General features: G+C 40.6%; 4 protein-coding genes across 12 annotated transcripts; all 4 read right to left on the bottom strand.

Moving 5' to 3' along the window:
- Window positions 1-26,664: 26,664 nt before the first annotated feature.
- On the bottom strand, window positions 26,665-31,011 carry LOC117477792 (doublesex- and mab-3-related transcription factor B1-like). The gene is made up of 3 exons (XM_034124537.1): window positions 30,534-31,011; window positions 27,389-27,624; window positions 26,665-27,300 (listed from the first exon to the last, which is right to left on the bottom strand). Exons 1-3 carry the CDS (start codon window positions 31,009-31,011, stop codon window positions 27,166-27,168), a joined length of 849 nt encoding a protein of 282 aa, XP_033980428.1. The 3' UTR covers window positions 26,665-27,165.
- A 1,453-nt stretch (window positions 31,012-32,464) lies between these two features.
- On the bottom strand, window positions 32,465-148,591 carry pleca (plectin a). 9 transcript variants are annotated; one of them, XM_034124995.1, is made up of 37 exons: window positions 148,417-148,591; window positions 147,726-147,763; window positions 144,388-144,537; window positions 137,068-137,281; window positions 71,904-71,965; window positions 68,447-68,536; window positions 66,075-66,152; window positions 65,839-65,931; window positions 62,124-62,290; window positions 59,800-59,915; window positions 59,552-59,658; window positions 59,019-59,138; window positions 58,819-58,914; window positions 58,128-58,255; window positions 57,440-57,533; window positions 57,187-57,341; window positions 56,165-56,567; window positions 55,610-55,687; window positions 55,276-55,437; window positions 55,083-55,187; window positions 53,881-53,976; window positions 53,564-53,689; window positions 53,229-53,381; window positions 52,419-52,573; window positions 52,199-52,325; window positions 51,148-51,331; window positions 50,950-50,970; window positions 50,153-50,310; window positions 49,468-49,646; window positions 49,242-49,380; window positions 48,803-49,159; window positions 48,330-48,413; window positions 48,146-48,250; window positions 47,875-47,973; window positions 41,028-44,375; window positions 33,484-40,478; window positions 32,465-33,383 (listed from the first exon to the last, which is right to left on the bottom strand). In XM_034124995.1, the coding sequence occupies exons 1-36, from the start codon at window positions 148,574-148,576 to the stop codon at window positions 34,275-34,277; spliced, it is 14,151 nt and encodes a 4,716-aa protein (XP_033980886.1). In that variant the 5' UTR covers window positions 148,577-148,591; the 3' UTR covers window positions 32,465-33,383; window positions 33,484-34,274. The 9 variants fall into 9 exon arrangements, with proteins under 9 accessions (XP_033980886.1, XP_033980887.1, XP_033980888.1 ...); XM_034124996.1 differs by lacking the exon at window positions 50,950-50,970; XM_034124997.1 differs by lacking the exons at window positions 144,388-144,537; window positions 147,726-147,763; window positions 148,417-148,591 and adding an exon at window positions 140,517-140,650.
- A 1,683-nt stretch (window positions 148,592-150,274) lies between these two features.
- On the bottom strand, window positions 150,275-163,274 carry eif3eb (eukaryotic translation initiation factor 3, subunit E, b). The gene is made up of 13 exons (XM_034125454.1): window positions 163,162-163,274; window positions 162,604-162,721; window positions 161,691-161,808; window positions 161,514-161,556; window positions 160,523-160,627; window positions 160,263-160,388; window positions 159,596-159,720; window positions 158,129-158,255; window positions 157,925-158,026; window positions 152,858-152,967; window positions 152,510-152,612; window positions 151,372-151,506; window positions 150,275-150,558 (listed from the first exon to the last, which is right to left on the bottom strand). Exons 1-13 carry the CDS (start codon window positions 163,249-163,251, stop codon window positions 150,520-150,522), a joined length of 1,341 nt encoding a protein of 446 aa, XP_033981345.1. The 5' UTR covers window positions 163,252-163,274; the 3' UTR covers window positions 150,275-150,519.
- A 27,061-nt stretch (window positions 163,275-190,335) lies between these two features.
- Window positions 190,336-191,788, bottom strand: LOC117478325 (transmembrane protein 74). The gene is made up of 2 exons (XM_034125323.1): window positions 191,694-191,788; window positions 190,336-191,334 (listed from the first exon to the last, which is right to left on the bottom strand). Exon 2 carries the CDS (start codon window positions 191,322-191,324, stop codon window positions 190,545-190,547), a length of 780 nt encoding a protein of 259 aa, XP_033981214.1. The 5' UTR covers window positions 191,325-191,334; window positions 191,694-191,788; the 3' UTR covers window positions 190,336-190,544.
- Between the last annotated feature and the right edge of the window lie 12,399 nt (window positions 191,789-204,187).

Raw genomic sequence — 204,187 nt, 5'->3', positions numbered from 1 at the left:
ATGGATTCCATGCGTGGTTAAAAAATACTGCAGCTGGGCGTAGACTACTCGCTCCAGGGCTTTTGATAAAAAAGGTAGCTGGGAGATGGGCCTAAAATTTGCGAGAATGGAAGGGTCGAGATTTTTCTTTTTAAGTAGTGGCTTAACCACGGCATGTTTGAAGGCAGCTGGGACACATCCTGAGCTAAGAGAGGTATTTATAAGTAATAAAATACTTGCTCCAACTGATCCTAAAACATCTCTGAGAAGGCGAAAGGGAATGCTGTCTGAGGTGCAGTTTGTCGGCCGCAGGTGCTTGACCACATCCGAGAGAGAAGAGAGGGATACAGGCTCAAAGTGGTCGAGGACAGCAGGGCACAGAAAAGGAGCAGGATCTGGGGTAGCACTAGTGTGGGCTAGCCTAAGAGCAGATACCTTTTCAATAAAAAATGTAAGAAACTTATCACAGAGAGTAGTCGATGGCACAATTGGAGGAACATCACAGGGATTAATGATCGAGTTGAGGACATTAAAAAGAACTTGAGGTTTATGGCTGTTTTTGGAGATTAGCAGAGAAATGTGCTCTGTTTTGGCTGCTTTGACTGCCGTCTGTTAGTCAGAAAGGCAAGCACGAAGGATTTCTAAGGAGACATGGAGTTTATCCTTTTTCCATTTTCTCTCTGCACGCCTGCAGGTGCTTCTAAGAGCGCGAGTACAGTCATTGAGCCACGGCTCTGAGAGATTTATTCTTCCACACCATATTGGGGACAGGGAGGCTAAATTGCACCTCCTCTGCGTATGCTGGCATGTGGAGTGGTTCAGTCTGTAGGGGATTGGACTTTGGACCAAAGGGTCGCCGGTTCACGTCCCGATCGGACCAAAAAATACAGAGTGCGGACTGGTACTGGAGAGGGGCCAGTTCACCTCCTGGGCCACTGCCAAAGTGCCCTTGAGCAAGGCACCTAACCCCCAACTGCTCACTGGTGCCGGCTAGACTGGCTGCCTCTGCTCTGACCTCTCAACTGCATGTGTGCATAAAACTGTGTGTGTATTTGTATATGTATGTGCATGTTGTAAAAAGTGTGTACTGTATGACCTGTATACAAATGCATGTGTGTGTACAACAGAGTGGAAACTGAATTTCCCCCTCGGGGGATTAATAAAGGTCTATCTTCTTCTTCTACTTATATCTGTACATTTCTTTTCAGTTTGCTTCAAGAAGTGGCTTGAACAGACAGAAATGCAGGCCAGGACGCTACACAACAGGAAACATTATGGACATGAACAAGGGAAAAACATAAAATAATAAAAACCACTTTCTTTGTTGCCTTTTTCTTATCATACATAGTGTTACTGTTTTTGTTACCATTCAAATGTTGAATTCTATTTATTACTTTAATTTGAAATCAAATGCACCTGTTTTAGATAATATATTTATTTTGATGTATAGGCTGATTTGAAGGTTGTTATTTGTTTAATTATTGTATTGTTACTGTGTATTTTATTATATTAACTAGCTATTTATTAAATTAAAATACTGTTATTAACACTATAGAATGTCTTTATTTTTGGTAGATACCAGAATACATGACACAATGAATCTTTGTAATATATTTATGTTCTCTGGTTTAAATAATCATACCAGTATTTAAACAATGTATGCTGGTCACCTGGAATCCTGCTAAGCTTCCAGCATGGTATATTTAATACTATTATTAAACATAAGCTGGTGATAGATGGATGCTGGTGACCAGCCCAGCATACCAGCATACTATGCTGGTATGCTGGTTTTTTTAGGTGGCCAGGATGGCTGGTTTAGCTGGTGGCTGCAGGTTTAGCTGGTGCAAAACCCCTCTAAACCAGCCAACCATTCCAGCCTAATATCTACTGGCTGGTCAGGCTGGTCAATTTAGCTGGTCAGGCTGGTTGACCAGCCTGACCAGCTAAATTGGTCTAAGCTGGTTTTTTCAGCAGGGCTAGCCACCTCCTATGAATGTGGGCTAGTTTATTTACTTTGTTGCATGTGTTTTCTCTTGAGCTTAATCCAATGTTTACTAATTAGATTTACTGTTTCAGTAGCTGTTCTGGTCACTGGTGTTAGTACGAGACTTTTCTTAGACACTTTATTTAATTTATTTAATAATTCAGCCTACTGAATATTTGCTGTTTTGGAGTTGCATGTTTGCCTATTTAGTTAATAGGCTATATTTTGAACTTCCTTTATTAGGCTTTTTCAGTGATTCCTGATCAACATATTGTTTATTGTCAGAGCACAATACTGTCTGAAGTCAACCAAAATATAACCAGTCTGTACATTAATAAAGGCACACTGTTTTTTTTAATGTCTTTATTAAACAATTACCATGCATACAAATACAACAAGAAACCATATAATGCAAACATTTAAAAAACAGCTTCCTATTGTGCAAAATAAAGGAACATTTCCAAAAAGGATGGATGAGTATTTTCAAAGTCCTGTATTTTGTGTGTACTCTACTTAACACTCCTCATATGTCTGTCATTGCCTACTTATAACAGAGTATTTCTTCCTTTAGCTCTCCCATTGTTGGAGCTCCTGCAGGATATTGCTAAGTGTTCTCAGCTTACCTGAAACTAATGTTCCATGGCAGGAATGTCCGTTCTTGCCAGCGCCGCACCCAGCTCACTGCTGAGAGCCCCGACTGCCTCACCTCATTGATCTCTATCCAGCTTTCTTTAGAATCATCACAACGTAAAATGCCAAGATTATGTGCGGAGGTTCAGATTAAAACCATAATGACTCTTTATTGACAACAACATTTCCTTGCCAAGCTCTCCAGTGATTGCATGCAAACTGTCTCTTACCTTATCCATGCCCTAACTGCCACTTTAATTCTAACCACCATCAATAACCTGAAACTAACCCTTGGGCCAGATATGATGGCAAATCATCGTGACTAAACTCAGACTTAATAAAACATTACAAATTCAACCTGATTGTGCTTGTCATTTGAAAAGATTGCTGCTTCTTGTCCATGCAGGAATGTGTTTTATATGTAATGTTATTTATGAGTTTTTCTGTGTTCATGCTCTAAAAGTTTCTGTTGGAGAGGAGTTTGTGTAACTTCTGTCTCTGGCAACAGAAATCCTCTGCTCTGTTGGACCTGCACCCTGGCCTCCTTCCAGGTCTGATAAACCATCAAACAAGCCCCCAGGCAAAGACATAGCCTTTCCTTGTAATATTGGATACCGTTTCCTGTTTCTGGACTGACTTCCTGTTTACCATAGCCCACCTGTTTCTGGCAAGTAAACACTGTGTTTTTCTCTCCCTCCTGTGTCTTTGTGGTGTGTCCTGTTTACTGTCGTTTCAGCTGATTATTACTGATGTTAATCAACGTGAAAAAGAAAAACTTCAAATTGTTGTATATTATATTATAGTATGTTGAAAGAATCATAATATAGCATGATGAAAATATGAAAATATTCAAAGAATGAGGTGTCCAAGTTACAGTAGAAATGTGTAGTATGACAAAAATATAAAAAAGTCACCGAAAGGTATGTTACCATTTTTGAAAGAAAAAGTCAGAAGATAATATGTTGAACAAATAATTAAATAATATTTTCACAACTAATTGTATAGTGTCTTGAAAAGAATCATAGTATAGTATTTTGAAGAATGTGAAAACAGTCATAGTAAGGTATGCTGAAAATAATAAACAATTCAGATTATAGTATGTTGAAAATATGAAAATAAATTCAGAAAGGTGTCATAGTACAGTCTGTCATGAATTTAAATAAAATGTCATGTTATAATATGTTTTAAATGTCAGATAAAATGATGTAGTATAGTATTTCATAAATTAAAAAGAAACATCATAGTAAAGTATTTTGAAAAAAAATTAAAACATCATTGTATAGTTTGTCGAAAATATCCGAAAGAATTGCTTAGTATAGTATGCTGAAAATAAATATAAAAACATCATATTATAGTATGTTGAAAATATCTGTAAAAAGACATAGAATAGTATATGTATAAAATAAAATAAAACGTCATGGTATAGTGTGTATTTAGGCTGGGTGGCGCTGTTCATGTTAGCCCTCATTATAATACACTCTGCTGGCTGGATAATAAAATAAATAAAAACCTCATAGTATAGTATGTCGGAAATATCCAAAGCAAAAAACGTAGTATAGAAATCGTCGAGAAAAAATAAAATGTCATAGTATAGTATGTCATGAATTTAAAAAAATATCATGGTAAAGTATGTCAAAAAAATATCATTCAAATGTCATAGAATGGTAGAACATTTTAATAAAACTTCATAGTATAGTGTGTAGAGAATATCACAAAAACCAACATAGTATAGTGTGTCATGAATTAAAAAATAAGGTCATATTATAGTTTGTTGAGAACATCATAAAAAACGTCATATTATAGTGTGTCATAAAATAAATAAATCATAGTAAAGATTGTCGAAAATATCCGAAAAACATCATGGTATATTCACTGCCTAGGTTTCAACATCGTCCGGTAAGATTTCTCTCATTTGTGTTTGAAGAAGAGAACGAACAGTGAAGAAATGGAAACGATAACATGGAAATAAATGTACCAAAAACAAACAATAGGCTATATCGCTGAGTGATGTGTGAGCGCGTCGGCCAGGCGCTAAACCAAAGAACAGAAAGGAGTTCAAAGAAGTGGGAAAAGATTGCTCTTTTATTCGTACCGTATGTCAATGAAAATATTATAATTGAATAATATTTGTAAAAGTCATAAAAAAGTATGCAATAAAAAAGTGTCATACGTGTCATGATCGTATGATTTTAAAATACTGCTGTAAAAATGCATACAATGCAAAGTATAAACCAAACCAAATGAAACGGCCTAGTCTGGTATAGTAACTCGTAAAAAAGTCATAAAAAAGAGGACCCTATACTAAAATCTGTAAACGCTTATTAGCTGTTGACTATTGAATGACTTTGATTGGGCAACATGTCTTCAAACAAGGGCATGTGCTGCATTCCAGGACCGCACAGGACAGGTTTTATCAGCCGTGTTATCTCCGGCACACCCAGCCTCTCTTTTCTGAGCTGCTTATTGACACGTCAAAGTGCTCTACTGTTGTTTTCTCAACCTTATCTACCCACCCTGATGGTGTTCAGACATAAAGCATGAATGTTGAAGGAATACTTCAACATTCTGGGGATCACGCTTACCCTCCTTTTGCTAATAGTAGAGTTATAGTTAGTTATTGGAAGAATACAAATGCTCATGTATAATATTGGTAATGTATGTACTTCATACATCACACCTGTGCAGTGATGCATGTTTCGCATCAATAAGCGTGCATTTGGATCTTTATTAGATAATCAACTTATGAAATATTCAATCAGCAAAAATAGTCAAAATGACACATTTTTACATGTTTACTATTGTATTGTTCTTCTACAGTTTCTTTTTTTTTACTGCCAATTCAATATTATTTCAGCATGTCTTGAGATTGCTTATTTTTAGGGAGTTTTAAGAGAACTGTAGGTGTTCATCTCTGACACCCTGCAGAAGCTTTCCCTCTCTGGTCAGCATGATGTGAAGTCGAGGCTGAAGCTCTCAGACCAGCAACATTAAAGCGGCCATAGAATTGTGGAATTTGAACCCGAGCATCAGCGGTGAAAATGAAAGCGTTTGCATCTTTTATGCATGGATTGATGTCAAGAAGTGAAATTGGATGTGACATATCAGGTGTGTTCTAAAACAAACACACTAGTGTTCAAAAGAGATTATGCAGATCTTGTCAGGTTCCATGGAAGACGCGACATAGAACCAGCTCATTAACTGGGATAATAATCACTGCCTTTTCCACAACAATGCACCACAATGCTAAACCGCTTGGCACTTAGTCAAATAACCTTTTATGTCGTTAACAATATGTTTAATATATTACATTAAAGGCGACCTATCATGCAAAATGCACTTTTTGATGTCTTTTATACATAAATATGTGTCCCCGGTGTGTCAGGGAACTCACAAAGTGTCAGAAATAATAAAAGGAACTCACCTTGTGGTAAACCTGTGAGAGAAAAAGTATTTGAGCTCCATACTGTTTCAGAAATAATCCTTGATGTGGTTTGGAACATGATATGGCGTTTAATCACGGCAGCATTTAGCTGAGCTTCTCGTAGAATTCTGAGCAGGCATTAGCTCCCCCTCCTCTTTTTTTTTCTCGAGCTAAGGACCCTGAACCTGCAGTTCTCTAACAGGGCTGAAATAGAAGGATATGAGGGATTTCTAAAATGCATGATCTGTTTGGTATTTTGAGCAAAACACATCATAGACATGTTTTTTATTTATTTGTATATATCTGAGACCCTGATATATGCCTTAAAATAACATAATATGAGACCTTTAAGCTGCCTGTGATAGCTCACCTAACCCTCATTGATCATATCGTTAATTATTTGTTATGCAGTAATTCAGACAAAGCCCTGATTCTGTCTGACAGAAGACAAATCTTATCTCTACAGTATAAGGTTTCACACTTGCTTTTTTTTTTAAGAAACATAAGACTGCTGTCACAACTCTGCCTTCATTCATGCCAAAAACCATAGAAACCAACGGTGAAGGTCATAAACTTGCAAAAGAGAGAACAGACTGGCAAACTGTACCGTCTTTGTATCAACAGGAAAATGTTGCATGTTTTTATTATTGTGTAACCCCACAGCGTCCCCACACCAGGTGTTTCTGCTGTCACCAAATAGCAGGGCAAGGCGTAGCAGGGTGGAGATTCTCACGGAAGGCTGATCTTTATCAAATTCATGCACTTTAATTGCGGTACTTCTATTAAGGCGTGTATCTTAAAGGTCATTTTATAATAGTTCCGTTAGACGCCAAGCTTTCATTCGGTAATTAAATACAAGCTGCAAACTGCCAACCTGAGTAAACCTGAGTCCTTTCACAACAGCCCGTCACCTCTGAGAAATGTTCAAGTTTTTCCTACAGGAGGCGGGGGAGCTGATGGGAATAATTAAATATTTTCTTAAATGCTCTACCTAGAAAAAATGTGAGGGACTCACACTTTAGTATATTCTGTTTCTGCAGTCTTATACCTTTAATCCAATACAGTAAAGAAGGAAATGTTTTATTTTTTACAGCCCCACTTTAATTTGACAACATTAATGTGTGCAGTTTGCAGATTGAAGAGGTAATACACTCTAGATCTGTGGTTCCCAATCTTTTTGTCTCATGAGAAACCCCTCACTCATCTGTGATAATTCGCCTACATTTTTTTCTGTGTAAGCGTATTTAACCCAACTGCTCCTTAAATTAAAATCACTTGTATTTCTCACCCTTAATACAAATGCATTTAAAGTCACTAGAGCAGGGGTCACCAACCTTTTTGATAGCTATCTGAAGGATAACGGGGAATATGGAGGGCTGCTTGTTTGATATTAGATTAGATTCAAGATTAGATTCAACTTTATTGTCATTGCACAGAGTACAGGTACTAAGACAAGGAAATGTAGTTAGCATCTAACCATAAGTGCGAGACAGCAGAAAGTGCAGAGTTGTTCAAGTATAATATAAATATATATATATATATATATATATATATAAACACATGTGACGGATATAAATAAACTGAATGTCTTTACAGCATGAACATTATGGGGAGGTATAAACATTATTTAACAGCAGTATAGAAATTGGAAACACTATCAATCAGGTATAAAAATATACAATATAATACAGACACTATCCACAGAACAAATATAAACCGTTATTGAATAAATAACTCATCACTCCTAGTTTGTCTCATCGTTGTTGGAGATAAGGTCGACCACGTTGTGCCATCTGCAAACTTTACGATGGTGTTAGAGCCATGTAAAGGAGTGCAGTCGCGGGTGAAGAGGGAGTTTAGAAGAGGACTCAGCACACAGCCTTGTGGAACACCGGTGTTCAGTATGAGAGGTGAGGTTGTCTAACCTAACATACTGGGGTCTGTTGATTAGGAAGTCCAGCATCCAGTTACAGAGGGGGGGTTGATCATTTTGGAGGGGGATAATGGTGTTAAATGCTGATCTAAAGTCCACAAACAGCATTCTCGCATAGGTGTTGTTATTGTGCACTGGGTGGAGCACTGTGGAGATCCTCTGTGGTCCTGTTCTGGCGGTATGCAAATTGAAATGGGTCCAGTGAGGGTGGTAGGCAGGATTTGAGAGTACCAGTCTCTCAGAACACTTCATTATGATGGGGTTGAGGGCCACAGGTCTGAAGTCCTTTAGGCTCTCTGCAGAGGAGTGTTTTGGCACAATATCATCTTTCTGAAGAATATCTTTGCAGTTTTCCTTTAAATAATTAATATTATGCATTTAATAGGCTACATATAAGAATATTATTATTTACTTATTAGTGTTTCCGCACAATCATTAATAATAATTGTTATATATTATTATAATATATAGCCACCAGAGATGGGGTCGTTACTAAAAAAAAGTAATATATTACATATTACATATTACTTTTAAAAAAAAGTAATATATTACACTACTTCGTTACTCTCTACATAAAGTAACTCGTTACTTTACTCGTTACTTTACTTGTTACTTTACTCGTTACTTTACTCGCAGGGCCGGCCCGCCCCTCCCTACAGGCAGATCATGCAGACTGCTAAAGTTTCTAATGTTCTCTTTAGTTCAGTTTCCATTGTCGCATAAGACTGATCCAGATAGCTCTGACTATGGCTGTCCTCTGTCTCCTGCTATCTGTATTTTGCGCAGTATATCTCTGAACGATGCGATGGTGATTCCACTGTGCAAATGGGCAACATTACCTCTACTATGAAGGATGCTACAAGCCTGTCCATCTCTGCTTTGGTTACCGGTCCTCCAAATTCTAATTTGTGCTGCTTCGGAGTCGGCGGCGGCGCACTCACAACATCCTCACTCTGGGTTCGGGGGTCCTTAGCTATTAGCTTCACCTTAGCATGTGTTCTTTGCAGGTGTTTGTTGAGGTTTGACGTGGTGTTTGCAGCAGTGGATAACAGCTTCTGGCCTGGACACAGTTTGCACCTCACCGTCACATTCCTGTCTATTCTTCGGACGAACTCAAAATAATGGGCATACCTCCACCCCTCGAAAGTTATCGCTGACTCTGCCATGTTCATGCAGCAGTGCACGTGGAGATGTGGACGTGCAAGTCGCGCAGATTACGTACATATAAACCTGCGGCGGAAACCCCTCTTGTCTGTCAGTGTGATTATGACTGATTTTATAAAAGTAACGAAGTAACGCGTGTCGGGGCAATGTTAGTAACTGTAGTGTGATTACTGAATTATAAAAGTAACGCGTTACACTACTCCGTTACCGACAAAAGTAATATTATTACAGTAACGCGTTACTTTGTAACGTTACGTTACACCCAACTCTGATAGCCACAGTCCATGGTCAACACACGGATCAGATGAGAGAGTATTTTCCCGCTGCAGTGACAGCAGAGGACAATAAGACGCTGCTGCTATTAGGCCCCAACAGTTAAATATCAACAGCGGGATTTCAAATGTGAGTGTCTGTGTGTTTGCCTCGTACAGACGTGTTCATGTTGTTCTGACGGCAGAGACGGCTGACACACGGAGACTGAAACGGGGGGTTACGTATTGTAACCCTAGTTATATTAACACAGGCGGAGCCCTCTACTGGACTCTATGGGTACTACCTTATCCTGCGTGCATTCTCCCACTGAGACTTCTATAGACGTAGCCGGCCCAGGGCGGGCCTACCTGAATGCGCGCGCATCACACCGTTTAAAAGGAGGCTCTCTTCAGCGAGCGGAATAGGACAGACAGTGCCCTGAGTAGAGGGCTCCGCCTGTGTTAATATAACTAGGGTTACAATACGTAACCCCCCGTTATATCTCTCACAGGCTCCGCCCTCTACTGGACTCTATGGGTACAGTCGGTGGAGCCCTGATGTATACGCGCACTGTCGTCCAACACCAATCCACCCTACTGCCCCTGACCGGCTTTTCTGGTCAGCAGCTGCTGCCCCACCTTCTCCTTTAACCCGGTTGTGACCGAGGATAAATCTGGGCTGCGGCTGACAGAGCACACGCTGCTGCGCCTACCTCGCAGAAAGTGTGCTCAAAAAACAGTGCCGGGGGACCCCCCCCCCCCGCCCATAGACGGATGGGGAGAGCCCCCTCGGCCCCGTATGGGCTTACTACGCACCTGCCTTCCTGAATCCCTAAGGATAACAGGGAGAGCGCCAGCGCCCATGCCTCACCCTCAAGCACTGACCCCGTGCAGAGTGTGAGAGGACTAAAATGTGGGGGGGCAGCCCCTCCGCCCCGTAACGGGCCAGCGCGCCCCTTGCCTATCCCGGGACCCTCAGAGGGCCCAGGAAAGGCGAAGGCGCATCACGTCCGGGGAAGGGGTCAGATGCCAACTGACCCACAAAAACCCCCTAACTGAATAGCCCTCGACCTGCGCACTCCTTAGGTCTTTAGGCACAAAGGAGGGGTTCGGTCTAAGTGTTGCGCCGCTCTGGTCACCCCGAATTAGTAAACAACTCGGGTGCACCGACAGAGCAGTTAACTCAGACACTCTTTTGGCTGACGTTAAGGCAAGAAGCAAAGCTGTTTTCCACGACAATGCTTTCAGAGAGGAGAGCTCCAGAGGCTCAATGGTCCCGAGGCCAGAGCCTCGAGCACTAGGGGCAGGTCCCACTGCGGGGTGGAGACGTGCACTACTGGGCGCAGTCTCCTAACCCCCTGTAAAAACCGCGACATCAGTGGTTGATTAAAGGCTGACCTGCCACCAAAATCACTCATGACAGGACGAGATGGCTGCTGCATACACCTTCACTGTGGAATGTGCCAGCCCTCTGTCCACCAGTAACTGTAAGAAGGATAAAATAGAGCCCAACTCACAAGATAGGGGCTCTATTCCCCGCTCCTCACACCAATGCTGGAATCTCAGCCACTTTGGCCTGTAACAGGCTGTGATGGATTCTGCTCTAGCTGCCTGGATAGACTGAATAACACTGTCAGACAATCCACCCTGTCTCAGCCTGTCCCTCTCAGGAGCCAAGCCTGAAGAGGATGGCCCAGAGTGGGTAACGCCCCGATTGCACCTGCCCCTTGAGACATCGCCCCCCAGAACTGGGGGATCGCCCAGGGCTGGCCCACCTTCATCTGTGTCATTTCTGAGTACCACGCAGCCCCGACGCGATCCGGTGCCACCAGAATGACTGCCAGACGTTCTCGCCTCACTCTCCCCAGGAGAGGGAGAATGAGACGCAGCGGTGGAAAGGCGTATAGCAGCTTCCTTGGCCATGGCTCGTGTGCAAACGCGTCCACCCCCAAGGGCGGGTCGTCGCTCAGGGCCATGGAGAACCACAGGGCACAGTGGCTGTTGCGCCGGCTAGCGAACAGGTCCACTTCTGCTCTCCCGAACTGGGCCCAGATCTGCTTCACCACCTCCGGGTGAAGCACTCGCCTGGCAGGGGGCCGCCCCTCGACATGAGGTCGGCCCCTCTGTTCTCCAGTCCCGGGACATGGAGGGCTCTCAGAGATAACACCACCTCTGAGGCCCATAACCACAGCTCCTCCGCTGTGGTCAACAAGGAGGCGGAGCGGACTCCGCCCTGCCTGTTGATATAAGCCACTGTGGTACTTTTGTCGCTCCTGACCATTACATGTCTCCCCTGAATTAGGGGCATGAAATGCCGGAGGACTAACACTACTGCCCGTAGCTCTAGGAGGTTGCTGTGTCGAAACTCTGTCAGAGCCCAGCGCCCACCTATAGCTCTCTTCAGACAGGTCCCTCCCCATCCTGTTCCGGACGCGTCCGTGAACACTGTGATGTAGGAGGTCACCCGTCCCAGTGGAGACCCCCTCCGGAGGTGGTCCGGAGACCCCCAAAACCGGAGGTTACCCTCCACTGAGGGGGGGAGGGATGGTCACCAGCCATCGTTTGTGCCTCCAAACGCAGGCTGGAGAACCACCTCTGCAGGTGGCGCACATGTAGTAACCCCAGCGGGACCACCATGTGAGCAGCCGCCATGAGACCCAAAGTCTGCATGACAGTTAAAGCTGTCACTGTTGCCCCCTGTCGCAGCCTGTGCACCGCCCTGAGAAGGGGCGCACGTCTGCTCTCTGACAGGGTGGCACGCAGGGTGGCACGCAGGGTGGCACGCAGGGTGGCACACAGGGTGGCACGCAGGGTGGCACGCAGCGCGTCTGCATCGAGCACCACACCCAAATACAACGCCTGTTGGCGAGGTATGGGGGTGCTCTTTTTCCAATGGATCGCAAAACCTAATTTGGTTAGGTGTGTGATCAACTGTGCTGTGCAAAACATTGCCTGTTCCCGGGACCCAGCCATGACTATGAGAAAACTCTCATGCCGTGTGCGCGCAGCGGTTGAGGCGCTGTGGCCACACATTTGCTGAATGTGCGTGGGGATAGGGAATAACCGAACGGCAGCCTGTTGTATTCGTAGGCTATTCCCTGGAAGGCAAAACGCAGATACTTTCTGTGCTCTGGAACAATTTCCACATGAAAGTACGCATCTTTCAGGTCGATGGTGGTGAACATTTCGGGCAGGTCCTACACTTTACACTCTCTTTCTCAATCGTCTCGAAGCTCGTGGAATCACTTCCGCTTGCTGAAGAGAAAAAGGATGATAGTCAGGAGGCGAGGCCTCCTTTTATACGGTGTGATGCGCGCACATTCAGGTAGGCCCGCCCTGGGCCGGCTACGTCTATAGAAGTCTCAGTGGGAGAATGCACGCAGGATAAGGTAGTACCCATATAGTCCAGTAGAGGGCGGAGCCTGTGAGAGATATAACAGAAGAAACACTTCTGACAAAGTGAAACATTTCTCCCAGCAGAGATCAGAAGTCGAAAATGCACTCTGAAGATTGGATTTAAAGTGGACCTATTATGCTATATTGGAAAAACATATTGTAGGGCTATATCTATACAAAACATGTCTGTGAAGTTTTTTGCTTAAAATACCAAACAGATCACCCATTGTAGCCATGCCTCATACTGCTCAAATGCTTTTTCTCTTGCGGGTTTATCACAAGGTGAGTTCTTTTTTTTATTTCCTGCTTTTTAAACACATGTGCTATCCAGTACAGGTTAGCTCTGAGTGTTAGCAAGGCTTGCTAATGTAAACAAAGACGAGATTACGTCCGATACAGACACAGATACAACAGCGACTGTATTCACCATGACACAGACAGTCTGTGGTTGGTTCATGTTTAACTTTTCTCCCGTTTCTGAAGAGATATGAGGAGCTGTGAGCTCTGTGTGCTAACAGTTAACGGCTGATGTTTTGGTTTTCTGCTTCAACGTCAGTGACGGCAGGCGGAGATCCTCACCGCTGATTGCCTATCGCGAGAACGCATCACGCAAATTTGTCCCGGCCCCCTTCAATCGCCTCAATCGCGCTGCGTCATTCGCATCAACCGCTTCATTTGCGCCGCCGGAGCGAATTCGCGTCTGTCCGCGTCTGTCCGCGTCTGTCCGCGTCTTTGCATTCACTTTAATGTAATTGCGCCCCCCAAAAATCGCATCCCCTCCGGTGTGAAAGCACCATAAGGGGCGGGACATCTCTAAGAGGTTGACCAATCACAACAGAGCCGGGCAGCTAACCAATCAGATCAGACTGGACTCTGGTTTCAGACAGAGGGTGAAAAGAGGTGCTGCAGCACAGGCAGTATGAGAAAAATAAAGAGCTTTTTGAACATTAAAGCATGGAAACATGTCACAGTAGAGGCACAAAGTACTAATATGAAAAATAGGGCCCCTTTAAACAATCCAAGAATATCTCAATGACAGGGCCATTTAGTTGTTTTTACTTTGATACCTTGGTACATTTGTCTGAGCATAGGAAGGTAAAGAATGTCAAAACCATCACTTATTTTTGGCCTGAAAAAACGTTTATGTGTAGCTTTGTGAGGACTGTGGCTGGCTCACTCTTTGTGAGGTAATACCGGAGTGTCAGTTAAATGAAAACAGCCCCTATGCTGCCTTTGTCTAACAGTCCAGGCTTGTAGCTTCTCTTAAGTAATGATTTTCCAGAGAACTGGCACACACCACGCTTGAACCATTATGTATTGTACTCATGTTGGCACGTCATACAGAAACCCACACATACTGACTTTAGTTGGCATGTCTTCATCTGTTAAACTGAAATGTGAAAATATTCTGCGCAATCTAAGAAGCCGATTAAAGCCCTCATCCGACCATGACTGATTTTCAAGATTACAAGATGTTGTACTGCTAGTTAGGAAGCCCCAATAGAAAAATATAAGTTTTATGATTTGAAATATCTCAGCCCCATGGCATCCAACCTGTGTCATACATTATCTGACATATTATATGACAGAACTGCACAAAGCTCTTTATGTTGGAGGTGGGGGAATTGTAAGGCCATGTGTAAAAGCTAGGCATTTGCTGTAGCTTGTTTTGCTTTTTCACTAAGGAGGTAAGAATTTCAAAAGTCAGAATTCATGACCCCTGACATATTTTCACTGCCATTGTATAGCCGTGATGAAAGGTCCTTCTGCAGTATACAGCTGAATGAGGGTGATGATGAATCAGTGTTGGAACTTGTTTTGCTTGTGTACTTTCATACAAACTCCAGTGTTGACTTGCTCTGTGTGTATTTAGTCTGTGATGATTGATATGAGTTCTCATATTTGTCCAGTTTTGCAAACAAATGGTGCAATACTCTAAGTGCAGAAGTATTACAGTAGTCATGCTTCTGTAGAATCACACAAACTGCAGACACACAAATCGAGTGCAGGTGGGTCTGTGATTTGCTTTTAACTTCTACTTGAATCATGCAGATGCCATATTTTCCAGTCAGAATGGCAACATGATTCAAAATATGATGAGTTTGTGGCTGTTACATTTACTAAATTACATGGATTAGATTAAAGTAAAGGTGGCGCACAACAAGTGGCACCATCTGTTTACAATGATTTACACTTCCTGTATCTTAAATGGGTGAAGTTGTATAGTATTACATTTGTTTTTCTTAACATTCAGATATGAACACAGCTAACAAACATGTTTAGCAGCAGGAGAAGTCATTTGATTTTAGCAGAAAATGTTTGACGATGCTGTGTGGCCAGTCCAATTCGTGTTGATATTTTCAACAAAAAGTAAATAACACTACAAGATTTGGCATTGATAAAATAATAAATGGATTATGAAGTCTTTGGCAATGCATCAATAATAGAAAAATAAAGAAATAATAAGTTTAAAACATACTCCATCAGGACTCAAACCTCTCTCCACCTGAACAGCTGCTTCCCCTCCGCTACCGGCCCATCAAAAAGGCCCGGGACCCCCCTGACTGACCCTCAGCCCCTCTATAGACTGTATGCATGACATGAATGCACACAATGTAAACAATAAGATGTTCACCCTAACTCAGTCAGTCCTTCACAACCCTCAGAATTCTGCACATTGTAACTGCACGTTTAGTTTCTATTCTATTATATTTCAACGTTTACAGGTATACCTATGTTCCATCCATATTCAATGTAACTTTTGCTATATTTTAATGTCATTATAGTTTTCTTAAAATACTTTTTTTATCATTGTTTTATTTGTATGTATGTTTATGTATGCAACAAAAACACCAAGACAAGCTCCTCGTATGTGTTAACCTACTTGGCAAAAAACCTGTTTCTGATTCTGATTCTGACAGGGGAAAAACATTTGGTGATAATAATGCTACATTTAATTTAAAAAAGACCAGTTGAAACAGCAGGAGTTGAGCTAGTTCACGTTAGCTTATAGCTGCTAGCTGTTAGCAGTTAGCAGCCAGCTGTCAACATTCCCATTTGGCTAATTACCGGAGCCCAATGACACGAGAGAGGTTACAATAAGTTACATTATAATGCATTCAAGTTGTGTTTAGTAAAACGGTGTATCGGGCAAACAAAAAATGTTTATGTTATCAAGATGTAAGAAATGCAATTTTGTAAAAGGTGGCTTTATAAAAAAATTCATTTAGATGTTTCAAGGCAATATGAAATAGATATTAGAGAGGGAACTGTTTAACTTTCTATAACTACCTTCATGCAGCTTATAATACATATTTAAAACTACTAGTGACAATACTTTTTTTAAATCAAATAATAATACATGTTTTTTCTTCTAATAACTTGAATGGTGTGTTTTTTGTAAAGTAAAGATGACAATAACTACGGCAGAAAGATCGATTATTGACTGTTTACTCAGACTTAGGGAATTTTTGGGTCGGGGGGGGGGGGGGGGGGGGGGGGGGGGGGGGGTGGTGGTGGTCAATGTAATAACGTAACCAGATGAGTGATTACAGCGCCCGGTATCATTTTACACACATTTGTATCAAACAGATGCAGGACTTACACACGCCTGCTTTCTAACCGACAGGTCCGCACACACTCTCCAGCCGAAACTCTAATAAACATTCATTCACAAACTAAATCAGGAGACCTTTAACGTTTTACGTCCGATTCGCTCCTTTTTTCCTCGCTGTACACAGCTCCAGTTTGGGTATCGGCCTGTCATCAGATTACATTTTTAGTTGCTGCTGTAGCGGAAGTTTTTAGTACAATTATTTTTGATTAAATACTCCAAATCTCCACCCTCCATAATTGCACTTGCTTCAGTTGCTTGCTACTTTCTAACGGCGGTGAGAGTGGTGCAGTGAAGCTATCTATCTATCGATTAGATTTATGATTTATTTATATAAAGTAGGGTAGACATGTGGATATTATCCGGCTGAACAAAACGTGCATTTATCTAACAGGTTCGTTTTCCTTATTTCCAGCTATTTTCCAAAATCGTATGGAGAGAAATCCCATTGCTTTTTTGTGGAGGGAAGGGAACCCGAGCGCAGCTTACTTCCGGGTTTTAGGACGCGTCACTGCACCACTAAGTTGATGCGATTTGATTGGATTGTGAGGCAAGGGAAGCCAGCCGCCTCTGGCTTCCCTTGGCATGGCCCTGACCAATCACAGGTTGGCAAGGGCATGACGTGAGCCTCGTCTGATTGGTCAATCCCTCCATTTTTTTTCACCAAGGGAAGCCAATTTCGGCTGGCCTCCTCTCGCAACACTGAGTGCAATCTACTGTTTTACCATTACATCTAGAGGGGCGCTGTTTCACTCTTTGTAAAATACTCAATGAGAATGGGGGAGAGATGGGCCGGCAGCAACACACAGCAAAGAAGAATGAACGAAACTAAACGAAGAGTTTTTATTTATATATTAAAATTATAACTACAATCCAAAAAAACAGGGGAAGCCTGGCTTCCCTTGGCCTCCAGGAGAAAACGCCACTGTTTGGTAGTTTTATCCAGTGGTTGCCAACCTGGGGGTCGGGTCCCCTCCGAAGGGCCACCCAACATCGGAGGGGTTTTATAAACTAATTGGGTAGAGAAGAAGGGAGAAAAGTACTGCTATACATCAGTGTTGAATCTTTTGTGCGTTTGAGGTGTACCCTTTAAATAGACAGTCTATGGGTTTACCTGGCAGAGCCTCAGACATTGAATACAGCACTTGGAGGAGTTTAGTACTGCAAAAAAGATAAGGAAGCTGAACAACAATCTATTGTATCTAAAAGGCTTTTCTCATTTTGTTTATGTCAAATCTTAACCTGCAAACATTCTATTTACTAAAGCTGTTAAATAGATTTGATTGAGAAAAGTATAGGGTAGCATGAATTGAAAAGTACAGCACCAGAACTACAATAAAGTACAGTACTTGAGTAAATGTATGAACTTTTCAGGGCTTTATAACGTTTTACTTACGGCTTTAATAGTGGTGATATGATGCTAGACTCCTCATGTCTAATTGTTATTTTTCTTTTCTTTTGCTGTGCTGTCAGGCAGACTGCATGCCTGGAAAGATCTGGGAGAGGAACTAAAGAGGACTGCCCCCCCCTGGTGGACAATACCACACATTAAAATAAGATACATCCGGATGCTCGAGAACACATCATTATTACGCTTACTCTCTTTCTTGCTAATAGTAGAGTAATAGTTAGTTATTGAAAGTAAAAATAAAGATGCTCATGTATAATATTGGTAATCTATGTACATATGTACACATTATGATACATCACACCTGTGCAGTGATGCGTGTTTCACATCAATAAGCGTGCATTTGGATCTGTATTAGTTAATCAACTTACGAAATGAAAAACATTATTTTTAAATATTTAGATTCGATCTGTGAAAATGAACAAAATGACGCATTTTAATTTTTACAAAACTTGTAAATGTATTCATTATATTTACCAAACTAAGGGAAGGTAGCCTACCAAAGTCAAAGTCAAAGTCAAAGTCAGCTTTATTGTCAATAATTCTACATCCACGTTGTACATCCAGAAATATCGAAATATCGTTTCCCGCAGTCCTACAGTGTGACATATATACATCAAACAAAAAACAAAAAGGGCCTAGATAAACATGGTATACATTAAACAAAACAAAGGGCCTAGATAACCGGGGTATACGGTTTAAAATGTTAATAATATAATTTAAGTGTTCAAAGTACAGTTTCAGTGCAGTAGCAGCCGAGATGGGCAGAAAAGTGAGTTTAGGGGGTTTGAGTCCAGGACCATTGGAGCAGGGGAGAAAGGTCGGAGGCAGGGTGGAGAGTTCAGGGGAGAGATGTCAGAGGGCGGAAGAGATGGAGGGAGGGGAGAGAGTTCAGCAACCTGACCGCCTGGTGGAGGAAGCTGTTGCCCAGCCTGGAGGTGCGCGAGCTGAGGCTGAGGAACCTTCTTCCTGAAGGCAGGAGGCTGAAGAGGCTGTTGGAGGGGTGGGTGGAGTCACCCACAATGCTGAGTGCTTTGCGGGTGAGGCGGGTGTTGTATATGTCCTGTAGTGATGGGAGTGAGGCACAGATGATCCTCTGGGCAGAGTTCACCACGCGCTGCAGGCTCTTGCGGTCGGCGGCGGTGCAGCTTCCGAACCACAGCGTGATACAGCTGCTGAGGATGCTCTCGGTGGCGCCTCGGTAGAAGGACAGCATGATGGGGGGTGATGCTCCGGCTCGCTTGAGCTTCCGGATGAAGTACAGGCGCTGCTGGGCTTTCTTCGCTAGTGCGGTGGTGTTGTTTTTCCAGGTGAGGTCCTCAGTGATGGTCACACCAAGGAATTTGGTGCTGGTCACCTGCGTCACAGCAGCGCCGTTGATGGTCAGGGGGAGTGGGGGTCGACGGTGGGTTCTCCTGAAGTCAACAACTGTCTCCATAGTTTTCTCCAGGTTGAGGAAGAGGTTGTTGTTTTGGCACCACAGGGCCAGCTGGTTCACTTCCTTCCTGTAGTTAGTCTCATCGTTGTTGCTTATGAGACCCACCACAGTAGTGTCGTCTGCAAACTTCACGATGTGGTTGGTGCTGAAGGTGGGTTTGCAGTCGTGGGTCAGCAGAGTGAAGAAAAGAGGGCTGAGCACACATCCTTGGGGGGCCCCCGTGCTCAGTATGAGGGTGTCTGAGGTGTTATTGTTGACCCGTACAGCTTGTGGTCTCTCTGTGAGGAAGTCCAGCAACCAGTTGCAGAGAGAGGGGCTGGGGCCCAGGTCTGTACGTTTTTGTACAAGCTGCTGGGGGATGATGGTGTTGAATGCTGAGCTGAAGTCTATGAATAGCATTCTGACATAAGGGTCCTTAGTCTTAGCCTTAGTGTTAGTGTCCAAGTGTGTGAGGGCTGGGTGGAGAGCGGAGGAGATTGCATCCTCTGTGGACCGTTTAGCTCGATAGGCAAAGTGAAACGGGTCCAGCGATGGGGGGAGGGTGGATTTGATGTGCTTCATGACCAGCCTTTCGAAGCACTTCATGATGGTGGAAGTTAGTACGACGGGGCGGTAGTCGTTGAAGCCGGATGGAGATGACTTCTTTGGCACTGGAATGATGGTGGTTTCCTTGAAGCACGAGGGAACAACAGCCTGGCTCAGGGAGATGTCTGTGAGGACATCTGTGAGCTCTTCCGCGCAGTCCTACAGCACACGACCAGGAATGTTGTCAGGTTCTGCAGCCTTGCGGGGGTTAATCCTCAGCAGTGTGCTCCTCACACTGGCTGGTGAAAGACGCAAAGCCTGGTCGTCGGTGGGGGGGGTTGTTTTCTGCGCAGGTGTGTTGTTCTGTGCTTCAAAACGTACAAAGAAGCCGTTGAGGTTGTTGAGCAGGGAGGTATTACTGTCACAGGTCTGTGGCGGTAGTTTGTAGTCCGTTAGGGTCCTTATGCCCTGCCACAGGCTCCGTGAGTCCCTGCTATCCTTGAAATGTCCTGTAATTTCTCGGGTGTATTCTTGTTTTGCTTTCCTGATGCCACGGGACAGGTCAGCCCTGGCTGCTTTCAGCCCAGCTGGATCTCCAGCTCTGAAGGCGATGTTGCGGGCCTTCAGCAGCGTGTGGACCTCACCTGTCAGCCATGGCTTCTGGTTAGCCCGGATGGTGATGGCTCTGTTTTGTGTCACATCGTCAATGCACTTGGTGATGTAGCCCGTGACTGTCTCTGTGTATTCTTGTATGTCGGTGTGATGGTTGTATGTGGCTGCCTGCTTGAACATGTCCCAGTCTGTAGTGTCAACCATTGATATTGTATTATTTTACTGTACTATATGTCTTGAAATTGCCTATTTTTAGGGAGTTTAAGAGAACTGTAGGTGTTCATCTCTGACACCCTGCAGAAGCTTTCCCTCTCTGGTCAGCATGATGTGAAGTCGAGGCTGAAGCTCTCAGACCAGCAACATTAAAGCGGCCATAGAATTGTGGAATTTGAACCCGAGCATCAGCGGTGAAAATGAAAGCGTTTGCATCTTTTATGCATGGATTGATGTCAAGAAGTGAAATTGGATGTGACATATCAGGTGTGTTCTAAAACAAACACACTAGTGTTCAAAAGAGATTATGCAGATCTTGTCAGGTTCCATGGAAGACGCGACATAGAACCAGCTCATTAACTGGGATAATAATCACTGCCTTTTCCACAACAATGCACCACAATGCTAAACCGCTTGGCACTTAGTGGCTGCCTCAAATAACCTTTTATGTCGTTAACAATATGTTTAATATTTTACATTAAGCTGCCTGTGCTCCTCTTAAACCTCATTGATCCCATCATAGATGACTTGTATGCAGTAATTCAGACAAATCTTATCTCTACAGTATAAGGTTTCACACTTGCTTTTTTTTGAAGAAACATAAGACTGCTGTCACAACTCTGCCTTCATTCATGCCAAAAACCATAGAAACCAACGGTCAAGACGTAGCAGGGTGGAGATTCTCACGGAAGGCTGATCTTTTTCTTACTCATGAACTTTAATTGAGATTTCTCTATTAAGGCGTGTATCTTAAAGGTCATTTTATAATAGTTCCATTAGAAACCGAGCTTTAATGCATTATATGTCATTAAATACAAGCTGCAAACTGCATAACCTGAGCCAACCTCAGTCCTTTCACAACAGCCCGTCACCTCTGAGAAATGTTCACGTTTTTCCCACAGAAGGCGGGGGAGCTGATGGGAATAATTAAATATGTTGTCATATGCTCTACCTAGACAAATGTGAGGGATTCACACTTTAGTATATTCTGTTTCTGCTACCTTGAATGCACTACAGTAAAGAAGGAAATGTTTTATTTTTAACAGCGCCACTTCAATTTGACAACATACATTTGCAGATTAAAGAGGGACTACACTCTATATTATTGTTGTTTTGCTTCTCACATAATTTCTTGACAGCATATTGAATTAATAAAGGAGATTTTTACATGGTGCCTGCATTTTCATTAATTCATGTTAAGGGGCCTTATTGTGCTTGTTGGGCTTCCCTGTAGTGTGTTATAGGTGTTGGTATGACAATGGTCTGCAAATGCTCAAATCCCTGTGTTCCCTCAAGAGGGAGTTTGTTTACTTCCGTAACATAATGACATCACTATGTAACTCCAACGCATCTATTGGCTAGTGCTGCCACACATTGTATGTGAAAGGCTAAGAGGTTGGGTTTACCTGGCAGATCACAACAGAGCCGGCCAGCTAACCAATCAGAGCAGACTGGGCTCTGGTTTCAGACAGAGGGTGAAAAGAGGTGCTGCAGCACAGGCAGTATGAGAAAAATAAAGAGCTTTTTGAACATTAAAGCATGGAAACATGTCACAGTAGAGACACTAAGTACTAATACAAACCAGAAAATAAGCAGTTGTGAAAAATAGGGCCCCTTTAAACAATCCAAGAATATCTCAAAGACAGGGCCATTTTTGTTATTCTACTTTGATACCTTGGTACATTTGTCTGGGCATAGGAAGGTAAGTTGTCTTACAGTTCTCAGGGTTCTTACACCTTTTCCAAAGGCAAGGCAAGGCAAGGCAAGTTTATTTATATAGCACCTTTCAACACAAGGCAATTCAAAGTGCTTTACAAAAATTGAAGACATTAAGAAAATGGCATTTAAAAACAGTCATTAAAAAGAAAAGATAATAAAAAAAAAAAATACATGGATAAAAGTTACAGTGCAGTTTAAGATGTGAATAGTTCAATTAAAAGCAGCGGCAAAAAGAAAAGTCTTCAGCCTGGATTTAAAAGTAGTAAGAGTTGCAGCGGACCTGCAGGTTTCTGGGAGTTTGTTCCAGATATTTGGAGCATAATAACTGAACGCTGCTTCTCCATGTTTAGTTCTGACTCTGGGGACAGAAAGCTGACCAGTCCCTGAAGACCTGAGAGTTCTGGATGGTTCATAATTTAGCAGTAGGTCAGACATGTATTTTGGGTCTAAACCATTCAAAGCTTTATAAACCAGCAACAATATTTTGAAATCTATTCTTTGACACACAGGAAGCCAGTGTAAAGTATTCAGAACAGGAGTGATGTGATCCACTTTCTTAGTGTTAGTGAGGACTCGAGCAGCATCGTTCTGAATCAGCTTTCTAATAGATTTTTTAGTGAGGCCTGTAAAGACACCATTGCAGTAGTCGAGTCTACTGAAGATAAAAGCATGGACAAGTTTTTCCAAATCCTGCTGTGACATTAGTCTTTTAATCCTGGATATATTCTTTAGGTGATAGTAGGCTGATTTAGTAACTGTTTTAATGTGACTGTTGAAACTCAGGTCAGAGTCCATGACTACACCTAGATTTCTGGCTCTATCTGTTGTTTTGAACATTGCAGACTGAAGCTCAGCACTAACTTTTATACGTTCTGCCTTGGCTCCAAAAACCATTACCTCAGTTTTATCTTTGTTTAATTGGAGAAAGTTCTGACACATCCAGTCATTGATTAGTTAAATGCACTTACTGAATTGGAGCATAGTCTCCTGGTGAAATTGTTACGTAAATGTGTGTGTCATCCGCATAGCTATGGTAACTTATTTTGTTGTTTTTCATTATCTGAGCCAGTGGTAGCATGTAGATGTTAAAGAGAAGAGGCCAAGGTCAGATTCAAGCACTTTTCAAGCATTTTCAAGGTGCATTTTCAAGCTTTTCAAGCATTTTACAGCTGTTGTAAATTACATATTTATATACACATACTTATACTCCAATGATTATTTCCCTACCTCACATTAAATCAGATGTTCTTTATGCTATAAACAACCAAGGACTTGGACAACCAAGGACTGTTGACCTCTGGGTGAGTGCTGCTTCCTACCTTCACTGGACTAACAATGGCTAATCCTAAACTGTACTGCTTTTTCCTTGCGTTATTCGCTGCCTCCCTACCCCCTCCTGCGCATAACAAATGCGAACCGCCACTACTATCATGTGTGATTATGAGGTCTCTACACAAGATGATTACGTTACATTCCACTGTTAATGTGCGCACAAAACAAACTAGGCATTGTGACTCACTAGCTCTTGGCCGTGCTCTGATTGTATTACTACTGATGACATCGAGCAATGTGCATGTTCATCCTGGACCTTCTATTGTATGTAGCCCTAGTTCTGACCTGTGCCCTGATGTCAATCTTTGTCACAATGATCTGAGTTTCTCTGACTTCTGCTCTCGTAAAGCTTTAGGTTTTCTACATGTAAATGCTAAGCTTACTGCCAAAAATGGACCAGATAAAAGTACTCGTTCACAGCTCAAATCCGGAGGTACTTGTCATCACTGAGTCTTGGCTGAAGAAGAATAATCCCAGACTCTGACATCGGCATCGCTGGTTATAATGTGTTTAGGCAGGATAGATCATCTAAAGCTGGTGAGTAGTTATATTCACAAAGCAACACCTCCAGTGTTCTATCGCCACTAGTAAATCTGTCCCCAAACCATTTGACCTACTTATTGTAAACATTAAACTGGCAAATAGCTCTACACTGACAGTCGCTGGCTGCTATCACCCACCCTCTGCCCCAGCATGTACCCTACCTGCTCTCAGCACCCTCCTGGCACCCCACACTCATTCTGAGTTTGTGCTACTGGGGGATCTAAACTGGGACATGCTCAACCCTCCTGCGCAGGTCCAAAAACAATGGGACTCTCTTAATCTCTCGCAGATTATCCTCACTCCTACACGGTATGACACCAAAAATCCAGAAAAAGCCACCCTCCTTGATGTCATCCTCACAAATAACCCTGACAGGTACAAAACTGGCGTCTTCTGTAGCGATCTCAGTGACCACTATTTTATTGGCTGCATTCGTAATGGCGGCACAATTAAACAGCCAGTTGTCACTTACACAATGCGGTTTAAACACATTTGGTTTAAAGTGGACCTATCATGCTATATTTAAATGATATATTGTAGGGCCATACCTATATAAGGTATATTTATACGTTTCTGTTTTCAAAATACCAAACAGATCATGCATTTTAGCCATGCCTCATTTTGCTCTATGTGCTGTTTGCTGTCTACGGGTCTGATTCTGCTGACCACGCCCCCCTGCAGGAGAGGGGAGCCGTGCTCTGATCAGCTGCTGGGCTGTCAGAAGAGGGGGAGAAAAAGAGATCTCCGTCCTCCGTGTTTTATTATATAGAGTCGTTATTCATTTGTTTTAAAGCTCAATAAATAACAAAGAAGACCTTTGACCGGCACTTTTCAAATTTTGTCCGGAAGATTTAAACTTTAACGGACATCTTGACCGGCGAAAGAAACTGAAACTGAAACTCTGCCGCACGGTCCCCTCGTTCCTTGGAAGAGGCGGAGAGGTGGGTGTTTGTCATCTGCTGGTGGACTAACCGGAGAGAATTACAGTGCTTGCCTCGACGGGGAGGGATTGCATTGAATTAAAGCAGCAGGAGCAAACGCTTGCCTCGGGGAGGGAGAAAGAAAGCCACAGCGGAGAATAAACAGAAGGGTAACCATGGTAACTATGGGCGGGAAGTCTTCTTCGCTGCTTTTGTGGCAGACTACAGCGCCACTTACAGGCCTGGCATATGTACTACAGCGTCTCCAGCGCTTTCGAGCGGCAATGGCCGGCCGTGGCCCAACCCCACATTCCCCTGATAGGTGGAGAGTTGGCCCAATAGCCGTAGCGCCACCGTCCTGACGTCAGGACAGTGTTCAAATCTGGATCAGTTTTTATCAGATCCGTTGCAGCCCCTTTTTTAGAGATTTGGGTATGGAGGAAAATAGAGAGGGTTGTGTTTTCTGACACTTGGTGAGTTCCCTGGAACACCGGGGACACATATTCATGTATAAAAGACGTACAAAAGTGCATTTTGCATGATAGGTCCTCTTTAAACGGCATAATAATAATGACGACCGTCCGTTCTGTGATTCTCCAGAACACACAGATGGCCAGTCCGTCCCTGTGTAGCATATTATTTTCGATGAGAGATGAGCAGATCGCCACTGGGCTTTCAACTAAAGACACAGCCACGCAAAAACTGCGGCATTATTACTGCTGCAATTTGTGAAGTGCGGGCGCGCTCCGGCAGCACATCACCCCTGATCGTTTCACCACGGAGGAAAGCAGCAGCAAGTCGACTGGAGTTAAAGAGAGCGGGGCTGCGTTGCGTGCATGGCTTCCTTCTGCAGGTAACGGGGAGACGCGCTCTGTCTCGTTCAGGACCCAAAAATACAATTTAAATATTTTGCACTTATTCCACTTATTCCTAGTGTGCCACTGGTTACGGTGCCAGGGGTTGCCGACCCCTGCTCTAAATTATTCAGAGTTACTGACAGCCTGTGGGACACAACAGCAGAGGGTCAGGGAGCTCGAAGAAAATGAAACTCAACTCTAAATGTCTTTTTTTGTTTGAACCCTTTCATTGTTTTAACACACTGTTTTATCTTTTTATTTGCCAAATTTGAATTGCTCAACTGTTTGAGTAGGCGGACAGTCTAACCAGCCTGGTAGCTTCTCTTAAATCATGATTTTCCAGAGAACTGCTGGCACACACCAAGCTTGTACCACAATGTATTGTACTCATGTTGGCACGCCATACAGAAACCCAGGCATACTGACTTTAGTTGGCATGTCTTCATCTGTGAAACTGAAATGTGAAAATATTCTTCACATCCTTCTGCAGTAGTACGGCTGAATGTTACCAGGGGTCATAGGATCATTCAACCTCAGACACCCATATATTAGCATTAGGTTCTTAATAGAGACTATCATGTTATTAGTATGTTACATGTTTTGGTAAAGAAAATATGACACATTAAATGATAGGTCACTGTAAAACCAAATCCCTTAATGTCTTATCTTTTATTTACCTTACATTCCGTACACATTCAAATCTGATGGCAAATGCAATGGATTGTTTTCATGATTAGGGGTCCTAAACTAAAAAGAAAAGAAAAACTACAATATAAATTTAAGGAGAGTCAACTCATATTTCCAGACCTGGACAATAACAGAAAACAGTGTTTATATGACTTTTAAATGTGACTACATTTTAGCTGAGGATAAGTCATTTGTCGCTGGATATGTTGAAGGGGCATGTCAAAATTCGATGCCTTTGTTCCCTCCATTATGGGATTAAATCCTGAACTGCATTAGGATCCAAGTCCTTGCTGTCTTGCATGGAAAAAAGTAGGACAAAATGATGTGAAAAAATGTAACCCAACCAACTTGAAATCCCCTTTACTTTATTATAAAATAAGCAATACAAAATAGGGTGACTTTCATCAGTATTTTTCAACAATGGCACGTTTAAATATGAATATATCACAACCAACAGTGTGCCATTCATGGCAGCAATCTGAACAGGACTGTTGCTAACCAATGAGGAAAATCCTTGATACTTATAAAAAAGTCCACCTTCTATCTCTCTGTGTGTGCTATAGCGTCCTGCTCCGTGTGTTTGGACAGAGGAGGCTGTGGGGGCTGCCTCGACATCAGCCCCTCCTGGAGGGTCTCTGGCAGCGGTTGAAGGGTGAAGAAGACCTGTCTGCAATCCTGACATATTAAACAAGAACATTTATTTTCAGTGCTTTTTAAAAGCAGTTTATTTCACTACAGTATTGGAAGATAAACAGCCACTTACAGCAGCCGGCTCTGCTGGAGGGGGGTAGTGCACAGCGCCCGGAGGGAGGTAGGGGTACATCAGGGGGGGTCCCTGCATGCCATCGTTGTAAAGCCCAGCAGGCATGGGGGGCGGCCAGGGCATGTTGAACAGGAGGTTTGGATATGGAGCATATCTGCCGGGGAAAGGAGCGGACATCCTGAAGGGGAAGTGGCTCATAGGCAGAGTCTGACCAAACTCACCGAAGTAAGGACCATCTGAGAAAAGGTAAGGGTTTATAAGCTTCATTTGGAATATTACATGTTTACTCTAAAGATTCATTTGATTATTTTAGATTGGTGTTTTAGTGTGAGGTAGTTTATACACCATATTATATTTCAGGCATCAATCTATCTAACATGGTAAATCATCATACACAATAACGTAACTAGGGCTGAAACCTGGGATACTGAAACAAATACTGAATTAAATGTTAGAAGTAGACTTTACTTGAGTAAATAGCAATACCAAACTGAAAAAACAATAAGTCAAAGATATGCATTGAAAACCTTGGTTAAACCCATACAGTAGGTTAAATCGTGAGCAAGTATTGTCAGCTAAATAAAAAGTCGAAGTATCAAAAGTAAGCCTATCCATTCCACAACACCGACAAAGACCTGTGAGAGTCTTATCAAAACAGCATCTTTAGTATAGTTGCTGAATTATTATATACATATAATATAATATATACATATATATATATGCTACATGTACGTTTTACTGCTGCATGTGTTTAAGGTTGTGCTCATTTTAAGGTCATATATTGCAGGGTAGTTTAATATACAGGAATGCATGATGCATGTGGTGCCCCTGTGGGATCATCAGTGGAGAGGGTGTGGCTGTGCTGTCTGTGCTGTCTGTGCTGCGTTGGCTGCACTGATTGCAGTGATTCAGGGCACCTGGGTCTGGTGCTCTGCAGCTACTTAAAGCCTCTCTGCTCCTCTCTGTTGGCTCTCTGCTTTCTGATACAGGCACCCGGTTCGGTTGAGTATGTCATTAGTTATTTCAGTTGTTTGACTTTGTGCACCTCAACACCCTCACCCATACATTTTCATGCAATCCTCACCATGCAGTTACATTACTGATACCACTGACGTTCACACCTCATGTTCTTCTTGTGTTACACTTGATTAATTTGGCTAACTTGATTCACTTGCTTTAAATAAACATATTTTGTTAACCGTTGACATGTTGTGTCTCCTCTTTGTTGTGGCCTTTTGAGCCAGGTCATAACACATGACATCATCATTTATAAATGTGTTGCTATAGAGTTAAAGTAAAAGATGTGCCTTCTTAACCCTCGGGTTGTGTTGGAAAGCTGTTACCGTTCATGGTGTTCGCGGGTACATTCTGACCCATGATTTATCTCAGTCCAAAACACTCAAAAAGAATGACTATCATCCAATATTGTTTTATCTACATCATAACTAACTTATTATGCATTCATAACCGTACAATCCTGTAGTCATTTGATTTGATGGCCCCAAAACACATTACATATTTAAGTAACACATTTGATTAAATTCATTCATTATATTCCCTAAAGTGAAGACAGTGGATAATGATGTTATCTGACTATAGACTAATATTAGAATACAATTTTATATTATGAACTATAGTAACTTCTGTGGTGTTACAGGTACAAATGGACCCATATAGATTCATGCTAGAAAAAGGTATAACAAAAATAAGCTTTTGTTGGACAATGTTGTTCATGCCACGCAAGATAAAGTGTGTGTGTGTGCATGTGTGTGTGTGTGTGTGTGCGTGTTTGAGTGCTTATGTGCATGTGTGAGTTCAGGTTCAAGTGTTATAAATGTTATACATTTTTTAACGCTGCTGTGGAGACGGCCCGTTAGTGTACATATTCTTTGAGAAAGGTTGAGTTCCCGTGGGGGGAGGGGGGACAGAGGGGGGACAGACCAGGTGCATGTTGCGAACAAATTATTGTTACAGTGTATGAAGGGGGTGGGGGAGGGGGAGGGGTGTCTAAAGTCAAAGATGGGCCAAATTTGACCCCGAGTCACCCACAACAATGCTGCAAATTATACACCTTTTTTTTTTTAGAGACCTTCAGACTTGGCTAAAATTGTCAAAATCAGTTTTATACTGTTTATATAGCTGTTGAGGATATCATGAAGCCTTGTTCCGATACAAAAAACTAAAGGGTAGTTATTATATATATAATTTTCACTTGGAAAGGGTCACGGGAGACCCGAACACAAATTAAACTATACATTGATGATTGATTGATCTTAGCTGCAGATTCATTTTTGGATTTAATTTATGTTTTTTTAATGTACTATTCTCTTATAACTATTTTGTTTATTAATTATATCAATTTGATGTGTTGTCACTTTACTGTTCTGTGCTATGTTATTCCATTACATTAAATTAGGTTTTAACTTATAGGTTATTAGTGATTTAAAAAAGCAAAAAGAGAGATACTTTTTTCAGCAAACTATCCCTCGTTTTTCGCGCCACTCTCTTGCAACATTTATGTGTGTGCGCGCGCGTGACACTGCAGCTGCATAGCTTGCCCATGAGCTGTCCCACGCAGGAAGCTGCAGGTGTTCCATTCATGGCCGTTAATGCCATCACAAAATTCGAAAGTGTTTTCTCTTACATATCATTTTCAGTAAAACTTGAATAACATTTATCGCGTGTTTAGACAAAACTGTTCCTTTTTTATACAAAATTCTCAAAAATATATTGTTGTACTCGCATAATGCCCATGTAGGCAACATAACTTTTGCTTTAAAGTATGGTCAGCCATTTTATTTATTTTTAAACATTTGTTTTGTTGGTCTAAGAAGTGAAACATTATTCATTGTTTTGTTGTTATTTTAAGAAGTTGGTCTCTTCTGCTGTTCTGTTCAATATTTATCTTACATTGTTTAATTTGTGATTGATGCCGTGTGCTTGAGATAAATGTGGTTTTATTGCTCGATGTTAACTTATCTTTTTTTTTACCTCTGTAAAGCGTCTTTGAGCACATGATAAAGCGCTTGATAAATAAAATGTATTATTTATAATATTATTATTACAGTATCAGCTCAGTGTAGCTAACTTGAAGTTGTTTCAATACACATTTTAAACACAAATCAAGAGATAAAAAAAGACTTACCAAAAGGTGGACATGGTCCTTCTGCACTGGAAGCGAAGGACAGCACCTTCCAGCTGTCCACACCGGACACCTCCTCCCCTCCCGCCGCGGCGGCTCTGCTCCGGGGGTCATGAGGGCTCCAGGCGGTGCTGGCGGCTCGCTCCGGGGCCCCGTCTGACGGAGGACACATTAGTCCGTATGTGCCCGACGGGCGAGCGCCTCCTTCCGGGGCCGAGTTGGTAAAAGTCCCCTCAGCCTGCCGTTTCACCGCACTGGGTGGCTGCTCTTTATTCGGGACTTTCTTCAGATTTCTCTGGACGGCCGTGATCCTGGTCCTCTGTGTGATAAGGTAGCACTTCCAGCACTCACATGTGACGAAAGGACAGGACTTCACATGGCCTTTCTGCGGGACGATGATCCCATGGTGTCGGCACCGGGTGCATTTCGGCTGTCGGCCGGCGGTAGAGGCCACCGGCAGGTGCTCTTTAGATAAGGACATGTTGCCTGTTGTTTGATAACAATAATGCTCTAAATTGCGTCTTAAATTAAATGTTCACCGACTGCGTAGTAAACTGCCTTCTCCAAGTATGAAGGCTGAGGGGGTTCAAATCACGACCCAGTGTGAACTCTGTATAAATGTATCATTTTCATGAGAGACCACTTAAGAGCCTTATTACTATCTATGGCAAGCCGATTTAGCTTATTCATTTCTGGAGGATATAAAAAAATCAATTCTTACTAGTAAGAATGCAAATTCTTGATGTCAAAAATTCAATTCTTACTAGTAATAATGTTTATTTCTGATATCAAAAATGTAATTTTAACTAGTTAGAATGCAAATTCTTGATATCAGAAATTCAATTGTAACTAGTTGTAATGTGTATTTCTGATACCAGAAATGCGATTTTAACTAGTTACAATTACATTTGAACAAGTAAAAATACTAATTTCTAATATCAAGAATTCAATTTCAACTAGTCAAAATGCCAATTGTTGATATCAGAAATTCAATTTCCACAATTCAATTGTAACTATAAATAAAAATTGAATTATAACTAGTAAGAATTACATTTTTGATATAAAAAAATGTGCATTCCATCTAGTTAAAATTCAATTTTTGATATCAGAAATAAACATTATTACTAGTGAGTATTGCATTTTTGATATCAAGAATTTGCATTCTTACTAGTAAGAATAGATTTGTTGATATCCTCCAGAAATGAAGAAAAGCTAAATCGGCTTGCCATAAGCTTGAGCCATTCACAATACAGACCCAGGTCAAACTGCTGTGCTGTTGTTGCCAATTGTAAATCTCCAGGGGGATATGTCGGGACTATTGAAACAGCGATGTCATGGGAGTAGTTTATTTGAGTGTAATGTTTTGCATTTCATGCTAATTCTGCTCCATATTTACGATATTTATTTGAATTTTACATATTGCAGAATTTAAAAAAGCATCATGAGCAGACTGTAAACTATAAATGACCTATTTATATGTATTTAATTCACTTACAGTAAATACATTAAACTTCTGCAAAAGCAATTATTATTATATAGAACATAAACACACTGCCAAGGGATATACCCAATAAGTTCTTTATATACTTTGAGTACATTTGTCTGGTAATACGTCCGTACTTTTACTAATATTACTACTTGTAATGGAGGATTTTTAAGTTTTAATAATTACCTTTACATGAGTAACATACTGTATCTAAATACTTCATTTGTTTACAGATATTCATTGTTTAATTACATTAATTCATTCTCTGATATTCTGCTGCCATATACGGAATGGCAAAATAAGTAGCTTCTTTTTAGACAGTGAAATAATGCAAGGAAACATGGAGCCTCGAGTATAGGTGTTGGTTCTATTCATCTATTATCTGAAATAACCATACTATTACCTATTGTCATCAGATTTAATTGAAAATGAATAAACTTGAGAAACAAACCTTTAATTTCCATCTTTATTTACATAGCGTAAGGTGTTACAATAAAATTCTTTGTCACCATTTTATTATAAATACACCCTTTTCAACAAGGCTTGACAACCGTCATTAAAATACATCCTTCAAACCTTTTGAAACGTAATAATAAAACAAATGCATAAATGGATATAACTATTTTGTTTTTGCACCTTTTTAAATGTTAGTAAAATCATGCAAAGCAGAAATATAGCGTAAGAAAATAAAATGATATAGATCACATGTGTTGCTTTACAAAGGAGATTTAAATCAAAACAAGTATATTGTGTGGAAAATACAAATACTGGGTCTGGTGGCGAAGCTTAAAGATCTTTCTCAAAGAAATGTTTATTCATGGCTTTTAGCAAGTGCACGAGATAATGATCAATGTACAGTACATATTTGACATCGTCTATGTAGGGAAACATTATTCAAATATTCTAAATCTTAGCTATTAAACATTCAAACCATATATTTAAGCCCTGTGTGACGACTATATTTATGACGCTGAAAGGAACTGCAGTGGACTTGATTGTAAAAAGGCTTACCTGATAATACAGTAATCATTCCATTATGGGTAGCATTGCTCTCTCACACATGCATTAGCCAATGTAACCACTGCACCATGTTTACAATACTCCACATCACATTAGAGTGTTTTAGAGTATTTCGCAGGCACTTACAAAGCATGGTTCAAGCCTTTAAATGAGTTTGGATGCAAGTTTCAAAATGGTCAACAGTTAAATGAATCTGATGATCTTCATACAGTATGAGCGAGTGTTTTTCTGTTATGTTGCATACAATCCTTGATGACAGTGCATTTCACAGTCCAAGTGGATGCCACAGGTCTCTGGAAGACATCTGAACAAGGAGCTAGAGACAAACTGAACTGTGAAGACAAAATCTGAAACAGAAAAAAACAAACATTGAACAACAACGTTATGGGCACTAAATATAACATACAAAGAAATCACACTAAAATCAGATATGACAAAGAAACCTACCCTTTTAAAGTGCTCAGAAAGGCAGGGACTTGTTTGTGTTGGTCTTGAGGTTGGATGTGTAACGTCAGGAACTGTCGGATTGTGTTATAATAGGATACATGATTCTTCCATTTATGGTAGATTGCTCTTTGGAGGTTCATTTTGTAAGGTTAGGATGTTGCTGTTACTCCAGGTTATATGACAGACAACTGGGAATGGAGTATATTGGAAGAGTATATGGGGCAGCAGTTTAGTCCAGAAAAAGATCTTGAAGCTTGGCATTCTTAAAGCAGACACTTATAATGTTTTTCATCTTGGGGAGAATCCTTATTCTGCTCTGCAGGGGGTCATTTATCTTTCTTTAACTAACGTTTTTTTTTGCAGAAATATACACATGTACAATATATCTTTTAAAACCCAATTGGTTCTCCTTAACAGTCAGGCTAATGGTAATGAACAGTTTTAGTTATAGTGCACCAAGTACAATATCGTAAATAGAATTTTGTTTGTGGAACAGTAAATGCTTATGGTATTATAAACCAAAAGAATATTATGTGCACTTTTGAAAAAAACAGCTGTTGCATATGCTGCTTACAGTACAGTAATCAGAAAGTCTGAGCATAAACATATGTTAAAGTAAATGAGACAATTACAATAAAGAAATATTTAACTTGTAGAAAATTAAATATTAAAAGTCATGTAACAACCACATGCAGAGCAGAATAATGGTAGTCTTTACTCTACTGAGAAGTATCTGGTGAGCAATGTGGCTTTATAGTGTATCCTTCCCTTGGAAATCATTCCTTTACCCATCAGTATCGGCGGCCATAGCTTGGCGAACTATAGGCAGTGGAAGAGAAAGTCGTTGTTGAACCTGTGGCATCAATGCTGCCTCTCCTGGAGCCTGACCTGGAGCCAGTTCTTGAGCCAGAACGTGACCCAGAGGCGGAGCCTGAGCCGCTGACGCTATAAGGACTGTAAAGGCCTTTGCTGGATTGGGATGAGGCTTCAAGTAATCGCAGGCCTGTCCCTTCCTCTACCATGCTTCTTTCCATAGCATCCTTGTAGGAGATCTTAAGCTTGGTTTTAGGGCATGTAAGGTATTTTGAGTATGCGCTAACATCTCGTAACTTCTGTGCAGTGCGTGCATCTAAGGAGCCTTTCTTCACTGCCTCATCTATGGACACTCTGCTGGTAGCATCTGGTTCAATTAGACCACCAGTGAGATATTGGACCTCAAGGAATCGCTGTCCGGCCTCATAGTACAGCCAGCCTTTCTTTAGAGCTTGGGCTGCTGACATTTTGTCTTTGGTTCTGGGATCCTCAAATCCATTGCACGCCTTCTGGGCTAGACTGATGCGGTCCACCATGACTTTATCCACAAGCCCTTTGTTCATTGCATCTGCAACGGTGAATTTCTCTCCAGTATTTGGGTCGATAATACCTCCTGTGCATGCCTGAGCCTCCAGCAGCCTTTGACCTGTTATATTGTCCACCAGGTTTCTGTGTATGGCCTCTGTGATGGACACCTTCTCCAGGGTTTCTGTGTCTAAGATTCCAGCCACAGGGCCAGTTTCTTCAGTAGGGTCGTTCCATGTGGTTGCTGGGACTTTTATAGAAGGTATTGGGCTCATGGGGTAAGAGGAAGAGGAGCCAAAGGAGGATGTACGTGATCTGCTGCCGCTCGTGTTTCCAGACAGCATGTCTGCAAACTCTGTGATGGACAGCGTTCCTGCACGGTATTGATCCAGAGCTGACTTGTCAATCAGTCCTCTTGAGAGTGCATCATCTATGTCATACTGCCGCCCAGACCTTCTGTCAATGATCATGGATTTCACAACTCCATCAGATGAGGTGATGGTAATTTCCTCCCACTCACACTCCTGCTCTGCGAGCTCCATATAGGTCTGGTGGTCAATGAGCCCTTTCTGGTATGCCTCATACACAGACATCTCTTTGCCCGTCTCTGGATCGACGATGACGACCCTACGCTTGCGGACAGAAGACTTGGATGATGTCTTTCTCTCGCGCTTCTTCTCTTTCAGAAGCAGAAGACTAAGGCCTGTTTCTGGGTCTGTCATACATCTCTCCATCAGCTGCAGGTAGGTGAGATTTTCCTCAGTGTTGGGGTCAAAGAAGCCCTTTGTGTCATCAGAGGGGTCAGTGAGGATTTCATTCATTTCCTCATCAAAGAGGCCACGTTCATATGCTGCTTCAACTGGCAAGCGATGGCTCTCCTGTGGATCAATGATTCCACCCGTAGCAATTTGAGCCTCTAGCAGACGAATGCCATGGTCTTTCAGAATGAGGCCCTTTTTCATGGCCTGGAATAGTGAGATGATCTTGCCAGAATAAGGGTCCTTATAGCCTGTGACTGCTCGTTCAGCTGAGAGGAGCTTATCTTTAAACTCTGGGCCGACAACACTCATCTTAACAGCTTCAATGACATTTAGTTTCAGGTTCTTGATAGGATCAATAACGTATCCTGTGGCGGCTTGAGCCTCAAGGAGCTCAAAGGCAGTCCCTGGTCTGATCATGTTCTTTTTCATTGCCTGGTAGATAGACAGACAGTCTTTGCTAGATTCTACATACACACCAGCAATACAGCTGGTACCCTCCAGGTATTTCTTCACATCTCTGCTGACTTCCTCTACTGAAATAAGACCCTCAGTGAGTTCGTCGTATGTCTTTTGGGTGATTATCTGTGAACGAAGCAGCTGGAGTACAGTGATTTGCTTCCTGAGACCCTTGAAGAGGAGGTTTCTATCTGCCAGTGAAAGCAGTCGCAAATTACTTTCTTTATCAACTCTGCATCTTTTCAGTAGCTGGGCGTAGGACTGTTTTTCATCTGTTGTTGGATCAATGTAACCAAGCACATCTTCAGTAGGTTCAGATATTCTGTCAAGTGTCTCTTTGTTGATGTATCCACGCTGCATGGCAACATCGGTGGGGAGGCGGAAGTAGTATTCAGGATCAATGAATCCACCAGTGGCATTCTGGGCCTCCAAAACCCTCAAGGCATAATCCTCAGGAACAAGGTCTTTTTTCATTGCCTGGAAGAGAGAAATCACTTTCCCGGTGTATGGATCCTTGTAACCTGTAACTGCTCGTTCAGCAGAAAGAAGCTTGTCATGAAGTTCAGGGCCCACAAGCCCCTTGCGTACAGCTTCATCAACTGTAAGGAGTTCATCTTTTACTGGATCAATCATGAATCCTGTTGCTGCTTGTGCCTCGAGGAGATTCAAGGCAACTTCAGGCTTAATCTTTCCATTCTTCATAGCCTGGTAAATGCTGATCTTTGGTGGATTGACTGACAAGATTCCGGCAATACAGCCAGTACCAAAGAGGTATTGTTTGACTGATGGCATTTCCATTACCTCACGAATACTCATCTTTTCTTGTTTTAAGAGATTGTACGTTTGCAAGTCAATAATTCGAGCACTGTATAGCTCCTCAATAGTTATTCTTCTTCTGATGACATCACATGACATGCCCTGCTCTGACTTCAGAGTCTCCCTCTGTTCAACAATTTCAATTATGATGATTAGCATTCTTTCCTTTGTGATTTGCCCAGAGCGATATTGCTCCATGAGGCGCAGTCTCTCTTCTTCTGGAAGCATATTTGAGTTCATTACTTCCCAAATGCTCATGGTCTTTCCTGCAAAACTCTTATGAGGGATCTCAATTTGAGTGTTGGCTAGATCTGTCTGGGCTTGCTCCTCTGTGTACTGATAAGATTTCTCAACAGGAGCAGGAGCTTCAACCTTTGACAGAGGCAGGTAGCACAGACCAGAGGTGGCATCTCTTGCGCATTTCTCAACCAACTGCTTGTAAGTAACACTTTCATTGGTGTTGGGATTAGTGAAGCCTTTAACATCACCTGAGGGTTCATTGAAGGACTTGGACATTTGTTTACTGCAATAGCCACGTTGAATGGCCACATCATTGGGAACACGATGGCTGCTCACTGGATCAATGATACCTCCTGTACTAAACTGAGCCTCCAGGAGAGGAATGGCATGCTCCCTCAGGACAAGCTCTTTCTTCATGGCTTGGAATAGAGAAATCTTACTGCCTGTGTACGGGTCTTTGTATCCAGTCACTGCTTTTTCAGCGGCGAGAAGTTTCTCATGAAGCTCTGGGCCAACAACTCCAACCTTCACAGCATCGTCCACAGAGTATTTTAGATTTTTGACCGGATCAGTTATGAAACCAGTTCCAGCTTGGGCCTCCAGTAGTGCAAGCCCAGTTTCTTGCTGCAAAACCTTCTTCTTCATTGCTTGATATATGCTTAACTTGTCATTTGAATCTTCCATGGTGATACCGTCAACACGGTCTGTGCCCTGCAAGTACTTCCGTACCTTATCAGTTTCACTTATTTCTTTGGGTGTCTTTTTACCCTGTTGGATTTGGTCAAATGTAGCCTTGTCGATGATGTTGGAATCGAGCAAGGAGCTAGCAGTGACTGGTGCTCTCAGGCCTTCAAAACAAGCCTCTTCCTTTGTTTCGTCTCCTTTTTCCTCAACCATTGTTATCACAATCGTTAACAACTTTTCAATTGTAACTTGCCCCGTTCTGTACTGGCGTATCAGCTCTAATCTTTGCACCTCAGTGATGTATTCAGAGTGTATTATCTCCCAAATGGTGACTTTTCTTCCTTTGAAAGGGCCATAGTCCAGTTCCATAGTCGAATGGTTCAAAGCCTCTTTTGTCTTAGCCTCTGCAATCTGTTTTTCTTCTTTTGGCTTAGCAGCTTTCTTTGAAAGATGAAGCAATGGGAGTCCAGTTTCTTTGTCTGTGACACATGTATTCATAAGCTGAGCATAGGTTGAATCCTCTTGCGAGTTAGGATCATAAAACACTTTTGTGTCATCAGTGTTTTTGTTCAATGTCTTACCGATTTCCTCGTCAAAATATCCACGCTTGCAGGCAAGGTCATGAGGGATGCGATAGCTGTTAATAGGGTCAATAATTCCGCCTGTTGACAATTGTGCCTCAAGCAAACGCATGCCATGGTCTTTCTTTATGAGGCCTTTGGTCATGGCTTCAAACAGAGACACCTTCTTTCCTGTATATGGATCTTTGTAGCCACTGACGGCTCTCTCTGCTGACAGAAGACGTTCATGAAGCTCGGGGCCCACAAGACCCGACTTAACAGCTTCATCAACAGTCACCCTCTCATTTTTGACGGGATCAATTACAAAACCAGTCGCTGCTTGGGCTTCAAGAAGGTTCGCCACCGTTTCTGGTGACAGTAATTCTTTCTTCATAGCTTGATAAAACGGCATTTTCTCCTTTGTTGGTTCATTCAAAAGTCCACCAATGCTGGGTGTTCCTTGAAGAGCCTTTTTCACAGGCTCCATCTCAGAGATCTCTTTCACTGTTGTTTTGCCGTTACTCAACTTGTTAAACAAGTCTTTGTTGATAATTTTAGACTCTAACAGCTCACTGGCAGACACTGGCGCCCTCAAACCCATGAACGCATTTTTACTTTCCTTCTCCTTGTCTTCCACAACAGTGATGACAATTTTAAATATTTTCTCTACCGTGATCTTGCCTGTCTTGTACTGGCGAATCAAATCTCTTCTTTGCTCTTCGGTGAAATATTCAGAATTGATGACTTCCCAAATGGTGACAGTTTTGCCTTTGAACCTTCCAAAAGGCACAATGACGTTTGATGTGCTGAACACTTGTTTAGTCTCCAGATCTGTGTATGTTCTCTCACTCTGAGTGGCTTTCTCTGTTACTGGTAATATCAGCAGTCCCGTCTCTGCATCCTTTGTGCATTTCTCAAGCAACTGTTTGTAGGTGAGTGGCTCCTGAGTGCTTGGGTCAATGAATAATTTGCAATCATCACTAGGATCAGTGAGTTTCTTGTTCATGTCTGCATCAAACTGACCCTGCGTGTATGCAGTCTGCAGTTGCACTCTATGGCTATTGATCGGGTCAACGATGCCACCAGTTGCAAGCTGCACATCAAGGAATTTTGTGGCCGGCTCTTTTTCAATAAGGCCCTTCTTCATGGCCTCAAAGAGAGAGATTTTGGCTCCAGTATACGGATCTTTGAAGCCAGTGGCTGCTCGCTCTGCAGAGAGCATCCTGTCATGCAGCTCAGGGCCAATTAACTCGCCTTTAACTGCCTCATCCACAGAGAGAAGTTTATTTTTCACTGGATCTACAATGTACCCGGAAGCAGCTTGAGCTTCCAGAAGCATTGTGGCAGTGTTTGGAGTGATCTTGTTCTCTTTCAAAGCCTGATAGACACTCATTTTCTCTTTGGATGGAGTCAAGATACCTCCCACACAGCTCTGACCCTGAAGGCAAGACTTTACTTTATCGGTCTTTGCGAGGTCTTGCACTGAGACTTTGCCCTTTTTCAATTTGTCCAATTCCTTTTTGGTTAGGACACCAATGTCATGAAGCCTTTCAGCAGGAACCTTCTCTCTTATTCCATCAAACGCAAACGGTGATTCTGCAACTTTCTTCGCTCCGTCCACTTCAACAGAGCCATTGAAGACTGTCTCTGTTGTTCCCACCATGGTCATGGTAACTAACTGCTCTTCAGGGACCACATCAGTCTGCACTTCAATCGTTTTGGAGGCACCCTGTTTGGTTGCACTTTGTTTGGAGGCACCCTCAAGACACTGAAGTTTCTCCCTGAGCTTTTGGTTTTCTGCTCCCAGCTGTTTTTCTTGATCAAGCCTTTTCTTTTCAAGCACTTCCATTTCTGTCTGCTTGTTTTTCATGTCTGCCTCAGCCGCCTTTTGTTTTTTAACCGCCGCATCCATAATGGCCTGTAGTTTCTTTTTCTCCTCTTCCATTAGCTTTCTCTGACGTTCTTGTTCATCTTTGAGAGCTTCGGCCTTCTTCACTTCATCCTCAAACTGTTTCTGGAGTTTCTTTTTCTCATCTTCAACAGCCTTTTCTCTTTTCAACAACAGTTCTCTCTCTGTGATGAAGGACTGCTGTATAATGGCCTTCTGTTGCTCTATTTGTTCTTTTTGGGTGTTCGCCATCTATTTGGAAAGAAGAAGAAACAAATCAGTTACTTGTCAAAGCAAAAAGCACTCAATAATTGCATGTAACAAGCAATATTTAAAGTAATAGTTCAACATTTTTTAAATATGCATTAGATTGAAAGATCCCTTTCGGATGTCTGCATGCTATCTGAAGTAACAGTTAGCGGTTGCTTAGTTTAGCATAGAGGCTGAACATATTCCTAGCCTGGCTCTGTCCAAAGTAAGAAACTGTGATATCAACATCTGATATCTTGCTATCTTTGAACTTGTCAGAGCCAGGATTGTCGTCTCCCCGTTATGCTATATATGAGATATCATGTTTCCATCTAACCCGCTGCAAGTTCAAAAAGTTCTTCAATGTTTTCCCTAGTGACCATTTTAACTCTGTAGTATTGTGTTTTGAATGACATTCATATAAATTGCTGGATGTTAATTTAAGTCTCTGCAATTTACATGAAATGTTACATTTGCTTCCACACATACTGTAGTTAGTGTGTTTGATATGACTGACAGATTGACTATCTGTTTTATTTCATGAAGAAATACCTCGTTAGATCTTTTCTGTAGCTCCTCCGCCTCTTTTTTCAGTTTCTCCCTCTCTTTCTCAAGGTCAGCGATGGCTTCCTTCAAGCCATCAGCCTCTCTGGTGCTCTGCAGCCTCTGTGTCTCCAACTTCTGCACAACTGTTTCTGTGCTTTGTTTTTCCGTGTCTTTAAGGCGGGCTTTTGCTTCATCTGCTTGTTTCTTGAATTTCTTCGCCTCGTTTTCAGCTCTTGACTGAGCGTCACTGAGCTCTTTCACCTTCAATTTCAGTGTCTCTGCCTCAGCTGAAACCTCAAGCTGCCTCTTCCGTTCAGCCTCTAATGATTTTTGGAAGCCCTCTGTCTCCTTATCAAGGCGCTGCTGGATCTGCTGTTTGTCCTCTAATAGTTTCTTAGCCTTTTCCTGTGCCTGATCCTTCTGTTTTTGGAGCTCCTGTGCCTCCGCTTTCAGTTTTGTTGCCTCTTGGATTGCCTGCATTTTCTCCTTAAGCATTTTCTCTGCAAGTGCCCGTTGTTCAGCCAAGTTGGACTCTGCAATCTGTCTCTGTCTGGCTGTTTCCTCAGCTTCCACACTTAGTCTGGCAGCCTCTCCTGCCAGGCTCTTCATCTTCCCTGCTTCCTCCGCAAGTACTTTCTGTGTTTTATCTTTGTCTTTCTTCATGAGGCTTCGATTTTGTTCCTCAATCTTGAGCTTAAGTTTAAGAAGCTCATCCATCTGGATTCTAACTTTGGCCAGTTCATCCTCCACCTGTGCCTTTTGCTTGGCGGCATCATTCACTTCCCCTTTGACTCGCTGAAGCTCCTCATCCAACAGAGCTTTTTGCTTATCAGTCTCATCCAGTCTGAGTTTAACTATTGTTAGTTCCTTCTCAACCTGAGACTTCAGCTTAAGAGCTTGTTCTGCTTCTTTTTTGTGCTTGGCCATTTCTGCATCAGCCTGCTTTTTCTGCTTGAGAGCTTCTGCCTCAGCTGCTGCTCGCTTGGATGCCTCCTCCTCTGCTGCTTTCTTCAGTCTTTCTGCCTCTCTTTGAGCGTTGGCCTGTTTCGCAGCTTCGTCCTCTGCACACTTCTTCTGCTTCTCAGCCTCTGCAGCTTTCTGTCGGAGCAAGGCAGCCTCTTTCTCTGCTTTCTCTTTAGCTTTCTCAGCTGCTTGGGCAAGTTGCTTAGCATTTTCAAACTCCTCTTTCATCTTTTGCTGTGCAAGGCTATCTTCCTTATTCTTGCTGAGAACTTCTTGGGCCTTTCGCTCTGCAGAGCTGCATTTCTGCGCCGCCTCTTTGGCCACAATAACCTGCTTCTCTGCCTCTTTTTCAGCCTTTTCTTTTTGTTTATTTGCTTCATCAGCTTTTTTTTTGAGGCGTGCAACTTCCTCCTGGGCGACTTTGCATTGTCGAGCCGCCTCTTCCTCCGCTGCAGTAATCCTCTTCACCTTCTCCTCAGATTCCTTCCTCTTCTTCTCTTCCTCTGCGGCAAGCTTTTTAAGTTTCTCGGCCTCTGCTTCCGCTTTGAGTTTGCTCTTCTGCGTCTCCTCAGCAATAACCTTCAGCTTCTTTAATTCATTCTCCAAGTCAGACTTTCCTTTGGATGCTTTCTCAAAGTTGATCCTGATGATGTGAATTTCTTCTTCAACAATCTTCTTTTGCCTCAGAGTTTCTTCCACGATAGTTCTCTGCCTCACCAGCTCAGAATCAGAGGAGCTCTTTAGGTGAGTGATTTTCTCTTGTATGTCATGTTTATGCTGAGCGGCTTGATCCTCCAGCAGCTTCCTCTGATAAGCTTCGTCCTCAGCTTTTCTTTTCAGTCGTTCGTTTTCTGCTTCCTTAGCTTTCAGAGCGATCTCCGCCTCAGTCCTCAGGCGAGTTGCCTCGTTAATGGCAGCCAGTTTTTCTTTGAGGATTTTCTCAGCCTCCGCTCTCTGCCGGGCTGCCTCTTCCTCAGCAGTCTGCCTCTGCTTCTTCGCCTCTTCAGCGACTGATCTCAGCCTGGTCGCTTCATCAGCAAGTTGTTTCATTTTCAAAGCTTCAGACTCAAGAAGCTGCTTACTCTTTTCTGTGTTGGACATCGTCTTCTTTTCAGCGTCAGTTTTCATCTTCAGAAGAGAATCCATTTCACTTCTGACTTTAGCCAGCTCTTCTTCCAGTTGTTTTCTCTGCTTTTCGGCGGCACTCACCTCCTTTTTCAGACGCTGGAGCTCATTATCCAACAGACCCCTCTGTTGTTCGGCATGGTCAAAGTCAGCCTTCAGTCGAATGCACTCCTGTTCTGCAGAGAGCTTTTGCTGGGCTACTTGTTCTGCAAATGCCTTTTGTTTCTCCAACTCTTTCTCTGCATTATCCTTCTGTTTCAAAGCAGCATCTTCAGCTTTCGCCCTTTTCTTGGCATCCCGCTCTGCTTCGACTTTCTGCCTCTCTGCCTCCTCTTGAGTCTTGCTCTTCTTTTGGGCTTCCTCTTCAGCCTGCAGCCTCAAGCGGAGAGCCTCATTGGCTTTCTGTCTCCATGTTTCAAGCTCTTTCTCTGCCTGCTCCCTGGCTTTCTTCGCTTCCTCTTGTTGTTTCCTGAGTGTCTCAGCTTCCTCCTGCAGCTGGAGGACAGTGCCTTGCTCTTTCTTTAGGGATTCCTCCAGTTTGGTTGCCTTCTCGTTGAATGACATGGAATGAGTTTGCAGCTGTGTCGCAGCACTCTTTTGTGCCACTTCCTCTACTACCTTGATCTGCCTCAGTTTCTCCTCCTCAGCCTGTTTCATGCGTCTCTCTGCCTCCTCGGCTTGCATTTTGAATTTCTGCAGGTCATCCAACGCCTTCTGCTTCTGCTTGGCGGCCTCTTTTTCTGCCTCAGATTTACGTTTCAGCTCGTCTTCTGCATTTTTCTTTTTCTGAGTTTCTTCGACCACCTGCTTGCGGAGCCTTTCTGCGTCCTCCTGAGCAGCTTTCCTGAGCTTCTCCGCCTCAGCTGCCTTGTCTCTGAGCTGCTGTAGCTCCGACTCAGCAGTTTTCTTCTGTTTTATTGTCATCTCTAGCTGGATGCGAATTATGTGGATCTCCTCCTCGATTTTGGTATGACTGACCAGCGCATGCTCAAGCTGCTGACTCTTGGACTTGATCTCCTGCTCTGACAGACTCTTCAGATGATGCAGCTCGTGCTGTATGTTCTGCTTCTGTTGCTCAGCGTCCACGGCAACATCTTGCCTCTTGCTGGCTTCTTCTTTCATCTTCAACTTCAGCTCCTGGGCTTCTTGTTCTGCTTTAATCACAGACTTAGCTTGAGCTTCAGCTAACTGTTTCTGTTTATCTAACTCGGCTTGTATCTCTGCCATCTTTTTCCTCTCCTCTTCTTTTAGTTTTTCAGAAGCTTTCTGTATTAGTAGAAGCAAAAAGGGAGTAAAGGAAATTGAGAAAATGTTAGGTGTTAGACTTCAAAATGACATTTCTGACATGACATTTCATTTTTAAAACATGTAGGTACATGAATATGTAAATACATGAATATGTTAGTTTTTTTTTAACAATAAATACTGTATTGGGAAATGATTGTCAGGTTATTTTAATGTGTGGCACACAGAACGACACTTGACTTCACAGGACAGCACGATACTTCACTTTGCTTTCATGCAGTTGAGGTATTTCAATTTATTTTTTGTTTAATATAAGCTACAATAAAGCCTGGCAATATTTATATATACAGTGTTGTAAAGACTTTTTTTGAGCAATATATAATTAGGTGAATGTAGTCATAATGATTTCATACTCAGTACAAGTTTTGTTAAAATGTGCGGAATGTGTTGCTGCTATAAAATGTTTAATATTTGGGTTTCTAAAAGAACATTCTTGTATAATTCAGTCACTATTTGATACTTAGGGTTATACATGTAGTTGTCTTTCCTTAATCTTTACATTCTTAAATGAACCAGTTGAGCCCCGAGCCTGTTTTTCAGGCCTCAGGCTCGAAAATGACATTCCCAGAACAATTGACTATATCTTCACTTCTAAAGGGGTTACATTAATAATCTTTTTTCTCAAAGCAATGATAAACCTGTGAGTTGGATATAGAAAAGTCAGAATCAATATAGAATTTTTTTTTTTTTAAAGTGGACCTATTATGCTATATTGGAAACCTATATTGTAGGGCCATACCTATACAAAACATGTCTGTGAAGTTTTTTGCTTAAAATACCAAACAGATCCCCCATTGTAGCCATCCCTCATACTGCTCATACCCCTCTTTTGCAGCCCTGTTAGAGAAACGCGGATTTTGGGTCCTTAGCTTGAAAAAAAAATGAAAAAAGAGGAGGCGGAGCTAATGCCTGAACTTCTTAAATTCTGCTGTGATAAAACGCCATCCTGTTCTAAACCATATCAAGGATTATTTCTGAACAGTATGGAGCTCAAATGCTTTTTCTCTTGCAGGTTTATCACAAGGCGAGTTCCTTTTTTTATTTCCTGCTTTTTAAACACATGTGCTCTCCAGTACAGGTTAGCTCTGAGTGTTAGCGAGGCTTGCTAATGTAAACAAAGACGAGATTACGTCTAAAACACGTCAGGCATTGTTTCTGATAGTAACTTTCTGTGGGTCTGCCGCCGATTTGACGTCATATCGGCAGCAAATGTGTATCCACTCGTTGTACCCCCGTTTTTAAAAGATTTGGGTACGGAGGAAAAGAGAGAGGGTTTTATTTTTTGACGCTGCGTGAGTTTCCTGACACACCGGGGACACATATTTATGTATAAAATACATCAAAAAGTGCATTTTGCATGATAGGTCCCCTTTAAAGTAAATTCAGATTGAACATAGTAAAAGTATGTAAATTATAGTGTCCGTCCCAAAAGAAAAATCATTACTTATAGTGAAAACCACCCTTGAATGATGGGATAGTAGACTAAAAGCTTTAGGAATCCAAACTATAACATATAATAAGTACCCTGTATCAAGGTTGATGCAAAACAAGTGACATTTGACCTTTTTAGAACATTTAGAAAAAAAAACACTTCTTTTTTAGACGTTTTGGCTCCGTAAAGCAAATGTTGTTGTTGTTGTTTGTTGTCGTTTCGCCGCGAGTTCTGATCGCTCAGTGATGATACTGATGATATGTCTGGAATCTGTGGAATATCAGCTTGCTAATCGATATCTTGTTTGTGCAGATCCGATAAGTAATAAGGGTATTTTACCTTGAGTTCTGTGCTAAGTGCGTTAGCATTTTTTCGCTCAGGGCTAATTCAGAGCCTTTGTTATTACCCTTTTGTTTCGTTTAGCTAAAAATGGTTAATATTCTCTGAAAGCTGAGTTTCTTCCCGTTAAGTGGGTATGACACATTCATAGTTTGTTAAATATTAAGAAGCCCTCAGATGCTGTTTCTTGCAAGATGTTGCGTTTTGCCCCAGCCCGCGGGGCCGTGGGGTTTAACTGGTTTAAAGCAGCTGATTGAAAAATCATTAAGGATATAAGCAGGAAATAAGGAAGAATAGCATATAGTGATGCAGCAAACACAGCATGATTTGATGTAACACAAAGAAAGCTTGGATTACAATTAAAGTGACCAGACATTAATCCAAGATTAGAGTACATTTAACTCTGACAACAGATAACATCAAGACATGAGTTCTACTCTTTAGAAGTGGGCATTGCATTGTGTTCAAATCAGAAGGTCCAACACTTTAGAAATCTTTCATAATGATCAATAATTCATCTGGTTTAGGATGGTTATTGCTGGTATATTTGCATCAACATCCTCGATTGGTTTGATTTTTAAATCTGAGGTTGAAGCTAAAACAAGTGGTCATTCAGTCGATAAGAAAAATAGTTGTTACTTAACTCAAATGAATTGTTAGTTATCTTAATATATTTCTTTTAAAAGCAGAATAGTGAAAAACATTATCCAATCGCAATTTCTGAATATAAAACATATTTAAAGATGTAACTGCAAATTGTGTTTTGAATAATTTCATAAGTTTTGATTTAATATACTAAAAGATTAATTTAATAATTGTTTTAATTAATCATGATTTGCAGCCCCTAACAGTAATGATAAAAAATACACGTCCTTAAAGCGTGCCTTTTTGTCAGATAATTAAATGAAGACAAAATAATGACATAAACTGGCTTGCACATTTAGATTAAACGTTGACATCTACACTAGTAAGGCACATCATGCTTACAGGAACCTGATGCCAATTGATCAGAGAAACTTCTTAATGAACAATTATGAAAGGTCTCCTAAATGCCCTGAACCTTCCTTTGACTATACAAAAGAGCCCGATGAAAAGACGGATGACATGAACAGAAAGGGTCTTTTTTTATGTTTTGAAATACCTGGTGCTTTGGGGGTAAATTCATCTCTTAAGCGTGCGATTAATACTCATCATGACAAAGCACTGGCAAGCAGATCAAAGGGATCAAACACAATAGAAAGTTAGAAAATGAAAAAAAGGGGGAACAAAGTAAAAGCTAAGGAAGAAAAAAACATATCTAAGAAGGCAGGTAGCCAAACAGAAATCACAAATGTGTGTGATTTCAAGAGGAAATAAAGAAGCAAAGACTTAATCAAGCAGTGTAAAATGTGACTGATGCAGCATGTGTCGTATGTACAGACTATGTGACATGAATTGACTAAATACACATAGAGGAATGAGCGACATGTACTGTAGGGGGGATGTGATGTGTTGACACCGTTTGCTTCACCACTGAAGGCTGGCACTCTGTAAAGAATCTCTGAGAGCACACATTTTGGTATTATTTAATGACAAATGATTTCCCCATACGTCACTCAGTTAACAGGTAGGAGTTGCATTGTTTGTGTTAGAGAGTTCTTTGACAGGAACCTGATGCTGCATGTCTCCAGGGTTAATGTGTGTGTTTACCTCATCGTCCTCCAGGCGGCGCTGCGTCTCTGTGATGAACTTAATGTACTGACTGGTGAGAGTCATCAGCTCACTGTAGCGGGTTCTCAGAGTTACATACTGGAAAAGATGCAGTGTATTTACTTTACACATGTTATATCAATTTGTCTCACTCTTTATAGTACATTTTGTTCCCAGGATTATGTATATAACATTTAAATACTTTTTGTTATGAACAGACAGTCATACTAAACTGAACTTGAGGTGTTTGCTCTTCTCATGTGTGACGTACCTCCTGGATGATGTTATCAGAAGCACAGTCCATTTTGGGTTTCTTTAAAGGAGATGCCATGGGATCCTGGAGGGCTTTGTAAGTCAAAATCTGGAGCTCATAATCCTAAAAAGAGATGGAAAAGGTTAATTGAACCATAACAAAAACCTTAGTTTGTTGTAAAGCTGGAAATATCAGTACACACCTTGACTGAATCGATGTAAGCCTTTGCATTTTTCTGGCAACTGTCAATCTTGTCCTTGTTTTTCTCAATCTCTTCCAGGAGTTTCTGGAAAAATAAATGAAACCATTATAACCAGACAACACTCAAATATTAAAAACATGTTGTTATTGAAATAACAGCGCATTAAAAAATGTTTATGAAGACAGAAGAAAAACCATAGCTACTACTCTAATCATTATGAGACTTCAGTACTCTATTTTTAGATTCTATATTCTCTTAGTCATATCCACAACCGCTAATTCTCAGACTCCTTTAAAATGCAACATAAAATATAGCTAAGACCTAATAAGAAATATAGAAAAAAAACAGTAAAACAATGAAAATTCAGAGTTTCATAGGAATTCAAGACACGGTTAAATGTGTCCCATGAGTGTGGCCACCAGAGGGCATACTGACTTTGCCTCCCTATCCCACACACATGTTCTCAACAATACCTTCTCCTCTGCCAGCTGCTCCCTGAGGGCCTTGCTGCCTCCGATGGGCACAGCCTGGATCTTTTCCTGCCTGTTTCTGGCCTCTCCCAGCCAGTGGATGAGCCACTCGTAGCTCACGTTGTAGGAGTTCATGTGGCGCCCGAGGAGGTCGAGCTCCCGCTGCCTCATGTCCATCTGAGCGAACACGACCTGCCAGCGCTCCAGCAGGCTGCTGACCAGCTGACGGTAATGCTCCAGCTCGGCGTCGCGCTCGCTGTGGATCCTCGTCATCTTGTCGTTGATGGTCGACGCTTTCCTCAGCTCGTCCTGCAGGCGGTCGAATATAACCTGGTCGGCCTCTACTTCGGCACGCATTGACTGTGACGCAAAAAGAACAAGTTATCATCAAGATTATGCAATTCAATATGTAAAATGACTGTCTTTATCAAAAGAAAAATACCTTCAGCTGACTCCGCTGCTCCTCCACCTCCTTCTCATTCTCTGGAACTTTGTTAACATCAAGCAGACGACTCTCGTAAGTCTTCAGCGCGTCTTCTGCTTCTTTAGTGTTCCTGATCACCACGTCAATGGTCTTCAGCCTGTAATCAAGATGTGTTCACATTAATACAAAGGCACACATCCAGCTGTGAAATAACCAGGATGTGCTAGGAGTCACAAAGCCTCACTTGTCCAGGTAGACGGAGGAGAGGCCGTAGACGTGGTCCATCTTCCTCAGCGTGACGTCCAGCTCGGAGCGCAGCATGGGGGCGGAGCTAGTCTGCTGTGGAGAAGCCAGAACCTCCTCCGTCTTCTCAGAGATGGAGTTCAAGTCTTTCTTTAAGCCCTCCAGCTCGGACTGGACTTTCTGTCATTGAGAAAAAGGCAGATGGTTTAGTGACTAATTATTAAAGCTATTTGTTTGCATGTATTATCATCTTTTTTGGTTTAGTTGGGATGTGTTACGAGATATTACAAGAGTTTTAAACATAGTAACTAAGTAAATGAAGCACTACAATGCTAAAAAAACACCTCCACCCTTCAAAGACTGCAAGCACACATTCATATAAACAAAGATTTCTTGTTTATCTATTTTAACATCTATTTATTAACATATATGTACATTTTGTAGATTTATAAATGTTGTTAATATGTATATTTACAGTTAATTAGATCTAAGTAGGGCCTTCTCTTTGCTGCTACTACTGGTTTGATAACTGCTTTTATTTATTTGTTCACATACTTTCACTGCATTGAGAGAAGGGTTAGGGAATTCCATTGTACCTACAGTAGTGTTATGACAATAAAGATATTCTGATTCTAGTAGGAACACTTTAGGTTATTTAGGTTGTTTATTTAAACTCAGTTTTTTACCATTTGCTCTGCAGTCTTCATGGCGCAGGCTTTCAGAGGCTCCTTGTCCACGGGCTGGCGGAGGCGTGTCACTGTTCTGTTCTCACATCCCTCCAGCCTGAGGCGGAGGTCTTTGATCTGCGTCAGGTAAGTCATGCACACCGACTCATCTTGCTCTCCTGGTTGGATTGAAATAGAATATTCATTATTATTCTGCAGAAAATTCCAACTCTGGATTTATAAACCGGTTGTTGATCAAAATCAGATTTTGCATTGCATGTAAGCTTTAGGTTTTAATAACTAGCAATCTGCATACAACATGCCATATTCCAACAGGTACAGTATTAGTTTTTTTTAACAGGATATTTTAAAGAATCATTTGCATTTTGACTTAAAAAATTCAAAAACGTCTATATAGTACTTCAAACACAATAATATGAATATATAATAAGGACTTTAGTACAATAACATACTTTGATTTTTAAATGGATTTATGTCACACTGTACAAAATAAATGTAATTTGACATGTTTGAATGGTCCCATGATTATTCGTCAGAGTGGTTAATTAATCAGTTATTTGATTGAATCATTCAGTGATAAAGATTGTAGATCAGCTGCAGTGAAACCATGCACACAGAGAGGAAGGCAACGGTGAGTGAAGTTAGGAGGGATACCGGGATCAGTGAGGATGATGAATGATGAAGGTGATTTAAGTTAATAAAAAAAGAAATGACGACACAACAGCGTTCACACACATTCCTGATCAGCCAATCAAAAGTTGCGACTGCACATCTGCTACTGTAACTGTGGACCTTACCTGCTCTGGGGGGCACATAGCCTGCAACGTGAATCCAACAGTCAACTTCCACACAAATGACCATCACAAATGTATGAGAACTTATTCAATGAGAAAATGTAAAAAATTAAATAAATGAATAAAGAATGTGCCTTGTCATCCCTCTCAGACCCATGTTGATCATGTTTGGGGACAGGTTGGAAAGTGAACAGTACACACCTTGTTCTGCAGAGCTGACCATGGTGTTGTAGTGCTGGTTGGCTTTGTTGTAGTTGGACTCCACCTGCATGCGGTCCTCCGCCCCGAACGTCTCCGAGTCCTGGCTGTCTCTCAGGAAGTCCTGGTAGTGCAGCTCCAGGTTCCTCAGGGCCAGACGGTACTCCTCCACCCTCAGGGTCTTAAACTGCAAGGGTGCAAGGAAGATGCATGTTATAAACATTGTGAAAACAAAAAATAAATCACAAAAGTCTGTGCCTTTTTATTTAAATCAATCATTTCCAGTACTTTTAGGAATTCTGTATGTGTAGAGCAAATCCTTTTCTCCTTCTCTAGCAAACAATCAACACAAATATATTGTCAATTTGTCCTTTTTAAAAGTCATTTTTGTCTACTTAGTACTTACCAGCTTTCATACTTATTATGCACAAATGAATCTTATTTAATGTAAAAATCTAGGAGGAACAGTAAAACTAGCCTTCATCTGATCCATTCTGTTGTCACATAATGGTTAAATGCTACACATATTATTATAGGAATTCAAAGGATCAGGTATACTGGTACAAATATTCTTTTGAATTGCAAACAAAATTACAATTCTTTTTGACTTTTTCCAGTTTTACTGAATGTGAATCTAACAGTCCAAAATAGTATTTTTACAAGGAACCACAAGCATTTACTTTGCATGTATGAATCAACATCATCCCAACAAATGATGCTTTTTGCAAATGTATGACTTTATATTATAAGATAATCTTTACCTTTATACTTAGCACTGTGATGTCAGAGAATATCCATTTTTTTCCCGTGTAAATTCATGACTTTAATATTGAAAGTTCTGAGTTTTTTGTGTGAAATATTACCCCATTCCCAGCTCAGTGTTTCGATTGTATTTAAAGTATTAAAGTATTTCCTTAAATGGCCCTAATGCACCATTGTACTTTGGTAGCATTTTACATTGATGTTTAATTGAATCAAGTCGCTGTTCTTCAGCCCAACTGCAGTTCCTTAGCATGTTATTCTTTCTCTCATATAGCGTATCCTGTGTCGTTACCATGGTGACGTTCCAGGTTTTGATGATGTGTATGTCTCTCATCAGGTACTGATAGGACAGCATGCTCTTCATGTCCAGGAACATGTTCTGCCACATGGTGTGCAGCCGCTGCAGGTTTCCATCCAGTCTGAGGAAGGGAAGGTGGAGGTTAGCACTCACTGACAAACTGTGCATGTGAATTTAGATTTTTAGGAATCAATACGGGTGAATCTTAGCTCACCCGGCGACACTGTTCACAGCATCCTTATTGGTGGGAGGAACCAGGAAGCAGATGGAGGGAACAGACGACTCGTTGCCTTTATCATTCAGCACCCTCCACTTGTAAGGCTGCGAGTTGTTCAACAGAGCGCACTCGTCTCCTCTGTGGACGGTGATCTGAGAGAGAAACACACCAGTCTGACTGACTTCATCTGCTACTGATATCCCTGTAATGTACTGCTGTTTACTGACAATATATAGCCTTCATTAAAAGTGAACTCATTTATATTCAATCAGGAATTTGGCAAATAAACTTGATTTAACAATTCTTTTTTGTTTTTAAACGTGTTTTCTTAGATTTTTATGCATGCAGCAATTCTGTGCATGTCCCAAAAGAATTATCGGAAATAAGTGTTTAAGAGTTTGGTAATAATACAATTCAAAGGGTAGATGAGTGGAGGGCATGAGGCTTGTAATTGGTTAGAACTTCTTTGATATGCAGTCGAGAACATTTAACAATTTAATCTGTGTCGTCCTTTTATCTTTAATTTAATTATATTTGAGTTATAGTGTTCTTCCTATGTCTTCTGGCAGAATGTGTGTTTATATGAAAAAGAAGCATGGAAAAAAGTGATGCAGGAATAAGTCCTAAACCCCGGAAATAAGACAGCATTTTAACACTTACACGGGCTCCCTTATCTCAAAGTCCCATGCTTGAAAAATCCCATGCCAACTTCCGGGTTGGCATACACAAAGAAGTCATGACTGATGGTTCACAATAAGAACATGAACTGAGTTTTTTTAATAAATGCAAACACCATTCGATGCCTACCTCCATTTGTTTGAAGTCGCATACAGCCTGGATGGGCTGCTTGCCCTTTATGGCGGTGGCGGGGTTACGTGGTTTCAGCTGGATGATGGTCTTGGCTCTTCGCTTCAGGCCTTCCAGGTGGGTTTGGAACTCAGTCAGTTGTTCTTTGTCATCCTGTGAAGTACACAGAGTACAAGAAAGTGTTGACAGAAGAACAAACAGCTATCTCTACTCCATCAAGGACCCTCTTCACCCTTAGATCAACAGATATTGTATATGTTCCCCAGTTGCACTTTTCCACATTATAATAACAGTGTCTTGATGTGTTTGCCATGTAAACAATATCATGAACCCACAGCGGCGTCCTGCAGGAGATCTTCCAGCCGTGTGACTGTGACGGAGCGGTCGCAGGTGTACTTCCTCTTCATCGTGTCCTGCATCTTTTTGATCTTGTCCTCTGCCTCCTTCACGTCAGAGAAAAACTGGACAAGGAAGAAATTGGAAGAGGTTAAGTTGCAGCATTCAGAACTTGCCCAACAAAAAACAGAAAGGTTTGCAACATAAATACTGATGAACAGGTGAGCTTTGACTCTTAATGGATAACCTGACCTCATGTTTGTGCACAGACAGTTTTTAAATGCTGAAGTCCTGCTGTGTAAGTTAGTAAACATACCTGGTAGTATGCAGTGTTTTCTTTCAGGTGGGTTTCTACACAGCAGCACAGCTGCAGGAGCCAACTCCACTGAGTCTGCAGAGCTCCAGTGAAGGCCTGAGGAGGGGGTGTAGAGAGAAACGTGAGGAGGACAAACAATACCAAATGTCAACATTTCAAAATGTCTACAATTTTAGCAAAAGAACAATTTGCTACCACTGCACCATTTGTAGTGCAAAAAGATAGATTTTGGATCTGTGTTAGCCAAACGACTGATACTCCCTAAATGGAATTAAATAATTTCTTCAAAAGACCTTATACTCATTATATTAAATATATTTTGTTATTCTTTTATTATATTTATACAAGAGGCTGTGCAAATAAATGGTATGCTTATTGAAATAATTTATAAATGATGTCAGGGAATAATTTGCCCTACATGTTTACCTTTTGCCCTCTGACGCAGCTGACCAACCTTGAGCAGCTGTTATCTCCCTTAAGGAGGGGCTGCCCTAGCAAGTTCTTGTTGTTACCAGTTTAGGACCGGGCAACTCTCTGTCAGAGATAGTTATTGTTGTGGGACACCTGGAACACATCCTTCTTGGGGTGTAGATGACCCCGAGCCATAAGCGACAACAAATGTGATTCAGTGTCCTCAGCTGTTTAGTCTATCTATTGAAGAATGTTGATTATTACACTCTGAACTAGTTAAAACCTCGAGCTACAGGAGGGTGCTTCAGAATTAATTGTGGCATCTCAACCGGGTGGTCAACTCGTGGTCCGTGACATGTCGTGTGAATTCTCCGGCCGAAGCTCCAAATAAACCGTCGTGTCTCTCTGAGTCCTGTCTCCTATTGCTTCAGAAGTTTCCCCCACACATGATGTAGAACAATTGACCCATATATTATTACATTTCTTTCTTACCACACATCTGGGATTTAAAACCATTTTTTTTGTAATACTATTTACTAAAAGTCTCACTTCCCTTTATCACATTCACATTCATGTAAGAGTGTATAGAATGGAATGTGTTTATAATGACTAAACTGCATAGTATTACTTAAATGGGGATGGGGCTCTGTTGGATATTGTGTCTATCCCACTCTATCTGGGATTTATTATATTAAATATAACTTTAAAGACCAATAAAACTACAATTGAATATGGTAATTTAGGCTGTAGTAGTCAAGCTATCTAAATCTAAATAAATATAATAATCGTACCTCTACAGTCTTCCTGGCTGGGTGTCCGTCCCTCAGCAGTTTGTCTCCTGTTGCCTGGACGACGTTCACCTTCTTCTCCCTGAGCTCCAAGTCTCTCATTAGACCCTGGAACAAAGAGGGAAGAAAACTCAGAAGGACAGCACTAGAAAGGTCTGTGAGTAAACCTCATTAGAGCATCACGCTGTTCTGTTACCGAGTAGTTGTCTTTCTTGGCCGTCATGTTGGTGTTGCGTTCGCTCCAGTCGTAGTTCACCTCCTCCTCCTCCTTCTCATTCAGCCACATCAGCTCTTTGGTGGCAGCGATGACGAAGGCGTGCAGCTGGTCCAGGGAGTGCAGACGGGCCTTAGACGCGTTCTGCAAGAGAGGACCAAACAATATGAGGCAATATGAGGGACAGAAAGACAGAGGAGACATCATGGCTTTAGGAAAGCTCCATTTCTACTGGCTGCTGAACAACAAATATGAAAGTCTATCCAAGATTTCTGCATCTTTTTGTATGAATTTTATTGCATTTTTTGTTACTTACCAGGAGCTTGCCATACTGCAGCTCCAGTTTTCCCAGATAGTCGCGATAGGCAGCTTTACTGGCAGGTGAGATCTGACTCTGGAACAGGGAGAGGAAATAAGAAATGTTAAAAATAGGTCAGTCAAAGTAGCAATAATTGTATATATATTGTATATATTTCTATTAGGTTGATCTGTTAAAAATGAACTGTGTTTGTAGAGTTCTCTACACAATAGCAGCACAATAACTGTATATTATACAAACCTACAAAGAAACTAAATAAATAAATGGATGATGGTTAAGTAAAAGAAAAACATAAAATAAAATAATAACAATAAATCCTCATATAAAATAAAAGGAAAATACAAATGTAAATGGTTCCACTTGCCAATATGAGTCCAGAAAATCAATGCTACTAGCATGGATGATTGTCAGATTTACTCCTTCATTTATAAAAGTATCTAAGGTTTGAGTAGAGATTCTTTGACATTTCTTGAAGCTTCTTTACCTCCCCAGATAAAATACCTCTCTGCTCTATCTGAAACATCTCCTCATGTTTATGTCAGCAGTCTGTACCTCATCGGCCTTGGCCCTCTGGATCTTGGAGTGGAACTCCTCCACGGACTGGTGCAGGCCGCGGTGGCTGCCCAGCTGGGACTCCACGGTGGGCAGGTCTGAGCCCCACTGCCCGTCATCCACCCGCCGCTGGTTCTCCTCCACCCAGCCCAGAAGATCTTGGATGTAGCGCATGGTGACTTCATCCAGCTCGGGCCTCACCCTCATGGGGGCCTGCTGCAGGGTGGTGACCTGGGCGGTATGGATCTGAGTCATGGGGATCTGGGAGGTGTGGATCTGAGTCATGGGGATCTGGGAGGTGTGGATCTGGGTCATGGGGATCTGGGAGGTGGTGATGCCGGACTTCAGGCGCAGGTTGTACTCGCTGCGGAGGTTCACCAGCCTCTCGTGGAGACGATACACCCTGGAGCCGGGAAAAAATACAGAATGTCAATTTATTCATTAATTAGTCCACAGGAAATACATTTGATGATGAAATAAATGTCTTTACAACAACAACAAAATGTCTCTGTTTTATATAGCATTTATTGTTGGGCTTTAGACTGTTGGTTCTGGACATTTCACCAGTGATATATTATTGATTCAACCATAAGTAATTCATAAAAAACATGTAAATGAGTTGATGAATAGAGTTCTGCAGGAATGAAGTGTTTTTGTAGATCAACACGGATTTGAACAGTTTCCTTGTTCTTGACAAAAAATCCAAAATAACTCTTTTATTTGATCTGGATTATTTAGCAACAAACTCCACCTACAGTATGTCACACGAGTCTAACGTCACCACCGCTAAGCTAAAGGCGGACTGATGTAAGGACGTTTAATGTCCCGAACAAACTCTAAGGTCTCATCAAAACACTTGTAAACAAACAACTTTCTTTTGAGACACGTGAAAACTTTTAGATTTAAAAGAAAGGTATTAATAGAACCCATTACTGAAGCACTATAGTGATAACAACATGATTAATTAGTTGTCCTCATGTCAAAGGTTAATCATTTGCAATGATATAAGCTAAGCTAGTCACCTGCGATACATCTGTTCAGCCTGAAGGTGGCGCCCGTCTTTGAGCAGCTGAACGTCATTGAAGAGGAAGCGGATCATTCCTTCTGCTTTCTCCAGATCTGCCTCCATCTCTGCGGTGTGCTGAGCAGGTTTCCCTGAGTTCATCATCCTCATGTCCTGCAGCACAGACACAGGTTACAGCTCTGCATGTGGTCCAAATCTTTTTTTTTTTTACTCTTATATATTTTGGTCTGTCACAGATGTTTGTGTCTCACCATCTGCAGCAGAGTCTCCACCTGGTTCAGCTGCTCCTCACACACCCCCGACTCCATCTGGACCTTACTGACGACCCTCTGGAGTTGCTCCAGCCTGCAGAGGGAGGGAAGGGAGGACAAAGGTCAAACACATTTTATAAAAGGTAGACTATTTACACATTTCAGCCTAATGTGAAGTGATTTATTACAATACATGGACAAAGTAACAAATAAAGAAATGCACTTACTCTGTCTTTGGGCGCAATATATGCTTTAACGCGTATCCCTGATTCATGAAAGCCATGTTAGAGCTCTGTCTGTCCACTAAAGTAAAGATGAGGTTTTAAAAACTCTCCACAGAACCCAAACAAAAAGCTACGCCCTGGCAATCTTGTGATTAAACAGACAAATGTATTAGTGACTATCAGATGACCATATTATTGCGAGGTTTCCGTGGCGATGAGGCGGTTGTCATGTGTTGGTCCTAATATGATTTTTACTTTCCATCCCACAAACTCAGTTTCATCTCTTCTTTTTCTTTTTTTGCCGAAGTGGACTTTTTCTTAAGGAAATGAGTCATCCTCACACAGTAAGCGGTTGTGTAGTGATTCATTTCTCATCGTTTTTTATATTTCTTGTGGTTTTTAAATGTGAGGTTTTGTTTTGGCAACATAGCATGTGATGAGGTTTGGGCCGTGGTGTTACTCACCTCTCAAATTCTTTCCTGAGGAGACGCTCTCTCTCCAGGATGGCGACGTGCAGACGACCCCATTCCTTCTCCACGTCGAAGGGGTGGTAACTGGGAGGCACTTTGACAAGACCGGCCTGAACTGCACCCTGAAGAGTATGACACAGATTAGCTGAAACTGACTAACTGTTATTTTTAATTATCAATTAATAATTTTATCATATTGTTCACAAAATGTCAGAAAAAAAATCAATATCAATTCTCATATAGTATACTTTTGTGGTGATACATCAACAGAATAACTCTGACGGTCCTTGGAGTACTAATGTAAAAATAAAAAACTAAGCTTCAAAAAGTGGTATCTCATCAAATTAAAATGTCTCTAAAAGTCTCTTTAACATAAAAAAGTCATAGGTACAGTAGAGCATATGGAGCCCACATTTTTTTTATCAGTTATGAGAGTTTTGGGCACTTGGAAAAGGTTGTATAGATAGATTCCATAGCACCCCTTTTTAAAAATAAATAGATAATTATGGCTTTTCCATGTAGGTGCAGGTCTTATTCTGTAAATGGCAGTGAAAAACAAGGCTGCACTATAACACATAGAATAATAATTCACCCTGCACCTGCTTGTCTGAGCATGTTCAGCACATACTGCAAACACGGCTATACTTAAACATGCCTATGTAGTGTAGCTGCTGATGGAACTCACTTCAAAAGATTTGAAGATGTGTTTGGAGCGGTTCTTATCAGACTCTTTCGCAGGAAGCTCTGTTTCCTTAAACTTCAGAAACTGACGCCAAAGAACCTGCAAATAAAAGAGATGAATGAGAACGCTTCATTGGCACTGTCATCGTGTCATTTCGCTGTTCAAAAATGTTTCTTTAGGTCTTAACGCCCAGACCCCCTCACCTCAATCTCCTCGTAGCTGTTGGGGAACTTCCTCTCATCGAACACCATGATGTGATGTCTGATCCACTGCAGCAGCATGGTGACCAGCTCATAATACTCCTGCCAACGCAGCTCCAGCTCCTGCAACACACAGACAATTTACAAATATTTTATTTATTACACAGCATTTCTGAAGCTATTGTTGTTGTGACACATTCTTTCAACACATCTTCTTCGTAAAGGGATTATAAACCTAATACTGTAATGTCTTTATACTGTCATGGCTTAAAGGCTGACTGTACTTACATTTTGTGTTTCATGGTGATGATGCTAATAGATATAAAATAAGGAAATATGGTCATATGTACTTGTTAATCCACATTGCTTTGATACACTTGGACCCTTGATCAATGGCATTTAAGCTATGCTTAAAATATTGATATTACTAAGAATATATCTTTCATAAGTTCATAGTTTCCTTCTCTCTGGTGTGAAATATCTTTGCAGTGATTTAGAGGAAAGAAGAACTGACGATGAGGAAGAGGAGGACTCACGTTGGCTTTGACACCCTCCTGAACGTCTGGTACCCTGGGCATGGCATCGTACAGAGAGGAGACATATGTAATGATGGATTTCTCATCAGGGTGAAGCACATCAACATCTGCAGAGGGAGGGAATAACAATGTTTTTAAAAAAATGGTTACTTATTTTTAACTGGAAGCTGAAAAAGCAATTCACACAGGCTCTAATATTCCCTGAGTAGAGGCTTTCAGGGAGGTATTGAACATGTGACTGCTCTCACCCTCGGGGTCCAGCAGTCTGGTGACGCCTAGGTCTCTCTCGGCCACGCTGAAGGCCTGCTCCAGATTCTCCTGGTTGGACTGCCGGTACACTTTACCCATGTCAATCAGAGTGGGCCTGCGGGCGAAAAACAGCAAAAGAGGGTAAGTGGAGATAGGTTGTTACACAGTTACTGTCAGTCAAGTCTTTTTCTTTGACAGTTGAAAATGTCGGCGAAAGATATACTTAATTACAGTCCGGCATCCTCCCATACCTCTATGTTTTTGCAATTTTTATCTTCTACCCCACAGCAGAAATTCCATTTTGACGGCTGCCAGGTAAAACATAAATTAGATGTGGCTTATTTCATATTTGATGTTGCTTGAGGCCCTTTGGTCATGAGTAGTATGCACCTGATTCCAGAGAGGGCAAGCAAAAACAGGAGTCCTCACTGCCAGAAATCTTAAAATTCCTCCATCTTTTGATACAAAAGGAAACAGACACCTTGCCTTTGAGTGCACTTTGCCACGAAGGTAACTGCTTGATAACATGTAGGCACAGGCTCAGAGGATAAAAATGCATATCATGCCTACAGATAGCAAAGATAACATTCAGGATGTAGAGGAAGTTCTGCACATTTAAGTCTGAGTAACAATGCCAGTAAATATACAACTTTTTTTTTTCTTTCAGTTTATCTACAATCAGTAAACAGTACCAGCTACCTCATCAATGTTATATGATCACTTACAAAATATATACTGCTATTTTTTACCATGGTGTTTTTTTACTTATTGTGTTGTGTACGTCTATTCTCTTTCCTTTATCTGCACTATACCTCTGCTGTTGTAATCATGTACATTTCCCGGTTGCGGGACCAATAAATACATTCTGATTCTGATTAAAAAGCACCAAATGATCCATACACTTGCATAACTCTCTGGATGTAGTATTCTTTGTGTGGCCGGGGGGGTTTCTGCTCCACAAAGCAGGCCTGTCTGTAGGACAGTCTGTCCCTGCTCAGGTGCCCCATGTGAGGCTCTGAGTCATGCTCCTCGCTCTGGGAGCCTCGACTGGAGCGGGTCCCAAGGCCGGCGGAGCCTCTGCCCGAGTCAAAAGAGTTCTCGCTGGGTATGTCTTCGCACAGCATCACCACCCGATCCTCCAGGTCACTGACGGAGCCCGCCGTGCTGCTGGAGGCGCTGTTCAAACGCCTCTTCGATGAAAACCTCCTCTTGAGTTTCAACATTGTAGCAGCGCAAAAGTTTCCTTGCAAATGCAGTTGAAATTGTGAAAAAAAAAGGTTTTCTGAGGAATATCGACTGTATCTTGTGCTGCTTGCTCCTGATTACATCCTGAGGTTCCTCTCTGCAGCTGCTCAGTCTCTGCTCGTCCTGCTCCTCCTCCACCCAGAGACACTCTCAGGCAGAGCAGTGAGCGTACCTGTGTTTTGCTGCAACCTGCCAAGCCTCCAGTGAGCTTACCTCCAGGGCAACCTTTCCTCAAATGAGTGTAATGCAACCACAAATGCCAAAGAACGCTTTCTCTTTTCACACTTAATGATGCCAGCTTAGGCTGTACATGTTTTTTGTGTAGTGTGGTGGAGAGCCATCCTGCAGGGCTTGTCTGTGTTTGCAGGTGCAAAGACTAAGAGTGGCGCTCCTACCAAAATATATGGTTTGAGTGTTAAATCGTGAAATACTGCAGGCTTGGAGGGCGGCTGATTATAGTTTATTTATGTTGGCGGCTAGATTTAATTAAGTTGCAATGGATCTTTAAGAGTAAATTAAACATTTAACAGCCGAAAAAAGCTTTTCGCACCGGAATTGATATGCAATTACAAAAGCAATGAAAGACTGAGCTGTAGAGTTAAGGTCTGAGTTAGCATTTATCTTGATGTTTGATTTACAATAACCAACCAAATTTGTCCTGACAAGTCAGGTGTGCCTCTGTAAAATGAAATACCAACAGCAATCAATAATAAAAGGTACCGCAACATGAATTGCAAGAAAAAGGTCACAGAGAAGACCTTTAAAATGTATGTACATTTCATATCCTACGGTGATAAAGGATTCCAAGCCCAGACAAGCTTCTCCAACCAGAAATCATTTTCCATGGATTGGAATGCAATGAATCTCCATGGCATCCCTTTCTTAGATGACCCTTTTGTGTCACTGTCGTAATACAGGTAGGTGTAATACCATTTTGTAATATATAAAATATTATTGCTGTTTATGCATCAGATCTATATTCAATTCTAAGTATTGCCCCTTAGGGTAATTTTTCTTTCTAAGACATCCAAGTGCATATTTTATCTTAGAGCCACTCTATCCTCCATCAGTGCCTCACCTGTGTTTGTGTATGATGGCGTTGAACAGCTTGCCGTCCCTCCAGCCTGTGGTGAAGTTGTCGCAGCGCAGACCCTGGTATCCCTCCACCATCCTCTGAGACCAGAGCAGCAGCTTCTCTTTGGCCGTCATGTCGTCCGACTGGCCGTTCACCTGGATGTCTGAGATCTGGAGGGGAGAAGTTACAAGAAGTCAGTAGTGATAGTAAACTTCATGTCTTTAAAAAGAAGCTTGCAGTGTAGCTCTTATTAGCTGCCTTTGAGGGAGGACAGCACGACAGGTTGTGTTGACATCTAGCTCTTGATCCTTTTTGAATGATTTTTTCCTTCCTGTGTTTATTGACTTCCGATGGTTTTAAATTGTCATTTATTTTGTTATCAATCACAAAGTTATGTGTGACTTATGTTATTTATGACCTGGAAAGGGGGGGTGTAGTATTGTTTTTATTTTTGTTTTGTTAAGAACGTTATGTTACCTTTTCTGTATAAAAAGTACTATATAAATAATGTTTGATTTAATTTGATGATTTTTTAATTGTAAGGCAAAAATCTTCCAAATGAGTGTAAAGTCATCAGAATCACGAACATGAGTTTTTCTTAACCATCGTGTCAGAATATTTGACTATATTACATATATATCCGCCGTAGGAGATTTTTTGATGGGTCGATCCCTTTGTTTGTTTCCTTTTTAGCACAATAAAGGACTGGCATGATTGTCAGGAAACGAGGTGGAAGGGTGCAGCATTGGGAAGAACTCCATATTTTCATCATCGTTAACATTGCAGGATTAAACAGTGTTGCATTCGTGTGATGTCGGAAATATTGCTGAAAGTAGTTCCACAGTGGGAAAACGCTGGTAAATGCTTCACAATTCGGAACAATAATCGTTGATATATAGATATTGATGTGAACTTTAACGACTCTAACTCCTGTACACCAAAGCTGGAAGAACTACTTTCAGTTAAGAAACAGTTTGCATGGTGAAATGACTTTTCTCTCCCTTGCACATGACTTTCCGTTACTTTGATATTCCTGTATTGAATATGATTGAAGTGTTTGTTGAAGGGCAGGAAAACGTATTTTCCAGTTTGCCCGCTGATTTGTTCCAGATTCGACATGAGTCACATTTCAAACCTCAAATACCAAGCAGCACTTTAACTTGGAGGCCAAAGAAACAAAAAACTCACTGTTTTGGAGAGAAACACAAGTTCTTTTCCAGCAACACGTCAATGAGTCACTGATCATACCGTTATAATGTATACATTTCCAAACAAAAACAACCTCACTAAATAAAAGGCTGCTGAAAATGAATGTTGGACTGTGTAGCAGAACCTCCACAGGCAAATTGCTATTCTTTAGGAGCTGCGAGGCTTGGCTCTGAGTCACAAGAACACACTATGAAAAAAGATCTCCCAACAATATAACTTTTGTTTTAAAGTTATATTGTAGTTTTAAGTGAATAAAAGATGATATAAACATTTTGAATCAACACAGACGGATATTAGCTAATAGCTAAATCTGGAATGAATTATCTCTTCTCTTTTTGAGATACTTTATAACCCCCGTTTAAAAAGACATAATAATACTAATTTAAGGTAAATCCCAGCATTGTGTTGGCACTGAGGGACATCACAAATAATGCAGCTGTTTGACTGGATGTTTTGTATTTTGCATGAATCCATCACCCTGTAGTGGCTGTCTGGCCCATATCTATAATGAGACATGCAAACAGTACTTATGAAAAGGCCTTGGAGTTCCTTCTGTCTGCATGTAGCTCCAGATGGGCGGTGTTCTCTATAAAACTAGGCACATGTCGTAAAAAGTTGCAAGAACAATTCCAGGAAACATTTGAATAGTTATTTGTTGTTTTTTTTACTTTGCAATTTCAATTGTGAGCACAAACCCAGTGACCTGTGTCTCCAATCATTCCAACAGTTTGTCTTTGATGTCTCTTATTTGGGATTTGTATTCACATATAAAGACATGAAATCATACAGAAAGTATAATACAATTGCTGTAAATAAGCTGCATATTATGCATTAAGTGAAGGTTGCATTTAATGTTGTGATAAATGTCAGAGTTTCTTACTTAAGAAGTGTGGTTTTCATTACCATAATATACTATTCTCAGAGTTTTTCGGTGAGTCATAGCAGAACTAAGATTTTTTTTTTGCAGGAAAAGCTGCTGGAGGGAAAAAAGAAGACATCTCTTCCTTCTGCTTTTTTCCTTTCAGAAGGGAAACCCTGGTGCTCAGCGTGGACGTGGGCACCGAGTGACTCAGACTGGAAACAGGACCTCCGCCCTCGCAGATTTTCTAAAAAAAGTGATTAGAGAATCCCAACTCTGTCACGCAGCAGGCCCATTATTTATACTGGTCACCTGTGTGTGAGTAAACTGTTACCTGCACCTGGGGAGCAGAGAGGAAATTCACCATTGTTTGTGAAAGCTAGGATGTTCCAAAACAAAATGGGTATGGGAACGTACAATGAATAGCTGACTGGTGACTCAGTACATTTAAACGGAAATGTTTCTTTTATTGCTTGAATGGGATTTATGTTTAGTTAGATATCGGGGAATAGTTCACTTTTGTAACCATATAAATAGCTGGAAATCTGTTTTTCTCTAAAGCGTTTTGAGTTTTTCCATGTGTCACGCCCACGTCCTCTTCCAGCTTTCTCGTGGGAATGACTGAGTCACACTGGATGGAAAAAATGAATCCCACACCAACATCAAAACCATCATACCGATTATAGCATCAAAGAATCTCCATGCACTCCCACTGTTTTCCCCCTAAATCTTCCAAATACGCCTCTTCAACATGAGGAACACATCTGCTCATTGACAAATGCTTTCCTCAAATGTGCCATAGGTGGTGTTAAGAATTTTAAATTGTTTACATTTGAGATCCGGATAAAAGGAAACCCCTTTATCTAGATTGTAAGACTGTAAGCCGCACAGAACCGAGGAAAGAGTCATACAAGACTTCAAAACTGACTGAGCACAGTTCTTTCAGAATGAATGAATAGCTTTTTTTCAGTGTTTAGTCTTCGTGCTCTCAAGGACAGGGGAAGCGGTGGTATTTGTGTATAAAAGTGCAAAATGCTGCCAAAGGTTCAATAAAGTCCATTTGGAAGTGATTGGCTGTTGGACTCCACTGTGCTCAAACTGCTGTGTCAACATCGGGATGAAGTGGGGCTGATGATTGAAGCTAAAAGAGGGAACGGCACTCAGATTTATTTGACCGTGCTGCGGAAGAACTCTAATTATAATGTAATTAAAGCAAATTGTATGAAACGCATTGTACTCGCACGGTGGAAGGATTTTTCGTATGCAAAAACTGTACAGTTTAAAACATAAACACCAAATGTAGTTTAGGAAATGTGAGTAAGTCCACTTAAATACATGCAGATTGGAGGTTAATGCAATTTATATGATGACAGATTTTTGTGTCCAATATTTGATGAGCTAGTTCCTCCACTGACTTAAAGGGGCAGTGGAGGAAACTTCGGGATGTTTGCCTTTGCAGACCATTTACATGCACAAAAACCTATATAACACACTACAGGGAAGGGAACACCCCAAAAGCATGGCAGGGCCCCTTTAACTGAAGCAATTTATAGCTACATTTGTTACACTCATTTCTGTACTGGCTAATGTGTATTGCCTTAAAAACAGCCATTTATAGCTAAACATGCCTTTAAAAGTGCTAGACATTACCTGGAAGTGAAGGATGATGGTCCATATCAGCCCCAAGGTCAGCTTTGGGTTTCCATCTGCAATGTCATCATTCCTGATGTTGACCAGTTTGACCTGAAAGGACACCAATTCAACCTAATGGTCAGTCTTATGGTTTATTTAAACTGAGAAGAATTAGAAGACATAAGGAAAACAGTCAAATAGAAATGCTCTTTTGATAAAAAAAACTTGTACTGGAAATGTCATTATTTACCGACCTGTCTGTGTTTGAGGAAGTCCAGGGCGATCTGTACATTCTGCAGCTTGTGGAAGCGCATACGACCTTTCTCTCGTGGCTGCAAGAGACGAGAGGACACCAAACATGAGGAGGAGGGAGCACATGACTAAAGATGAATAAACAGCAAGGCCCCATGACTGAAGAACAGGTGTTTCAGTGTCCAGGAACACCTTTTTGTGCTTACAACAATATCTATTCTACTGGAGAACAACAAAAACATTTAACAGTCATGGCCACAACTTCAAAATTCAACTTTAGCAAATTTGAAGTGAGATTCAAATTCGGCGTGATTGTGATCAAAGCGTCTGGTCAGACCAGATCTGACCCTGATGTGCATTCAACAAAGCAGCCAGGATGCCTGCAGGTGAGAGCATGATGATGAATGATACACAATCTCAGTGATTCCCCCGATCATCAGTCACAATCTTCATTTCCTCTGAGGCCTACAATAACACTTTGAAAATAAAAATAGTTGATTCATTACAATAAAAACACCTTTTACACCTTATAGTAGTTAGCATTTTACCACTTCTGTTCCCCTCATCTCGAAGTCAATTATTTAACAGGTTTTTGGTTAAATACCTGAAATAAGGTCTTTGGTTAACAAAAGCTTAACAGATCACTATCTGTTCTGCAACATACAATACATCTGTAGATACCCAACTGGAGAACGTCCAAAGCTTCTATGCATCTTTAGAACGACAGTTGCTAACAAGTGGCTAACTGAGTCAGCGAACATTAGCCGCCTTTAGCTTAGCGGTGGTAACGTGAAATCATGTGAATGTCATGTAGTCCGTCTATAGCCTAACGTTTTACTGGGGATTGCAATTATGTGGAGATAATCCTGCTGAACAAAACGTGTAAGTATCATAAATGTGTGTTTGTCAAAGATCTTATTTTCTGCACTATTCCAAAATGCAATAAAACAATCCGATTGCTTTTTGTTGAGGGAGCCCTTGTAATGATGACCACTTTAACTGGAGCACAATGCATAAAAGCATCTACGGTTTCTAAACCTACCCAGAATGAGACAGTGACCCCAGCATTGATGGCCATGACATGCATTGGTGCTCCACATTTGAAGCTTCAAGTCCATAAGAAGCTTCGCCGCATAACCAGTAACGTATAAGATAAGATAAGATGTACTTTATTGGTCCCAATTTGGGAAATGTTTGCGTATCAGATTAAAGAGAAGACACGTTGGCTTTTAACACAGCAAGGTTACCTTATTGACCATAAAAGTCGTTTTTATGTTCAAGCCCTAAACTTAAACTGGTGTTTACTTTTGAATAATAAAATAACTAAAGACTGATTCTATACTTTTCTATACCCATCAATGTCAACGTGTCAATTCAACAAGGTGTAATCAAATATCTAACTAGCAGAGACAATGAATGTTCTATTTGTAATGCAGAACATTAGTTTATTTGATTATTATCAAAATCATATAATCCTTATATCGTATTCAAGCATACTTCAATGATGAAAAGCCTTGGATTTATGAAAGACAGTTCAATCAAGAAGACGAATCATGAATAGAAGGTTGCGAATATTGTAATTTACTGTATAAAAAATACCTAGATTTATGGCAAGTTCTGAAATGTTGGATATATAGTATGCTCCTATAATAATATTGTTTGTCCTGGTTTCGCTCTTTACTTTACGGTAGAAATGACAAGCTACACTTGCGCCTCTGTTCTCCAGGCTGGACGCCCCGCTGATAAAATGGAAGAGGGCGATGTCGACACACAAAGGAGACGAGGCAGGGAGTGTGACTATCATCATGCACATCCCAGCAGCCACCTGTGGTGGTGACACATGCCGTGCCTGACGCCCACAGTCCAGGCGCCACTCACCAACCGCACGTTCCTCACAACGTCCCGTTCCCTCGGCTACCCCAGCAAGAGCATCGCACAGAGAGGAAGCACAGGGGGAAGAGGTCAGGGCAAAGGTCAGCAGGAGTTAGATCAAAGGAAAAACCAGGGGTCAAACAAGTCAGTGCAGAAAGGTTACAAGATGGAAGCAAAGAATGAAAATTAGTGTTGTAAAGCCACCAGAATGTGTGTTCCACAAAAAAAACAGTGCTTAGGTAAGTAAAGTAAAAAAGAGCATGTTCTGAAATGTCCAACAACCTTGGAAGAATTGAAGTCAACACATGCAAGAGTGGAGACAAGAGACCCAGCAGAGAAATGTTCGACTCAGATAAGCAGTTCATGTTCCACCAAGTGTACTGGACAGTAGAACACACTAAAGTCAGTGGGACAGGGAGCAGGAACAATTAGACGTGTTTGGACAGGACAGAGGGTCACAGCAGAAGCAGATGTCCAAATACTTAAAGGTCAAAGGTCTCACCAGTGTCTCTCCAGAGAGCACCTCCAGCAGGGAGATGAGGTTGTGTCCATCTCTGAGGTCCTCGTACAGGTCCGTGATGTGTCTCTGGGACTGTGGACACAAGAGAGGAAACAAGGCTTACATTTTTTTCAATGATTTACCATTTTTTTAATTCATTGGTTTTCCCAGAGTGTGAGCATCAGCGGTGAACACACACAATACAAACACTGCAAAGCACAGGAACAGGTTACCATCTCAACACTGACATGGATTTCACTCGAGGCACAGACATATTCCACTGAATCCCACTGTGTCACGTCAAAATAATTAAAGCAACTTAAAAAGGGAAGGGCAACACATAATGACAACTACTGTATCTAGATTGTTTTTGTGCGAAATATCGACCGTAGAGATTTCTGCTTTCTATCTAATAAAATAGAACTCAAAGCAACAAGAATTACATTTAGAAAACTCAACAGAAATGTACTTTTCACAAAATCATGACCTAGTTTCTCCAAATATTCTACAGACAGTTTTGAGAGCAGTTTCAAGTAGGAACAGAATTCAATCCACTATCAGTATCATTGCCCAGAAAGAAGCATCATCTACTCATAAGAAGCTTGTGCTTGTATAGTGCTAGCTAAGCTAACGTTACATGTTAGCCAAGTAGGAAAGGATCCCCTGCTGTAAATGGCCTCGCGTCCATGAAAAGATGGGCGCGGTGATGCGGTTAGCGGATGTAGTTTGGAAAACAGAAAATAGTTCTTGAATGAAACTGCTCACAACAAAGTCTGTGGAATTTCTTTAGTAATTGGTCATGATTTCTAGAAATACCGATATTACTGTTGAGTTTTTTTAATGTATTTTCTTGCCGTCTGAGAGCCATCTAGTTCCTTATGTTGGAAAGAAAAAACTACCAAGATTGATTAATTCCACTACTTGTAAGAGGGAGAATATTTGAGATCTTGGGATGAATGGTCTCTTTAGCAATGGAAAGGAACATTACGATCACAGCTCAACCACTAAGCTACTTTCTTAGAGGTCAAAACCAAAGTGAGTACACTCAAATATTTAACCGACACTGCATAGAAAAACTATGCTATTGTTAGTATGAAAGTTAAACATTGAAAAATAGTATTGGTCTGCAAAAACGTATACTTTTTCAATTGTTTTTGGGTCAGAATGTGCTTTACCTTCCTTTTCTCTACCAAACAAGTTAAGTAAATCTCGATGAGAGGGTAAAGTGTTTCCACAGGCATGCAGGCAGAAATGAATGTATATCCACTCAGCACTCGGCTCACTGACAGCACCTACCTCTGCCTTCCAGTGCTGAAGGAAAAGATGAAGTACAGGATGAAGGATGGAAAGAAGAAACAGTTTGATGAGAGAAGATATGAAACAGCTCGGACGAGTGAGGGGGACAAGAGACAAACATGCAGACGCTGGTTGATATCAAAGACAAAGACTGTTGGTCATTTCCTCATTTTAAATCATTTGGTTTGACTGGTACACCAAACAACTATTTATAACTGTTGTCCAGTATTCATTTCCTTTGCTTCTGATCTTGTTTGGATTGCATTGGTATTAATAAAACTTGAATAAACACAGAAGCACATCTGGTTTTCATTCTGCGTAATCTAGAGAGATGTAAACCATGCTACAGTAGATGGCACTTTTGAGACAGCTAAGTATAATAGTGGAGTGTTCCTGGCCCTCAAACATTAATCCCATGATTCTGTTGTGACCACAAGTCCAAAATGCCTCGAGGGCAGCCACATCGAACACCCGCTCAAGTTCTATCAGACCCAAATCTGGGGGATTTCTAGACAAAGAAACAACGAGTGTCCACAAAAGCCAGTGAGCCGTCTCGGGCAGAGGCCGTGTCACACATGGAGGACATTCCTCACAGTTTTACACACTCCGATGCCCCTGTCAAAACAGGGATTCATCAACCTGAGTGTGTCTGTAGAGCAGCGGTCAGAACTGCACACTTCAGGTACAGCTGGTATCTTTACTACAGTATACCCTGGAAACTTTGGCAACAGGAATCAAACAACTGCAATCTTGCTGTTTGTATTCTATGTAATATATATGACTAGTGTCTATAATTGCTTGAAACCTGAGATCCCTTTTATATAAAAGAAAGTGTGTTGGTTCAAAACTGAACATTATTTCCTTCTCGTTCTGCTGTGATAACATAGAATAACAGGAGCTATTTGCAGTGTCCCTTTTAGTCCTCTTGTTAGTGTCAAAATGTTTTCCAAAAACAGAAATGTTTGAGACACTGACATTTTCATTGATACCATATTGTGAGAATGAATCTCTTGTACAGTATACTGTAAACACATCTGTTTGTCAAGGCTTCCAGTCTCAGTTAACTCTCCATGTCTCTGTGACCAGCCTTCGTTTATTTCTGTTCTTTTTTTATCTTCTTATTTGTTTTCCTTTTTGTCCCCCCCATGGCTCCTCGTCCTATTGTAAAGCGTCCTTGGGTTTCTTGAAAGGCGCTATAACAATCCAAGTTATTATTATATTATTATTATTATTATTTAACTCTTCAAAAAACTTGACTAAAAACCAACAGCTGCAACGACAGGTGGATTATTAGATGCCAGATTATTTATCGGCCACTGTTTTTTGTTCAGTATTAAGTAGTCATTGTTCAAGCCAACATTTTTGTTCCTGTTTTTCAACTGTAAGATTGGTCTGTTTTCGTTGTAATAAATAAAAGTGAATATTTATTGGTACAAAAATTATAATTTTTTTATTGGAACTTGAAAATTGTTGAGATTAGTTTTGCTTAACTGCAAAGAAAAAGAAAAACACAAAGATTTACTTTATTTTATCCAATCATCGGCTTGCATACTACAAGTAGGAAGTGCTTCATTTCTAAGGGTCATGGGGCAGAATGCTTTACAGGTGTTTCCTGACAGTATCACATGTTTAGCATTGGCCTGAACTCAGAGCAGTTCAGACGTGGAGCCTCCCGTCCCCCAGCCCTGTGCAGAGAGCCCTGAGGAGCCCTGAGGAGCCCCTGACCGTCTGGAGCCCAGATGTGAAACCTGAGCGAGCCCGGCCCACAATGCCTCTGTTTTTCTAAAGCGAGGCCAGGTGTCCGTGACTCACCCCCTCACAGTTAACACAAATAGCATGTGTGGAGGAGCGGTTTTTTACGATGTTGTTCACCCTTTCAAAAGAGTTTCGCTTTTTGGAATAAAGGCATAGGGAACAGAAATCTAATTTAGCTTTTCGTTCCATCTCCAGTTTATCCGTTGTTGCTTTAAGGTTACTCAGCAATTAGGCATATTGTAACCAGATGGGACATTAAAGTAACCACTGCAGTTTGACTTAAACAAAACAACATTTAGGGTCATTTAAGGACAACCTTTTTTTCTGAGTTCCAAATGAAAGCTACTTTTGTAATCTACATACATTTACAACAAATATAATGCACAAGTATGTATGTAGTGAACCTTACCTTCATCAGGTGCTTGTTGACCCATTTTGTGAAAGTCTTTTTCTGAACTCTGTCCCGTTCATCTGTAGAGATCAAACAGAAACTCAGTTTAATTAAATGTGTCCATGCATTAGTTCTCTTTACACTATTCACGACAAATCATATATACATTACATTCACAGTGATTGTTTTCCAAAACATACCGGTTTATCAATGTCTAAGCTTCCAGCTGGAAGCTGACTCACAACCACTAAGATTTACCAAGTCACCCCCTCAGTGGGGTCAAGAACCATGAGTTAACGACCCCTGCTTTAGACAGCAGTTGGCAGTAAACATTATTAGTACTGTACATCCAAAAACAGTGTTAAAGTTCAACTTCAGTGAAACATCTCTTTGAAAAAAACTTTTATTTCCTTATTTAATCAAAGTTTGAGAAAGTCCTATACTGTAAATGAAAGAAACCAAAACAATGAAGGGAAGCCAACAGAAACTTTAAAAGATGCTTCAGGTGACACAGAAAGGGACTGCACTCCCTCTTGCTTTAAAAACAGTCCATCAAAACCAAGAAAACGTGTCGTAAATGGTCAACAGTTAAACACCTCTACAGAAACATGTTCCACCATGTAACACTGGTTCCGTTTGGGTTTTGTAAATCACAAACATACCAGCAGGTAATGTTTATGTTGTGCAACAGATGCAGTGTTCGGACCAAAAGGGAACAGAGAACCCAAAGAACACCACATCCCATGGTGCCAACGCCCATCAGGGTGGCATTGTGCCCATGACTCACAAACACGCTTGTGACCAGATAGGAGTAAAAACAGAGAAGTGAAATGAACCTCAAAAGCAGAGAAATGATACCGGGTCATTTCCCACTGAATGCATGGCTTTGTATCTACGATGAATCTGCAGAAAAACTCTCTTGTTTCTTCATGCAGTTAAATACAATATAGGAATCAAAGTCAGAGGAAACTAACATACGAGCTAAAAGAAATAGATTGACACAGAAAAGCAAAATTCCCTGATCTCTCTTAAAAAGAATGTGTTTGGTTGACATTTGTAGCCTTGAGCGGCAGACAGAGCTATTGGTGTTTCCTTTCATCCCCTGAAAGAATCTTTTGAGATGAGGTGAGAGATATCCGCTCTCCCCAAAGAACATTATTGTTCGCTCATCTCGTTATGGCTGTGAGATAACTGCAAGTGTCACACTGAAGGAGACAACATGTTTATCTCTTCATCATTGAGTTTTCAAGCCCCTTCTGGTTAACACATCTGACAGCAGCTGAGTTTGATAGGGTGAACAAAAGAAAGATAAAGTTAATACATTTTTCGGTTCATCTGTCAGATGATCGTTGATCTTTCTTCATAAAATGGGTTTGGGTGTCAGCACAGTTGACCAATTAAAAAGAGTAAAAAGCCATGACGCACAAAAGGGGTGTGGCCTGTTTGATAAAAGAGAGCCAGGCGACCACCGCAAACAAAAGTCGATTCTATCATTTAAACATTAAACTATAACATTTCTTTATAATATCTAAAAACGTTCAATTGGTCTTTTTCTATGTTTCGATTTGAAGGGAAATACAGAAGACTTGCATGCCAGTAAAACTCCAACAATGTAAAGATGAAAGACTCTACCTTTCCTGTGATCCATGTTCCTGAGCATCCCCTGGTAGTGGGACTCCTCTATGAACACCCCGTCACTCGCCACACTGTCAGAGGAGTAGTTTTGGAATTTGCGCTCCATCTCTGTGCTGGCCTTATCTCAGTAATCACAAACAAATCAGAAGCCTATGCAGGTTTAGGCGTTGTTGTCTACTTCCACTTCTTCTTATTGCCTGAAACCCTCTCCACAGCCCTGTAGTTAAGTGGGAGTGTTCACTGATTCTGTTCCTGAGTCTTACTCCCTTTTTTCCTCCCTTTGCTTCTCTGACATTCTATGCTCCTATTTCTTTTTTTTCTCCAGCCCTTGCAAAATGCCTGCCTGCGGGCTATGTTGTCAGAAGCTGTCATTTACAGTGATCTGTGGAGAGAGAGGGAAGATTCTCCCCCCAGGCCCAGCCCTGTTATGTACACCCCGACCCCACCCATCAAACCACACCTCATGAAAGACCCTCACTGAGCACCACACCACACCAACACCGATGACATGCTAATGCACAGATATGGAGACCTCAACCACCATATGCCTATCTTTTACAGTTGCATTGATATTTAACTTAGGATATGTTGAGCAACTTAGAGACAGGAGAGGTTTTTTTTGCACGTTGCATATGTCTTGCACAACTGACAAAAATACTCGTTTTTTGTGAGTGTTCCAGATTAGCCTTTATTAGAGGGACAGTTCTGAAAGGGGGAGATAGAGGGGACGGAATGCGTAAAGGGACCGCTAGCCGGATTTGAACCTGGGTCTGCGTACTGAGCCCCAGTACATGGGCCGGCCGCTCTAACCACTGACTAATACAGCAGCCCAAACGTATGTTCTTAAAAGGACTTTATAATATAGGTCTGAATAAGGGGACATCGCCTCTTATAGACCAACGTTTACAGAAAGCTTTTAACCCCAACTGAACTGCACATGGGCAGGCTAGCAGTCACCAGTGTTGTGTCTGAGGCTGAAGGCTGCACCGAACACCACAGATCATCAAAGAGAGTCCTGTTCCTGAACAAAGAGGAGACCAGGCAGTGGAAACAACGTCCGCGGCCATTTCTCGACATGGTACAATCACATGAAACCCTCGAGCATGAGCTCTCTGCCTCCATCAGGACACAATTACAGGAAGAACTGGCATGGAGGATTTGTTTCCGTACATCAGAGAGACAGCCAGGGTTTGTTTTGGAATGGGGGGGTTGTCTATGGCAGAGAATCGAGTGGCAGGAAGAATAGAAGCACTTACAAATCGCTAATGAGAACAACCTGCAATGTTTTACTTGAAGCGTTTGGCTTGGACTTGAATAAAAGCTTCTGTTGAGCTAGTTAGTGAAAAACTTTCAAAAAGAGAAACCACACTGCTGCACAAAATGATCCCAGACACAAAGCAGCGATTGTGGCTCTGGAGTGGACTGGACAGAGTGCTTCAATGTGCATGAGGGGTACAAGAAAAGGAGAATTGTTCTATTTCATGTAAATATAACTTCAGTCCGTCTGTTCAGCTGTACAAATGATGTCCAATGAACACTCCGAACTAGGAATGCACGATATACTGTACACTGTCACGATAACTCACCGCTGATAATGAGAAATGGTATTATCATGTATTATTCCAGAAACTGAATTATAGATCATAAATTATCGGCCGAAAATATGAAGCCCAAACACTTTAATTGACTTAACAGACGAGGCATATAAACACTTCACCGAGTACAGTATGTGGTATGTGGTATTTGCCTTTAAATGTTGTTGCAATCCGCCAATAAACAAAGTGCTGAATTACAAAAACAGAGAACAAGTCGTCTCCAGTGTGGACCTTTGTTTCACAACAACAACAAAAACCTTTTTGGTAATCAGTCTTATAGGATGTTTAAGAACTGGTTGTATTTGTGTTTCCAGTTTTAGAATACAGTATAAATATTTCTCTTCCCTTTTAATTGTTGAATGACATACCCAATATAATAGTCTATCAAATTCTCAGTTTCTGAGCAAGTTTTTTAGGGTACTTTACAATAAATGTAACAATATTGATGTCAGTGAGTTTGGTTTGGCTAGGTCAGAGCTTTGGAATACTTAATCATCCATGTCTGCTCATTACATCTTAGTATTTCTAAAGTTTGGAGTGCAAAAACGACAGAATATGATATTCTTTTCAAAATACAAAATCCTACATTTATTGGTTATCTTAATCTTAGCTTCTTTTGAGCTAGTAACTAAAACATTTTCAAAATGAGTATGTGGCGGCATGTGCCTTTAAATTGGGTTTCCGAACGCCAATAGATACAGAGAAGAAGTAGATAGTGGTTGTCAGAAGTGATTAGACCCCTAAGGTGCGTATAAAGTACAGGTTATTAACTTATTTTAAAAATATAAAAAGGTGAAATGATTGGTTCATCAATTATCGGTATTAGCCATGACAGGTATCTTTATCTGTTATTGAGATCAGCTGTAAATAATCCATATTGTGCATGCATAGTGTGGTTTGCACACAGCACTGCTGTTTTTACAAGTTAAGCATTCCGCTGCTCTCACCTCCACCTTAGCACATACATGTCCCATAAATACCTGTAACACCTTTCACCCTTGGGAGCATCTATCTTCCGTGCAGATACTGACATAAGAGTGTTCAGAGAGGGATTTTTTGAATGCCTACACAGGGAGGTGGCTTGTCGGGGCTTGAGGAGTAGACCTGCATTTGACTCTATCTGGGTATAGGTGCTAAAACATTATATGTAGGATGTAAGGTGTCTATGAAAGCCTGCATTTGTTTACAATACTATTTTCCTTGCATTCCTTGTACAAATCATTGGCTGCCAAATACTAAATTGCGCTGAGGTCAGCTGATTGATGAGTTTTCATTTTTTGACTTGAAACCCAATTTTGTGCAATGTTGAATAAGTATCAAGTGCCTTTAATGTGATGCAGTTAGGTAACTTTCAAATATATTGGTCCTATCAACACAGTGCTTTACCGTGTAGATTGTTTCCCTGTTTCTGATCACATGCAGTGATAAACCGAGCAGTGCGAGCTGATAGGAGTTTTACGATGACAGTTCTGGCGTGAGAAGCACACAGGTCTGTGCATTCCTGAGGGCGCGCCCACCCTCCTCGCAGACAGGGGTAGCCGCCTCTGTGAGATAACACCACCCCAATCAAACAAACCTGCCTGCCTGCTAAACTGTGCAAGTGACAGCATGCGGTGGCAGTCCCAGCGAGGACAGGAATGTTAACTAACAGCGAGGATCATCTGGATAGCAGGTCGTGATGGCGTTATGGTGCAGGGATGATGGTATGAGAGTTGGACAGATCAGGGAAGAACTGTGCCAAGGTGAGGAATGAAAGCCCCGGGGAATTATGGGGCAGATCCAACCTGGCAGTGAAGACGGTATAAAAGCATGTGCTACACAGATGAGACTAAGCCCGGTCTGTTATTGAAATAAACTCAGGTGTTTAAAGGAGAAAAATGTAACTTTTTACAAAATGCAGATGGATAATAAACTCATGAATTCAAAAAGCAACAACACTGAGGCATTTTGCAGTCCTCAATGTTGCCCACATTGTGTGTTCTCTCCATAATTAAAGAGGGCTGATGACTGAAAGTCACTTTTGCAATAGGAGTAACATTTTAAGGCAGTATGCATTCATAAGCACTTGTAATTAGCCACACATGGTGTTTACACTCTTGCGGTTATGAAAATATGAGGACTAGATCATTCCTGGATTTATGATCTTCACATGTGACAATTAAAAAGATGATGAGGTTGTTGCTCAACACAGTTTGTCTCCCTCTTCTGTTGGAAAGGCTGCACTACAAAACATAAGAAAAGTATGAATATATGTAATAATCTTATTATAATATTTTAAAGTGTAACTAGAAGCAGACAGACAGACTAAGAAAGTGCAAGTCCAGTGGAGCCCGGCAGTGTTGACTCATGGACAGTCACTTACACATGTGGGGAGAGTGACTTGTGAGTGAGTGGTTGCCATGACAACACAGCCAAAACACACAGAAGCTGTGAGTTGGTCAGCGTGATGTTTACAGAGGAAAGGTTTTGGCCACAAACCTCCAGAGGGCTCTTGTGTTGCAGTTCTGTGAGAAACCCTTTTTTTCTCCGTCCTAAACTAAAAGACCATGGAAATATAGACATTCATATAATCAGTGGCTGAGTAGAACAAACATGTTGTAATTGCTTCCAGACTGAATGTTTACGCAGTTTTTGTCTGTTAGTGTATTAACATCAGAGCTCATCACATATTTCCTCTAGACTGCACACCTCCGTTTGACTTTGTAATAAAGGGACCATTAAACACCATCAAAATGGTTTGTTAGCCAAAAGCTGCACCTAACAATCTTCTTATCATTTTTTATTAATATGGTAATTATTTCTTGTTAAATCTTATTTCTTGTTTTTTTTAAACATTCCAAGAGCCAAAGCTTACATATGTAAATAACTTGTTTTGTCTAAGAGACCCGAAGCCTAAAGAGGTTCATTTAAGAAGCTTTTCCTGGGGAGCATTTTTGCATGTGGAAATACTTTAACAAATGGAATGATTATGAAATTAGCTGCAGCTTAATTTTCTGTAGTTCAATATTAGTTTCAGCTCTTTATAACAGTACAGTTTACTCTAGGAGAGGAGACGTAAACAAGATGTTGCAATCACTTACATAAACAAAATAATTTTTGTGTCAACTTCCTTCAAAAGTAAAATAAAAGTTACCAATAAATAGAACAACAACAACGTTCCTAGCTTTTTTGACCCTCCGGGCTTTCTGTACAGTGGGCGGAGGCATGTTAATGGTTAACATCATCACTACAGTAACCCAGCAGCCCCTCCCCACCACATCGTCCTCCTTTTACAGGCGCGGAGAGATGGAGACGGCGGCTCGCTCAGACCTACCTGCGCAGCACATCCTGCTGTACAGAAGAGGCCCCACTTCCCCGCAGCTCATCTCGTGGATGTAATTAGTTCGTCGGTATATCATTTCCAGCTCCATGCCTCCGCACCAGGACGGCACCGCAGCGCGCATCGTATCCTCCACTCCCGCCATCCCGGCGTGTGTTTGTGCCGCGCGTAAAGCAACAGCTCAGGACTCTCCAGAAAACGCCCCCTCCTTTGCGTTTTTCTCTTGATCGTTACCAGCCCTCAAAACTTTCCCCTCTCCCCTACCCGAGCCACACGGAGGACACAAACACAGGGTCGTGTCAGATTGCAGATACTTTGTCACAAGCCCGGCCCACTTTTCTTCTGTTTAGTGAGCGGAGTTATGTTCTGCTCCATCCTGCTCGCCTTCATGCGTAAAGAGTGTTATAAAGATGTGTGCCATTGAAACGCGCCTGGGAGGGACTTCCCCGAAATAAACAGAGCGGAGTGCTGTATGTGTGCTGCCGAGGACCACACGATATCCCTATTTTAGCATCTGCGCCTCTTCCCACGTTACATAACCCCTCCAAGTCCCCTCAATGCGAAACAGAATCGAAGATCACTTCTGGGAAGACGCATTTTATTTGATTATTACAAACAGCGAGTGACGCTCCTTTCTATTGTCCCTCTGAGGCTGTCACAGGGCAGAGTGCAGGTTAGCACGGGGTAATAAATTATCACTTTCCCAGCGTGCAGAACAGCTGCAGGGTCATAAATAACTCAACATTGTGTAGGAGTCGTGTTTTCTTGTTTTTTCTCAGCGCAACATTTGGAAATAGTTCACATTGGCCTATTTTCAAGTTAAGGGAGCAACCATCGTGATTGTACTTAACATGACATATTTACTATCAGGCTATCGGAATGTAGTTAATAAAATAACACATCTAGAGCTTTTCAGCAACTAAAGTTCACAGAACTTGTACAAACAGTCGTCTGTAAATGTCCCGTCAGTACCAGAGAAGTTTAAACAATATTGAGAATATGTCAATTGTCTGAACTGTTAGTTACAAACGCACAGAAACTTAGCTCTTTATTAAAAAAAATATGTAATTATTATTTAGTAATTATCTTGGTTGTTACACATAGTGTGCAGCAGGGACGTGCACAGACATTTTGGGGGGCAGGTGCTCAAGTGAGAAAAATCATTTATAAAAAAAAATGTAAAACAAAAAGTTAAATATAGTTGCACATCTCTGACTTACTGACCAATTTATTTATATACCCTCACACTCACGCAATTGTTTAATACTCAACAGAATTCTACAAAGATAATCAGCTAACACAGAGACAATGGTCTTCTTTGGTATTCACTACGCACAAGAGCAGACAACAAACTAGTACAATTAATAGTTATTAAATGAGCAGCCAACAATCAAAATTATGAAGTTACTGTTTAAGGACATTACAGTTTTTTCATGTACTTGTTATTTTGGTCTATTTTGCTTCCATGTTTTCTTTCACTAATGGAAATAAAACTTCCAAGAAACACAAATAAATGGTGTTCGTTTTATACCATGTCTGAATTCATCTATAGATTTAAAGCTAATCTGCATTTAAACATAACATTTCAGGGGAAAATACTGACTTGACGTAAGTAACTATCTGGGGAAGTTGTGAGGTGATGTGTTTTTTTGTTTTATCCTTTTCACCTGCAATGCCTTGGTAACTGCATTGAAATTAGCGCATTTTAATTAGGCCTAGTTAACGCCGAATTTGCATATCAACGTGGCGATTGTGATGACGTTACTAGATACACATTTTACTGTATTCACTTTAAGTGTCTCCCCTTAAGTACAGTACATTAGCCTGTATGCCCATGATAAATTGCCTTAGCTAAACCTTGAGCTAACAGTAACTTATCCATTAGCTAGTAGCCTACCTTAGTTAACTATATTTGTTATTGTCTTTTAGCTGATTAGCTGTAAACTCGAGGCACTGGCAGTTTAGTAATTTGTTCATCACCACTCACCTTCAAAATAAGCCAAGAAAAGCCGGCATAACATGGGACAGTAGAGGGGAGGTGCTGCTACCTGTCTGTCTGAAAGGACTGCCGATGTCCGCACCGCAGGAGACGTGGAGGGAGGGAGGGAGAGCTAAGGAACTTCACAGTCTAATCTCCCGACCTGATATTTTAATTTTGTATTCAATCAATATATTTTTGGAAAGGGAAACTGCGCAAACAGCAGTAGATATTCATTTATAAAAAATGTAAAAAGGGGGAGAAAAGGGCACTTTCTCTGGAGGAAGAAAAAGGGCAGGGGCTCAAGCCCACTTTGATGTGGGTGTGCACGTGCCTGGTGTGCAGTGTGCCTACATGATTTTCTTTAACAGACTTCATTTTTTGCCTTTAAGGGGTCCATTTTATGCTTTTAGTGTCCTCCCTTTCCTGTAGTGTGTTCTACTGGTTTTGTGTGCATGTAAATGGTCTGCAAAGGCTCAAATCTGAAAGGTTCCCTCCAGAGAGATGTAACAATCGGGCTAGGGCTGCTCGATTATGGCAAAAATCATAATCACGATTATTTTGGTCAATATTGATATCACGATTATTAAAAACGATTATTCATTGGCTTTGAAAACATCAATTTATTGCACTTTCAAAAAATTAAAATGTGAACAGTATCTTTTTAACAGTTGATTACCCTGAACTTTAAGTATAATTCAACTGCAAAGTATTCAGCTGAAGCCACATCTTTTTCAACTTCCCCACGGCATTTGTCATATAGGGCAGGCAGTGCAGATCTGATGGCGTCGCGTAACGCTTGTCCATAGTGTTAGCCAGTTGCTTAAAGCCCTGGTTGCTAACCGTGCTAACTGGGCACATGTCTTTAGCTATGTAGAATGTGATGGCATCTGTTATAGCTTTGTGTCTTTGCGAGCTGGTTGAGTAGGCCTATGGGCGTCCTTAATTGATGACTGTGATGTGGTGCATGAAGTCGAGGGGGCACGCTCGTGAACTGTCAACCGGGGGGGGGGGGGGGGCTAACCAATCAGAGCAGTGGGCTCATCACAGATAAAATAAAGTACTTTCTGAACATTAAATCATGTAAACATGTCACAGAAGGCACACAAAATACAAATATGTATAATGTAAATGTCTAAATTCATAATAGGGCCCTTTAACTATATTGGCACAAAACATTTAAAGTTTGGTAGATGGGAATAAACCACATTTATTTCTGTTTTATTAGCTATAGCTATATATGTAGTTTCAAATGTTCATGTGGATGTCAGTTTTATAAAACCGGTTTGTATCTCTCACGATATTCAAAGTAGGAATGATAACTAACATGTCTGCTTGATTCAGGATCACAACACTGCAACAGCATAATGTTGCAGCAAAGCACAGCAGAGACAAAAGTCATATGACTTAAGCATATATTAGAATTCTTTAAAGACACAACAAATGTTCCACAGTTAAGTCTTTAATCTTAAAATAATGAATACTTAAGATTGATGCAGGATGCATTTGCTTGAATGTTTGCAGGAGTTGGTGCCAATTTGACACCGTTACTGGTCCTCCTCCCTTAAACATAAACACAGATCAGAGCCAAGCTCCAGCCTCAGCATGGGCTCACAGAGTACAATGTGACAAGCCTTACTACAAGCTAGGTTTACCATAATGTGTTTTATGTTCTCTATAGTGAAGGGCATGTAGGGACACGGTGGGCGTACTTTCTTTCAACAGCTCAATAACTGCATGTTTTTTTTCAGTTAAAACACAGCAGGCCATCCCCCCTCCTAAAGACTGTCATTAATGCCACAGGGAAAGTAGACAGGGAAGTGAGTCACAGCTGCTAACGGCCAGTCAAGATCTAAACTCAGCCCTACTATATGCAGCATGTGGTTTAGCAGAAACCAACGGCAGTCTGGTGGCTCCTCCATGAACATGGGAGCAGATTTGGGTGTGGCTTCCTCAATGGATTAAACATATTCAATTTTGTGCAGTAAACAGAGCTTTTGGATCTTCAGAAAGCCTCGCAGTAAATCATTAACGGAAATCTCAAGATCGTATAGCGTTGAGGAGGTCAAAATCAAAAGAAGCCTCATGCAGAACTAAGAACAGTTGATTTATAGATAATCACTTAGTGTTAATCACTGTAATTATGATTGTAATTAAGAGAGATCCTAAAGATCAGCGTGAGGCCTCATGAAGGGGAACCTTAGACCTCCTGCAGTTTGTTATGACTGTAACCAGGATACACAGTGCTGCGTCCCCGGTGTCGAGTTTACTACCATTAGCCGGACGCCATGTGTGGCACTGTGTGAGCTTTTTTTAAACCTGGCTTCGGGTTGAAATCCCTTTTACCTACTTTCACTGCGTCAAAGGCACCTTGCCGTGTGGATTATAGCTGTAACTCACACAAGCTGTGTCCTTATATCCAGCACGTGACACTGCAGATGTTTAGAAGTGTGGTCATTGTTTACATTCAGGGTCCAGTACACGCAGAAAGACAACAAATCAATAGCCACACCTCCCTTTTCTGTTGAAAATACATCATGAAAGTTCTGGGAATAGGGAATATGAGCAGTGTGCTCCTATTGTCTGCACTGCGGCAGATACAGCTGAAAGCAGATCTCTTCAAATGTAAATCGGCTGGATATTGACGGAAGGTAGAGATAGTACGCAGCCTAGTTTTGCAATGCAATGTTTGCCCGCAATCTACCAGTCAAACCACTCTTCCAGGCAACGTTTATTTGATCAGTGCTTTGACTTTGCACGGTTTACAAAACATACAGCTCAAAAGACAGAGAGAGGAGAGAAATCTGTTTTAAATGCCTCTTGCTTTTGTTCCATTACTTTTGAAGGCATACGAAGCCTTTTGGGAGAACGTTTGTGGGTCTGTTTTCTCGCTGATGACTTGACACTGCTATAAAAAATGATCATGCTGTCATAATAAACTCAGGCAAGTCAGTGTTGTGAAAACCTCTCTTATCTACTCGAGGTGTGTCCTCCTCGACTTCCTTTGAAAAAGGCTTGTGCAGTTTATTACCAGACCCAGACCACTGGGAGCGATAAGGGAAAAGACAGTGCCTGCCTTCAGTTTAGCAAAACAACCAAAACCCTTTCAGTATGGTGTGACTGATACGACAAACACTTTACAACTGGATTGAAGTGTAAAGCAGGTAGAGGTTTTGTGATGTGACCTGAGGCTACTTTAATGTTTTAAGCTGCCTCATTGTCCTAAGTACATTTAATGAATTGTTTTCAAGTGTCTGTTGGCCAAACTGGTTTTTCACAATGCTTTCAGGAAGGAAAATAAACACTTGCACTTTATCTAGAGCTGCAGACTGAGACATCCTCTAATTTAACTCTGGGTGTGTCACCTGCAGGTGTATTTGACAGCTGCCATTGTGCAAGGCTGTGTCAACAGTAACAACAAAAAAAAGAGGGCCTTTGTGAGGTGTGTCTGGTGACATGTTAGCCACTGGTGCCTGCAGTAACCTTGAGGCTTTTCAGTGGGTCGAACAGAGATTCATTGTTTTTCCATGTCAGCTTTTTTTGGACATGTGAAGAGGATATGCAAATGCTTTAAAACCATTCCAAGAAACCAGTAGAACTGGATTATTGATACATGAATAAACACCAACTAGTTAAGGGCTTAATCTCACATCAAGTCACCTTAAGGGAACCACACAACTGAAGCCGCGTTTCTATTTAGGCAGAACTTGGATGAAGCAATTAAAAACACACTATTCAAGGAAAAACCCCAGCATATAGGAGAAAGTTGATGCTGAGATGTGCACATCAGAGCTCTGACTAAGCCGAAACCCCCGGAATACTCCGACTCTGACGTCATCACATTACAGCCAGCATTTAAAGGGTTAACTGCAACACATCCATACCACAGGAAACCCAGTCCCAGAAAGAGGGGGGTGTGAGGAAGAGAGGAGAAGGAGTGTGCGCCACAAAAACACAGCAGAGAGGAGCAGGGTCGACGGACGACAACAGCCGGCAAGAAGCTATTTGCACAGAAAAAAACCTTTGATCTGCTCTCTAAAAGGCACAGTTGTTTCTCTTAAAGAGAGCCTCGCGGCGATGAGTTTTCTTACCTTGCTTCTTCCGTACTCTCCACTGCCAGGCAAGGATTAAGGTAAAAACATGGCCCACAACCACCAGGGCTGGGAACACGTAAGGGGGGCTTACCGGCATCGGGCCTGGTATAAAGTGGAGAGTTCCAGGCTCTGAAGACAGACGGGAGGGCTGAGGAATGGGAGGGTGCGGGGGGGGGTTGAAAGGTGAGGGAGAGTGGAGGGAGGGGGGTGTGCGGCTAGGGGTGTGATGCCATCCTGGACTTTAAAAGAAGCCGCGCAGCCAAGTTGTCCGCGACTTTTTACAAGAGAGAAGATTGGCAGAGCACCCCTCCCTCTCCTCTCACCGCTGTGACTCAGTCCTCTGGCAGAAGTGGCCGATATTCCTCCCTCCCCCTTTTCCCCCTATAGTTTACTCTAACAATTCCTCTTCTTCTTTTCTACAGACTAGTTATTTCAAAATGTACTTTAATTTCCCCAGCATGAGCCACTTTGCAGCTTTTTAAGGGGTTAAAAGAAGTGTTGTCCTTCTTGACGGCTCAAGTGACTCCGCTGGTTTTGCTAGAGAAACTGGCTCGCTGCTTTCTCCACTCGCTGCACCCTATCTGCAGGAGTTAATAATATATGAGGCTGTTTTGTGTAACACACACACACACGCACAAAACACTCTCTCCAGTCAGTCTTGATAAGGAAAACTTAGTACGAGGGAAGTAGACCTTGAGCCACTGTCAAAGTTTCCAACTCATTCACCCTACCGTATATTATTTTCTTTTACCCACCAAAAGTTATTTTCCACCATGGTTTACGAGTCACAGATCATCCAAGGCCTCCCTCCCTTACAAATGTCTATACTGAAGCCATAGCTCCCCATTTTATTTTTCCACTGCACAGTATACCAAGCCACTATCAATTCATCCTCATTATGCAACTTCTCTATGTTCCCTGATGATAATTGCTTCCTTATGCTTGGACAGCCTGGCTTATAAGCTTCCCAGAGACCTATTTTACTGCATACTGTTTCACCACGAAGCATTTTATATTCTCCCTTAGAATTAACCCTAAAAATCAGAGAGAGCTTTGCATTCTCCCTTTGGGCAAGTTATTAAAACACTGAAAAGTCTTGAAGGAAAACGCAGACACCACTTTTTTATGATTTTGACATTTTCAAACCTGTTATTCATCTATAATTACAAGCTTTGTGTCACTGTGTGATTACCAGTAAATTCCTCTCTAAGCTTTTCACCTGGTTCTCCCAGCAACATGGCTTTTGTGTACAGTGCTATCTCAGTGCATGGAACTATGCAATGACTAGAAGGCCCTTGACACTTGAAGGATTTTTTCTAATAACTGTCACAGCAAAAATAACCCATACAATACCAGTTTACATCACAGTTGAGACATCAAAACCATTTCTTGCTGCGGGCAAAATGGCATCTGCCAGAGTGTCTGTTGTCGGAACATAAGTTGGTGTGCACCTTAGAAACAGTGTCACGCGGAAACCTAACACCAGGACCGGTGACATGATCACACATCGGAGGCAATGCCACACGCCAGCCGTGCCTCGTAAAGCAGGCCAAAATAGATAATAGAAGTTAGACCTCGAGCTGTCTTTTGCATTACCAAAGGGTCCTTGAATGTACGGAGGAGAATTCAGAATAGTCTTCTGATGTACAGGCCTTGACCTAGAAGGAAAACATTATAAAGGGGTCAAAACGCTAGCAAAACTTGTTAAACAACTCTACCAACACTAATGTGTTGCTTGTGCCTTTAATTGGGGATTGTGCTGGCCTTTGATAAACTGTTAAGGCACATTATGACAGAGTAGAGTGACTAAATTGAAAGCTGTCTCAAAAGTATAGCAGTGGGAAACAGAGTCTTAGTTCACTTGCAACAGAACAGAGATTTTGATCTGAAATGTTGGCAGATCACTCTGGGTGAGAGTTTATATGATCCCAGTTATAAAACGCCAACCAAATCCCCAAAGCCTTTGAAACTGGCAGCTCAAATTGGCAATTATGCACCGTGAAGACTGAGAAAAGGGAATAAAACGGAGGGAGAAGTACAGATGTCTGGAATCAATTCTTTCCACCACTCCTTCATGGGAGGAGTCAGCCCCCTCCCACTCACATGGTATGTGTTTGGTCAATGATTCCCATATTGTGATACATACTCTGCATACCCACACGGAGGCAATAAAACTGAACTTCACAGCCAAAAAACAGTCCGTTTGGTACACAAAGCTCAGTATTCAGTAAAATGCCTCTATCACTAATGGCAAAGATTTCCCAAAGGTGACAAGTGGGTAAGTCAAGAGAAGAATGTCAGACAGCTTTTTAATTTGCAATTTACAACAAAAAAGATGCTGATGCTAGGAGTGGCACTGTCCTGATGTAACATGCATGATGAAAGGAATTCAATTCTACTTAATTTATTCCAGTTGTAGCATATTTGAATGCCACAAGAGAAAGTCTAAAATGATAAGTTGCTGTAAAAGGCAAGCCTACCTTTTGGTGGTCCCGGACAGAGACAGCAGCATAAGTCCATCTTTGCTGAGCGAGCGTCTTCGCAACTTTTAGAGAAAAAACTAAACTGCCGGGAAGTCGGATCTGACCTCACGACATTGTGTTCTGATGAAAACCAGGGGGGCGTGCTAAAAAAAGCCCAAAAAAAACAGAAAAGCGGAGGCACGGCTGGGAAGTGAAAACTAGACAGCGCTGCGAGTTTGCCTTAATTTGTGAGGCTTCCTCTGTGGAAACAGCTTCTCATGCGTGGTGGTTTCTGACGAGCGCCACTGGATTGAATCCATGTGCCGGGCTGCAGAAACTCTCTGGGACACATTTTCTAACAGGATTTAAACAAAGAGCGGAAAACAAGATTTATTGCCAGCAAGCTACCATAACAAAGGCTTCTCTGTGGAAGCCATGGAAAAGTTGGACAGTTTAAATATACCCCCCCCATCCACAGGATAAGGATAATAACTACTTAATTGATTTAAAGTTAAACAGTGGGAGCTGGAACATATGATACCAGAAAGAATAAGAAAACAATGATAATGTGTTATCTATACTAAGCACACATCTATACAGAAGCATCTTTGTATACAATTATTGCTTCTGTTTGTCCATCATTCTGATGTAACTGTACTATACCCTCTAGTTGCAGTATCTTTCATGTAACACAACAAATAATCAGTGCTGAAAAAACGGACCTATTTGATTTCTTTTTGTTAAAAAGCCAAACATGTCCTGGTTCCAGTCTCACATATGATAACTTTGTTTATATTATTGCAGGTCAAATATATTCTTATTTTTCTTGGACTGGAAAAAAAGATTCATGGAAAATGATAATCCCCAGAAAGTATAAAGTGTGCTTCTATTGAAGGCAACATGTGTATCCTAAAGGTATGTTATATATGCAGCTGTGCATCACTGAGCCTCACCAGGCCTGGTACTTCACTGCGATGCTTGTATTCACCCATAACACTACTATGCAGTGGAGAAAGACGTGGAGCAGCCTGTCAGGGTCCTCCGGCTGCCCACACCCTCTGCATTTAACACCATGGAACATGATCCCAGACACTGCCAGGCAGTGCGGGTGGTGTGTGGAGCTCAAGGTCTCCTGGGTAAAGTTATAAACTATCATCTGAACTCTTTTTCTCTAAATGAACGCTCGCTGTACACATCTGGGATCATAAATAACCAGACAAAAAGGGTGCAGTTCTGGATTTTAAAAGAAAGAGAAATCTTAGGAATCCTTTAAACAACATGTTGCCTGTTTAGCACAAACACAAAGCCCCTATCCTGGACTGTCCTCGAATACACTGCAATGAGAGCCACACCCAAACCTGCCTCAGGCTCTTTGGTCCAGACTCACACTCACCATAAAGCATTTCTGTGCTGACACCTTTTGGTAAGAAGACAGAACTGTTCAACAATGAAGACTTCCTACCTTGGCCGTGTTGAATCAAAGCCTCCATGGAGTCTCGTTTGCAATTCATTTCCATTGTTTCTCAAGTGGTTTCTATATCCTATACTAAATGCATTACATAGTATTATGACACAGCAGGTTAGTGAATCTGAGTGCTGCTGTAGCTGGTCCTTTCAAGTACAGTATGATCTTTGTAAATGTTGGAGTTTACGTTCATTGCAGGCTGGGCTAAAACACTGAAGGGCAGATGAAAGGTAGCAACTGCCACATGTTCCCATCTGGACTGCTTCGCCCCTTATGCCGAGGCACTGGCAGGAAAAGCTGAGTGTGGTTTAATGGGACTCATATTTCCCCAGTCCCTCTGCTTAGTCATATATCAGCCCTGACAATGGAAAGCTAAGAGGAAGGCTGCATATTAAGGTAAAGCCTGGGCTTTAGAAATATTTAAAACAGAAATTCCTGATGTTCTGAAGAGAAAAAATAAGTGGACGGTCTCTGCACGTTAATAAAGTGCAATACAGTAGCAGGACAGTATTTCAAACAGATCACTTTTTCCCCAGCAGATGGCAGAGTAAAGGCCATACCAACAAAATCTACATGTACATACAGTAAACCTTATGGAAAACTGAATTTCGGTAGGTTTTGAAATAACAGTAAATGTGTAAAAAAAATGTAATTCTGCACAATCCATAAAAAAAAAAAAGAATTCTTGAATACTAGTCCCTAATATCTACAATTTAACAAACTAGTGTTATTCAAATTAATCCCAATTGACTAAGCTAAACTGTATACTATGCATGTGTTTATATCTATTTATAGGCCTTGATGTATGTTCCCCTTGGGGGTGCTGCCACACTGGATGTGTGCTTTCATGTGTCAGTATAAACTATAAATAAACACTCCAGAGTGATTGGTCTGTTCTTGTATGGAACAAGCATGTATCAGCACCACTAGCCTGATGACCTGCAGGCCACACGTACTGCAGGGTTATTTGCATTTAACATAACACTTTGATTAAGTATTTGTTGTGACTGTTATTATAAAGAAAACATTTCAATTTCAGTTACACCAGCCTAAATTAGTTAATCAAATGGACTTGAAGTATGCAAAGGGGTATCTATTTTCTTTTTTATGGACCATTTATTTTTACTTTGTGCAAACATCTCCATAAAATCAAATGGAATTTTTAAGTTACTTGAGATTTAAATGTAGAAATAAGATCTACACTTCATAAGTGGGCACACATCAAGCCACAGGTTGGCACAAACATTTATGCATCCAGTAAAATGATACATCATTGTCAGTCTGGCTGTTATTTAACTGTATGGACAATGACAAGAGCATCAGTTGTATTGTAAGATGATCAAATGATCTCTCTCTTAACCTCCCAGACACAAGCAGTACCCATAGCAACGCCCGGATATCCACTGCAGACAAGATGAAAGAGAAGGAAACAGATAAAGTGGAGAAGTAAGACAAGCTCAAACTCTCCAGGAAGTCAGGCCAGACCCTCTGAACATCCTGCTCCTCCTCAGGGTCCTCTGTGAGGAAGCTCCCAGGATCAAGGTGATATGGGAAACAACTGGAATCTCTGAAGGGACTACAGGGGCACCCTTCCTCAGAGAAGGTCTCTGAAGCTAAATACAACTCAGAGATGGCTGTTATGGTCTTGTCCACAACTTTCTTGGTATCCTCTATATCAGTTAGTGCTGTAATGAAACATTTCTCAATTTAGGATCAATAAAGTGTATGTTTTTTTTTCTTATCTTATAATCAACCACATTTTCTGTGGCTGTTGGTGGGGGTGTTGCTGATGGTTGGGATCAGACTTAAGAAGAAGAACTTGACTTTCAGCTGTTTCATGGTCTCAACGTCACTTTCAAATTACCAAAAGCTTCTTCAGTCAACCCATTAATGTCCTCAAAAACACCTTCATCTTTAGCGACCTTTTTTTTTCTTTTTCGATGGGCTCCGCCAACAAAGATATTGCTTGCCAGTCAACTACTGCATCTTCAACCTCAGGTATTATCTCTCCAGGTGTCTTCAGGGATGGATTTGAGGTTTCTCTTCTCCTCACAACTAAGATCAATTATTCTGCGGCTCCTTAAACGTAGCCTACTGCAACTCCACACAGTCAGACTCTTAAAGAGCAGCAGGTGGGGGAACAACAGCCTTCATATCAAACGTCTGCAGGACTTCCTAGACAGTTGGAGAATACTGGTGCAATAGAAGAAGAAGGGTCTAAAAAAAGGGATGGCTTGGCCTCCTTCAGTGAGTCGGGATTTCTGGTAGCTTTTTCTTTGGTAGGTAGATGGAAGCTCCTAAACTTCTTTTGTCTGAACTTCTTTCACCCAAAGTTCTGCTCCTCTGCTGAAATCCTTGTCTCGTTTAAGAAAGGTCTCATCACCAAGCTGGATTACTGATGCATCCAACTGGTATGAGGCTCTGAAGTTTATTGGAGGCCTTGGGTTGTATAATGTGGGGACTTGTATAAACTGTATGCACATGATCAGAATACACACAGTGACTAACAAGTTGAAGGGGTGAAGGTCTGTTCTCTGGAGGCAGGTCCATGTAATCTTGTAGGTATGCAATCCCTTCGTCTGTAAGATAGTAACAGGCGTGTTTCCAAGCAAAAGTCTCCCGGACACAGCCCTTAGACTTGAGAGAGCCAGTGGCACAGTTCACCTTCAGGTTGGTGACCCCTGTGACTTCAGAGGGCATGGACTGTGGACGCTTGTCCTTCTTGGCCACAAGGACACCATGTTGAAAGAGAATATTGTAGATTGCCCTCAGATCGCATAAGGGCATTAACATACCAGCTTCTGTTTTGAATTTGTCTTTTCTTTTTAACCTCTTGGAGGAATGACGTTTTGAGATATTTCTGCATGCAGTAACATTTCACAAAAACATTTTCTTCTGCGTCAGTTTTTCTCGACACTGACAACAGTTCCATCTACCAAGTTGTCATCATGAGTTGGCATGGAGAAACAGCGAGGCTCACAACCACTCATATCTTCCTGATTCCCCAGTTAAAAGAGAAACTGTGTGGCAATGATGAGAGGGAAGAAAAGAGGAGATTTCAAGTGTGGGGGGGGGTGTTGACAGGATGAAGACAGAAACCAAAGGATGAAAGAGAGCCGGGTAGAGAAGGTATGTGCCCTGCGGGGCTAATGGGCATTACTGCTACAAACCCAGATCCATCTAACATATCTCATTTGTATGACTAATACAAAGCAATCAAACAAAGGAACAAGCTTTAGCCAAGGTTTTCTTAAAAACATGTGCACACTAGCCACTATTATATATTCATACTTCAATATATATTTTCAATATTCATAGTTTACCATTACAAATCAACCATCATAAGAGTGTTTTTTTTTTACCTAAGATTGTTATTAGTGCAGTAATTCATTGTTTTTAGATATTGACACAATATTTAATCTATTTTTCTTTTACAAAATCAGAAGAGGAATGGTAATTTTGTAGGGATGCACAGTTCTGACTTCTTCAATCCCGATACAAATACTAATTCTTTATGGGAAGTAAAGTTAGTAAGAAATATTATTTTTCAATGAACTATGAAATGAAACCACCTTCAAAAAGCACGAGAATGTATATGTAAGGCTTTGCTCTTCTCCTGATTGCTGCTTTTGTATCGAGTCATATTGAAGCATAGTCAGAAACGTCACGTGCTTTGTCTGGTGTAAAGATTCATAACACATCACTTTGAATCGCAGTGCACACTGATAACATAGGAGTACAACTGATGCTCTGTTTGTAAAACCAGGTCAAGTGCAGTGATAAGCAGATAAAGGGAGCAACACATCAAAAGGTTTATCTGATAGAAGCAGAGATGACACACAACCCACTATCAGCAGCGCTGAGGGCAAAACCATCATCCAAAGAAAACACAAGACACGGCTGCAGCAAGTCTACCACTTTTAGAAGCAACGGTTTGGTGGATTTAACTTGTCTACTTGAGCACAAAGATACAAAATATGGCTATGGCAAATCATAGCTTGTGTTAGAGATTTTGTATTTATTTTTGGAAAGACTAAAACTAGTTCCCAGTCACTGAGATATTCAATGATCTTTGGCCTACCCACATTCCCCCAGCAGTCATATCCCACAAGCCCAACCAGCCAATTCTGCAAACTTAAATGGAAAAGCCATCGAGTCATTTCTTTCCTTTAGGAGAAGACAGTTGTGCCTGTGTTTACTTCTCTGTTACTCAACCTCCTTTGGGATGGTCGCCATTGGAAATTGCCACAGGGGCTATAAATACAGAGAAGAGGTTTGGAAAATGTTTGCAGGGGATGCCTTTAAATAAGGTGTTCCCTCCTCTGACAGCTGCTCAAATGTCATTCTGAAGAAAATGTCTGAATAAATAGAATAGAATAGAATGGGAGGGATGAAACCCTCTTCAAGGGTCACACATGCAGAGCACACATGTGTTCTCTGCTTTTAACCCATCCTAGTACCAGGAGTCTAGTACTAGGAGCAGTGGGCAGCTATTGTACAGCGCCCGGGGAGCAATTGGAGTGGGGGGGGATGGGGGTGTCCGGTGCCTTGCTCAAGGGCACCACGGCAGGGCAGGAGGTGAACTGGGACCTCTCCAAGTAGCAGGCCACACTCCATATTTAGGTCTGTTCGGGGACTTGAACCGGCGACCCTACGGCTCACAGTCCAAGCCCCTACTGACTGAGCCACTGCCGGACAGGCTACAGTGCCCTCTGTATTTCACATTAAGAGTCCCAGGCTGTGCATAACGGCTAATACAGGAAGAGTGATGAGGAAAATGAGAACTTCTGCAAATCTGGTAGAACATCTGTTATATGCACTGTAAAGTTCCGAAAGTTTGGAAAGTTTCAAGCCGTTCTAATAATTAGCCCCTTGCACATTTTTTATAATCCTCTTAATGAAAAGCACCTTTGTTTGTCACCCTGTTTGTCAAGGAAAATGAATGCGAAACAGATTCCTTGCTCTCTACTTGAAGCAATATTTCACAACAAGCGCCTGTGAGCAACAGAATGCAGGAGAGGCAATAAGCTGAGCAAGGACAGCAGGTCTGGCTTGAACAGCATTGGTCAATCATTCTTACAGTTGAATAGGGGCTCTGTGTCTACGCCACTTAAAACAATGTACAAATAAGTTTTAAGCACACTGTGAGCTCTGCAGATAGAGATAACCACACCCTTATGGGACATGGCAACGTTACCACGAACACTGCAAATAATCTTTGCTCCAGACGAGGCTCCACGGCAGATCTTACTCGGCAATGATGTGCTGCCAGTTCCATGGTATTTTAATAGCAAGGAATGATAAACTGAAGCAATAAGTGAAGCTATCTGGAAGAAGGAATCACAAATCATAATCATGACTGACTCTGCTGGCATGGTTAAAAGTGTGATAAATGTCAGGGCACATTAGGGGAGAAGAAAACAGATCTCTCACCGTGCAAACTTTTTTTTGTGATACCTTTAAAAATGTGCAGCCTGTATTGTGATGGTTATGAGGCAGAGACTTTATCTCCATGTGCTCTTCATCACCTGTGCTTTGGCTTTAAAACAAACAAAACCACGGCAACAACAGACTTTTGCTTGGTTACACATCTCAGAGAAATGAAACTGTCTGTACCTGCGTCAAACCTCTTACAGCTTCTGCTCTACAATAAAGCCTTTTTTTAAAACACCAAAGACAACAAAGCAAAGGCTATAACACGATAAGAAATGTATATGTTATATATATATATATATATACACGGTTTAAAAATGTTTCAACTAACCAAATGGGAATTAATATGCTGTGTTAGGGATGGGCGACATGACAATGTAATACCTTGCAATAGTATAATTGTGTCCACCGGTAGAGATTTGGCCACACGGTTTTGATGGTGCTAGCCATTCTCGCGTGATCTTAAAATACAGGACAATTATGGCATTGTCATATACCGGGACCAAGCTATAAAACTACATTTACAATAGAGGACTTTTATACATCTTCTATATGCTCTTTCAAAACCTCTATACTTTTTGGAAACTTCCTCAAATTTAGACCGGATGAAAAAAAAACATTCTTGTAATTGTGATCAGCTGCCCCAGGGCCATATGTGCAACCCATGAAGAAACCCAGCATGCATAGTAACCTTTACCGGGATACATATAAAGAAGCTGGTTTATTGTGTCCCTCTTTATGCCACAATTAAAGCTCTTTGCCATGGTGGGAGTGGCAGGCGACAGGAGAATGAAGAAAACTCAAGGTGACAGTGGCTGCTTTCAAAACAAACCAATTCAACTCTTTTGGAAGATGAAATGCTACCTGCATTCCAGTACAGACTTTATAGCGAGTAATTCAAGCTATATGGTTGTCTTCCAAGTCGTTAAACGCAATTCTGCATTTGACATTATGAAATGGAGCAGTGGGAAAAGTGGTGGTAGCAGTATTGCTTAAACAAAGTACAAGCTCATCTGGTTAAACAAACTATTCTGCAACAATCACAATCTAGTATGCATCCAATAAGCTGATCGATCAACTGTCTACAGTGAAACAAAAGCCAATACATCTGTCTCTTATGTTCTCTCTGTTCTGGGGTTGGATCTGACATGTGCCTGCCTCATGTTCGCTGGAAGTAAAACAAAAACGTTATTCTGCCCAGGGCAAACTGATCATCTGCTGATATTCCTTGCAAAACTGTTCCTGGCGTTTAGAGACTCAAAACTATCAGAAACCAGTATTGTAGGCTTATGTTTGCGCGTTTAAGGTCTTGCTCTTTCTACTTATCCTCGCAACACACAAAGAAGCCTTGTTAGACAGAAGCAGTTGTGTCCCTAGAAAACCACAGGACAGCGGTAGGTCCCAGTCAGATGTGCACAGTGACTTTATCCCATCTAGGACAGTCACAAACCAGCCTTGTCTGTAAGGGAGCAAGATACTGAATCTGATTCACCAGCAGCATGCTGTTCTGTTTCTGACAAGTTGCAAAAGGCAAAAGAAGTAGCTGAAAGACTGCAAGATGACAGGTGGTCGTGGTGCAAGGTGTTTGCTATTGGAATTAAAAACATAACTGACTGACAAGTGTGGACATGTTTTCGGTGTTCATTTTAAAAGAAAAGGTGGTTGTTAATTGTTATGGTGACAAGACATGAAAGAGGGGCAGTTAAGAGTGTTACACTCACTAGGATAAGATCTCTGATGAGAAGCTAGTTTGTGAGAGTACTTAATCATGGACTTTTATATGAATTGGTTAAAATGCTTATAAGAAAAACTTTACTTTCGATATGGGTCATTCAAAAAGTAGTGCCATTACGAGACAGTTAGGATGGCAATGATTAGGACTTGATAGCTTATACACTAACAATATGCCTATGGAAATATATATTTAGAAAAGATAGGCTATAACCAGGGGTGCACATAACTGGTACGCAGGTACGCATGGGCGGCAACAATCTGAAATGCGTACCGTCACTTGTGTCACAAAGCGCATTTGTACTTAGATCACCGGACGACAGAGTCGGTCTCCGTGTGCACAGACAGGGCTGCTGTCAACGTCGGTCTGTACAGCAGCCCTGCGCTAAAACAGCTGATCACAACGACCACCCCCCCCCCCCCCCGTTGACATTCGCGAAGCGCTGTACTCCACTGACACCCCCTCCCCGTTGACAATCGTGAAGCGCTGTACTCCACTGACACCCCCTCCCCGTTGACAATCGTGAAGCGCTGTACTCCATCGCCCCCCCCCCCCGTTGACAATCGCCAGAAGTTGGAGTACCAAACATTGACTCCAGGTACTCATCTGAGTACCTCACTGAGAAAGTTGTGTGCACCCCTGGCTATAACTTACATTAGGAGTTAGAGGAAATGTAACATAGTTAGCTAGCTAACAGTTTTAGACAAAAATTAGGCAAAAAAGTAACATACACATTTACTGATTTGTAATGAAAGTACCACTAAGAACAGCAATCCGAAGAAGCTAGCATGCTGCACACACAGAATGGCAACAGTTCCATAAAAATGACCATCCTGATATGTTGATTTTAATGGAAATGTATGTTCTACTCTTAGTCTACCTCTTTGCAATGCTGGTGAAATGATTATTTTGGGGCATTTTATAAAACAAACTCCATACAAAATGAAATCCTCAACAGAATGTTGGAAGGAGCAAAAGGGTTTCAGTTAGTATTGCACAAACCTCTCATGAGGCTATATGTGATTTTCAGTATAAAAGCATTGGAACATGAGCTGTCTACATTGCGATTGAGGTAAAATGGCTGTCAGTGTGAGCAGTTAATGGATGCTCACAGCATCAAAGTGGCTGAACCCCTGAGGCGTCCCAGGGAGGCATGAAGCAGCTGCACTGTGGATAGAGGAAATGCTGCTCGGTGCAAAGGTGACAGGACTCACTTTCTCTAAAAGATCACACAGTTTGATACAGTTTAAGGTCCTACACAGATCACACCTGACCAAAGTTAGACTTAGCAAACTGTTTGACACAAGTGAGATGTGTCTCTCCGGCCAACCACACACACATGTTTTTCTCCTGTCCAAAGCTGGGTTCATTCTGGTCCTCTTTTTATGATACACTCTCGAAGGCCTTCAATAAGCCGGTGGTTCCTAGCCCTTCAATTTCTATTTTTGGTGTCCCTGAGGAGTTCTCTAGTTTCACTAACAAGGAGAACAATGTTATTGCTTTTGCTTCACTTATAGCCCGCAGACGTATTTTACTGCAGTGGAAGGACCAGAAACCTCCATCTTCTCAGTCGTGGTTGAAAGACTTAATGTCTTTCTTATACTTAGAGAAGATTAAGTACAGTATAAGGGGATGCTCTGATAAATTTAGCAAAACCTGGGATCCTATTCTCTCTTTTGTTAATTCTATTCCTTCTTTAGGGGATTAGATAATCCTATTACTCATTAAAGTACGCCGTAGCTACTATTTTGAGACTGGACGGTTAAGTGATTGTCTCCTTTGGCGTGTGAATGGTCATGCAGCCCAATGTGCATTGTGCAACACAGTGTTTCTTTGTATTTCTGTGCTTTTATGATATCCTCTTGTATTTTTTATTTACTTATTCTTGCTCCTCTTTCATATCGTATTGTGACACTTTTCGGTTTTGTTTTGTAGGGGGGTGGGGGGATGGTTACTATGCCATATTTGTTGTAAAAAAATGTAAAATCGGGTGATCTTATGTCAACAGTTTGTATGCTTAAGATTGATGGCCCAATAAAAATACTTGTGAAAAAAAAAGATCACACAGTTAAAAATGACTTAGAAAGCAGCTAATTGAAGGCTGCACTTTGCAAGAGATGCCAGTTTGCCAAATCAAATCATAAGAGAACTGTGTGATTAAGAGGAACCAGGCCATGGCAACAGAAGAGAGGAAATGTGAGAGTTTCCGTGTGTGTGCGTGCGTGCGTGCGTGCGTGCGTGCGTGCGTGCGTGCGTGCGTGCGTGCGTGCGTGCGTGCGTGTGTCAGACTGGCCACTGCAGTGAGTCATCAAAAAACCCATGATAGGGTGTGGTCGGCCAGAAATGCCTGTAACCATGGAAGAATGACACATTACAGAAATATGAGTAAATACACGAGTCCAGAACAGTAGTCAGAGGAGATAGCATCGCTACTGGCAACCCAAAAATAGGCACACTCTTCCTGGAAGTGAAAGCTGTTCAGTGATTCATCACCAGGCAACCATTAGTGACCATCCAAAAGTTGCAGACGATAAAAACATCAAAAGACTGGCAGTGTGGGTGCAGGATGAGGTGAGCGCAGACTGGTTTTGATATTATTTTGAAGAGGACACATATTCCCTTCAAGGTTATGAAATACATATAATCCCAAAATAAAAAAACACAAGGATGAGAAGTTGAATTATTAAAAGGAATACTTATAATTTGAGTATCTACACTATTTTGTATGTCTGAAACTCACAGTTTCTACACTACACAGCTATTTGCACCACTTCTTCAACATTACCCAGAAGCTCTGCTGCAGGCAAGGACTTCTTACAATACATACTGTGCATACCGATCTCAAGAAGAAGTCAATTAGACAGCAGTGTTGTTCACATTTTTTCTATGAACATTTTGACTTTTTGACATTCTCTTGTGGCCCTGGGTCACTGGTGGAATGTATTGAAACTGCTGTGAATCTAAGCAGAGTACTGAGTGTTCTTTTAAGCTCTAGTTGATAGACGAGAGTACTACACCAAACCTTTTGCAGCAATTTAATATTTCTAGCAAGCTGCCAAAGGAGATAAGCTCTAAGCTTCAAAAATAAAGTTTATGTTGGTATGTTCAAGGTTCAAGGTTCTTTATTGTCAATCTGACATAGCTACAGAGTAATTATGTAGTTGAAAATCTTATGTCACAGGCTTCTCCAACAATGCAACATAATAACATGTTCTTGTTGTGGCTGTCATTTAGGGATACTCCTGCAGATGAGGGCTGTTAGAAATGGCACTGTTCCCTAAAAAACAAAAATAATATTTAAGAAATGTTCTCAGTGATGCAGAATGGTACTGAAAGCCTAATTGAAACACAAACCAGGGTGTTGTGGGTGCAGATAAGACAGTCAAACGTTCGTTTTTCTCCATGGAGGCTTGCAGGCCTCAGTCAACAATCTTCACAACTCATTAAATCTCCTTACACTCAGACCTTGAACACTGTCTTAGGCGCTAATAAACTACCAGATGAAGAAGAAACTTTGTGTACAACTGCCGCCATTAAGAGGATACGACTCGAGGGATTTTAGGGTAATGGGTAGTAAATCCACTGTGGGGCAACAGTGGTGTCTCTGCATGCCAGATAGGCAACAACAAAACTTAAAACTTAAAACTTAAAACTTAAAACTTAAAAGGCACTTTGGCAAAGTAACACTCCCGTAGCTAAAATCCTCTTTGTTCAAGCGGGGACTGTGAGGTTACTGTGTCAGCATGATATGTGGGGGGGGGGGACATTAATGGAGTCCTATAAATCCTCATAAACCGTACCCTGACAGTGTGAAAGGGGCTACTTTAGAATAAACCCTTTCACTGCTTCCCCTCCCCTCTTCTGTCCCCTTCTAGATCACTCCCAGATTTTACACCACCATGACAAAAATGCGTGATAGTAGAGTGTCAAAGAAGAGGTATTAGAGAAAAAGCAGCCTTTTTTATATGCAAGGGCACCTTGCTGGCTGTTGTTGGCCGTTGTGCCTGCGGTGAGAGCTGGAAAACAAACTGCCTCTGCAGCTTTTAAAACTTCATCTCATTGCCAGGACAGTTCTGGAAATGGCACAAGGACGACGGCTTTATAACGTACAATTACTGAGAATTTCAGTAGGAGGGGTGTTTGAATATAACTCACTTTGGATTGCAAAAAATAGAATGCATATCGTGGTAGGAAATGTAAGGTACTTCATGCAGGCTTTGCTGCAAAGAAAAAGTGTCTGTGAATCAATAAATCAGTTTATTCAACATTTTTATAAAAACCAACAAGGCGTGGTTCAAAATGTTGTTTCAAAACAAGTCTCTTCTATAAAATCATTTGAAATAAGATGATATTCAGTGATGAGTGTCCAAACAGAGAGAGATTGCAGTGTACTCGACAATAGAAACCTTTAAATAAGTGTCCAGGTCCTAACATCTGTCAGTAAAGCCCGCGTCACACTGTCCCGAAATTGACACCAGATGGACACACGAATATGGAATTGTGAATTTCGCACGAAGATAGCCCCGAACTTGGTCAACGGCCAAACAACAGCAGAAGCAACAGCCGAAGCAAGTACGATGCCTACAGAAGGCCCCACGATGGCGCCCGAACCACACACGAAGGCAACATTTACGTTACATTTAAGACATACAACTGCAACGAAAGTAACAAAAACAATTATGTTAAAGGGGACCTATCATGCAAAATGCACTTTTGTACGTCTTTTATACATGAATATGTGTCCCCGGTGTTCCAGGGAACTCACCAAGTGTCAGAAAACACAACCCTCTCTATTTTCCTCCATACCCAAATCTCTAAAAAAGGGGCTGCAACGGATCTGATAAAAACTGATCCAGATTTGAACACTGTCCTGACGTCAGGACAGTGGCGCTACGGCTATTGGGCCAACTCCACCAATCAGGAGGAGACAGCCACGGCCATTGCCGTTCGAAAGCGCTGGAGACGCTGTAGTACATATGCCAGGCCAGTAGATGGTGCTGTTCTCACTGAATCAGCCCTTGCTAAAACAGATCTAAAAAATGTCAAATTGAGCAAAATGAGGCATGGCTAAAATGCATGATCCGTTTGGTATTTTGAAAAAAAAAAAGTATAAATATGCCTTATATAGGTATGGTCCTACACTATATTATTCAAATATAGCATGATAGGTCCACTTTAAAGTACTATGGGACTTTACATTTTGGAAACTTGAGCTAGTATATAATAAAAATTGTCACTGATATTTTCAGACTTTGTTCTTTACTTTCTCCGTCTTTATATGTAGAAGATATTAAGTTTTCTCAGTCATGTTGTTTCCATAGCAACAACAACTTCCTGTCAACAGCGTAAACTCGCCTTCAAAATAAAAGCATCTAAATAAAACAGAAAGTTAACCTAAATGACATTTAAGACTTGTAATTGTAAAAATAAACTGAGTTTCACAGAACACAAATTGGGTTATTTACATAATATGTTTATGATTTTGTTGTGCAATAAAACAACCAGAGAAGCGATCTGCAAGGAAACATTGCACACCGTGGTCCCATCTCGATGTCATCGTAGTCGTACTATAATACGATGGCTACACGACGGCATTGCTAGGGCTTCACGTAGTCATGTTGCCTTCCTAAGACAATCGGGCAGCTTCTTGTTTCCTTCGTATTGTCTTCGTGAAGCGAAAAATGCCCGATGGCACCGATGATCACACGAAGTAAAGACGAAGATGACACGATTTGACAAGATGCCCTCACGAGTGCCTTACGAAGGGCAAAATGGACACACAAATTCAACACGAAAAACCTTCGCATGGTGTTTCGGCAATTTTTTGGCATGCCAAAGATTTTGCCACCGCTCACGAAGATGCTGCCGGAGCCTGAAAAACTCCACCGGCGGTCATACGATGGCTTAAGATGCCCTCACAAATGACCCGATGTTGTTACGATCAGAGCCGCATTTGAACATTTTCTTTATCGTGTGTACATCTGGTGTCAATTTTGGGACAGTGTGACGCGGGCTTAAAGAAATGTATGCTAATTAAACGTGACTTCTAAATCAATCTAAAATCTGATCAGACTTCGGAGGCACCCAAATCAACCAACAAGTCGATCGTATCGCTGAAACATTTATTAGACTGATTTGTCAAGTGACAACAACAACAAAATCTACTTTTTATTGACTTTAATCGTGAACTAAATAATACTTTTTGGAGTGTTGGTCCGACAATGAAAGTAAGCTGAATAGCTCTGTAAATTGGGATAATCATTTACTAAACAAACGGGGTGAATTAGATGAAATAATAATTAGTTTCCGCCCTTATATCACACAAAAAGCAGACAGTCTGTAAAAACACGTGATTCAATCCTCTCACCAAAGGGCTCAAGATTTCATTTGAGATACAGAAAGAGAGACAGAGACATCGCCTTGATCTGCACATCAGATAGGCTACAGTTGATTCCCTTGGCATCAGAGCAAAGAGCATGTCAGACATAATGACCAACATCCTGCAGCATCTCATGCCACCAACAAACACAGCACAGGCCACCAGTCACTATCATTATTAAGTCAAATGAAAAGCTGCATTCATATCCACATACAAAGCTGGTTACTATTGTAGACATTTGGATAATCGTATTGAGACACTGTTACAGAGAAAGAGATTTGATCAAACTCTCTTCTAAGAGACAACGTTTGCTAAATCTAAAGGCTACAAAAACAGGTAACATTTAAAAATGTTTAGCACATAGAAAGACCTCACCCTTTCTGTGCCACCTGCAGGACCCAATGGCCCCAGGGAGCCACAACTCAAACCCACAAACAGTTTTAAAGGCAGGAACAGCCACTTACCTAGAAGAAAAAACACAAGAGAAAGAGGCAAATTTAGCAAAAATGCAGTTCTCTTAAAGTGAAATAGTTACTGTTCCAAAAATATAACTGCTAGTATAAAAAAAGAAAGCACTTTAAAATGGGAGTGGTGTTGACACAAACACTGTGCGTTACTGTAGTTGTTAATGGATTGAACAGTGCCAACAAAACCTTTTGGAAATGCTTTTAACGGTATAAGATGCAGATTAATGAGAAGACCGCAAAACCCTTCTGGGCAAAATTAAAGAAAGACAAATAAAGCAGATGGAAATGGCTTCTGAAGTAGCATTGATCTTCATAGTACTTAACTCTGTGAATGCAATCTCATTAAGGCTCCCACCAACTCTGCCATCAGCCTGCAGTAGCTTCACTAACAGCGACACCTGCTGGCCCCTGCAGGGACAGCTGCAAGCCCAGAAGCAGCTGTGTTTTAAAGCCTATCTTTCAAGTGGTTTAAGAGTCACCTGGTTTCAATTCCTGAGCCGATTCCCCTTGCCCTAACCAAACAAAGCATGGTGAGTGTAATCATGTCCCACGAGAGGAGGATTAAAGGAGGGAGTGTATGATTAGAGAGGATGTGTCAGTTTACAGAGGCAGTCGCCCTTCTGAATTACAGGAAACCTGGGGTTAATGAGATTATGTAATCACATCAGCTAAATTAGGAGGACGCTCCGCTAAGATTGTGGCCAGATTTTTTAAACCAGCATGACTGACAACTGTAACAGGATTACACTCACTACTATCATTACTATTACTGAGGAATACAGAGCCAACACAGAGCACACAATCAGTTCTTACAGACTGAATTATACACCTACAACAGAATATGACAAACAAAGACTGAGTGCCTAGATGTATATTGGGCTTGTTGTAATCCATGTTTCTGGCACTGGTCACTTTTTTTCCATCTTGTTTATTTCTGAAATAATTTATTTGCTTTTATACAATCGCTGAATAAATCTGAGGTTAGTGGTGAAAAAAAAGGTCCAAAGCAAGCTATCCCAATCCTGCATTGACCCATAATGCACCAACATTCAAGACCTCAGATCAAGTATCAAGGCTCAGGCCCCATTTACGCGGGAACGCAAACGAAACGCAAACGAACCGAATTCGATATCAAAAAAGTCTTCCGTTCACACGGATACGGCTCAATAAACGTGTCCCTTCACACGAGACCGCTCGACCCGCTGGAGACGCTGTATACATATGCCGGGCCTGTAAGTGGCGCTGTACTTCCGCCACAAAATACACCAAAAGCAGCGAAGAAGACCCCCGAGCATGGTTGCCATGGTTGCCTGGTTGCCCTTCTGTTTATTCTCCGCGGTGGATTTAGCAACATGTAGTTAATGTAGTTCTCCATGTCCACTTGTTGCTGATGGTTGTGGTAGAGGAGCTGTAGATTTTGCACTAACATCTGTAGCAGTAGTAGTAGCTACTGACAGTAGCTACTGACCATGCTACAGCAGTGAACGGGAGAGGCGGGGCAATGGCTTCATCGTTATCAGGAAAATGATCGAATAGGACGTACACACGGAGCCGTTTGGCCCCCCAGAGTGTTCCGTCCGCAGATCTATCCACCTTGGGACCCGTTATCGTTTGAGGGGTCCATTGCCGCGGTTCCGTTATGGCCTCGTGTGAACGAACGGGCTATACGAAAGAGAAAAGTAGCGAATACAACCCGTTTCGTTCCCGAGTAAACAGCACCTCAGTGTAGTCACTGTGGTGTTTGTTATTTTAGGGGTTTGTTTACTCAAACTGTTTACTGCATTACCTACATGTCTTTATAGCTCTATCTTATCGATCTTGGTTTGTTAGTTCTACGCTTTTTCTAAAATGTTCATTTATTAAGGGGTGTGTATTAGGAAAGGTTTTCCTACTAAAACCTGTAATACAGGAAAATACACACCCCTTAAGTTAAGAAATGCACATTTTGAGCGCAGAACATGCAACAGCTGACAGCCTGATGCTAAAAAGCCCTGCAGGGGATTCTGGGTCATCAGCTGTTTTTTGGGCCACTTTATGGCAGCAGAAGCAGTAGAGAGTAAATGTACTTAATACCAACATATTACTTGTCTTAAGTTGATAAGACAAACCTGTTAGCAACATGCAACAGATATGTATGTGCCAAAGATACATTTGGATCAAATATCCACTCTCGGTTACTGTAGGTCGTAATCAAAGCAATGTAGCACTTTAGCTGCTAAATGTTAGCGGTAACTTTGTCTGCTGTTTGGTTCCCAGCAGATGGTGTACACTACATTTATCAGAACTCAGTGTTTCCCCTATATACAAATAGTGGCGGCGCAGCGCCGCTGCTGAAATATGCGCGCCGCTGCTAGGGGGCGCCAGCCAGGTACCCAAAAAATATAATATTTTTTTTATTTTTTTTTTTTTTTTTTTTTTTTTATTAAAATAATAATAAGTGGCGACCCTTTTTCATTTTTTGTTGAAAAAATATGTTATGTGGATTTGTAGTATTTGTGTTACTGTATGTTCAATAAAGGTGTATTTTTGCAAAATCTTGAGACATTGCCACTGTATGTACTGGCAGGGCCGATTTTGGAGGAGGAGAGCTCTCCTGTCAGACTGAGAGGCTCAGTGAGGTTAAAGGACTCTCTGAGTGTTTAGATAGTTCACTTTAGTCTAAGTTATCTCAGTGGGTCTCAAACGTTTTGACCACAAACACATATTTCCAAGCCACTCCTTTATAATTATTATGATAAATAAAAACAGGTTTGAAATCATTCCAATGTATACTATAGGACAGTAAACCAAAAATATTGTTTAAAGTTGGAGAGATATAAAAATATGCATGAATAAATAAATGTTAACTGGGTAAAATAAGATATGAATGAACAATACAAAAAAAAAAAGTTACATTTATTTGTTATTGGCTATGGTAGGTTATTGGTTATGTTCACATACTTATTTAATTATTAAAATGTAAACCGATCTTTTTCATATGGGTGTTTTAGAGTTGTACCCCCTAGATCTAGTCTCTAGTAATTGTGTGCTCAAAGTGCACCAGATAGAAGCATTTTACTTTAAAATGTTCAACAAAATCTTCCCGGGGGGGCATACCCCCGGACCCCCCTAGAGGATGTGACGTCCACCCCCCAATTCAAACATGTTCATACAATACTGAATACATTTGAAGCCATGTTGACGTCTATTACCTATGTCAATAAGTTTCTGTTTTTGTAGTGTATTTGTCTTTTGTAGAGATTTTTTATTTATTCTTTATATATAAAATCTTGCCTAGGGCAGCAAATTGTCTAGAACCGGTCCTGGTACTAAGCCTCAAGAGCCTTTCTTGTGCTGGCAGACACATAGAAAAATATTGGCGGGGCGCACTTCGCACGTGCACACACTAAAAGATTCCACGCGCTCCGCGCTCACATTATGCTGAGCCCACGTGCCTTAGCACAGCTGCTATGACTCCATCCTAGGGGAAACACTGGAACTGTTTTGCTGAAAACGACTTCCTGCTTGCACACTTGGCGGAAAAATACAATGTGGAGCTGGTAATCTAAAACTTTCTTGCCCAATGCATATAAGCAGTACAGATTGGGCATTCACAAGAATATGCGAGTAGGTAATGACAAAGTTAATGTGATAAAGTTCAAGCGAGCATTTGTATTACTCTTGAATAAGGAGTTTAATTGGGTGGCGTTAAAGAATGTTGGCACAACTCCAATTATGTAATGTGCAGGTTATCCAAAGTTTAAGAACAGGGAGAGTTGATTTTTGAACACATGACACATCAAGTTCCTGAAAATGGCTCTGGAATGCCATGACAAGCATGATCTGATCTGACTCATCTACATAAACAGAGCATAAGCATGACAAATATTCTTAGTCTTTGTTGTTATTTGATACAGCTAATAAATGTATTTAGGGGCACGGAAAAAATTGAGTCGGCTGGACAGGAAGGTAAAAAAGCATTGACGTTGAGATGTCGTGTCCGAAAATATTGTTGATGGGATTTATAAGACTGAATCATAAGAATAACGTTTCGGCTGTAAAGCCAAAACAAGCAGAAGGACACTAAAACATTCAGTAGACCTGATAAGAACAATGGAAATGTGTTGTAATTATAAACATATTGATTTCAATTGAATTAGGGCGGGGCAAGCTCTTTGGTGTTTCTATGTCTCTGCATGCAGTGTACGTGGTTATAGTTTTCCCATCTGGAGTGACTACTACCCCTGGCTGGACAGAAACAGGTGAGGAATCTGAAACATGGCCATGCACCAATTTCTTCAGCTCAAATAGCAGCTGAAGCATCTGAGAGCAACTTAATACTGCTTCTACAGATACAGGCAGAGTGACATATGATCCCTCCATATCTGAGCATGAAACACAGACAGGATGTATGCATCAGCAACATTCAGCAGACACGCCTAATGAGGCCAGTTCAGGCGTTCAAGAATTACAAATATACAGAAAGATGTCCACTTCACAAGCATATTTAGTCTATTCTATTCAAATCTATTCATGAACTATGAGCCCCACCGCTCAAATACAGCAGCCACTTATTTATCCCCTGCATTGGATCGTTATATGCTGGGATATTCTTGGCGAGCAAAAGTGCAGCAGTAGAGAAGAAAAGAAAATGCTGATGTGATGCTGGACTGTTATCCGCAGATCAAACAGAGCACGACTGCAGATACACATGTACGGGATGTTGAGGGGAAATAAGGAAGCAAATCATAGTGGGATACTTATTCATAACTAAATGGGAGATTACAATCTAAACCATATACTTATAGGTCATGAGGAAACCACATAATAGCCCCAATCATGTTGTTGCTTTTAAGTTGGTTCTGGAAAGCCTACATGTTGTTTATCTGTACAACGGAAAGCTGCAATCAATAGAGTTTCAGTAGAAGGATTTTCACCTCATGATCATTAAAGGGATAGTTCAGATGTTTTGTGACATGGTTAACGTTTACTAGTCCTTTTAAACATCAAAGTCACACAATTATACAAATTAAAATAACCGTTATGCGAGGTAAAAAAGTGTACACTTAAACTGACATTGTTTGTTTTTTAGGTGGGCTTTTCTTTTTATGTTTCTAAATTACATTATGCTGCCACACTCAACACAGCTGTACATGCTAAGCTGTTACTGGTGTCTGATTCTCAAAGCTTACAGGCGATATACTTAAATGGATAGGTAGGCCATATAATCTCCCTTTAAATAAAATCAGGATTAACCCCTTTAGGTGACTGGGTGTTTAGAAAACATTTGCTTAAAGCTATATTCTGTTTTTGGTTCTGAGTTTCCTTATATCTGAATATCTAATAAATTAAACAATATAAAATATCACCAAAACACATGGATTTGTTACAGCTTAGTTATCACCTGTCTAACTGATACTGCAATCACAAGTGATGTCAAAACAATGTCACATGGTATTGCCGACAATAGCAAGCACTTCCTGTCTGTCTCTGTTCATGTTATAGACACAACGGTCTTCCCTCAGGGCTGCAGGTTTGGAAACAACAGCTGATGACCCAGAATCACCTGCAGAGCTTATTAGCAAACAGGTTGTCAGCTGTGGCGTGTTCAGCACTCTGTGTGCACCGTTCATAACTCTCATTCCAGTTCAAACAAAGGCCATCCCTACGTGAGGTTGCATCACCATTATTGTGAAAAAGGGAATCCACTGAATGATTCCAAAAAGGACTAGTGTCATTGTTAGTACCTGAACTTGATAAGCAGAACACAGCTTTATTATTTATATGTGTACTGTATGCTTGTTTCCCCCTGAACATAGTCAATCTGGGTAGAACTCCTGTATTCATGTTTTTGTATATATAATGTAGCCGCTTCTTTTAAGTGTTATTATTAATCAATTACTTTCTGAGTATCTGTGTAAAATATTGAAGTAGCTCTGCAAAACACAACCTGCCACTGTCAGGAAACCACTTTGTCACGTACATCTGAAACACTAAACCGTCAGAGGTCAAGAGCACTGACCCCTGCCCTGACCTTCCTTTATGGCTGGTTTGAACCTGCACTGCTTGAAAGGCCCAACTTCGTGCTCTCACAGGCATATAACATACAGGAAGCATCACTCACAGTAGTGCACTGTTAGTACAAACATGCTGATATGACAGGAACCCTGGAGAAGTGTGTTAAAACACACAGGGCTACAGACATAGCTAATGGTAGCGCTCTACAAAGGTCAAAGGTTAAAAACAGCATGGAAAATCATGTTTTGCGTAGTAATTTCTTTGGTTATTTGATTTAACACAATTAAAAGTTGAAGTTGTAAACCTCCTCAGTAAGGGAGAAAATGCCCAGACAGACCCTTAAGAAGTTGGAGACAAAACAATGCAGAAATCAGGTAAGAAACAGAAGAATGCTAAACAAAAGAAAATACATTTTCAGAGTTAAGTAAGAAAGTAAAGAAGAAAGAAAAGCTGCCATCAGTGGTGAACCATCAGGCCCTCTAGGCCCTCTCTGAGAGCCCAAGATATTCTAAAAAATAATATTTGAAAACATAAAAAGAAAAACATTTTTTTTAAAATATTTCTTTAGTTATATTTTTCATTAGTTTTACCAAAATAACTTGATTTAATTGTATTTAAAATAACATTTCCAAAGAAATAAATCCGTAGAATCTGCCTGTTCAGTTTCTGTTTGAATGTGAAGGGTTAAATGAAAGAAGCTCCTTGAGCCGTCTCTGCGAGTTACTGTGAAGATAGGAGCTGATTGGTGGTCCTGCTATGAATTCACAGAGGGCCTGCTACAGTAACTGAACGACAGAGTAAAGTCAAATGACAGTACAATTGACCAATCATATCTTCCCTCTAAATGGGTGGGCTTTGGGGGGGGACGACGACTTTACTGGCATTGATCCGGACCAGTGACCTTGTATAAAGTTCACAACTGGACCTTTAATAAAAAAGTTTGAGTACCCCTGGCCTATAGGTATAAAAGTCACGGCTCGCCACTGGCTTCCATATCTTCATTTAAGTTGGGTCCTATTCAATCATTAACAAATGAGCTGTAAACCGAAGTCAATAGAAAGGAAACAACCCACCAACTAACGTTTAGTTGTTAAGTAATTTTCTTGCAAAACATGCTGTTGTCAGCCTATAAGAACATTGAGATTTCCTGTATATATCAGCTGTATATCTTATTCAAATAAAATGAATATCTTTGGGTTTTGAACTGACAAAACAACCTTTAAACTAATAATTTAGGAAATGTTTCACTATTAATCGATAAAAAATACTTTATCGGTAACAAAAAGGACTTCATTGTTAGTTCAGCAAATTCAGCTCTTTGGCCCTTTTTCAGAGATCTGCATAAGCCTTAAATGAGCTCAGAAATATCTAGGTCAAGAACCCAAAGCTGTCTGGTAGACCAAGGTTAAAGTGAGAAGAATATCAAGATGTTTTAAAGGGTGAACTCTACTGTCAGGAATGAGTCATCAAAGCCATGTGTCAAAAGTGGCCCCGCTTGTCCCAACACACACAGGAGAGCATCAACAGGCTCTTGTGTCAAAGAGCTGATTCTGTACCAAGTGCCTGGAAATAGCTGACAAGAACGCACAATGGGAGCAATGGTCTTGAGGTGACGACATGCTTACAAATGAAGTGAGCTTCACTAAGTAAGCAGCAGTGTTTAACATATTAAGGAACTCCTTTGGGAGTGCTCAGTGAAGCGAGGGAGCTTTTGTCCCAGGAGCTCTGGGGAAAACATTCTCAGCCTGTCTGAGTGAGGAGGACTTCTTTAGATCCCTCTCCAGGATCATTTAAAGGCCCATGCCATCCTGGAAGCTGGTCCAAAGTCTGACCACATTTCGCCAAAATAATCCAAACAAACCACAAGTCCACACAGAACAGCTTTTTCTTTTTGTACTCCTTTTGGCTGTCACTAGTTGGGGTGGGTTCTGTCGCCTCACATTTGAGGCTTTCTGTCACTATAATTGTCAGTCAGTGTGCTGTGAATCCTTTACTTAGTGAGATATATGCATATACAGTATGCTGAACATTGAGTCACAGGCACACAGTAAATGAAGCACACTTTCAATGGCCTGAACATCTTAATAACTTAGTCTGGAAATACCAACCATGCAGACAGTGGTGCCTGCAGGGCATGACATATAGATGGAATATATTTAAGATGCCTTAGGGACAGAACTTACTCAGAATATCCACACAGTTGGGTGCATGAAAATAATAAGACTATGAGTTTGATTAAAAACAGAATTGGCCTTACTTTGCAAGTTAAGCAACATACCATCCCAAACCCTGGAGAAAAGGGTTGGGTATTATTAGAAAAAGTATGATACCAGAGTTTTAGACAATACTTTCTTAATTTGGACATAATCAATATTCTTATTAAAAAAACAAGCCAAAGGTCTCAAATATTAAGTAACATACAAACAAGAACTTCCCTATAAGTAAATAAAAAGTGTCTGAAATCTGCAACAATGTTATCTAGTAATAGAAAATATAGGTTGAAATGATTAAGGGATCAATGACAAAACTGTTTTGCTGTTTTATATCCAATTAAACTAAATCTTTTTGGTTCTGGACTTGTGGTCAGATAAAACAAGGCACCTGAAGTAACATTGGAGATACAGTAATGAGGATTCTTTCACTTTTTTGACATTTTAGACAATTCATCTAAACAACAATTGCCAAACTAATTTGATAATAAAACTGAGTTGCGGCTCCAATCTCATGAAATACCTGTTAAAAATGCTTGTGAAACTGATCATGCAATGGAAAGTTTCTGACATATTGCGGTCAATAGTATTGAGCTTTAATATCAAGCTTGAATGGAGAACTAGCTGCAAGAAATGAGACTGAAAAGGATTGTATAACTGGATTCTGATACATTTAGGTCGTGGGATACCTATAAGGGAGAGAAGTGGGAGGAGCACACTGCTGATGTAAACACTAGATGTAGGAAACATCTAACCATGCTGCAGCCTGACGAGCAGCAGAACAGATGTAAACATATTTCCTGCAGATGTTGTCCTCTGACCAGACTGAACACTATTATCTCTGACTGAGGGGCAGGGCAAAGCACGGCCGTATCCCTGCTGTTACCGCGGTGATGCAGCAGCAGTCACTCTGCATCTCCCGGCGCAGACGCAATCACTATGCCGCATGCAGCAGCAGTAGCAGCAGCAGCAGCAGCAGCAGCAGCAGCCCCCACAGCTTGTAAACACATCCTCTCTGCACAATCATTGCCCCTGACCCCTGACCCCTGATCCCTCTGCTCACGCCTGGACACAAAGAAGAACAAAAGCTCTTCATCCATAAAGAGCATGTCTGACAACAGAACAGAGGATTATGATACCTCCATTTTACCCGACAGCCCTGAAACCATTAAAAACTGAACTTTTTCCTCAGCCTGCATCAAAACGATGAGGACGTCCTCACCATCGTGGGAAAACAAGGCAGTCCAGAATACGCTAAATATTGAAAAAGGCGTGAGGAGTACCTTTTAGAGAGCTGATCTCATGCTGGATAGATCTTCCAGGGTCCATGCTCACTGTGTCTGCTGCCCGAGGCTGCAAACCGACGAGTCAGCTCTGAAACACCAGGCTTGAGGATGCAAACGTCTCTCCGCTAACTGCAGGCTGTTCCTCCCTCTCTCCGCTCCGCTTCTGCCACAGAAGTTGGCAGCTTAGTGTTTTTGTTCTCCCTCTCTCTCCTGCCGGCTTGCACACAATCGCTGTCAGCAGAGAAATTGTGAAAGGAAGGAGCTCCCTCCTTTCTCTCCCACCTCAGTCTCACCCCTCCCTGATGATGTCCCGTCCCATCCTTGTGGTGCTCAGGGAGGCGCCTTAACCAATAACAGTCAGGTTGCACCATCACATTACAACAGTGTGTACAGCTGAAGGGAAGCAGCCAATGCAGAGTGTGAAATGATGACAGATGTAACTGTAGGAGGTGCTGTATGAGAAGTGTTCATTCCCAGATAAAATATTACTCTATAGGTCTCTAGGAGATACAAATAAACAGTTTACTTTGACACGTGGTGTTATAAAACTAGATATCTGTTCAAATAAAAAGTATAAAATCAGGTTAAGGGACGTTTCCTTCTCCCTCAGGACAATGGCGTCAGTGACTCAGCATTACCTCCCCCTATAAGCCTTTCTATTTGAATGAAAAGCGCTGCAGAGGATACCTCGGATCTCAGGGAGGGGCTCAGATGACACAGCACTTTTTTAGTTAACTAAACTTGGCAATCAGAAGGAAATGAAATGATGGCACTTTGACATAGAGGTAATTACATTCCCATGACAGCTAATGAGAACTTCAAATTACACACATTTTAAATTGAGTGTGTTAAAAAAAAGATATTAAGCAAACGATCCAATCCAGCGGTAAAAATACACAAATAAAGGTTTACATTGTTAGAGCCTCGACAGTGTTATTTTAGAAGATGAAGGTTATGCTGCCTTTGACTCAGCAGTCTCTTCAATCCTCGAAAGACTGGCTGGCACTCTGCTGTGTCGTATCTGAAGTCAGCAATAGTGAAATTGCTATGCTGTCTAAGTATGAATAAATTGACAGCTAAGGCATATGACTCTACATTTAAGACTTTGACCAGAAGTGGAAAACATATAACAATACGTGTGTGCAGTATGTGAAACTCAGAATTCCTAGTTGGCAGTTACACAATTTAACTAAGTATAACACATTGCGATTGTAAATTATTTTTATTAAAAAGGATCAGCATAAAAGTGTCCAATATGATCTGCTAGTGCCTAATATTAAAACGGGCCCTATTATGCTTTGTGTGGTCTTCTCTTATCTGTAGTGTGTTCTATAGATTGTTGTGCACTTAAATGGTCTGTAAAGGCAAAGAAATCCCAAAGTTCCTCCAGAGGGAGTTTCTCTCCCACACACTCCCCCCCCCTGCCTGAAACTCCATTTGACTCCTTTGTTTACTTCCCTAACACGGTGGGTGTTTCTCAATCGCGAGTACGCTTGCTTGGTAGCACATGTCTGCCGAGCATCTTGCTTCAGAAACGAGTCAAGAATACTTCCTGCCATTCGGAAAACAAAGAGTGGAGGCTAGCAAGTGTGCAGGTGTGCGTCATATGAGAGGCCCCGCCTTACATCTTCCGCCACAGATTTGGGGAAATTGGTCCGTGCGCAAAGCATTGTGGGGATTTTAAGACCGCGGAGTCTACTCATGTGCAGCCTCGATATTTCTCCAAACGGAGTACGCCGGGCTCGGTAGATTTCCAAGTATGCTGGAGATTGGAACAGGCCTTTGGCGGCACTCGATGACGTAGTATGCTTGAAATAGTGGCTCTGCAGCAGCTTTACTCGCGATTGAGAAACACCCACAGACCACAGTATGTAACACACGCTTCGATTGGGTAGCACTCCGACACATTGTAAGTGATAGGCTAAGGGGCGGGACATCTCTAAGCAGTCAACCAATCACAACAGAGCCGGCCAGCTAACCAATCAGAGCAGACTGGGCTCTGGTTTCAGACAGAGGGTGAAAAGAGGTGCTGCAGCACAGGCAGTATGAGAAAAATAAAGAGCTTTTTGAACATTAGAGCATGGAGACATGTCCCAGTAGACTGGGATAAAATATGAATATGAAATCTGAAAATGAGCACAAGAGCACCCCTTTAAAGCCATAACAGTTATCTTTGCCGTAGCTAATGTCATAAAGTCAAGCTAGATCGATAAAAATATGATTCTTTTCTACTTTTAGAAACTGATGTGTCAATGCAAGATGACACAGCAGTCTGGAAAAAGATTATGAGGAAAGCCAGCTCAACTACAGGGGAAAATCCATGAGTAACTGAAAACACAATCCACAGAACCTCGTCTAAATCAGCACATTTTGGTAATAGGATTATATTTTGTTATACGGAGAAAGGAGAGGGTGACTCAGCCGTTTTATTCAGGCTGATGAAGCTGAGAATAACTCATGGTGTATTTGTGTCTGTTCAGTGTAGACGTGAGGATCGTGCAGGTGTATGTGAGCTGTTTGGTTTGAATACGACAAACTATTCATGTGTCAGCCTTGAGTCATGAGAAAACATTGGCATCATACGGAATACGTTGAATGTCAAGCACTGGACTTTAACCACTGTTTGATTCCCGTGTGAAACCAAAGTTAAGTTGTTTTTAACGACAATGCTGCAACATGCATAGGAGGTTGTCATGTGACGTTACTGAGTCACTTTTTAAACATTAACCTTAATCTTTTTCGTTAAACTTAACAAAATAGTTTCATGGAGTTCACTGGAACTGGGATGGAGTTTCATCATTTCACGAATTATTGTGCAATTTTGAAAAGCGTGATTTACATTAAATGTATCAGAAGCAGAAAATCTTTCTTTTTTGCGGGGGAAATTTGGTTTTGTGAAAGTTGTTCCACTATAGAAATAAATATAAGTATATATTTTTTTATAAACATAGGAAATAGAAATGTGCGATAAACAGATAAAATATAATATCATAAGATATTAAAATGTAAAGCAAGAAAGGCACAAAAAAAAAGAACATATTTATAAAAATATTATACAAACACAAGGGAGTTAAGTGCAAGCATCTTGACTCAGAGTTTCTGACGCTCTGATGGAGTATCTTTGTTTTTTCTCAGAAGTGTACAATACCAAAAAGAATGTTGGTGACGGGTGTGCACATGTAGGTGAGTGTCCTCTAAACAGGCTTATGTTCTGGAATAAAGAAGAATCCCACAATATCAGCTACAGCTACCTCATGTGATCTGATTCATTCCACACTCCTATAGGACAGATGTTCATGTGGTCCCATGCTTCAGGGCCACAGCTCCACACCGGTTCAAGTTTCAGACTCAATGCCATTTCCTGCTCATGGTTCGTCTTCTTCCTAATTAATCTTTCCGTGGCGAGACATCTTGAGTGCAAAGGTTTTAAAGAGCATCCATTACAATTCAATAAACATTGCTATGTTCTGACCACCTGTCTAAAATGTTCTCCTGATCCAAAGATCATAACTTTGACAGCTGATTTTTATTATAAAAGATAAATAGCTGAAATATTTCACTTGGCCTACATACCCATCACAGACAGTAAATCACAATAACAGCATTTAAATATGTCCTGAAACTAAACCAGGCCTCCTTTGCAAGAAACATAAAACAGGCATTCAACTAAATAATTGGGGGCAAATTATCTATATATAAAAACTTCAGATACAAAAGCAAGTTTTTCCATCGTAGATGTTCAACTTTACGTGATCCTACTGTTTCTTTTTTTCTAACAGCGTGATGCTGAATTCAACAGCCTGCCTCTGTAATTCTTCATCCTGTACTCGTGCCCAATCAGCTGCCAAATAAATACTTCAAGTGTGAGTAAAACCGAAGTATCAATTTAAAACACCTCTATTGCAAATTGCATTACACTACTGATATATTTTCAGCCGTGGGCTCGCAACAGTCTTGTGCTATAGTCGAGAAATTATTATATATGAATGCTTGTCGGCACAGATCCCGTTTCAGGCAGCTACAGAAGCAGCAGGGAGGAGATGAACACTGACTACTGTTTCTGTGGGTGAGGAATGGGGAGAGATTAACTCTTCAAATGACGACAACAGCCCCTCAGATTTCAATATTAAGTTTGGGATTTATTTATTTACTATAAAGAGATCAAAGTGTGACAGTCAAACTTGATTCAATTATCCAAATGTTCCTTTGCGTCTACGTCCTCAAAAAGGACAAGGATAACAATACTGTAAAAGAACAAAACATGCAGTCTTTTCCTATTTATACTGTTTAATCAAATATTTCACTTTGTTGTGACTAACAGAGGTCTGTTATTCCCCAATTTCAGGCTCTCAGACAGACTTCTCTCAAAGCCTTACTCCTGAGAAGGGCAATTCCTAAAACCAATAATGGCCCTTCACATCAGAATCAGCCATGTTGAGCCTTTGTATTACTCTTTCCTGGTAGACCACTTTGCAGGCGGTAAACAACCTGGGAGAAAGCAATGACTGCAAACATGACTCTTTTGACAAATGTACATTCTTTCAGTAAAACTGTGAATTTCAAAAAAATGCTGGGATGATACAACCAACCTTCCTGAGAGCAGACATTTTAGCACAGAGCTGATGGATGTTCTCCATCTAGGTGTGGCTGTCTCCGTGCCAGTGAGCCCTGGAAGGGAACTGGCTGAACGGAATACAGCAACATTCTTTAATGTTATTATTTAAATAACAAGTCAAAGTGTGTGCTGTACCAAGGGGCTATTCTTCTTGGTTTTGTTATACCACTTTGCTGTTCAATACAAACTAGGGCTGTGCAATTAATCGTATTTTAATCGCAATTACGATTTTGGCCTGCCACAATTACGAAAACAACATAATCGAAAAAAACAATTATTTTACTTTGCTAGGTTGTGACAGTGCACTGCAACATATTTGATCTAATTAATTTTGGTCTCATTTATTTGTATTTATCATATTTATATATGTTTAGTAGCTTGGGGAAGTGCGCTCCAAAATATTTGTTGATCTTGTTTATTGGTATTTATTATTTTGATATTATTTATTTAAATGTATCATTTATTTTATTTATTTTTGTATTGGTTTTTCAGTTGAATTATACGTTCAGGGTAATCAACAGTTCAAAAGATACTGTTCAAATTATTATTTGTATTTGTTTTAAAGTTCAATAAATTGATTTTTTCAAAGTCAATGAATAATCGTATTTAATAATCGTGATATCTATTATTGACCCAAATAATCGTGATTATGATTTTTGCCATAATCGCACAGCCCTAATACAAATAGTTGCATTTAATCCCTTTTTTTCCCCAAACTCCACATTTACTCCGAGGTGGTGCACTGTGATTGGATCTAGGTTTGCTCTAAATGGCCCTAGAGCCGCTTTCTGTGATTTCTGACTTTAGGGGCAGCCCTGCTGAGATCAGTGCTGTGTGAAGAGAGGTAAAGAAAATACAGCTGCAGTAAGGAGTAGGGTGAAGGGCTTCACACCAAAGGAAAGAAGCCCCCAGGTGATGACCGATGACGGAAAACATTAGGCAGTAGCTGTCAGGCCACACCTGAAACATCAACTTGTCTCCAAAAACATATTTGTTTAAACATACTATCATTAGTGATAGGAAAAGGAGGTGGACATTTTTTAAATGTATATAAAGTATGAACTGATTCATGTTTACCTTAGTTCATACAACTGTAAAATAAGAAGAGTCTAAGGCATAATATTTATATCTTGGTACGTTCAGAATACAGGCATTGATGCCAACTATCAGAGAGGAAGTGTAAGACATCTGATACATCGGCAAATAAAACCGTTTTATATCTGTCCCATCATTAGACACTGCTCAATTAAGTTTTTGTGCAATTTTTTTTCTAAGAATCAGTTAAAAGGCCATAATGCAATTGTAGAATTTTAAAAGACAGACAAAATTAAGTTTTGTTGCTCAATGTCACCATGTGCCATGGTAGGCCACATGACTCCACACCGGGGTGAGTTTATGTTTCTCTTTTCACGCAGCTGTTCAGTACTACAGTGTTGGAACTCAATCTGAGACACAGTTAAAAGTCTCATTTCTCTTAATCAGAGGTGGAGGACCTGATACACCCCCTGCACCCCTCTCAGGGATGTGCTCCTTCCCACTATTAGAAGTTGGAGTAGTACCAGGACACTCTGTAGTGGGGTGTAAGTGGTGTACCATTCTCAGCCACTATTTGGGGGGAGGAGGTGTTACTGTTGGTGCCATCCAGTGCTGCCTAGATTCATTAAAGCGATATCAAACTCCAAGAACAGTTGGTGCAGCCCATCGACACACACATATATAAACAGACAACAACCTAGTCTACTCAGGGAGTTAACTGCCTGCAGCTAAAAATAACGATTGCCACTCCCTGCTCCTCTCACACATTAAAAAGGGCAAATTCAACAGTTTATAAATGCAAAATTACACAAGAAGAAGTGTTCTTCTGATGGACAAAAATAATAGAACGTTTCTTCATCTTTAGTGTCAGCATGAAATCCCTGTGAGGCCAACTCTAGAGAAGGTAATCACATTAAAGGGGACCTATCATGCAAAATGCACGTTTGTACGTCTTTTATACATGAATATGTGTCCCCGGTGTTCCAGGGAACTCACCAAGTGTCAGAAAACACAACCCTCTCTATTTTCCTCCATACCCAAATCTCTAAAAAAGGGGCTGCAACGGATCTGATAAAAACTGATCCAGATTTGAACACTGTCCTGACGTCAGGACGGTGGCGCTACGGCTATTGGGCCAACTCCACCAATCAGGAGGAGACAGCCACGGCCATTGCCGTTCGAAAGCGCTGGAGACACTGTAGTACATATGCCAGGCCTGTAGATGGTGCTGTTCTCACAGAATCAGCCCTTGCAAAAACAGAGCTAAAAAATGTCAAATTGAGCGAAATGAGGCATGGCTAAAATGCATGATCTGTTTGGTATTTTGAAAAAAAAAAAGTATAAATATGCCTTATATAGGTATGGTCCTACACTATATTATTCAAATATAGCATGATAGGTCCACTTTAAGAGAAGCTACCAGGCTGGTTATAGACGGTCCGCCTGCTCAAACAGTTGAGCAATTCAAATTTGGCAAATAAAAAGATAAAACATGTTAAAAATAGCATAAAACAGTGTGTTAAAACAATGAAAGGGTTCAAACAAAAAAAGACATTTAGAGTTGAGTTTCATTTTCTTCGAGCTCCCTGACCCTCTGCTGTTGTGTCCCACAGGCTGTCAGTAACTCTGAATAATCTAGAGCAGGGGTCGGCAACCCCTGGCACCGTAACCAGTGGCACTCTAGGAATAAGTGGAATAAGTGCAAAATATTTCAATTGTATTTTTGGATCCTGAACGAGACAGAGCGCGTCTCCCCGTTACCTGCAGAAGGAAGCCATGCACGCAACGCAGCCCCGCTCTCTTTAACTCCAGTCGACTTGCTGCTGCTTTCCTCCGTGATGAAACGATCAGGGGTGAAGTGCTGCCGGAGCGCGCCCGCACTTCACAAATTGCAGCAGGCTACCCATAAGGAGCTGTAATAATGCCGCAGTTTTTGCGTGGCTGTGTGTTTAGTTGAAAGCCCAGTGGCGATCTGCTCATCTCTCATCGAAAATAATATGCTACACAGGGACGGACTGGCCATCTGTGTGTTCTGGAGAATCACAGAACGGACGGTCGTCATTTTTTGAAAAAAAAAAAGTATAAATATACCTTATATCGGTATGGTCCTACACTATATTATTCAAATATAGCATGATAGGTCCACTTTAAAGTAGCTACAATCAAGTTGGGTTTCTCTTTTTTTCTGGGTGATGTCTGATGAGGTGTTGAGGTGCGTAAACCACATTCCCCCAATCCTAGTAACTCGCAGAAACCAGAGTCAGTGTTGGAACAGTAGAAAGACTCCAAAAGATGGTTTTGGTGAGTTCCTTTGTTTCAGTTGAGCTTGAATGAAGTGCCTAAAAATTACTTGATTATTGTGGCTTTGAGGAGAGCATATTATTTGTGTATTTTATATGTAAATAAATGATTATAATTGTCCAAATCCCTGTTGATTTTAATTGCTACATACATAACAACGTGCCGGAAAAGGGGCCATACTGTAAGAACCAGTGGCTGACATTCACTATTGCAGAAGGTTTAAGAGAGCAACTAGAGGGTAACGTGTACGTACGTGCGTGCGTGTCTTTCAGACAGAAGAAAGAGAACACTTAACAGTGCCAGTGTGTACACCAACACAGGAGGAATGCACGGACTGTGTCAAGATGAAAAATGTATGGTGAGGCCCACTATCCCTCAGATCTACCACTTCTAAAGACACACATTCAGGCTGCCTCTTTATCCTCTGTGTAGCACTGACAGATATCCACTAGAGGCTGTTCTAGGGTCAGCCAGAGGAACAGTTTATTACCAAAAGGAAACAAACATTCTGTGTGGATAGTTTAACTGTAACCATTGAAAGACGTGAATCCTGAAGAAAAAATATGCACAATACTTAGTACTCTCGCAACATCAAGCACTGGGAGACTCATGTGTGCAGTGTTTTAAACCTTGTTTTACTGTTAACTTGTCAGTCTTGTTTTTACTTTGACCACAACGAACCTTGAACATTTCGACTTAGGAAAAAAAAGATATGCATTGCATCTAAAGTTGAATATTTGAATAGAATCATTAATCCTTTATAAGTCCCACAGCGGAGACATTTTCAAAAGGATTCTGCTTTAAACTCATCCTAGTGTTAGGACTTGTGGGAGGCCATTACATACAGCTCCAAGGGAGCAGTGTGAGGGCCCACTGCCTTACTCACAGGCACTTCAGCATTACTTAACAGCTGGGACTTCAACCAGCAAACTCTGGGTCCCAAACCAAGTTCTACAGACCGAGCTACTGCGACCCTTATAGCCTACAGGAAGAGGCAAGCTCATTCATTCTCAGCCTTTAAGATAAGTTTAACCAGGTGAGACAAAATCCATATAAATGTTGTTATTGTTGAATAACAACTACAGATCCACAGCTCAATAGTTACTGCTATAACGAGAGAGCGTTAAGCAGTAGCTCTGGGCAGGGTTTCTTGGAAAAGACAGGCAGCAGTGCTTCCCAAAACTCAGGCACCCTGCTGAAAATTGGAGTACATGCCAGCTAGCTCACTACTGACATTCCTGGCATTAGTCTGGCTTATTGTAGCATGCCAGAACCAGGGTGTTGGCACCATTGTTCTACCCCCAAAGACCAGCGTGAGGCCAGGGTCTCTGTGTACCCTCATACTACACAGTAATACACAGGCTAGGGTTAAAAGGGGGCACTTGAGTAAATGAATCAATACACACAATCAACACATGTGGGCATAAAGAAGGCTCAGAGTACAATCCCTCAATTTGGTCTATATTTCTAGCTACTCCCAATCTTTTATAGTGTAACCGCACAGAGCACTGTGGCAGGATAAAATGACAGTTTGCATCTGAATGTATCCTGGAAACTGAAATGTCCCAGCAACCAGACAGTATTTCTCTGCCGGTGACATCACCCTCACAGGCAGATTAGAAAGACATCCTTTCATAGTGTCAGTCAATACCACCCCACTACTCCAAACACTGTGGGAAAGTAAACACTGACTTGATACTGTTTAATCACCTGAGGTTAATCGTTAAAAAAACTGTACAACAGACAGCAGGAATAGATGGATGTATTATAATAGGGATTCACCACATGGACTCTTTTTTCAGGCATGAGATACAGTAGTTACCTGTTCTAATTGCCCTTACCAATAAGATAACAGTATTGTTAACACAGTTCTGACTCTAAAACAGTTCACTACATTTTCTAATTGAATATGCTACATCAAAAAAGATACACAACTATAATCGAAAATTAAAAAACAATTAATGACATATATGTCAAATCATAATTAAAAAAAAGGGCTTCTGGAACTTCCAACCACATCTAAACAAAGGTATGAGGAAGACCATGTGATTTGGTTGATCTTTTCTGATAGAGTTTGAGATTAAAATAACTTGTCGTGCATGTTATAGTCTGGTAGCATAATTACTGTCAGCTGTTATTGGCTCCCTGGTTTTGGGAAGACGGTAATCCTCCACTCAAACACAAATCCCATCTCAATTACAGAAGCTCTACTCCGTCCTCTCCAGGCAGAGTTCCCTTGACATGGTTCATGGTTTGGACTTGCACTTCTCTGCAGACTTGAAATTGTTCCAGAGAAAGAACCAGAGACACAGTAAATCAACTAATCCCATCTTGATGTCATTAAGCATCAAAAGGGTTTTTGGCCCAGTGAATGAATGTGAAGAACGCATTAGTGCCAGATGAAATGGCATGGCCAAACTGCTCTTACTGCAGAAACAATATAAAGACTTTCAGCCGGCAGGGTCAATATATCTACCCTGATTGAAAAGCTCCCTACGTTTGGATCCACTACTGACGTTAAGGTGTTGGTGGTGTCAGTATGACGTGTACTATGCCTATTGGATCCCTTACAAATCACAATCAGGTTCTTTACTGTGGCCTTTGTTTCATTTCTGAATATTTCCATGGCTATTAGCGATCATTTCTCAGTGCATACTAGCACGTTATGTATAAAAGGTTTATACTCATGTGAATCAGATCTGAAACAATTATTTGTCCTTTAGACTAATCAGATTACTGTTCCAACATTTCCCCAGAAGGCCCTTTAAGAAGAAAGAAATCATGTGAGAAAACAAGTTATAAAGTTGATTTACAGTTCAAAATGAACAGATGACATTTCACATTGAATTGAAAGTAACAAACATGAAATTATATCAACATGTCTAATTAGAGGATATGCTCTTTTTTCCTGTTATAGTGTTATCGCTCATTGTTTGGGTATTCATTGAGAGGTGCAGGAATGAGTCCTAAACCTCGGAAATGAGTCAGCATTTGACCATTTCTGGTACAGTCGTTGAGAAGTCAATGGATTTGTAACATGCCTGAAATAAGATCTTTGTTTACATAAGCTAAAGAGATGTTTACGCATTGTTCTACGACATAAAGTATGTCAGTTATTACCCCACTGGTGAATGTCTGAAGGTTCTATGTGTCATAAAAATGCCAAAAAGTGACTAAATGAGACTATAAACGTCATCACTCCGAACATTTGCTGTATTTAGCTTAGGGCTACTTGATGTAGTTCATTTATCTGGCGATTACATTTACCTTCCAAAATCACAAAGTGGTGTACATTTGTGGAGATTATCCTGCGGAACAAAACCTGTAAGTATCATAAACGTGTTTTTGCCAAAAGATGTAACAGTTTAATTTCTGTAATATTTCTAAATCCAATGGAAAACTCCTGTCGAGGAAGCTCTTGGGATGATAAAAACGTCCTGGTCGGCTTACAGAGACACGTCATCAATGCACCACTCTATATCAAAAGTTTGAAGAAGTTACCTGTGACAGGTATTTGTAATTAGTCATTCATTTTATAGTACAAAACGATCAATTTTAAAGATGCAATTAATTTGTTAAGTAATAGTCAAAGTAGAAGAAAATATGAAAACAAAGCATTTGTCTTGGTTTAAGAAAAGCTACATTTGTGGAGGTACAATATTTTTAAAACAGTTCAGTCATACAGTCCTGTCCAATCACTCATACACAAGCACACACATCATGTTCTCATCACACAATATGTTTCAGCTGCACATGTGAACAAACAGAGAGCAAACAGGTCATCTTACAAACTCATGTGAAGTAGCAGACAGGTGAGAGCACCCTGCTGCAGCACAGCATCCTGGGTAATCTACAGTACACTCACTGTGGCTGGAGTGTAGGTGTGAACATATGTGGAGATAATATATGAGAATGTCCTCTCTCAACAGGGGTCATCAAACTGAGAGACCATAGAAGGATACACAAGTGGCATACACTGTATTCATCATGTCCAGTGTCTGGCCTCTACACACACAGCCTGCAGGGGCGAGAGAGACCGAAGAATGACGGATGACTGAAAAACTGCTGCTCAAAAATCGCAAGTCCACATTTTCCATTAAAACATGCCAAGCTATCAACAGCTTTAGTCTGATGTATTAGTTTATTGGTTTCCAACTGCTATGAACTTATAATGTGATTAATCTAACATTAAACTGTGTGTTGATACTAATCAGATTATGTCAGCAGATGATTGACAGTTTAGCTAACAGCAGACGTGCAGTAGGAGGCCTTCTAATTTAAATTAGGAGTCATTTCACTGTAAGAGCCTCTCAGCTCTTCAGGGCTTAACACAAACAGTCAATTGAAAGGCTGCTCAAAGTATTGAGGACCCACCCACCCACCCGTTTCTCAAATAACTCTCACTATCAGCAAGGAAGCAAATAAGATTATTCTCCTCAATTTCAAATGAATATCCATTAATGACAATCCTCAGCATTTATAGTCCTTACACAAACCTGAATAAAAGTTGTTCTGGTCTCTTATATTCATATATATATATATATATATATATATATATATATATATATATATATATATATATATATATATGGATTTTATCTCTACAATCTATCTATCTGATAGATGCTCAAATATCTTCTACTTAAAGACATAAAAAAACTGTACTTTATTGCAACCAAATCCCAAAGTCAACCTACTGTAAGTAGTTTGATAATGTATCCATGCATACAAGTGATTTTATATGTGCACAGCATGCGTGCATAACTGGGGGACTATTGCTATTTTGGAATTCCAGATCAAGTTGCATGAAACCGATCGGAGGGAAGTACTGGAAGCAAAGTGTGTGGGGGGGGGGGGGTTCTCTGTAAACTGCGGCAAACTTATCACACACACACACACACACACACACACACACACACACACACACACACACACACACACACACACACACACACACACACACACACACACACACACACACACACACACACACACACACACACACCACACACACACACACACACACACACACACACACACACACACACACACACACACACACACACACACACACACACACACACACACACACACACACACACACACACAGTCTGTTGTAGCTGCAGGTTTCCCAGTGTGTTAACATGACACAGTAGAGGCAAATGATGAGCATAATAATGCACCTTTCAGGTGGCTTCACTATTTGATTTTGTGTGCAATGTCTTCTGCCTTCAATATGTATTTTGTAAGACACAGAGAAAAAGTAAATTACTTTAAATTGGAGTTCTTGGATTTTCGACAGCAAAACCACAGACTAACCAAAAAACACTGCAAACTCCTCTGAGTTTCACTGAGGCAAGGTCACTGTGGTTGCCTAAGCACAGTGGCGGCGTCAGGGTATGGCTGGGGTAGGCTACAGCCATACCAAGGAATGGCTTAGCCCCACCTTAGCCCCACCATGAAAAGTGATGCAAATTCAATTAAATAATAAGCAAAATGCTAAATGTTGAGAACACGGATTGCGAAAATATACGGGTCGTGTCCACAGCACACAAACTGATCCTGCTGTAACAACAAGTGCACGTTACTGATGCAATATGGTTGAGACCATTCGGGCTTATGCTAGAAGAGGGGTGCAAGGAATAGTCTAAGTAGTGGGGGAGTTTTATACACTAAAGGTGTGGAAATTCTCTGGCGTTATAATATCAGCGCGGCCGCGGTCAGATCAAAATGCCTCCGAATGCAATTTGAATAGACCTACAGCCAATCAGAGCAACGCAACGTTGGATCTGCGTCATGCCTTATTGATTGAGATCGATCGAAACCGCCATTCAGTATCCCCAATGGATCTTCAATGTGTACTATCATACGTCCGTTCACAGTGATCCCTTTTTATTTACTATAAGACAAATGTGCCGTTTTATTTCATACAGTTCCATTTTGATTGAGACAGGGAAATAATGTAAACCTCACGCGTGGCGTTTCACTGTCAAGGGGGGCGATATAGCGTGTATGTAATTACATTGCAAATACTGACTTGCGCACCACCACTGTATGGGTTAGCCCTACAATAGATTACCCAACAAAAATGCTCTGGCGCCGCCACTGCCTAAGCAACATCTCATTGAGCTAAATGTCATAAGTCATTTTAGTCCGTCTTTCAACTAGAATAACTTGAAGACTGACAGAGTAAACTCGTGGGATAAATATTTGCGGTAAGTATTTACAGAGCTGCGTGTTTTACACGAATAGATCTGTTCAGTAACTATTATAACACAGCGCTGCACTCAAACTCACTGTATCATTCTCGAGGGAATTCCACCTGTTGCGATAACTTATGCATATGGGCCTCACAAGACTAGACTAACAACCCGTCTAATGGGAGATTAAGCCATTTTGTTTAGAAATAAATATCCAACCCCCCAGTGATTAATACAAGTTGTACAAGAGGTATACTTTGGAAGAATCTGATATCTCTCACCAGTGTTGTGAATTTTGAACCGTCAACACCGGTGTTAAAAACAGAAGAGAATTCATCAATGTCCGCAGAGCACGGTAATAAGAATTTAAATCATGCAGTTATACTAATAATTACACCTGCTTACAATAAATGAGAAATATAAGCTCAGTGTTATTTATGGTTGATTTTTCATTCCTGAATGAAACTACAATTGGAAGTTTAACTTAAAATGAATGAGAAATCTTTCAATGTGTCAGCCTGTTCTTATGACTAGGCCTGTCACGATAATGAATTTAGTTGGACGATAAATGTTCCCGGAAATTATTGCGATAAACGATAATATTGTCGGCACTGTTAGACCATTTTAGACCACTGACATAATGATAATATATAATCATAATTCAAGTACATCCTTTCAAACAGAACTTTTTATTGAACATCCAACATTGCAAATGAAATGTGAAATAATATTCAAATATATAAATTATATATAAAAAATAAACTAATTAATTAAATTATAAAAAATTAATTAAATCACACACAACCAAAACAATAAATTAAATAGACTCAGGCTGGAAAACAGAGCTCTCTCTCTCATACATATATATAAAAAAAAATATATATATATATATATACATATATATATACATATATATACATACATATACATATACATATATACACATATATACATATATATACATACATATATACATATATACACATATATACATATATATATATATATATATATATATATACATATATATACATATATATATACATACATATACATATATACATATATATACATACATATATATACATATATACACATATATACATATATATACATATATACATATACATATATATACATATATATATATACATACATATATATATATATACATACATATATATATATACATATATATATATATACATATATATATATATATACATATATACATATATATATATACATATATATATATATATATATATATACACAGCAAGGAACACCAACATGTTTGCATTGTCGGGCAAATGCATCTTTGATTGCAAACTGTCGGGAAGGTGGGGGCTCTCCATCTCCAGCTGCCGTGTTTGCTACCAGCTGGGAAAACGGAATGGGGTGGTTGTGTTTCAGGTGTAGTTTAAGGTTAGTCGTATTGCTAGCTTTTGTTGCTACCTTTTTTAAACAAATGCACCGCCCGGCTCATTCAAGTCCGTAGGTTCGCCTCGTTGATTTGGCTTAAATCCAAAATATTCCCACACCGGAGATGGAGTTAGGTTTTACAACCAATTCCATTTAACTTCAAATTCCCCTCGAGTAAGTCACACGTTGTCTCCTGCTTGTCTCTATATTATTCATTTGGCTGCTACACTGCTGCACGCGGAGTGTCCTGACCTGGCTGTGTGTGAGCCCCTCCCCTCGCGGCGCGCCTGGCCGGCAGACACAGCGCTCCTGGCTAAAATGCTGGTCACATCTTTATGTAATCAAACACGCATGTAAACGGCAATTTATCGAGCTCAGAAAAGTTATCGAGTTCATTTTTATTTATCGTACGATAAGTCAATTACTTGCTTATCGCGACAGGCCTACTTATGACACATCATGGTTACAGTATTAAGGGGGCCATACTTTCATTTTCCGGTTCACACACACATGCAGACTTATGCAACTGCCCTGGAGAAATGGCTGATATTTAATGACAAATCTCTAAACAATAAATCCACTTTTAGCGCAAAAAGCATTAGCTTCACACCATAAACTGTTGGCTCCCTTTTCATCCTGATGTGTCCAGACTTTACAATCAGTGTGGTTGTACAAGTATCTAAAACAAAAAGCATCAAGTCAAAAACCAACATTAGGAAAGAATTAGAGGAAGCGGGACCCTGGCAGAGGGGCTGGAGGATATGACGGAGGCCTGGAGCAGCAGAGTGCTGCCAGCAGAGCTACACAGCAGGAGCTCTTCCCACAGTGACATGCACAGTGGGCAACCGCATGGGAAGAGAAGGACTAGACGAATGGGAATGGATGGTTACTGCTCCAAACATAGACACAAGACAAGGCCCATTTATCCTTAGGGAGGCTTTTACTTCTAACCTATTTTTAACCAGAGATTTTCTGAACATCCATGCTGCCTCTCAACAACAATGAATAGCTTTGATACACACAGACATACTTAAAGGCATTCAAACTACTTGTGGCTCTAAACAGCTGCTTTCCACTGATGTCCTACTACTGTATATGAATGGCAAGCAGAATAGGAGCGCCCAGCTGTTACTGTCAGCCGGTGTCATAGCCCAAACCCCCTCCAGATGTTGTAGTACACCTGCCTTTACTTGCACTTTGACCCATAAAAGGCAAGAGGCTGCTGGGTCAAACACTCAATATGGTTCTTGCCCGATATTTTGTACCTCCTAATTCACCAATAAAAACAAGTTGGTGCATAAAGCACTATAAAACAATTATGTCTACAAATGCAAATACATTTTATTTAAATTATTAATCAATAATGACACTGACATGAACAAGCATGCATATAGGTCTGCACAATGATTTGCAGAAATGAGTGCAGCCCTAACATATGCAATGATGGTCCACCGCATAGGGCTTTCATTTTGTAGTTCTGTCTTTGAGTGCTATATTCTTTTAGGGGTCAGTGAGATCACGCCTGCAACAGAAGCATTTAAAAACTGTAGAACTTTAAAGGCCTTCTTATGTCAAAAATGTTATGAAACTAACCACAGAGGTCAGGATTCCCTCTCAGGTTTTGCATTGGTTAAATTCAGAATGATGAATCCGGTAAGCAAAAGATCTGCAGGAGCATCTTGAGGTTAATCTGGCTTTTCTGTGTCTGCTTGCTAATATGAACATCACTTTCAAGTCATGGCTTGAAAGTGATAATGTCATGGTTTACCCGGACATTATCAAGCGAATGTCCTTCTGATGTGCCGCCTTGCTGGCTGGTGGTCCTTATCACTGTTGTGCACTGTTGGACCTGTGCCATTCAACCCAGGGCCAGATGTCTCACCTCTCTATGCCCACAATGCCAGTGATTCCCCTGTATGTCAAATAGGCTGACAGCTCAGAGAAGAGGACACAGACGAGGACTCCTTTGTTTATGAATGGCTTGATCTGAAGGCCAAAGCTCATCCACCTGCTCTCAGAGAGAAATCTGTCTTTGAGCTCTTACAGATCACCAAAGAGGAAGCTATGGTTTAAAATGTAACGTGGATGAAGTGACGCTGCTCCAGCGATAATAATAACAAAGATTTGATTCTGAACTTTATGATGGTTCCAGCAGCTCTGTTCAAAGTTGTCAGTAGAGACGGGACGATATTTTAGGATATTTATTATGCGATTTTATCGTGGATCGTTATAAAACACTCACAGTAAGTTGATCGCAATGAATGCTCAAGATTGTACTGAATATCCTGACGTAAAATAATAATAACATATTTGTAAGGTAAAATTATTTAATTTATTTCAGTGCAATCTTTTAGAGTTTGGAGCATATTTCGATGATTGTTGGGATAATATTGTGAATAGCATTTATTTTGCCAGGATAACAGTGACAAGAAATGTTCTCATTGTCCAATGCCTGGGAGTCAGACCACATGTATATGTCATATAGATAATAGAGACATCATACTACAGGACAAGTCACCATGAAACCAATGAAGGCTGGTGAGTAAGACACCATACTAGAGTCACTGGAGCATGCACTAACTCACACCAAACCTCCAATTCTAGCAACATCATAATATGCACAATGAGAGCCACTAAAGAGGAGAAGAGGTGGGTGTTTTTACCTTTATACTTTTCTCTGACGCTCTCAAAGGCTTGCACATAGTCCTGCTCCTCCGCCAGCCTCTGACCCGGGTCAAACATGGGCATGGACATGGCCTGGCTGGTACTCAAGAGTTAGGGCAACTTTCTTTCTCTTTAAACTTTCTTTTAAACTTTCCACTGGCACTCTTTGACTCTGTGTCGCTTCAGTGGGGATAAAAAGCCCTCCTGGCTGTGTGTCCACCTATCTGTCTGTCTGTCCCCACCTTCTTCCTCAGCCACACTCAGTCACAGTGTTCCCTCTAAAGCTGTAGGTTTCATTCCAGACCACCACCACTCTCAGCTTGAGAAATACCCACACACACACACACGGATATCAGACCCTCCTCTTAAAGGCACAGAGGCGAGCACATACGTCAGAGATAGATGCCAGTTGAGGCAGACAGCAGTTCCTAAACACACACACACACCGCAACCCTGACAGAGACACACATGGCTACCTCGATGAAAAAACAAATGACGGAGCTGCTTGGGGTTATTTGAGTTCCAGCTGCTGGAGAAACTGGGGCAAGGCATGCAGAGAGGATCCTGTACGACTCACAGCTTTAAAAATGTAATATTCCCTAAACTGAATGACGGCAGCATTGAAAGTTTAATGCCAGAGAACCACACCTCTTCAGTGCTGCTCTTAACAATGGAGCAGCTTGGAGATAAACAACCCTATGTGAGAAAATACATTCACAGAAAAGAGACTAAAGCTAAAACTTTCTGAACCAACTTCTTATTCTTTCAGAAAAAAAGAGATATGTTGTGAACTCAAATGTCACATGACATAACGATTGCTTAAAAATACTTGCAGCTTATATGCAGCACTGCTTGTATTCAAAAATATAATGAACTTGTTTTATCCTCTGACAAGATCAATCAACTTGTTCTGCCCTGCTCTGGGTTAGCTGTCACAATTCATATTATTCTTATATTGTGCAAGAACCAGAACAAAGTCTGATTCTTCGGCCCTGCTCTTCAATCAGTGTGATGTAAAGTGCCAGGAAAGGAGTAAACACATCTACTGTTACATTCAGAGAGATCACAGAGCCTCTCAGATGAAGCCGTGACAATAGCACATCAGGATGCCAAGAAAAACGGGATACACATTGATGTTACTAAAAGGAAGTGGTGCTTGGAAGAAACACAGAGTACATACTTCTGACAGGAACATTTGAGATTTTCCTGAGAAAATGTACTTTGAATCATTCAAATAGTAAACGGACTGCGTTTATATAGCGCTCTATCCAGTCTTTACGACCCCTCAATGCGCCTTACAGTACATTCTACAAGTCATCATTTACCCATGAACACCCCATTCTTACGGGGCAATGTTTCTTGCTCAAACAAGCTAACATTCACATACCTTTGGCCATGCCATTGGGCGCAACTTGGGCCAAATGTATTTGATTAGCCGCTACAGTCAATGAGAGAGTGATTCTGGACCTGCTATAACAGGGGCAGTGCAGATGGAACAGATAACATTAATGAGCGCTCTGTCCCAGGACCAGACTCTGAAGCAGCTCAACCACCAGGCATCATGTTCCAATGCGTGACCTGAGAAAAGGCTTATTATAGTGCATGAATTCTGTACACAAAATTACTCATGCATTGAAGTAAACGCCATCTGAAAATAGATGGGCTTATTTGCTATTGATAGCAGGGGTGTGTATTGGAAAGCACATGATTTTAGTGATAGAGGTTCAACAATTTAAGTTTTTTCGAAGTATTGCGATTCTGTAAGCAAAGCGATATGTTGTGACTAACTTCTGGGTCGGTCTACAAAAATACGTCAACACTGCAGCACTCTTTGGACAGATTAAGTAAAACTTTTTTTTAACAATTTTAAATCTTTACTTGCTTAACAAATATAATATGAACAATGTTTGACATAATGCACCATTTTAAGTCAGGCCAGTCAGAGTAGTAATGCTGTAAAAAGACACAACATACTGCAGATATCCTCGCAGTCTGAGCACGTGTGTGTGTTATCACTTTCTCATACAGCTGGGAGTTTGTTTTCTCAGCCTTCAGAGGGATTAGGGGTCAAAGAAGAATTTCATGAAACTGCAAATTGCAAAATGTACATTAATAAATCCTTCACGTCAGGAATGTCAAATATTTCAACATCCTCAGTCACCCGAGAAATCATGTAAAGCTACAGTATGCAACTTTGCGGCACCAAACTAATTGCAGTGTTTCTCAACAAGTGAGTTATTAAATGATAAAACCATGAACATATGTATAAATTCAATAATTGTTTAACCCACTGAATATAACAAACACTTACCTAATCCGTTATGTTTTTAGGAGAAATAGGATTTTTCATATAAACAAATCTTTAAGATTTTCACAGATAAAAACTATAATAGCGATATTATAGGGAGAAATCAATGTTATCGATACAATTATGATTATCTTGATTTTGATGCAGAAAAATGCAGAAAAAACGGCAGTGCCTTGTTTGGAGTAAAAGGTGAAACTCTTTGAACCTTAAGTGACAGCCACTACGAACATTTCTGAAAAAAGACAGTCACCTCAGTCAAACTGTAATAACTGAAAAAGTTCAAAACACTCTGCTCCAAAGATATTACAAAGTAAAACACACTAAGCCAATTAAACACTGAGGGCCTAATTATTTATTCTGTGAGTTGTTTTTTGTACAGCATACAGAACATGTTGGCTCTGATATTGTTGTATGAAGTGCAAATGTATGGATCTCTCTCTGCCCCAGTACGGGTGTAAAGTGTCTCTCAGAGAGAAGGTCTCACTTTTGTCTCTCTGTTTGTTCGTCTTACTCTGGCTGCAGTGACTGAGCGCAGGGCCAAGCAGCCGTCCCACACATCACCAAACTGAAGACTCTGCCCCGGCTGTGCCACTCATTTCTGTTCTCTGCTTACGGAAAAGAAAACAACCACACATCTAAGGAAGGATCCGAACGCCCCCTCACTAGTCATCGAATGCTTTTTGTGTATCCTCTGATTTGTGTGATCCTGCCTGGTTACAAGTTGGCAGCCGGAATTCTTATCACATATTGTGATGCAGTCAGTGTTGCTATAATGTGTGTAATATATGACTGTAATCACATTAGCATTATTAATGTTCTAATGCCAGGAATTACTGTTAGAGTCATGTTTAATCTCTTCATAGATCTTATCCATGAGATCATGTATTTTTGCCTATGCACTTTTTTATCTTACATTGAATGCATAAATATCTTTATTTCAAAACATATTTAGTTTTGAGTCATTTAAATATATGTACTGACAAAGTTAGAACAAATAGACGTGCATATACTATTCTGGAGGAAATACAGGTATGCATTGCAATGCTCTGCTCTGCTGCACTTTCTCTGTGTATACTGTCCTCTTGTGTCCAGAATGTATACTGCACAAAGTCCTCTCTCCTTTCCTGGGTCATGAGCCCGAGTTTGATCAGAGTGCACCAAGCATGTTACTGAAGACACTCATTTGAAATGGGTATGCATTAAGTGTAGGAACAAATCTCCTACATATCTTTATTATTTAGAAACTGCTCTGTGGAAGTGACAGGACAAGCCTCTGGAAAGAAACAAGAAACTATTGAATGAAAGACAAAAATTGTCAGTCGCACAATGGTCCCAAAGATATCCTTAGGCCCCAAGTAGTCATGGTGACGACTGTAAAATGGAATCCATAAATCTATGGATCCATAAATCTATTTTCTGACAAAAAGTGCACAAAGCCCCACATTAAAAGCTGTTTTATCAGAATGTGTTGTGAGAAGACCCTACAGAAAGTATGAACTCCAGTTAGTGATCCTTAATAACAGAACAAAGTTAGAAACTACAGCATGACATTAACGGACCGTCTCCACAGCAGCGTTAAAAAAATCTTGGAGGTGGGCGTATCTGAGGCTTGGGGATTTTTTTGCGATCAACCAATCACATGAATCTCCCGCCCGCGACATACGAAGCCAAAAAGCCTGAAGTAAACTGGATATAAACTCCCCAAAACAGGCGAAAACATACTACTGTCTCTGCCACCTCCCTCCATGCCTGGCTCCTCCGGTTTATATCCCGGTAGGTCTGGTCATAAAGCACCGGGTGATTGATTCGCTACCGCTAATTTCTCCTCCATTTTTTGGAATATGAGGAAATGACCTGCGGTATGTCTCTCCCAGCATACACGCCGTTTGATTGGCTAGAGCTTGAACTGCCAGATTTGCGTACACGGGATTTGATTGGCTGCCGCTTCCACCTCAGCTTCAAAAGATTTTTTAACGCTGCTGTGGAGACGGCCCGTAAGACTAGCATGTTTCTCTTAAACGAAGAGTTGAGCATTTTGTCTAACGTTGAGATAAACTTGAATTATGTCAAGAAAAAAAAAGTGTGGGTAAGTTGTGTAGTTCATTTAGCAAGAAGAACCAGATAAGTGTAATAGTTACATCAAAAACAAAAAAGAGTACTAATACAGAAAAACAGAAAAAAGTTTCTGTGCCCTCCTCTTCAGCCTTATCTTGGTCTGTGTTCAGTGAAGTTAAACACCCTTCAGCGATGTTCCTCTATGAAATGTTGAAAGATTCATTGGTACTGCAATAACTCAACACTCCTCTCCCACACTGTGGGGCCTGACACAGCATGAGTCATGGTTTATCTCTCACTAAGAAACTAGATAAGAGTTCCATAAATATACAGACCAAAAACCAGCCTTTTACAACAGTGTGTTCTTAATATCATTGTAAACATGCGTCGCTAAAAACCATCATCTCAATAAGATTGATGTGGACAAAAGAAAACCGCAACAAAACTTGGTTAGGTTTAGGTAACTATAGAACTGGTTAGGTTTAGGTAACTATAGAACTGGTTAGGTTTAGGTAACTATAGAACTGGTTAGGTTTAGGTAACTATAGAACTGGTTAGGTTTAGTAAAACATCATGGTTTGGCTCAAAATAAGCAAGTGTTACCTTTTTAACTTAGTGATGTAAAAAGAAAAAACTGAATGTCGGATTTTGGTTTTAAATGGGACGCAAACAGCAGTATCCTGGTGAGAAACAGCTAGGATAAAGGTCATGCTAAACCAGGATCATTCACCCCCCTCCTCTTTACAATTCTTCTGACCTTGACAGTATCACGGTGTTTCTCTCTAATAAGCATTGTGTGTTGTATTTTTTATCACCATGACTTGTACTCGCGTCAACAGAGCAACTGTGAAGACTCACAGTCATTTGATCAATAAACAAGCACGATAGACCCCTACCTGATATAGCATTACTGACGTCTTATTTAACGTATCAACCAACACGGTCTGCCTATCAAACTGTCTGCAGCTTGATAACAAGTCACCCTGTCTCCATTTGTTGTGAGATAAAGCTACAGCTCCGACCGTGTATACATGTGTCTCACAAGGTTAATCATTCAGACTAGAGCCATTATGGCAGCAATCCAAGGAGACAACATAGTTACAGACGCCTTAATCTGATATATATTTTATCAGACCCCAGCATTGTCATCACGTCTGGGGGCTGTGGCTCGTACAGTAAGTCATGAGAAGGACATTGAAGTGAAAGTCATACAATCCTGCTGGTGCTATTGTGTGTGCAGAGACAATAACACCCTGCCACAGGAGTCAGGACTGTGCTGCAGTACCCCACCCTAGCAGATCAGACTCTACACCCACCACAGGAAGTGCTGAAGCAGCGGGTAACGTCTTCTGAGTGTCTCAGTGTTCAGATAGAGAATAGAGGTGGAGGAGCAGTGGAACGATCAGTGTGAAACCCCCCATGAGGAGTAAATAAGCTTAATGAGATCATGGTAATGAAAAGGTGTTATGCAATATATGTCTCTTAACTGCTTAAAATATTCTTTGAGTTAGTGTAAAGCACAATAGTAGATATTCTCATTACAGGCACTATGTCTTGTGAATTCAGATTGATCATCTTATGAAACATTGTTTTGTTGTTAATAAGTGACAGAAAAATCAACAGTAAATTAGTATACATTTAAGGTTGGCAGTGCAAATGTCAGTAGCATAAAACACAAAACATGAATCGCATGAACCCATTACATTTGAGTAAATATGTCCCTTTTGCCTCGCTGCATAAAAATTGTGCAGAGAATATGTGAATGGATCGGTACCACTTTTGTTTGTGACAAAAGCAATGAAGCCCAGATAAAAGAACAAATAAATATGAATGTGTCATGTTACCATTGCTTAACCACATGAGCCCATCAATGTGGGCAGAAGCACCTAACCACCAAAAGAACCAATTAAACTCAATACACACCAATTAACCTGCCAAAAATAACAAAGGTAAACTCTGGTCTGCCACTATAATTACTAATTTCACAAATGCCAATGCAATTGCTGCCAATAGGTAAATAGATAGCATAAAAGCATAAAAGCAAAACCTTCTGGCAATGCTAACACCAGAATATGACCATCACGCAGGTCTACAGCAGAGTAAACAAAAACACTTGCCTAGAACACAAAAACAAACAGTCAGCATAATATGCAACACATCCTCAGAAGTAAAGCAGTCAGTCAATAGCAGTCAGCATTCACAGAAAAAACAAGGGTCCAACTTAAAGTGCACATTGTAGACAACTGTTGATATGGCGAGTAGATGAAATACAATTAAAACATGCGACCAGCTGCAGTGAGGATCACAGATCAATCACAATTATCAGTATTATAACAAAGCCGCCAAAAAAGGGATGCGATTGACTGTTGAGGAGAGCTTCCTAAGAGAATAGTCCATGAGTAGCAGCATTAACAGTTGGTTATAGCAGCAGTGTTACAGTACATTCTGAGCAGGAATTACTGCACAAACATAAAGATCTCTCCCTAATAGACATTTCTATCTCTTTTTTCCTTCTACGTGAACATCGTACCTGCGATGCGGATGACGGCCCTGTCTGCTGGGTCCAACACATTTTCAGAGGCCGACTTGGAGCGCTTGATGCGATGGTGTTTGGGCAGGTTCCAGGGCAGCGTGTCTCCGGGGGACGGAGTGTAACTTATTGAGCTCACATCACTGGAGCTCTCTTCAGAAGCAGCCCTGACCAGAGGCCTCCTCTTGGGCCTGTCCTTCACCTCCTCCATGGTCTGGATGGACATGGAGAGAAGAAAAGTAGGAACATGGAGTCAGAGAACCTCTCAAAACAGATCAAAAGGAAGGTTCCTGTAAGTTATTGCAACTTAACTACCAAATATTAGACGTAGGTACCAGACCACCGAGGCCAGGTTAAATTGCTAGAAATTACAAAAAGGAGGAACTTTTCCTGTTTAGCACATTTTCAAGCATACAAGAAAGGAAATTGCCTGTTATATGTTTACAGCAATAAAATTGCTTGACTTCATGACACATTCATGAAAGCAAACTTCTAAAAGTTATGATTTTTTTTAATTAACAACTTGGAAAATAAGAAAAAAGTTAATTATTTACTATATTTTAACAACTTAGGCCTACAGTTAAATGTGTTATAAAACAAATATACTGATGCAAATAATTCAATAACAGGAATAAAGAATAACAAAAATATTGTTTACAGACTGCAATTACATGAACTGGTCTTCTGAAAAATATGTTATGTTGTGTGTATGCTTGAACCATCTTACACATAGTCAACATGCTAACGTTCAAACGAAGTGTCTTACCTTTAGTTAAATACGGCTTTAGGGTTTCTAACTTTTAACAGTTATGCTGTTTTTTTGTCATTTTTCTTACACAGAAGGAATACGTTGTTGGACCGCGAATATTTTCTCCTATTGTTATTTAGCTAACTGTACTGCTAACTGTTTTTGGCTTACCGTCCATGACTATCTGTGACATATGTTGTCTTCGCCGCCTGACAGACAGTTCTATATAGTCCATTTTGCGGTTAAAACCTTCGGATTCGGCTCGTTAGAAGTATATTTTTCTTTCTGGCAGCAAAAGTTAGAGTTTTATCATTAAACGGGACGAGCTAGGTTAACCTAGAACGTTTTTGGGGATGGCTAATCATCACTAATTAGAAACACCTGCTGTGAAAAGCTAGCTTAACATCTGACTTAAAACAACACGCGCTATTCTCTTAAAGCAACAGGCACACTAAAGTTTGACCCATGGTAAACAGAAAAAGTAACAGAAAATATCAGCAATGTTATTGTGAATTGTGTTGTAACAAATCTAGTTCTCCGTTATAACCCCCACTATTTTCTTAATAATTTCCAGAATTAAAAAAACATCATATTCACACTGGTATGGCCTATAATATTTGGAATGATTGGAAAATGTTTAATTGTATTAGTGATAATAAAAAACTAGTGTGAGCTGTAAGGGACAATAACCTAATTTACTGAAAAAAATGTCTTATATCATATTAAACTGTATCTTTGTCTTTCGGACTGACAAAACAAGACATTTAAAAACATCACTATGAAGAAAAACTTTTTATCGATGAATACATATCTATAACTAAATATTAAATGGCAGTCGAAATCAATACAATGATATTCATAAAATATTTTTGGGTGTAAGTATATCAAAATGTAGCTAATGCTTGCCAAAATCCACTTAGCCTATAATGTGAATTGATGCTCAAGGCAAGTTAAGATGATCCTCTGTTCCATCTGAGAAACTATTAGAAACTGCACAGTCATACACTCAAAAATATGATTCTAGGGTAAGTTAATAAATGATGAAACTGAAATATTGCCCAGCCCGAAATGTGGAACATCTATATTTAGACCTAATGTGCAGTAACCAGGACAAAAGCTCAAGGTTGCAGCCAAGTGATCAGACAGAGTATTTTTCACCTAAATCCTTGAGACCTGACTCAGTGAGAGAGCTGCTGTGAGAAACGGCAGGTGCTGCGGATGAACTGTACAACGTCACCACGCTTATTTTCAGCTGAGTCACCATCCAGCACTCAGGATGCTCCCCATAGGGGCGCTGGCTGCTCCGCCACAGCCTCTCTGATTGGACAGCAGCACAAAGGACCAAAGTCCGAGGAGTAGTATAAACATGTGCATTAGATACAGTTCACATTTAGGTTAGGATTGAGCTAGTAAATGTAATTCTGGGTAATTGCTTTTAATAGAACTGAATTAGTGCAACACTATTGGTATTTAGGCAAAAGGTTATTTAAGTAATAAAGGAAAGTGACATATGATAACTCAACCTGTGTGGAAGTTTTCTGTTCAGAAAAACTTGACAAAAAAAGTTTTGTCAGTCATTTTATCACGCCGTACCTCAATATGTCACATCATTTTTTTTTTAACAGTGTTAGCCTCTGAAAGTAGGACACATTTCCGTGACAGTGTATTGACTGATCTTAATGGAGACATGGGCATCTAGCCACCATTTGACCTGTCAATACTGCTGTTCAGCTCTGCTCCTATATGATTAAGCATTTTATAAAATGTCACGATATTGCATGAAAACTTCAGGGAAATGCAGCCTGGGTTATACAAGGCTGGAGCTACATACTGTACACTACAAATATCATGTTAAAAATGCACAACTTCTGAAAATAGCTCTTACGCACAGCAGATAGGTTTGCCTTGAGGCGCCGCTGAATGTTATCACAATCAGTTTTGTAGCCTCAATATACAGAATGCTTTAACTCAGTCAAGAAGGGGAAATGTGTGTGTAAATCATGCCTGTACTGCAGAGCTCTATTCAGTTACATTCAATTTAAGCACCCAAATATCTGCTGCTCTGACATTGAAACAACTACATAATAAACATCTCCAATGACAACATTACTTCTGTCCACCCTCCTGTCTAACACATTACTATGGCATTCCTTTCTTGTATGGCCTTCACCCAAGCAAGCAGAAAGCATCAGGCTGATCCGTGTCACCAGGCAACCCTGAGGAGCTCCTGAAACTCTCAGGACTTGGAAATGGAAGAAAGTTCAGTGGTGTGTGGTGTGTGCAGGAATGAAGAGACTCTGACAGTGTCTGAATCATTGACAGCTGACTGAAGCTCCTGTCTTCCACCCTCTTAACTGTGAACAACTGATGGACTTCATTAGGACTGGATCTGTTGATCATCACTTGACAGATTGTCTGGATTCTTCCTTAAAAAACTCAAAATAGCACCGAGTTAGGCTACACTGCAATGCCCCACCGTACATCTTGCTGTTTAGCCGCAGTGATGGAAGACCTGAGGTTCACCTGCTGTTACACAGGTTATAAAGATGCTTTAATTACACCATCGCGTTTTTCATAGTGCCTATAGATCATATTTTTATTAATCTGCAGTGTATTCAATGACACTCAGTCCTGTCAATAGCACGATCGGCGCTGCGGCAAAACATGCATTATGAATCATGTGTATTCCGGGTTTACTCACGTCAAAAATATCCATGATGACTGCAGTTTGAGTCCCTGTGAACACTCGTTAAAAATCAAATTATAGCAGCGGTGCTGTCGGTTGATTTGTCCCGGTTACATTCGTTGAAAGTTAGAGAAGCAGCATCCGGAGCTCAGCGGGGGCGCGCCTGAGTCCTGCAGTGTCCCGGCTGTCAGACCTGCACTGATCCGGGCTGCAGAGCTGCTCCTCCCGCCTGCTTTCCTCCCTGATACTAGTACAACAGCACGGGTGAAGTTGTCGCTAAACAGCAGGCACGCATTAGGAAGAGGATGAGAGGAGAGATCTGATTGCACGCTCGATGCGCAAGGAAACTGAGCTCAGATCAGGCTGACAGCAGAGAGTGGATGCACAGGTTTCTTCACGCATTATACCCAAATAATTGTATGTACATTTTGTGAGAGACATTCTGAACTGTGTTATTACCCTGTTTCGTTTGTGCTCATGTTGGAGCTCATATCGTTAATCCATTATATTTTGACAGGGAAGCCTAATCTGACCTTGAACTTCACACTTCAGGATGCTGCAGCAATGCCAGCACATTACTGCTGAGTTCAGCATCTGTCCTGCATGTGGAAACCATAGACTGTAGGTGGAAACAGATGGCTGCTGTCATAGTAAACATAGCCTACATTTCATATACAATTACATACAGTGTTGGGGAATAATGGACAATATAAAACTATATTTTGCAGTATAGCTTGCTGGTGGCTCAACAACTTCAATATTGGCAGAGTTATTCAAGCAGTATTTAAACACATTTTGGGGAATATTTGTGTAGTTAGCTTTTTAAACATATAACAATATAAAATAAAACATTGTTATTATTATTATCTTGTTTAACTTTTGTTTTGTTTTACCATATACATTTTCTGACACTTTTTTCTTTCAATTTCAATTACATATTTCTTAGCGGGGAATTCTTTTTTTGGTTAATATTTGACACGTGAACAGGTGGGGATTTAAAAAAAAAAAGTTAAATGGAGTGGCTTTTTTTGCTGGCATTTTAAGATTACATCTTTTCCTAATTTTGTCCTAATCATTTATTTCTACAATAAGGTTTGAAATACTGTTTTCTAAGTAGGTAGTAAACAAATCCATAAGCTGTGCTGTAGTTCAACTTGTTCAAGTGTTGAGTCATTGCTAGTTTTCAAAGCTTTCCACTTAACCTTAAAAATCAACAGCATAGTGTTTATCAATTTAAAGTATCTTTTGGGGTTCAATATGACTACATTTTGCCTTTTTGTTTTGGAGCAATGCCTTAAATCCTGACAAAGCGTCTCATTCCAAGTTTGAGTTGATAGTAAGTAGCTAATAATACTGTGTTTATACCTAAAGTAAAGACAAATAAATAATTCTCTAAGTCAACTACATAATTCAAACCACTGAAAATGGCCATTAGATGGTAAAGTTATGGAATAACACTGTCATTGGACCTTATGTTGAGTATTTTTGCAATCAAAATATTCTGTCATCACGATGAATAAAAACAAATAACCAAAACGTTCTCCCAAGTAGACTTGGCTCACCAAAATGTTCAGAACTGACCCCTTGTGTAAATCTGAATATGAGAAATTGCTGTTAGAGTCACGCTAACATTTAGTTCATCACATCTATTGTATAATGCATATGTTTGCTAATGTCTGCCATCGTATGTTTGTCTGCACCTTGTCATAAAAATGAAATAAACAGAACTATCACGTAACTCTCTTTTTGCCTTGCAATTAGTTTATCCTGTCATGTTTTTCAAGTGTTGTCTTTTCTCCAAATGTGGCCTAGTTGTACCAAGTCTAATTAAAAAGTGTCATGCTGAGCTATTACATAATCACAGCACCATGAATGATAGATGGATTGTTTGTGTGTGTGGTCCTACTACATTATTAGTCCCTCTACTTGTTGAATAAACAAATGGGCACACATGAGTTGGGGGATGGGCTCACTCATTCTGAGCCAAAATTATACGTGCCATCATTTCTGAATGCAAGCCTTCATGCCAGCTATGTACCCTTTGGACCAACCTCATCAACCAAGTACTTTATGAAGCCAGAGAACAGTGGAGATCAGAAGAAGGGAAAGGATGCTCCTGGTCAGTTTCGACCTAAAATTCCGATAGTTAAAAAAAATCTGTCAAGAAAAAGCATTGCGATAAAATACTTTTTATCAGAACAACAACATCTACTCCTATATGTGAAGTTTGCTCTTTCAAACACCTGTGGTGTCCCTCAAGGGTCGGTTCTCGGGACCACTCCCTTCACCCTCTACACTCTGCCCCTTGGCCATGTCATCAGCCAGCATGGATTATCATTCCATTGCTACACTAATGGCACTTAGCTATGTAAAAAGCGACCTTATCCCTATCCCACATGCAGCCTCACTTTCGTCAACATCATCATCCTTAAACACCTGCCTTGAGGAGATAAAGGCTTTGATGAAACAAAACTTCCTGCAGCTCAATAGCTCCAAAACAGAGGCTATTTTAGTTGGCACACCAAACCAGGTCCAGTCATCCCCCATAACCCCCATCACATTTTCTGGTCATAACATACCCCTCTCCTCATCGGTTACCAACCCAGGTGTAAGATTTGACCGTCATCTCACCTTTAACAACCATATCAAGCATCTGTGCAAAACCTCCTTCTACCACCTCAGGAACATTGCAAAACTCTGTCCCAAACTCTCCCTGTCAGATGCTAAAAACAGAACCGTGCCGCTAGGATCCTGATGAGGGTGAGAAAACGTAATCACACATTTTCTTCACTTGCTCCACTGGCTTCCTGTCTCATTCAGGATCAAATACAAAATCTCTCTTTTCACCCATCAGTGAATCCACGGAAATGCTCCTTCCCACCTTAAGGATCCACTCTTACCACAAACCTCCACATGCAAGCCCTGTTCCACAAACAAACATTTGCTTCACCCCTCCAGGACCAAGCTCCGCACCATGGGGGATTGGGCTTACCTGTGGAATTCCCTCCCAGACCACATGAAGGCTCCACAGGCCACTGACCATTTTAAGATGGGTCTAAAAACCTTTCTTTTAAAAAAAGCCTATTCTTAAACAAAGTGTTTTTATGTATGTCTTGTATGCCCTACTGTAGCACTCTGGGATTGCTTTTAGCTATAAACGGAGCTTTACAAATGAAAATGTATTATTATTATTATTTTTATTATTAAGAAGTATTTAGTCAGTATCCTAAGTACAACCTAAAATATATTTAAATAAAATGAAAAACATAGTAAGTTTTTGATACAATAAAGAAATCAACGCATTATATTTAAAATAAATGTGCCTTAAATTGAGTTGAAGCATTGCTTAAAATATTTTACATGCTAAAAGTTGTTCCACAGTAATATACGAAACGTACAGTATAATAGTTTCATTTATACAAAATACCAGGTCCATAAAAAAAGAAACACCTTAAAGGGGACGTTTTAGGCTAATAATCTTCATATTTGTATTTATGGTTTTTAAAAGAACAGTTTTACATGCTTAAATGTCATAAAACTCATTTTCTTTCTCATCATTTTGGTTTGAATAGATCTGTATTTGCCATCTGCCTGAAACACTCAGTTGAGCGCCTGTCTCTTTAAGACTTCAGGCACTCAATCATATTATCGCAAGGCAAAGTCCTCCCTAGTAGTGAACTAAAAGTGTTTTAGTTACAAATCAACATGTATTGGTTATATCTGCAATTTTCCTTTAGAACAGCTGACTTAAAGCTATAAGAACAAACAGCTTTAAATCCATAAAACAGTTTTAAAAGGTTCAAAACAGAGTTATTAAAGCAGTGGAGAAAGTGTTCCTGAGATGGAAACGAGGCGTTTGAGGACACAGTGGAGAAACATTGCTCACCTTCTGTGATGTGGCTGCAGTCACAGTTTCCACCGGGGCTTTAAGAGGTCGTTTCTTCCTCTTCCTGATCGAAGGACATGGTGGCTCCTTCACCACAGCTTCCTCTGACTGGACACAAGCAGCAACCTTCTCTTTGGACTTTTTCTTCCTCTGAAATTACAAAATGTTTTCATCAACCTGGAGAGTTGTTCCTACTGTATCATGTTAATCCCTTGTGAAAATAACAACAATTTAATACAGTCTAGGAACAAAACACATTAAATCCCTGTAACATAAAACCACATGGAACCAATTTCTGATTTAATTTCCAAAGCTTATTTTTAATGTTTGCTTCGAGGAAAACCCACTTTCCAATTACAGATCTCACCATTGGAAAATGGCAGCTCCTCAGATCTGGCATGCACTGACCGAGGCAGACAAAAGCCTCCTTCTTCAGAGGCCTTTGATTCTGATTAGAGCTGTCAGGTAAACAAATGGGGTTTTGTTGTTCCTGCTGCTGAAACTCTCTGAAGAGGAATACAACTCCATCCAATGAGTTGTTGGCACCCAAGTGATAAATCGTACTGTAATTGAAGAGAAACTTGGGAACTTTTGATAGTAGCATTTACGGATTGGACTACTTATTTTAAAGATTATAAATCAGAGAGTAGTGTCTGGGTCATATTACAGTTGTATTCTTTTCTATAGCTGTTTTTGTCTTTTTTGCAGCACGCTTTGAGAGTTTTCATTAACTGTGAATAATTTCCTTCTGGATGAATACTAGGAGTGATTGTCCTCTCTATGGTGGCCCTGAAGCTCAATGCAAGGCAACTCATGCAAATAAACCATAAACGGGCAAATAGAGAACATCTTCAAAATGTGTCAGCACGTGAATTAAGAAAAAAAAGCCCCAAAGTGAGGGAATCATACAGAGCCTCCGTACCTTTCTTTCCTGTGAATGAAAGCTGACGGAATATGTAAGTGACATTTCCATTATCGAAAGAATGAACAAGCCCTTTCTTTCATACAGTTTTAGAAAAATCACATGCAATCACAATGAAATCATTCATGTACCGCATAGCGTGATGGATATGCTAGAAATGTGAGGGCACTGAGCTCTGCTGTAACCTCCAAATCCCCCTCCTACAATCTCTTACTGTCTTCTGAATGAATGTATGCAATACGATGACTATGGTTAAATGCTCATACAGTATTGACACAATAAGATCCATGTGTTTCGTACTTTGTTGTCATTGTCTCCTATGTGATCTGATTCAGAACAGACTGACATCTTAATAACTTATGGCTGCTGCTGGTTCCTCAGAAAGAGCACTCACATGTCTCTCTGTCCACACATTGGCTGCTGCAGGAGGGACTGGACGTCTGTGGGTGTGTCGGTGTCAAACAGACAAAGGGCTTCACTCATGGAGGCATTTCAGAGAGTCTCTCAAACTTATCACACACAATGACTGCACAGTGCTTCTCCACTGTGTAACAACACTCATAATGACAGGGCCAAAACACACTGAGGGATGCCACTAGTTACAGATCTCTGTTATGAGCCCACTCACAGCATACTTAGTAATGTTATTGCAGCGTGATAAAGCTGCAGCTGCCAAAAGGTTATATTGTGGTACATAGATTATATAGGAAGGATACACAACAATATGTTACAAGAGGGGGCTAAAGCTAAAGAGTATCTGTTCAATATTACATTCACTTTGTTTGGCTTTTAAAAACGGTAGTAGATGCACTAACTCTTTGCTCTTTAACTGACTGGGTCTTTGTTCCAGAACAATGCACTTCGTTTTGAGCTTCAGCAAATGCCAGTTCCTCCTGCATTTATAATAAAGAAACACTGTTGCTAATGCTGGAAAAATGGAATGCATCACTTCCCCTTATTACTGACACAGAACTTCAAATATAAATACAGGATACACCGCTCAGTGAATCACTCCTGTGCTGTATACATCAGCAACCTCAACGTTCCAAAACGTTAGCCTGCAGCCAGAAAAACTGACAGACATGAAACATTCCCAGATGATGAATCCTCACATCTTCAGTGTTTCACTGAAGTTCCTTTAGCACAACAAGCTTTACATATGTGGTGTTGGGTGAAATGTTTCAAAATGTCTCTATCAGATTGCAATGACCTTTGGTTCCGACATTTGTGTTCACCCCAGTATGAATTGTAATTACTTTGCTTTTGAGTAACATTCTCAGTAAGATGCATCATGAGGTCAAAGTTTTTATTGCACCATATTTTTTACTCTTAAAAACTGAAATTCCTAGCAGCCTTTAATGCTAACTGATGTTAGCATGCTAACATTGAGAGAGATAGTGAATTCCTGAGAACATGTTAGCGTTTAGCTCATAGCACTGAGGTGCCTTTCAATGCTTGACAATGGCAGTGTACCAATGTAAATGTTGCTGACCTGCTTTAGTAACTCATTATAGGATGTGTGGTAAGCATTAAACATTCTAAACTAGCGTTCCTGAGTGCTGCAAGTTTACTCAAAACTGAAGGATGCCTTTGAAGCTGCATTTATTTTGTATTACTAAGTGGTATTCATCAAGGTTGAATCCACCAGTGCTTTGCGGATTTAATCCCAATCTTTAGTTAAAACCTAAAACCTTCTAAAAGCATTGAACATGTGCAAAGTGTTAGAATGTAATGCATGGAACACATATAGGCACTTTGTAGGTTTGTTGCTTGAGCATTTTAAATGAGCACAACCATAAATAAACAGAAATCAAATGCAACATACAAATTAATGGAGCAGTTATATTATTACAGAAGCATCATATATAATAGTAAAACACTGACATGTTTTTTTTTCTACATATTGAATATTTTAATTTGTTATATTCTAAGTACTTTTGGCTGGTTTTCATGCAGCATGGTATTAAAAGTATCAGTACTAAATTATTAGCAATAGTAAAGCATTTGAATACTTCTTCCATCGCTACATTTAGGTTGTGTGACCTAGTGACTGTATGTGCTGAAGAAACCTCCAATAGGATCTTTGAAATTGACACAACACAATGTGGGATTGACATATATGAAAATGTAAAACGTGTGTCGCACAATGGTAGAGCCCTACAATCATGTGATACCACCACAGGTTGATAACACTGAATAGTAAATATTTGACTTGATCAGCCTGGTCTCACGAAACTGAGCGAAGTGTAAGTGAATGAGGACCTCTGCAGTCTGAAAGAGGGATTACAGGCTGACACACTACTGCAATAATAAAAGCAGATTGAACATGGCATGGTGTGTTCACAGTTTTGGAGCAAAACATTACATTCTTTAATAAAATAGACAGAATAAAGTCACACTTAAGACAATTTCTCACCTTAGCCGGAGCCTTAGATTTGGAGCGCTTAACCATCACTGTATAGAGAAAAAAACAACAACACATTTTTAGTATAATATAATATCACAAAAAATAAACAAAGTATTACTAACGTGAAGTGGTGAAAGGGACCCAGACATATCTCAGTGGAGATGAGCCATGGATTACTGCAAAGGTCAGCGTTTCTAGCAGATGCATGCCTCTTATCAGGATTCTGCAAAATCACTGTAACTTGTGGCTTGAGATGTTGACCCATGATGCAACATCAACATATGTTATACTGTATACAACATATCATTAAGCTCACAATCTGGAGTGTGGTACAACATAGTCAAACCGGAAAGTATGCCTGTGATTGGGCTCAGCGGCTTCCTAAAAATAGACATGTTTTTTGTAATAAAGAGCATGAAAGCCCCATTGTATGATCTCACATGGGTAAAGGAACATTTAAAGAGAACTGCTCCAACCACAAAATGCAGGCAGAGCCAACACGAGCTGGCAATTTCTGGAAAGTACTGGAGTCTTGGAAAGGAAACAGTTTACAATTACCGCACTTAAGGGAAAAGAGGCATTTCCACTCAGTGCTCGAGCCTGAATTAAAGTAAAAACTTAAGAGCATGCAGCATCAGTGTGTGCATCAGGCCTCAAACACCCATAAAGGGGGTGTGAGAAGGGTTGAGGGCCCACCTACCTGCCAGGTACCTCTCCAGGGAGGGTGAGGACCTCTGGTTCCAGCTGTAGCAGCAGAAGAAGAAGAGCCACACCAGGAGGGTGGCCAGCACCAGGACCAGGACCCAGAGGAGCCGGGCCACAGCCGGGTTAGTAGCGGCCCAGGCTGTCAGGACGTCCATGCTGAAGGCTGTTCACTGTCTGATCTGCAGAGTGTGTGTGCAGCAGAACTAATGGATGTGTTGCCAGTGTGTGTGTGTGTGTGTGTGTGTGTGTGTGTGTGTGTGTGTCCTCAGTGCAGCCACGGTGCTCCAGCAGCAGCAAGGAGAGCAGATAGAGCTCAGCAGCCACAGATGGATACCAGCTGTTCCACAAGGAGCCCTGCTCAGCCCACGTCAGCTCTCAGAGTGTGTGAGCATGTGTGTGTGTGTGTATGAGCTTGTGTCTGTTGTGTTTACGGAGTCCTGGAAAAGTGAGAGAGTGTGTGTGTGTGTGTGTGTGTGTGTGTGTGTGTGTGTGTGTGTGTGTGTGTTTAAGGGAAACCGTTGGGAGGAGTGGTTAGGAGCTACAGCGGCAGAATAACCGCCAGCCACTCCCCTGCTGAACATCAGAAGTTGTAGTGTAGGAGTTGTAATGCAGAGGGGCATCACAGAAATGCACCTGGGGCCCTTTCCCCTCTCTACCTGAACAGCTGCCAGCAGTATTTTAATAATGACGGATGCATGATTGTGTCTTGACTCATACAGTAGATGCCTTTTAAAAGGGGTTTTCGTGGAGCTTCTGTCCATAAATATGTCAAAAAACTGGACCTACAGGTCAAGATATTCTTAGACAGACTTACAAGGTGTGTACAAGATAACAAAGATATAGTGAACTACTGTATAGTGAAAAAAGTGATACAAAACTATTCACCTAACACGTTTTAAATAACCCCCATTACTCTCTGGAATTTACTAGCACATAAACTCAGGTCTGTGAAAAAAAAAGTTTTCTTTAAAAGAATAAAAACACGTTCACAAGCCTTTTGGGAAGTCTTAAGTGTGTGGTTAGCAAGTCAAACTTTTTTTAAATCAGTATTATTCCTTAATTCCAATTGTATTCTCTCTTTTTCTATTCGTAAAATACCTTCCCATCTTGTCTTTGCTATTTACTTTTTCAAACACATTGAGTCTACACCTGTGTGCTACAGTCACTGTTTGAATATGTACTGAAGACTTGTGGTACAGGACATAACACAGGGCTAATATTTGCTTTACGATATTCCAAAAAGGTGAAGGCTTTGCAGTGTCATTCAACTTCCAGAAACAAGGTGTGGTTAAACATGAAGTGGACGAGCAGAAACAACTTACTGCCATTAACAGAGGAGCCTTGAACATGAAGGGTCCATTCATCCGATTCAGTCTCTCCATACAGAGCACTTTTCTTTTCAATTATCAAATTATTAGCGCCTCCTACGCCAAGGCTTTTTGTAGAAATCTCAGTATCTCTTTTAAAGTGTTCTTTTTATGTCAAAGTTCCTTCTGTCTGTTCTTAAAAGGGCCCCTATTATGTTTTTTGTGTTTGTCCCTTTCCTGTAGTGTGTTCTATAGGTTTGTGTGCATGTAAATGGTCTGCAAAGGATTAAATCCCTGTGTTCCCTCCAGAGGGAGTTTCTCTCCCACACACTCCCCCCCCCCACCCTGCCTGAAACGCCTCCATTGGACTCCTTTGTTTACTTCCCTAACATGTAACACTCGTGCTTCCAACCCTAACCCGTTTAACAATATTATATTCTGGCTCTATGGCAGGAACTTCAGTCTGTAGACTTAGGAAACAAAAATGAACCAAATGCGCCATCTAGTGGTCGAATGAAAAGAAAGAAAGAAGAAACAAATCTCTTCAAAGAGGCACACATGTTTTAATGATAACTTATGACATTTGTTACTTCCAAAGTGTAAATCATTTATCAATGAAACCAGATATCATTTCAAATGAAGAGAACACAATGTTTTTTCTTACGGCAGAGGTTAAGCTGCCAGTTAAATAACGATAAATACTATGCTGATAAATAAATTAATATATTCAATAAAAAGCCTAAATGATATCCCCAAGAGCCATCTGCATCCTCTTGAAGCCGATTTCTGTTTTAATAGAAGCCAGAGTCTTGAGCAGCCCAGTTTGGTGTCTGAGAGAAAGCACAACAACAAATCCAAAACATTAGAAGGAATGCTCAAGATTTTTTTTTTTTAACTCAAAATAAAATACATTAGAAGTTATCTGTGGATGTTTACAATATTGATTCATCAGAGGGCAGTAAGACAGAGGAAAGTGACAGGTGACCATTAGGAACATTGATTGTAAACCGATTGTTAGGGAGGGGTAGTGAAATGACCCAAACCAAACCCTCCCCAGTCAAATCATATCTGCATGTCATCCTTTTTTACAGAGATGTCTTTACAGCCAATCCTGTAAGAGTTATTTCATTAAATGAAGGATGTGATTGGCCGACTAATGCAGCCGCTTCAACCAAACCAGTTTGTAATTAATACTAGCTTGGTTTAACTAAATATTTAATAATAGCATTTTCCTAATGTATTTCTTTGAGTTATTTTAGGCTTGAATGCTTTCATTCTCATGTATTATAGCTATACAAATGTTTCATATTGAGTGCATACACAAATATGTAGTGCACTCACTCTAAATGCCAATTTTTCACAAACAATAAAGAGTGTAATTGAAAGTATGCAAGTTATTTTTTAATATTTTATATATTTATTCTAAAGGATGATTTGTATCTAAAAATATGATTTATATCATGATTTGCAAAACTATAATTTATTGTATATTCAATACCTTCATTTAGCTTGAAAGGAACGATCTATTGTTTCATAACCGAATATTCCGCCAATGCAACTATTGGACTACAAGGCCATGAATATTTGGCGTAACCCACACATTTGAAATCTTTCTTCTTTAAAATGTTTAGTTCTCAGTGTACCTCATTCCTGTTGCTATGGGCGACCTTCTTCTCTATGTTCACGGCCAGCATCTGGCTGCGGAAGGACAGGCTCTTGGTCTTCTCGATCACCTGCTGGTACGGAGACACCGCGTTGTTGCCCATCACCACATGACCCTGGGGAACAAGTTCACAGGTGAATATTCAGAAGAAGTCACTCGATGCTGCCTTCGGTCCTGTAAGAGCAAGTTACATCTATTTTCATAACTGTTTTACATCTCAAGGTGGATAATACAGTGGTGCAGGAATGAGTCCTAAAACCAGGAAATGAGTTAGCATTTTACCACAACCATGTTCCCTCGTCTCAAAGTCAGGAAATAAGTGGCTAAGGGCCTTTGTCGACATATTGAGTGCACGCTTATTTTTTCAGTTGACTCTAATAAGAACATGCCATCACCTCAACAAAGGGCAACACTCTCAGCATCTTTTCCCCAACTGCTCCACCTTTTTTTGTGCAGCCGCTTTGATTTGAAAATATTTCAAATGTCCCAAAAGGCGTCGTTGACGTCACTGTAGTAAATGGTGGAGAAGGTTGATTCACTATCATAGTGAAGACCAAGAAGTTGATTTGTTGGAGCATATCAGCTGGACACTGGATGTTGTAACCGGTGAGCGTTATCCTTTTATCTCCACAGACACACAGAATGCCTCCTCCCTCAACGAGTGTCAGTGATAGTGATAGGAATAGCAGCTGCATATGAAGATGTAGTGGTCATATAAACAATGAAAGAAGCGCTGGGAGGAAACTCTTCAGCTACTTTCTGCCAGAAAAAAGGAGCTTTGCAGAAACAGGGCCTAAATGAGAAGAGTCATCAGGCCGAACATTAGCCGCCTTTAGCTTTGCGGTTGTGAAACAATCAAATACAAGTGGTGTTAATGTGTTGAAAGGGTCCTGCTGAACAACAAGTGTCAGTATCATAAACGTGTGTTCACCAGAGACCGTATTTATTTCAGTCCAAAATCGAATGGGAAAGTCCTAATGTTTTCTGTCGAGGGAGCACTTGCGATGCTAACTGACAAACATAACAACATGCACCATTCTGTACAGGCTTGTGTACGCTATGCTGGGCGAGTTGAAGGAGATCTGACTGGATGTGGATCAGTGAAAGCAGAGCCTCACCAGTTTGGAGTCGATCTTGGCGTCGAGTCTGGCATTACGGATGAGGTTGACGATCCACTTCTCCGCCTCCTCCGGCGTCATGTTGAGCTTGTCTGCCAGCATGCTGAGTGGAGAGAGAAGAGGAGGAGACCTTTCAGTTAAGTAAATATCCATTAAAGTCTTCAAAATTCTCTTTACTGTTGATAACACTTCAAAAGGAACTAGGATGAAAAACAACCACAATTTGGGAGCGCTGCAGAACATCAATCATTTGGGTATACAAGAGTTTCTGTTTCTGGGCTTTGACGAATAAATAAGGCACTGCACACGCCGCTTTTGACAAGTTCAAAGACTACGAAGACGGTGTACCTGATGCTGATGCACTGATGAATCCTACAAAAGGTCTCAAAGATGAAGAGGCGGGCATTCTCTATGAAATCCTCGAGGCAAGCAACCAGGAAGAAGTCATTTACAAGAACCTGAGGGGAAAGAATCCACACTACTGTAAGAAACCATCACTTTAAACACAATACTGAGCATTCACATATAGAAAGTATAGGGAACACATCTGGAAATGTCCTTGAGTTTTTCTGCCAGCACATTTTCCAATGGTTGAATATGATGTGTGTGCAGCTATCATTTTAAACCATATCCATGTTTAACTGGAATGATAAGTATACTATAAGCACATGATAGCACCACACGGTGACCACATATGATTGGCCGGAAAATGTTCCTGTGGTCTGGCAGTTATTTTTATCTACCCATACATTAAAATGTCCTGTTCCAAACTATCAGACCTCACAATGTAGAGCCGTTATAAGACGGTTTTGTATCTGGTTTGGATAATGTAGATCTTTGGTAGAAAGCAGTGTTGATCAAGTTACGGAACCATAACTTAATATGTTTGATAACTTCACAGGGACATTTGTGCTGTTATAATGTTTAACATTTGTGGTTAAAGTCAGGTTTGGGCTTCTTGATTAAAGCATATTTTTTGAATGATTGCACGCCGGCTGGGCATCACTGATGCTCACAGTCAAGAGGACTCTGATCAAAGCTGCATTCCTAATCATTTCAACCGTGTTTTTCATCAGACAATTATGATCAAATCAAATCTTCAAATAACCTTGACTGAAATAACAAAATTAATGTTTGAGCAAGACTAGATTGACACGAATTTTGAAAAATAATCGATATCATTTGATGACCGAAAATGGGAATTTGACACAAAACTGACAAAATTAAGAAAGTTAACCAACATATTATGACTCATCTAAAACTGGATTAATACTATGAAGAGCAAACTCAAGACCCACCTTTTTTAATTTGTTTTAAAATTGTATTGTAAACCTCATCCTCCCCTGCCTCCAACCTCATCATTGATGGCTACTCCATCCCCTTCTCTGGCCAAGTTAAGAGCCTTGGTGTCATCCTGGACAACTCCCTCTCATTTTCACCTCACATAAATCACCCGGACTGCCTTCTTCCACATACGCAACATCTCCAGACTCCGCCCATCCCTTTCTCAATCAAACACTGAAGTCCTGGTCAATGCATTTGTCACGTCCTGCATCGACTACTGTAACGCCATCCTCTCAGGCATACCCACCAAGCTCATCAATAAACTACAAATCATACAGAACTCTGCAGCCCGGATCATCACCGGCACCAAGGCCTCCGAACACATCACCCCCATCCTCATCCAACTCCACTGGCTCCCGGTTCAATCCCGTATCAACTTCAAAAACCTACTGCTCACTTACAAAGCCCTACATAACCTGCCCCCCCCCCCCCCTATCTGGCTGACCTTCTTCAGGAGTACACCCCCTCTCGCTCCCTCCGCTCCTCCTCTGCTGGTCTGCTAACCGTCCCCACCCCACACCTCGTCACCATGGGTGCTCGGGCCTTTAGCTGCACTGCTCCCAGACTCTGGAACTCCCTCCATCTGACAGTCAGACACAATCACCATATTCATATCCCAATTAAAAACCCACCTGTTCAAATCTGCTTACTCACTGTAGTGCTCCCCATTATATGTTTCATTTGTGTCCACTTGATTGTCTCCTCCATGATTTCCTGTTTGTGTTTTTATCATGTTCTGTTGCCTATTAGCGTTTTCTTTTTTAACAAATTGTACGGTGTCCTTGGGTGTCATGAAAGGCGCCTAAAAATGTATTATTATTATTATTCAGTCACAATATTATTGAGTAATGTTGGATTTAAGGTTGTTGGATAATCACAGATAGGTGTTGCTCTGTTTTAGGACTGGGAGGGGGGTTAGCTGTGTTTTGATTGATTCTTTTGGCTTCATGTCTCCGAAGCATTTTGTGTGGACTAAAACCTTCCATTTAAAGACAACATTTTAAATAGCTGCTAAATATAAACCTGATGAAATATCAATTGCCAGAAATGTATTAAATATATATATATAATGTGTGGTTACACAGGCTGTAGGTCACATCATTAAAAGCAAGAAGATCTACTATTCCTCATTAAAAAGAATGCATCACTGTGCTCCCAGGTCTCCTGAGGCTATCTGATCTATAGGAGCTTCCTGTGCTGTGAAGGATAAATCATTCACTAATGTTGAGAACAATGCTAATGCACACAGGTTTATATGTATTGTATAATGCAAGGCATGTTTTATTTAAACAATTATGTTTGGATGTTATACAACAGGATGTCAACATATTACTCAGGGAAGCAGCCACATGAATCATGAAGCGATCACCAGGCCTGAGCTCCACAGAGCGCTCTGTAGGAGATGATGTAGTGACGTCTATCTGTGGTTTAAAGCGATGATCACAGGAACATCAAATAGGATGTTTGGCCACCTCAGATCTCTAGTAAAGCTTTAATCTGTGAATATATTAGTGACTGGGATTTTGAAAGGAGGTGTGGCACCTTCATTTCATGAGGAGTTACTTATTGTGAGACAAATCCAACTATAGAGCCAGGGTCGGCCGTTAATATCCAATTGATTATTTTCTTGTGATGGAAGGTTCTTAGGATACCTTTGTAGAAATACTCTGCTACAAGTAAAATGCCTGCATTCAAAATGTAACTTAAAGGTGGGGTAGGTAATTTTGGAGAAACCAGCTCGAGATCGCTAGAATTTGAAAATACACAGCCGGAGAAAATCTGCCACTTCCTTACAGAGCCCCTCCTCCAACACACACGAACGCGCACATGACCAATGAGGGCCGAGATAAGTTTGTGCACAGATGGAAGGCTGACAGGCAGGTAGGTCATCCAGTTATTTTAGCCGGGCCGGCTAAAATGATTGGTCGTGCTTTTTACAGCACCACGGCTTCCACAGATGAAAAAAATAAAATGTGCAGCTGGTAAAGGTATTGCTAACTTTATCGGCTTTTTATATTTCCAAGTTTCTGATTCCATAATATTTCAACATGATTCTTTAGTTGATTTTGTATTAAATATGACATATTTTGCTCATTTTCAGCTTCATTTGAGTATTTTCTTCCTTTACTGTGACATGTCTCCATGCTTTAATGTTCAAAAAGCTCTTTATTTTTCTCATACTGTCTGTGCTGCAGCACCTCTTTTCACCCTCTGTCTGAAACCAGAGCCCAGTCTGCTCTGATTGGTTAGCTGGCCGGCTCTGTTGTGATTGGTCAACCGCTTAGAGATGTCCCGCCTCTAGCCATGTATAAAATGTTGGACCGCTAGCCAATAGCAGTGTTAGTGTTACGTGTGTGTGGGGGAGAAACTCCGGCTGGAGGGATTTCAGCTTTTGCAGACCATTTACATGCACACAAACCTATATAACCCACTACAGGGAGAGAACACCACAGAAAGCATAATAGAGCCTCTTGAACACTAGAACCGCCAGAGGTCGCTGTATACCTAAAACCGCCAACGGGTCAAATTTACCCACTATTGATTTTCAAGGTACAATGTTCTTTTATTTATCATGCAGAACAGTGAGTTTTGATCGCAGAGGGATGACACTTATACCAATAGGATCTGTGGACTCTCAGCTTTTCATATGATATAGTTTGTGCAGATAGCATGAAGTATAACATATCGCTACCAGTGCTGATTTAAACGCTTGGTGTTAGACTTGTGTTTTGTTTCGGTACAAATCTCTCTATCTCTCTATCTATCTATCTATAACTATCTATCTGTCTATCTCTCTCTCTCTCTCTCTATCTATCTATAACTATCTATCGATCTATCTATAACTATCTATCTGTCTATCTCTCTCTCTCTATCTATCTATCTGTCTATCTCTCTCTATCTCTCTCTCTCTCTCTATCTATCTATAACTATTTATCTATAACTATCTATCGATCTATCTATAACTATCTATCTGTCTATCTCTCTCTCTCTCTCTATCTATCTATAACTATCTATCTATAACTATCTATCGATCTATAACTATCTATCTGTCTATCTCTCTCTCTCTCTCTCTCTCTCTATCTATCTATCTATCTCTCTCTCAATCTATCTCTCTATCTATAAGGAACCGCAGTAGACAAAAGGCATTGCTATAGCAACACGTCATGTTTACGCTGCATTTTCTATGAGGTAAATATTACCCGCTGGCGGATATAGGTATAAATGGCTTTTTTTTGGGTGCTACATAACACACTTTCAGGAAAAGTCAGGGACTGCGAGACTTGAATATTTTATTGAAAAAAAGTTACATACAATCAAAATACAGCTGTGGGTCAAATTGACCCGTTGGCGGTTCTAGTGTTGAGTACAAGTACCTCCCAATTCTACCTAAATAAAGAACTTGAGTAAAAATACGTTCTCCCACTGCACTTTGGACATTAATATTTTGCACCAAAAAGTTATCTCGCCACAACAAAAGACCTTCATGCTAAAAAAAGCCCAGAAAGCAAATCAAAAACATCATGTGATGCTTGTACAGCAATCACAATGTTAATCTCAAGAGCAAAGCAATGAACAAAAACATTGAAATACCCCTGACTATAAAAAGGCATCAGAATCCATGACAACAGACTATCTTAATGAACTGTCTTCTTTCCATCACTGCGCTCACACTCTGTATCTGACAGGAGTGTTGAGGCCTTCACGATCACTGCATCATTTATCAGGAGGGGTTAAAGCCAATTGATGAGAGTGCTGCGAGAATACGCAAAGTGGTCCCCGAGCACAATTTAAAAAACTGCACCGAGGGGTTCCTAAAGGCAACCGAGCCCCAAATCTGACAGCTGTTCCGCTTTGAAAATCAAACTGAATAAAAGCAAGAGCCGGCAAATCAGGCCAGACATGGATTTGCCGAGGCTGAATGGCTGCGGAGTGAAATGCCTGGGACTGAGATGAGAGCACTATAGCTAAGGGAAGCTTCATATGAGCCCTCAGTCCCAGGAGACAGCTCACTTTTATGGCCCATGCACTTTGACAAACACACACTGTCAAACTTTAGAAAGCCATCCTTACCGACTCGCACTCCCTCAGCTTCTTCTGGGCGCTGTCAAAGTCGAAGTTGACGTAGAGACACTCCACAAACTCCGTGATTGGGTCCTTGTATGTGTACGACTCCTGCGAGACGGGGGATAAAAGCACAACTCATTTGAGCCCTGAATCCTTGAGCCATGTGATTTAAAATAAAAAAAATAGTCCGCTGAGAGGTTTTCATCTTACCTGTTGAATGACTTTCACCAAGTCCTTGAGCACTTGTCTGCGCTTCCGCACGTCTTTGTTGGTGATGACGGCCGTCGTAAGGTACCGCAGGATGTGTGGGCACATTGTCTGGATGGCATTCAGATACCTGAAGAACACAAAAGCACACAGTGGCACCACCATTAGCTGCCATCACAATCATTTCACTCCGAAAGAAAACAGCAAGCTGTGCAGAGAAAGCTCTGATTCATGCTGCAAAATACAGGGTAGAACATTTGGCAAAAACCTGAACACTTTAGTAGCAGCAACCTATTATGAATCACATTCTTTTTGACAATACAACAGCAGGGTGGCCTTCAAGCTCAAAAGGACTTTTCAAAACAAGTCATGACATCTGTTCTGGAGCGTGATTTAAGAATAAAGTCTGGATGACAGATCCATCAAACCTGTATTCATACCTTGTGTTGTTTCTAAAAAGGTGAGTAGGACTCGTTATTTACAAAAAAAGCGTTTGAGCTAAATAGATGTTTTTGTAATTGTGTTTGTATAAAGTAAATGATAGTGCTGTCAGATTGCTGCAAGACCGCCCACTTAATACAGGTGGCTTTCTTTGTGAACAGCTTGCAGCAGAGCACAACAGATTCGCTTTTTTGACAGCAAATACATGTTGATTCATTTGTTTTACTTATTACAATTTGTATAATAAATGCATGACACAAGTCTGAAACAATGCTGCAAAGCCACCAGTGGATTATAATTCTTCAAATAAAGGAATAGAAATACAATTTGTGTAGCCTAATCTTTTTCTGCAACTCTGCATAAAGACCCGTTTTGATCAGGATGAATAGACTTGCGAAATAAGAAAAAGATGCACCCATTGTTATGTTGATATAGATTTGTAAATGTAATAGATGAATTGTCAAGCTTTTTTGTTAAACTCTAGAGCAGGGGTGTCCAAACTACGGCCTGCGGACCATTTTGAATCGGCCCTCAGCAAATTCTTAAAAGTATAATGGAGCATGGCCCACAAATGAAACTTGTGCTTGTCTTATATTGTACTTCTTAAATATAAATGTACAAATATATTACACAAATAGTATTCATGTCTTAAGACTACTTTTCAAATAAATTCAGTCAATTAAATTTGGAAAAATCTTAGTTGATAAGCAAAAAGCCCAATGACTTATTTATATACAAGCTTGAAATACACCCTTCCTATTTCTACTTATTACAGTATAATCAATCTGAGGCTTCTGTTTTAAGGCATCATTTACCTACATTTGATTGATTTTGCTAACTTATAACTGAACCTATTAGGCAATATACCTCTAGTGATTGGCCCAGCCCTTTGTATATTTTTCTGTATGTGGCCCTCTGTGAAAAAAGTTTGGACACCCCTGATCTAGAGTCTGGATGACAGCACCATATGCCTTGTATTGTTTGTTAAAGTGGACTGTTCTCTGCTACATTAAGAACCCAGAGACTCACTGAGGCTGGTAGAGGAAGAGCTCGATGATGTTGTCCCTGCCTTTGGGATGGTTGAAGAACACGAAGAGGGACCAGTGGATGAGCCAGGTCCTCTGCTGCAGGGACTGCAGAGGAGAGCTCACCGACTGAGGGGAGAGGGACACAGTATCAGGATGTGTTTGTACAGCAACAACAACCGACCATACAATTCAGACCTTTCAATACAGTTCCTGCCAAATTAAAAAGCCTACGTTGGAGTCAGATAGAAGAAATGTAAAATACAGAATATCTTAAATTCAATTTATTTGCCCTGACATTATAAGCATTTTTATCACAATGCCTAAGTCAAACACAAATACACTTAAAAGGCTGGCTTGTTTTAGAACTATATTTAACCACTCTATTTGATAAGAAACATGTTGCAATATTGTCTTAGCAAAATTAGCAAAATTCATAGCTATTGATAACATTTTGGATACTTAATTTTGTATTTATTCAGCGACACAGTAATAACCTCTGTCATGTCAAAATATAATGAGGCCGTAAAACAAACAAAAAATTCAAATCTTGAAATAAAAAAACTAAAAAGGGGCCCCTATCAATCCCTGTGGCTATGTGCTGCTTGGCCCATGCATGTGTATATTGCTAATGTAATCCATAGGTAGGTTATCTAGGATTATTCCCTCACATTATTATCGATAGTCTCCCTCAGTCGAGTCAGATCCTCCATGGCTGCTTCCCAGTTCTGCATCAGGATCTCAGAGGCCAGCTTCCCCCACAGAGAGCTCAGAGCGTTCCTGTCTGTGGAGGGCACCTGAGCACAGAGGAACACATTCAGAATGTTCAAAACAGACTGAGAAATAATAATAATACAAAATAGATGAAAAACAATTATATCCATCTTGGCTTATAAAAACATGTTTTTTATTTTTGGGTAGTTATTCTTACCAGGACACGGAAGAAGTAGAGGTACTCTGCAGCTCCGGAGTAGTTCCCACACTCGTACTGGAATTTGGCGTACCTGTACAGTGTGTCCAAGTATTCTTGTCGGAACTAAGAGAAGAGAAACAATGGACATTTAACCCACAACTAATTATACGGAGGTAAAGTTTGGATTTGATCAAACGGTTACTACCTGCAATATAGCTTCCAAAGACTCATTATAAGACGTATGGCAAGATATTAAAGCTGAAATGAGTGAACAGTCTTTGGCCTTGGAGTGAAGTCACAGCCAGGTGCTGTCCTTCAAACTGCTAGCTCCTTTTTATTTCCTTCAGAGAAAATAAAAATGAGAGGCTGTAAAGCTGACAGATTGTGGCTGATTGGGGAAAGTGTCTGAATCTTTCATCCTTTTAGCCAAAACAAAGCCTGTTCATTTTCACAAGTCTGATTTTCTGGCAGGGCACATGATGAAGAGCATGATTCAATTACAGAAGAAAATAAAAATGTAATGCAAAAATGTTAGCAGTCTCTTAAATATTGAGATTCCCTGTTATCCTTCATTTTATATCATCACAGAGAATATATGTACATGTATATGTATATGTATTTGACAAAAGAAATACATTTGAGCTTGGAATTGTTCAAAATACAGGGGGACTTTTCCATTATATTTGATGGACCAAATTGATATGAAAATAGTCAATAGTTGCAGACCTAACATTATTGTGTGTGTAGATTATATAACAAAAATATAACATAAACAAAGCCTTGGTAGAAAAGTTGCAAGAAGTGACTCTGATGGTTGAGTTTATAATGAGGACATTGGTGGTGGTGTTGTTTTAAGATTTTGAGACTAGAAAAACAGCCCTGCTGGCTCACGTGGCAGCTGGTTGTTATGGAAACAAAAACACATTGTGCAACCCACCTAAAAATATCTAAATGCAGGGCACCTTTTATCAAACAAAATGAACACAACATTTAACATTTCAGGATTTACGTTGTGTTTCTCTGAAAGATAGTCGAAGAGCATCCTCCCATCTCTGAAGAAGAAAAACACAAATAGATCAATAGTTGTTAGAAGAGCCATTTAAAGTCCACAGACATCCTTTCAGAAGTATTATTATATTGTCGGTACTATAAAATAGATTGAGCTAAGGATTTAAGTTGATCGGACCGCGTGGACTGCATCTGTCGAGTGGTCTCTGGGTCTTCAAACATCTTGACAATGGGCTCCGTCTCTGACTGCAGCTGCTTTAGTTGGACCACCACTGAACTCCTCTTCTCCCTCAGAGCTGAAACACAAATAATTAGCACATTAAGCATCTATCGCCAATCACTTTTTGTTCACATTTGTTCATCTGGTTCGAAGATCTGGAGCAGAAGACATGAAAATATAGGCAAGAACACTTTTGTGTCCAGTAACCAATTACCCTTTAATCCAGATTATGGTAGGATACAACGATACCATACGATAAAACTTTAATGGTCAGATCAAGTCTGAAATTTGACTTGCATCACAGCAGCTCCATGTGTAACATCAACAAATATCAAGACACAATACATGAAAAACAAACAACAAAAATGTAAAATAACAGCACAATCACTGAGAGAAAACATGCTCAAAGAGCCTTTAGCGTGCATTTGATCTGGGATTTAGCTCTGTATTTACTGAGAGGATTGACTGGAGCACAAAGGAGTGCTTCAGTCTGACTTTATTGCATCGCGGGACCCTGTATCTCCGATTAGATGGTAGTAGTTCATATTCACTGTTCAGAACATGGGTTGGTTCCGAGATGATGTTGTTGGTGCTGATATATTCTTATTAATTGGATCGATAAACAGTTATGGTTGCTTGTCAATGTCGGGACATCACAGGCAGTGAGGCTAGTATTTTTCCCTTTAATATGTAACATTTTCATCAGGTTAACTGTACACAATGTATTGAATAAAAAATAAATCGTGATTAAAATCCAATTGCTTTGGTCATTACCCAAGATGCATCTATTTATCAACATTACTGTGTGACTGTATGACATAATGCTAGAGAATCGGAACAAAGTGTTTATTAAGCTGATATTCTCTCTTACAGTGTGGGATTTCCTTGTCGGCGTACAGGTTTTTGTACACATCCATGGCGAAATCCACCATGTTTGTCTCGCTGAGGAGGTCCAGCTTTCCCTGGAGCAGTTCCTTGTCATTGTAGATCTGTTCATATTAACAAAAAAACGATATGAAGTTCCTCTGAGACACGCACTCAAACGAGAAAACAACTGAACAAAACAGAAAAGTGAAACACTGTCAGGGTATCATAATTAATGCTGAAATCAACCTATGGCTAACGCTAATCCGTGGCTAAATTATAGCCTTTCACGCTAGGTATCGGCAATAAGATGCTTGTAAGCCAAAGACTGAGATACAAATAAAATCGGTTTAACAGATTTACAGGAATTGACTGCTACTGTACCAAACAGTACAACAACTGTCCAACTATTAACTTCAATTCGAGTGTAGTTTTGACAGCTAGCCAAACAGCTAGCCATCTTTGGTTGAGTCGGTCCTCAAAAAACCGTGTTTTCAGGTAGAAATACGCGCTATAAAACAGCCACGTTATATTTTACTATCATACGATGTAACAGCTGGTGTACCTCTTTCACTGACAGGAACTCCAGAAGAGGAAAGACCAAATGCCGGTCCAGAAAATGGGCTATCTTGGTTGTCAAATCGTAGTCCGCCATCCTGGATGGCTTCAAATACAACCTTTATTGACAAACCTATCGCAGACGGACCAGGCAACGTTACGTCATCGCAGTTCCCCGGCGTCATGGGCGTCATGCCTCATCCATAACGATGGAGTAGCCTACTACTAGAATTTCCTAGGAAAACTAAGGAATTTGCTATAAATTGTTTGATGCCATTCCAATAAGCACGTTTTTTTATTACTTTTAAATCATCTAGTTATACCAGTGAATGTGCCTGGCTGTCATAACTAACATAATAATTAAAAATATTAAGATAAGATGGATGGATGCCCACACTCACACAATATAATAATATATCAAAACAAATATATATTCAACAATTCTCAGATCTGTCCTGCTTCTGGTGTGCTGAAGCCAGAACTTAAATATGCATATATTCCATAATTTGGTATTTATATAGAAACTTGAATTCAAACCCAACAGATCACACTCTTCACTTAATACCGTTTGCTTGAATGCAAAAAGATGTATACAATCTACAATGTTAAACATGTACCTTTTACCTTGGAGAACTGACATTTACTGCATTGCAAAAAAAACATTTCTTCATAAAGATTAAATTCAAGATTCAAAGGTTTATTGTCATAACATATAGAAAACTGCGGTGTAATTATGTAATGCATGAAACCTCAACAGTGCAATTTACAAGACAGAAGACAACAAATATATATAAAGAACACAAATAAAAATAGTGCAAGCTCAGGTGTTTAATAGTCTCAAGGCCTATGGGATGAAACTGTCTCTGAGTCTGGTAGTTTTTGTCCTGATGCTGCGGTACCGTGCACCTGCCAGACGGCAGCAGACAGAACAGTTTGGTTCACTTTTCTTTTTGCTCTCTCCTTCTCTCCTTTATTTTTAATAGTATTACCATAATTACATGTGACTTGCAAGTTGTTAAAAATAGCATCTCATAAACAGAAATACATCTGAAATTGTCAAAAGAAGGCATTTAATTCTTAATTCTAGGTCAAATATGTCCAGAAGGATACTTTGGACTCTGTGTGACCAACCTAGATGAGACTATATGCTGTTTTATTGACCTCCTTTAGTTGAGAAGAGGGGCCGATCAGACAGGTAGCAGCTGTTAACACAGCATGCAGGGACTGTGATCAGAGATGTAGAACACTCATCAGTCATCAGTCAATGAGGTCCTAAGACTGCAGGGGATGTTACCGGCTTGAAACAGCTCTGTTCACAAAGTCCATGGTCACAGAAAACATCCATTCTGTTTAAAGAGGCAGTCTTGGTATATTTCCCCAGTCTAATTGTTTTTATTAGTGTAAGGAGGGATGATCAAACACTTCGGAAAGCAACCGTGGCAGAAAGCCAAGGAGAAAAACAAAGGGAAGATATCGCTGGCCTACCAGTGTTTCAAAATTAGGTCACCTAAAACGTGTTTGTACAATAATTCAAAAATAACGAAATAATGTATGATGCAAAATAAAGTCAAACAGGCCAACCTAAGCTAACAACCATTCTTACTCACCACCAACTCTCAGATACTCTAGCCTACCGCCAAAAAAAACAAGAGTCAACAGTAGTCCTTTGAGCTAGATGCTAAAGTTAGCATAATAATATGCTCACAGTGACTAACATACCAATGTTAAGCAGATATGATGTTAACCACATTCCTCATTCATGTTTGGTGTGTAAGCATGCTACAGTAACACATGCTAATTAGCACTAAATGCTATGTGTGACTAATGGGAATGATTCATCAAATATTTAGTCATGAATCAATTTTACACATTTATATGTTGACCCTTTTGGTGGTGCAGTGTCATCATAGTGAGATTAATCCTCTGGGGACCAGGAATTTCTGTACAAAACGTTATGACAATCCAAAGGTGTTGACTCAAATGCCCACCACATGGTGGTGCTAGAGAAGTAGGATTCTCAGTCAGTGTTTTATGGAAGTCTTCCCTGCAGCTAATTGAGAAATATTAGTGCAGGACACAGCTAGCATGGCAAAAAAATATCATCAAAATGCATTAAATTCTTGTGTTACCATGGTTGGTTCTTAAGGGAAAAGCCTTAAAATGCCTTCTTCCATTTGCCAAAGGGCAGAGTTTGCAGCAGCATGTATTTCGTGTACCTCAAAGATGTTTCTGAACCTCAGTGTACACCAGAGTGGTAAATCGATAAAGGAAACATTAGGATGAGGCACATCATTTTCTGGCTCTTCTTAGACAACGTTACATTTTTCTCTTATCAACTTAAACTCAGGAATAATAGAGAATAAGTCATGGAGCTCCTTCAAATTACAAGATCCAAGGTCAGCTTTGTTCTCCCATGTGAGAAGCTGATCAGAGACCGAAGCATTTAGGAGTTGAATAGAGACAGGAACTCATAGAAAGACTGAATAGTGCAACTTTAAAAAACTGCTTTCTCCTCACTTTGCACTTTTCTCCATTGTCACAAAGGCAGCAGGTGAGCACAGACATTTCCAAAGCTATGAATTCTCACATGAAATATCTTTCGAAGAGCTCTCTCAAGCCTTACGCTCACACAAAGAAAAACTCAACTAGAGTAAATGTTCTGTCACACAACCCATTCCTCCCTTTTTCCTTCTCTCTCTTTGTCCATCCTCGAGGCCAATAGATATCCTGGACTCAATCTCAGCGGCTGGCTGCCTTCCACTTCCACTTCTTTTATGAGAGCAAGAGCCAGCTGTATGTGAAGTGCTTTAGAGGAGAAGCCAAGGATTTAATAGACATAACACAAGAAAACAAATGAAGTTGATTAATTACAAAGAGTATTGCATTTTATAAAAAGATTCCTGGATGTGATATGCTCCCTTCGATGATAATTCAAATTCAGTGCCTTCTTGTGAGATTGCTTTGCTTTCTACCAGGTGGCAGGTGTTGTCAAAGCGAATGCATTTCCACGCTCTGACAGTAAAACAGCAGGAACAACAGCATGTCCTGGGGACTCCCAGAATGCAACTTTCAACGCAGTTTCCACACAGTTTCCTCATCATCACAGTCTGCTGGGTGATGTTCACTGAGTGCGTTAGTTAGAAAAACAAGAGCAGTGATGTTTGTGGCTTGTTAGGTGTGCTGACAGGACCGCAGTCACCAGGCAACAGTGGTGAGACACTTTCTCACACTGCCAAACCCTATGAATAAAAGTGACAGTAAAGATAATAGGGTGAGTATGCTAGTCCCTCATTTTAAGACATTTCACCAGGACATTAGGTTCAAATATGCTTTTATTGTCCCTACTGTATGCTTTCGTTTGACTTTTAATGAAAGATGAATAGAATAATAAATAGAATACAATCATGTATATAGAGTTTATGTATATACATGTATATATACATACACAGTATATACCCACTCGAATTGTCAACATTTTCCCTAACACTTCTCACCGGGTACATTCCTACTGCCAAAATCATTTATAATATACTTTCATGTTGATTGAGGCAGACAACTGTACAAAAACTCTCCTATCTTGCGCATAAATATCCGTTCTTTATATAAAATGTTTCAGCTTAATATACTTGTTTTAAAGGTCATTAACAACTCTTCAGCAATCAGACTTTTATATTAAGCAATTCTTGCTTGCTTTTTATTTTCGTTTAGCTCTCTGTATATCCTAAAAATGTGTTGACTACTCTGTTCATTCACTAAAGTCATTTGCTATCTAAATTCCTAAAAACTCTGCTTATAAAAATGTTGATTTAGAATCGTCTAATGTGGGGTTATATAGTTTATATGTCAACATTGGCATGTTCCTTTTGCTACAGATGGGACCATCGCTGAGGCAGCTGGTAGCAGCAAAGTGCAAGCATGACATAATGTTAAGATCCATTTCCCATAAACCCTTTTTCCCCGCTCACAAAGGCCTTGCATAGTTGTTCCTGCATGTCAGCCCCCATAAAAAGCTGCTGCTTCAGTGCCGTTTTCTCTTTTTACTGTGGAAGAAAAAAACATGTTGGGAGTGCATCCTCCTCTTAGAACATCATGAACTCTGAAAGCTTTGATTCCATTTGTGTTGGAAGATTTTCTTTTATCTTGCAGATTTCCTATAAAGTCTGATTTAGAAGCAGACCAAGAACACTGCAGTGCAGAGGACATTAAAGGCTGCCAATCTTCTAAATCGCTGTTACACTTACACCAAAATGTAAAATCAATACAGCCATGCTAATGTACTGAATGTGGATATTTACTGGATGTATATATACACATGGATGGGTGATGCACACATCCACAGACACACGTTTATAACAGAAGGGAGACAGAAAAAAGTGAGACAAAGAAGTCTCTTCCTATAAATCTGCCTCACACAGTGTATCACAAGGACATTGAAATGCATTTCCATGTGCAGACAGTTCAACAAAATATGTGTGTTCATTTTCATGTGAGCAGGTTTAGATAATTAAAGCTTCAGGAACAAAAAGCTGCACAAAAACAGTGATCTAACAGTGATTATAACATTTGTGATGGATTCAAAGGAATTGATTAAAAGGACATTTGGATAAGATAAGATATACTTTATTGATCCCAAGTAATACACAGCAGCATGTAAAACATGCAATTCATTGTTACTTTGTAATTCTACTCCACTACAATTTAGAGGTTAACCTGGTATTTTTACTCCACTACATTTATTTTATTTACTTTGCAGATTCTGATTAATGATGTGAAATATAAACAACCCTTAAATCAGACTTTAGTTACACCTGAGTAAAATTCAGGGAAGGTGATTGTCAAGTGCCAACAATCAGGAGAGATATTTAATAGTTGGTGCTTGAGAAGACTAAACATTTATCTGCAGATCTCTATAAAGCATATTCATTACTCGTTGTTCTCTACTAATAGTTAATTAAAGACTGTATATAATGGCTATTTTGTATATCCCTTTCAAGATTTCAAGATTTTCTAAGGTTTATTGACATATCATATACACAATGAATGAATGAATGAAAAACTCGGGTCGCAGGTTCCTCAACAGTGCATTACAAGACATCTATCAATATGTGTGTACCTCCACCATTAAACTGTCATATTCTGCACATTTCTTATACTATCTAAATACATCTTATAAGAGTATAATTAATATGTATAATATCAGTTAAAATAAGTGCTTCAACATAGTTAACATTGCAGGAAAGCAATATATTAGACGTTAAGTACTTTGTCAGGCTTAATATTTATGTGTAGATACCCCCAAAGCTTTTTTCTTATTTAAAAGAAGACCTTAACCTAAAGTATTCTTTAATGTTTAAATAAAGGTTAATTCGTTTTTCTGTTTTGCGCATCCTCATATTAATATCTTTTTACATCCTGCACTAAACTGTTTTATTGTAGAGATCACTTACAGTATCTTCTTGATTTTTTATATTCTATATTTCTATCATTGACCTTCTACTTTCCCCCTATTTTTTATGTACTCTTAATATTTTTTTCATCAAATATAACATTATTCAACAAAAATAATTAAATAATGTGCTTTAACCACTAGGCGGTGCGGGTTAAAAAACATGTTTTCCAAAAGAACAACGCATCTCTTGAATAACAATATGCCTGCACTGCACCTCCAAGGTGCACAATACATTATTGAACAATCTATGCCTGTGAGCCGAGATGATGTGTGTGTGCGTAGTTGAACCTTTTCATATTTAAGTTTGTAGCAAGTAGAGGGCTGCTGGCAGGCCCGGACTGGCCATGGGGAGGACCGGGAGGTTTCCCGATGGCCTGGTGATTATTTTTTTTTGAATGTAGGCTATTGTGAACGCAACGATGCGCAAATGTGGGTTTGCCTCACACAGGGTGACTGTCTGTCTACGTGATGTGGCATCTGTTTCATATGGGTGTTTCCATAGATCTAGTCTCTTTATTTCCCCCTCAAAGTGCACCAGATTGATGCATTTAACTCCAAAGTTAAAAAAATATCTTAAATAGTTTTTAAATAGTAACCCCTGTCCATATGTTTATTATTGGTGTGTGTGTGTGTGTGTGTGTGTGTGTGTGTGTGTGTGTGTGTGTGTGTGTGTGTGTGTGTGTGTGTGTGTTTGAGTTTGAGTGTGTGTGTGTGTGCGCGTGCATGCGTGCATGCGTTTGTTTCAAAGACCCCCACAGAGCTCAGTTTATAACTCGAACCCTGTGTAAATATAACCAATCTTCCAATTGGATCAAATATAAAAGTCAGCCGAATGAATGTTGATACTGCAAGGAGACGTATTGTGTGAAGAGAAATTGAAGATGTTGTTTAATTGCTGATATATTTATGATCCACGTCAGGTATTCAGTTTCGGTGGCAGTTCTTCCAGTTTGTCCAGAAGTCTTCTCATCAGGGCTCTATAAATAAAGAACTACAGCAGATGTGTAATATTTAATGCAGCCGAACTGTGTATTACAATGCCGTTATGTGATGACTTTCAAAGAGAAAATCAAGAACACTCGGAATAAAGTATTATTTTCTTTTTTTTTTTAAATGTTTTTCGGATATCATATCGCATTAACACCATATCCCAACGTGCATTGCGGCTAAAACATCCAATCACCGAGCTTCAAGCTGAGGATCTTGGGTAATCAGTTCAGTGGGTGTGTGGTGTGTATCACAATGATGCTCGAAATGTCCCATATAGGCCTACGTCTGTTTCCGGTGACTTTATTTTGAAATTCAGTTCCTGACCGTCGGCTAAAAAGCCAGAGATTATAGAATTAAATGAATAAATAAAAACAAGGATAATTGTGTGTTATTGTTGAGTAAATAACAGTGTGTTATTTAGAAAAGAATAACAAATTAGAAGGAAAAAAGATTTAAAAAATACATATTTCAGTATTCTGAGCTCTGAGCCCCATTTATTTTCCTAACGGACGGCAAAAAAAGTCAGACATTATACGATTTAAAATAAAAACAATAATCGTGGCTTGGTTTTGAGTAAGAACATGTTTTTATGAACCACACAGCTTCCGGTCTACCAAGACCCGACCGGACATAAATAAGTGGTGCAGGCACGAAACGTGGCGTATCATATGCACGCACAACTCGGCCTCAGAACTCAATGGGAATGGTTGGCGTATCATATGCACGCAAAATCGGACTTCTGCGTATCTATTGCACGCATTTCCAATGTGTAAAGTTGTGTCATTTGTACGCAGACTGAAGAGAGTGGGTTGCAACCACAGTGTACAGACCAAGAAATGTGTCTCAAGTTGAGATGCTTTTAGCTTTTATTAATAAAGCTGACTAGCCGTGTTCAGTAAGCTTGTGTAGAAAAAAAGGCAGAAAAGGTTATTAAACCTCGAGGAGGAGAAGACACAGCTGACATGTTTATATTTGCCCTGGGCCGAGACACTTTGCCCTCTCATATTCTGAGCTGAATTAAATGAACTGAGCTCCTTGAGTTGTCTGTGCAGCGAGAAGTGAGACTGCAGTTCAGGCACTTTGTCATTTTCTCAGTAATTTCTCTGTGAGGCGGAGAGTGTTCTGCAGAGGGAAAACAAACTCTCAGAGCTTTGATCCAAAACACTCCACAGACATGATGACTCTCCTGTACCAACACACACACACTGGGATTGGGCTAAAATAGGACATTGCCGATTTCCCCCCTAGCACATCTTGAATTTTATACCAAACATTGATCATATTCAATACAAATGGGTTAGATGTTTGTTCCCTGAGCTTTTTAACATTGGCAGAATACATGTATGAGTTAAGTGGCCATTTAGGGGTAAGTGAAAAGGCTTCGATGTCTACCCACACTGGGACTGGGGAAGTAATACATTATGCTGCGTAATTGGGCGGCCCAGTAATACCACTGGAAGTTAGGAAGTTTGAGTCCTCCTCTGTCATACGGTAAGTATAATAATGTCAAATGTAGCATGTGTCGTCTATTATTCCAAATGAAATTCGAACATGTTTTCCTCAATTTAGTGAAATGCGATAGTGGCAAGGGTAAAGGTATGTTTTGAAACAGGTACAATAGTTTTGGAAGGATATTCATTTTCAGTATATTTATTCGCCCTATTAAAGAAATTGGCATATTAGACCATCTTTCCAGTGATTTATAAATTGATTCAAGAGCAGGATCATAATTGGTTTTTACAATTTTTCCCACATCAGGCACTATAGTGTATACCTAGGTAAACGAGTCTGTTGAGTTGAATGAGGACACATGGTCCATAGGATTGCATCTTTCTTTTCCATTCAATAACATTATGGAGGATTTTGCATTATTCACCTTATAACCTGCAAATAATCCAAACGTCTTAATTACATTTAGTAAAGCTGGAATTTAATTAGCTAAATCCGTAAGGAACAAAATGACGTTGTCCGTGAAAAGAGCTATGCGATGTTCTAACTGTCCCAACCTGACACCTGAAATATTCTTGTGTGTCCTGACTGCTATGGCGAAGGGTTCTATGGCGAGTGTAAATAGGAGGGGTGACAAAGGGCACCCCTGTCTGACCCCCCTATTAATATTAAATGGTTGAGAAGTAACATTGTTAGTCAGAATTTCAGCTGTGGGTTGAGTGTACAATAACCTTACCCAATTACAGAAAGCAGTCACAAATCCAAAACGGTCTAGTATTGCAAATAGAAAAGGCCATTCTATTCCTTTTCGGCATCGACTGATAGCAGAGCAGTGTCTGGCGCATCTTTCCTCTCGTGAAGTACTCTCCGTACGTTATGAAAGCCTTGTCTCCCTTTAACAAATCCATTTTGATCCATATCTATAATGACAGGGAGAACAGCCTCCAATCTACGTGCTAATACTTTTCAGAGAATTTTAATGTCCGAATTTAGAAGTGAGATTGAACGGAAAGATTGGCATTTATGGGCTGGTTTGTTTGGTTTTAATAGTAAAATGATCATGGCACCTCTCAATGAGGGAGGGAGTGACCCGTTTTTATAGGATTCCTGAAGCATTTCTATAATTGGAGTTAAAAGTTTCCTCTTGAATTTCTTATAAATATCGATTGGTAATCCATCAGGACCAGCTGCTTTGCCGGCATTCATGGCATCAATTCCTTCTATAATTTCCTCCGTTGTCAAATCAGAATCCAGGTTGATTTTTTCTTCATTTGAGACACTTGGGAATTTTAAATGATCTAAAAAGGAAGTTTGAGCGTCCGAATTAGGCGGATATTCTGAGGAGTATAACGTTTCATAGAATCGTCTAAAGGTAACATTTATTTCTTCAGGATCAACAGTCACATCTCCCTTGGAATATTCGATTGCATTAATAGCTCTTTCTGATTGTAGCTGTTTAATTCTCCAGGCCAGGAGTCTACCTGGTTTTTCTCCCTGATCATAAAAATTATGTTTAAGCTTCAACAAGCTATATTCGCAGCCCTCTCAACAGATATTTTATTGTATTCAGCCTTAAGAAGTAATAGTTCCTGATGTGGGTTTTCTGAGCTATCCATAAACTTGTCTTTCTCTAGCACTTTAATTTTATAATCCAGCTCTTACAGTTTTTGACGGGTGCGTTTCAATTTAGGAGACGTAAAACGTATAATCTGTCCTCCCAAGAAGGCTTTAAAAGCTTCCCATCTGATACAAGCCGAGGTCTGACTTGTGTTCATTTCGAAAAACATATCTATTTGTTTCCCAATAAAGTCTATAAAAGCCGGGTCCTGTAGCCAGTTTATATGAAAACGCCATCTCGGAGGGCTATTAACCAGTTTAGAATCTACATATGTAAAAGATATCGGGGCATGATCAGATATCACTATGGCATCATATTTGCAGTCTTCGATTTTATATCTTATCTGTGTCGATATTAGAAAGTAATCTATCCGTGAATAGGTTTTATGTGTGCTAGAGTGACAAGAATATTCTATATTGTTTGGATTTCTGATAAGCTCAAATCCTTCATAAAATGTAATATAGATTTTCTAGCTCTAGTATGGGACGTGTCCGAGCCAGTAGATTTGTCTATTTGTGGGTTCAGGGCTACATTAAAATCGCCTCCTACAATGAAATGACCTGGGAGCGTTGATAAGGTCAAGAATAAATTATCAAAAAATGCAGGGTCGTCCTCGTTGGGGCCGTAAACATTCACTAAATTAAGTTTCTAGTACAGTAATATGCCCTGAAGTATAATATACCTGCCTTTGGGGTCAATTATTGAATGTACTACTTGAAATGGGATAGACTTGTGAATTAGAGTCAAAACTCCTCTGGCATGTGAACTATAGGAGGCTGAAAACACTTGACCTTGCCATCTTTTTTTGATTTTAGACAAATCACACTGCATCATATGAGATTCCTGCAGGAAAACTATGTTTGAGTTTTTTTGTTTCAGTCTACTAATGCCGCAGTTCCACTACACGGTCGGCCTCGGCCACGCTCGGTACGGCTCGGTACGGCTTGGCCGCGTTGGGCCGACTCACTTCATGCTGCGCTTCCATTACAGTTTAGGAACTGGGGTAGTTACTATAGTAACGCAGTGTAGGCGGAGCCGTGACGTCATCTTCAATGAGAACTCCAGAAAACACAACACAGCCGTTAGCTGTTAGCACTCAGAGCTCACAGCTCCTCATATATGTTCAGAAACTCGACAAAAGTTAAACAAGTACACACCACAGACTGCCTGTGTCATGGTGAATACAGTCGCTGCTTTATTTATGTCTGTATAGGCCGTTGTTGTGAGTGTGGACGGTCGGAGCATATACAACGTTAGCTTAGCCAATCTCCATCTAGAAAAACACGAATTTTAAAAGGTTTTTCGCCTGCCGTCTGTCTGCAGACTTGACAAAGCATTAATTCATGGTTTTTACTAACCGGTATCAGTATGTTGTTACTTCAGCATCATTTTGAAACGTGTATTACAATTAAATCACAGTCAAATATGTCAATCTTGTTGTAGTTGTAGCCCTCTTGCCAGCGGTCCTCTCTCTAGTTTAACATACTCAGCCCGACTCAGCCCTGTTTGTTGGCCCCGATAGAACCACAATTTTGTCGGGCCAGAAAAGAGGTGAAAAAGTGGCCCCGGGCCGGGCCGGGCCGTGACTAGGCCTAGTGGAAGCGCAACCAAAAACGGGTACGGCACGACACGGCACGCTTAAAGCGAGCTCCGCGCTGTAGTGGAACTGCGCCATAAGTACCTGCTTCACTTTAGTTAATTTACCAGCCTGTCCTCCTACAAAAAACGACCATATAGGCCGATTGTTCAAGCCCTTATTACGACCCAGAGACACGTTTTAAAGTGTATGTTGTTTCTTACACGACCACTAGAGGTGCTCTAGTGGTCGTGTAAGAAACAACATGCTTGATTGCAAACGCTCCGTAGGATCTATAGTTTGATAGATATTACGAAGATGATTTGAGGTCTCGCCAGGATAACGTGTATATGGGGTAGCTTCCATGTAAAGTTAGCGTGGGTGAAAACAGTTTTTCCGGTCTCGAAGTTTTCATAACAAAACCGGATGTATTCCCCTCACTGTCAAATGATTACACAGTGATATCTGCATTACTCATCCACTAAAAAACATCAGTTTATCCTTGTTAATTACACAATATTGATTGGTTTAAATTGTGTACAATGCTTTTGTGTTTTTAACCTTCGATTCGGAGAAACAAATCGTTTTTTCGGAGTTTAGACACTACAGAGTTTCCGAAGACACTACACTACCCAGAATCCACAGCTATCGTTTGGGACTACAACATCCGCCTTGCTTTACAAACCCCGTGATTAGTCCTCAAGCCCTGTGATTGGATGTTGGAGTGGCAGTGCGACAAGGTTACGCCGAGCGTCAACAGCTCTTTGAAATGGAATGGAACCACGACAGACTATCCAAAACTGGAATTGGACGGGTCCAGTAGTTTTATAAGACGTTTTTGTATGTCCCACAATTAGAAGTTGCCAGTATTAAACTGTGTACACCCTGGAGGTTTAGGGGATACGAAACACATAATAATAATAATAATTATAATAATAATAAATTTGATTTATAAAGCACCTTTCATTGCTAACAACAATCCCAAGGTGCTACAGGAGGCAACATAAAAACAAACAAAATAACCAAAAGTTTAATCAAAGCTTTACGATACGAAACACAGTGGTGTTATCAAATTTAAAACATATAATTAATAAATGGGTGAAAATGGCTTGTGTCCAATGGGCAGCATTAATATACCCACATGACAGCTAAGGTCAGAAGAGCTTTATTTAACAGCTGGTCTTATGTCTGTGACCCCTCCTGTTGTTCATTGATAAGCCTGAAACATGCACTTGTCAAGGTTCAGAGGCACATTTAGCAAATATGGCAGTAGCCATCGATCATCTTAAGATAAGATAAGATATACTTTATTGATCCCAAGTTGGGAAATGTTTTTGTTACAGCAGCATGTACTACTTTGTTCTACTCCACTACAATTCAGAGGTTAACCTGGTATTTTTACTCCACTACATATATTTTAGTTACTTTGCAGATTCTGATTAATGATGTGAAATATAAACAACCCTTAAATCAGACTTCAGTTACACCTGAGTCAAATTCAGGGAAGGTGATCCTTAACTTCAAGTATTCTTTAATGTTTAAATAAAGCCTTATTAGTTTGTCTGTTTTGCACATCCTCCTATTAATATCTTTGGACGTCCTGCACTAAACTGTTTTATTGTAGAGATCACTACAGTATCTTCTTGATATTATCTATTCTATATTTCTATCATTGACCTTCTACTTTCCCCCTTATGAAAGTATGTACTCTTAATATTTTTTTCATCAAATATAACATAATTTCAACAAAATATAACATAATTTCAACAAAATATAACATAATTTCAACAAACAAATTCAATAACGTTTTTTAACCACTAGGTGTCCCTTTCTATCAGCTGTGCACCGTTATGGTGTAAATATAACCTATCTACCAATTGGATCAAATATAAAAGTCAGCCGAATTAGTATTGATACTGCAAGGAGAAGTATTTTGTGAAAATAAATGTAAGATGTGGTTTAATTGCTTATATATTTAAGATCCACGTCACATATTCAGTTTTGGCGGGACTTCTTGCTGTTTGTCCAGAAGTCTTCTCATCAGGGCTCTATAAATAAAGAACTACGGCAGATGTGTAATATTTAATGCAGCCGAACCGTGTATTACAATGCCGTCATGTGATGCCTTCCAAAGAGAAAAGCAAGAACACTCGGAATAAAGTATTGTTTTATTTTTTTTAAATGTTTTCCGATTTCATATCGCATAAACACCAAATCCCGACGTGCATTGCGGCGTGATTTTAGCCTATCAAAACCTCTGAAAAAAGAAATGTGTCTCTCAGAATCGAAAGAGAAAAACCTATGGGAAAAACACAAAAGCATTGTACACAATTTAAACCAATTAATGTCGTATAATTCACAAGGATAAACTGATGTTTTTTAGTGGATGAGTACTGCAGATATCACTGTTCAATCATTTGATCATTGGTTTTATTATGAAAACGTCGAGACCGGAAATACTATTTTCAACCCGTAACTTTACATGGAAGCTACCGCATATACACGTTCTCCTGGCGAAACCTCAAATCATCTTCGTAATATCTATCAAACTATAGATCCTACATATCGATTGGACGTGGATTCTAAAAGTACAATATACACTTCTCGCTAGAAATCTAATCAAAAAGCGTTTTAATGGCCAAACTATCCTACAATTTAGGATTTTACAGAGAGGGTTATTTGTGAATAAACGACCATCTGTAACATTTGCATTCAACGGGAGCACTAGAGGGCGAAAACTTTAAAACGTAATTATAGGTCGTATTAAGCACTTGAACAAACGACACATTTGGTCGTAATAAGGGCTTGAACAATCGGCCCATTTGGTCGTATGAGTTGGAGGACCTATATAACACATATATTGTGTTATATAGGTTGTTCCGTGACTGTAATAGTGAAAAATCCCCCCTCCCATCTCTTTCCCAAAAACCAAAAGTGCCATTCGTTCACGGTATCAGCAACATTAGCCATTCCTAACTTTGGCAAGAACAAATATTGTAAACTTTGAACATTAAGGTTCACAGTGAATAGCTTGAATTCAAATAAGAATTATATTCCAACCAATGGAAGCGTTTTATAACTTACCAATCAAAAAATAAACACTCACATGGTGTTCATGTGGTTCATTTCAAACTCGGTTTAGACAACACAGCCAAAACAATTAGTTATTAGGAAAGAATATGGGTAAGACCGGGGCAAGCCGCCCCGTCTTCTCCCACCTGTGTATGTCTCATCGCCGGCTGTCCGCCTGTAATCCCCCGGCCGCTGTCGAGGTATAAATCAATCGCTTCTCTTTTTAACATCTTTTGATTTATGTCCGTAAATCGTGTTCACTTAGTGTTCACGCCGTCTCATTTCTTCTGTATATCCTTGATGAAGTTCTCCGTGTCCGAGGGGTTGTCAAAAAAGCAAGACCGGCCGCCGTGTGTGACCCTCAGTCGCGCCGGGAAAACTATTCCATATTGGACGTCCATTTCCCGCAGCCTCCGTTTGACTCCATCGAATCTCCTCCGTTGTTTATGCAGCTCTGCAGAGACGTCCGGGAACAGCATCACTTGGCGATCTTTGTCGAGTATTTTACCCATTTGCCTTGCAGCATTCTGAACGAGGACTTTATCCTTGTAATTAAGGAACTTCATGATCAGTGGTCTAGGCGGGCCATTAACAAGTTTAGGGCCAGAGAGCCGGTGGGCTCGCTCGACAACAATAGGAGAGGCTGGTGGCGAAAGTAGCCCATCCAGTTTAGATGAAAACTCTGTCTTCAGGCTTTTTATTGCTTGTAGAATAGCATTGTCGGTGTTGTCAATGGTGTTAGCGTTAGCTTCTGAGCTACCCTCGCACTCCTTGCTAGCTGAGTTGTCGCCTTGTAGCGTGGCCATGGCGTCCTCACTTGCTCCGTCTTCTGTTGAGTTTTCCTTCTTTTTTTGTTGTTTTTTTTTTTTTACGCTTTCTGTGGCATAATGAATGTTGTGGGGGTTTAGAAGCAAATACCATGCAGTTTTATGTGGGTTCCGAGTAGTTAGAATAGGATTTTAGTGGGAATTGCGACCGTGTTGGGGAGTGTCAACCTCTCAGCTCAGCGCCATAACCGGAAGTCCAGCCTTTAATCTTACAGGTTTTATGGAAGGACTTTTTTCTGACTCACATGTCATGTGTCACCTGCACACTGTGGCAAGGATAGGACAACATAACAACCTCAATTAATCCTTTAGTTAAATTAAGAGTTGACATGAAGAGAGAATATAAATCTAAATATAGCTTGTTGACATAGCTTTGATTAGCTAAAATCTAATTATCCTGAGATACTTGGCATAAATCCTCATGGAGAAAACATGCAGAGGAGAAATTAATCTTATCTAGGGTGAAATATAAATATATATTTTGCTGCTGGAGGATGCACATCAGAGTGCAGAGGAGCGCATTACAAGGGATTTAAAGACAGAAGGAGAGTGAGGTCTGTGAAGTTCCCCACTCTGCGTGCAGGCTCATTATTTCTCCCTGTGTACAGGAGAGACAAAGAGCAGTGTTTGTGAGCATGTGTATATTTGCATCCCTTGCCTAGTGCTTGTTCATGATACAGATATGTAACACTGCGGTTTGATGTGGTTTGAATGACAGGCGGCATCATTTACCCCGGAGAACAGATGAGATCGGTTACACAAGCTGAACAAAGAACAAAGACTCGCTGTTTCTGGATTTGAAACCTGAATCTACAGTAACTTCGGAACTTCATCTCAAAAAGTCTTCATTAAAGGAGACTGCATCCCTGCCTGCATAAACATAAACACTAACACACACTAAACATATATATTCAAAGAGTTTCTGAAATGTGTACATCATTAACTTGAGTACTTGTGTCCTATGAATTGAGTTTAGGTAAAAATGTTATATTGCATCGATTTCATAAGAGATTTCTATCAAAACTGCAATGTTGGAAGAAATACTCAGATTGTATACTTAAGTAAAAGCCTCTGAGAGTGAGCGAAGACATTTTGAGCTGTACAGAGCTGCAATGCTCAGCAAATACCTGACAAATATTGTCACTTTAAAGTAGTATTATGAGTACTGCTCATTGGTTGCCAAGAAAGCTTTGATTTTGTTTGAAATATCTGCCTTCACTTTAATCCTGGCGGTGAACGGAATTTCATTGGGGAAACAAAATCACATTTTCAAAATTCAACATACTTATCCACAAAACATGCTGCCAACAGTTTTAGCAGGGACTAGATCTTCAGCCAAAAGTGGTTTCAAAGAATGCCAGGTTTGTATTGTGGAGACAGAAACCTCAAAGATGGAAATCTCAGTGCAGAGGAGGAAATTACCATACTATATGCATTGAAAATGTATACTGGTCGACAGGTGCTAACGCGCTATAACGACCCAAAACATTTCCATTCGGCAAAGCGTGTTTCAGTTTGGAAAACAATGCAAAAAGGCTGTGCATGTGTTTTGGCACATTTGCGTTTTTATATTTGCATCGTTTTTTGAAAGTGCAGCGCGTGTCTCCTGATGTAAGTCTTTTGGGCCGTTGTTTCACATTTGTACCAGGTGGCCACCATAAAAATGCAACGAAAATGAGCCTAAAAATCTAAAATGAGTATTGAATGCAGTATAAATTGCCCTGTGAGTGTTAGAAATGTGTCAAAAGACTATAATAACGTTTATTTATAATGTGGGTGAACTAATCCTTTAAAATTAAGTGGGCATGAGGTTTGAAGATTATTTTTGCACATATCTGAGACAAATCACTTCTTGCAGGCATGGAACTAAACCAAGCCAGCAATACCTTTCAGTAGTTTATTCACTTTAGTTTGAGTTATATTGTTTCCTGGCAGTGCACTTTTAAAAGCAGCCATCAAAGAGGGAAAGTCCATTTTTAAACTTCCAGGTAATTGTACAGAGATGCATCAAAAGACAAGCCACAGTGCAGGCACCAGAAATATACAAATATTGATTCTGATAGAGCAGCACAAAAAGAGAAGCCACAATCGATGTCACAGAACAAAAACACTCGTAGTGTTTGATATCGAAAGATTGCACTCAATTGATTCAGTCCAAATAAAGCTATCCAAGGCTTTTGTCTGTTCCAGTTTCTGAGAAACGGTTTCCGTCAGCATCCAGCAGCGTGACGGCTAACCTCCTGAAGAGTTACATTCAGCTTTAAAGAGGCTCTGGTATGCTTTCTGGGGGTTTCCCTGTCCAGTGATGTGTTATATAGGTTTTTGTGCATGTAAATGGTCTGTAGAGGCTCAAATCCCTGTGTGCCCTCCAGAGGTAGTCTCTCTCCCAACCCGCCCCCCTGCCTGAACCGCCTCCATTGGACATAGTGAAACCTCTTTGTTATACTTGCGCTTCTGTTGGCTAGCGCTCCGACAAATTGCACATGATAGGCTAAGAGGCGGGACTTTTCAAAGATGGCCAGCTAACCAATCAGAGCAGTCTGGGCTCTGGTTTCGGACAGAGGGTGAAAAGAGGTGCCGCAGCACAGGCAGTATGAGAAAAATAAAGACCATTTTGAACAAGAAAGACATGTCACAGTAGAGGAACAAAATATGAATATGAACCTGGAAATGAGCAGAATGGGCCCCTTTAAGTAACAACTTAAATGGAATTAGTATTCTGTAGAAAGCTTGCTTTATGGTCTTGCTCCGGTGTATATGAGAACCTGGCACGTGGGACAAATTGCAGCATAAATCAGGGACAAGGTGAGCAAAACTGTCCTGCTGTGAGATTAATTGACCTCCCCTCCCCCAAAGTGGGAGAGGCTACATCATTTTTTTCTCTCTCTATTAGTGGTGCCATTTTAAATGTGAAACTTTAACATTAAAATTCCATTAGTTCTGTGATTCATAGTTTAATCAATTATTTTCTAATGTATGTTAAAACATTTTATACTTTTAATTTCACATTCCTCCACATATTTCATCTATATGTCAGCACTTCTCCTGAGGGTATAAGGACATTTAAAGCTCCTCACTTCTTTATTGGTTATTCATTATAAATGAATGCATTTCTGCATACATTGTGATGTATAGTGTCCCTTTATTGTCTGTGTGTGTGGAAGTTAGACCTTGACCATAGCAACCGTTTTTCCTCAACGGAAATACATTGTTGTCATTATGATCCATAATTAGGTCACATAATAACAACTGAGCTGTTTCCGTGCCAACTAAGAACACTCTGTTTACCCACCCCCTAACCTTTAGCCTCACTCTGAATGTGGTTTAAATGAGCAGAGAAATCAAGTAAGTGGACGTTGAGATTGGATGATTTGGTGAAAATCATACAGGCTGTTTTCTAAATCACTGTGGTTCAAGTAAATGTGAAATAATAATTTCAATTATATTACGAATGTAGAACCAGTATAGAAGAAAAAAAATCACATTATGTCTTTTGAAATATATATTTTTTAATTGATATTTGTATCTAAATAAACACATTTAGAAATTGAACAATTTAAAATATTGTAATGTATTTTTTGGGTAATCTAATAAGATTATTGGAAATAAAAATACTTATAGTAGGATGTGTAAAATGTGGTGGCATCTTGTGGTGCTGTTGCAGATTGCCCTCACCCCTCCCTTTACACCATAACTTGTGCCACCAGGTGCAAAACATTGGTATCACTGTATCTTTTAAAACCTCTGCCTTGCTCAGAGGGCTTCCTTACCATGACTTTACTTACAAAACACAGACAGCGGGTGGCGTTATGGAGTTCTACAAGTATATCAGAGAACTACGGTGGACTTCAGGAAGCGTAGAAACATTGAAAGAACGTCTAAGAGTTAGATATGTCCGCTCTGTAAAAACATGGCAAAGCAACATGGCCGACTCCATGAAAAAGACCTGTTCACTATTATGAAGAACTTATTCTGAGCTGAAGAAAATCAACCATTCCTAGATTCAGGTGATTATACACTAATGAAAGCAAGAAACTTATGAATTTTAAATTCCATCTCAGCTTATGGCAAGCCAAATAGCTAATAGAAGAATGCCAAGTAAGGAGAAGAAGGCGCTGCCTAACTCCTGCCTGTTAAGTGTATGCTTGTTACAAAGGACAGTATAAAACATAATACAGACACATTTGTGATAAAAGTTCCTCAAAATAACAGGAAAACTCATTTGTAATGCAACATTTACAAGAAAAACTGTGTTTAGAACTGGGTTCAAATACACAATAAAAAGAAAAAAAGGTTTTACTTTATCTCCTTAAATAAAAAGCTTGAATAATTCAGAAATAATTCTGACGGCTGTCTTTTAAAAATATATAATTGGTTTGTTTTGGATACAACAACATCAACAACATGTTATCACAAGACCAGGCTCTAATTCTTCCCTACAACCTGACCATTTCCCTCACACCATGAGCATACTCACAGCCGAGCAAGCAAAATATACAAGAAGTACATGAGGGAACAATAAAAATGAAGGATAACAAGGCGAGCGACTCTCTGGTCTCAGGAGTCCTGACCCAGGTCTTTTATGTCTGTGTGCATAAAGACATCCATAGCTGAAAATGCTGTGCTACAGTGAAACGTCACCCTAAGTAGTCTATTCAGCAATCTCCAGCTTCATGTTTGATCCAAACAAAGTGCAGAGGAAGTACTTTTCTCTCTTTTCTTACATTTCTGAAGATGTATGACATGAGACCCACAATGAGAGCGACCCACCTGACACTCAAATGAAGTGTGTGTCCTCTTTCTTACCGCGTATAACAGAAGGAACGTGTCAGTTTCCACAGCTGCCATTGAAAAGAAGAGCATCTTTGGCTCGCTTACTCTGAGCCACCGTGGCACACAGGCGTTTCTCCGTAGCAACAGGCTGACCCCGTTTCTATGGTTATGCTGTCCCTTCTGCATTTCTTCCAGGAAAAACGATGGCCAGAGGAGAAGAGAAAAAGGCACATGAGTACGTGGGAGCATCGCAGCCCACAGCAGGTGGTTCACTTCGTCAGCACTAACAGAGGTTATAAGATGAGTAGATGTGCAGTTAGATCAAACCAGTGCTCGTCTCTACCTAGTGATAGATTGAGTTAAAGGCAGTATTGGAATGTAACTAAGTACATTTACTTTTGATGTTTGTACATTTAGCTGCAATGTGGAACTTTAACTTGTAATGGAGTATCTTTAGACTGCCGCGTTTACTACTTTTACTCTTCCACCTCTGATGAAAGGCTTCTAGCAAAGTCAACACAGATTATCCAGCGTTCTAACTGTAACTGATCACCTGCAGGTACCCCCCCCCCCCCTCCCTCAGTGTGTTAAGATGCAGCCACAGGTATATCCGCCTGAACGGCTTCCAGCTTCAAAAAGACAGCTTGACAGAAGCGGATGTCAGTTTGAGCAGGATTTCAGCTTTTAAAACCTCTGAGCTGAGAGAATAAAGCTGATAAATGATGTGGAAGGTGATTTTACTTCCAACTTGTCCCTCTACTCCCCCCACCCCCTTTCTTTTTTCTTCGCTCTTCTCAGTCCTTTCTCTCATGGAGCTGAGACTTAGTCTGCCTCCTGTTGCTATGCAACAATCGGAGAATCATTATTGAATAAGTCATTAACTTAAGGCAATAGTTCAAGAGAGGCATTTCAGACCAGGAGGCATGATCTTACTCTTAATGTATTAAGCCAACAGAACAAAGTATGCGGGGGGGGGGGGGGATGGGGGGGTTCTGTGCGGTGCACTTCTCTGTGCTCGGTGATGAGTGGTTATGACAGATGATAATAAGTGTCTGCCAGATGCTGATGTAAAGCCTCTCCTTCTTCCTGGTCCCCAGTGTCCACAACCACACCCAGGCTCTTGACCCCAGTGACCCCTTCAGCAATCCAATTCCATTTCCTGCTGCCAGCTGCCCTGAATGATTACTCTGACTAACTCCAGTCATAGGGTGGCGGGGGCCCCAGGCTGTGTGTGTGTGTGTGTGTGTGTGTGTGTGTGTGTGTGTGTGTGTGTGTGTGTGTGTGTGTGTGTGTGTGTGTGTGTGTGTGTGTGTGTGTGTGTGTGGTCTGTCTGTCTGTCTGTCTGTCTGTCTGTCTGTCTGTCTGTCTGTCTGTCTGTCTGTCCATCTGTCGGGTGTGTTCTTGGGGTTCTGTTCAGTGCTTTGGCAGTGTATGTGTGTGTGTGTGTGTGTGTGTGTGTGTGTGTGTGTGTGTGTGTGTGTGTGTGTGTGTGTGTGTGTGTGTGTGTGTGTGTGTGTGTGTGTGTGTGTGTGTGTGTGTGTGTGTGTGTGTTCCGTCCGTCCGTCCGTCCGTCCGTCCGTCCGTCCGTCCGTCCGTCCGTCCGTCCGTCCGTCCGTCCGTCCGTCCGTCCGTCCGTCCGTCTGTCTGTCTGTCTGTATGTCTGTCCGTCCGTCTGTCTGTCTGTCTGTCTGTCTGTCTGTCCGTCCGTCCGTCCGTCCGTCTGTCTGTCCGTCCGTCTGTCTGTCTGTCTGTCTGTCTGTCTGTCCGTCCGTCTGTCTGTCTGTCTGTCTGTCTGTCGGGGTGTGTTCTTGGGGTTCTGTTCAGTGCTTTGGCAGTGTGTGGGTGTGTGTGTCGTTTTTTATTACAGGTTTGATTTTGTGTCTGGGAGAGTCCCCTGGCAGAGCAAACACAGACACCAATTAAAGCTGCTGCAGCGTGTGCGCCTTTACATCACTAATAATGTTCCTCAAGAAGAGAAACAAGCCGTGCTAACCCATCAGATACAAGCAACGAGGCCCTACATGTTCCCAGGTATTAAAAAAGAACGCTGAGAGGACATAACCGTGGTTTTAAAAAGAACAACACACTTTATGAGAATGAGTATATTTATATTCCTGGGGTACTAACAAGGTACTTAACATCCTCATGGTAACCATGAGTGCTAATAAAGATCAAACTATAATACTACACTATTATATGATATTGTTTTAGGGCGGCTCAGTCTGTAGGGAATTGGCATGGGAACCGATCTATATAATACGGAGTGTGCACTGGGAGCAGGAGGCTGCCGACGTGCCCTTGACCCTAACCCCCATTTGCTCCCTGACGCTGGACAAACTGGCAGCCTGTTGCTCTGACATCTCTCCATATCACAGCGAAATGCATGTGTTTGTATCTGTATCTATGAATTCAGACCTAATGTGTATTGTACTGTGTGTGCGAACACAGTTAGGTGTACTTGACTGCACTATTACAATGCATTTACATATACCTAAGTAGAGCCTTTTCAACTAATCAGTACTTTTTAAAAATACAATATTTACACATTTACAACTACAATTGTGTTTTAATTATATTTCGGTTAACTTGAAAGTTATTATTGATTATATATTTTCAAAATCCATGATGCATTATACAGATATTCCAAATCTATAATACGTATAAAATAGCTATTCTAAAAGTGAATTGAATATACTGAAAGAACAGCTTAATAAAAGAGATACTTATTTAAGTGCATCTTAATGCTTTCTTAAAGTCAAGTTCACTTAAATGTATTTTAATGTGTCTTAATCGCATGTATAATATATATGAATTAGGACATTGTTAGTACATCAACAATAATATACTTTTAGTACATGAATGGTTTGCACATGGATGCATATTAAGTGTACTTTTGTTTCTTTATACCTGGGATGTGTCAAAGTTGGACTCAGACTGTTTATTCCACATGAGAGAGCACTGTGTGTGCTTTTAATTGAACAACATAAGAAAGAATTATATTCTGACAGCAGCTGTTGAATTGTTTGTTTTAATGCATTGCCATGGAAACACCATTGATAATCAAGCCTTGATCACACAACACAAACACACCAGTTAGCACCAGCTCTTAACCTCATTTAAGAAATTAGAGTAGTCTTAAATGGTGATTTACACTTAGAACAATTTGCATTACACAAACCAGTACTTACTTACTTTTGAAAAATGTTTGCACAAATGTAATGCCAGCTGCAAAGCTAATGTTACTTTTATAATATTTAAATTGAAGAAGAAAAAATAGATTAGATTATCAGCAAATTGAATAGCAACTTGTTTCAAATGTATGTTTAGTGTAAACATAAACTAACAAGATTTGAAAAATCAATGCAACACCTTCATTCATAATGCTTATAACATTATTCTTTCAACCTAACATGACTAAATGAGCAGATTTGGTTATTCTAAGCTATATACGGCTTACTGTGAAACGCTTATATTTCTCCATGTATTCTGATATAAATAAACCAAATGCAAGTCTACTTTTACAACCCGTATGCTGTTGAGTTTCTTTTATTTGTTATTTTTCCAAATCTGTTCTATATTTAAGTTGTGAGCCACAGTACAGTGACTTCCTGTTTCATGACAATAGAATAAACACTACTCAAATCTGAGTTTAGCTCGTTTTAATAATGCTAGAGTTATAGTAATAATAATAAATTATATTTCTATAGCGCTTTTCTTTAACTCAAAGATGCTTAATTAGTAATAGTAATAGTATCTTAAAGTGGACCTATCATGCTATATTTGAATAATATATTGTAGGGCCATACCTATATAAAACATGTCTGTAAAGTTTTGTTTTCAAAATACCAAACAGATCATGCATTTTAGCCATGCCTCATTTCGCTCTATTTGCTGTATTCCAGCCCTGTTTTTGCATGAGCTGATTCTGTGGCAAATGAGCTGCAGCTGACCACGCCCCCCTGCAAAGGAGGGGGGCGAGGCACGAGCGTCATGTTACCATGCTGTTACCATGCTGTTACCATGCCACGCCAACCTCTCATTCCCCTGATAGGTGGAGCGTTGGCCATGTAGGCGGAGCGTCACCGCCCACTATTCCGGGCTGACGTCGGGTCGGATGGAATCTGTATCCGCTCGTTGTAGCCCCGTTTTTAAAATATTTGGGTACGGAGGAAAATAGAGAGGGTTGTATTTTCTGACACTTCCCTGGAACACCGGGGACACATATTCATGTATAAAAGACGTACAAAAGTGCATTTTGCATGATAGGTCCACTTTAAGTAGGCCCTATATTGCTTCTTGGGGTTTTGCCTTTCCTGTAGTCGTGTCTTCTTTGGGTTTTTGTTCATGTAAATAGTCTGCAGAGGCTAAAATTTCAAAGTTCCCTAAAGAGGGAGTTTTTCTCCCACAAACTCCCTCAAAACTCCTCCATTGAACTCCTTTGTTTACTTCCCTAACATAGTGACATCACTATGTAACACTCGCACTTCTATTGGCTAGTGCTCAAACACATTGTACGTGATAGGCTAAGGGGCGGGACATCTTCAATAGGTTGACCAATCACAACAGAGCCGGCCAGCTAACCAATCAGAGCCGACTGGGCTCTGGTTTCAGACAGAGGGTGAAAAGAGGTGCTGCAGCACAGGCAGTATGAGAAAAATAAAGAGCTTTTTGAACATTAAAGCATGGAGACATGTCCCAGGAGAGACTAAATGACTAATGTGAACCTGAAAATGAGCAGAATAGGGCCCCTTTAAATCTAGGTCATAGTGACAATGCTGGGAATGTAGAAGAGATCTTATACACACATGTATTGATGGATAAATGAATGTCAGATGGCAGATTGGCTGAGTTTTGACTCATTTGAAAACAAGTTTTTGGGTTAAGATTAAAATATTTCATTTTTTTACTTTGAAACAGCAGTGGTCCAAAATAGTTTCAGCACAATAAAGTGAGATATGACTACAACCACACATATAATGTTTAGTTACTTAAATGGACAATTAGACCTTTGAGGTCTTTTATGTTGTCATCATTTCATATCGAGGGCTCTTATGTCCACTGTAATTCCCAGTAACAATGTGATGACAGAATAAGACATTTCCAGCAGGTTTACAGAGAAATATCTGATTATCTAAGTCCTCAGCGGTAAATGTCAAGTGTTGATGTCAGAGTTGTTTCTACTGAATAATCTTGAATGAATCAAGTGGGAGATTTATGAGCAACAGTTTGAAAGACTGGCCTCTGCACAGACTCAACAGACCAGAGTGCATTGCAGATTGTGTTTTAAATCACAAGGCTGACTTTCATGTTCATATTCATCACTCTGTTGCTATACCACGCTCTCCTATCCCACGTACTTTACGCAACAAGAAGCTCGCAGCTGTTCTCTCTGATGCCTGTCGAAAAGTCAATATGGGATATGTAAGAAATCACCGAAGCAGATGAGTGTGATTCAAAATGTGAGCACAAACTAACTTTCCCTCTCATAACAGCAGACACCTGTGATGAAAACCAGACATACTAGTATTAGGAATCAACTTCATATTTAATTAAAGGTCAGCTTATTCTGCCTTTTTAATTAGATTAACGAGGCGAGAGAGAGCGAAGGTCGTGTGGAGGATAATGTGATCCTGCTGGCCGTAAGCACTCCCAATTACAGAGGCACAGCACTGCTTTCTGCACACTCTGAGCATTCACAGCATCTTCTGTCAGAGCAGGCCATCCATTACTTCCTACTGCCTTGAATGCGATGTAACATTTCACTCCAGTTTTGCAGCTTTGGTTTTTAATAAGCGTGCTAAGCGAGCTTGATTGAGGCAGTTGTTAAAATGCTCTGGGATTTATTTTAATTTTTCCCACTGATTCACAGGCCTCCCACGAGCAATTAAGTCCAACGCCAATTACCAGGAGAGCTCTTCCCCCGGGGTTTGTTGATTCTCTCTGCTTTTGAACATCTGCAGTCAAAAGCCCCGAGTGTATTCGGCGTAAACTGAGCTTCTCCCGACATCGGTGCTCAACCACAAAATCTAATCACACCTCCTGTGGTAGTACTATTTGCGTTTCAGCAAGCAAACACAAGCATCTCTCCAGCATGTCACATTTGTATTAAACAGAATGTCTTCGAGAATGAACACGGATTCATGCAATTGTTTTTCTCACATCTGCACATCTGTTGAAAAGGAAGGCAGAAGCAGTGACATCGCTGCTGGTTCAGTATTTATTTCCCTTGCAGCTACATGTGGTACACACAGGCCTTCAATCATAAGAGTCTGCATCGGCATGTACATCCACTGGAATGGGGGCATCAGAAGAAGTAGCAATGCATTGTTCAACATTAAGGTGGGTCAGAGATCATCATAAGGCAAACCACTGTCCAACACTGAACAGGATTTCAGGTAAGCAAATTTCATGTTGTACCTTTAAAAGAAAAAAAAGGTAAAATACTCTGGTATGCACGTGAAAGAGTTATTGGTTGCTGTTATTGTTGCTGATGTCCATGATGGATGTGAAGAGGTGTATTATGATGCATATTTCTGTGTAAATAATGCATTACTAAGATTATCTGAAGTTCATTTTAGGCTTACGTTATATGGGTTAGTCAATGTGATTTAAATAAAGGTTACTAAAATGACTGAAAGATCCCCTCTTCACATGACTAACACTTATTTTCCCTGGCTCACTGAAGGGTTGGGCGCAGGGCCTTGCGGTGATAACAGCTAAGATTTGTTTCGATGGTCACCTCCCCTGCTAGCTTGCGCCGCTTCATACAGTTGTCCTCTGATTGGTTGCGCGTCGAAAGGTCAGCGTTTAACGAAGTTTAATTTGAACTTTGAGAGCAGCATCATTCCGCTCTCTCCATTGAAACACAGTGCCGAGCCGGTCGAATGCTGGTCATTTGAAGGCAGCTCAAGGCCAGATTCAACCCGTTTCCTTCAAATAAACCAATATCGATATTGCCACGATATTGTAGGGCTGCCTACACAAACAACTTACTCAATGAGAATGTTATAAAATAATCACAGCATTGTGAATATAATGACTGGGTGGGCAAAGCAAACATAATTTAAGAGCAAGAACAGTCTGGTAACTTCAGAAAAATGACATCACGTTACTGTTTGGTAGTCTTAAAGCCTGGGTAAGATAATACATATATCCTACTTTGATATCCAAAGTCTAAGACAATATCTAATCTCACATGAATATAATGCCACACCTCACTTTAAACTCATGGATCATGGAACCCCCCCCCCCCAGCAAAGTCCCAAATATTGTTATATACTACAGGTCTGTTTTGGATTGTTTACTGAGCTCCTTCAAACCCTTATTTAAACTTTACTTTTTTATTGTGTGCTTGGCTAAGAACTGATCTGTTCAGGGCCGGCATGGACAGAAGGAACAATAACAGACTAACATTAACTCTGTCAGTGTACATAAAGGCATGTGAGGAATGAAATAAGACCGTCTTGAAAAAATGAAAACATGACCTTTAAACATTTCCATACCAACAAAACGTAGCGGTTAGAAATGAAATAAAAAAGGGCGGTGGACCCCCCACTACATCCCCGACTACAATACAGCACTAGTAGGATTTCCTAAATACTTTTTCGGGGTCTTTCCTCTTGTTCTGTCCATGCATTCAGCTGAGCACTTCTAAATCCTCCTCAGTTCCTGACACATGTGAGCAGGATTCCGAGCCAGCTCTCAGATTAATGGATCCGTACAACTTTGCTGCGTGTTTGGAATACGCAAAGGCTTTCCTCCTCATCATCTCCCCTTTCCACATGGAGATCATGAGCAGGGTGGAGAGCAGCACGCCCCCGAGGGTGAGCAGGCTCAGCCCCGCTATGACACAGCGGTCCAGATGGGCCCCCACCCTGGCTTTCTCCCGCTCCAGCCGCTCCATCTCCCGGGCGGAAACACTGTCCGGGTCGGCGCGCACATCCCTGGGGACCGTGTAGGATATGGCGACCAAAGAGATACCGGTCACCAGACATGTCACCGCGATGATGAAGCCGTAATCCACAGACTTTCCCGAAGCCTCAGAGGAGAGGTCTTCGTCGGACAGCAAGTAAAGTTCCGTGATGTCCTCCTCCTCATCTTCCTCCACCAAATCCTCCTCGTAAAGTTCACCCGAGGAGCTCTGACTCAGTGTGCAGTTTTGTGGACTTGTCCCTATCAAGTTGACATCATCCTCATCATCCTCAGCTCGCTGTTTGCGGGTGAAACATGTCTCTGCTTCCTCCTCCGGACGCGCGCCTCTCCGGGTCTCTGTCCATGGTGCTGAATCCTGAAGCACCTCGTTGTCACTTTGCTGATTTAAACCCGGGGAGGTGTCTTTCAGATCGGGCTGACAGTAAAACAGTTCGAGATCAGCCATTTGAGCACGGGGCTGGGTTTCCTGTTTTGCAAAGCCCATGCATCCGTCTCTGTCAGTGAAACACGCACACAAAAAGATGTTTAAACTACCTGAAATGACTTTTCTTTTGCAAAATTTGTCGCTGCAAGCCACTTTATTCCTGCATCTGAAGTATTTGCACAGGCATAATTTCTCCTGCATGCACCGCAAGCATTTTAAAGTACAGCTTAGCAAGTATTAAATCACTCCCAAGACAATACACAGACAGTGCCATAATATAATTTCCGCTGCTCCGCTTATGTTTGCCTCTCCAATCGCTGCTTCAAAACACTTAGCAAACATGCGACAGGCTAATGAATCCAATTCCAACCATATTGTGTGCCTATAATCGGTTATTAAGTAACAACATGCGGTCTGCTGAGTACCTACCTCTCTCCCCGTCTGTGGCTGCTCGCATCTCCGGCTGCTCTGCTCCCTGGTCAATCAGAGGGGAAGCTGTGGCAGACCCCTCCCACGGACCGGGCTTCAGCACACCGCCTCATGATTCTTATTACCGAGCCAGCAGCTCCCGGTACACGCTCACTAATCACATGAGTCAGGCGGCGCACTGCACTGCGAGATATTTCACATTACTGTACCACCTCCTCATAACACACAGGGAAGTTATGAGCATGAATTGTTTGATTGATGGTTCATAAATTCTTTATGAGCTGTAAGTCATTATTACGAGCAACTTTTGGGTAGCCGGAGGTCTTTCTTGATGGGGAGTTTTTTTTATAATGGTGAAGTCATGATTTTCTCACGTTGTTAATGCAATGACTTAAAAGGGTCATAAACCATAAATCTGCAGTTATTTAAATGTTAATCCATCTGATTCAGGATCACAACTTTCTCACTTTCTAATAAACAGAAAACCAGTTAAATGCACGATTTATTTTGCAGTTATTCATGTTTAGAACATCATTAATAAAGAATCAAGAGTTTCTCACTTTTAATAATTTACCAGCAATAGTATTCTGTTGTTAGCATTGCAGCGCTGTGAAGACGTATGCATTTTTGCATGCTTACTTTAGCTAAATGCTAAAGTAAGCATGCAAAAATGCTAACAGCGTCATTGGAACATGCAGATGTTGAGCAGGGACTGTGTTTACCTTGTTCACTATCTTAGTTTAGCTTGTGTTCATCCTGAGGGGACAACACATTCTCACTCCCAACTCGGCCTATGTTGACGTTATGCAGGGCCGGCCCTAGACTTTTGGGGGCCCTAAGCGAGCTTTGGCTTGGGGGACCCCCTCGCTCTAGCGCTTTCTCACTACACACCACACAGAACCAACTTTTGTCTTATGATGTTAGCATAAGCACACATATTGTATAAATAAGCATGTAAACACCGTGGACCTAACATCCTCTAGGGCAGCGGTTTTCAAAGTGTGAGGCTGGGGGGCGCCAGAGAGCTTCTGGGGAGGCGCAGCGTGAAAAAAAAACAACGATAAAAAGACGAGTAAAGTGACACTTGCACACTTTTGGCTGTCTGTGGAGACCGAGTTCCCCCACCTCACCAAAAAGGCTGTAAAAGTGCTCATTCCCTTCACCTCCACCTACCTGTGTGAGTGCGGGTTTTCTGCATTGACTTTGATCTAATGCAAGTGCCGGTCAAGGCAGCAGCCAGAGGAGGATCTGCGTTTATTCCTGTGTGCATCAAAGACGCAGACTCAATATTATGTTTGATAATATATTTTTTATTAACTAAACCACTGGGTTATGTTAAGACCATCTTTTCTGTCGGTTTGGTGTTACAAATATAAAAACAATATATGTGTGGATAACAAAATACATCCATCATAAACTAAACATATTGTGTTAACACTGTACACCTGAGTGCTTTAACCGCCTAGTGGTTAAAGCACGTTATTGAATTGTTTTGTTGAAATTATATTATATTTGATGAAAACATAAAAAAATTAGTACATACTTTCATAGGGGGAAAGTAGAAGGTCAATGATAGAAATATAGAATAGAAAATATCATGAAGATACTGTAAGTGATCTCTACAATAACATTGTAGATGTACAAAGATATTAATAGGAGCATGTGCAAAACAGACAAACTATTTCACCTTTATTTAAACATTAAAGAATACTTTAGGTTAAGGTCTTCTTTTGAATAAGAAAAAAGCTTTGGGGGTATCTATATTAAGCCTGACAAAGTACTTAACGTCTAATATATTGCATAATTTGATTTGGGACTTGACAATCAACTTTCCTGCAATGTTAACTATGTTGAAGCACTTATTTTAACTGATATTATACATATTTATTATACTCTTATAAGATGTAGGTAGATAGAATAAGAAATGTGCAGAATATGACAGTTTAATGGTGGAGGTACACACATATTGATAGATGTCTTGTAATGCACTGTTGAGGAACCTGCGACCCAAGTTTTTCATCTCCGACCTTGTCAGGTATTGAATATTCAATAAATAAAGACCACAGAATTATTTAATATAAAACACAGAATTTGTGTGATTATACTAAATGATTTACAAATAAACACCACTGCATATTTACAACTGTTAAACATGCTGCTGTAACGAAAACGTTTCCAACTTGGGATCAATAAGGTATATCTCATCTTAAGATGATCGATGGCTACTGCCATATTTGCAAAATGTGCCTCTGAACCTTGACAAGTGCATGTTTCAGGCTTATCAATGAACAACAGGAGGGGTCACAGACATAAGACCAGCTGTTAAATAAAGCTCTTCTGACCTTAGCTGTCATGTGGGTATATTGATGCTGCCCATTATGGACACAAGCATTTATTAATGATATGTTTTAAATGTGAGTGTTTCCTATCCCCTAAACCTCCAGGGATGTACACAGTTTAATACTGGCAACTTCTTATTATGGGAAATACGAAAACGTCTTTTAAAACTACAATTCCCAGTAGAGACGTGCCATAGAATATGTTGCAAAACACACAATAGCCAGCATGTGTAGTTCTGGGGACGGGGTGGGGGAGGGGGTGGTGGACCCATTCAAATCCAGTTTTGGATAGTCTGTCATGGTTCCATCCCATTTCAAAGTGCTGTTTGACGCTCAGCGTAACCCTCGGTGCACACTCAAACATCCAATCACAGAGCTTGAGGACTAATCACAGGGTTTGTCAAGCAAAGCGGAGAGAATACTTTCTTCCGGGTGTAAAATTCTCTAAAGCAACTACTATGAGCTGCTCCAACCCTCGGTCCTGACGGACTCCAAAAGTCCGACATTATATAATCAAACAAATAAATAAACACAAGGATAATTGTATCTTATTGTTGAGTAAATAACAGTGTGTGGTTTAGAAAAGAATACAAAATTAGAAGGAAAAAACGATGAAACAATACAGATTTCAGTTTTCTGAGCCCCTACTCTCCCCCTAACTGATGGCAACAAAAGTCCGACATTATTCAATTAAAATAAAGAAGTAAACACAATAAGTGTGGCTTGATATTGAGTAAGAAAAAGGTTGATAAACGCTGTGAGAATGGATCCCAACTCGTCTATTACCAACGTTCAGGGAGCTCTATGCAAGTCAATGGGACTCCCTGATAGTTGAAAATCGGCGCTAAAGGGCCCCCCTTGCGTTGGAAAGTGACGACAGGGACCCTGACATAACGTCAACATAGGCCGAGTTGGGAGTGAGAATGTGTTGGAGGGGAACATGAATGTTCAGTGAACCAAAATCCATTTGACATTTCACTGAAAACCGTAAAGGTAGAAAAGGTCTACACAATGCATTGGGATACCTCCTCTGGATACCTTGAATGTCTATATTAAATATCATAAAAATCCATTCAACAATTGTTGAGATTTAACAAGTACATTCAGGACAAAAGGTGGTTGAATGTTTGCCAGCATTGTTATACATAGCCGTGCAGCTATCGTGGCAATAAGGACTAGTGCTACAATAAATCATGCCTGCAGTCGGAAATGTCAATAAATTGTCATTAAACTGTAAAACATTGTATTTACTAGTTTATTTGTCAGGGACAAATGCAAACAAATGGCAGCAGCTTACAATAACACCATAAGGATGTGTTGCATAAAGGATTTCGAGCCAAGGATAATTTGCGACCCTGGTGAGGCTTTACCGCTTTAAAAAGGTCAAAACATATCATTACCCAGAGTTCATTAGTTAAGATGAGCAAACAATTGATGGTGACATTTAAAAAAATGGGACATGATCAGATACAATTGCTATTTAAAAAAATATGTTTTAGTTCAGATGGCCTGAAGCTCCTTACTGAAAGGTCAGAGGTCAGATGTCGATTGTATTGGAGGGTCCATCTGATTAATCATGAGCTAACGCGAGTGTTCTGCCGGAGGATAGAGAAAAAAAAACACAAGCCGGGAACATTTCTTTTTCATGGGCACAAAAGTAGTTCTTGGTTTAAAATGTTGATTTATATATAATGTTTTAAGGGAACAATGGTCACATGATAAGCTTATTTCTCTAAAGTGATGTTATTTATGCTTTATTGATTGCTCAAGGTAAAGTGTGTGTTCAGGCTCTTCTTTGGCAGGTCAAAGTTCAGCAGGAGCCCTGTCGCTAATAACTTATTTTTAAGGTTATTTCGGATTTTGATGGTTTATTTATTCAAGGTCTCATTGCAGATAGCAAATAGCCTAGATCTGTCTGAAGTTATATGTCGTATTCCATCGTTTTAATCCGTACAGAAATAGGTGTTTGTATACAGACTTTTTCTGCATGCATACAGAGCCATGATAGCTGACTTCCAGTCTTTATGCTAAACTAAGCTGTAAGAACTGAAACAAGAGTGGTCATTGATATTCCAGTCCAACATTCAGCAAGAATGCAAAAAAAGCACATTGCCCCAAATGTCAACCCATTCCTTAAATAGTGTATAATAGGATTAAAATAGAAGAAGCACTATTTAGCTCAGCCCCACAAATTCCCAGTAATAAATACATATGACATTATCTCAGTGTGATCAACAGCACTTAACCAAACAGGATCACTAGTCAAAGAAAGGTTGTGTTAATTACTGGGTTAACCGTCCTGCTAACGTATTCAACGTAATTATCGCTACAGTATGCTTTCAAACAATATTATTGTAACAAAAGAACGGCTCAAAGTCCATAAAAAGGGATTCCCCTCCTATGAAATTAGCCTTTTCAAATCTGGCCCATTTCCAGAGGAGCATCCTGCAGCTGGAAGAAACTTTGATATTCAATCACCACCATGTCCAATCCTTTACAGCCAGTTCTCAGGGAAGAGCTCGTATCTCCAAACTGGCAACTTTCCAGGAACTAACAAATCAACAATACTGTCAGATGTACAAAAGAAGTTTAGAATATTCATTTAAGGCTTTTTCTTCGACAAACAGAAGGATAATTCCGTCTTTCAATTGAATTAAAGATTAAAATGAGATAATTGGCATGACAAGGTTTTCAAATGACAGCCACAATATGCAGGAATGGGTAAATTCCACTTCCTGAGCCCCTTATAGAAATCCTCCTGCTCCGCTGCCTCAGCAGAGCGCTGGAGCATATGTAGGCTATACATAGCCAAAGGTTATGATTACAAAGCACTTCAATGCTCCACCATTCAAGGTCATATCCTCTCTTTACCGAGATCAACCACCCTGACGCTAACTGGTACTCCACACATGTTGTACGCTCTGTTTGCTGTGCATTTGGTGCCTTAGGGTGGCGTTAACATTTCTGACAGAGGAAGAGAGATGGCATACTGTATGGACTAGGAGTCTGCAGGGTCCAGGAGACAGTAAGTTCCTCTACTAAAGACATGAATGTGTGACACGTTAACACTAAATATCATATGATTTGAAACCCTTATATTGCTGATTGGCTAAATAATTGATTCATAGTTCATATGTTTTATTGACAGTTCACAAAAATAATTATTGTTCCTCTTCCCTTCCTCTGTGAGTCGCAGACTGTAAAGATGTCTGCCTTCTCTCCGATGTAAACCGTATGGCACTTGTGTTGCTCAAAACACAGTGTTTGAACACAAATGCAGCACACAGGAAACCAGAAACAGTGGGTAATGATTATTAATGCCAAATCTCAGCAGGCACAGGACAGGGCAGGTAAACAACAGAGGTAAGCTCAGTCCAAGCAGACAACCTGGCAGAAGGTAGGTCGAGGCAGGGCAGAGGATCTGGAGCCAGTAGGAGCGTCAGATGGGAACACCAAGCAGGAACCAAATAACACAGAAGAAGATCTTAAAGGTCCCATGACATGCTTTTCCGGTTATTACCCGTCCCCTTGTGTGTTATGAAGGTTTTTATGAATGTAAACGGTCTGCAGAGTCACAAACCCTCAAAGTACACCCTGTAGCGAGTAAAACTCTAACCAAATGGACCAATCCATGGAGCTCCTCACACACACACACTCTCTCTGCGGCGAAACTATGACGCGCTGGGGGGGGGGGGGGGGGGGGGGGGGGGGTGGGGTGCTAGTGGAGCCTCGCAGCGGCGAAACTGTGACGCGCATACACTAGGTGCGCCACGTTTGTGGGTGCGGGTGCTAGTGGAGCCTCGCAGATGAGGGTGCTGCAGCCCCCTCAGCATCCCCTCCTTCCCGCGTCCATTCGCGATGTCTCGCTGTCTCGCTGTCTCGCAGACCCCAAGCAGCAAGCAGGAAATGAACCCAGCTCACACTGTCCGCTCCTCACAGCAGCGAGCCCCGCAACGTCCCGCCAACACGGCACCCAGACCCCACGCAGCATTCTCATCTGTTTGTCCTTACTGGTGTCATTTCCTGGTTGCTAACGCCATTGTAAAACATAATCACTGATGTTCCGCTGTAACGGTGGTGATCTCATCAGAACAGAGTGGGCGAGCTGACCAATCAGAGCACAGTGGGCTCACAGGGAGGGAGGGGGGGGGGGCAGGAGCTCAGAGATACAAAGATGCTGTATGAGAAACCAATGTGAGTTTGGAAAATTGCACAATATAAATCTATTCTAGTATACCTCAACAATGGAATTATGATCAATAATTGGCAAAGTGGCATTTATATATATATAAATGCCACTCACTCCATTCACATTCGCAAACGCTACAATCTTTTAAAAAATATATTTCATAAAGGAGTGCAAGCACTTAAAATAAATTGATAAAAGCGTCTCATTTTAGGGAAAATACCATGTATTGACAAAACATCTGTGGACACCAGTTCCTGTATTTGTTGGACCTGGGCTTTTTAATCCTTTGGCTTGACCTGTTGAATCCAGTAAAGGGAAATCTTTACGCTAAAGCATACGATAACATTTTAAACTTAGCTTTCACGGTTTCACGTATGGATTATTCCTCTACTGACATGCAAGAAAATAAAAAACGTGGCCATTTTTCACTGATGATTTACAATATTTTTACACAGATGGTTGAAAATATGCTCAGGAGTATATGTTTAGTGTGTGCTCTGTCAATGTGATACACACATTATCTAGAGCTTTCTGCACACCACATGTATACAGCAAATCTTTGCTGCAGCTACAGAAACAGTAGTATGAGAGGCTTATATTGGTTTTAAATGATGCAATAAAGTTGTGAGTGCCAGCCAGCTGTTTGTGTTCTCTGGCGCTCCGACATGTGACGCGCTTCTTAGACATCTGATGTAAAATTGACTGTGTCACTTGGATGAGTCAGCAATACAGACGCCCGAGGAAAAGCTGCTCCGCTTCTCATTCAGGCTCAGAAAGCACCGGTTATCCTACACAGGAATGCTTTTTTTTATATTAAGATGAATTGTTGTGGATTTAACTTTTTTTTTAATTTAGTTTGTGAGTCTGAAATAAAGTTTGATTTGAAATATTTAGATGCTGAGCTGAGGATGTCATAGCAGCGTTGTAATGCCTACAGTTAAATGGGTACAGGGTTATTATAATAAACATCACCCTAAAATACATATAAGATGTCAAAGGCTGTACTTTCTCTCTTTTGCATTCATTTAAAAGAAAATTGTTTGATATTGTCAGTTGTGGTCGTTTTTAAAGTTCAAGGAAAAGAGAGCATATATCTATAAATAAATACAAAAGTTTGCTAAAACTTGGCCACATTCTTGTTGACTTATAAGAATTCCAAAAAAAAGAAAATAGGATTTAGGTTATAGTTGCACTTTTTTGGACCCACATGGCTTCCATTGCATTCAATGAAACAGCAACACATGTAATAAAACACACTATTCAACATGATCATTAAAACACTTTTCCCATGTGCTAATGACTCTTAAGTATTTAGAAAGTTAGAAAATTACTTTAAAAATATTAGCTTCTGTTCTGGGCAGATTTGGTCCTAGAGACGTTGACTCCATGGTTACGGTCGTGGTGACAGTCATCTTCGGGTGTCCACATAAGATAAGATAAGATCTGATATACTTTATTGATCCCAAATTGGGAAATGTTTTCGTTGCAGCAGCATGTAAAACTGTAAAAGTATTGCACATAATTAGAAATAAAGTAGAACATATACAATTGTACAATATAAACATTTCAAAAAAGAAGATACAACAGAAGCAAAAGACTGAAAATATGAAAGTGGACCGTGAATATAAAAATATGTTAACATTACATTAAATTGTCGCTTTTATCCAAAGCGACTTACATACTCAATACTGTGGAGCAATTTGGGGTGAAGTGTCTTGCCCAGGGACACAACGACATGCTGACTGCAGTGGGGTTTGAACCTGTGCTCCCCTGATCCGAACACCAACGCACTAGACCACTATGCCACACGCCTTAACTATATGTTAAAAGTTATCCATGATAAACAATGTGTTCAGTGTCCTCCTCTCCACCACAGCTTCAAAGGGGTCCAGCTTGATGCCGATGACAGAGCCAGCTTTCCTGATCAGGTTATTGATTCTGCTGGTGTCACTGGCTCTGATGCTGCCCCCCCCCCCCCTCCGACCCCCCCAGCAGACCACAGCAAAGAAGAGTGCACTGGCCACAGCCAGAAGATCTCCAGCATCTTGCCGTACACGTTGAAGGATCTCAGAGTCGGCTCATCCCATCATACCATCAGAAGTTTCTAGTGGTGTCTTAATCAGAATGGTTTTATCCACTGTCATGCTAATATTGTCACATTCTGACACACCAGGTGAGCCAAGAAAATAGTATAAAGACAAAGTATTTGTCTGGTTTGATTTTTGTCAAGCAGGTTCATAGAGCAGCCAGAACTTTTTATTTCTTGACATATTTTCCACATTCTTCATTTGTGAATCTTGTAGTTGTTTTTAGCCGCTGATGGAAGCTGTACGACCATCAGTCCATGCACGCTGCCCTCTCTCCAGGCGGTGCAGGAGAAGTGGTCATGATGTGGGCGAAATCCAAGGTCTGATATGTCCCTGCAGGCGGTTTCTGTCTGATAACGTTACACACAGCCAACAGTCCATCTATCGTTTACAGCACATTGTCCTACAGCGTTGTGTTTTGACAGTTGTTGCAGCACGTTAAGATGCAGAGTTTGTAAAAACATACACTTCTATAGTTGTGTATGTAGGGTAAATATCCAGAAGTCAGCAAAGTATTCTGCAGTGTGGTGCAACAGTGATCGTGAAGCTATAGTTACAGGAAAGCACTCCAGCTACCCAAATGTATGTGCAAAGGCACTCTTTCGCATTCAAAGATACAAACAGAGTGGCAATAAACATGTAGCGCTATCTACACCTGCCATCAGTGCCTTTGAGCTAAGCAGGAAGCAGTAATTCAGCTGCAGCCTGCCTACGGCTGACAGCACCGTGTGTTGTAGTGACGTGTTCTCCTGCGATAGTAGGGTGTGTAGCCTTATCTCCCCTGCAACCACATCCCCCAGGCAGACCACAGAAAAAGGGTAAATTAATCTGTTTAAGTGCAGCGAGAAACAAAAACTAACCACGTAGAGACATATTGAGATGAGCGCCTGGAAATATCCGCTCCATCAGAGTCAGGGTAAACCCCCAGACTCTTCTCATGAGATATGTTCTTCTAGTAATGCTGCTGCTCGGTTGTATATGATTTAAAGTGATTTTGTCATTTCCTCCAGAGATGCTCCCAACCAGCAGGCCCCGTTTTATTTCCGCCATCCAGGCAAAGTGTGGCATTTTTACACTGACGGATCTGCTGTGAAGCCAGAGCACAAGTGAAGCTAAGAATAGCTGACGGGCGGCCGGCAGCAGCAGAGAGAGAGACGCAGGTCCAAGGTCAGACCGGGACACGGACAAGCAGGCGGAACTGGAAGACAAGACTGAGTCAGACGGCCTTTCAGCTGGGGAGGGAGGACAGCTTTGAGTGGACGGAGCAGAGATAAACACACACACACACACACACACACACACACACACACACACACACACACACACACACACACACACACACACACACACCCACACACACACACACACACACACACACACACACACACACACACACACACACACACACACACACACACACACACACACACACACACACACACACACACACACACACACACACACACACACACACACACACACACACACACACACACACACACACGGCTGCTGCATGTCTTGTAGTCACTAATCATAAGAGCTGCAGCTGAGTGGGCTTATTTCTCTTCGTGGTGTCACTTAGCTCAAACAGGTAAATCATTGAACAACAAACAAACATCGCTCTGCAGTGGTGGAAAAATAACTCAGATCCTTTACTTAAAGGTCCCCTATTATGCAAAATGAACTTTTTGATGTCTTTTATAAATATGTGTCCCCGGTGTATAAGGGAACTCAGAGAAAATACAACCCTCTCTCTTTTCCTCCGTACCCAAATCTCTAAAAACGGGGGTACAACGGAGCTGATCCAGATTTGCATCCGATATGACGTAATATCTGAAATGTGGACCCACAGCCCTATCAGAAACGTCACTATCAGAAACAATGCGCAACGTGTTTTGGAAGTAATATGGTCTTTGTTTACATTAGCAAGCATCGCTAATACTCAGAGCTAACATGTACTGGAGAGAGTATGTGTAAAAAAAGCAGGAAATAAAAAGGAACTCACCGGCTTGTGGTAAACCCGCAAGAGAAAAAGCATTTGAGCTCCATACGGTTTCAGAAATAATTCTTGATTTTGGTTTGGAACATGATATGGCATTTAATCACGGCAGCATTTAGCTGTATCTGGGTAGAATTCTCCTGCATGAGCTCTCCTCTTTTATTTATTTTTCCTTTTATTTTAAAGCTATACGGACCCAGAATCAGCACTTCTCTAACAGGGCTGAAATAGAGGGCATGGCCATAAGGCATGGCTAGAATGGGTGACCTGTTTGGTATTTTGAGCAAAACACTTAAGAGATATGTTTTTTTATATATCTGAGACCTACATTATAATATATGCCTAAACATTTTATAATAGGAGACCTTTAAGTAAAAGTACTAATACTACAGTCTAAACATATACTCTATCTCAAGTAAAAGTCCTGAGTTGAAAATGGTAGTCAAAGTACTATCAGCTAAATGTACTCAAGTATCAAAAGTAAGAGTATTAATTTTGCAGAATACCTCTTATAAATGTTTTGTTATTATTTTAGAACATTATATCATTCTGTTTTTAACATTAGAACATACATATAAGAGTTTTTAAATGTTGTTATTCGTCAATATGAAGCACATTTTGGAAATCACTGAGCTAATTAATAATACAAATATTATAAACTCATGTATTTCGTTAAAAGCAACTACAAGTGTAAGTGCAGTAAAAGTGCAACATTTCCCTCTGAAATGTAGTGGGGTAGAAGTGCGAGTAACAGAAAATGTAAATACCCTAGTAAAGTAAAAGCAACCCAAAATTAAACTTACAGTAAGTACCAGGGGCGCAGATAGTGAGGGGACGGGGGGGATACGTCCCCCCAAATTTCACAAGGACACTGATCCGTCCCCCCCATTTAAAATATATATATATATATTTATATTAAATATATATATATTTTGATTTTTTTGTTATCATTTTTTTCAATATATATATTTGTTCACATGATCGCTGTAATATGCATATATATGTGTAATATATAGATACTTTTACTTATTGTTAATTGTTATTCCTCTAAATTGTTATTTCCTCAAACGCCTTAATAAATTATCCTTCTTGCACTTAAAGGTAAATACCAATTCATTTGTTAAACCATATAAATACTTACATTGTATTATATTTGATCTTGAAAAAGTTCATATTTGAGGTTACAGTTAATGTTACTTATGATTGTAAAACACATAGTAAAACAAATAGTAAGTAAATATCGTGAAAATAATTTATCTCAGTTTCGTCCCCCCCTTTCCAAAAATCTCACCTGCGCCCCTGGTAAGTATAGTACTTGAGTAAACTCAACATTACTTGAGTAAATGTAGTGACATTCCCCCACTGACGCCCTGATAGCAGAAGAGCAGCTTACACACTCTCCCAAGAAGGAGAAACCTCCATTTTAAACACACGCAGATACAGTAAGTTCACCCCTGGATCTTTGGACTCGTTCCCAGTCTAAGTTCTGGGTTTCTGGAGCAGCGTTACTTTCTGCTGCAGTTGCTGTGCTGAGATCTGTCGAGTGGGGGAGGTTTTCTTCCAGCTAGCACAGGAGGAAACATGCCAAGTTATGTGTTTTTCCCTTGCACCAGATTGTCTAAACAGTTGCTGCCGCATCATATTTCTGAGAAGTTTTTATTTGCTTGCAGTTTTGAAGGATTAAAAAAAAGTCCTGTTTTAAAGGCAGCACAGTTAGAAATGAGGGTGTTCCTGTAGAAGCTTATAATGACTGTTAGGATTAGAGTTAAACATGGATGGAGAAAAATGTGCTGTTTTCAGGATGATAATAAATCACTGGTTATTTCTTTAACATGACATGACAAGTAAATAAGATATATGTTAAGATGGAATGCTGAAAT

This window comes from Trematomus bernacchii, unplaced genomic scaffold (assembly GCF_902827165.1).
Source record: "Trematomus bernacchii unplaced genomic scaffold, fTreBer1.1, whole genome shotgun sequence".
Classification (NCBI taxonomy): Eukaryota; Metazoa; Chordata; class Actinopteri; order Perciformes; family Nototheniidae; genus Trematomus; species Trematomus bernacchii.
Note: the sequence above shows the minus strand (reverse complement) of the source record. Positions and strands in the feature narration are given on the sequence as shown.

Coding starts and splice junctions, on each gene's coding strand:
- eif3eb (XM_034125454.1), bottom strand. CDS start 163,251: ATGGCGGACTACGATTTGACAACCAAGATAGCCCATTTTCTGGACCGG. Junction 161,557..161,690: donor CGACAGATGCAGTCCACGCG/GTCCGATCAACT, acceptor TTTCTTCTTCAG/AGATGGGAGGATGCTCTTCG. Junction 160,389..160,522: donor TCTACTTCTTCCGTGTCCTG/GTAAGAATAACT, acceptor CTCTGTGCTCAG/GTGCCCTCCACAGACAGGAA.
- LOC117478325 (XM_034125323.1), bottom strand. CDS start 191,324: ATGGGCTTTGCAAAACAGGAAACCCAGCCCCGTGCTCAAATGGCTGAT.
- pleca (XM_034124995.1), bottom strand. CDS start 148,576: ATGGACGTCCTGACAGCCTGGGCCGCTACTAACCCGGCTGTGGCCCGG. Junction 147,764..148,416: donor CCTGGAGAGGTACCTGGCAG/GTAGGTGGGCCC, acceptor TTCTCTATACAG/TGATGGTTAAGCGCTCCAAA. Junction 144,538..147,725: donor AATCTAAGGCTCCGGCTAAG/GTGAGAAATTGT, acceptor TTGTAATTTCAG/AGGAAGAAAAAGTCCAAAGA.
- LOC117477792 (XM_034124537.1), bottom strand. CDS start 31,011: ATGTCCTTATCTAAAGAGCACCTGCCGGTGGCCTCTACCGCCGGCCGA. Junction 27,625..30,533: donor AGGACCATGTCCACCTTTTG/GTAAGTCTTTTT, acceptor ACCTTTTCTCAG/ATGGTCCTTACTTCGGTGAG. Junction 27,301..27,388: donor CTCCAGCAGAGCCGGCTGCT/GTAAGTGGCTGT, acceptor TTAATATGTCAG/GATTGCAGACAGGTCTTCTT.